Source organism: Erinaceus europaeus, chromosome 19 (genome assembly GCF_950295315.1).
Source record: "Erinaceus europaeus chromosome 19, mEriEur2.1, whole genome shotgun sequence".
In the NCBI taxonomy this organism is placed as follows: domain Eukaryota; kingdom Metazoa; phylum Chordata; class Mammalia; order Eulipotyphla; family Erinaceidae; genus Erinaceus; species Erinaceus europaeus.
In genome coordinates this window covers 22,859,359-23,146,308 of record NC_080180.1, presented here as the reverse complement: position 1 = coordinate 23,146,308, position 286,950 = coordinate 22,859,359, and the positions used below count along the sequence as shown (strand labels likewise).

At 46.7% G+C, this 286,950-nt stretch overlaps 3 protein-coding genes and 1 non-coding gene across 26 annotated transcripts; all 4 read left to right on the top strand.

Moving 5' to 3' along the window:
* The first annotated feature begins 13,669 nt into the window (after window positions 1-13,669).
* Window positions 13,670-13,796, top strand: LOC132534802 (small nucleolar RNA SNORA3/SNORA45 family). The gene has a single exon (XR_009546500.1). It is a non-coding gene; the product is annotated as a small nucleolar RNA SNORA3/SNORA45 family (small nucleolar RNA).
* A 19,434-nt stretch (window positions 13,797-33,230) lies between these two features.
* PPP1R15B (protein phosphatase 1 regulatory subunit 15B) lies at window positions 33,231-39,301 on the top strand. The gene is made up of 2 exons (XM_007523165.3): window positions 33,231-35,592; window positions 38,943-39,301. Exons 1-2 carry the CDS (start codon window positions 33,715-33,717, stop codon window positions 39,159-39,161), a joined length of 2,097 nt encoding a protein of 698 aa, XP_007523227.1. The 5' UTR covers window positions 33,231-33,714; the 3' UTR covers window positions 39,162-39,301.
* A 41,550-nt stretch (window positions 39,302-80,851) lies between these two features.
* PLEKHA6 (pleckstrin homology domain containing A6) lies at window positions 80,852-247,182 on the top strand. Of its 22 annotated transcripts, none has more exons than XM_060178637.1 (29): window positions 80,853-81,216; window positions 87,229-87,305; window positions 94,379-94,439; window positions 200,879-200,959; window positions 201,562-201,676; window positions 208,231-208,335; window positions 208,790-208,862; window positions 211,318-211,418; window positions 214,520-214,722; window positions 216,250-216,735; window positions 219,142-219,661; window positions 220,102-220,188; window positions 221,221-221,274; window positions 225,870-226,013; window positions 226,774-226,842; window positions 228,042-228,122; window positions 228,338-228,487; window positions 229,670-229,765; window positions 231,983-232,094; window positions 232,683-232,822; window positions 233,738-233,887; window positions 235,094-235,205; window positions 235,391-235,497; window positions 236,406-236,579; window positions 238,834-239,001; window positions 239,078-239,211; window positions 239,715-239,860; window positions 245,048-245,171; window positions 245,795-247,182. In XM_060178637.1, exons 1-28 carry the CDS (start codon window positions 81,134-81,136, stop codon window positions 245,161-245,163), a joined length of 3,945 nt encoding a protein of 1,314 aa, XP_060034620.1. In that variant the 5' UTR covers window positions 80,853-81,133; the 3' UTR covers window positions 245,164-245,171; window positions 245,795-247,182. The 22 variants fall into 22 exon arrangements, with proteins under 22 accessions (XP_060034626.1, XP_060034620.1, XP_060034622.1 ...); XM_060178639.1 differs by having other exon boundaries at window positions 80,854-81,216; window positions 94,382-94,439; window positions 236,403-236,579; XM_060178641.1 differs by having other exon boundaries at window positions 80,854-81,216; window positions 214,580-214,722; window positions 236,403-236,579.
* Window positions 247,183-254,733: 7,551 nt separating this feature from the next.
* Window positions 254,734-266,456, top strand: GOLT1A (golgi transport 1A). Of its 2 annotated transcripts, none has more exons than XM_016188149.2 (5): window positions 254,734-254,909; window positions 262,670-262,761; window positions 264,062-264,174; window positions 265,115-265,178; window positions 266,144-266,456. In XM_016188149.2, exons 1-5 carry the CDS (start codon window positions 254,885-254,887, stop codon window positions 266,180-266,182), a joined length of 333 nt encoding a protein of 110 aa, XP_016043635.1. In that variant the 5' UTR covers window positions 254,734-254,884; the 3' UTR covers window positions 266,183-266,456. The 2 variants fall into 2 exon arrangements, with proteins under 2 accessions (XP_016043635.1, XP_007523213.1); XM_007523151.3 differs by having other exon boundaries at window positions 254,742-254,909; window positions 263,996-264,174.
* Window positions 266,457-286,950: the final 20,494 nt, after the last annotated feature.

Genomic DNA, 286,950 nt, shown 5'->3' with positions numbered 1-286,950 from the left:
CCAGTCTGCTCCACCAACAAGGGGACAGTTTAAGGGAAGAGAGGACTCCCCAGAGACTCACCAATTGCAACTCTGAGTCTCCATTGCTACTACCCTCAGAATCTGGAGCAGCGACAGGAAGGGACACCAGGAGACAGAGATCTAACCAGGAAACTCAGAAGACCTATACCTCGGTGGCATAGCTGAGGGGCTGTGAAAGTCTCTTTGCATAACCACTGGATTATCTCTGCCACACCCTGCTTTATCTCTTGGTCAGGAGTCAGTGATTAAGCTAAGAAGCCTATTGATAGTTTAAAAGCCCTCAGGCTCCCATAGCCTACAGGGAAGGAAAAAAAAAAAAAAAAGAAAGAGGCTTTTAAACCACTGAGCTCCAACTCAGGGATTGAAATAACTGTTAACTTCCACCACGGTAAACCCTTTAATTAACTTACTTAGACACAAGTCTATCCAGGCAATAGTGATCAATAATTTGAAAAGTACTGATAAAGGAAACTCATAACATAACATATAAAATGGTTAAAACAACAAGAAAAAATATTAAAGAATCGAACCAGGACAAGAGTCCAGCTAAAAGTCCTCCAGAGGGTGAAGCACAAAATGAGTTCAACATCCAAACATTAGCTAAGGAAATAATAACAGGAGTGAGTAAAGAATTTGAAAAAATTGTAATCAGAAATGCAGGAACAACAAATGAGAATATGGAAGACAATACTAATTATCTCATGGTTATTAGAGAGCTGAAAGCTGAAATCGTTGAGCTAAGAGTGCAACTAGCTCAACAAGCTAAAACAGTATCAGAGCAGGGCAACAAAATAGATGAACTCCAGAAAACAGTAGAGGGCAGAGAGAATAGAATCTATGAGGCTGAAGACAGAATTAGCAAGATTGAGGATGAATTAGAGACAACTAAAAAAGAAGTAAGAGATCTCAAAAAGAGATTAAGAGATGCTGAAAACAACAACAGAGTCCTATGGGATGACTTCAAAAGAAACAATATATGCATTATTGGCATACCAGAGGAAGAAAGAGAAGGAGAGGAAGAAAGCATTTTCCAGGCCATAGTAGCTGAAAACTTCTCTAGTCTAGACAACATCAAAGACATAAAAATTCAAGAATCCCAGAGGGTCCCAAACAGAATTAACCCAGACCTAAAGACACCAAGATATATCATACTTAGAATGGAAAGGAATAAAAATAAAGAAAGGATCCCGAAGGCTGCAAGAGAAAAACAAGGAGTCACCTACAAAGGAAAACCCATAAGATTAGCAGCAGACTTCTCCATACAAACACTACAGGCCAGAAGAGAATGGCAAGATATCTATCGAGTGCTCAATGAGAAAGGCTTTCAGCCAAGAATACTATATCCTGCTAGACTGTCATTCAGACTAGATGGAGGCATCAAAACCTTCTCAGACAAGCAACAGTTGAAGGACTCAACCATCACCAAGCCTGCCCTGAAAGAAGTTCTGAAAGGTCTCCTATAAACAACCAGATCACCACAAATAGGACATATATCAAAACACTCTAAAACTCTACAAGAATGGCAATAAAATATCTTCAGTCTTTGATATCAATAAATATCAATTGCCTGAATTCACCTATTAAAAGACAGAGTAGGAAGATGGATCAGAAAACACAACCCAACAATATGCTGTCTGCAGGAAACCCACCTAACTCAACAAGACAAACACAGACTTAAAGTGAAAGGATGGAAAACTAACATACAAGCCAATGGCCCACAAAAAAGGGCAGGAAAAGCTATTCTCATATCTGACATGATAGACTTGAAAATAGATAAGATTAAAAAAGATAGGAATGGACACTACTTAATGCTCAGAGGATCAGTTAATCAAGAGGACTTAACAATTATTAACATCTATGCACCCAATGAGAAGCCATCTAAATACATAAAAGTTCTACTGAAAGAGCTACAGCAATATATTAACAGTAACACAATCATAGTAGGGGACGTCAACACCCCACTCTCTCAACTTGACAGATCATCCAGGCAGAAAATCAATAAAGACATAAGGGAGCTAAATGAAGAGATAGATAAACTAGAACTATTGGACATTTTCAGAGTCATTCATCTCAAGAAACTGGAATACACATTTCACTCAAATACACATGGATCATTCTCAAGGATAGACCATATGTTAGGCCACAAAGACAGCATCAGCCAATTCAAGAGCACTGAAATCATCCCAAGCATCTTCTCAGACCACAGTGGAATTAAACTAACACTTAACAATCAACAAAAGATTAGTAACAGTGCCAAAATGTGGAAGCTCAACAGTACACTTCTTAACAACTTCTGGGTCAAAGAGGAAATCAAGGAAGAAATCAAAATGTTTCGAGAGTTTAATGAAAATGAAGACACAAGCTATCAAAGTATTTGGGACACAGCTAAAGCAGTCCTAAGAGGGAAGTTCATAGCTATACAAGCACACATTAGGAAACAAGAAAAAGCACACATAAACAGCCTGATTGCACATCTTAAAGACCTAGAAGAAGAACAACAAAGGAATCCTAAAGCAACCAGAAGGACAGAAATCACTAAAGTTAGGGCAGAAATCAATAACATTGAGAATAGGAAAACCATACAAAAGATCAAAGAAAGTAAATGTTGGTTCTTCGAAAGAGTAAACAAAATCGACAAGCCTTTAGCCAGACTCACAAAACAAAAAAGGGAGAAGACCCAAATAAATCGGATAGTAAATGAAAGAGGAGATATCACAACAGACACTGCAGAAATTCAACATATCATGCAAGGCTTCTATGAACAAGTATATGCCACCAAGATAGAGAACCTGGAAGAAATGGATGATTTCCTAGATACCTACCAACTTCCAAAACTAAGTAAAGAGGAAGTGGATAACATGAACAGGCCCATCACAGCTAATGAAATTGAAACAGTTATCAAAAATCTTCTCAAAAATAAAAGTCCTGGACCAGATGGTTTTACAAATGAATTCTACAAAACCTTCAAAAATACCTCTACTTTTTTTAAAGCTTCCTGTGACAGTGGGGGGTGGGAGTGGGTGGGAGGGATGGGTCACAGTCTTTTGGTGGTGGGAATGGTGTTTATGTACACTCCTAGTAAAATGTAGTCATATACATCACTAGTTAATTAATACGTGAGGGGGAAAATTAATTGTATGTCTCGAAGTTTTTCAAAACACAAACTGAATCTTTTCTCAATATATGCAGTATAATTGATATGCAGACTCTCTCAAAAGCCTAGACCAAGTAGATCAGAAGCAACCAATAGCACAGCTATATACAAGATACTGGGTACTGTACAGCAAACCCTAACAAAAGGACTTTTCAAAGTTAACCCAATTACCAAATAATGTGATGATAACATTAACTATCGATTGTCTTTTTGAACCCTAAGACAGCAGGAACCTCACATCTCCACTATAGAGCCTCTACTTCCCCCAGTCCTGGAACCATTGGATAGGGCCCACTTTCCCGTATGCCTCTCCCAATCCATATCAAATAATATTGCATCAGCCGATCACAACCTAAACAACGCAACGATTGCCACCTCAACATGCTTCACTTCAGACTGTGTCCAGAGACTTCACGTGTGGAATGACAACCCTTCAGCTTCATTACTCGGGTGAGACCTTTCCTTTCATAGTATACTCTAATTCCATCTCAGGTGGTTCACTTTCTAACAAAGTCCCAAAACCTAGATATACACCAGTTTCTGTGAGAGAGAGCATATGTTCACAGGTATCCATAAACTACAGCAAAATATATACCTGAAAGCAGAAGTACACTAGAGTTTGCAGTGAGTATCCCCCTAACACTTCCTCTCCACTATTCCAAGCTTTGGGTCCATGATTGCTCAACAACTTGTTTGGCTTCGTATGTTAACTCTCTTTTCAGTCACCAGGTTCCAGATGTCATCAGGATGCCGGCCAGGCTTCCCTGGACTGAAGACCCCACCAATGTGTCTTGGAGCTCCACTTCCCCAGAGACCCACCCTACTAGGGAAAGAGAGAGGCAGACTGGGAGTATGGATCGACCAGTCAACGCCCATGTTCAGCGGGGAAGCAATTACAGAAGCCAGACCTTCTACCTTCTGCAACCCACAATGACCCTGGGTCCATGCTCCCAGAGGGATAGAGAATGGGAAAAGCTATCAGGGAAGGGGGTGGGATATGGAGAATGGGTGGTGGGAATTGTGTGGAATTGTACCCCTCCTACCCTATGGTTTTGTTAATTAATACTTTCTCAAATAAAAATAAAAATAAAAAATAAAAAATAAAGTCTTCCAGAAGATTGAAGACACTGGAATACTCCCTGCCAGCTTCTATGAAGCCAACATCACTCTGATACCAAAAGCAGACAGGGACACAACCAAAAAAGAAAACTACAGACCAATATCTCTGATGAACATAGATGCAAAAATATTGAACAAAATTCTAGCCAACCGGATACAGCAGTATATTAAGAAGATTGTTCCTCATGACCAAGTGGGGTTTATCCCAGGCATGCAAGGTTGGTTTAATATACGTAAATCAATCAATGTGATCCACCACATCAACAAAAGCAAGACCAAAAACCACATGGTCATATCAATAGATGCAGAGAAAGCCTTTGACAAAATACAACATCCCTTTATGATCAAAACACTACAAAAAATGGGAATAGATGGAAAATTCCTGAAGATAGTGGAGTCTATATATAGCAAACCTACAACCAACATCATACTCAATGGTGAAAAACTGGAAGCATTTCCCCTCAGATCAGGTACTAGACAGGGCTGCCCACTATCACCATTACTATTCAACATAGTGTTGGAAGTTCTTGCCATAGCAATCAGGCAGGAGCAAGGAATTAAAGGCATACAGATTGGAAGAGAAGAAGTCAAACTCTCATTTGCAGATGACATGATAGTATACATGGAAAAACCTAAGGAATCCAGCAAGAAGCTTTTGGAAATCATCAGGCAATACAGTAAGGTGTCAGGCTACAAAATTAACATTCAAAAGTCAGTGGCATTCCTCTATGCAAACACTAAGTTAGAAGAAATTGAAATCCAGAAATCAATTTTTGCTATAGCAACAAAAACAATAAAATATCTAGGAGTAAACCTAACCAAAGAAGTGAAAGACTTGTATACTGAAAACTATGAGTCACTACTCAAAGAAATTGAAAAAGACACAAAGAAGTGGAAAGATATTCCATGTTCATGGGTTGGAAGAATTAACATCATCAAAATGAATATATTACCCAGAGCCATCTACAAATTTAATGCTATCCCCATCAAGATCCCAAGCACATTTTTTAGGAGAATAGAACAAATGCTACAAATGTTTATCTGGAACCAGAAAAGACCTAGAATTGCCAAAACAATCTTGAGAAAAAAGAACAGAACTGGAGGCATCACACTCCCAGATCTCAAACTGTATTATAGGGCCATTGTCATCAAAACTGCTTGGTACTGGAAAATGAACAGACACACGGACCAGTGGAATAGAATTGAGTGCCCAGAAATGAGGCCCCACACCTATGGACATCTAATCTTTGACAAAGGGTCCCAGACTATTACATGGGGAAAGCAGAGTCTCTTCAACAAATGGTGTTGGAAACAGTGGGTTGAAACATGCAGAAGAATGAAACGGAATCACTGTATTTCACCAAATACAAAAGTAAATTCCAAGTAGATCAAGGACTTGGATATTAGACCACCAACTATCAAATACTTAGAGGAAAATATTGGCAGAACACTTTTTTGCATAAATTTTAAAGACAATTTCAATGAAACGAATCCAATTACAAAGACTAAGGCAAGTATAAACCTATGGGACTACATCAAATTAAAAAGCTTCTTCGCAGCAAAGGAAACCACTACCCAAACCAAGTGACCCCTCACAGAATGGGAGAAGATCTTTACATGCCATACATCAGATAAGAGTTTAATAACCAACATATATAAAGAGCTTTCCAAACTCAACAACAAGACAACAGATAACCCCATCCAAAAATGGGGGGAGGACTTGGACAGAATATTCACCACAGAAGAGATCTAAAAGGCCAAGAAACACATGAAAAAATGCTCCAAGTCTCTGATTGTCAGAGAAATGCAAATAAAGACAACAATGAGATATCACTTCACTCCTGTGAGAATGTCATACGTCAGAAAAGGTAACAGCAGCAAATGCTGGAGAGGGTGTGGGGTCCAAGGAACCCTCCTGCACTGCTGGTGGGAATGTCAATTGGTCCAGCCTCTGTGGAGAACAGTCTGGAGAACTCTCAGAAGGCTAGAAATGGACCTACCCTATGACCCTGCAATTCCTCTCCTGGGGATATATCCTAAGGAACTCAACACATCCATCCAAAAAGATCTGTGTACACATATGTTCTTGGCAGCACAATTTGTAATGGCCAAAACCTGGAAGCAACCCAGGTGTCCAACAACAGATGAGTGGCTGAGCAAGTTGTGGTATATATACACAATGGAATACTACTCAGCTGTATAAATGGTGACTTCACCGTTTTCAGCCGATCTTGGATGGACCTTGAAAAAATCATGTTAAGTGAAATAAGTCAGAAACAGAAGGATGAATATGGGATGATCTCACTCTCAGGCCGAAGTTGAAAAACAAGATCAGAAAAGAAAACAGAAGTAGAACCTGAAGTGGAATTGGCGTATTGCACCCAAGTAAAAGACTCTGGGGTGGGTGGATGGGGAGAATACAGATCCATGAAGGATGATAAGTGACATAGTGGGGGTTGTATTGTTAAATGGGAAACTGGGGAATGTTATGCATGTACAAACTATTGTATTTACTGTTGAATGTAAAACATTAATTCCTCAATAAAGAAATAATTTAAAAAAGTGTGTTTTCAAGTTGCATGATTATGACTGGAATTGAAGATGTAAGTGCTCAGCCAAGGATATAAAATGATAATGTAAGGAAAAGAAAGCAGAATTCCTAATGCCCACTCTTTTTCAGTCTTTAGTAATCTTTTTTCAGAGTTCTTTCCTATATCATACTCTCACAGTTAAACTTGGAGGTGTAAAATGCTTATGGTATTTTTGGCTACATGAACATTGAATTGACTTTAAATGAATATAGCTGATAAAACCCTTTATAGATTCCACTACTTGTATGTATGTGAAAGAAATTATAGAGGAGGGTAGATAGCATAATGGTTATGCAAAGAGACTCTGAAGCCTGAGGCTCAAAGTCCCAGTTTCAATCCCCCACCCCACCATAAACCAGAGCTGAGCAGTGCCCTGGTAAAAAGAAAGAAAGAAAGAAAGAAAGAAAGAAAGAAAGAAAGAAAGAAAGAAAGAAAGAAAGAAAGAAAGGCAGAAAGAAAGAAAGGCAGAAAGAAAGAAAGGCAGAAAGAAAGGCAGAAAGAAAGAAAGAAAGAAAGAAAGACATTATATAGATACACGTTTGATTATTTATTTCACTGAAATTACAATTAAATTTATCAACTCAAGGTATTTCTATGAACACATTCATTAAATATTTCCCACTTTTCAGTTTAATGCAGCCTGCTAATTTGCTCATATATATTTTCAGATGAGAATGATCCAGATCAATACTTTTAAAGCAATTTTGTGAATGTGTTTGCCTGCCTTTCAAACTATATTTTATTTGTTCTTTGAATTAATAACAGGATATTAATTGGATATATCCACTGGTTCACTGTGTAATGTTTACAGAACATCCTTGTTTTGTTGTTTGTATCTATTTTTTATGTATTAAATTCATCATTTTACTTTCAATGCCTACGTAACAAAGATGTTTGCCATATCAAGAGAACTTGATGTTAACAGACATTTCCTTCTAGTAACATTTGGTAAAAGTCGTTATAAATTTTTGGCTTTAATAGTAGGCAACTAGTGAGAGATAGCAAAGCAGTTGACACAAAAGACTTTTCATGCCTGAAGTTCAGAGGTCTCAGGTTTAGTTCCCACCATCACTGTAAGTCATAGATGAGCAGTGCTATGGTAAATTAATAAAATAAGATAAAACCATAATGGAGTGATATTAACATCATTCCTACAATGCTTCTTCCCTTAACATAAGAAACTGTTAAGTAGCTATGGGATTCTTGCTGTTTAAACAGTTTTCTTTATTTAATGATGCTTTTACTTATACTGAATTCTTAAAAATCATTTCCATTCCTCTTTCTTTTTTGTTGTATTTAGTTGTCTACTTTTTCATATCTTTATTTTTATTAGTTATTTACAAAATTACAAAGTAGCAGGGCTACAATTCCCGACCATTCCCACCACCAGAGTTCTCTGCCAAATGTCCTTCCTTTTTTTCCTCTTCTCTCTCTGGGTCCTGATTGAACTGGGTTTCAGAGCCCATCTTCCCCTAACATTATCCCCCACTGAGAGTATGGATCAAAATTATTTTTGGAGGGGCAGAAGGTAGGAGTTCTGGCTTCTATAGTTGGTTTTCTACTGGACATTGGGCATTGGCAGGTTGATCCATACCACCAACCTATTTCTACTTTCCCTACTGGGAAAGACCTCTGGAGGGGTGAGGTTCCTGGACACATTTAAGACCAGTAACATCTGCAACTTGGTGTCTGAAAGGCAGTAAGTTACAAGCAGGACAAAATGTTTAATAAATAGATACCAGGACATAGGAATAGAGCAGGTGAGAATAGGGATTTTAGGGTCTATTCTTTTGTGCAAATCTATGTAAAAATGACCCAAATGAGATCTAATTCTCATCCTGAGTTTAAGGAAGAGTTCTGAAGAGACTTTCACTGTCAGGAGGTTGTGGCTTCCAGCAAAGACTCCCTCCAAGGCTCTAGTGCAGATTTCTGAACTATACACAGAAGATTCTTATCAATGCCAGTGCTTAAACGGGCATTTTTCTTGATCTCCAAACTCAACCTTTAAATGATGTCTACCTCTCTTCACTTCCATGGTGAGGTCAATGCTTTTGCTATGGACGCCTTTGAGGGTGCCCTCCCAGTTTCTGTACACCCTGTGACCCTTCCCAACCATCACTTAGTTACCTTTGCAAAGTGGAAAATTGAAGGTCAAGGGAATGGCTCAAGCTGGAAGAGTGCAGCACTTGCAAAATGTGAACCTGAATAGGACTCATTCTTCTTTTGTTTTGCATTGCGTTTAGGAAGCACTAATTTACCTCAAGCTCTGGGTCTGCTAACCTTGCTAATTGATCTGATACCATAGTGGACTGCAGCTTCTCTCAGGTCGGAGATATATTTGTTTCTTTTTCCTTGCACATAACCTAATGTTTGTTTTGGCCTTGAACTTTGTGCCAGCATTTCTTTCTCTGTCTATAATGATTCTTCTTCTTTCCTCTTTAGTTACCACTTACCTTTCAGAGATAAACAAAAGCCCCTGAGACCTGCCTGCATTCAAAGGTTCTTTTGTTATTTAGCCTCCCATCTGCTCTGGCTTTTCTAGCATTTTAAAATTATGCAGACAATTTGTCGTTTATATCATTAATGTTCACCTTTCCAAGTAGACAATACATTCCAAGAGAAAGTGTGCAGACTGTGTTAGTCTGACACAGCACACTACTCCACCCAGTGAGGGAGCTAAAATAATAACACAGAGCAAAAAGGGGGGGGCGGGCACTTTATGGTCTTACTGTTTTATATTACTGAATCTGCCAGTTGTTTAAAGGGATACATTAAAATTGTATTTGACCTTTTTAAATTTAACCTTCTATATCTTTTAGACTTTCATTTTAATGTTGATATTATTTTTGTAAGTCCTTCATATATATTTACTTACCATAAAATAGAAAAAAGTGACATTCAGGTGGCTGTCATAATAAAATCACCTATGTTCTGATAAACATATTTTTATTTAAATTACATTTTACCCCCCCCCAGGTCCTTTTCCACCATTATATTCCAGGAACTGAACACCCCCCACCCCAGAGTCCTTTACTTTAGCGTAATACACCAAGTCCAGTCCAAGTAATGTTTTGAAAACTGTTGGTTTTCATTCTGTTTTGCAGACTTAAAAAACTGGTCCAAGGGTTCTGCAGGTTCTGGGTTTGGTTCTTGCCTTTTGAGGCACTTTGTTTAATTCTTTGTATTTATTTTGCTAGCAGCTGAACATGTTCAGTGGGCTTACTAGAGGTTTAGAAGTTTATGATCTGATTTACTTTTTTAAAAAATTAATTAATTAATTTTCCCTTTTGTTGCCCTTGTTTTTTGGTAGTTATTATTGTTATTGATGTCGTTGTTAGGAGAGAGAGAAATGGAGAGAGGAGGGGAAGACAGAGAGGGGGAGAGGAAGATAGACACCTGCAGACCTGCTTCACCGCCTGTGAAGTGACTCCCTTGCAGGTGGGGAGTCAGGGGATAGAACCCTGATCCTTGCGCCCTTCCTTACGTTTCATGCCACATGCGCTTAACCCGCTGTGCTACCACCCAACTCCCTGATTTACTTATTCTTTACCTGACAACAGTCTGCCACTTCCTGTATCAAAAGTTTATGTTGACAGTTTCAATAGATATACACTGTTCTTTGTTTTTACACCTTTATCTGAACCACTAGATGCATTGTTTGCAATTATTCTTTAAGTGCTCAAGTTTTTAACATTAGATTATATGCTGCAACCTGTTTATCATTTACAAATGTCAAAAGCTCAAAAATCTATTGATCCCACAAGATGGATATAAAAAATGTAGTTCAGCGTATTGCACCAAGTAAAAGACTCTGGGGTGGAGGGGGGGAGAATACAGGTCCAAGAAGGATGACAGAGGACTTAGTGGGGGTTGTATTGTTATATGGAAAACTGGGAAATGTTATGCATGTACAAACTGCTGTATTTACTGTCGAATGTAAAACATTAATTCCCCAATAAAGAAATTAAAAAAAAAAAGTAGTGCAACAATCTTTGCTTTCTCTTCCTTACACAAGCACAGCCATACTGGTAGACGTTTTCCTGGAATTTTTATCTGGTATTACTTGTTTAAGGTGATATTATTTCAGGTACTAGTGTATTTAATTAACCTGAGCAAGTTCATTACTTAGTAATTGTATATCAGTTTCATTAATTCAATGTAATCCTACATTCAGGTCGAACCAGTGCTTTTATCAGTCATTTTCTTTCTTCTTATCTCCCATCTTGTGAATTCTATATTTTAATTAGCCTCTAATTAGCTTGTCTCTTCAAATTGTTGCCAAAAGAGTAAATCAAAAGAATTGAAGTCTTTGAAAATATGTCTTTGTCTCCAATTCAGTTTCAATTTAATATAAAATTCTTGTGTCAAGTTCTTTTTTTTTTTTTTCCTCCTCCAGGGTTATTGCTGGGCTCGGTGCCTGCACCATGAATCCACCGCTCCTGGAGGCCATTTTTTTCCCCCTTTTGTTGTCCTTGTTGTAGCTTCGTTGTGGTTATTATTATTGCCCTTGTTGACACAATTCGTTGTTGGATAGGACAGAGAGAAATGGAGAGAGGAGGGGAAGACAGAGAAGGGGAGAGAAAGATAGACACCTGCAGACCTGCTTCACCGCCTGTGAAGCGACTCCCCTGCAGGTGGGGAGCCGGGGGCTTGAACCGGGATCCTTACGCCGGTCCCTGCGCTTTGCACCCCATGCGCTTAACCCACTGCGCCACCGCCCGACTCCCTGTCAAGTTCTTTTTTTTAAAAAAAGATTTTATTTATTTATTAATTAATGAGAAAGATAGGAGAAGAGAGGTAAAGAACCAGACATCATTCTAGTACATGTGCTGCCAGGGATTGAACTCAGGACCTCATGCTTGACAGTCCAATGCTTTATCCACTGTGCCACCTCCCGGACCACTTGAGTCAAGGTCTGTTACATGAGAAATTACAGGTGTTGTTTTGCTTATTCTTTGTCTAAAGCAGAACATAGAAGACCAAGTCTCTTCACACACCAAGTCTCTTCTAAATTATTTACTAAATCCTGTGTAGTGTTTGGATTATTGTTGGTATGCTTCTAAGACCTCTTCTGTTTCATTAGTTTAATCCCCCGTGCTTAACACTGTATTCTATTTACATAAACCACTGCTAACTAAGCACTACCCTGTTTGCAGGGCATTGGTTTAATCCCCACTGGTTCATGATGTCTTTTGCTACGCCCCCTCTCCTAGTACACCCTGATTTCAACCAGTCTTTTTTCACTCCACCCTCTCTATGTCACATCCTGTTTCCACCCTTCTTGGCGAGTGTATATAAGGACAGGATTGTAATTAAAGATAGCTTAGGTTAGATTGTGCTGCGTTCCACGTGAATAAAGAGATACTGCTTCCCAGATCAGCCATGAGTACCTGGTCGTCTGTCTCCTGCCCGCTAAGCTAGCCCAGCAGATTATTATTATTATTATTATTTTGTCACTGAAGTTTAGAGTGACAATGAAGACAAGTGCTGACATGTGCCTTTTGACCTTTTCCTGGTCCAAATCATCATTCATGATCCTCTTGTAATATGACTGGACATCATGACTGGTTTATGTCAAGTAGAACAGATTACACACCACTCTGGGAAACAAAATTCTTGTGATTCTCTAGTCTCATCTTCCATTTAGAAATGATTTTGCAGCCCTGTGGACCTTATAGGGACATCAAAGACATAGTGAGTCTGAGTTTCTCAGTTCCTATGTGGAAACTGCTGGAGAATCTAGTAAACCTGTAGCATGCAATGTTTTTTTTAAACATTATAGTTATTATTATTATAATATTTATTTATTCCCTTATTGCTTTATTATTGTAGTTATTATTGTTGTTATTGATGTCATTGTTGTTGGATAGGACAGAGAGAAATGAAGAGAGGAGGGGAAGACAGAGAGAGGGAGAGAAAGATAAGACACCTGCAGACCTGGTTCACCATCTGTGAAGCGACTCCCCTGCAGGTGAGGAGCCGAGGGCTCAACCGGGGACCTTAAGCCGGTCCTTGTGCTTTGCACCACGTGCACTTAGCCCGTGTGCTACCGCCCGACTCCCTATAGCATGCAATGTTTTGAAAGGCACTTAGCAATTCTAGAGAATTGGTAAGTCTGCAATTCTAGAGATAGTGTGATGGATTGAGAAAAGGATAAGAATAGCATAAATCCTTGATCCAATGGATGTACCCTATGATCTGGCAATTCTACTCCTGGGGATGTATCATGAAGAAACTATCACACTTACCCTAGAGGTCTGTGCATACTACTCTCATAACAGCTCAATCTGTAATAACTTAAACTGGGGAGCAATCTAGATATCCTACAACAGATGAGTGGCTAAGAAAGATATGGTATGGGAGTCAGGCGGTAGCACAGCGGGTTAAGCGCACGTGGCGCAAAGCACAAGGACCGGTGTAAAGATCCCGGTTCGAGCCCCTGGCTTCCCACCTGTAGAGGAGTCGCTTCACAGGCGGTGAAGCAGGTCTATAAGTGTCTGTCTTTCTCTTCCCCTTCTCTCTCCATTTCCCTCTCTCTTATCTAATAATGACAACATCAATAACAACAACAATAATAACTACAACAATAAAAAAAAACAAGGGCAACAAAAGGGAAAATAGATAAATATAAAATTTAAAAAATTAAAACAAACAAACAAACAAGAAAGATATGGTACATAATGGAATACTACTTGGGTATTAAGAAGTCACTTCCTTCACCTTCATCTTGGGTGGAGCTTGAAGAAATCATATTAAGTGAGATATGCCAAAAAGACTAGGATGCGGCGAGGCTAGAGTCTTGCCAGGGCATGGCGTTGCCCCGGCGTGCTGGAGTCTTCGGAGAGCAGCCGCTGGCCTTATTCGCTGGCTGTGGCCCCATGGCCGATCCAGTCACCAGGCCAGGGACAGGCAGACAGGGAAAAAAAAAGACTAGGATGAATATGAAATTATCTTGCTCATGGGCAGCACTTAGGAAACAAGAACATAAAGAGGAAACACAAACTAAAAAAGACAGACACCTGCAGACCTGCTTCACCGCCTGTGAAGGGACTCCCGTGCAGGTGGGGAGCTGGGGGCTCGAACCAGGATCCTTTTGCCGGTCCTTACACTTTGCGCCACCTGTGCTTAACCCGCTGCGCTACCGCCCGACTCCTGTAGTTCTTTTTCCTTATTTCTTGTTTAGAAATTCTCACCAATTGAAAGATATCCATTCAATTTTCCATCCAAATTCTATAATTCATAGACACAACAATCATTTTTAACCAGTTCTGCTAAGCTCTTGCATTACATGGCCCATGTTTACTGTACTTACTATTATATTTGGAAGTGTGAGTATTTGCTACATATTGCCTAGGAGAAAATTAATAAGGTATTATTGGAAAACAAAAGTAGCATTTGCTGTCTGTACAATTCAAAGTTAAACATACACACAGACACACTGGAAACACTTTCAATTCACAAGCTGCAGGGTGTCTGAAGCTCAAATCATAACTGAATTTCGTGGCTTTTAACTTTATCTTGGATAATGAATATTCAGAACTCAGATATAATAATTATAAAGTATATTAAATAATTACCTAAACTAAGCACAAATTGATTTAACTCCCCTGTGGCCTAAACGAATGCTTCAGTGTACATATAATCCTTCATAAAAATAACTGTTGTATGAAAAGGAAAGATTTAAAAATGAAATGTTAAGTAAATTATCAAAATCACTTTAAGAATGGATAAACATGAAGGATGATAAATGATATAGTGGGGGCTGTATTGTTAAATGGGAAACTGGGGAATGTTATGCATGTACAAACTATTGTATTTACTGTTGAATGTAAAACATTAATTCCCCAATAAAGAAATTAAAAAAAAAAGAATGGATAAACATGATGTTTGCAATGCTTAGCTTGCAGTTTTTGTTAACTAGAGTTTCAGAGAGAAATCATGCAAAGTGATCAAAGAAGATCACTTGAGACCACAACAAGATGAGACTAGGACTACTTTGGGAAACCCACCAAGTCACATTAGTGCAAACACATGTGGCTTGTGGACAGAGAGGAGCCTAAGGAGAGATTCCTAGGGCTAAAACACGTATCTACTCCTAAGTGGCTGGAAACGGTCCAGCAGTTTTCCAGTTGAGACACCACTTCCAGTCTGTTTTAACAACAAAAAGACTGCTGAAGGAAGGAGAGGACTCCCCTAAGGCTCACCAAATGTAATTGTGAGTCACCATTGCTACTGCCCCTCAGAGGCTGGAGCAGTAGCAGGGAGTCCCTATATTGACATCAGGGGCCAGAAAACTGACTGGAAAATTCAGGAGGAGATCAACACCTTGGTGGTCTAGAGGTGGGGCTGTATAGTAATATACACATTATAGGTTTACCAGAGGAAGAAAGAGAGGGAAAGGAAGAAAGCATTCTCCAGGACATAATAGATGAGAATTCCCCTAGTCTAGATAACATAAAAGATATAAAGGTTCAAGAAGCTGAGAGGGTCCCAAACAGAATTAACCCAGACTTAAAGACAACAAATGTCATATTTAGAATGAAAAGGAATAAGGTTAAAGAAAGGATCTTGAACACTGCAAGAGAAAAACAAAGTCACCTACAGAAGAAAACCCATAAGACTAACAGCAGATTTCTCCCCAAAAACACTTCAGGCCAGAAGAGAATGGCAAGATATCTATCGAGTACTCAATGAGAAGGTTTTCAACCAAGACTACTGTATTCTGCTAGACTGTTATTCAGACTAGATGGAGGCATAAAACAGTCTCAGACAAACAACTGTTGAAGGAATCAACTATCACCAAGACTGCCCTGAAGGAAGTTCTGAAAGGTCTCCTATAAACAGACCACCATAAACATGCCATATATCAGAACACTCTAAAAACTACAATAATGGCATTAAAATATCTTCAATATATGATATCAGTAAATGTCAGTGGCCTGAATTCACCTATTAAAAGGCACAGAGTAGGAAGATGGATCAGAAAACACACCCAACAATATGCTATCTACAGGAAACCCACCTAACTCAGTAAGATAAACACAGACTCAAAGTGAAAGGATAAGAAAGTATCATACAAGACAATAGACTACAAAAAGGGGCAGGAACAGCTATGCTCATATATGACATGATAGACCTTAAAATAAATAAAATAAGAAAAGATAGGTATGGACAATACATAGTGCTCAGAGGATCAGTAAATCAAGAGAACTTAATGATTGTCAGCATCTATGCACCCAAAGAGAAGCCATCTAAATACACCAAACATCTACTGAAAGAGCTACAACAATATATTAACAGCAACACAGTAATAATGGGAGACTTCAACACCCACTCTCTCAACTTGACAGATCATTCAGGCAGAAAATCAATAAAGAAACAGAGCTAAATGAAGAGATAGATAAACTAGAAATATTGGACATTTTCAGAGCCATTCACCCCCAAGAAATTGGAATACACATTCTATTAACGTCCACATGGATCATTCTCAATGATAGACCATATGTTAGGCCACAATGAAAGCATCAGCAATCCCACACCTATGGTCATCTAATCTTTGACAAAGGGGCCCAGACTATTAAATGGGGAAAGCAGAGTCTCTTCAACAAATGGTGTTGGAAACAATGGGTTGAAACATGCAGAAGAATGAAACTGAACCACTGTATTTCACCAAATACAAAAGCAAATTCCAAGTGGATCAAGGACTTGGATGTTAGACCACAAACTATCAGATATTTAGAGGAAAATATTGGCAGAACTCTTTTCTGCATAAATTTTAAAGACATCTTCAATGAAATGAATCCAATTACAAAGATGACTAAGACAAGCATAAATCTATAGGACTACATCAAATTAAAAATCTTCTGCATAGCTAAAGAAACTTCTACCCAAACCAAGAGATCTCTCACAGAATAGGAGATCTTTACATGCCATACATCAGACAAGAGGCTAATAACCAGAATATATAAAGAACTTGCAAGTCTCAACAACAAGACAACAAATAACCCCATCCAAAAATGGGGGGAGGACATGGACAGAGTACTCACCAGAGAAGAGATCCAAAAGGCCGAGAAACACATGAAAAAATGTTCCAAGTCTCTGATTATCAGAGAAATGCAAATAAAGACAACAATGAGATACCACTTCACTCCTGCCTGTGAGAATGTCACACATCAGAAAAGGTAACAGCAGCAAATGCTGGAGAGGTTGTGGGGTCAAAGGAACCCTCCTGCACTGCTGCTGGGAAAGTAAATTGGTCCAACCTCTGTAGAGAACAGTCTGGAGAACTCTCAGAAGGCTAGAAATGGACCTACCCTATGACCCTGCAATTCCTCTCCTGGGGATATAGCCTAAGGAACCCAACACACCCATCCAAAAAGATCTGTGTACACGTATGTACTTGGCAGCACAATTTGTAATAGCCAAAATCTGGAAGCAACCCAGGTGTCCAACAACAGATGAGTGGCTGATCAAGTTGTGGCATATATATACTATGGAATACTACTCAGCTGTAAAAAATGGTGACTTCACCGTTTTCAGCCGATCTTGGATGGACCTTGAAAAATTCATGTTAAGTGAAATAAGTCAGAAACAGAAGGATGAATATGGGATGATCTCACTCTCAGGCAGAAGTTGAAAAGAAGATGAGAAGAGAAAACACAAGTAGAACCTGAACTGGAATTGGTATATTGCACCAAAGTAAAAGGCTCTGGGGTGGGGAGAATACAGATCCAGGAAGGATGACAGAGGACCTAGTGGGGGTTGTATTGTTATATGGAAAACTGGGAAATATTATGCATGTTCAAACTGTTGTATTTACTGTTGAATGTAAAACATTAATTCCCTAATAAAGAAATTTTTTTTAAAAAAAGAAAGCATCAGCAAATTCAAGAGCATTGAAATCATTTGAAGCATCTTCTCAAACCACAGTGGAATTAAACTAACGTTTAACAATAAATTAAAAAAATAGTAAAAGTGCCAAAATATGGAAACTCAACAGTACACTATGTAACAACTACTGGGTCAAACAGTAAATTAAGGAAGAAATCAAAATGTTTCAAGAGTTCGATAAAAAGCAGACAGGGGTGGTCCCGGAAGTGGCACAGCAGATAAGGCATTGGACTTTAAGCATAAGGTCCTGAGTTCATTCCCCAGCAGCACAACCAGAATGATGTCTGGTTCTTTCTCTCTCTTATATAATTTCTCATGAATAAATAAATAAAATCTTTTTTAAAAAAAGCATACAGGGAAACAATATCTTTGATGAACATAGATGCTAAAATATAGAACAAAATTCTAGCCAACCGAATAGCAGTATATTAAGTAGATTGTTCATCATGACCAAGTGGGGTTTATCCCAGGGATGCAAGGTTGGTTTAATATACATAAATCAATCAACGTGATCCACCACATCAATAAATGCAAGACCAAAAACCACATGGTCATCTCAATAGATGCAGATAAAGCCTTTGATAAAATCCAACACCCCTTTATGATCAAAACGCTACAAAAATTGGGATAGAAAATTCCTGAAGATAGTGAAGTCTATATATAGCAAACCTACAGCCAACATCATACTCAATGGTGAAAAACTGGAAGCATTTCCACTCAGATCAGGTACTAAACAGGGCTGCCCACTATCACCATTACTATTCAACATAGTATTGGAAGTTCTTGCCATAGCAATCAGGCAGGAGCAAGGAATTAAAGGGATACAGATTGAAAGAGAAGAAATTAAACTCAATGACATGATAATATATATAGAAAAACCTAAGGAATCCAGCAAGAAGCTTTTGGAAATCGTCAGGCAATACAGTAAGGTGTCAGGCTACAAAATTAACATACAAAAATCAGTGGCATTATTTTATATAAACACTAAATTGGAAGAAGAAGAAATCCAGAAATCAATTCCCTTTACAATAGCAACAAAACAATAAAATATCTAGGAACAAACTTAACCAAAGAAGTGAAAGACTTGTATACTGAAAATTATGAGTCACTACTCAAGGAAATAGAAAAAGACACAAAGAAGTGGAAAGATATTCCATGTTCATGGTGTGGAAGAATTAACATCATCAAAATGAATATACTACCCAGAGCCATATACAAATTTAATGCAATCCCATGAAGATCCCAGCCACATTTTTTAGGAGAATAGATGTTTATCTGGAACCAGAAAAAACCTAGAGTTGACAAAACAATCTTGAGAAGAAAGAACAGAGCTGGAGGCATCACACTCCCAGATCTCAAATTGTGTTATCGGGCCATTGTAATCAAAACTTCTTGGTACTGGAACATGAATAGACACACTGACCAGTGGAATAGAATTGAGAGCCCAGAAGTAAGCCCCCACACCTATGGACATCTACTCTTTGACAAAGATGCCCAGGCTATTAAATGTGGAAAGAAGAGTCTCTTCAACAAATGGTGTTGGAAAAAAATTGGGTTGAAACATGCAGAACAATGAAACTGAATCACTATATTTCACCAAACACAAAAGTAAATTCCAAGCGGATCAAGGACTTGGATGTTAGACCACAAACTATCAGATATTTAGAGGAAAATATTGGCAGAACTCTTTTCCACATAAATTTTAAAGACATCTTCAATGAAACAAATTCATTCACAAAGGAGACTAAGGCAAGAATAAACCAATGGGACTACATCAAATTAAAAAGCTCCTGTACAGCAAAAGAAACCAATGCCCAAACAAAGAGACCCCTCACAGAATGGGAGAAGATCCTTACATGCCATACATCAGACAAGAGGTTAATAACCAAAATATATAAAGAGCTTGCCAAACTCAACAACAAGAAAACAAATAACCTCATCCAAAAATGAGAGAGGACATGGACAGAATATTCACCACAGAAGAGATCCCAAAGGCTGAGAAACATGAAAAAAATTCTACAAGTCATTGATTTTTAGAGAAATGCAAATAAAGACAACAATGAAATACTTCACTCCTGTGAGAATGTCATACATCAGAAAAGGTAGCAACAAATGCTGGACAGGTTGTGGGGACAACAGAATCTTCCTGCACTGCTGGTGTGAATGTAAATTGGTCCAACATCTGTGGAGAGCAGTCTGGAGAACTCTCAGAAGGCTAGAAATGGACCTACCCTATGATCCTGCAATTCCTCTCCTGGGGATATATCCTAAGGAACCCAACACACCTATCCAAAAAGATTTGTGTATACCTATGTTCTTGGCAGCACAATTTGTAATAACCAAAACCTGGAAGCATGTCGGCTTTCTGGCAGGGTGATCCCCAAGAGAAAGGTAACAGGTCCTTTCTCGCTCACGCAAGGAACGACTCGAAGTAGAAGGCACTGGGGAGGATTCTGGTACGAACACACTTGTTTATTGGGGGGAGGGTTTAGGTTAATATAGAAGGCTAGACAAAGAACAGTTTTCACATACGTCAGAATTCACAGTTTTCTTAAAGGTCAGCATGCCCCTACGGCAGGGGTTGGTATGACAAGAGTTGACATATAAAGATCAATACAATTAGTCTCCTGATGCAGGCATTTAATTATCCAAAGGCATTTGAGAGAAGAATAGGGGTTGAATCAGTAAGGTGAGATAGAGAGGGTAGAACAAGGCTTCAAAGACATCAAAAGGGCTACAGGAAATAAGGTCTTGGGGGCTTTTCACTTGTATGGTGTTAGGAGTGTGTGACAGGATGTGCTATTCCTTTGTGATCAAAAGGTGAGGTGAATGTGTGAACTTTGAGTGAATGAATCTTAAAGTAGGCGACCATGTGGCCTGCAGTTTGAGGTTTCTGTGGGCTTGAGAGTCAAGAAGGGAAGAACTTAGTCTGAGAGATTGTTTTTCCCCTTTGCTCACCTCGGTTGAGAGAGACTGACAAGAGGGTATTTTCTCAGACCTCCATCCAAGGATGGGGGGAGTTCTCCCTAAGCTCTACCAAGCTTACACAGAGCCACACAGAAGCAACCCAGGTGTACAACAACAGATGAGTGGCTGAGCAAGTTGTGGTATATATACACAATGGATTACTACTCAGCTATTAAAAATGGTGACTTCACTGTTTTCAGCCAATCTTGGATGGACCTTGAACAATTCATGATAGGTGAAATAAGTCAGAAACAGAGGGTGAATATGGGATGATCTCATTCTCAGGCAGAAGTTAAAAACAAGATCAGAAGAGAAAACACTAAGCAGAACTTGGACTGGAGCTGGTGTATTGTACAAAAGTAAAAGACTCTGGGGTCAGGGGGAGGGTTCAGGTACTGTAACAGGATGGCAGAGGACCTAATGGGGTTTGTATTGTTGTGTGGAAAGCTGAGATATGTTATGCATGTACCAACTATTTTATTTACTGTTAACTGTTAAACATTAATCCCCCAATAAAGAAATTAAAAAATGAAAAAAGAAATCATGCAAAGTACTTGAACAGATTGACTTGTTCATTCTTAGGAAAAAAAAAAAACTTAAGATAGGTGATAGGCTTGGATGCTAAAAGTTTTAAAAGAGAAGGCAGGCAAAATAACTGAATCAGACACTTTTTGTATTGTTTTGCCATTTCCATTTCCCAGGTTCAAGCTCGGCCCCCACAACACTGAAAAAAGCTTTGGTGCTGTGGTGTCTCTCTCCCTCTCTTCTCCCTCCCTTCCCCCTTCCCTTCTTCCCCTCCCTCTCTCTCCCTTTCTGCTCCATATAAAAATAAATTAAAAAACAGGCAAAATGTTTACCTTGAAGCTACATTATGTAATGGACAATTTCTTGTTATCACATTCTGAACTTCATTTCTGCCATGAAATAACACCTGAACACATTCACACTAATTTATTAACATCCTTAAAAAAAGAAAAACTAAGCCTGTAACTGTTTCTCCAACACAATTGTGCGTTCCATTCCTTAATGCTAACACTAGTAGTTCAATCAGTACAGTGGTTTGTGATGGCTCTGATTTCCAGCATCTTTTTCCTCCATGTCTATTAGTACTGATTCAAATATGTTAAATGGTTGTCATCTGGAAAAGACTATTCTTTTAGGGAAATTTTTTGAATGTTATCTCAAACAAATTTGTAGGTAGTAAAGAGACTTTTTCATAAATGAAAAGAAAAAAAAAGATGTATTTGGAATTCTCTGGCAGTCTGGATTTAAATAATTTCCAGGAAAAGCTAACTTAGGACATTTGCACCCCCAAATTGTGAAAGTGATTCTTTGAAATTTTAATTTGCTCTATTTAAATTTGAATCACCCTAATATTTTAGATTCTTGCCCTTGAACTTTTGACATTTTACATTCAGATCCTTTTGGAAATAGTGGTCAGTGATATTGGTAGGTGCTTTCTGAAAATAAACATCAATTACTGGTGTAAATTTGGAAAATTCTGGGTTAAGCGAGTTTTTACTGTAAAATCTCTTTTCTTTTGACATGCCAGTATGCTCTGTGAATTTTCAGTCGGGTCCCTTGCATATAACACCGCTAACATTATTTAACCACAGTCTTATTTATGTGATGTTGTAGTCTGTGGTGTCTGCCTGAGAAACAACTCTCCTAGACATAAAAAATTTACAAGGGACGTAAAAGCCTTTGAGGGTTCAGTGAGTCTTTTGTTGTTTGTTTAAAAAGGAAATTGCCGGAGTTGGGCGGTAGCACAGTGGGTTAAGCCCAGGTGGAGCAAGCGCAATGACTGGCAGAAGGATCCCGGTTTGAGCCCCCGGCTCCCCACCTGCAGGGGAGTCACTTCACAAGTTGTGAAGTAGGTCGCCAGGTGTCTATCTTTCTCTCCCTTTCTCTGTCTTCCCTTCCTCTCTCCATTTCTCTCTGTTCTATCCAACAACAACATCAATAATAACAATAACAACTACAACAACAATAAAAAACAACAAGGCCAATGAAAGGGAAAAATAAAAAAAAGGAAATTGCATATTGATAATAGTGAAATTCTTAAATGAATATGACTATCACTGTAGTTTTGGTTATCCCAATTTTAAAGAACATCGATTTGGTTATTTTTTCATTTGCTGTTACATTATAATGCCTATGAATAATATGTCTAATAATTTAATATACCTAAACATATCAGTATGATATAAGAGAATCTTTTCTGTAAAGAGAATTCACTTTAAAATATAGCCTACAAAATTTTGATTTCTATAGAATCGTATGAGTTGTTGCTTGAGTTCTCTAGGATTTTTTTCTAGCCAAGCTTTTACAGAACTGGATGGATCCCTTATTTAAGTGTTTAACTGTAGGGGGCAGGTGGTGATGCACCTGGTTGAGTGTACACACTACAGTGTACAAGGACCTGGGTTCAAGCCTCTGGTCCCCACCTTCAGGGGGAAAGCTTCATAAGTGATGAAGTAGAGCTGTAGGTGTCTCTCTATCTCTCTCCCTCTCCTCTCAATGTCTCTATCCAATAGTAAATAAATAAGATAAAAATAAATTTAAAAAATGTTTAACTGTGAGTCTTCCATCCTTGATTAGAGGAACATTAGACCTTTGCTATTCAACTATGAGGCAAAAATATCTTTTATGTTGTGTTCTTTTATAAAAAATAAAGAAAAAGGAATGAAGTCTAACTTCCACCATCTTCACACGTCCCTTCTCTTTCTATGCAGTTACTTTGTTTGGCAGGAAATAGGCTCACATTTCCCTCTGCTGCAGAAAGCCACCTGTAAGTCATATACAGCGAGAGAAGCATTATTCAAAAGATAAATCATATGATATTGTTATGCCGAGTGAATAAGAAGGCATAAATTGAGAATAGATTGGATGATTGCATTTTAAAGACATAAAAGTAAACTGATAGGGTACACTATGAATGGACTGGAATTCAAAGACATTGCATTCATACCCCTGGCTAGGAGTCTCTAATGAACAATGCTGATTTTTCTATTATGAGACTCTGAAGGCTGAGAATTAATGTGAGTCCTGTTTTTGAAAATGTTATACTTATTATTCTTATTATATATGGATGAGGGTAGCATAGTGGATAAAGTCTTATACTCACAAGTATGAGTTCTTGAGTTCTGTCCCCTGCATAGCCTGCACCAGTGATGATGCTCTAATATTTTCTCTCCTCTCTCTCTCTCTCTCTCTCTTTCTCATAAATGTTGACCAAAAAGGAGAAATATTGAGGGCCAGGGAGATAACAGGTAACAGCAGTTAAGCAAACGACGTTCATATCTGAGGCTCTAAGATCCTGCGTATAACCCCCAACACCACTGTTAGCCAGAGCTGAGCAATGCTCTGGTATAAAAATATTGAAATTAATGTGTGAGCCCATTGCCAACATTAGACCCAAGAGAGATCATTGACATCGCATGTCAGTGGGTCAGAGGTGGTTCAGAGGTAGAGTGGCACCCCCACATGCACTCTGGGTGGGGAGCCTGAAGAACTGAGGTCACCAATGGAAAGGGAGAGAGTCCCTAAGGTAGAGTGATATTGGTATTTTGGTGATGGTGGGGCATGACAACATATTTTGAATAGGTGTGAAATTGTACTTGTAAAACATATAATTGGGGTGGGGGGGCAAGTGGTGGTGCACCTGGTTGAGTTCACATTACCATGCACAAGGACCCAGGTTAAAAGCCGCTGGTACCCACCTGCAAGGGGGGAAGTTTCACAAGTGGTGAAGCAGTGCTACAGGTATCTCTTTCTCTCTCTCTTTCTCTTTCTCTCTCCCTCTTTCCCTCCCTATCTCCCCCTTCCATCTCAGTTTTTCTCTGTCTCTGTCTAATAAATGAATAAATAAATAATTTAAAAAGCCAAATACATACTATTAAAAATAAAATCTAGCATAGCAGTTTGCCAATTAAGGTTACCTCAAACACAACTAACATAAACCAGTTACAACAAACAATCAAAATAGAATCCCCAAAGCTTATACTCTTTACTTTGGGTTCAGCAAGACTATTACTGATCTTTTTTGTTTCTTGTTTTAGATTTATGTGTTGAGAGAGAGAGAGAGAGAACCAGAGCCTCACTCTGGCACATGTGATACTAGGGGTTGGACTCCAGAACTCAAACACTTTAAACAGTGGGCTACCTCCTGGGCCACTCTAGTAAAGCCTTTGACAAGAAACACAGGTGCAGCATAGATAATCTCCTGCCAAAGTACCAGTCCATTGGCTAGTTCCTAGACATCCTGTCTTCAGCAGCCAGAAAATGTGTCCCCTTATCTCTGTCTTCAGGGCTGCCTTCCCTCTGCCAGCAGCTGATAACAGGTTGGAGGGAGCCGCGCCATGCTTTGTTTTCCTGTGAAGTCCAACAAGGCCAAGCCACATATTCTTATAACTTTCCAATTTAGTTGCATTTCTTTCCCCCACTGGAACCACTTCCAAAGTAAGAAAAAAAAACGTAAGCAGTGACTAGATGGGAAGAAGCAATCCACACAAGAAAGTTAAAAAAAGGAAAAAAAAAAAAAGAATTTTTTTTTCTTTCCATAATAGGCAATGTTAGTAACAAGGCTGAGAGGGAAATGCAAAAGGCTTGATTCTAAGGAAGATGATATTATTATTATTATTACTATTTTTTCTTTATTGGGGGATTAATGCTTTACAGTCAACAGTAAAATGTAGCAGTTTTTACATGTGTAACAATTCTCAGTTTTCCATATAACTATTCAACCCTCACTAGGTGTTCCTCTGGCAACATGTTCCAGGACCTGAACCCAAAAGTCTTTTACTTTGGTGCAATAAGGATGCTATTATTTTTAAGTATAGTTGGATCAGAGAAATAGCTCACTGGCTAGGACTCTTGCCATGTACATGACCCAGGTTCGAACCCCAGGCACACCACACGGGAGGTGCTAGCACACTAGAGGAAGCTCTGGTGCTGTCTTTCCCTCTCTCTTCAGGAGTGGTGGAACAGTGTTGCATTGTCTCTCCCTATCTCCCTCCTCTCTTCCTCCTTCTTTCTCTGTATCTGGAGGAAAGAAAAAACAAAAAAGGTCATTAGGAGTGGTGGAGTTATATAGGCACAGAGCCCAGATATAATCTTGATAGCAAAAAAGGTAATGCATAAGTAATAAGTGTTATTATTCTTCTATTCACTCACGTCACTTGTTGGTCACTTGCCATGTGCCAGTCAGCATACTGCAACAGTGGTGCCTAAATTTGTTGATCTCAGGGGCCCCTTAACTTTCTTTAAAAAAATTGAGTACCCTAAGGATCTTCTGTTTATGCAGATTATACCTATTGGTTACTATTATTATTTTTAAAAATCTTTTTGTTTTTAATTATTAGATACAGAGAAATTGAGATGGAGGGGAAAATAGAGAGGGAGACAGAGAGGTGCCTGCAGCCCTGCTTTACCATTCATGAAGCACCCCCCCCCCCACAGGTGGGAACTGGGGACTTGAACTTGGGGCCTTGCACAGTGTAACATGTATGCTCAACCAGATGCACCACCACCTGGCCCCAAAGAGAAATTGTTAATATTGTTTTAGCAAGGAAGAAACTGAGGCTAAGAGCACTTAGTTTGCTTACCTGTGTCAGCTTAAATAAAAACTCATATGTCTGAGGTTGGAGGTCTCAGGTTCAATCAAGAGGTCACCATAAACCAGAGTTTAGCAGTGCTCTCATTAAAAAGAAAAAAATAATAACAAAAATTAAAAATACCATAATAGTGTGGGAAAAATAAAAGAACTTTAGCTTCAGAATTAGTGTTACTTGGCTGGGAGGAATGCAGGATGTCTTGGTAGCTTTCTTCAGCCTGGTTTGGGGCAGAGGTCTGTTTACTATTTACTGTTTTCTTATTATTATTTTAGTTTTCTTTATTTTTTCGTTTCTTCTCTTCCTCCCCCTCTCCCTCCCCTTCCTTCTCCCCCCTCCTCCTTTTCCAAACAGAAACTGAGAGATAAGGGGGAATTGGAGGGAGATAGAGACACATGCAGCACTGCTTCACCACATCAGAAGCTCCACCCCCTCTCAGGTGGAGATCAGGGGCTTAAACCCAGGTGCTTGTGCAGTCCCTTATTCATTTATACAGGGGAAATCTGTAGGATGGTAGTTTACATGAAGTTGGCAATTTAAAGTAACAAGATAATTGTCTGTGAGAGCATATACAGCATCTATTTGAGATGATATAAGAATATCTCCTAATGGCATATGTTATACATTATGTAGGAGGAATTTCAAATAAAAGACAAAATTCAGCTCTGCACAGAATTTTTTTTCTCTGCAGAGAAATTGCATCATTTTAGTTTCTTAGAAAGAAGTGACTGCTCTTGTTTCAAGGAAGCATGAAGAACAGCAGTCTTCCTACTAGATCTTGCTGTCCCTCCCTTTGAGGTAGATAGATACTTGATTTCTAAGGTACTGAATAGCAACACTTAGTTGAAATAAAGAAAAGAACTAAGAGAGGGGGTAGGTAGTATAATGGTTGTGCAAAGAGAATTTTTTTCTCCTTTATTCTTTTTATTTCTTTATTGGGGGAATCAATTAGTTGTCAGTGGTACAATGGCGTGTACATGCATAACATTTTCCACACAACAATACAACCCCAATTAGGTCCTCTGCCATACTGTTCTAGGACCTGAACTGCACCACCAGCCCACCCCGCGAAATCCACCCACCCTGGAGTCTTTTACTTTGGTGTAGTACACCAACTCCAATCCAAGTTCTTTTTTTTTAATTTCTCTATTGTGGACTTAATGTTTTACATTCAACAGTAAATACAATAGTTTGTACATGCATAACATTTCCCCGTTTCCCATACAACATTACAACCCCCACTACATCTTCTGTCATCCTTCTTGGACCTGTATTCTCCCCACCCACCCACCCCAGAGTCTTTTACTTTGCTGCAATATACTAATTCCAGTTCAGGTTCTACTTGTGTTTTCTCTTCTGATCTTGTTTTTCAACTTCTGCCTGAGAGTAAGATCATCCCATATTTATCCTTCTGTTTCTAATTTCACTTAACATGAATCTTTCAAGGTCCAAGTTCTGCTTAGTGTTTTCTCTTCTGATCTTGTTTTTCAACTTCTGCCTGTGAATGAAATTATCCCACATTCATCCTTCTGTTTCTGACTTATTTCACTTAACATGATTTCCTCAAGCTCCACCCAAGATGGGCTGTCACTATTTTTACTCTGAAAATGTCCACTAGTTATAGTTTATCTATCTTTTCATTTAGCTTCTTCATTTCTTTGTTGATTTTCTGCCTGGATGATCTGTCAAGTTGAGAGAGTGGTGTGTTGAAGTCCCCTACTATGACTGTGTTGCTGTTAATATATTGCTGTAGCTCTTTCAGTAGATGTTTGTTGTATTTAGATGGCCTCTCCTTGGGTGCATAGATGTTGATAATTGTTAAATCCTCTTGATTGATCGATTCTCTGAGCACTAAGTAATGTCCATCCCTATCTTTTCTTATTTTATTTATTTTAAGGTCCATCATGTCATATATGATCATAGCTGTTCCTGCCCTTTTTTGTGGGCCATTGGCTTGTATGGTAATTTTCCAACCTTTCACTTTGAGTCTATGTTTGTCTTGTTGAGTTAGGTGGGTGTCCTGTAGACAGCATATAGTTACTTTGTGTTTTCTGATCCATCTTCCTACTCTGTGCCTTTTAATAGGTAAATTCAGGCCACTGACATTTACTGATATCATATATTGAAGATATTTTAATGCTATTATTGTAGATTTTTATTTTTCTATTTTTTAATTTTTATATATCATTTAAAAATTTTGTTGATTCATGAGAAATGATAGAAGAGAGAGAGAGAGAAAGAAAGAATCAGACATCACTCTGGTACTTGTGCTGCCGGGGATTGAACTTAGAACCTCATGCTTGAGAGTCTGGTGCCTTATCCACTGCACCACCTCCCAGACCACTATTGTAGATTTTTAGAGTGTTCTGATATATGGCATGTTTATAGTGGTCTGGCTTTTTATAGGAGACCTTTCAGAACTTCTTTCAGGGAAGGCCTGGTGATAGTTAATTCCTTCAACTGTTGTTTGTCTGAGACTGTTTTATGCCTCTATCTAGTCTGAATGACAGTCTAGCAGGATACAATAGTCTTGGTTGAAAGCCTTTCTCATTGAGCACTCCATAGATATCTTGCCTTTCTCTTCTGGCCTGTAGTGTTTTTGTGGAGAAATCTGCTGCTAATCTTATGGGTTTTCCTTTGTAGGTGACTCTGTTTTTCTCTTGGTGTTCAAGATCCTTTCTTTATCTTTATTCCTTTTCATTCTAAATATGATGTGTCTTGGTGTCTTTAAGTCTGGGTTAATTCTGTTTGGGACCCTCTGGGCTTCTTGAACCTTTATGTCTTTAATGTTGTCTAGACCAGAGAAGTTCTCATCTATTATGTCCTGTAGAATGCTTTCTTCCCTTGTCTCTCTTTCTTCCTCTGGTAGAACTATAATGTGTATATTACTTCTTTTGAAGTCATTCTATATGTCTCTGCTGTTGTTTTCAGTATCTCTTAATCTTTTTGATATCTCTTACTTTTTAGTTTTCTCTAATTCATCCTCAAACTTGCTAATTTGTTTTCTGCCTCACTTATTCTATTCTCTCTCCCGTTGTTTTCTGTAGCTCAGCTATTCTGTTACCCTGTTCTGATACTGTATTAGCTTGTTCAGCTAGTTGTGCTCTTAGCTCAGATATTTCAACTTTTAGCTCTCTAAACACCTCAAGATAGTACTTTCTTTCAGAGTCTAATTTGTTGTTTCTGCATTTCTGATGACAATTCTTTCAAACTCATTCCTCACTCCTGTGACTAATTCCTTAACTAGCATTTGGATATTGATCTCATTCTTCCGTGTTTCTACCTTTGGGAGGCTTTTTGCTGGGCTTTTGCCTTGGTTCATTTAGCCAATGTTTCTCTTTGGTTTAACCATTATTATAGTGTGTTATGAGGTCCATCTCTCAGTACTTTTCAGTTCACTGATCACTCTTACCTGGATTGACTTGTGTCTAAGTAAAGCACTTAAAAAGAGTTCACAGTTGTGGAAATTACCTGTTATTTAAATGTTATCTCAATCCCTGAGTTGAAGCAGAGATTTGGGGCAGGGATTACCTGTTATTTAAATGTTATCTCAATCCCTGAGTTGTTCTTTTTCTTCCCTGTAGGCTATGGTAGCCTGAGGGCTTTTTACCTATAAGTATGTGTTTTTTTTAGCTTAATCACTCACTCCTGATCAAGAGACAAAGCAGGGTGGGGGAGAGATAGCACAGTGGTTATGCAAAGAGACTCCCACACTCCAAGGATCCAAAGCTCCAGGTTCAATTTAGCTTCTCTGCCAAGCTGGGCGGCACTGCTGGGCCCTGTGAGTTTCTAAATAAGTCCAGTTTATAGTCTGTAGGTTATGAGGCAATTATTCACCATGTTCTCATCAGGAGAACAATGTTCAAAGATTCCCATAGTGGGAACTATATAGTACAGTCCCACTGTTAGACCACTGGGGTGTAGATCTTCTCCTGGTCAGTTCTCTGCCCCAGATGTCAGCACAGGGCCTACCCCCTGCTGCTCCAGCCTCTGAGGGCAGCAGCAAATGGAGACTCACAGTTGCATTAGGTGAGTCTTAGGGGAGTCCTCTCCTCCTTTCAGCACTTTTTTTGCTGGTAAAGCAGACTGGAGGTGGCTCCTCAACTGGCAAACTGCCAGACTATTACCAGCCACTTGGGAGTAGATATGGGCTTTAGCCCCAGGAATCTCTCCTTAGGCTCTCCTCTGTCTATAAGCCACATGTGTTTGCACTCACTGGTTACTTGTTGGGTTCCCAAAGTAGTCCCAGTCTCATCTTGTTGCAGTCTTGGGTGATCTTTGATATTCCTTGTTCTTCTCCAAGTTTCTCAACTGGGTAAAGCTGGAGGTCTGGGCAGAGTTGTGGTCTCTGGATGCTCTGGTCATTTGGTGGGTTCCCAATGTAGTACTAGTTCTGACTTGTTGCAGTCCCAGGTGGTCTCCTTTGATATTCCTAGTTGACCTGCAAAGAGAATTTCATGCCTGAGGCTCCAAAGTCCCAGGTTCAATCCCCTACACCACCATAAACCAGAGCTGAGCAGTGCTCTGGTAAAAAAAAAAAAAAAAAAAAAAAGGAAAGAACTAAGATATAACTGGCTAATTGTGGTTATTTGGATTCTTCCTGTGAATTTCCACACTGAAAAACACAAATAATGGGTTTACTAGAAAGTTAGAAAAGGAGGAAACATACAGCAAGCAGTAGGGAATAGCCCAAGTGTCAGGTGGATTGAAATAGGATTTTGAAATTGTTGAATTTCTTTGAATCTTCTTCTCCAGTACAATTATCACATTAACATATGCATGGCACATAGTATGTAAAGTCTACTTGAGGCTGGGGATAGTCAATTCTTCTAGTTAAACAAGCATTTTTTTTTTTTTTTGTAAAATGCTATTGTCCTGTATTTGGAGAAAACCAGGATGTTTACAAGATAAATATTCATAGTTTCTCTGCATGAATTTTTTCAAAAGATGTTTTACCAGCCAGTGCAAAGCACAAGGATCAGTGTAAGGATCCTGGTTCAAGCCCTGGCTCCCCACCTACAGGGAAGTCAATTCACAAGTGGTGAAGCAGGTCTGCAGGTGTCTATCTTTCTCTCCCTTTCTCTGTCTTCCCCCTCCTCTCTCCATTTCTCTTTGTCCTATCCAACAACAATGACAAAAATAATAACTACAATAATAAAAAACAGCAAGGGCAACAAAAGGGAATAAATAAATAAAATAATTTTTTTAAAAAAGATGTTTTACCTATCTATGTATTTTTGGACAGAAACAGAGAGAAACCAGACTGCATGGTCCCCAAGACACAACTTTCCAAGGTATTATCTGTGCTTCCTTTTTCTAGTGTTGTATCCTGTGGTTCTGGTGGCTCAGGATACAAATCTGGCATGAATGTCTTGGCCTGCTGGGAAGCATAACCCAAGAAACACATGGTCACCTATTTGTGAGTTATATATGTGGGCTCGTCTCTGAAAGACCTCAAGAGGAACAGTGATTTTAGAAACCCTAAAACAGAGGGGCCAAGAATGTCTAAGAAATTTTTCCCTGTGGTCCGGGAGGTGGCGCAGTGATAAAGCTTTGGACTCTCAAGCATGAGGTTCTGAGTTTGATCCCCAGCAGCACATGTGCCAGAGTGATGTCTTGTTCTTTCTCTCTCTGCCTATTTTTCTCATTAATAAATAAACAAAAAACCTTTAAAAAGAATGGTTTACATTTAAAAAAAAAAGAAAAAAATTTTCCTTAAGATTTTAATTTTTCTTTCTTCCTCCTTTTTTTTTGCATACTGAGGGACCATGTTATGTGCGATTTAACCAGGGCCACGCTCTCATTCAGAAAGACAGACAAGAGGCAGACAGACTACAGTACTTGTAAGTCACAGCACCTATATAGTGTCAAGTGAGCCTAGCTGTTGTCCTTGTTTAAGAAAAAAAAAAATTTTTTTTAAACCACAGCTGGGGGTGGGGGTGGTGGTGGTGTTTGAACCTGAGATCTTGGAGTGCCTCAGGGCACAGTTTTTCACATAATCATTATGCTATCTCCCCCATCCTGTTTAAAATATTTTCTGCTTGTTTTTACTAGATATATGTTGTAAATGATGTCCAATTAAAATTACTTGTCAAGGCAAAAAATGAGTTGAAGCAAGGCATTTTTTCTTTTGCAAAAGTTTTTGCTGCCAACAGTGGCAGTCAGGCAGCAGCTGTCCCCCTCACCCTTCTCCCATCTTTTATACCTGATGGCGGAACTGTCTCCTCCACCCCTGGGCTGGGCTTCAGAGCTCACAGTCTCCTGGTTGTCTAAATATGGAAAGGAGGAAGAGAGTCTGAGGCTCTGCTGGAGAATTAGCAAGCACTGCACTGAACTAAAGAATACAAAACTACTGCCCATAGATTAGCAACTTATATAAAAAAAGATTTTTTGTACTAAACAGTTGTTAACAATTTGCAAAAAATAAAAAGAATTTTTGTACTAAACAGTTGTTTCCTCGTGTTCCTTTGAAGAGACGACTAAGCATCTCTCACGTATACTTACACAGTACCCAGCAAATTTATACTAAGGTCTAAAGTTTGTAATGGTCTTGCCTCTCGATAAATACCAGAACCTTGATTAACGCAAGCCTAACAGAAGTGTAGCCACTTCGGTGTGTATTAGGCCATTACTCGGTTATCTGAATAGGGTCTCAGCATCCCGAGCCGCTCCCTCTTTCTCAGAAGGGGGGATGAGGGGGCGGTCTCCTAGGACCCCTCAGAGACGCCAATGCGCACGCGCCCAGCCGGCGCCCGGCTGATGCAACATGCCGCGCGCGAGCCCGGCTGCGAGAGTAAGGAAGCCGACGGGGACCAGGGCAGCCAATCAGCGGCCGGGCGGAAGTGTTGAGCGAGAACCGCCTCCCAGGGCTGCGAGTGACGTCCGGCGGCGGAGTCTGTGGCGTATCCGACGGTCTGTTTCTCGTACGGTAGCTGGCGGTGTCCTGCCTGCGCGCCTGCTCTGTGGCCATTTTAGGCTTGGCTTTCAGCGGCGCGCGCCTGTCAGCTCGGCCCTTCCGGCTGCGCGTTGCGAAAGGGCTTTATCCTTCCGTCTCTGCCGCCTCGCGAGGGCTCGTATCTATGGTGGAGAGGCCTGGCGCGGACTAGGACGCCGCCTCTACGGCAGGATGGATGCTGCCTCTGCCGCCGCCGCCGCCGCCGCCCCCGCCTGTCGTTCGGGACTGTGGCCCGTCGCCGGCTGCCGAAGCCGTTTCCCTGTGAGGCGCGTCTGCCGGCCCGGGGGTCGGCCCGGGGCCGCGACTCCGCAGCTGGGCAAGGCTGCGACCGCCTAGGCCCCCCAGGCCCGCCGCCGTCCGCCGAGCCCCGCGCGCTTCCCTGAGAGACTGCCCGGAAGAGGGGAGATGGAGCCGGGAGCAGACGCCTCGCGGAAGGGACCTGCCGCCTGGGCGGCCTCCGGGTCCTGGCTGCTCTTTTTCCGTCGGCGGTCGCCTCTGGCCCCCTCCAAGGTCCGCACAGCCCCGGCCCCCGAGCCCGCCGCCCCCGAGCCCGAGGCTCGGCCCGGCTTCTGGGTGAGGCTGCTCTGCCAGCTCTTCGCGCCGCTCCCCACCCTGCTGCAGAAGCTGCTGCTTTGGAGCCAGCTTTTCGGGGGGCTGGTCCCCACCCGGTGGCTCGGCCTTGCTGGAGGCTACAGCGCCTTGAGGTCGCGGAAGGAGCCGGCTGTCCCTGCGGCGCAGAAGTCGTTGAGTTCGCCGCGACTCGACCCCTTGGACGACAGGGCGGCCAGTCCCCTGCGGTGGCTCGAGGAGGGGCTCCACTGGCAGTGCGCCTCCGCGGAGCTGGACCTGAAAGTTCGCGCCAAGGCAGGGGCTCCGGACCCCGCCGCGCACGCTTTTCTCTTGGAGCAGCCGCTGTGGGGAGTGGAGCTGTTGCCCGGTGGCCTTCAGGCCCGTCTGTTCTCTGACCGGGAACTTGGCGCTCGGCCCGCGGGGCCTCTGAACATTGAGCACTTCAGCAACTTGAGCGTCGTCTCCTATTTGCTGAGCCCTTCCTATCTGGACTGCCTGCCCCTGTTCGAGCTCAGTTATCAGAACGGCGTTGCAAGTGGGTTGGCTGATCTCCAGACAGCCCCAGCGAGCAGCTGCCTGGCCGAGGACCTTTCTCAGCCGCAGCCCCTGAGAGCAGAGGTCGCCCGACCCTCATGGCAGGGGTGCCCGCCGCTCTCTAGCGAAGGCCTGCCCGAGATCCACCACCTGCGCATGAAAAGGCTGGAGTTCCTGCAGCAGGCGAGCCAGGGGCACTCGTTACCCACTCCCGACCAAGACCATGGCTACCACAGCCTGGAGGAGGAACACGGCCTTCTCCTCCGGGACTTGAAACACGGCGGGGAGAGTGCGACCCAGCTGCTTCCCTCTTCGGAAGCCCATCCCGCGACCACCCAGGAACCCGCCAGAGAAGAACCGGAACCCTTGACTGAAGAGCTCCCGCTTGCTTTGGGAAGGCAGACTGCCCTGCAGTGCCGGCCCTCGTGTGAGCTGACTATGACAGATGAGTCTGCGGAGGACCAAGCGAGTGGAGCCGACTCCTCAGACCTCGAAGACGACCTCCCCGTGTCCACCAGGCCGGCCTGCAGAAACAGACTGATAGATTACATTTTGGGAGGCGCATCCAGTGACCTGGAGACCAGCTCTTCAGGAGGCGAAGACTGGGATGAGGATGAGGACGATGGCTTCGATAACGCCAGCTCACTGTCAGAGTCAGACCTTGAACAGGACTCCCAGGACCTTCACCTTTGGAACTCTTTCTACAGCGTAGATCCTTACAACCCCCAGAACTTCACAGCAACAATTCAGACCGCTGCCAGGGTCGTTGCTGGGCAGCTCTCGGACTCAGAGAGGGATTTGTCTGACAGGTCTGATCTAGAACATTCTTTCCAGGCTGGAAGCCTTCCCCAGCCCCCTGGCCAGAGCTCTGGGGAGGAAGATGACTGGGAGTTTAGTGCGGATGAGGCAGAGAGTCTCCGCCTGTGGAACTCGTTCTGTAATTCCGATGACCCCTACAACCCTTTAAATTTTAAGGCCCCCTTTCAGACAGCAGGGAGAAGTTGGAAAGGCGGTGGTGCCTCCGACAGGCCACCCGGGCCCACTGTGACCATTTCTGAGTGTCATACCTTGCTTTCCTGTAAGGCACAGCTCTTGGGGAGCCGCGAAGGTGAATGTTCAGACTTGGTGCAAGGTGGGGTTCTCGCCACAGAAAGGCATGTGCACACCAAGAGAAAAAAGGTTCGTTTCTTTTAACCTTCTAATTTTAATTTGTACTGTTTTGAAATTGGTACTGGCTGTTTGGTTAAATCTGGCACCGTGACTTGGAGGCAATACTAGTACTGATTTTTTTTCTTCTGTTTTCTTTTTTTCAAGAAAGGCCTATTGGGGTTGTGAAAATGGCCCCTCTCCCGCTCCCCTCCTCCCCTAGAGAGTTGTTCCTAGCTGAACTAAAGCTGCCAGCATAAATCTACGTGTTCACAGCAAGGTGCTGTCTTTATTGGGTTGGGAGCTCTAGGTGCATCTCTGCCAGCTTTAACTTTTTAATAAGGAACAGGAAACTAAACGTGTGTAGATAGGATTTAGTTTTACTAGAAATTGGCAAGGTTCTCTTGTAGCCCTGAACTAGTGTGGCATGTTTGTAAACTCTTGGTATTTTCCTTATATGATAATAGTGCCTTTATTCCTGTCCTTTAGAACCTAGTATCATGTCAGATGTACATAGTTTTTACCATGAGAGAAAATACTTTTAGTATTAAGAACTTTGGCTTATAAATGATTTTGATTGACATTCAAAAACTGCTGGGAATACTGATCCTTGACCAGCTACAAGGTAGTAATTATGTGTAAGCAATGGTGATGCCTTTGGTTTCTCTTGAGTAGTTACTTTGATTTTTTTTTAAATATTAGATGCATAGTGAATTCCAGCACATTTGTTTATAACTAGCAGGTGTCTGCTACATACTCTCTCTCCTCCCAGCCCCCCCCCCCCTTGAGTGGTTATTTCTCATACTCGGGTTTAAAACCTCATAGAACCAAGCGTTGTCGAGTTAGCCCGACTTTGGGAGTTTGGAATTGCTGTATTTCTTTGTTGTTTATTCAGCTAATTGAGAAGGAAATTCCCCCCAAACACATAGGGATTGCACAGCGAAAAATTCTTTAATTACCCATGCTTCAGTTTCTTTAATTTGGGAGAGTTTCAAGTGGGAAATGCCGTATCTGTTGGTTCCAGATGGCCAGTTGAGTACTTTGGAACTGTTCTGGGGCCAGAAAGTGCCTTTTCAACAGAAGCAGTCTTCCTGGAAAGGCAGAGTGAGTCATGTTAAAAAATTAAATTTCAGTTCACACTTAAGTAAATGCTGTGAAAAAAGAACTTTTTAAGAAATCCCTGGCAGAATGACCTCTTTGGAGTGAAATAGGTTGAAGCAGTTCAGGCTGTGGATTGAGCGAGCACTTGGCATCTGGTTCTCTTCCCTGAGTGCTTAGGGTCTGGAGATTACTGAGGAAGATAGCCAGACCTGGGAAGTAAGTGGATCTCCCAAGGCCTGCCTTTACTCATTCATCTCCTGGGAGGAGTAGTAATACCTGTTGTCTGAGTTCTCCTACACAGTTTAACGGATGATTCATTCGTTGTCTTGACTTAGCACTTAATGTTAAGAGACCTTACACCAGTCTCAGGTCTCATTTTATTTTGCCTGTTGAATAACAGTGAAGCCAGTCCAGTAAATGTGAGACAGCTGGCTCGACTTTTATAAAAGATTATGTTTAAAATAGGATCGAGTTACTTGGCATCCTTTAGTCAAGGACTTGCCATACTTTAGGAAAATGGGAGTGTCTGATTTTTTTTTTTCCTCTCCCAAAATCACTTCACTGGGAATACTGTTTACTTTTTTAGAATGAAGCTTTTAGGTCTGGAAATTTAATATGCCTTTTTAGTCTAATGAGAGAGAACAAAGTGAAAGGCCAGAGGTACTACTCAGTTCTGGTGTATGGTGGTGCTAGGGATTGAACCTGGGACTTCTGAGCCTCAGATAAGATAGCCTTTTTCATAACCATTATGCTGTTTTTTTCCTGACTCTAAAATGCCTTGTTTCATGACAAGAGGTGGTGCAGATAGTGGAGCCCCAGACTGTTTGAATCTGGTTGCACAGCCTAGAAGCTGTGTTAACAGAAGTAACAAGTTAACCTGTTAACTTCTGCTTCCTTATCTGTACACTGGGTGTGTTTATAGAGGACTCACTCAGAGTTGATAGGAAGTTTAAATGAGATAAAAATTATAAAGTGCTTAGAAAAGTACCTGGCATAGGGTAAACACTATATAGATGTTATTATTCTTTACTAACACTAGAATGCAACATCTAGTAAGGTGTTACATACCTTATTAATTGTCCCTGGGGGCATTCCTTGGCCTGATGTAAAGTGAAGGAAAGTAGGAGGCCACAGTGGAATTAGCTGATGTAACTGGTGAACATATTTGAAGTATTTACTTTTAGAACTTGATATCTTAGAAAGTTCCGTTTTTTGTTTGTTAGTTTTGTTTTTTGTTTTTAAGTCAGAGCACTGCTAAAAAAACAGTGTGTGGGGGGATTGAACCTGGGACCTTAGAGCCTCAGGCACAAGATTCTGCTTGTATAACCATTATGCTATCTCCCCCATCCTCTGTATTTTAAATTATGGATTAAAAGGGCCTCATTACATGTGACTACATTCATAGTTTCCTGGTATCTGTAGTGATAACAAATGTGAAGTACAAAGAGGGCTAAAGAAAAATGTATGCTAGTAGAACTGTCAAGATATGTTAATTTTGCTGCACCTTGCTTGCTCAGATTCTGTAGTCTAATTACAAAAGTAATATAAGTACAGTAACTCTCCTTGTGGCTCAATGACTGGGAAATACTGAAAGGTGAATTAAAGAGGAACGTGCTGACTAAATAGCTTCAAGTCTCCTTAGAGTTCAGATGCTTTTCAAAAGTGTGCAGGGCTGTATGAAATATTTTGTAAGGAAACATTGTCATTTCGGGGAAGAATGTGACAGAACTGTGTTTCCCCTTAGGGTTTTATTTATTTATTTATATTGTTTTTTTTTTTTTTTTGATAGGACAGAGAAATTGAGAAGAGAGAGAAAGATAGATACCTGCAGACCTGTTTCACTTCTCAAGAAGCTTCCCCTCTGCAGGTGGGGAATGGGGGCTTGAACTCGGGTCCTCACATATGGTAATGTGTGTGCTTATTCAGATGTGCCACCTCTCCCCCATCACCCCCCCCCCAGGATTTTTAAAAGTAAGGGCTGAGAGCAATGGCAGTCCCCCCCTCTGGATTCATTTCATTAACACTAAAGCTAAAGGTTGTGGGAACAGCAGGGTGGCAGATGGAGAGAGACTCTGTGTGAAGTTAAGGTGGCATTTGCCCCAATGTTTTATCTAGATGCTATCTAATAAGCCAAGACTCTTTAAAATTGCTACTAAGGCAGGAATGAAATACTCATTTAAAATATTTGATATTCTAAAAGGATTATCGTCAAAATAGTTAATGGTTTCAGTTATGATTATCAAATCCTAGAGGATGGTTAAAACTTGTCCCTGTCTTTATAGGTAACCTTCCTTGAAGAAATTACCGAGTATTATATAAGTGATGATGAGGATCGCAAAGGACCTTGGGAAGAATTTGCCCGGGATGCGTGTAGATTCCAGAAACGAATACAGGAAACGGAAGATGCTATTGGCTATTGCTTGACTTTTGAACACAGAGAAAGAATGTTTAATAGACTCCAGGAGACATGCTACCAAGGATATGTTTTTGAGCAACTTTAAGAGGATTGGAAACCTGGCCCTAGCATATACCACCTCTTACTTGAGAGGTTTCTTTTAAAAACAAAATTTGGCAGCTGTCCTTTGACTTTTTTTTTTTTTTTTAAGGATATGCACCTAGTTAATTTTTTTCATAGGACACCCTACTAACCAATGTTCAGGCTTGATGTCAGGCCCTGATAATGAAGGATAAGATGGTGTGATTTCTAGGCCTCTTTTATTTAGTTGAACGTGTTAACTTGCTGAGGTGTAAAGAGAAAAAGGACCATTTAAGGTGTACTTTTGCACTTTTGAAACTTTTCTTGGGGGTCAAAGTCTATTGCCAGTTTTAGTTTTTAGTTTTAAGTTATGAGTCCCCATGTAAAGACTTTGAGTTCCTTATATACCTTCCCCCAAGAAACATTTTGAATTTAATGGAATTTAATATTTTCACTGTATTTTCCTTCTTACTGATGTGGTACTTCTATCTTAAGGCTAAGGAAATAATCTTGTGTTTGCTACTTGCTTAAAGTACATTATTGCCCTGTTGCATTTTTTTTTATTGACATTCCTGAAATTATCTTTGGTAGAAAATATAGTGGGTTTTTATTTCTAAATTAAGTTCTACTAAGATGTTTCTAAGGATTGCCACAAAACTTACGTGTGCTGCTTTGGGAATGCTATATCTTTTGCCAGATTCTAGCATTTAATATATTTAATTTCTGTGCATACTTTTCTTTGGAGGGGGTTTTGTAATTGCTATTGTAGTTTGCCATTGAATGGGTCTGTAGATCTTTCAGTGGGTAGAAAAAGAAAATAGTGATTATCACCATGAAATCCTAGACTTTGCTTAGGAAAATGAAGACAGAGCAATTTGGTTTTATTGTATATGCTCTCAAAAAAAACCCCAGTGTTAATTAATTCACACCTCAGCACTGTCACTTTTAAAACCTGTCAGGTGATACTGTAAACTTGGAAATGTGCAGTTAGGAATTTTCCAGTTTGAAATGTAAGATAGAGACTTCAGTCAATATCCCAGTTTAGTGTGCTTTGCAGTTTTAATAAAGAGAGAACTAATGGCAAGGTCTCTACTTCGAGGGAAAGGAGGTAGACTTGTAGATTTTATCACTAGAAATTTGTAATAACTTTTACCTAAAGTTTACTTTCAAATTGGAATTTTTTTTCTTTTTTACAGTGACTGGTCAAACTGGCTTATTAGCCTTGTAAAGTGTGCATCTATTAGGCTGGGGGATTGTTAGCCAACTCCTTCCTGTATTTTTATTCCTTATATTTCCTGTCACAGGTAATAGAAAACATGAATAGGTAGATAACCTCTGAAATTGTGGACTTGTTTCAGTGTGGGAATGAAATTTTCATCAGAAGTACTTGCAGAGTTACTACCTCAGTTTACAGTCTACCTGGTCATTATTTTATTCTTAGCTGGTTTGCTCTAAAAGCTGCCTCCAGTGTTAATACATATATTCACACATGAGCACAGTGAGCGCAGCATCAGAACAGTTGGTCATATGTCTGCGGAGCCCTTATTCAGTATGTTTTGTTCACCTCCCACTTTGGTTAACCTTAGGGGAATGCATTTTGAGTCATGGTGTAAAACCATGAAAACAGGAAAGTTTCAAGTACCACCCATGTCAGATGGAAAGAAGGTCTTGAAAAAATATTTTTATTTTTAAGGAGGAATTGCATTTCAGAGATTTAGATTGTCTTTTTGGTTTCTGAAACCTAGCACTTCTGTATATTTGAAAATATCTTCTTTTTTTTCCCCTGCCTTCAGAGTTATCACTGGGGCTTGGTGCTGGTGCTATGAATCCACTGCTCCTGCAGGCCAATTTCTCCATTGAATAGGACAGAGAGAAATTGAGAGAGGAGGGGAAGGTAGGGAGAGAGAAAGACACTTGCAGACCTGCTTCACTGCTTGTGAAGCAGACCCCCCTCCCCCCACCAGGTCCTTGTGTGCTTAACCCGGTGCGCCACAGCCTCCTGAAAGTTACATCTGTTGGATTTTAGAAAGTTTGTTCCTTTGGAATTCTAGTCTCATTTCCAAATGAGCATATCTTGGACAAGAACACTCTCATTTACCACTGTCCTTTGAGAGTAGTGATCAGACAGTGCTTGACCAGGGCAAGAGGGGACCATATTTAAATTGGATTGAAGGAGGAAAAAAAAATCTGATTAGTTTCATTCCAATTCTTGTTGTTTAAACTCCTACAGTCTTAAAATCCTTGGAAGTTTTCATTGAATATTTACATATTTAAAGTCTTACAATGGTGCTCTCTGTATCAATGTAGCATTTGAAAGGCTTTGTACAGACATGTAAAGTTTCCTTTTCTGAGTGTTGAAATGTGATAACTTTTCATCTTTAACTTGAAATCAAAACTGTCAGATTTTATTTTTTTATAATTTAAGGCAGGTCAAGTAGAAACTATCAAGACTCTAAAATTGACTTCTAGATTTCCAGTGATTTAAATGTAACCAGTTTGGGAATTTATAGCTAAAATTATATTTGTATATATAACTGCTAACCTGTAAATTATGATAAATATATTTACAGTTATTAAATATCACATATTTTGACTCAACTCTATATTGTGTTTCATAGTTTTTCACATTGGCTTTGGAATTATTTGGACAAGCTTTTCAGGATTAAATTAAATACTTGTTTTTTAAAAAAAGATTTTATTAATTAGAAAGATAGGAGAGAGAGAAAGAACCAGACATCGCTGTGGTACATGTGCTGCTGGGAATTGAACTCCGGAACTCATGCTTGACAGTCCAACGCACCACCTCCCAGACCACTAAATTTTTTTTTGCCTCTAGTCAGTGGGGCTTAGTGCCAGCACTACGAATCCACTGCTTCTGGTAGCTTTCTCTCTCTCTCTCTCTCTCTCTCTCTCTCAATTTTATTAGGACAGAGAGAAATTGAGAGGGTGGGGGAGATATAGAGGGAGAGAAAGACACCTGCAGACCTGTTTCACCGCTGGTGGAGTGGACCTCCTGTAGGTGGGGAGTTGGGGCTCAAACCCAGTTCTTGGCCTTGGTCATATGTGCGTTTAACTGGGTGCTCTACCTCCCGGCTGAAAAATTAGATGCTTTAAAAATATTATCACTATAAACTGGTGCTGAACAAAATTCTGGAATGTAAGAAGTTTATGAATTGTAACTTCTACCTCAGCTAACTTAGGGGAAGAATGGTAAGGAGATAAGTATAATTGCAAACCAAATTTTAATAGAACTTGATTCTAATTTTTTTTAGCTTTTGTTTTTGAGGTGGCCTTGGTTTATAAGCCCATGCATGTTTTAAAAGTACAATATATTTTCCTTTCCATTTATTTTTAATTATTATTTTTTAAAGATTTGCTTTTGAGAGGTTCTAAAGGAGGGAGAGAACCAGATCATCACTGTGGTACATGCCATGCCAGGAATCAACCTTAGGACCTCATGCCTGCAAACTCACTTCTCAATCCACTATACCACTTCATAGACTGATAGAAGTACAGATTCTTTAAGAGTATGAAAATCCTTTGGACAGGGAGACTGATAGAAGTACAGATTCTTTAAGAGTATGAAAATCCTTTGGACCGGGTGGTAGCACAGTGGGTTAAGCGCACATGGCACAAAGCACAAGGGCTGGGTAAGGATCCTGGTTCGAGCCCCCAGTTCCCCACCTGCAGGGGGTTCGCTTCACAGGTGGTGAAACAGGTCTGCAGGTGTCTTATCTTTCTCTCCCCCTCTGTCTTTCCTTCCTCTCTCCTATCCAACAATGACAACAATAATAAACGATAAATAACAAGGGCAACAAAAGTGAAAAAATAGCCTCCAGGAGCAGTGGATGCCTAGTACAAGCATTTTGCTTGGTAGCCCCAGCAAAAACCCCGAAGACAAAAATCAGAAAATCCTGGGTCCAGGAGGTGACGCAGAGAGTAGGGCAATAAATTGGGATTTTGAGGTCCCAAGTTCAGTCCTGCATCTCATGTGCCAGGGTGATGCTCTAATGTTTTTTTTCCTCTCCCTAATTAATAACACCTAAAAAAATAGTACAAAAATTCCTTCTAAGAGTCTAGGAATTTGATTCTAGAATTGGTCCCAGTCCTCCACATCTGTAAGGGGAGGGGAGTAGATAGTATAATGGTTATGCAAAGAGGCTGTAGGTTCAATCTCCTGAATTACCATAATCCAGAGTTGATCAGTGCTCTGAAAAAAAATGAACAAAAAGTGAAACAGTCACAGAAAACACAAAATTCATAAGCTGGTTTTAGCAGTGTTTTTAAGTAGCAAGAAAAATTTTCTCTTTTTAATATTGTTCATGATAATTGGTATTATAAACTATGTTTTCCCCATTTATATTAAATAAATGTGGTGGTAACATCAGAAAAGGGCCTGTTGAAGCAAACCTACTAACGGGCTAGAAACATGGTAGTTTTCATAATTCTGGTATTTGTATCCTTCTAGCTAGTAGAAAATTAACAAGGTATAGTTCTGAAACAGAATTAGATACATTTTTAAAATTATTGTCAGATAGTGACAGAAAGGGAGATATACCTGCAGCCCAGCTTTACCACTTGTGAAGCTTTCTCCCTGGAGGTGAGGGCTAGGGGCTTGAACCTGGGTCCATTGTGTGCACTCAACCAGGTGTGTCACCACCCGGCCCTGAATGAGACTTTTGTAGCATTGTGATAAACATTTAGCATTTGGCTTTTTCACCAGGGAGTTATATGAAAACTGTATGTACATCAAGTCAGATTTATTTACCGCTATGCTTAGCTTGATACTGTAAAGAAATTGCATGATACTTTTTTTCCCCATTTTATTAGATAAGACAAATTAAGAGGAAAGGATAGGTAGAGAGGGTAAGAGATAGCTACAGATCTGCTTCACTGCTTGTGAAGCATCCCCTCCCCCTGCAGGTGGGGGTTGGGTGGGGGTGGCTCGAACTTGGATCCTTGTGTGGGCCCTTGTGTTTCCTACTATGTTTGCTTAACTGGTGCACCACTGATGGGCCCCCATGATATTTTTTCTTAGTATAAAGAAAATTGCTGATTAGAAAATCAGATAATTACAGATATAGGAATTTAGGTGGTCTCTTGGATACTATGCCTTTGAAAAAATAAAAGTGAAAATAAACCATTTTTCTCACAAAAATACACATGGTTTATTTAAAAATTCCAGTGTACACATAGACGTCTCTATATATTCTTGATATAATCTGAAAAACATGCTGCCCCAAGTTGCCTTTCTGAGTTGAGAGACTTTAATTTTTTTAATTTTTAAATTATATTTTTATTTATTTATTAGAGACAGACACCTATAGCCCTATTTATTGCTTATGATGCTTTCTCCCTGCAGGTGGGGACCAGGGTTTTGAACCTGGTTCCTCGTATATTAGCTAGTGGAAAAGTAGCAGGTATAAATCTGAACTGGAATTAGATATTTTTAAAAAATATTTTATCTGAAGACCGGCATAAGGATCCCGGTTCGAACCCCGGCTCCCCACCTGCAAGGGAGTCGCTTCACAAGCGGTGAAGCAGGTCTGCAGGTGTTTCTCTCCCCGTCTCTGTCTTCCCCTCCTCTCTCCATTTCTCTCTGTCCTATCCAACAACGACAACAACAATAATAACTACAACAATAAAACAACAAGGGCAACAAAAGGGAATAAATAAATATTAAAAAAAAGACTTTTTTTAAAAAAAAATTTTATCTGTTCTCAGAGTCAGAAAAATTGATAGGGGAGGGGAAGATAAGAGAGAGATACCTGCAGTCCTTCTTAGGAAGCTTTCCTTCTGCAGGTGGGGGCCAAGGGCTTGAACCTGTGTCCTTGCACACCATAATGTGTACACTCAACCAGGTGCATCACTGCCTGGCCCCAGACTTAATTTTTAAAAATATGTTTTATTAGTTTATTTAAAAATATTTGATAGAAATCTAGAGGGGAGGAGATAGAGAGTAGGAATGACACTTGCAGCACTGCTTCATTGCTTGCAAAGTAATTCTGGGAGATCAGCGCTTCAGGCATGAAAGTCCGTTTCTATAACCATTATGCTATCTCCCCTTTTTATGTATATTAAAATGTGGGGTTTTCTTTTGGGGGGGACGTTGGAGGAGAGGTGTATAGCATAGTGCTTATGCAAAAGACTCATGCCTGAAGTTCTGTAGTTCAAGGTTCAGCCCCCTGAATTACCTTATATAAGAGCTGTGCAGTGCTTTGGTCTGTTTGTATCTTTCTCATTAAAACAAAACAAATATTTTTAAAAATTTAAAAGAAGGTTTTGGTAGTCATTTAATTATTGATTATAATACAAATGCTTGCAGTTTGCAATCTTACCCCTAGCCCCCAGGATTATTGCTGGGGTTCAGCACTAGTACTGTAAATCCACTGCTCCTGGAGACCATTTTTTCCATTTTATTGGATAGGACAGAAGTTGAGAGGGAAGGGTGAGATAGAGCAGGAGAAAGATAGTTTGCCTCTCATGAAGTTTCCCTCCTGCAGGTGGGGAGCCAGGGGCTTGAACCTGTGTGTCCTTGCACTTCATACTAGTGTGTGCTTAACCAGATGCATCACCTCCTGAACCCCTGAAATCTTTTTGTACTGATAGTAAGGATTCTTTCCTTGCAAATTTAATTAAGTATTTTGTCCTTAAAGCAGCAATCTTTCTGGATTTGATCTTAGAGACTATTGATCAGTTATGACTAAGCAACATGATATGGGGTTCTCTTAAGAATCTGTGTGGTATTGTCCAGGAGGTGGCACAGTGGATAAAGCATTGGACTCTCAAACATGAGGTCCTGAATTTGATCCCTGGTATGACATGTACTAGAGTAATGCTCTATCTTCCTTTTTAAAAATTTTCTTTATTGGGGCAATAATGGTTTACGGTAGTCAGTAAAATAGAATAGTTTGTACATGTATACTATTTCCAGATAACAAAAGAACCTTTACTCCTCTTTGATCATGTTCCAGGACCTGAACCCTCCCTCTGCCCAGTATTTTACTTTGGTTCAATACACCAACTCCAGTCTAAGTTCTGCTTTGTGTTTTCCCTACTGATTTTTTTTTTTTTTGACTTCTGCCTATGAGTGAGATCATCCCTTCTTCATTATGTTGTTTCTGACTTATTTCACTTAACATGATTTCTTCAAGCTCTGTCCAAGATAGGTTAAAGAAGGTGAATTCACCATTTTTAATAGCTTAGTAGTAATGGAGATCATCTGGGACTGCAACAAGACAGAACTAGAACTACTTTGGGAACCCACCAAATCACTGGTGAGAGCAAACACTTGTGGCTCATAGACAGAGAGCAGCCTAAGGAGAGATTCCTGGGACTAAAATCCGTTTCTACTCCTGAACGGCTGGCAGTTTATGCAAATGTGAGCCTCCATTGCTATCTCCCTCAGAGGCTGGAGGAGCAGGGGGAGGCCCTGTGCTGACATAGGGGGTGGGGCAGAGAACTGACCAAGAAACTCAGGAGAAGATCTACACCCCGGTGGCCTAGCGGTGGGGCTGTATAGTGGGAGCCTTTCCACACTGTTCTCACGAGAACATGGTGAATAATTGCCTCAGAACCTACAGAGTATAAATGGGACTTGTTTAGAAACTTACAGGGCCCAGCAGTGGTGCCTGGGATGGCAGAGAAGCTGAATTGAGCCTGGAGCTTTGGGTCCTTGGTGTGCGGGAATCTCTTTGCATAATTACTGTATTCTCTCCCACACCCAGATTTATCTCTTGGTCAGGAGTGAGTGATTAAGATAAGAAGTCTACTTATAGCTTAAAAGCCCTCAGGCTCCCAAATCCTACAGGGAAGTAAAAGAACAAAAGAAGTTTTAACAGCCACTGTGTTTCAACTCAGGGATTGAAATAATATTGAAACAACTGTTAATTACTACAACTGTGACCTCTTTAAGTACCTTACATAGACACAAGTCAATCCAGGCAAGAGAGATCAGTGGACTGAAAATTACTGAGAGAGGGACCTCATAACATACTATATAGAATGTTTAAACCAAGAAGAAATATTTGAGACATAAACTAGGACAAAAGTCCAGCTAAAAGCCCCCCAAAGGTTGAAGCTCAGAATAATGAAGTCAACATCCAACTACTAGTTAAGGAAATAGTCACAGGAATGAGTAAAGAGTTTGAAAGAATTGTCATCAGAATTGCTGAAACAACAAATGAGAATCTGGGAGAAAACACTAATTATTTCAAGGTTATTAGCTGAAAGCTGAAATAGCTGAGCTAAGAACACAACTAGCTAAACAAGCTAAAACAGTATCAGAACAGGGTAACAAAATAGATGAACTCCAGAGGGGAGAGAGAATAGAGTAAATGAGGCTGAAGACAGAATTAGAAAGAATGAGGACAAATTAGAGAAAACTAAAAAAGAAGAGATCTCAAAAAGAGAAGAGATACTGAAAACAACAACAGAGACATATAGAATGACTGTAAAAGGAGTAATACATACACATACACACACACACACACACACAGTAGTAATACACACATTATTGCCTTACCAAAGGAAGAGAGGGAAGGGAAGAAAGCATTCTATAGGACATAATAGTTGGGAATTTCTATAGTATAGACAATATAAAAGACATAAAGGTTTAGGAAGCTTAGAAGGTCCCAAACAGAATTAACCCAGACTTAAAGACACCAAGACACATCATATTTAGAAAGAAAAGGAGTAAGGATAAACAAAGGATCTTGAACACTGCAAGAGAAAAACAGTCACCTACAGAGAAAAACTTATAAGGTTAGCAGCAGATCTATCCACACAAATACTACAGGCCAGAGAGAATGTCAAGATATCTATCGAGTGCTCAGTGAGAAAGGTGTTCAATCAAGACTACTGTATCCTGCTAGATTGTCATTCAGACTAGATGAAGGCATAAAAACCTCAGACAAGCAACAGTAGAAAGAATCAACTATCATCAGCCTGCCCTGAAAGAAGTTCTGAAAGGTCTATAGACTACCATAAATATGCCATATATCAGAACACTCTAAAAATCTACAAGAATGGCATTAAAATATCTTCAATCTTGATATCAATAAATGTCAATGGCCTGAATCCACCTATTAAAAGGCACAGTGTAGGAAGATGGATCAGAAAACAACCCAACAATATGCTGTCTATAGGAAACCTACCTAACTCAACAAGACAGACTCTAAGGATGAAAAACTATCATACAAGCCAATAGCCCACAAAAAAGGGCAGGAACAGCTATTCTCATACCTGACATGATAGACTAAAATCAGTAAAGGATAGGGATGGACATTAATTAATGCTCAGAGGATCAGTCAATCTGGAGGACTTTACAATTATTAGCATCTATGCACCCAATGAGAAGCCATCTAAATACATCAAACATCTACTAAAAGAGCTACAGCAATATATTAACAGCAACATAGTCATAGTAGGGGATTTTGACACCCCACTCTCTCAACTTGACAGATCATCCAGGCAGAAAATAAAGAAGTGAGGGAGCTAAATGAAATAAACTAAAACTATTGGACATTTTAAGAATCATTCACTGCAAGAAACAGGAATACACATTCTACTCAAGTCCACATGGGTCATTCTCAAGGATAGACCATATGTTAGGCCACAAAGACAGCCTCAGCAAATTCAAGAGCATTGAAATCATCCCAAGCATCTTCTCAGACCACAGTGGAATGAAACTAACACTTAACAATCAACAAAAGATTAGTAATAGTCCCAAAATGTGGAAGCTCAACAGTACACTCCTTAACAACTACTGAGTCAAAGAGGAAATAAAGGAAGAAATCAAAATGTTTCAGGAGTTCAATGAAAATGAAGACACGGGAGTCCGGCGGTGGTGCAGCAAGTTAAGCGCACGTGGTGCAAAGCGCAAGGACTGGCTTAAGGATCCGATTGGAGCCCCGGGCTCCCCACCTGCAGGGGAGTCGCTTCACAGGCAGTGAAGCAGGTCTGCAGGTGTCTATCTTTCTCTCCTCCTCTCTGTCTTCCCCTCCTCTCTCCATTTCTCTCTGTCTTATCCAACAATGACATCAGTAACAACAACAATAAGAACAACAATTAAACAACAAGGGCAACAAAAGGGAAAATAAATAAATATTAAAAAAAAAATTAAAAAAAGAAAATGAAGACACAAGGTATCAAAATATTCGGGACACAGTGAGAGGGAAGTTCATAGCCATAGAAGCACACATTAGGAAACAAGAAAATGCACACATAAACAACCTGATTGCACATCTTAAAGACCTAGAAGAAGAAGAACAAAGGAACCCTAAAGCAACCAGAAGGAAAGAAATCATTAAAGTTATGGCAGAAATAAATATCATTGAAAATAAGAAAACCATACAAAAGATCTACAAAAGTAATTGCTGGTTCTTCGAAAGAGTGAACAAGATTAAGAAACCTTTAGCCAGACTCACAAAACAAAAAAAAGGGAGAAGACCCAAATAAATCAGATCCTAAATGAAAGAGGAGATATCACAACAGACACCACAGAAATTCAACATATCATGCAAGAGTTCTATGAACAACTATATGCCACCAAGGTAGAGACCCTGGAAGAAATGGACGATTTCCTAGATACCTACCAACTTCCAAAATTAAATAAAGAGGAACTAGATAATATCAACACGCCAGTCACAGCCAACAAAATTGAAACAGTTATCAAAAACCTTCCCAAGAATAAAAGTCCTGCACCAGATGGTTTTACAAATGAATTCTATAAAACCTTCAAGGAAGAGTTAATACCACTACTTTTAAAAGTCTTGCAGAAGATTGAAGACACTGGAATACTCCCTTCCAACTTCTATGAAGCCAACATCACTCTAATACCAAAAGCAGGGACACAACCAAAAAAGAAAACTACAGTCCAATATCTCTGATGAACATAGATGCTAAAACATTGAACAAAATTCTAGCCAACTGGATACAGCAGTATATTAAAAAGATTGTTCATTATGACCAAGTGGGGTTTATCCCAGGGATGCAAGGTTGGTTTAATATACATAAATAAACCAACCACATCAATAAATGCAAGACCAAAAACCACATGGTTATATTATTAGATGCAGAGAAAGCCTTTGACAAATCCAACATCCCTTTATGATCAAAATGCTACAAAAAAAAAAAATGGGAATAGATGGGAAATTCCTCAAAAGAGTGGAGTCTATATATAGCAAACCTACAGCAAACATCATACTCAATGGTAAAAAACTGGAAGCACTAAACAGGGCTCCCCACTATCACCATCACTATTCAGCATAATGTTGGAAGTTCTTGCCATAGCAATCAGGCAGGAGCAAGGAATTAAAGGGATACAGATTGGAAGAGAAGAAATCAAACTCTCCCTATTTGCAGATGTCATGATAGTATACATAGAAAGACCTAAGGAATCCAGCAAGAAGCTTTTGGAAATCATCAGGCAATATAGTAAGGTGTCAGGCTACAAGATTAACATACAAAAGTCTGTGGCATTCCTTTATGCAAACACTAAGTTTTAAGAAGAAATCCAGAAATCAATCCCTGTTACAATAGCAACAAAAACAATAAAATGCCTAGGAATAAACCTAACCAAACAAGTAAAAGACTTGTATACTGAAAATTGTAAGGCACTACTCAAGGAAATAGAAAAAGACACAAAAAAGTGGAAAGATATTCCATGTTCATGGGTTGGAAGAATTAACATCATCAAAATGAATATACTACTCAGAGCCATATACAAATTTAATGCTAAGATCCCAAACACAGTTTTTAGGAGACTAGAACAAATGCTACAAATGTTTATCTGGAACCAGAAAAGACCTGCGATTGCCAAAACAATGTTGAGAAGAACAGAACTGGAGGCATCATACTCCTAGATCTCAAGTTGTATTATAGGTCCATTGTAATAAAAACTGCTTGGTACTGGAACATGAATAGACACACTGGCCAATGGGATAGAATTGAGAGCCCAGAAGTAAGCCCCTATACCTATGGATATCTAATCTTTGACAAAGATATCCAGGGTATTAAATGGAGAAAGATGAGTCTCTTCAATAAATGTTGTTGGAAAAATTGAGTTGAAACATGCAGAAGGATGAACTTGAACCACTATATTTCACCAAATACAAAAGTAAATTCCAAGTGGATCAAGGACTTGGATGTTAGACCTGAAACTATCAGATACTTAGAGGAAAATATTGGAAGTACTCCTTTCTGCATAAATTTTAAAGACATCTTCAATGAAACATCCAGTTACAAAGAAGACTAAGGCAAGCATAAACCAATGGGACTATATCAAATTAAAAAGCTTCTGCACAGCAAAAGAAACCACTACCCAAACCAAGAGACCCTTCACAGAATGGAAGAAGATCTTTACATGCCATACAGCAGATAAGAGTTTAATAACCAAAATATATAAAGAGCTTGTCAAACTCAACAACAAGCAAACAAATAGCCTCATCCAAAAATGGGGGGAGGACATGGACAGAATATTCACCAGAGAAGAGATCCAAAAGGTTGAAAAACACATGAAAAAATGCTCCAAGTCCCTGACTTAGAGAAATGCAAATAAAGACAACAATGAGATACCACTTCACTACTGTGAGAATGTCATACATCAGAAAAGGTAGCAACAAATGCTGGAGAGGTTGTGGGGTCAAAGGAACCCTCCTGCACTGCTGGTGGGAATGTAAATTGGTCCAACCCCTGTGGAGAGCAGTCTGGAGAACTCTCAGAACCTAGAAATAGACCTACTGTATCATCTTGCAGTTCCTCTCCTGGGGATATATCCTAAGGAACCCAACACACCCATCCAAAAAGATTTGTGTTCTTAGCAGCACAATTTGTAATAGCCAAAACCTGGAAGCAACCCAGGTGTCCAACAACAGATGAGTGGCTGAGCAAGTTGTGGTCTGTATACACAATGGAATACTACTCAGCTAATAAAAATGGTGGCTTCATTTTATCCCATATTAGATGGATCTTGAAAAAAATCATGTTAAGTGAAATAAGTCAGAAACAGGATGAATATGGGATGATCTCACTTTCAGGCAGAAGTTGAAAAAGATCAGAAGAGAAAACACAAGTAGAACCTGAACTGGAGTTGGCATATTGCACAAAAGTAAAAGAATCTGGGGTGGGTGGGTGGGGGGAGTTCAAGTATTGGAAAAGGATGGCAGAGGAGCTAGTGGGGGTTGTATTGTTATATGGAAACCTGGGTGTTATGCATGTACAAACTATTGTATTCACTGTCAAATGTAAAACATTAAGCCCCCAGTGAAGGAAAGAAATATAGCTGAGTAGTATATATATATATATATATATATATATATATATATATATATATCATAACTTACTCTGCCACTCATATGTTGTTGGACACTTGGGTTGCTTTCAGGTTTAGGATATTACAAACTGTGCTGCTATATCTTAACTTTTTTCAGCCACCAAGTTCCAGATGATACCATGATGCCAATCCGACTTCCCTGGGCAGAAAACCTCACTATGTGTCCTGGAGCCCCACCTCCCCAGGCCCCTGCCCCACTAGGGAAAGAGAGAGACAGAGTGGGATTTTGAATTGACCTGCCAATGCCCATGTTCAACAGAGAAGGAATTACAGAAGCCAGACCTTCCACTTTCTGCACCCCATAATGACCCTGTGTCCATACTCCCAGAGGGATAAGGAACAGGGAAGCTATCAAGGGAGGGGAGTGGATATGGAGTTCTGGGGGTGGGAATTGTATGAAACTGTGCCCCTCTTATCCTATAGTCTTGTCAATATTTCATATATATATATATACAAATCAAATTGTGCTGCTATGAACATAGGTATAAACAAATCTTTTTGCATAGGTGTGTTTGATTCCTTATTATATATCCTCAGGAGAGGAGTTGCAGGATCATAGGGCAGGTCCACTTATAGCCTTGTAAGAGTTATCCAGACTGCTTTCCATCTCTGTTTCTCTTTCTTCCTCTCTCCTTTTGTATTTTTTAAAAATTTTATTTCACGCAGGAGTAGATAGCACAATGGTTATGCAAAGAGACTCTCATACTTGAGGCTCCAAAGTCCCAGGTTCAATCCTCCACACCACCGTAAACCAGAGCTGAGCTGTGCTCTGGTAAATTTATTTATTATTGGATAGAGACAGAGAGAAATTGATAGGGGATGGAGAGATAGAGAGGAAAAGAGATGGGCCAGGCAGTGGCACAATTGGTTAAGCACACATTACAAGCTCAAGCCTCTGGTGAAGCAGTGCTGCGGGTGTCTCTCTGTCTCTCTCTTCCCTTCCCCTCTCAATTAATTTCTCTCTGTCTCTATCCAATTATTCCCTCCTACAGGTGGGGAACGGGGTTTGGACCTAGGTCCTTGCACACATAATGTGTATGTTTATCCAGGTGTGCCACCGGCTAGCCTCCCTCTCTCCTGTCTCTCATTAATCAATGTATTTTTTAAAAAAGAATAGGTGTGGTAGCAAAATCTTTTCTAACCCTGCTCATTTTGAGGAAGAATCAGGTTTGGTGTGTAAAGAGACATTCTGCACATGATGGAGATGGAGATGAAGGTGGGGTGTGTATTACAAAGTAACAACTTGTCTCACATCAGTGCTTCACCATTGGCGGACTCTTTAATCTCAGTTGTGAAAGATAGGCAGAACTAACTTTGTGGAGTTGTGGGTGGTTTGAACCAGGGGGAGGATACCCAAGGAGGCCTAATGAGAACATAATGTCTGGAAAACCAACTCCATTTTTTTTTTTTACCCTCTTTGTGGCACTGTTGCCACCCACATGCTCAATCTCACAGTCCAGGCTTTTTTTTTAATTTAATTTTATTTTTCAGCCAGTGATAGAGGGAGAGACACACACATGGAAACTTCTGGGCTGTGACATTTCCGTACTGTCTTCCACGAGCTGGGACCTGACCGAGTGCCCTGCAAGGCCAGTGTTGTACCAGGTGAGCTATGTTGTGGGCTCCTGAAAGTGGAACTCTTTTAAGGGAGGAAGCTTTGAAATGATTTTTTCCCCAGGTTTTGTGTCTCTCACTTTTCTATTAGTCTCACTATCTTTTCCTTCCAGCTTCCTCCCACCCCCCCCCCTTTTTTTTTTTTTCTGAACCTTTTGCTTTTTTAGATCTCTACCAAAATAAAGGAAAGCACAGCTCAGCTAGAAGAGGTGTGTACTCACTAGAGTTACTGCCTCTCAGATCCAAGGTCCTCAGAGTTCTTCACCCTCTTCAGAGCTTACACTCTTCCCACCTGGCTGTGAGCTTCGGCACTCAGTTAGCTTTCAGAACTCTCACTGAGCTGTTGTTCAAGGTCAAAGAAAGAGGTTGTAGTTAAGCTGGGTGATATTGCTTTAAGTTAAACCTGTTTGTTTGTTTGCTTGTTTTTTTGATCACCCAACTGAGGAAATGTTGATTTACAGATTGTTGTCATTCTTGGCTTAGTATATGTGCATTTAACTAGGTGCACCACTGCCCAGCCCCCATGCTTTCTTTTCTTAATTGATTCTGAGAGAGAAGAGAGAGAGAGAGAGAGAGAGAGAGAGAGAGAGAGAGAGAAAGGATCTCAAGGGCTTGAAAAGTAATATATACTTATAATGGATGGTTTTTTAAAAAATGTTAATTAAAATTTTTTTCTTGAGTGTTACAATTGCCACACTTATCTCCTCACCCCGTGTAAATCTGTAAAGCTGTGGTGAGTGTGCACTTGCCTTGTGGGTGGCCCTGGGTTCAAGCACTGGCATCACATAGGAACACAGTGGTCCAGTTGGCAGAGTGTTGCTGTGTTGTCTATCTGAAATGAAAAAAAGAAGGGAGTGGAGAGATAGCATAGTGGTTAATACAAAAACACTTTTCATGCTTGAGGCTCTGAAGTTCCCTGTTATGTCCCTGGCACCACCATAAGCAGAACTAGGCATTGCTCTAAAAAAAAAGTCTCCCCAGAAGTGGTGGAATTACATATATGTGAAGCTCTGATGTCACAAAACTAAACAAATTTAAAGGAAAAAAAGAACAAAACTTTCTCTCAAAAATTCAACCAAATATGGTTATTTATTTATTACCAGAGCTGTGACCAGTTCTGGCTTATGGTGGTGCAGAGGATTAAACCTGGGGCTTTTGGAGCCTCAGGCATGAGAGTCTATATGCATAACCATTATGTTATCTACTCCTACTTTCAACCAAATTTAAACATGTGGAGAAAATACTTTTAATTAGAAAAATAAAACTTGCTGCTTAGTTTAAAGAAAGAAGAAGTCTTTTTTTTTTTTTTTTTTCCTCTTCCTCCAGGGTTATAGCTGGGGTTCAAGGCTGGCACAAATCCATTGCTCCTGGAGGCCATTTTTTGCTTTCATTTTTCATTTTTATTTTTAAAAATATTTATTTATTCCCTTTTGTTGCCCTTGTTGTTTTATTGTTGTAGTTATTATTGTTGTTGTTAGTGATGTCGTCGTTGTTGGATAGGACAAATAGAGATGGAGAGGGGAGGGGAAGAGAGAGAAGGGGAGAGAAAGATAGACACCTGCAGACCTGCTTCACCGCTTGTGAAGCGACTCCCTTGCAGGTGGGGAGCCGGGGGCTCCAACCAGGATTCTTATGCCGGTCCTCTCGCTTTGCGCCACCCGCGCTTAACCTACTGCGCTGCCGCCCGACTCCCTATCTTTATTTTATTATTTTTTTAATTTTTAAATATTTATTTATTTATTTTCCCTTTTGTTGCCCTTGTTGGTTAACATTGTTGTGGTTATTGATGTCGTCGTTGTTAGATAGGAGAGAGAGAAATGGAGAGAGCAGGGGAAGACAGAGACGGGGAGAGAAGGACACCTGCAGACCTGCTTCACTGCCTGTGAAGCGACTTCTCTGCAGATGGGGAGCCAGGGGCTCCACTGGGATTCTTACGCCGGTCCTAGCGCTTTGCGCCACCTGTGCTTAATCCTCTGCACCACCGCCCAACTCCCTCTCTTTTTATTTTTTATAGGATAGGGCAGAGGAGAAATTGAGAGGAGGGGATGATAGAGATGGGGAAAGAAAGGTAGACACCTGCACACCTTGTTTCACTGCTTGTGAAGTGACCCCCCCCCAGGGGGGGAGCCGGGGACTTGAACCCGAACTGAGATCCTTGCTTGGGTTCTTGAGCTTAGTAGTATGTGCTCTTAACTAGGTGCTCCACCCTCTGGCCCTGATTTAAAAAAAATGTCTTAATACATTGATTTTAAAATGGAATTTTATTTTTTCATTTAGGAACCGTGGATAACATCTATATAAAAATACATCTTTGAAAGGTTCCTCCATTTTGCAAATTCTTTTGGGCTGCAGACAATGAACAGTGTTCTGTGGTGCTTACATTTTCTATAAGTGATGCTATCTGGCTGAGTCTTTCATTATTTACCTTTTGACATCTTATGAAGAACCAGTAGGGCCAGGCAGTGGCGCACCTGGTTAAGAGCACACATTACAGGTGCAAGGACCTAGGTTCAAGCCCGTGGTCCCCACCTGCAGGGGGAAAGCTTCATGAGTGATGAAGCAGGGCTGCAGGTGTCGGTCTCTTTTCCTCTCTACCTCCTCCCTCAATTTTTCTGTCTCTATCCAGTAATCTCTCTCTCCCTCTCTCTCCATAGAAGACCAGTGAGATAACTCACTTAGCAGGGTGCCTGCTTTGCTGTGTGTGTGACCTAGGTTTGAGCTTGGCCTTTATTGCATTAGTGGAAGCTTTGGTCCTGTATACTTTGCCTGTTTCTCTCTCTCTCTCTCTCTCTCTGAAAGTCATCCCAGAGTGGTGAAACTCTGACAGTGATAATAAATAAATAAATAAATAAATAAATAAATAATAAAGGCCAGGGAGATAGCTCAGCTTGTTAGAGCACTAACTTGCATGTCTGAGGTCCCAGAGGCTACAGATTCAATTCCCAGTACAATGTTATGCACACCAGAGCTGAGCAGTGCTCTGGTCCTCTCTGTTCATTTTCTCTCAGAATTAAAAAAGGCAGGGGGCCAGGCAGTGGCCAACTCAATTGATCGTACATGTGCCAGGACTCAGGTTTAAGCCCTGAATCTTCAGCTGTAGGGGAAAAGCTTCACAAGTGGTGAAGCAGTGCTGCAGATTTCTCTCTCCCTCTCTATCTTCCTCTCAGTTTCTCTGTCATCATCATCATCATTAAAAAAGAAAGAAAAATGGAAAAAAGGGCCACTAGTAGTAGGTTCATAATGCACTGAGCCCCAGTGACACCCTGGTAGGGAATATATATATATGGATTCTTGCCTGAGTTGATTCCACAGTGCATCCATTTGATGGCATTTCATCAGAAAATGAAGTGTACTTTATCTAAATTAAACATTAGCTCTAATTCATCCCTTGGTTCAAGTAAAGAGTCCACAAAGGTATGGATGAATTCATAAATGACCATTTCATTCTCAGGCCACGAGCCTTAGACTGCATATTGCCAATAAATCAGCTTAGAATCCTATATTCTGTGTGCATTGGATGGAGAGATGCAGTTGTTTCTAACTCTTATTTCAAAAGTGTATCTGGGGTGGCGGAGGTAACATAATGGATAATGGTTATGGAAAAAGACTTTTAGGCCTGAGACTCCAAAGCCCCAGGTTCAGTCCCTACAATAAAACACCATAAGCCAGAGCTGAACAGTGACTTTTCCTGTAGCCTTTACAGAGATTTTTTTTCTTTCCTTTTATTCCTCAGTGCCTCCACCCATAGATCTCAGTAACTTTTTATTTATGTAGAGAGTGGGGGTGGGGGTAGCTGGGTGGTGACATACCTGATTGAGTACACATGTTACAATGAGCCCCTGGTTCCCACTTTTAGGGGTAAAGCTTTGGTGAAACAGTGCTGCAGGTGTCTATCTCTCCTCCTCTCTATCTCCCCCTTCCCTCTCAATTTCCAGTTGTCTTTATCTAATAAGTAAATAAAGATAATAAAAAAAGAGGGAGCCAGGTGGTGGCACACCAGGTTGAGCACACATGTTACTATGCAGAAGGACCAGAGTTCGAGGCTCAGTTCCCCACCTGCAGGGAGAAAGCTTTGTGAGTAGTGAAGCAGTGTTGTGGGCATCTGTGTTTTTCTCCCTCTCTTGGATAATGCACTTTTTTGTTTGTCTGTTTGTTTTTACCAGAGCACTGTTAAGCTATGGCTTATGGTGGTGCTGGGGATTGAACCTGGGACCTTGGAGCCTCAGGCATGAGGATTTCTTTACATATCCATTATGCTATCTCCTCCCCACCCCCCTCTCTATCTCCCCCTACTCTCTCGATTTCTGGCTGTCTCTGTCCAATTCTTCTTCTTCTAGCGTTTGCCCTTCTTCCGTAGCCAGTCAACAGCGTCAGGTTGAGCTTGATGTAAAGTTTCGAGACCTCCTTTGAATCTGAATCTCTATCCAATAAATAAAAACAGTAATAATAAAAAAGTGAATAATAAAAAATAATAATAATAAAGTAATAATAAAAAAGTGAAGGGGTGAGAGGGAAAGAGAGAGAAAGAGAGAGAGGGAGAGAGAGGGAGAGAAAGAGAAGGGGAGACACATGCAATATTGTTCCACTGCTGGTGCAGCTCTTCCTTTGCAGATGGGCTAGGGAGCTTGAACCCCCATCTTTGTGCGTGGTTAAGGTGTGCATCCAATTGGGTGTGGTACTGTCCTGCCATTTTACTGAAATATTATCAGCACAGCCATGTGTGTAAAGCAGATATGTCTCAGTCATGCTGATACAGAATCACAGAACTGAAAGCTCCTCAGAGAGAAGCTGCAGTAATCTCTATGCTTGTGGAATGTAATTACAAATTTCGATCTGGCTAGGGATAACCCATCAATTAATGAGCGCCATTAATCAGGTTCATGTTAATTTAGGAACTTAACATGTGAACAAACCAGCTGAGACCTTTCTTTCTCAGAATTAAGATTCTACATTGGAGTGCTAAGGTATTCTTTTTTTCTTAATTTTTTTAATTTATAAAAAGGAAACATTGACAAAACCATAGGATAAGAGGGGTACAACTCCACACAGTTCCCACCACCAGAACTCTGTATACCATCCCCTCCCCTGATAGCTTTCTTATTCTTTAATCCTCTGGGAATATGGACCCAAGGTCATTGTGGGATGCAGAAAGTGGAAGGTCTGGCTTCTGTAATTGCTTCCCTGCTGAACATGGGTGTTGACAGGTCGATCCATACTCCCAGCCTGCCTCTCTCTTTCCCTAGTTAGGTGGGGCTCTGGGGAAGTAGAGCTCCAGGACACATTGGTGGGGTTGTCTGCCCAGGGAAGTCTGTTTGACATCATGCTAGCATCTGGAACCTGGTGGCTGAAAAGAGAGTTAACATACAAAGTCAAACAAATTGTTGACCAATCATGAATCTAAAAGCTGGAATAATGCAGATTAGGAGTTGGGAGGGGGGTGCTCCATTTTGTAGACAGCTAGTAGGCATGTTTTAGTTATATTTCAAAGGGCCTGTGGCTATACTAGTTCCCCCCCCCCCCGAGCCTGAAATCTGATATGCAGGTGGATCCAAGTTATTATCTGGGGAGATGATGTCATGGCTGGAAAAAGAGGACCAGAAAGCTGGATCAGGGAATAGAGCAGCTCCCTCATATGGGAAAGGGGTATAAATATTGTTGACTGTAAACCCCATTGATTTGATTTGGTCTGGGGCCCATATTCAGCTTAGGAGCCTATGCGACCTCTACATCCCTGTAGATCTGAGCTCACATTCTGTGTTCATGAGTAGGAACATTCCAAGCTGCCCCAACATCAGGACCCATTTTCCTCCCAAGGTATTTTTGACAACACAGCAGTTTCCATTCTATTCCTTTTGGGCTGTGGGTTCTCAGCAATGCCTTGTTGCTTCCACTAGATGGCACTACTTGCCACTTGAGCGTGCTTGAGGGAGGTTTGCTATTACCAACCTGATTGGCTGGTTGGAGGTCATGCCCTTGGTGTGCAAATAAGCTGGAAAGCTGTCCACCCCTCCCTCCAACGCCTGCCTGGCCCGTTGTGATCCCATCTACCTGTGGTCACTACCCAGAAGCTGGGGCTGCTTCTAGTGGAGGGATCACAATTTGTATTTGAACACAAATAATGATTTAATTCTTCCTGTATGAAACCAACATGGTCATTGAAGGGACTGAGATGAGCTCCAAGAGGCTGATGCAAGGGGGGTTTGCTGGGTTTTCTGTCTTATAGCTTTATTTCACATCGCATTTGCTCAACACTGGAGAATCACGAAGTCTGATGCCAGAGTTGCACTTGACTGGCCTGGATGGAGGAGTTGAACCTCAGGGACTGTTGGGCTGGCGTTTCCCGCTGGTGTTGACTCTCAGTCAGCACCGGGGTCGGGGGGTTGAGCGAATAGCCACAACTGCTCTTTGGCAGGTAAGTAGTTACTCAGAGAGTTTGGAAATCAACCAACCTGGTGAGGGGCTGCCCTGAGACACTTCATACAGGCAGGCCATCGTGTATGTGCGCACAGTTTTCTTGTGACTCAGGCAACTTCCAGCTGTGTTACTGTGGCGCTTATTCTTTCATTTGTGTATGCTGGTTTGCTGGAATGAGAGTAGAATTTTTTTGTTCTGATTTTTTTTCACTTGTATCTTCAAGAATACATATAAGAATTCGTCGATATTTTCTTTTTCTTATTTTTTAGTATTTATTTTACTTATTACATATGAGGAAGAGTTCCACATGAGGCAGAGAGAAAAAAAGTGAGACAAACCAGAGCACCACTCTGGAACATGCAGTGCCAGGGACTGACCTGGGAATCCCAGGTGTGACAGTTGATGCTCTACCAATTGAATCGTTTCCCCAGTCATGGATGCCTTAACTTCGGATTGTTATATTTTCTGCATATGCACCTCTGAAGAGACTCCTTTCCCCCAGGGCAACCTGCTGAAAGTCTCAGCTTGACGGCCTGGGGGTTGCAACTCAGTACTACCTATGAGATGGCAATTTTTATTTTTTAGAGAAATACTGAATTACAGAAGTTCTGTTGGGAAGTCAAAGGGCTGAAGCAGGTGCATGTTCTTGTAATTAATTTCCCAGGTTGTTTCCAGTGGGGTGGCAAGTTATGTTAAGCCCATGTCCCTTTGTATCTTCTTCTTTGAGTGAGACCCCTTAAGAGTCCTTGGGGAGGCTTCACCCTCCTTGATCAGGTTTCATCCTCCCTCTCAAGGCTTCCCTGACGAAGACTCCATCTCTATCTTCTCAGAGTTCATTATCTTGTTTTGAGTGTCAACAGTACCCTGTCCACATTTATTTATTGCTCTTGGTTTTGTCACTAGGGTTATTTATCCCTAGGGCTTGATGCCTGCATGACTCTACCTTTCCCAACAGTTCTTTGTTTTCGACAGAGGATGAGAGACAGAAAGAGATCGAAGGGAGAGGTGGAAAGACAGAAATACAGACACCAGTAGCACTGCTCCACTGCTCATGAAACTTCTGCCACTGCAGGTGAGGAAAGGGGGCTTTAACAAAGCCCCTCACTCTCGGTAATGTATATACCATACGGGCTGCCACCATGCTGCACATCAAATTGAAATTGTGCTTTGACATTCTTTTTTTCATGGAGATTGTCTCTTCTTTGTTGAAGACCAGCATATCTTAGGTGCTTTTCTTCTTTTTTAAAATATTTATTTATTTTCCCTTTTGTTGCCCTTGTTTTTTATTGTTGTAGTTATTATTGTTGTTGTTATTGATGTCGTCACTGTTAGATAAGACAGAGAGAAATGGAGAGAGGAGGAGAAGACAAAGAGGGGGAGAGAAAGATAGACACCTGCAGACCTGCTTTACCGCTTGTAAAGTGACTCCCCAGTAGGTGGGGAGCCGGAGGCTTGAACCAGGATCCTTGCGCCGGTCCTTGTACTTTGCGCCACTTTGTGGACTTAACCTGCTGCGCTACCACTTGACTCCCCACCATATACTTTTCTTTAACGCACATTTCAATTGCATTGCGGGTATAAACCATGTGTTGTTTGATTTTAATTCTAAACTGATGGAAACTGACTCTATGGCCTAGGACTTGGCTGCACAGTAGAATATTCCATGTAGTTTGGATCAAAAATAATATCTATTATGTAGACAATTATGAGGAAATGAGAGGTTGTACCTGTGTGTCAACTATATTGTAAATCATTAAGCTCCCTCCCCCAACAAAGTGAAAAAGAAAAGAAAAAATATTACCTATTGCTGTTGCCAGGTGACATGTTTGCTATGTGTCAGTTCAGTCAAGTGATGGATGCTGTCATAATTCTCTATATGCCTACCGATTCTGTGTCTAGTGGATATATCAGTTATTGAGAGAGGACTGTCAGCTCTGCCAAGTATAATCGCTGATGTCGTTTGTTTACTGTCAGGTTTTGCCTTCTGTTTCTGCAGTCTCTTTGCTAGGTCACATTTGCAATTGTGTCTTCCTGATCTTGCCCCCCTAAGGGACATTGAAAATGTCTGGGGACATTTTGGCTGTTGTAACTAGTGGGGGTGGGGGCTGCTGGTGGCATCTGGTGGGTACGAGCCAGGGATATTGCTGAGTAGCCTGAAGTGTCTGGGACAGTCCTCAAGACAAGATGTCACAAAGGTCACGTGCTGAAGGTGAGAAATCCAGTCTCTAATCTCATACCCCAAGCCTAACAGTTTTTTCAAGAGTAAACAGTTCTGACCCTCTATCTCACGGTTAATTTTCAGAGCCATGAAATGTTCCTTTTGGGGACTTTGTCCAGTTTTGTGTTTGCTTTTGGTGGCGAGAAATTGTTTATCTCTTCACACCATGAGAGCCTAACTGTTCCTTTACTCTTAATCTCTCTGTCATTACATTTTGAGTGGGTTTCTACCTTTCATTCATTCATTCTTTCTTTCTTTCAAGATTTTATTTATTTATTCATGAATAAGGCAGAGAGGAGAGAGAGAGAGAGAGACAGAGAAAGAGAGAGAGAAGGAACCAGACATCACTCTAATATATTGATATATGTGCTACTGGGCATTGAAATCAGTACCTCATGCTTGAGAGTCCAATGCTTTGTCCACTAAGCCACCTCCCAGACCACTTAAGTAGGTCTCATAAAGAGTAGAGAGTTGGGTTAAAAAAAAAAAGAGTAGAGAGTTGGGTTAAAAAAAAAAAGTCCATTGTAAGGTCCCAAATTCAATACCTGGCACCACCATAAGGTAGAACTAAGCAATGCTCTGCTAAAAAATAATAATAAATGCATTGTGAAATGCCTGCTATTCCATTAGAGCATTTACACTTCTTCTTCTTCTAGCATTTGCCCTTCTTCTGTAGCCAGTTAACAGCATCAGGTTGAGCCTGATGTAAAGTTTGGAGACCTCCTTTGAATCTGGAGAGGTAGCAGTCGTTGACTATGTGGGTCATAGTCTGTCTGTAGCCGCAGGGGCAGTTCAGGTCGTCTCTGGCTCCCCAGTGATGGAACATAGCGGCGCACCGGCCATGGCCTGTTCGATAGCGATTGAGGAGGGCCCAATCATAACGTGCTAGGTCAAAGCCGGGTTGACGCTTGCAGGGGTCTGTGATGAGGTGTTTGTTCTTTACCTCAGCTGACTGCCAACTCTGTTTCCAAGAGTCTGGAACAGAGAAGTTCAGTGTAGGCGTAGGGGACCAGATTGGGTGATGAGACGTCAAGCGTTGGACAGGGTGGGCGAAGATATCCACGTATATTGGCAGGTCTGGTCGAGTGTAGACGTGGGAAATGAACTTAGATGATGCCGCATCCCGACGAATATCTGGCGGAGCGATGTTGCTAAGAACTGGCAGCCATGGAACCGGGGTGGAACGGATGGTTCCAGAAATGATCCTCATGGAGGAATATAATTTGGAATCGACCAAGTGGACATGGGGGCTACGGAACCATACTGGGGCACAGTATTCTGCAGTGGAATAGCATAATGCCAGAGATGATGATCGTAGTGTGGAAGCGCTCGCGCCCCATGAGGAGCTGGCCAGTCTTGCAATGATGTTATTCCTCATGCCCACCTTTGCTGCAGTTTTTATGAGATGTTCATGAAATGACAGGGTGCAATCGAGAGTAACGCCAAGATAGACTGGCTGGGCTTCATGCCGGATTCTCGTATCGTCAAGCTGCACATTAAGCTTGCGGGAGGCCGAGGCATGGTGTAGATGGAAAACAGATGATTTCCACTCATTGTAGTTATCAACAGACCTGGTTTTAAATCTGCTATCTTGTTTTTTTGTTTGTTTGTTTGATGTATGCTCTTTTTTCCCACTCCTTTCCTGGACTTCTTTTGGAGTGATGTTTTAAAAATATTTTATTTATTTATTTATAAAAATATTTATTTATTTATTTATTTATTTATTCCATTTTGTTGCCCTTGTTTTATTGTTATAGTTATTGTTGTTGTTGTTGGATAAGACAGAGAGAAATGGAGAGAGGAGGGGAGACAGAGAGGAGGAAAGAAAGACAGACACCTGCAGACCTGCTTTACCGCTTGTGAAGCGACTCCCCTACAGGTGGGGAGCTGGGGGCTCAAACCAGGATCCTTACATGGGTCCTTGCGCTTTGTGCCACCTGCGCTTAACCCACTGTGCTACCTCCTGACTCCCATTTTATTTATTTTTTAATGAGAGATAGGAGAGAAGGAGAAAGAGAAACAGAGCATAATTCTGATACATATTGATACAGGGGAATGAACTCAGGACCTCACACTTACTTTATCCAATGTTTTATCCACTGTGCCACCTCCTGGACCACTGGATTGATGGTGTTTGTGTTACCTTCACATTTGGTATATCATATATATATATATATATATATATATATATATATATATATATATATCAGGGCACTACTCAGCTCTGGTTTATGGTGGTGCAGGGGGTTGAACCTAGGACTTTGAAGCCTCAGGCAGGAGAGTCTCTTTGCACAGCCATTATACTATCTACCCACTGCCCTATCAGCTATATGTCTTTATTTTAATTTAGTGACTGTTATAATGCTTAACTGTATAGTTTTAATTCATTCTAGTATTGCTTTAGCTAATATTTATATATGACATATTAGTATAAGTAAATGTGGTCACGTCTAACATAAATATTTATTTAACATACAAGTATACATTATTTTATGAATGATAAATTGCACAAATGTTACATGTATTCCATACATATATTTGTGCACATAATGTATATTATATATAATGCACACACAATTACATATTTGTATATGTACTAACTATATCTTACAAGGTATGCTTCTGTTTGCATGCTGAGAATATTGTTCTGTTTCATTCTCTAGTACATAAAATGACAAGTCACCAAAGGAGCTGCATGGTTAGACATAGTTCCTGGGTCATTGTTGGATGAATTGAATGGAGAACAAACTAGAATAGGGAGAACAAGTACACAGTTCTTGGTGTGCAAATTTTCAGTATAAAAGGGTGACCTCAACCAGAAGGATGGTTAGATTGGATAGAGATGGTTAGATTGGATCATGGAGACGTAGTAGTTGGTTAGACCCTGTGGCTGTGTAGGAGAAGAGGAAATTACAAACAAATTAGCTTTATTATTCTAGGTGACAAGGAGGAAGGTGGTGCCATTTATTGAGATAGGAAGCCTCAGAGGAAGAGCAGGTTGGTGGAAGGGTTTGCGAAAGTACTACTTTTCTTTTTATGTATATATGATTTTTAAAAATTATCTTTAGTTATTGGATAGAGATAGCCAGAAATTGAGAGGAAGGGAGAGATAGAAAAGGAGAGAAAGAGAGATACCTGCAGCACTGCTTCACCACTTGCAAAGCTTTCCCCCTGCAGGTGGGGTCCAGGGCCTTACACATTGTAACATGTGCACTCAGCCAGATGCACCACCACCCGCCCTGAAAGTACTACTTTTCATGGGTAGCTGACCTTTTTTAGTATCTTTTCCATTTGTAGGAAACAGTAACATTGGTCACCCAAAAGGAGACTTTATAACATAATTCCCAATGAGGAGAGAAAACATGGATGGGCTTGGTGAAAAGAGTCAGGATTCATATGCCAAAAAATAGTTCGGGGACAATTTCACTGAGCTGAAAATGACATGGAAGTTTAGAGAGTTCCTATGAATAGCTTGGACCAACACTTTGATCCCAGAAACCCCTCCTTCCATCTTATTACTTTTTAAAAAGATTTTTAAATTCTCCTTATTTCTTTATTTATTGGATAGAGACCACCAGAAATTGAGAGGGAAGGGGTGATAGAGAAGGAGAGAGGCAGAGAGACACCTGCAGCCCTACTTCACCACTCGCAAAGATTTCCCCCTGCAGGTGGGGACCGGGGGCTCGAATCTGGGTCCTTGTGCACTGTAATGTGTGCGCTCAGCCATGTGCGCCACCACCCAGCCCTTATCATCTTTTCACTTTTGTCTTCCTCCTCCTCCCCTCCCACCCCTTCTGCCCTACTTTTGTTCCTCCTCCTTTAGATAGAGGTGTGGGGGGGGAGAGGGAGAGGAGGGAGAAAGGGAGAGGGAGAGAGATAGGAAGAAGGAGAGAAGGAGACAGGGAGGGGGAGAAGGAGAGGGAGAAAGAGAGAGGGAGATGGAGAGAGAGGGAGATGGAGAGAGAGGGAGAGAGAATCACCAAACACAAGTAGAACCTGAAATGTAATTGGTGTATTGCACCAAAGTAAAAGACTCTGGAGTGGGTGGGTGGAGAGAATACAGGTCCAAGAGGGATGACAGAGGACCTGGTGGGGTTGCATTGTTATATGGGAAAGTGGGGAATGTTATGCATGTACAAACTATTGTATTTACTGTTGAATGTAAAACATTGATTCCCCAATAAAGAAATTAAAAAAAAATTTCCTTCAATGTGGTAGGGGCTGTGCTCAAAGTTGGGGCCATGCACATACTTCTAACCTTTCCTTTCTATGTGTTTTTTTCAAAGCACTCACTATTCAGCTCTGGCTTATGGTGGTGTGGGGGTTACTGAGCCTGGGACCTCAGAACCTCAGGCATGAGAATCTATTGCATGCTTATGCTGTCTCCTCAGCCCTTTTTGTTTTCCTCCTCCTCCTGCTCCTTCTCCACCTCCTCCTTCTTCCTCTTCTCCTTTTTTGCTTTTAAATTTTTGTTTTTGTTCCTGATATGACAGAGAGAAATTGAGAGGGAAGGAGGATGGAGAGAGAGAGAGAGAAAGAGAGAGAGTGAGAGAGAGAGAGAGAGAGAGAGAGAGCCTGAGCCCCCATGTAGCACTGCTTCACCTCTTGTGAAACTTCCTCTCACAAGTGGGAAATGGGGACTTGAACCCAGGTCTTTGAGCACAGTAACATGGCTTCTCTCTCCTCATGTGATTCTCTCTGTCTACATATGAAATGAATAAAATAAATTTTTAAAAATAGGTAAAATTTATGCATCTATTTTTCTGTGAACTATAAACTCCTAAAAAGTTATATTTTCAGTAGTAAAGTGGGCCCAGTTCCTAATATAGGACTTGGCTGGGGGACTGGATAGTGGTGTACCTGGGAGAGTGCTCACATAATCATGTGTGAGGACCTGGGTTCAAGACTCCAGTCCCCACATGCAGAAGGTAAGTTTTGCAAGTGGTGGAGCTGTGCTGCAGTTGTGTCTCCTTCTTGCTATTTCTTTTTCACTATCTCTCAAAGAAAAAGAAATAAAGCAGACCACTGGGAGAGGTAGAATTGTTCTGTAGGCACTAGGCCTCAGTAATAATCCTGGAGGGAAAAAAAAGAAAGAACTTAATTTACAATTAGATACTGAAGCGCCAGGGATATATGTGTATATATATATATATGAGTTTAATAGTGAGTTAATAATTATTAACAAGACTGCAAGATAGCAGGGGTATAATTCCATACAGTTCCCACCACCAGAGTTCCATACCCTATGCCCTCCATTGGAAACTTCTCTTTTCTTTACCCCTCTGGGTATATGGACCAAAATTCTTATGGGGTGCAAAAGGTGGAAGATCTGGCTTCTGTAATTGCTTCTCCACTGGACATGGATTTTGGCAGGTTGATCTATAGTCCCAGTCTATTTCTGTCTTTCCCTAGTGGTGCAGGCCTCTGCACTAGGGCGATAATAAGTTCAGGTAGAAATCTGGGAGTTGGACTGGGGAGACAGCATAATGGTTATGCAAAAAAGCATTCATGCCTGAGAGTCTGAGGTCCCAGGTTCAGTTTCCAGCACTACCATAACCAGAGCTGTGCGGTGTTCTGGTCTGTCTACCTCTCTTTCATTAAAAATAAATAAACCCCTGGGAGTATGGACCCAAGATCATTGTGGGATGCAGAAGGTGGAAGGTCTGGCTTCTGTAATTGCTTCCTTGCTGAACAAGTGCATTGACAGGTCAATTCATACTTCCAGCCTGTCTCTGTCTTTCCCTAGTGAGGAAAGGCTCTGGGGAAGCGGAACTCCAAGTCACATTGGTGGGGTTGTCTGTCCAGAGAAGTCTGGTTGCATCCTGCTAGCATCTGGAACCTGGTGGCTGAAAAGAGAGTTAACATACAAAGCCAAACCAATTGTTGACCAGTTATGGACCTAAAGGCTGGAATAATGCAGATTAAGAGTTGGGGGGGTGTCTCCATTTTGTAAATAGCTAGTAGGCATATTTTAGTTATATTTCAAAGGGCCTGTAGCTATACTAGAGGGTTAAAGAATAGGAAAGCTATCAGGGGAGGGGATGGGATACAGAGTTCTGGTGGTGGGAATTGTGCGAAGTTGTACCCCTCTTATCCTATGGTTTTGTCAATGTTTCCTTTTTTATAAATAAATAAATAAATAGAACGTTTAGTTGCAGAATTTACATGGTATTTAAGACAAATGGAGAAGCTGCCTAAGGAGAATATATAAGTAGAATATATAATTGGACCAGGGATGGAATTGGGATACTCTTAACATTTTTTTATATTTATATATTTATCCCCTTTTGTTGCCCTTGTTGTTTTATTGTTGTAGTTGTTTGATAGGACAGAGAGAAATGAAGACAGAAGGGAAAGACAGAGAGGGGGAGAGAAAGATAGACACCTGCAGACCTGCTTCACTACCTGTGAAGTGACTCCCCTGCAGGTGGGGAGCCAGAGGCTCAAATTGGAATCCTTACATCTGTCCTTGCGCTTCGCTCCATGTGCGCTTAACCCACTACACTGCTGCCTGACTCCCTACTCTTAATATTGTTGTTAAAATTCGTAGGCTCTAGCTGGCCGGACTAGCTTCACGGGCGGGTAACAGAGACGCGGAGACAACGGCTGGGCAGGGAAGCTGTATTTCTTTATTCAGGAACAACGACTCATTAACTAAACCAAACTAATCACCAAACAGAACTCTGCTGTCTCTTTGCGGCGGTGCAAGCACTCTCTCTTACTCTGGAACTCAGGAACTCTGCAACTCTTCAACTCTCGAACTCTGAAACTCTGAAACTCTGGAACTCAGGAACCCTCTCTCGGGGTTCCTTGGGGCGGGGCCAAGCCAGCCCGCGAAAACTAACTGCACTGATCCAATTCTCTTGGCGGGGGAGAACTAGAACCCAATGTAAAGCATACAACATAATATTTTGAGGATAAGTAGAGGAGTAGTTGCCCAAGAGGCTGAGAAGGCATAGCCAGTGAAGTGAAAGATGAAGCAGTAGAATGTGGTGTCATGAAGTCCCAGAGAAAGACTTTATTACTGAAGAAGAGACCAACATGCCAAATACTTCTCAGTAAAACACAAAGGTAAGAATAAACAGAGACAGGTGGGTAGAAATATAGTGAAGATTCAGATGATATAGAGACTGAAATGAAGGTACTCAGGGTTAAGGCTTTGCTCAAATTTAAATATTTTCTTTTTAGAAAAGTCTTTTTAGCATCTCCCCTACCTAGCACTGTTGATAAATATTTCTTTTCTTCCCCCACCTGAAATGTTAGTCTTTTATTGTCTCTTGCTGCAGAGATAAATATTTCTTAATCCCCAGCCCAGTCAATTACTTTCTATGCTGGGTGGAGCTTTCTTCCCAGTATCTGCAACCAAGAGCTGTTACTATGGATATGAAATTCCAATATGGCGTCTATCAACCCTGATGTCAGCAAGGTTGCAGATGTGATCAAAGTTGCAGATGTTTTCAAGGTTGCAGATGTCTTCAGGAAGATGCCTGCTGTGATTCCTGATCAGTTTATAGTTTCTTGCTTCTTGTTACAGTGTTGTAAGTATGGGATTATAATAGGATATTAGGGTGCTAGGAGTTTGTTACAGTCTGCCCCACTCATCCCTATATTAAGTCATTGCCTTAGAGATATCTTCCTAGTTGCAGAATGTCACATGATGGAGTTTCTTTTGGGGAGAGGACCTCTCTCTCTTCACTGTTTTAATACTGATCTCTTGATTCTTGTAATAGAAGCTTGTTCATATGGGGTTCAGATGCATTTCTGTGTAGATTGTTCCACATTTTGGTATAGACTTGCCATTATTGCAGGAGGAGATAAAGAGGCCCTCCTTCTTTGTCTGGATTTTTTTTTTAAAGGAGTTAGATTTCTTTTTAATTAAAAATTTATTATTGATATTTATTTATTGGATAGAAACAGCCAGAAATTGAGGGGAGGAATAGAGAGAGAGAAACAGAGAGACATATGCAGCATTGCTTTACTACTCACAAAGCTTTTCCCCTGCAAGTGGGGACTGTGTGCTTGAACTTGGGTCCTTGCACATTATAACGTGTGCATTCAACCAGATGTGCCACCACCTGGCACTTTCTGTCTTGATCTTTACATGCTTTTTATATAGTCCTAGAGATTAAATTCAAATTTGTTGTGTTTTAACACTGGTCCACAGCCTTGGCTTGAATTTTAATTCAACTTTGTTATTTTATGAAAGTGAGATAGAGAGAACAGTACAACTCCACTTTCCATGGAGTTCTACTCACTTTGCCTTTGTTTCTTTCATATATTATCGAGGACTGAACCCAGGCCTTCTTGTATGCAAAGCAGGCACTGTATCCCTGAGATACTTTCCCAGCCCCCCAGTGAAATTTTTCAAAGTTTGTGTTTTCCATATTGGAGTAAATATGAGCGGTGTAAGTAATTTCTTGGAATAGAGTTATTGTGAGGTCAGTATATTGGATCTCATTCACATTAGCACTGAAACCCCCCTTCTCCAAAATAAGAGGAGGATAACGAGCAGGTGGAAAAAAAAAGAAGCTGAACCAGGGTCATACATAGTCTTTGGTAAGTGTAGAGTACTAGCAGATTGCTGCGTAGCAGAGGTGGGAGGAGAGGACACTGGTTGGCTGAAGCTACATTAAAAAGATTATTTATTTATTGGATAGAGACAGAGAGAAATCTATATGGAAGGGGGGAGATAGGGAGAGAGAAAAAGAGACACTTGCAGCACTGTTTTACTGCTTGTGAAGACTAGGGGCTCAAACTCAGGTCCATGTGCATTGTAGCATGTGCACTTAACCCGCACACACACACACACACACACACACACACATTTATTTAACTGCCACTAGGATTATCGTTGGGGCTCGGGGCTGGCACTGTGAATCCACTACTTCTAACAACCATTTTTTCCTTCTAATATATATAATGGGACAAAAAGAAATTGAGAGAGGCTGAGGAGATAGAGAGAGGGAAAGAAAGATAGGCACTTGGAGACCTGCACTACCACCTGTGAGGCAGACCCCCTGCAGGTGGGGAGGAGGGGCTTGAACCCTGCTCTTGGTAATATATGTGCTTAACCAAGTATGCCACCACCCAGCCCCCTATTTTTTAAATTTTAATAGTGATAGAGGTATAATGCTGCCTTCTAAATTTATTAAAATAATCTGGACCAAAGTGCTGTATTGGATCCAGGAAATGCCACAGTCAGCACCAGCTGCCATTTTCTAGAATCCCCTGCCTCCCCCAGTCCGGACAGTACAGTCAGCTCAGAAAAAGCTCTGCTTAAGCTGTAGATTCAAGAGACCTGGAGAAGAAACATCAGCAGGTTGACTACAAGGCCATTCTGCCTGGCTCCACCCAGCCCACATCTCCTGCCCCAGCTGATGACTGACAATTTCATCCCTCCCCTCCCCCTCTGGGGAGCTGCCAGTTCTCTGCCCTATGACACTGTCCTGGCAGGAGAAGCCAGCCAGCCATCTTGGGCTGGCAGCATTCCCAGGAGAAGCCAGCCAGACTTTGAGAGATGGAGCTGAAGGAAGCACATTGTAGGCACACTTCTTAACAGCCAGCAAGGGCTCATTAGCCCAAACCATCATCTTCCCAGGCCCCTTCTCAGACCCACTTAAAAATAACCTGAGCTGGCTCTCCCCCCTCTCACACAGGAGTGCAAGTCGCTTCCTGCTCAGACAGCACCCACCCTAACCTCAGCCCTTCTAGAAACACAAGCACCGTTTGCACATTCCTTCTCCTTGTGAGGGATGTGAATGTGCTCAAGGCTTGCTTCCAGGACACTACTGCCTCTTGTCTCCTATTCACTACTCACTTGTTATTCAGGCTCCTGTGCAGGTTCCTGCTTACTAGCTTGACCTCTAAAATTCGGGATGCCCCATTTCTCTGCTATTGATCTCTGCCACCTACATGCATTTCCTTGGGGATCTCAGCCAGCTCGTGGCTTTAATGCCACCCGATGGTTAAAACACACCAAATGTTTGTCTCTATTCCTGGGATAGAATCTAGTCTTTCTATCCAGACACCTACATCCTTAGCGTCTTTACTTGGGGATTTAATCAGCATCTCTAACTTCACATGCTCAGAATTGACTTTCAGTCCCACCTCAACCCTCTGCCTGTTATTCCCACAGCCTTCTGCTGTCTCAGTCAATGGCAACTCTTTCCTTCAGACTCTTAGGACTCATACCTTGAATTCAACTTGACTTTTTTCTTCCTCTCACAACCCAATTATAATCTACTAGCAAACCCTGCTAGTTCTATTTTCAAAAGGGACCGAGAATCTGACTGTTTCTCAGTACCTCTCCACCTCCCTCTGCCAGCACCATCAATCAAGCCATCCCTGTGTCTTGCTTGAATTACTTTTGCAGAAGCCTCCTGATTGGAAGCTGCTTCTTCTCTATTCCAAATAGCAGTCAAAATGATCTGCTCAGAATGTGAAGGCATGAAAATCCAACTCAGATAATTCAGTTTGCATTTGCTCCAGTATTTTACCCATCTACTGAGAATTTCTTTTTTTTATATTTTTTAAAGATTTTATTTATTTATTAATGAGAAAGATAGGAGGAGAGAAAGAGTCAGACAGCACTCTGGTACATGTGCTGCTGGAAATTGAATTCACAACCTCATGCTTGAGGGTCCAATGCCTTATCCACTACGCCACCTACCAGAACACTAAAAGCAATTTTTTTTGTATTTATTTATTCCCTTTTTTGTTGTTTTGTTGTTGTGATTGATGTTATTGTTGGATAGGACAGAGAGAAATGGAGAGAGGAGGGGGAGGAGGAGAGAAAGATAGACACCTGCAGACCTGCTTCACCGCCTATGAAGCGACTCCCCTGCAGGTGGGGAGCCGGGGTTCGAACCGGGATCCTTATGCCGGTCCTTGTGCTTTGCGCCACCTGCGCTTATCCCACTGTGCTACCGCCTGACTCCCCCAAGCAATTTCTTTACAATATACTCACTTCTAACTATCCTTGCCCTTGTTCACTGTGCTTCAGTTTCAGTGGCCTCCTGGTCATTTCTCAAATACTTCAAAGATGTTCCAGCCTAAGGAACTTTGCAGCTGCTGTTTTCTCACCCTGAAACATGTTTTTCTAGAGCCCACATAACTCACTATCTCACTTCCTTCAAGTCTTTGTTCAAGCATCATCCTTCTCAACAATCCCTTCCCAGCCAGCCTACACAGAACAGGTGACAGCAACGTCACGGTACTCTGTCTTCTTTACTCTCCCCATAACCCTCTCTTAAGACTGTTTATTAATGAGGACTCTGTAGAGCAGGGACTTTTTGTTTTATTCACCTCTCTATCTCCTTTACCAAGATCAGTTCCTGGCCTGCAGGAAGCACTTGGTTAAGATCTGTGGGGCAAATAGAATTCATTTCAACTGGCTATAGGGAAATAAATAGAAGTTTACAATCCTCTGAGTACTAGCACAAACTAACATAACACTGTTTTAAAAACATATTTATTTTCCCTTTTGTTGCCCTTGTTTTATTGTTGTAGTCATTATTGTTGTTCTTCATGTCATCGTTGGATAGGACAGAGCGAAATGGAGAGAGGAGGGGAAGACAGAGAGAAGGAGAGAAAGATAGACACCTGCAGACCTGCTTCACTGCCTGTGAAGCGACTCCCCTGCAGGCGGGGAGCCGGGGGCTCGAACTGGGATTCTTCCTCCAGTCCCTGCACTTTGCGCCACATGCACTTAACCCGCTGTGCTACCGCTCGACTCCCAATATAACACTTTTTATAGCAAAAATCTCCTGACTCAAGCCCTCAGAGAAGCATGACTTAATCAGCAAGTCATCATGTTGGGCTTTTCCATTTCTACACAATCAGACAGCCAGTCCCAGCAGACAAGGCACTTATTTTCTCTTCCTTTGCTTCCTAGTTCCTGGAAGAAAATCAACATTGGCAGGTGACCTAGCCTGCAGGTGAACATAACTATTAAATACCAGAGCTCAATAAAAGTTACTGTGGTGGTGATTCTGTTATAGAGCAGAGGAATCTATATCTATCTATCTATCTATCTATCTATCTATCTATCTATCTATCTATATTCCCTTTTGTTGCCCTTGTTTAACATTGTTGTGGTTATTGATGTTGTTGTTGTTGGATAGGACAGAGAGAGAAATGGAGAGAGGAGGGGAAGACAGAGAGGGGGAGAGAAAGACAGACACCTGCAGACCTGCTTCACCACTTGTGAAGTGACTCCCCTGCAGGTGGGAAGCCGGGGGCTTGAACCGGGATCCTCATTCTGGTCCTTGCGCTTGGTGTCATGTGCGCTTAACCCGCTGCGACACTGCCCAACTCCCAGAGGAATCTTTTATAATCTTCTTGTAACTATGTCAGTCTCTCAGCCAAATTTGTTTTAGTGATAATGTGACTGTTTTAATGATAATGAGAGCTTTCAGCTAATCAGACCTGCAGGAGGTCTGAGTTGTGGTCCCAAATCTACTTTGAATTTGCCATCACTCTGGGTGTTTTTCCCCAGTCCTCTGGTATCCTCTGGTGGGGGGGTGGTGGGAGTGGTAGATGCAGACTTTGGCTTAGTGATCACTAAGATCCTCCCTCCTTTCCTTTCTCTCTTTCTTTTTAATATTTTTATTTTATGTTATGTTAATGAGAGAGATACAGACAGAAAGACCAGAACACTGTTCAGTTCTGGCTTATGGTGGTGCTGGGGATTGAACCTGGGACCTCAGAGCCTCAGGCATGAAAGTCTTTGACATAACCATTATACTGTCTTCCCTCCTCCTTCTTTCCTTTTTCCTATCTATCCTCCCTCCTTCCCTTCCTCTCTCTTTCTTCTTCTTTTTTTTTTTTAAATTTATTTCTTTATTGGGGAATTAATGTTTTACATTCAACAGTAAATACAATAGTTTGTACATGCAAAACATTCCCCAGTTTCCCATTTAACAATACAACCCCCACTATGTCATTTATCATCCTGGACCTGTATTCTCCCCACCCACCCACCCCAGAGTCTTTTACTTTGGTGCAATACGCCAATTCCATTTCAGGTTCTACTTGTGTTTTCTTTTCTGATCTTGTTTTTCAACTTTTGCCTGAGAGTGAGATCATCCCATATTCATCCTTCTGTTTCTGACTTATTTCACTCAACATGATTTTTTCAAGGTCCATCCAAGATCAGCTGAAAACGGTGAAGTCACCATTTTTTTTACAGCTGAGTAGTATTCCATTGTGTATATATACCACAACTTTCTTCTTTTTTTAATCAAAAACTGGATTTCTTGAGAAGGAAGAATTACCATTACCAAGTTTCTAGAAATGCAGTGTTAATTTCATTAGATTTTCTAAAGAAATGCTGGTTAAGTCAAAGAAATGGCTAGGAACAGAAGTCATTGTGACCTTTGTATGGACCAGGACTTTTTCAGTTGTTAAGGGACAGGAACCCAATCCAAACTAACTGGTTGAAGCAAATAAGGGAGTTGAGATTCCCAGAGTAGACCCTGTTCTGTCTGGTGAGCAGAGTTCTAGGACTCATGGACTGTAAGGAATGCCTGGCCTCTTTGCAACTTCTGATTGATGTTATCTTATACCGGCTTCCCTTTCGGCAGGCTCCCCCACAAATGAAGACCATAGTAGCACCGAAACGACTCCTGCCATCTTCAAATCCAAGGGGAAAAGAGCTTCTCTCCAAGTATTCTGAAATCTTCTTAACCTTGAAGATCATTGGTCCCATTTAAGTCACATGTTCTTACCTGAACCAATCACACTGGCCAGTGGAATAGAGTCAGGTTAGTCACAGCTGATTACAACTCCCACTATCCAGGTGAGGTGGAGGTGGGGCCACCCCAGGTCCTATGTGGACAGCAGTGGCAGAAGGGCAGTTGTCAAAAGGAAACTCAGGTGATATATATATGTAATTTTTATTATTAGTGGTTAACAGTGTTTATAAGACTATTTTAAAGGCATTTTGTTATTGAGAAAGAAGGAGAGAGAACCAGAGCATCATTCTGGCACATGCAATGCTGGGGACTGAATCCATGGAATTATGTTCAAGGGCCCAGGGCTTTATCCTCTGCACCACCTCCTGAGCCACCAAGATTATAAGATTTGAGGGGTATAATTTCACACACATGTGTATGTGCAAGCCTCTATCACCACCAAAATTCTATATCCTTCTCCTCCCCATAACTACCATAGTTCTCAGTTCTCAAAGTCTAGGAGATGGTTTGGGTGCTATTTATTTTGCAACTTTGTTTACTTTAGCTGTCTGTATTCCACATATGAGCAAAACCATCTGGTGGTTGTCTCACTTCTTTACTTATTTCACTTAGCATAACCACCTTCCTTCAGTTCCATCCATTTTATTCAGCTAGCTTTTTTTTTTTTTTAATACAGGGACACAGAAGGCAGAGAGGTGTGGGGGGGGGGAGAGGAAGAGAGACAGAGAAGAAGTGACAGAGACTACAAATATAGGCAGTACGTATGACAAAACAGCACACTACCCAAGTGAGCTGTCTTGCTGACCCTTTAGACAAGCTATTTAAATTTTTTTTATTATTGTTGTTGTCATCGCTGTTGGATAGGACAGAGAGAAATGGAGAGAGGAGGGGAAGACAGAGAGGAGGAGAGAAAGATAGACACCTGCAGACCTGCTTCACCGCCTGTGAAGGGACTCCCCTGCAGGTGAGGAGCCGGGGTTCGAACCAGGACCTTATGCCGGTCCTTGTGCTTTGCACCACCTGCGCTTAACCCGCTGTGCTACAGCCCGACTCCCTAAAATTTTTTTTTATATTTATTTATTCCCTTTTGTTTCCCTTGTTTTATTGTTGTAGTTATTATTGTTGTTATTGGATAGGACAGAGAGAAATGGAGAGAGGAGGGGAAGACAGAGGGGGGAGAGAAAGATAGACACCTGCAGACCTGCTTCACTGCCTGTAAAGTGAGCTCCCCTGCAGGTGGGGAGCCGGGGCTCAAACCGGGATCCTTATTCGGGCCCTTGCGCTTTGCACCACCTGCGCTTAACCAGCTGTGCTAACGCCTGACTCCCTTAGATGAGCTATTAACAGAAGGGAGCATGAATATTAGATTAATGAAAAAACTATAGAGTTTTGTTTCTGTCCTCATAAGCATGACTTTCTGCTGTGCTAATAATAATTTCTTAGAGTTGCTGCAACCTATTAGCATGAACTGTGTGACTTAAAACAATAGCGTTTTTTTTTTTTTTTTTAAATCTCATGGCTCTGGAGGCAGAAGCCTGAAATCAGGTGTTGGGGGCCCACCCTCCTGCTAGAGGTCCCCAGGGAGAAGCTCTTCTTCCCTCCTCTAGCTGCATTGTGCAGTGTCCCCTCTGTGACAACATGGTCTCTCTCCTCTTCCAGCTGCTTCATTCTCTCCCAGCCTTGCACTTAGAGGACACCTGTCACTAAATCGTGGGTCCCACTGAATAATCTAGGATAATTTCCTCATCTCAGTATCTTTAATTATATTTGCAAAAGCCTTCTTCCAAATAAGGTCACAGTCATAGGTTCCTGAGCCTTTTTTTTTTTTTTAAGCTTACCATGGTTATGAATCCAGAAGCGTAACATTTAGGTGGTGAGGCCACTCAAGGTCTCAAAATGTATTCAAGAATCAGAATGGTTTCTCAAGATCATTTCCTCTATATTTTTTTCAAATGCTTTATTACCATTTAAGGAAGTCAGCATTTTGTTTGTAGGGAAAAAATCAAACAGGTAAATTTCTGACTTCTAAGTCTTTCATTTGAACACATCAGACCCCCGTCTCTACTGTGTAATTGTTGACTCAATAACTGCTTTTTAAAATATTTTATTTTATTTTAACAGGAGAGGGATACAAAGAGAAAGAGAGAGAGAGAGAGAGAGAGAGAGAGAGACCAGAGCACTTGTTCAGCTGTGGTTTATTGTGATGCTGGGGATTAAACCTGGGACCTCAGAGACTCAGGCAAGAAAGATGTTTAGCATAACGATTATGCTTTCTCCTCAGCCCAATTTTTATTTTTTAATTTCAAATTTTAACTCTTTCTTTATTACCTTTAGCTCCTTGGCTAAAATATCTTCGTAACTGATCAAAACTGATAAATAAGAACTGGAATGTAAAGAAGCTACTAACAAGAATACACCACAACATTTTCAAATCTGATTTCTTGTCAAATGAAACATCATTTCAAATGAACAGGAAAAAAATAAAATCTCAACATGGTCCCTTCCTTGGCTAGACAACTATTGTAAGAAACTCTAAGCTAGATTCAAATGAAACAAGAGACAACGTTTGTGAAGAAGCCAGCAGGAAGCCTCCAGTCCTCAGAGAAGAACGCAGTGTAGCACATGTTTTCAGACCTATGTCACTCTGTCCCGTTTCCACCCACAGTCAGTCCCAGCCCTTACTGGTTGCTCAGGTTGGACCAGAAGCACCCTGGTAGCTGGTATTTTCCCTGAAGGCATCTTGGTAACATTTCTGATGGTTCAGATCCTTGGCTATCACAGGGCTGGGCAGGTGGCTCTGTGCTTTATCAGCCAGGGGAGTCTTACAGGTGTTTCACCAGGCGCGAGGGACTGGGCAACCAAAACCTGGGAAGAGGGCCACTTCCCTGTCCCTCCCACCCTGCCTGACTCTGCTTCTCAGGCATGGCTGGCTAATGCAGCTCTCTCTGCCAGAGGTCCAGAGGTGCTGATAAGAGTGGAGTTGGGTATTCTGCTTTCTGCTTCTCTTCTGTACCTGGAGAGTGGGCTCAGTGGATTACTGTGCATGCTGGCAGTGACCAACCAGTGGTGTAGGCAGAGTGGGGTCACAAACAGGGCTGTGGTGGGCAGGTCCTTCCCTGACACCCACCATGCTTGGTAACCTTACTGAGCACCTCCCCTAAGAGCTCCTCAGTTTCCCATGTTTAAAAGAAAATAACTGGTGGCCCAGAGGGCGGCACAATGGCTAGAATATTGGACTGTCAAGCATGAGGCCCTGGGTTTGATTCCTAATGTTGCACGTGCCACAGTGATGATCTGGTTCTCTCTTTCTCTCATTAATAAATACATCATTACAAAAAATAAAAGTCTGAGACCTTAGATCATTTAGGATGAGTGTTTGGGATACTTGTTAGGCTCGTGAGCTATTTCTGTTTTTAGAAAGGACCCCCACCCCACCCCTACCCCACCCCAGACTGGTATTGCTAACAGTTACAGCCAACAGGTCCCTAAGTCAGGTCCAAAAGTAGAAGCTTGTGGCTAGATTTGAGTCATACTCGGTTATGACCATGTGACAGGTAGGTGTTGGGGCTATAAAGATGAATAAGACAGAAACCCAGCCCCAAGGAGCACAGACCTTGGATGCCCCCTGGAAAAAGAGAATGAGCTATTTCCTTGGGCCTGAAGTACCTGTTGGAACCCCAGAGGCAGGGCCCGAGTAAGTTAGTGAAACTGACTGATCCCCAACTTTGGTTGTGCAGAATGTGGGTCCTAGCACTTTGTCTTATAATGTTATTTTTAATTTGATGTCATTTTATTAGTGATATAATAATATTTTACAAGATTATATGACTGGGGGCAGTGATTTTGTGGTACAAAATTAATGTACAAATTACCTATATACACAGAACACAGTCCCTTCCAGATTTTTTAAATTTTATTTCTTTATTGGGGGATTAATATTTTACAGTTCCTAAAGTGGTCCTAGTCTTGTCTTGTTGCATTCTCAGGTAATCTTCCCCCTTTTAGTTCTTTTTCTTCCTTTTATCCCCTTTTCCCTTTCCCTTACTGGTGCAAGCTGGGGGTGGGAAGGGGAGGGACTGAGTTGATTTCCAAGTGTTTCCTTTGATCCTGCTTGGCTGGTCATGGCAGGCTTCTGGGAGGAAGTGGCTCAGAAAAGAAAGCTCAGTGGATTGATGAGACTGGTCACTCACACTTATGCCATCCTTCCCTGCAGTGACCTTTGCTCACCCCCCCCCCCAGGCGCAATGGGCCTGGTCACTTCCCCTTTTCCAGCGGCCAGACATGCCCCTCAAGTTTATGATTCAGTCAGACTGGTTCCCCGCCTGGACTGGGGGGTGGAGGGGCAGTGAGTTACCTGGGAGGTGCCGTGGCCCCGCCCTCGCCCGCCCGTGGCTCAGGTGAGGTTGGGGCGGGAGGGGCGGGCACCCCCAGTCTGCAACCTGCTGGCTGCACTGCAGGCTGGCGCGGGGCTGGCTCCTCTCGGGCCCGTTAGCCACGGCGCTGGTTGTTAGGTCGGGCTGGTAGGTCGGGGATTCTCGGAAGAGGGGCGCCTGGAGGAGCGCGGCCCGGCCGGGGTTAAGTCCCGCTGCTCCTGCCCGCGCCGGCCACCGCCTCCACTGCCGCCAGTCACCGCCGGCGGGCGACGCGGCACAAAGTGGGCGCTGCCTGCTGGGAAGGAGCCCCCGCCTCCCGCCACCGCGTGGGGTGCGCTTGCGGACCCCGCCATGGCCGAGGACATCGACTGGCTGGACCTGCCGGGCCGGTGGACCTACGGGGTGGACCGCGGTGGGAGAGTCTTCTTCGTCAAGTACGTGGGTCTCTTTCTCTCTCTCCCCCCAACAACCCCGTACACACACACACACACACACACACACACACACACACACACACACACACACACACACACACACACACACACACCTCTTGTATTTTTTCCCCCTGTAAAGTTGTCCAACTTGAAAGGTAGCAGGGCTGGTGGCCGGCTGGGGGAGGGTGGGGAACCAGGACAGCGGTGTGACTAATGGGGTTATCGCCATGCCTGTTCGAATGGGGCTCCCGCCTTTTCCTCGGTGGGTCAAAGTCCACCAAGGGCCCAGCGTTCTGCGGGCTGGAGAAGCGGGCAGGGCTGGGCAGGTGCGGCCTCCAAGCCTCCCCGCCCCACAACCCCAGTCACAGACGCGGGTCATGGAGGGGCGCCGACTGCATGACTAAATCTCCGGTCCAGCCTGGAGCTCATTCTTTCCAGCTCTGACCACTAAAGGGGCCAGGGAAACCCCACCCCCAACACACACACACACACACACATACACACACACACACACACTGCCCGGCATCCTCACACTGCAATCCCCCACGCACACCTTGGGCCCCAGACTTCCCTGCCGGAACCCTTGCTTAAGTGACAAAGTGCCAGAAGACACTTCCTTTGCCACCCTGCATGAGCCTGCCCCCCCCCCCACATACACACACACCACCACTCAGGGGTCCCAGGACCGCAGCCTTCCTGCTTCCTTACCCTTTTAGAGAGGGGCAGGTCTTGGCTGCTCCCAGTAATGTATTAGCCCTGTTATATTGATTTCACAAACCAGAATGCCTGGGGCAGAATCTCATTATAGCAGAGTGGCCCTGCTGGCGCGAGTTTTGGCCTGCTGCTCCTCTCGCTGCCTCCTGCCAGCATAGAAAGCTCCGGATAGTACAGTGAGTCCAAAACCCAGCGGTTTAAACCGCTCTCTGCACACAACTGAGTTTCCCTGTCTGGGAAGGAGCCCCTGGCAGATCGTGAGAGCTGAGGGACACCTCGGATGCAACTTCCGTTGTGTATAGTGAGTCTGGAGACAAGACTGGAGAGAAGGCCACTCATTAACCAGAGCTCAGACTGCTCCCAGATCCCCCCTCCATCACCAGCCAAAGGGTCTTTCCAGGAGTTAGGTACTTGCTGTGGGTCTTCATTCTGTAATTATCATCACTGTGATCATGATTGATGTTGTAATTATTTTATCACAGAAATAATTCCACTGAGCTTCTTGACCCTAGTTCAGATTATCAAATAAGAGAACTTACCCAATATTAAAACTTAGAGTCCATAGGGTGACCACAGAAACTCACCAGAAAGACCCACTCCTGGGCTTTCCCTCCAGAGTCTTATTTTGATGTCCTGGGGCTAGGCCTGGGAACCTCATTCCAACTCATACACCCTCAGGTGTCCCGATGAAGTAGTGACTTGGTGCTTCTCTTTCTTCCCAGCTTCTCTCCTGACCTTCCAGTTCAGTTTGTTATCCATCTCGCAAGTATGTGTTTTGATATTTGAATAGTCATTGTTTGATCCCTGCAGCTCTAGACATTGGAGAAAGTAAAAACAGGAAGATGGGAGTTTTTCTTTGAGAAGAGTAGGGAGGAAACGCAAGTACAAATGAAGCCATGTGACGCGTTCCAGAAGTCTTTGCATGATGCCATAGGAGCAGCAGGAAGAGCTGCTGCTTCCTGGGGAGTTCAGGGAGGGGTCTCCCCAGGAGGAAACATTAAGCTGATTGTGGGGGAGGGGGACTAGAATGAAGAAGTCTCTGGCCCAGAGCACTGAGGGGTGTCATCTAGGAAATTCTAGGGGGGCCTCAGGCAGAGATGGGTGGATGCTGCCAGGGTGTGCAGAAGAGGAAGCCGAATGAGCAGGAAGGTGGTGGCCTTGAAGCAAAGTCTTGTGTGAGAGGGGGCCGGGCGGTGGTGCACCAGGTTATGTGTACATGCGTGCAAAGTCTTGTGTGTTAGACTAAGGGACTTGAACTTGACTGTGTGGGTGACAGGAAGTCAGAGGAGATTTTGAACAAACAGTGGCATAGTTTGATATGAGTTTTTTAATTAGTTAATTTATTTTTATGAGCGATAGGCACACAGAGATAAAGAGAAGCCAGAGTACCACTCAGCTCAGGCTTGTGGTGGTGCCAGAGATTGAACCTGGGACTTCTGAGTCCTCAGGTATACAAAGACTGTGTTTTACCACAGTATCCGAGTTTTCAAACCCTTTGCACAGTTGCATGAACTGTAGGAGACACAGGTAGAATTAGGTGCAGAAAGGATGGATCTGAGAGGAGAGTAAAGTCAGTGATACCAGCCTGCAGTGCTCAACAGAATACGGCTCTAGAAAAGAGGGAGGATTACTGGAGGGCTTAATCCTCAATGGGAGCGGCTTCCCTGTTCTCCAGTGTAATGTGAGTAGGAGCATGGGTAAATTCTGGGCATGAGCTACCTAATAGTTTCTGGTGTGTTTGTGTGTGTGTGTGTGTGTGTGTGTGTGTGTGTGTGTGTGCGTGCGTGCGCGCGCGCGCGCGCTCTGGCTTGTGTGTGTGTGTGTGTGCTCTGGCTTGTGTGTGTGTGTGTGTGCGCGCGCTCTGGCTTATGGTGGTGCAGGGGGATTAAATCCTCAGGCACGAGAGTCTCTTGGCATAACCACCATGCTGTCTCCCCTGCTTTTCTGTTACTCTTGAATTAAGAGATAAGAATGTCCATTTGAGGATAGGGTGGGACTAGAGGTTGGTGGGAAGCCTTAGAACACCTTGCAAAGGGCTGCTGACTAGGATTCTTGAAGACTCTTTTTTTGGGTGGGGTGTTTGATCCAGCTAAGTTCACGGACTGTAGCTGTGTAGTAACATCAGTCCCCACAGTTTTGCAGAGTCCCCATCAGCTCACATCTGTGACAGTGTTGCTCTGGACTGGGGACTGACAGGTTGGGCAGTGGAAGGATGGGAAGGGAAAGAAGAGAGGGATTTGAAGGGATGTGGAGTGTGTGTGCACCCAGCCTGTGGTCCTGGGATTGACTCTGACCTCCTAGTGGGTGGCGGCAGATGGAAGTTCCCAGAAGCCAACCATGAGAGGAGGTGTCAGGGGCAGCAAAGTAGGAGTGAATCTTCCCTAACACTCCAGCCAGGCCTGCCTGAGATTCCCCTTCCTTTCCTCCTCTCCTGTTGCCTCCCAGCACTGGAGCCTAGACCTGAGGTCACCACAGCACCAGGGCCTGGGGGCGCCACAAGTTGATTTTGTCTCTTCTCTCATCAGAGGGTGGGCAGCCTCTGCCTGCAACAGTTGCCAACCGATACTTTGAGAGAAACTAGTGGCCTCAGAAGCAAATGAAATACATGCCACACAAAGGCACACACACAAATGTTCGCAGTGACTTTATTTGTAATGACCCCAAACTGAAAACGCCCCAGATATGCACCTGCAGGATGACACACTTGACATACTGTACCTAACAATGGAGAGCTAATCAGTCGTGAGATGAATTTAACTACAAACCCATATGAGCCTATAGAAAGAAGGACGTGGGATGGGAGTGGGGAGGGGGAAAGGAAGCCTGCTTGCCTGAATCCATTTGAATAGAACTCTAGAAAATGAATCTCTAGGGGGCCAGGCAGTGGCACACTAGGTTAAGTGCACATAATACTAAGCATAAGGACCCATGCAAGGACCTGGATTTGAGCCCCCAGTTCCTCACCTGTGGGGGGGGGGGTGTATTCTTCACAAGCAGTGAAACAGGTCTGCAGATGTCTATCTTTCTTCCTCTCTATCTCACCCTCTCCTCTCAGTTTCTGTCTGTCCTAGCCAATAAAATGGGGGGAAGAATGGCTGCCAGGAGCAGTGAATTCATAGTACTAGCACTGAGCACTGGTAATAACCCTGGAGGAAAAGAATGAAAAAAAAAAAAGAATCTCTAGTAAAAGAAAGCAGAAGAGTTGGGAAGAAGAGTGAGAATAGCAAGGATTGGCAGGGAAGAAAGGATTAATCAGTTGATTGATTGATGCATTTGAGCCTGGATCTCAATATACATACCGTTTCACTGCTCCTGGATGGACTCATCTGTTCAGCAAAGATACAGACACATGGAGAGAGGAAGAGACATCACAGCATCAGAACTGCCCCTGATAGGGTGGCTCCTTTCTTGTGGTACAGGGTTTGAACCTCAACTATGGGCAATGCGAGGTACCTGCCTCGCCCAGTTTGAGAGAGAGGACTTAAATAAAGAATGCAGAAAGTATGGGGGCTTCATGTCTTGCTGATGGTTTCTCAGGAATATACATATGTCAAAACTTTCTAAATTATAGATCCTTCATATGTGTTATTATCTATCTTTAGAAAAAAATAGTGGAGCTCAGCTTACCTAGTGGGGTTCATTATTATGATAAGTGAGGTATAATTATACACCTAAAAAGCACTGAGTGCTATCCTGGCTGGGACCCCCAAGGCCCACCACAAAGCCTGGATAACACAGGATCTGAGAGGCTTCTTACACACCTGGACAGAGCAAGAAGGTCAAATGCTTCATGCTAACCCATTTGTGGATCTGGAAGAACCAGGGTCAGCTAGTCAGTGAGGGCTGAATGAAATGACAGTTTGTTCACTTATTGATGACACAACTTCAAGGAAGTTATGTAATTTCTCAGCTTCATTATCTATACAATCCCCAGTGTCAGAGACTGGGGCGAATAAAAATAGCATTTTGAGATACCCAAGAACTCTTGGTTCGCCCACTTCTTCCTTTCTGATCCACTAGAGAAACTGTCAGTTGAGAAGCTTCTCTCTCCTCATGTAATTTCACCATCACTTCCAAAGGGTTTAGTAAGCCCTCAAGCTGTTCCCCATCCAAGTTGGTACCCTCATGATGGGGTAGCACCCTCTATGCAGTTATAGTGGGGGTTGTGGTCCTTAATTGCATTATATTACAATTAAGAGTTTTAAAACCGTTTATTATTATTATTATTACTTTATTGCCTCCAGGGTTATTGCTGGGACTTGGTGCCTGCAGAACAAATCCACCACTCTTGGCAGTTTGCTCTCCTCTCCCTTCCTCTCCCCTCCCCTCCCTTCCCTTCCACCCTCCTCTTATCCCCCTCCCCTCCCTTCCTGTCTTCCCCCTTCTCTTTCTCTCCTCCTCCCCTCCCCACTCTCAGTTCACATCCCTCTTCTTTTCCTTTCTTTTCTCTTTTTCTCTTTCTTTTATTTGCTAGAATAGAGATAAAATGAGAGGGAAGGAGTCAAGAGAGAGGGAAAAAGAAGGAGAGACACCTGCAGCCCTGCTTCACTGATTCACCCTGCAGTTGGGGCCACGGTCTTGAACCAAGGTCCTTGCACATGGTAACCTGTGTGCTCTATGGCTCTGTGTTGCAACTGTCTTTTCTTGGGTCTGCTTCCCCACTGGGGCCTGTGTTCCCTGAGGTCATGGATGACCTGGGCATCTGCTCAGTAAGAGCTTTGTGCACATGAATGGAAGCCAGTAGTGCACTGTCGATGTTCACACCCTCAGGTGTCTGTGGTGGCCCCTCAGGGTTGGTGTGGACTTGGAGACAGGTGTCCCGGCAAGAAAGCCTCTCTTCTTCTTCTTTTTTTAAAATTTATTTTCCCTTTTGTTGCCCTTTTTTATTGTTGTATTATTGTTGTTGTTATTGATGTCGTCATTGTTAGATAGAACAGAGAGAAGTGGAGAGGGGTGGGGAAGACAGAGAGAGGGGGAGAGAAAGATAGACACCTGCAGACCTGTTTCACCATCTGTGAAGCAACTCCCCCGCAGGTGGGGAGCTGGGGGCTCGAACCGGGATCCTTACGCCAGTCCTTGCGCTTCATGCCACGTGCGCTTAACCTGCTGCGCGACTCCTGAAAGTCTCTCTTCTATCTGCCTTATTCCTTTTCAACCAGAGCACTGCTCAGCTCTGGCATATGGTGGTGCTAGTGGTTAAACCTAGTACCTGGGGAGCTTCAGGCATGAAAGCCTTTTTGCATCACCTCTATGCTGTCTTCTCAGCCCTTCTGATGTATTCTTACTGGTCTCTTGCAGTGATGAGGAAAAGTCAACCAGCTGGTTGCATCCTGGCACAAACTCACCTATCCTGAGTGGACACACCTGCAGTATAGGTAAGGAGTTAGTTTATCTGTCTGTCTGTCTATCCCTGGACCTGCATTCAAGAAGGCAGCAATGACCTGGTGTTCGAGTAGGAATCCCTCCCATGATATTTCTCCTGACTTATCCTTTTCTCCATGATGGACTCACCTTAGCATTTGCACTGTCATTAGGAAAGTGTGTGTGTGCGCATGTGCATGTGCGTGTGCGTGTACGTGTGCGTGCGCACGCGCACACACTGCTGGTGGTGGTGCTGGTGGTGCTGGTCCTCTTTGGTCTTTCAGAACTCCCAGCTCTATGATTAGAATCTGGGACAGACCTTTGAGGATGAAATTTGCACTCCTTTCTCACCCTCTGCTCTGTCATGAGAGCTCCTGAACAGTGTCCCTCACCCCCAATGCTGCTCCCCAGAACCCTGTGTCTAATGGAAGTACCTCTCTGCTGTACCATTCAGTGACTGTACCACTCAGGCAACTGCTGTGTAATTAGCATGACCAGGGAACTGACCTGTTTCCTGGAATTAGTGGAAGGAGCTCTCCCTGACTGAAAGGCAGTACTAGTTATAATGGTGGAGAAGACACCATAGCTGGTCCTCAGGGTCCATCTGGGTAGTGGGAAAGTTGGGATACATATGTAAGGGAACTTTTCTGTCCAAACCAGAGGTGGGGGACCTTTTTTTCTGAAAAGGGCCATTTGGATATTTATAACATCAGTCATAGGTCATACTTAAAACTGAACATTGTAGGGGCTGGGTGGTAGCACAATGGGTTAAGTGCACATGGTGTGAAGTGCAAGGACCGGAATGAGGATCCTGGTTTGAGCCCCTGGCTCCCCACCTGCAAGGGGGTCACCAACAAGAAGGGCAACAAAATGGGAAAAACGGCCACCAGGAGCAGTAGATTCATAGTGCAGACACTGAGCCCCAGCGATAATCCTTGGAGGCAAAACACACACGCACACACACACACACACACACACACACACACACACACACACACAAGCTGAGCACTTCACATTGCTTTGACAAAAGCTCCTAGCTCCTAGATTTAATGAATGAATTTCAGGTCCCTCCTGTGGTTGCCCTGACAGGGCAGGGCCAGGCCAGATGATTTTTGGGCCCTTAAATCAGATGTTCCCCATGCCTGGTATATGAATGCAGTGAAGGCACTAAAAAGAGCCAGAAGGTCAGATATTTCAGTGAGCAAACAATGACATCCTCTTCAGGATTTTGCATAGGCCAGTTAGAGAAGTGTGAGTGTGGGAGATGTGCTCTTACACACCTGTACACACACACACACATACACATACACACGCACACACCTGTATACACACACACTGGCTTTCTCCCCTGCAGGGGTGTGGTTCTGGGAGGGTGGGAAGGGCACCACCAGCTCTGTGGACACAGGGTGGAGGTGGTAACTTGACCAGGGCTGACTCTCTTTAAGGTTCTGGGATGAGATTGTTTTTAGAGCTGAAAGGGACTTTAGGGAACATGAGGCCCAACTCCATTATTCTAATCACAGAAAACTGTGTTGGAGTGGGGGATAGCTCAACTGGTGAAGCCTAGGACTTCCATGCCTGAGACTGCTCCCAGTTCCATCCCCAGGGACTCATGAGCCAGAGAGGTGTGGTGCTCTGACTTCTCTGTGTTATTTTCTGTCTGTCTGTCTGTCTTTCATTAAAGAATTCTAAATATAGAGGGGGGCAGGGGGAAGACCATTCAGAAGTAGTAGGTGTGACTTAGAAAGGAAGAGAAGGAGGCCCGGCGGTGGCACAGCAGGTTAAGGACACATGGCGCCATCTCAAGGACCGGCATAAGGATCCCAGTTTGAGCCCCCAGCTCCCCACCTGAAGGGGGGGTGGCCTCACAGGCAGTGAAGCAGGTCTGCAGGTGTCTGTCTTTCTCTCCCCCTCTCTGTCTTCCCCTCCCCTCTCCATTTCTCTCTGTCCTATCCAGCAATGAGAACAGCAATGGCAGCAATAAAAAAGAAAGAGAAGGTAGGATCATAGAAAAAAATGGGCAAATATAGACAGGTAGTTATAGAATTAATAGTCAACCTATATATGTGACTTTGGAAGAACTAATGCAATTTTCAATGGAGGGAATGAGGACACAGAACTCTGCTGGTGGAATTATACCTCTGGTGCCTTATAGTTTTGTAAATCAATACTAGATATCTAATTTAAAAAAAGAAAAATTCAAAAGCTATTATTTATTTATTGGATAGAGACAGAAGGAAATCAAGAGAAAGGTGGGAGAGATAGAGACACCTGCAGCACTGCTTCACCACTTGTGAATCTTTCCCACTGCAGGTGGGGACTGGGGGCTCCTGGAAGCCATCTCTCTCTCTCTCTCTACACATATATATGTATATGTGTGTGTGTGTGTGTGTGCTTAAAAATAGATGTTTATTACAGAATTTTTAAAAAAATGGTGGGGGAAGATAGCATAATTGTTATGAAAAAAAGTATGATGCCTAAGGCTCCAAAGTCCCAGGTTCAGTATTCCATACCACCATAAGCCAGAGCCGAGCAGAGCCCTGGTTTCTCTCTGTATCTCCTTCATTAAAATAAAATAAATAAAATACTTAAAAAGAAGAATTTAAAAAAGGAAACCTTCCCTTATCTTAAATATTGCAAAGCAAAGAGGTGTTAATATATATGGACTATAAATTCACATTTACATGGAAAATTAATAGATATGGAGAAAAAATGGGATATTTTCACCCCTCAAAGATAACCTGTCAAGTCGCACACACACAAAACTAAGATCACATGAATACATAATGAAAAACAGGGACAATATGATAGACACCCAGTTTGTCCAAAGTGGACCAGGGCAGGGGAGTTGTTTGCTGGGCTCACTCTGGAAGCTCCAGGACTGATTTCTGCAAAACCAGCACCCAGGGCTATTTTCTGGGCTTTTTCTGGTAAACTGAAATCTCTGGTTTTCTTCTGGTTTGCAAAAACTGATAGACTACTATAACTCTTTCATAAGAATGAAGTGAACTTCTGAGAAGTGGGGGTGGGGGGGACCCATACTGTGTTTCTAGCTAGAAGAGGTGTATCCTGATGCCAAGACAGGCAGTTGCCTTCTTCCAGGCAGGTGATGCTATTATCCCTGTGTCTTAGCTTTTCTACTTTGTGTCCATCGTCTTGTTATAACCAGGAGGTGGGTCAGAGCCAGTTCACTGATTCTTTTGCTTTTGGATGTAGCCAACTGGTTGTCCCAAAGCCGGGAAGGAGTTAAGATGCCCCTGGAGCTTACTGGAAGGGCAGCTGCCTCTGCGGGCACGCCGCCTGGACAGGAATATAATCCCTCTTGGTGTTGCCCGGGGAAGAGAGGGCAGAGTGGAGGGAAGTTGCTGGAAAAGGCAGGGGACATCATCCACGCTGGCCTCCGGCCCAGGCTCACCACAGTGGTAGGCTTATTTATGATTCTGACCCAGGGGGGATCCCTCTACTTGGGAAGGCTGCCAACCCACGCCCTTCTGAATGGGGACGTCCTCCCTGAGAGACAGAGGGGAACAAGTGGCATCTATAGAACCGCATAGAGGAAAGAATGCAAGCTTTGGAGGCAGCGGACCAGACTCCCATCCTGACCCAGACACTTCCCGGGTGACCTGAAGTGAGTCAATTAACTTCTCTGGTCCTCAGTTTCCTCGTAAAAATTTGGGCGTGGGGTGGGGGATACTGGGGACTGGGAGATAGTTTACCCAGTAGAGTGCATACTGTGTCCTACATGAAGTCTCAGGTTCCAGCCCCTAGCACCAGATGGGGGCACCTACACTGGGGACTGCTTTACAAGTGGGGGAGCAGTGTTGAAGTGTCTCTCTTTTTCTCTCTGTCCCTATCTACCTCTCTGCTTTTCAACCTCTATAAAAATATCCATTAGGAGAACAGTGGAACCATGCAGGCACAAACCCCCAGCAATAACCCCAGTGAAGCAAAAAGGGAGAGCTCATGCTTCTCTATAATGTTGCTGTGCAGGTATGAAATGGCAGTCAGGGAAACTTAGAGGGAAGAAATGCATGCCAAGTGGTGCAGGTGCTGGCTTTTTGTCCCTTCCCTTCCCTTCCCTTCCCTTCCCTTCCCTTCCCTTCCCTTCCCTTCCCTTCCCTTCCCTTCCTTTCCTTTTCCTCTCCTCTCTTCTCCTCTCTTCTCCTCTCTTCTCCTCTCTTCTCCTCTCTTCTCCTCTCCTCTCCTCTCCTCTCCTCTCCTCTCCTCTCCTCTCCTCTCCTTTTCTTCTTTTTGCCACCAAGGTTATTGCTGGGGCTCAGTGCCTGCATGACTTCATGGTTTGTGTTGGCCATTTTTTCCCCTTTCCTTTAGACTAAGAGACAGAGATAAGAGAGGGAGAGAGTGAGACACAGAGAGAAGGAGAAATGCCTCAGCACCTCTCTACTGCTCATGAAGTATCCCTCCCCTACAGGCTGGTGGCCCGGGGCTGAAACTCAGGTCTTTGTGTGTGGCTATGTGTGCACTTGACCATGATAACTTCCATCCACAAAAACCCAAGAGGCAGGCAGGCCTTCTGGTCACCTTCTAGTGTTAAAGCAGCAGCAGCAGTAGCAGCCATGGATATACAGACCATTGATAAATACCAGGAATAAAAGGAGTGACTAAAACTGAATGCACTCCTCTCTATAGAACCCAGACTCTGCTTTTCTTTTTTTCTTTTTTTCAAAGTTTTTATTTATGAAATGGAAACACTGACAATATCATAGGATAAGAGGGGTACAATTCCACACAATTCCCTCCATCAGAACTCCACATCTCATCTCCTCCCCTGATAGCTTTCCTATTCTTTAACTCTCTGTGAGTATGGACCCAGGGTCATTATGGGGTGTAGAAGGTGGAAGGGCTGGCTTCTGTAATTGCTTCCCTGCAGAACATGGGCACTGACAGTTTGATCCATACTCCCAGCCTGTCTCTTTCTCTCCCTAGTGGGGCAAGGATCTGGGGAGGCGGGGCTCCAGGACACATGGTGGGGTTGTCTGCCCTGGGAAATTCGGTTGGCATCATGGTAACATCTGGTACCTGGTGACTGAAAAAGAGTTAAGATCTAAAGCAGAACAAATTGTTGACTAATTATGAACCCAAAGGCAAGAAAATTGTGGATGGAGATTTGGGGTCTCCATTTTGGAAAAAGCTAGTAGGTCTATTTTAGGTATATTCCAAGGGGCCCATGACCCAACTAGTTTTTGCCTGTGCCTGACATCTAATGTGCAGGTGACCTAAGCTATTGTCTGGGGAGATGGTGTCATAGTTGGAAAAAAGACCAGAAAGCTGGATCAGGGAAGAGAGTAGCTCCCAAATATGGGAAAAGTATGTAAATATTGTTAACTGTAAACCCTAATGATCTGATCTGGGGCCCATGTTCAGCACAGGGGCCTATGTAACCTCTGCATCCCTGTAGGTCTGAGCTCACATTCCATGGTCACAGCAAGGAACATTCCAGGCTGTGCCAATTTCAGGACCCATCATTCTTAGGTGATAGGCACAGTATGCTATCCAACCTCCTTTCAGAGAATGGAACATCCCTACCGTTGTTGATTCACATTGAAGGCCAGGTCTGACGGGCCCACAGAGGTGTGCATTATGTTGTTCCTGATGGAGATGACCAGTGACAGTGGTGAGAGGGATCTGTTAGAGGTCTTGGGCCATCACCAGACTCTGCTTTTCAGTGGTACATGCCCTAAGGCAGAGTGAAGGGTGGCACACCTGGTTGAGCACTCATGCTACCATGCACAGGGGTTCAAGCCCCTTGTCCCCACTTACAAAAGAGAAGCTTCTCTAGTAACAAAGCAGTGCTGCAGGTGTCTCTCTGCCTTTCTCCCTCTCTATAGACTTATGCCTCTATCCAATAAATGCATTAAGGAATAAATATTTGAATAATTAATAAATAAATGTTTTATAAAAGCACAGTTTATGCACATGCAGACTTTTGGAGCGGTCAGAAGGCTAGTTAAATAACTTGACAGTCTCAGAGCCCTTACCTCCCCCCGAAAGAATCATCTCTACACCCCCTGCATGCCCCCTCCCCCACAGTGGGTTCTTGGCCGCTGGGTGCAGGAACACTGTCAGGCGGGCAGGGCTCCTTGGAGCTGGCTGCTGTTTGGGGAGGGCACAGTGGGGAGCTGTCCAGCAGGGCCTGTGCTAACTTGGAGCTGCCCAGGCTCTCCTCACTGGCTCAGTTCCCTCAGCGGTTCATTCCTGCTCGTGTGTGAATCCAAGATTCTCCACTCAAAAATAACTTTATTATCTTTTCCCCAGATGTGCTATTAATTTTTGTCTAAGTCCCTCCATTTCACAGGGGCTGATGTTCCTGGTCCTCCTGGCCTGGGATTCAGACTGAATTCCTAGTTTCACCCTTCCTTCCTTCCTTCCTTCCTCCTTCCTTCCTTCCTTCCTTCCTTCCTTCCTTCCTTCCTTCCTTTCTTTCTCCCTTTTGTTCTTTCTCTCTTTCTTTCTCTCTTTTGTTCTTTCTCTCTTTCTTTCTTTCCTTCTTTAACTGGATAGAAACAGAGAAATTAAGGAGAAAAAGGGAAGACAGAGAGGGAGAAAGATAGAGGGACACCTGCAGTTCTGCTTCACCACTCATGAAGCTTCCCTCCCGCATGTGCGGAGGGGAACTTGAACCCAGGTCCTTACAAGCAGTAGCATGTGCACTGAGCCAGATGCACCGCTACCCCGGCCTACTCCTGGCCTGCTCTTAGTGCTTATTATCTGCAAGGCCCTGGACTGGCGGCCCCTCTTGGCTTCAGCTTCTGTTGTGTGATAGAAGGTGACAGAGTAGAGGACCCCCTGTGCTTTCCCTGCAGTCCCCACAGCAGGCACAGAGCAGGTACTCAATAAAAGCCTGTTGAATGAATGAATTATTGAATTATGGGATGTAGTGGCTCAATAATCACTTCACTATGATCTGATAGGGAATTAGCACCACCACTGTCTCATAACTTGCCAGAAGTGTGGGAGGAAGGGTGGGTGAGGGCAGTGTGGGCTTCGCAGTGGCGTCTTCCAGCTCCGCCAGGGGTGTGGGGAAGAGGGCACTTCCAGGGTTTCTCATTGTGGCTTTGCTTCCCTGCAGGTCTCCCTAAAGGCTGGGAGGTGGATTTCACCCCGGAAGGAGCTGTGTATTTCATCAAGTGAGTGAGTCTCAGTCTTTACTCTCTGCTCTTGCTGTTGGCCCTGTCACTGTGGCCCCTCAGCATGGGGGTGGGTGTAGGGGAGCGGCTGAAGGGTCAGTTTTCCTCTGACGGCCTTGCTGAGCTCTGTGAGAGGTGTTTCTGCAGATAAAGCTGTGTGTGTGTGTGTGTGTGTGTGTGTGTGTGTGTGTGTGCGCGCGCGTGCGCGCGCTTCTGCATGTCTATTTGTATTGGTGAGAGGGCCCTGTCAATCATGGAAAGGCTTCTGGTGTGGTGTGGCATGGTGTGGCGTGGTGTGGTGTGGCGTGGCGTGGGGTCGGGTGGGGTCGGGTGGGGAGTGGAAGTGAGCGTTGAGCTGGGCTGCACAGGGCAGAGGGAGGTGGCTCCCAGGAGTAGAGGAAAGATCTATGTGACTGGGAAATGGGGTCCGTTGGAGGAAGGTGTGAGCAGAGTGCACCAACGGACAGAAGGGTGGGGTGCCTGCAATCTTGGGTGCTGGGTATGTGTGGGTGTCCAGGGCTCTGTCTTTCTCTAGTTGGCTGGGTGGGGAGGCTGGGCTCCTTGGCAGTTGCTTGGAAATGAGGGGGAAGTAAGCTCTCCGGGCTGGGACGGCTCCCACCCAGCTAGGCCACCCCCACTCCACCTTGGCTGGGTCTCTCAGTCTCCTAGCCTGGCTGGGTCTTGGCTTCCTTCCCGTGGGTGGGGCACTGAGCGTGCTCAGGCCTGTGGGTCTCCCTGCCTGGTCTGGCATCAGATTCTGGCATCAGAATGACTGTTGGCAGGTGGAGTCTCCCCCTAATTCCCATCTCCCCTCTCTCTTTATAAAATATTTTATTCATTATTGAATAGACAGAGAGAAGCCAAGAGGGAAGTGGAAGATAGGGAGGGAGAGAGAGACACACACACACATATACACGTCTGCAGCCCTGATTCACCACCTGTGAACTCCCCTTCCCTGCAGGTGGGGGCTGGGGGCTTGAACCTCAGTCCTTACACATCGTGACCTGTGTGCACCACTGGAGGAGCCACTGCCTGACCCTCCCTCGCTCCTCTCCCCAAAACACCTCTCTCCCAGGAGGGGCCACCTTCCTGTCTCCCCGCTTTAAGACTGGTGGCATTCACATCTGGTGATGGTATTCTTGAGGTGAGGTCTCTCTAGGTTGCTAAGTGATCAGTTAAAACAGCTTTTGCGGGTGGGGGGGTGGAGTGGGCAGTTGTGCACCCAGTAGAAAGCACGCATTACCATGGGCAAGGATCAGGGCTCAAGACCCCCATTCCCACTTGTGGGGGGAGGTGGAAGGGGGAGAAGTTCACGAGCCATGAAGCAGGGCTGTGGATAAACACTGTCTTGTTCCCCCCCCTCAGTTTCTCTGTGTTTCCATCAAAACAAGAAAGGGGAAAATGACCACTGGCAACAGTGGATTTGTGCAAGCACCAAGCCACAGTGATAACCTTGGTGATAAAAAAGAAAAGTTTATTATTTTATTTTATTTTTATTTTTTTTACCAGAGCACTGCTAAGCTCTGGCTTATGGTGGTGTGGGGAACTGAACCTGGGACTTGAGAGCCTCAGGCATAAAAGTCTCTTTGCATAATCATTATGCTGTACCCCCACCCGAAAAGTTTATTTTTGTTGAGCTGAGGGTTTCACCATTTCAGGCTAATTCTTTCAGATATATCATCTCTAGCCATATATATATATATATATATACATATATATATATATGTATATATATATATATGTATTCCCATTTGTTTCCCTTGTTGTTTTATTGTTGTAGTTATTATTGTTGTTGATGATGTCGTTGTTGTTAAGATAGGACAGAGACAAATGGAGAGAGCAGGGGAAGACAGAGAAAGATAGACACCTGCAGACCTGCTTCACCTGCAGGTGGGGAGCTGGGGGCTTGAACCGGGATTCTTACACCGGTCCTTGTGCTTTGCGCCACCTGCGCTTAACCCACTGCGCTACCACCCGACTCCCATTTTTTCCCATTTTGTTGGATGGGACCAAGAGAAGTTGAGAGAGAAGGGGAAGACAGAGAGGGAGAGAGAAAGATATACGCCTGCAGACCTGCTTTGCTCCTTGTGAAGTGACCCCCTTGCAGGTGCAGAGCTGGGAGCTCGAACCGAGATCCTTGTGCACTTAGCCCGGTGCTTCACCACCCAACTTCCCCTCTACCTCTTTTTTTTTTCTTCTGTCTCTGTCTGCACCAGAAAACTTCCCCCAGTACTCTTGCACTTCCTTGTGGTAGACCAGGGCCTTGAACATGGGTAGCACACTTGGCAAAGCAGGCACCCTCCCAAGTGAGCTAGCTCTCTGGCCTCTGTCCACTATACCCTTAGAAACTCAGCTAAAGTACAGGAGCAGACTGCTGCTTTGGAAACTGTCCTGCTAGCATGTTGCCTCACAGCCTCTGCTCGCCCTGAACGGAGCCCCGGTCCTAAAGGTTTCCTCCTCCTGCTCCTCTTCCTCCTCCTCCTCCCCCTTCTTCTTCTTTATTTTTTAAGTCTTTTTTTTTTTTTTTTTGCCTCCAGGGTTATTGCTGGGGCTTGGTGCCTGCACTACGAATCCACTGCTCCTGGAGTCCTTTTTCCCCCATTTTGGTGCCCTTGTTGTTGTCGTTATTGTTGCCATTGATGTTGCTGTCGGATAGGACAGAGAGAAATTGAGAGAGGAGGGGAGACAGAAGGGGAGAGAAAGGCAGACACCTGCAGTGTTGTTTCACAGCTTGTGAAGCAATCCCCCTGCAGGTGGGGAGCCAGGGGCTCAACTGGGATCCTTAAGTGTAAGCCAGTCCTTGTGCTTCATGCCATGTGAACTTAACCATCTGCGCTACCACCTGAACCCTGGTTTCCCTCTTCTTTTCTCCTCCAAGTCCCTGACTCCAAGTCCCCTTTGTCATCAGGTTGGCTTGCCCACTGGTCCTCCTGCCCCGAGGCCATACTGCCTTGAGCACTGCTGGTCTGGCCAGGACATTCCCCACCAGAAACCTCTGGAGCATCCTATCAATTCTAGGCTGGACACCAAATTCCTTACTCAGACACCAGAGAGGCTTCATTTTATTTTTTTAAAAGGATTTATTATTTTTAATTTTATTATTATTTCATTTATTTAATCAGAACACTGCTCAGCTTGTCTTATGGTGGTGTAGGGGATTGAACCTGAGACTTTGGAACCTCAGGCATGAGAGTCTCTTTACATAACCATTATGCTATCTACCCTTGCCCAAAATGATTGATTTATTAACTAGTGATTGAGAGGAAAAGGAGCAAGAGAGAAACAGAGCATCAGTCTAGCACACAGTGATGCCAGGAATCAAACTCATGTCCTCATGCTTGAGAGACTAACGCTTTATCCACTGAGCCTCATCTAGGGACTCTGGAAAGAACTTTTTCTTTTTTTTAACATTTTATTTATTTATTCCCTTTTGTTGCCCTTGTTTTATTGTTGTAGTTATTGTTGTTGTTGTTGGATAGGATAGAGAAAAATGGAGAGAGGAGGGGAAGACAGAGAGGAGGAGAGAAAGACAGACACCTGCAGACCTGCTTCACCACTTGTGAAGCGACTCCCCTGCAGGTGGGGAGCCTGGGGCTCTAACTGGGATCCTTATACTGGTCCTTGCACTTGGTGCCAGCTATGCTTAACCCTCTGCGCTACCACCCGACTCCCTGGAAAGAACTTTAAAGCTGGTTTCTGCCTTCCCTCTCCTGCCCCACCTCCTACATGCCCCACTTTGCAAGGTCGAGTCATCTGTCCCCACACCTGGCTTGCCCCACCCTGGCCTCTCTGGTGCCAGTTCCTCCTCTGAAGTCCGGCTCTTCCGAAGTGCACACTCGCTCTGCCCACAGGGCTCAGTCCATTGATTAGTCCCACCAGGAGGCCCACTGGATTTGTAATAGTTGGTCAACACCAGAGCCATTTCCTTTAGCTCAGTGGCTCACACATGGGGTGAGCATCAAACTCACCTGGAGGTCTTGTGAACCTAGCTTGCCTGGCCCCTTCCCTGGACTTTTCTGATTCTGGGGTTTAAGAATGTGGACGTCTAACAGAATCTGGGGCTTTGCTGCTGCTGCTGCTTCTGGAGTCACACACGGAGAACCGCTGGTCTAGGGCGAACACTCAAGGGCACGGGTGACACAGGGTGGCTCCAAGGTCTGTAAACATAGACAGACACTGTTGTTTACACACACACACACACACACACACACACACACACACACACACACACACACACACACACACTGTGTTTCTGCCTGTGCTCAGGGTTGGCGGCCACCCCACCCTGAGTTCACTCAGTCCTCAGAGCAGCCCCGCCTTCAGCAGGGAGAATACAGGCTGTTGTGTCATCACTGCAGTTCAGTGTCTTCATGCTTAGACAAAGTAAAGTCCAGCCTCATGCCCACCTCAGCATGGCTACCCAGTACCCTCCACCTCCTAATAAGCACCCTCTGCCCTTGCCATGACTTACCTGGACAAGGAGACACTGAACAGACTCTGAGTGAATGTGTTTTTCTCAAGAATCCATTCCCTATAAGAAGTTTATGACATTTGGGTGGTGGGCAAGTTAGAAACTCAGAGAACAGCTACTGGAGAAATGGCCCACTTGATAGGGTGTTAGGCTCACATGCCTGAGGTTCCTGGTTCAGTTTCCAGCACTGCATCACCAGAGTTGCTCTAAGTTCCTTTCTTCCTCTCCTTCTTTTTTCTTTACCAGAGCACTGCTCAGCTCTGGCTTATGGTTTTGGGGTTGAACCTGGAACCCGGGAGCTTCAGGCTTGAGAGCCTGTCTGCATAATCATTATGCTGTCTCCCCTGCCCCACTTCCCCCCTCTCTCTTCTGTCTGTCTCATATAAAATTCTCAATCTCATGTTATAATAAAATAAAAACTTTAAAACAAGAGACATTGAGGGCCCAGCTACAGATCTCAAGAGGTAGTAATGAAAACCAGGTATGCAGACTGCTCTGGAAACTTTTCTTCTTTTACTGTGGATGAGTCAAAATTAAATATTCAAATATTGACATTTGCCCAGGATCAGACAAATACAATTGTGTGTCAATAAACCTTTTCCTGCATGGTGCTTGAAAGGCGGATTCTTATGATATCCACAAATTATGTCCGTGAGCAATGACAATGTGATTCTGAAGGTGCCACTTACCAGGAAGGGTTTGTAGGGAGAAAAGAAAATGCTAAAGGACTAAAATCTAAAATATGGGTACCATCCACTGCAAACCTGTATGTATATATCATAGATCTCCACAAGAGGGCGCCAAAGCACACATGATCTGCTGCAGTATAAAGCCTTTGAGGGGTTTGCTCCCTCACATCCTCTGGCTGATAAGATGCCTCTTCCCCATCCACCCCCTCACTCCCGAAGCTGAGAGTTGCCTGCCTTGCAACCATGGGGAGATAGGTTTCTTTCAATTACTCCCCACCCTTCCCCCAGTACTACCATCGCCTACCAGTTTTGATTCTCCAAAGTTGGTGAGAAAGCCAGGGTGGGGGTGCTTTCTGCAGTAACCCCCGATGACCCCTGTTCTCAGTCTGGCTCCTGCTCCTTCCCCATGGCTCCTGCATGCCAGCCTCACCTCCTTGTGAATATCACCTGCCCACTGCTGTCACTTCCTTGTGGTTCTGGTCTGGACACTTACTTCCTTCTAGAAAGTGCATGGGTAGGCAGTCACTGCAGCAGACCTACTCCCCCCTGAGTGGCTCAGCCCTTCATCTGGGCTGCAGGGGTGCAGAGCCTGTGGGCCGGGTTGCTGCTTAACAAACCCCATAACAGGGACATCCACCACCTATGGATCCAGGAAAATGCAAGGACCCACCAAAGCTGTCCTGTGGTCTCCAGAGGGACAGAGGACAGAAGTCAGAGGCAGCAAATCTGATTCCTAGTCCCCCCCCCCCATTAGCTTTGTTCACAGGAAGGCAAGCACTAGTCCAGGTCAGTGAAGAATGAGACAGGGACCGGCAAAATAGCTCACTTGGATAGTGTACTGCTTTGCTGTGGTATGACTTGAGTATGAACCCGGCTTCCATTGCAGTGAAGGAAGCCATTGTGCTGTGGTTTCCTTCATGTTCTCTCTCTGTGTCACTCTATCTCTCTGTCTCTATCTAAAAGTAAAAGGGCTGGGGTGATAGCAAAGAAGACTTTCATGCCTGAGGCACCAAAGGTCCCAGGTTCAGTCCCCAGCACCACTGTAAGCTAGAGTTCAGCAGTGCTCAGGCAAACCAAACAAGGAAAACCAAACCAAACCATGAGACAGACAAACAGAGTAAGACAGGAGGACAGGCAGTGGAACTGGAGGAACACACCCATTTATAGATGAGCAAAACCAAGGCTCAGGTAGCAAATCACTTGGTCACAGTCACTTAGTTGCTATGAGCAGAGCTGGGGTCCAAAACAAAGGTGGGGTCCCCTTCTCCTCTGCCCCCATTAGTGTATTCCAGGAGGGAGAGACCCAGGTGGACACATACTGATAGAGGTGGGCAGGTCACAGTGTGTAGTGACTGCTGTGGGGTTGGTTGGGGTGGGCAGTGCTGATCCTCAGAGAGGTCAAGGGACCCGCTGTCTGTGTGACCGAGCATCATGGACTCAGTGCTGTGAGATCTGGGGACCCTGGAGCAGACCAGACAGACTCACAGCCACAGCGCTGTTTTCCCCCTTCTGGGTTAAACACAGACATCCCTGACAGAGGGAACCTGTATTTCTTGCTTTGATGGGCTGTCCTTCTTAGAACACTAGGTCTTTCTGATCACCCTAGCTCACCTTACTCCTTAGCACCCCTCCTTCATCCTCTTGTGCCCCTAAAGTGCCCAGAAAGCTTTAGAAGCCCTCACCACCTGGCTCAGGTCTGGCAGAGGTGCTGTGGGTTTGTCTGTGGCCTTTTGCCGTCTGCCTGCCAGTGAGGAAACCCTCCCAGCAGGCCTCCTGCCTTTTCCAGCTGCCTGAGGGTTGTCTGAGATGGGGGCTAGGGTGACTGTCCCCTTCCCTATCCCCTACCCTACTTTCTTTCATGGATGCTAGAGTTTCTGGCCCCGGCCCTGCTTTATCCACTGGTTCCTCAGTCAGAAGCCCCTTGTCTTGATCTGGCTGGAAGCTGCTTCCCTTCTGCTGTAGCAGACGGCTGTGCCAAGGCCTGGAGAGCCAGGGCAGGTGGGTTGGGCACTGTCAGCCCTGCGTGGCACTTGGTGAAGTGGCTTTCCCATGGCCAGTGTGCTCAGCATATCAGTCAGGCTGGGGACAGGGTCCCCTCTCCACCAAGGAGGGCGGGTGTCTACAGGGGGTAGCTGCTCTGATCTCCTTGGGTTAGTAGTCTCGTACTAACAGGACTTCTCCTGAACCCCAGGAAGGAGGTCTATGCTCCTGTAGAAGATTATTTAAATATATAATTAAAGAATATATGTTTTTTTATAAATATTTTATTTATTTTATTTTTGAGAGAAATGCAGAGAGAGAGAGAGGGAGAGAGACACAGAGAAACACCAGAGCATTGCTCTGGCTTATGATGGCGTGGGGGATTGAACTTGGGATTTAGGAGCCTCAGGCATGAGAGTCTGTATAACCATTATGCTGTCTCCCCTGCCCAAAGAATATATATTTTTTAGATAGAAGCTTCTCACTTGGATAGTCTGCTGCTTTGCCTAGTATACAACTCAGGTTTGAGCCTGGCCTCCACTGCATTGAAGGAAGCTTTGGTGCTGTGTTTATTCTTTCTCTTTCAGTTTTTACTAAAAAGATCAAAAATAAAAATAGAAGCTTTTGTAGGTAAAAAGAAAAAATGATGCTTATACTCAGATCCACAGAGAAGTGAAAGGAGTTGAATTTCAATGAAGAGACATAATTTACAAATCAAGTTGTTCCAATTGTAAACATTTTAAAAAGCTGTCCTCAGCATGCAGGGGCTCCTTATAGAGGCCTTTTACTCAGTTCCTGATTCTGGAACTATTTCCATATTCAGGAGTGACCCTAGGGGCCACTCTGACCATATTCAGCAGTTGGGTCTCTGGGGGGGCAAGTGAGACCAGAATCCCTTCTTCTCTTTCTTTCTCTTTCTCCACATCTTTTAAAAATCTTCTTTCTCTTTCTCTGTCTCTTCCTCCTCCCCTCCTCTCCCTTCTCCTTATCTTGGCATCCATAGAGCTGTGAAGATAAGGAAACAGAGGCAGTGGGAGAGATGAGTTGAGAGATCTATTTATTAGATTTTTAAGTTTATTACACAGGCGAAATGGAGATTCACACGAGGGGGCAGGGGAGTGAGTGAGAGCCATTGTGGTACCTGCAGTGCTGGGGACTGAACCAGGGACCTCAGACACTCAAGCCCAATGCTTTACCAATTGAGCCATCTCCCCAGCAGCGTTGGGAGATCACTGGATGGCTGCAGTCCTATTGCCTAAACAATGCATTACAGAGGTACCTGGTTTGGCTACATTGCCCTTGTCCAGAGTCAGTGGAGACCCCTTGGTGGAGGCCCTGACATATTCTAGTGAGTTCCCATTGACACTTCTGTAGATTCATGATTCTGGGTGTGTGGGGGGGGGGAAGGGAAGGGGGTTGAAGGCCCCAGCCCCACCCCACCCCCCAAGCCCTCCTGACACCCAGGGACATGCCCATTCTCTTGGGGTGTGAATAACCACTAAGCCCAAAGTCCAAATGGTCCAGACACCAGACCAGGTGTTTCTGGTTTCTGCAGATGGGGGACTGTATTCTGCGCCGCTCCCCAGACGTGGTGACCCAGCTCCCCTTTGGGGGCCGCAGACCCAGCCCATCCCCTCCGAGCAGGAGCCGGCGGGCGCACCTCGCTAGTCAGCGTGGACGGAGTTAAGCCTTTCCGGGACTATTTACTCCCGACCGAGGTGACAGCTGGGGGAGGCGCGTCACGTGGCCGCCGGGGAGCGGCGGAGCATGCCCAGCCGGGAAGATGCTGCCGCCCGCAGTCGCCGCCGCAGCGCCCGCCCCGCTCCAGGCACCGGCGGGAGGGATGGCTGAGTAGAGCCGCTCGGCCCAGCCCCGCGCCAAGCCAGGGCCCCGGGGCGGGACGAGGACCAGCCGGCCCGAGGGGAGGGGCGCCCAGGGCCTGGCCTGCCTCGCGGGGCTCACACCTCTGAGCCGGTGAGTGTTTTGATGCAGCATCTTGGCAGGCACCGCCCTCCCCCGCGGGGAGACCGGAGGGTCGGGAAGCGCCGCGGACTGTACCCCCCTTCCCCGCCAGTCCTCACCCCACCCCGCCCCCAGAGCCCCGGGACGACCCACGGGCTGGGAATTGATCGTCTTTGAATTGCACCTACTGTGTGAGGCCCCTTGGGGGCCCCAGCCTGACGCGAACAGACTCCCCCCATCCCGCCGGGAGGTGCGGGCTGCGGAGAGGGAGGGAGGGGGTCAGGTTCAGGTCAACCCCAGGGACCCACCTCCCTGTGGGGAGGGGCGAGGGTGTGTCTCTTCTGGGCTAGTGGTGGGGGTGTTGCCAAGGCTCTTGGACTCCAATGGAGCATCTGATTCTGGGGATTCGGGTAGGAGGTACCCGGAGTAGTCAGAGCCCAGTGCGTGGCCTTGGGGGCAGGAGGGGGATGGGTTTACAGTGTGTGTTTGGGGGGCGGGGGCAGGCTGCAGCTAGCTGAAAGCCTCTGGCTTATTGTGTGGGGTTCTGGGCAAAGGAAAAAGGTTGGGGAGAGAGGGGGCAAGTGGTGGCAGGGGAGGGTGGGGAGGGCTTCCGTGCAAAGGCGCAGGGAGATGCTCTGTGCAGGCGAACAGGGGGTACCCTAGTGCAAGACACCAGGCGATAGAGGGGTCCCCAGCTCCCAGGGCCAGGGCACTGAGCTGCAGGGAGACGCCGGGGAGAGGATGATTTCAGCACCAGTGTGTGTGGGGTGCTTGAGCTGGACAGTCCTGTTCCCCAAATCTTTCTAAATCCCTGGGTCTCAATCTGGCTGTTGGGGTGCGCTCCCCAGGGGTCCCCTGCTCCTTAGGGTGGGTATCCTGCCTGGTCTGTCTCCACCTGAGCCTGCAAGCGCCTGTGCCCTCACCCCCCCCCCCATCTGGCCTTTGGGAAGAATTTGGAGCTTGTGAAGTCTTCTGTGGATGCCACCTCTGAGCTGCATGGTCGCCTGGGCAGGAGATGTGCGGATCTGCAGGAGGTGGTGGTGCCACTGAGGCAAAGGCCCAAGTGGGGGCGGAGGGCGGCTGGCATTGCCACCCCCTCCATGCTCTCCCCGTGGGAAACCAGTGCTTCTGTCTCCTCACAAGGGCGCAGTGCTGGGCTGCAGATATGAATTATTAAGAAGCTTGGGTTTTCCAATCAGCAGCGAGGTGATAAATGTGTTAGTGCGGGTGTGTAATTAATCCTGGCAGGCGGGCGCCGGGCTCAGACAATGGGGGCCGCTCTCCTTTATTTTCTGCCTGTTCGGTTTCTCCTCCTTCACTGGAAGGTGACGGGCACAGGACGCATTCCACAGATAATTACTTTTAATGTGCCTGCCCGGATTATTGAGTTGGATTCTTCCGGCTCAGTGTAAATGAAGTAATTACCAGGGAAGTCGGCCAGCGAGCAGCCAGCCCTAGCTCCCGGGCTGACATCACTGCTTGAGGCCCCGGGGGGCCAGCCCTGCAGCCTGGGCTCTGAGAGGGAGCTGGGGCCCTGTGTGGAGCTGAAGGAGCCTGGTCTGTCCGGGCCAGCTGTGGCCTCTTCCACTCTGCTCTCCTCACTGGCCTGTTGTGCATCATGTGGGACCCCAAAGAAAGGCCAGGAGGCATCAGGGAGTTAAACTGGGGTGGGGTACGAGATGGTGCTGGTTTGGGGGAGGCTTTGCTCTGGACTCAGAGGGTATCCATGACATTAATAAGTCAGTCAACAAACCATTAAAAAATTTAGAGAGAAAATTTAAGATTGGTTTAATCTTTTAAAAAAAGATTTTATTTATTTATTAATGAGAAAGATAGGAAAGAACCAAACATCACTCTGGTACAGGTGCTGCTAGGTAGGGACTGAACTCGGGACCTCATGCTTGAGAGTCCAATGCTTTATCAACTGTGCCACCTCCCGGAACACGGTTTAATCTATTCAATTTATTATTATTATTTTTTTAAATTTAAGATAGAGATGGAGAAGGTGTAGAGGCAGGGAGAGAGTGAAGGAGACCACAGAACCAAAGCTTCCTTCAGTGTGATGGGCGTTGGGCTCTAACCTTGGGTGTGGTGTGCATGACAAACAGCACAGGATCCAAGGAAGCCTTTTCCCTGGCCCTAGAACATACACTGGGGAGCCAATCAGACTAGACAGCGAGCTGAGAGGAGTAGTGGTGGGAGGCTGGGCTGACATTGCTTTCCTAGGCAATCCTTCAGCACCCACTCTTCCAGATCCTCCCCCCACACACACCTAGTCTCACTCCAGCTCCTGGGATGGCACTAACCTCACCTGGTTATTTCCAGTGGCAGGGAGTTCACTCCTTCGGCAGGCGGCCTGCTCCATGAGTACAACATTCTTTCTAAGTTGAGTCAGGATTTGCCAGCTTCTAAGCTTTGCCCTTTGGTCCTCATTTTCTGGGCACCACAGTCCTTGGTTTCCCCCTTATACAGATAGTGCCTGGGGGACGGGTGGTGGTGTGTCTGATTGAACTGGTCCCCTAGCTGTGGGAAGAAAGTTTCGTAAGTGCTGAAGCAGCGCTACAGGTGACTCTCTTGCTATCTCCTCCTTCCCTTCTAGATTTCTCTCTGTCTCTATCCAATAAAGATGTATTTATGTGACCACTGTTACACCAGACATCTAGGTTGTTAACCTCATCTTTCCTTTACAAATAACAGCAACATTCCCCATAAGATATTTTTTCCCCATGTTTTGGATTATTTTCTCCTAACATTGAATTTATGTGCTGATGTGAATAGTAATTTCCAAAATTACTTTTCTATGAGTATAAAAATAATACATACTTATTAAAAAGTATAGAAAAACATATAAAGAAAAGTTTAAAACGACCCACAATTTCCTCTCTTTTAGAGGTTTTGTATATAATTTTAACACTTTGGTTTATGTCTTTTTATGATTTTTATGAATTCATGCATAGATATTTGACTATATTTGTTATAATACACCCATGCTTTATTAAAATTTTGATCCAAGTGTATATTTTTGTCACTTCAACTGAAATACTTTCTCCATGGCATTAAATACTGTTTTTCTATTGATATATGTATATATTTTTTCTAATTATTTTATGGGGAGGTAATGGTTTACAGTACAGTTCACATTAAGTATTCTTTTTCAACTTCATTAAACTTTTTACTATTTATTAGGTAGAGACAGTGAAACTGAGGGGAGAAGGAGAGATAGAGAGGGAGAGAGGGAGAGAGGGAGAGACATCTGTAGCCCTGCTTCACCTCTCCTGAGGCTTCTCCCTCAGAGGTGGGGGTGGGAGACTTGGATCTGCCCTACTGTGGGTGACATATGTACTTAACTGAGTGTGCCACCTCCCAGCTCCTTTACCAGTTTCTAGGAAGCTGCCGAATGTGTCATTGTCATTGTTTTGTTTGTTTAGTCCTTATATTATAGCTATTTCCAGTTTTTATTTTCATAAATAATGCAGCAGTGAACATACTGAATCATTGCACATGTCATGATTTTTTCTTAGACTGCATTTCTAGCAGTAGATTTGCTACATTAAAAAATATTATGTGAGGGAGTTGGGAGGTAGCGCAGCGGGTTAAACGCATGTGGCACACAGTTCAAAGACCGGCATAAGAATCCCGGTAAAAGTAGTTTGGCTTTTTCATTATTATTATTATTATTTTTTATTTTAAAAATTCATTTGATTACTAATGAGACTTAAACATTTTTTTTAAAGTGACTAGTCCCTCTGGTGTCATTACCCAAGCTTTATTTATTTTTATTTGTTTTTCTCTTTCTTTTTCAGGGTAATTATTCCTAGTAGATTTTAATTTTATTTTTTTATTTATTTAGGACAGAGAGAAATTGAGAGGGAAAGGGACAGAGAGGGAGAGAGAAACAAAGAGACGTCCATAGCACTGCTTCATCACTCCTGGAGCTTCCCCCCTGCAGGGGGGATTGGAGGCTTGAACCCAGGTTCTTGTAATGTGTGCATGGTCCTGTGTGCACTACCTCCCAGCCCCAGCCCAAGTCTTTTAAAGGGCAGTTTTGGATATCCCAGCCTTTTAATAGTCTCAAGTTTGAACCAAGTTGAACTTGGGGTATGCCACTTACTCAAGGAGATGTGACTTTGACAGTGATTAAATTTCTCTGTGCCTCAGTTTCCATATCTGTTAAGTGAAGATGATAATATTCTCTATCTCATAGAATTCTTGTGAAGATACATGAAATTATAAATGTCAGCACATTGACCATGCTGAGCAGTCAATGGTAAACATATTATTAGTATAATAGTATTTATTTGCGTGAGAAATATATATATGTGAAGACAGTATCATGAGCCCTCTCCCTCCAAACCCCCCCAGGTCGCCTTGTTCTCTCTTTCTGGAATTTTCCTCACCATCACAGCGTGAGCTGAACACAGAGTGTGGCAGCCTTTCCCAGGTGGTTCTAGGTGATGACACCCTTTTGGCAGATACCCAGATGAAGGGAGTTCGGCTCTTCTAGTGCCTTCTGGCTAATAGGACACCCCACTGCCACCCCTACCCTTAATCACCCAGTCCTCTTTGTCAAATCTACCATTGTCCCTCACTCCGGTGGGTCCTTTTTGTACCTTTCCAAAGCAGCACAAGCAGATCTGATGAATGAATGGCATTAGCAGGTGCTAATAAGAGACAGTCAGTGCCCCCCTTCCAGGATTGTAGAAACCATGCCCACCTAGAATTGGAAGACATGGATTCAAATCTCACTGCAGATTAGCAGCCGTGTGATTTGCAACAAGGTGCTTACTAGTTCTGAGGATTTGGGGGGTGGAGTGGGGAGGTTACTATCACTACCCACTTATCTAGTTGCTAGCTAGAGGAAAAATCTAAATGGAAGTGTTCTATAAACAGCCATGCAGATGACACTATTATTATTTTATTTATTTTTTATTGTTGTTGTTATTGATATCATCGTTGTTAGATAGGACAGAGAGAAATGGAGAGAGAAGGGGAAGACAGAGAGGGGAAGAGAAAGATAGACACCTGCAGACCTGCTTCACCGCCTGTGAAGGGTTGCCCCTGCAGGTGGGGAGCCAGGGGCTCAAACTGGGATCCTTATGCTGGTCCTTGAGCTCTGCATCATGTGCACTTAACCCGTTGCACTACCGCCTGACTCCCACTATTATTATTTTTTAAAACTATATCTTCTTAAAAATTTTGTATTATCTTTATTTACTTATTGGATAGAGACAACCAGAAATCAAGAGGGAAGGGGGTGATAGAGAGGGAGAGAGAGAGAGAGAGAGACACGTGCAACACTGCTTCACTACTCATGAAGCTTTCCCCCTGCAGGTGAGGGTGAGGGGTGCAAACCAGGGTGCCTGTGCATGGCAAGGTGTATTTAGTCAGGTACAGTACCATCTGGCTCCCAGATGACAGCTATTATTAGCTGTGGAATATGAGCAGTGTCTCACTGAAAACAATGCTTGTACTCAAAGGGCAGACATATATGCTGAGGTGGGTTAGGAAAAGGTGTGTTCAGTGTGGTCCGGGAGGTGGCGCAGTGGATAAAGTGCTGGATTCTCAACCATGAAGTCCCAAGTTCAATCCTTGGCAGCACGTGTACCAGAGTGATGTCTGGTTCTTTCTCTCTCTGCCTAACTTTCTCATGAATAAATAAATAAATTCTTAAAAAAAAAAAAAGGTGTGTTCAGGGTGACTGCTAGGTCCTGTGAGAGCTTCCTTAGTTTCTCTAGAGAGTTGGTATTTATGGTGTGGATTCAGGAAATGGGGACAGAAGCATCAATGTTGGTCTGACGCCAATGCTTTATGCCTCTGAGATTTGACCCATCTTGGAAAGTGAGGTTCCTCCTTAGCTCTGATGGCACCACGTCCACCCAGTCTGGCTTATCACTGCTAGAATCTATAATTGAAGGTGCTAATTTGCTTCTAATTAGCCCAGTGCTTGCAATTTGCCTATAAAATCAGTCTGGCCTCCGGTGGTGAGGTCACTTCTCTGATAATTCTGTTTGGGTCCCGTGTCCTCATTAGCATCAGTGGGCCCTCAGACATTGCAGACTCTTCCAGCTGGGGAACTGAAGAAAGTTCTAGCAGGAAAAGAAAGGATGCTATAGTCAGATGGGCTGACGGGCCTGTATGTGCTGACAGAGGCCCCCTCCGGGGCCACCACTGAATAGTCTTTTAATAAGTGTTAATAACTGCTAAGAGGCTTATCGGAATCACAGGTCAAGTCTGGAATCCTGGTTCCCTCCTCTGTTCCAGTGTTCTTCCCTTCTGAACCCCAGTTCCCAAGTCTTTAAAGTGGGAGCACAAAGATCCAGATTCAAGCCGCCAGTCCTCACCTGCAGAAGCTACCCACGTGAGCTCACCCACGTGAGCAGTGGGTCAGAGCTGCAGATCCCTCTCTCTCTCCTTCCCCTCTCGATTTTTCTGTCTCTTTCCAATGGAAAAATAAATAAGTAAAATATTTGATATGAGGGTGGTCATTTCTGCCCTGCCTATATATCACTGAGGTTCAGAGGAGTCAGTGGAGCGACAGGTGTGAATGCCAGGCAGTGAGAATGTTTTCTCATCTCCAGTGTGAAAGGTCTGTAGGTGATATGAATGGTCCCATTGTCCCTGGCCACTCATTCCTGACCCCAGTGTTTCACCAGTCACTCCTCATGCCGTCTGGTCATTCCTGACTCCACTGTCTTCTCATTCTGCCCACTTTCTCCCTCAACCTATGGGATTTAAGGGCAGTGCATAGTAGGTGCTTAAGCCACACTGTGTCTGGGGCTGGACTTGAACCTGGGTCACCTGCATGACAAAGCAGAGGCACCTTCCCAGGTGAGCTATCTGGCCAGCCTGGCAAATGTTTACTGTATATTCATCACATACTAGGCAGGCCCTAGGGTGCAAACAGGAATCTTTAAATTCACAGCTTAGGAAGGGAACAGACGTGTGAGCAAACGATTGTTCCGTGTCTGACAGAAACATATGCTTCATGTGTTGGAGGCCAAGAAAGAAAGTGAGAGACTTTCTCAGGAGAGTCAGCAAAGGGTTTCTGAGGAATACCAGGTCTCTACAGTTTGGGAAAAGGCGCTTATCCTTTGGGTCTTGGCTCCCTGAGCCTCATGAGTGGAGGAAGTGAGATAAAATAAGAACACACAGCCTGGCACTGAGTAACCTTTTTTTTTTTTTTAAGATTTATTTTTTTCTTGGCTAATGAGAGAAAGAGAAAGAGAGAGAGAGAGAGAGAGAACCAGAGTATCACTCTGGCACATGTGATACCAGAAACTGAAGTCAGTGTCCCATGCTTGAGAGTCCAATCCACTATGCACCTCCCAGACCATCACTCCATGATTTTATTTCTAATGAACGAATATTCATGTCACTCTTTATTTTATTTTATTCTTTTACATAGAGACAAACATAATTTAAGAGGGAAAGGGGACATAGAGAGGAAGAGAGAAAGAGACACCTGCAGCCCTGCTTTACCACCTGTGAAGTTTCTTCTCACAGGTGGGGACCAGGGCCTTGAACTGGGGTCCTTGTGCTTGGTTAACATATGCATTTGCCGGATGTGTCCCGTGGGTGATCTTTTTTTCTTTTAATTTCTTTATTGGGGGATTAATGTTTTACATTTGGCAGTAAATACAATAGTTTGTACATGCATAACATTCCCCAGTTTCCCATATAACAATACAACCCCCACTAGGTCCTCTATCATCCTTCATGGACCTGTACTCTCCCCACCCACCCACCCCAGAGTTTTTTACTTTGGTGCAATACACCAAATTCCAGTTCAGCTTCTACTTGTGTTTTCTCTTCTGATCTTGTTTTTCTACTTCTGCCTGAGAGTGAGATCATCCCATTGTGGATGATCTTTTAATAAGTGTTAAGAATGTTTCCCTGAAGCCAGGTAAGGTGATTGATTGGTGGCAGTGAGGCAGGAGCCTGGAGCGGCTGAACCATCCAAGTCGGTCCGTCTTCTGCTAGCTGATGCCTGTGTGACCTCAAGCACAGATCCTAATGTCTTGGCCTCAGTTGCTCTATCTGCAAAGTGGGGGGTTGGGAGTCTGTTGTCTGGTGGGATGGAGACACTTGCTCTGAGTACCAGGGGGCATGCTACCACCTGGTCTGAACCAGAAAAAGGGAGCCTTCCTCAGTGATTGCTACCAGCAGACTTCCTGAGAGACCACACCCACACATAGACATTCCAGGCATGTTGCCTCCCAGAGATGCTCAGGAAATGTGGAGGAGGGGATAGGGTACCCAGGGTTAGGCTGAGGTAACACCTGTCTGCGGTGGCCAGCACCCTGCTGAAAAGGTTGGAGTAGGCACTGGAATTGGGAAAGTCAGCTTGTAGCTGCTGTCCCCAGTTGAGGGAGTCTGTCTCTTGGGAAACTAAGAGGTGGCCCCCTGACAGCAGGAATACAATCTCCTCAGGCACGCAGCCCCATTGATGGGGGACAACCCAATAGCTCTGTTGCCTGGCTGGTCCCCTGACCTTCCCCAGCAAGGCAGCCTGGCGGCCATGCTGGGTTGCCATGGTAACTGGCAGCCTCCCAGCTGGGTTGCCTGGGTAACCAGTTAGCTGCTATGGGGGAGGGGAGTGCTGAGTTGGGGGAACTAGTCTCCAAAGAGGCAGAGAAGGACAAGGGCAGGGCCGGGAGGAAGACACACCCTAGATGTCCCAACACACCCTTCTCTTCCTCCTGGGGTTGGGGCAGCCAGAGAAAGACAGGCAGGTAAGGATGTGCTGTGGCTTCCTTTCGTGTGTGCACGTGTGTGTGTGTGTGTGTGTGTGTGTGTGTGTGTGTGTGTGTGTGTGTTTTGCAGCGTGAGCCCTCTTGGCCAGTGCAGGATATGGGAGATTTGCTAGGGCCAGGAGGCTTTCCTGCACAATGGGTAGGCAGACGGGTTCAGAGGGAGCGCCAATGGACAGTGCCAAACCTGCTCTATGTCCTGGATGCTCTCACCCCTTCGACCTCGAGTTTCCTCATCTGTAAAATGGGGGTGCTAGCCTGACTTCTGGGGCCATTGTTTAGGGTAGTGCCTAGATCTCCTTCCAGGCTCAGCTTTCATTCTGTGGATGCTTTCCGACCTACGAACAGGCTGCTTTGGAGCCCCCACCCCAGCTGCACCCCTGTGGCATGGATGGAGAGGAGTAGTGAGTGGGTGGGAGGTTTGGAATTCTCAAAAGCCAGAGACATGGCTTACGCCTTTGAATTTACCATCTCATTTTGCTGAGGGCAGGAAGAGAGTTCCCACAGGTGGGAATACAAGAACATTTCTGGTTAAGACCTCATTGAAATGCTTGCCTGTACTCCATAGAAATGCAAAAAAAAAAAAAAATTAAATGTATTTTTCCTCTCAACCCAGCAAGCGCGAGTCTGATACCCTTCCTGTGTGGATATCAACACGTGCTTCCTTTTACACTCCTAGTCCACTCTGGTCTATTAAAGTGTATTTATCTGATGGCCTAGGAGGTGGTGCAGTGGATAAAGTTGGGCTTCCAAGCATGAGGTCCTGAGTTTGGTCCCCTACATCACATGGCCAGAGTGATTCTCTGGTTCTCTTTCTTCCCTTCTCTCTCCTTCATTTATAAATAAATGAATATTTACATATTTATTTATTTATATTTATGGGGAGGGGGGAAACTAAGATCATAACACTACTCTGGAGGTGGGGGAGGGCGGAGGTCCAACCTGGGGCCTCATCCATGCAAGGTTCTACCTGCTGAACTGCCTTCCTTCCCATCTGCTGACCTATTTTGCCTTAGTACTTTAGCTTGACTTCACACCCACTGGTGGGCCCCTGTCTTCAGCTTGAGAAACAGAGAGAGACTACAAACCTAAGCACCTGAGGCATGTGTGGGCCTCCAGCTTCTCTCACCCTCTGCCTGCCACATTATTAGTCCTCACAACTCCCAACCTATAAGGTAACTTAGGCCCAGAGGTTACATGGACTTGCCAAGGGTCAGAAGTCAGAGGTCACACAACTTGCTCAAAATCACAGGGATCTATGTTGCTCAGAGTTTTGGTGTGTTGGCTGGTTTTGTTTTGTTTTTTTCCTGCTGTGAGAGGAGCTCAGGTATCTTTATCTACGGAGAGAAGCATGGGTCTGCCCTGGCCACCTCAAATTGTGAGCTACAGCGGAGCCTAGAACTTGTGCCTCTTGTCTGGGTACTGGGTGTTCAGGAGAGGCTGCATGCCAAGGAGGCTGAGTCTGAGCAGATGGGTGTTGAGGGAAGTGTTCAGGGAAGGTAAAGCTTGCTCTGGAACTAACCTGAATTCCAAGGAGCTTTTCTAGCTTCTGGGCTGGGTGTAACTGTAAGGAAGGTTCCTATTAGTGTCCTGGAGGTATGCTTTTAGGCCTCAGGCTGCTGGGATATTTTCTGACAATAAAGCCATAATTCAGTCTCCAGAGAAGCTGATTTTTAATTAACCTATTCAGATGGGACAATGGATATGACAGTCCAGCAGGAACACGTGAATTTGACCACACATTAGGGAGCCAAGGACCTGAGAAGTTAGGAGTGACTGGAAGGTGGGAGTGACTCTGAAGTGCCTTCCAGAGTGCTGACTCATACATATTTATTGCCAGAAATTAAAGATAAGGGCTGGAATTAGAACTAGGAGAAGTGGAAGAATACACTTGGCTGGCTCCATTTGCCATAGTTCTGTGAGAAGCTGGCCTGTTCCTCAGTCTCTCAGGACCGGGCTCTCCCAGCTATGTGGGCTCAGTAGGCGTGTGTTCCCTTTGTCTCATGCTAGATTTTACTTTTTACAAACAGGACGATGAGCACAGCAGTTATAGCTCAGAGGAATTTTGTCCCTTTCAGTGTGGATGTGTTTTTAGCACCTCACACAAAGCTGCTGGCCTGTCACATGCTGAAGTGTATCTTGGGATGGATATGGGGGTGGTGGAGGTGTTAGCACAGGGCCTGGGCTCTGGGAGGTGGGACAGGGCTTTGAACCAGCTGTGTCCTGTGCTCTCTGGGCCTCATTTCAGCTTACCTAGTGCCCACCCATTTGAAGGTCAACAGATCCAACCATGAAAATGAGAACAGTGTCCATTTCTTTCAGAGGCTAGATGGACAGAGTTTAGGAACCTGGGGCGTTCCATGAATTTTGGGTCATGCAAAATGGTTGTTTGTGGTATGTGAAGAAGACTCCACTTTTCAGTGTGAAGTTGGACACTCAAGAATCTTTTCTTCCTCCCAAGATTTATTTATGATTGATGGCTTATTTGCCACCAGGGTTATCACTGGGGTTTAGTGTCTGCGTGACTCCACCACTCCTGGCCCCAGTTTTTTTTTTTTTTATTTTAGGTAGAGGGTGAGAGACAGGGAGAGAGGCAGACGGAGAGGGAGAGAGGTAGAGAGAGAGAGAGAGAGGGAGAGAGAGGGGAGACACTGCAACACCAATCTGTAGGAGCTTCACTGTGGTGGCCTGGAGCTTGAATCCAGGTCCCAGTGCATGGTAACAGTGTAGGCGCTACTGGATAAGCTACTCTCTGACCTGAGATTTTTTTTTTTAATTATTATATACACACAGTAGAACACCACTGGTACATGCAATGAACCAAGAACCTCAGACATGAAAATCTGATATTCTACCAGTTTAGCCATATCCTCAACCATTCAAGTATCTTTCTTTTTTCTTTTTTTTAAATTTTTTATATTTATTTATTTATTTTCCTTTTTGTTGCCCTTGTTTTTTATTGTTGTTGTAGTTATTATTATTGTTATTGATGTCATCATTGTTGGATAGGACAGAGAGAAATGGAGAGAGCAGGGGAAGACAGAGAGGGGGAGAGAAAGAGAGACACCTGCAGGTGAAGTGACTCCCCCACAGGTGGGGAGCCGGGGGCTGGAACCGGGATCCTTATGCCGATCCTTGCGCTTATTATTGTTATTGATGTCATCATTGTTGGATAGGACAGAGAGAAATGGAGAGAGCAGGGGAAGACAGAGAGGGGGAGAGAAAGAGAGACACCGCCTGTGAAGTGACTCCCCCACAGGTGGGGAGCCGGGGGCTGGAACCGGGATCCTTATGCCGATCCTTGCGCTTCACGCCACGTGTGCTTAACCTGCTGCGCTACTGCCTGACTCCCTCAAGTATCTTTCTTATTTGATGCCTTTAGTCCAATATCTGCATCTTAGACTTAGTCCTAGCTATTCTGTGTGTGCCTTCTGTGTCATACTCCTCAAGCTTGTTCAGGCTGGCTTTTGTTTATCTCTTTCACTTGTGAAGAAATAAGGATCCTGCTTTCTCCCTGTGACTAAGCTTGAGTGGTTGTGGTGGGGATGATGACATGGGTGGGCTGTGCTGAGAGAGGCAGAGGAAGGAGGATGTGGCCATTTATTTGAGTTTCTTCTGTCATGACCCATCCAGCCACCCTGGATGATTTGTGACTGCTCAGGTCTGCCCCACTGGCCCTCTCTGCTCAGATGCCCTGAACCCTCTGTCCCAGGAGAGCTGGGCAGTGGGGGTGGCCGCCCCAACAGGAGAGAAAGTGTGTGTGACACTTGAACCTGCCTTCACGTGTTGGGAGGGGCCATCGACTGCTCTTGGTCTAACCTGGGGGTGGGTGGGGGCCTTCACTCCGCGCAGAAAGCTCCAAAGACCTCATGTACAAAGACAGAACTGGGGACCAGGAGGTGGCGCACCTGGTTAAGCGCTCACATTACAGTGTGCCAGGACCCAGGTTTAAGCCCCTGGTCCCCACCTGAAGAAGGGAAAGCCTCACAAGTGGTGAAGCAAGGCTGCAAGTGTCTTTCTGTTTCCCTCCCTCTCTCTCAGCACCCCCTCAAATTCTCTCTGTGTCTAGCCAATAATAAATAAATACAACTATTAAAAAAAAGATTTTTTTTTTTTTAAAGACAGAACTGGGCTGGAGGGAGAATCAGAGCCCATCTCTGTCGTGGTGGGGTCCTGCCCCTTCCTCCTGCCATATGGACGCAGGAGCAATTATCCAGGGGGCAGCAGCTCCTCTGGGAGCCTAACCTCCTTTTCTGTGCAGGTTTCTAGATCCAGAAACTGCTGTCCTCATTTAAACCCGAGTTAACCCTCCAGTCAGCAGGACACAGCACCCAGGATGCTCCTTCTCCCTGTCCTCCAACTTCACTTCTGTCTGCTCTTATCTGGTGTGTGTGTGTGTGTGTGTGTGTACATCTGTGGAAGCTGATTTGCCCCATTGGCTCTGGTCTCTCTTAAAGTCGAGTGACTCAGCAGAGAAGGAGGTGGGATTTGCTCCAGTGACATTAGTGGGTGGGTAGGACCTGCCACAGTGGGAGGAGCAGCACAGGGAGTATGAGGAGAGGCCACAGGAGAGGTCACTGTTGGTCCTGCTGGCCTGTGCAGGGTGATACTAGAATGTTCTTTTGTGTTTGGTGAAGCCACCAGTTCCATGCAGGTTTGGGGTGGGTAGGGCAGGGGGGCAGGCAGGGCAAGACAAAGGTCCTGCTGACTTGCCTCAGACCCCAGGAAGAGAAAGAGGGAAAAACTGAAGCCCTGGGAGAGCAGCATTTCCTCCAAGGAAGGTGTGGTTCTTAGTGAAAGGAGCTCAGGATGGAGTGGGGTTGAGAGTCTGAGAAGCAGAGCCGGCTGACAGGGATAGCATGAAGCTCTGGCGTTTTGAGAAGCTGTATCTGCCCAGATGTTCAGGCACTTGGGGTTTTCAGACTCCAGAAAGGACTTTGAATCTGCATGGAAAGCATCCCAATTGGGCCTGCCATCTCCCCAGTCTGGCATCCTCAGAGCCCAGACTCAGCCATCAACCCTTCCATTACTCAGTTGTGTTTTAAAGTTTCAGTTCGGTGGCTGAAGCGCCAGTTGGAAATATAATCTCTTCTGAAATATTTGCATTTGCATGTGACAAATGTGTGTCTCCACACAGTGCCTTGAAATCCTCACTGCCAGGTCACACACCCACCCTGAGTGTGACTTGCAGACCAGCAGTGGCTCTTGGCCTAAATCCTTTTGTGGGCGGAGACTTCAGATGGTGTCTCCACCTCCAGTCTCAGCTATGGCCACTGTCTCCCAGACTGGCTGAGGGACCTGCAAAGTGGACTTTGATTTCTTCTTGGTCACTACTCCTTGCCTCTCTCCTCCAAGATGTGGCTTGGTCACTCATTCCTGTGGTATGCAGATATGTCACATTGAATATACACTATCTTGGATAATGTATACTGGCCCATGGTGTCTTTTTTTTTTTTTTTTTTTTTTTTTTTGCCCTCTGCAGGGCTTACTGTTTGGGTGACTTTTTCAGGTAGAAAGACTGAGAAATAGAGACACAGAGAGAGGCAAAGGGAAATACTGCAGCACCAAAGCTTAGTACCATGGAGGATGGACTCAAACTCAGGTTGGGGGAGGTGGAGAATGGGGGCAGACTGGCAGGGGGGGAGTGCAAAAGTTAAAAGCAGGTGTGCTCCCTGATGAACTGTCTCATCCCACTCCCACCACACACACGCACACACACACACACACACACACACACACACACACACACACACAGTGATGTGAATTAGGAAATGCAGGCACTTTCATACTTGTTTGTGACGATTTTGCTTTTTCATACTTCTCCAGGAAGGAGAGGGCTATTTCCAACTAGCTTGGTGAGTAGGTCACTCCCAAGAGAACCTCATGAGTTAACAGGTCAGGGGAAGGCATCGGCTTGGTTGCATATTTTCCACACACCTTCCTCGGGCAGGTCACTGCCTGGGCATTGCTGTCACTTCCCTCAGCACACATAGAATCGGTGGCGAGTCAGGACTGAATAAAGCTTGTTTTAGACATTGTATTTGGGTGTCAGAGTCAGTTTTTCTGGATGGAGGGACATGACAGGAGCAGGACCTGGAGTCTCATGGGCTTTCCCCACTCTCCAAATTGTCTCCATTTTTCCAGTATGCCTAGCAGCCAACACACACACACAGACATACACACACACACATATACACACATACACACACACACACATACACACACACATACATACACACACACTCACACCCATGCACACGCACACCCCACACCCACACACCCACACCCACATATACACACACACACACACACATCCACACATACCCCCACACCCCCACACACACCCACACACACACATTCACACACACACACACCCACGCACACACACATACATACACACATACACACACGCACACACGCACACACTCACACCCACATGCGCACATACACACCCACACACACACACACACACACACACACTGTAAAGCAGCTTTTCTCATTTGCTGCATCTCTCCTTGACATTGACAGTAAACCTGCTTTCTCCTGTCATCCACCCTTTAGTTTTTTCTAGTCTGACATCTTAGCCATCCTTTCCTGGGATTACTTGCTTCTCATCCTTTCTTTTTTCTCAGTTAAAAAAATGTTTATTTATTTATTTATTAAGAATTTATTTATTTATTCATGAGAGAGATAGGAGGAGAGAAAGAACCAGACATTGCTCTGGTACATGTGCTGCTGGGGATCAAACTCAGGACCTCATGGTTGAGAATCCAATGCTTTATCCACTGTGCCATCTCCCAGACCACAAAAAAATGTTTATTTTTATGATGGGGAGAGGTACAGAGAACAGAGAACTGCTCAACTCTGGCTTATTGTGGTGGCAGTGGCAGGGATTGAACCTGAGGCCCCAGGCCTGCACATCCTCTGCTTGAATATGTTCTACTCTCTCCCTCACCCTGTCATCCTTTCAAGAGTCGGCATCCAAGGACATCCGACAGTGTGGGAACTGTATAGACTCTGAGGTCTGCCTGCCTGGATGCTGCCTGCTGTGTCACCCTGCCTTTTTTTTTTTTTTTTTCTTCCTCCAAGGTTCTTGCTGGGGCTCGGTGCCTGCACTACAAATCCACCGGTCCTGGAGGCTATTTTTCCCATTTTGTTGCCCTTGTTGTTGTTATTGTTTCCACTGATGTTGTTGTAGTTGGATAGGGCAGAGAGAAATGGAGAGAGGAAGGGAGACAGAGAGGGGGAGAGAAAGACGCCTGCAGACCTGCTTCACTGCTTGTGAAGCGACCCCCCTGCAGGGGAGCTGGGGGCTTGAACTGGGATCCTTATGCCGTCACCCTGGTTTTAACCCTTCGTGTCTTTCAGCCTTACACTGCCCATTTGTAAAGTATTGGTAAAGCATTGTAAAGCATTGGCATTTACATCACTGGATTAGTGAAAGGGTTAAAGGAATCAGCATGTGCTGGGGACTCTAAGCCACTCTGCAAGGTAGATTTCCAGCCATCCTTGAAATCACAAATCTAGAATTAAACACAGTGCTCCAGATGTGGTCTCTGCCCTCCACCTGACCATCTATTTTACTATGTCAGACTAAGCTTGCAAATCACTGGTGTTGAATCTGAGCTCCTTGTACTGAAACCTGTCAGTTATTTTCCCATCGACAGCGGTGAGGTTTAGATCTTCACCCACAGAGAAGAGATGACCTGGCTTAGAGGGAAGGTCAGTGTCAAGGGAAGCCCAGGGCATCTCTTCACATTGGTTCCAAACACATGTGATCCCTTGATGAAATCGGCCCTTTTAATAATATCCTTCTGCACCTGGTGCTCGATTTGTAAAATCCCTTAACTACTGATGGTCTGAAATAGAATTCCCCTCCCATTGGGTTCTTTCTCTTCCAGTGGGTCTCTCCCCTCTGCTCATGGGAAGTGCTTGCTTATTGAGCGAGCTGAGCAAGCACTGTTGAACCTTCTTTGCACTCCGTTTCATGTCTCCACTTCATGCAGCACCCCAGCTGTAGGGGAGGAGCTCCCCATGCATGCTGAGTGCACAGTATCATGGGCCAACCTTGGAGGTGCTTCTAATCCTTGCTTTTCATGAATAAGCAGAAGCATCTATCTTAATGAGGAGCTTATTTGAAATGCAGGTTCTCGGGCCTAGACCTCACTCCGCTGCATCAGAATCTGTGCTCTAAAAGACCTTTCCATGGACAGATAATTTTCAAATCTGAGAAATACTGCTTGCCAGGGTTCACCCTGGGGCAGGGGCTGAGTAAGATAGGAGATCTTCTAAAGCAGCAAAGGAAAGAACTAAAGGAAGGAAGGAAGGGAGGGAGGAAGGAAGGAAGAAAGGAAGCAAGCCAGCATCCAAGAAGTCAAGAGGATCCTTTCATCCAAAGGAGAGGGGCAGGAGAGCAAGACAGGAGATCTTCCAAGATCTTGAAGCCAGTCCTACTGACCAGACTTCCAGCGATGGACCTAAAACCATTTCTTTTTTTCTTCTCTTTTCTCTTTTTTTCTTTTTATTATTGAATACAGAGAAATTGAGAGGGGAGAGTGAGACAGAGAGGGTGAGAAGCAGAGAGACACCTGTAGCCCTGTTTCACCACCCATGAAGCTTTCCCCCTGCAGGTGGGGACCAGGGGCTTGAACACAGGTCCTTACACACTGTAATGTGAGCGCTTAACCAGGTGTGCCACCTGGCCCCGACCTAAAACCATTTCCACAGTATCTGATAATTAGCTGTTGAGACTCCCCATTTATTCTTTGCAGTGCAAATAGATTTTTATAAAAACACTCATGCATATATGTAGTATTTTTTTTCTCAAGTCAGTAGCAAACTCTTGAGCACATTTTAAACCTTTGGGTTATGTGCATATTTGGCATTGCTTGGCTGTAAAATGTAGGGCTTTGTGTTCACGATCTAGCTCCTTTTTATTCAAGTGTGGCTGTTATTTCAGTGTGTGCTAGCCACCCCCTTCTCCTCCCCCCTGCTTTGTCGGGCAAATCTGGTAGCCTTGCCTTCTAAGCCTTTGTGCACATTGTGGCTGAAACCCCTGGACTTAGCAGGACTGAGAACAGACCTGCTGGAGGCCCATTCATTTACTCATCAGCTCCAGCTCTGCTTCCTGATACCTTTGGCATCTTGGGTACCACCCCAGACTCCTACTTCTTCCTCTGTAATTGAGGAAATTGGGGCGTCATCAGCATCCCCTGATATGCATCACAGAAATGCACAGACCCCGCCTTGCAGAGATCCTGACTCACTGGGGCATTAGTATTGTTTAAAAGCTTTCTGGGTGGTTCAAGTGTGGAGCCAGGGCTGAGGCTCTCTGCAGATCCTTCCCATACGTGCTCCATGCTCTGATCTCAGATAATCCTGCAGTCTGTCCGGCCTCTACTGGGGCCTCCCATCCTGTAACCTGAGTTCTGGTGGCTATGGCCTGTGGCTGGAGAGAGGTCTGACAGGCTGGTGCAGCATGATGGCCAGGCACCAAGCCTGCCCTGCAAGACCCTTAGGGCACCCATGTCTCCTCCCCTGCACTCCTATGCCCTGCAGCCATTTCTGGGAGAGGACTGGCAATGACTCCTTTCAGCTATTTGCTCTCCTGCCCCTCTCCTCCGGATGAAAGAAGCCTTTTGACTTCTTTTGACTCCTTCCTTCCTTCCTTCCTTCCTTCCTTCCTTCCTTCCTTCCTTCCTTCCTTTCTTCCTTCTGTTCTTTCCTTTGCTGCTTTAGAAAACTAGCATAAGGACAGAGCAAGCCAATCAAGATGGCTCCGTCTGGTCCCCCCCCCCCCCAGCATTTATTTATGTATCTTTTTAAAAAAAAAATCTTTATTTATTTATTGGACAGAGACAGCCAGAAATTAAGAGGGAAGGGGGTGGTAGAGATGGGAGAGAGACAGAGAGACACCTGCAACACTGCTTCACTACTTGCAAAGCTTTCCCCCTGCAGGTGGGGACTGGGGCCCGGAACCCGGGTCCTTGCGCAATGCGACATGTGCGCTCAACCAGGTTTGCCACCACCCAGCCCCTATGTATCTTTTGAGACAAAAAGAGGAGAAGGACTAGAACACTGCTCAGCTCTGGTATAAGGTGGTGCCAGGGACTGAACTTGTGGTCTCTGGGGCCTTATACATGCATGTTCTATGTGCTCACAGGCTGAGCTTTCTCCTTGCTCCTTCCTGCCTTTTTTTTCGTGTCTGAAGTGGCAGCACTTCTGAGGCCTTCTTTTGCATCTTTTTTCCTTCCTATTCTCCCACAGGCTGAAGGTTACCTCAAATCCAGAACCACAGCAATGGAGAGGCTAGGGCTTCTACTCTGAGCCTGCTTTCCCCCTGGAGATCTGCTCTCTTGCCCTGTCCCTGTCCTCAGTTCTCCGCACAGTGGCCACGACCATCTCAGCAGTGGGCTTGTTAATTGGCGCTTCAGCTGCTGATTGACTCTAATGTGGGAGCACATTTATTTACCCGGCAGCCGCCTCTCAGACAGCCGTTAATTGTAGGCACGAGAGACAATAATTATGGGATAATGGGTGGCTTTTGTGCGAGTCCTTCTCCTCACACTGTGTCAGCAAACACCCAGGGTTTGTTTCCCAACACTCAGCTACCCTGCTGAGGAGCTGTGTCAACCCAACCCCCCTATTGCCACCCCCACCCCCAGTTTTAACCACATTCCTGGGGTGACAGCATTCTCCCATCTTCCAAAACATCTCCTAATTCAAGCAGTCATGACTCCGCTTTTTTTTTTTTTTTTTTTTTTCAGGATTTATGAGGTTGACATGGTGGGTTTTAGAAAGAAGTATTTAATCAATTTTGCCTTAAAAAAAAAAAAGGCAAGTAAAGACTAATTTGTGTACTTTACCCATGAACCTTCCTGGTCTCTGTTACTATTTTCACATAGTCATTGAGTCCTGTGCTGTGCATTTCTTCTGTTTAATGTTAATTTGCACGAACATTTCCAGGCATGATAATGGTCTATACATTTGACATTTTAAATAGCTATAAATAATCCTGTCATGTTACTCTGTTGCTGCATTGCTCTTCTCTTGTTGCTGGGAATTTGGGTTGTTTCCAATTTGTTGCTGTTATGAATAGCTCTGCTATAAACATCTTGATATGTACTGATTTTCCCCTCAGGTATTTCCCTGGGGGTGAGTTGAATTATGATTTATACTGATCCAGTGTCATGTGGGGAAGAGTTGAGGGGCATAGGGAGTTGAAAGCTACTGGGAGAGTCCAACTGATTCCTCCCTGTCCCTCTCCCAGTGCACAGCTTCCTCTCTTGGCCCTTCTTGTCCCAACAACTTCCAGTATGAATGATCCTTGGTCCAGCTTCCCCAGTAACAACCCAAGATGTGTTCTGTTGCTGTACAGCCACCAACAGCATAGTGGCTTAGAACAGCTAAGTGTTTCCTCTCAGGGCTTTCTGGGCTGTGCTGGGTGGTGCTTGCTTGGGTCAACACCTGCTATTGTTGTCATTTGAAGGTTGGATTGGGTCAGAGCCAAGATGGCACCTGACACAACCATCTCCTGGGAGCTCAACCGAACTGTCAGCCTGACACTCCCCACCTTCGGTGGTGTCTCCATGTGGCCTGACTTCCTTCAGCATGGAAATTAGCTGTCCGAAGAAGAGGTCAGTCTCTCTAGAGAGATCATTCTGAGATACCCATATACAAACTTTTTGCCATTAGAGTTATTTCTAGGGCTTGGTGCACAACCACTTGACCCTGTTACATGGGAACTTTAAGGCTTCTGCTCCAGCTTCAGAAGTCATACAGCATCGGATAGATTCCAGTGGTCAAACTGAGTCACAGCCCCACCTGGATGCAGAGGGCAGGGAGTAGGTTTTTGCCTTTTAGTAGGAAGAATAACAAAGACTTTGCAGTTTTCTTTTCTTTGTAGAGTCAGAGCCTTGCACACATATGGTTTTACTGTTCCTTGACCCCTGTTTTCATTCAGAGAGACAATGAGAGAGAGGCAGAGAGGGACCATAGCATCAGAGTGACCATGCTGCCTGGTGCCACTGTGGAACTTCCGTGTGTCCCTTGGTTTTTGGACCTGGTTTGTGGTGCGGTATGTGCCCTCCCTGATGGGCTCTGTCTTCAGCCTCTTCGGAGCCATCTTTGAAGGGAAGCTATGTGCTCCATCAATGGGATTAGAAGAGATCATCAGACAGATAGACTCTACTTCCATCCCACCCCATTCCATATCCCATTCCTCTTGTCCATTCTCACTGCTCAGAAGTCACATGAGCCCTTCTCGTCCCTCCCCTGGTGACCACATAGGAGTCACATCTCTCTTCCTGTCTCCCTCCCTTTTCTGTGTAAATCCAAGGTTCAGTATCCTGGATCTACCCTTGTCTTATGCAGCTCTTATCACCAAGAACAAATTCAGTTATTCCCCACTTAACCGGGGGGAAGCTTCACAAGTGGTGAAGCAGGGCTGCAGGTGTCTCTCTGTTTCTCTCCCCCTCTACCTCCTCCCTCTCCTCTCAGTTTCTGTCTCTATCCACAAATATTAAGATAATAATATAAATAAATAATAAACAAAACAATAATAAATAATACAAATAAATAATAATAAAACAAATAATAAATAAACAAAACAAGTAATAAATAAAACAAATATTAAGAATAAAACAAATATAAATCAATATAAATAAAACAAATATTAAGAAAAATAAATAAAACAAATATTAAGAAAAAGACAGTTTACTTGTTTCTGTTAAAAACAAATCAGTTATTTAGGGGCTCGGCTGCTAGTCTGTGAACTCTTGCTGGAAGACAGGGACCATCTTGTTTTGCTTGCTCCCATCCACACCCTATTCTGAAAACCTAGTCAAGGGGTGGGCCTGTAAGAGGATTCGCATGCATTCCATTTGCCACAGTCTTCACACACTGTGCTTCACTATCTGATGAAGGAATGAATAAATTACCTCAGTGAAGATGATGGCTATCTACTTCCAAGCACTGGCTAGGAGCTTTATATAGATTAACTTAATTATGGGGCCAGGGAAGTGGTTCAGCTGTAAAGCATGCTTGGGGCTCCGGGTTTGATTTCTGACACTACTGGAGAGCAACAGAGACAAATAAGTAGATCACCGTGGATGATGGAGCAGTGAGTTTGAGCAGTCCTCCCCCATAGATAATGATTATCAGGGAGGTGGCTAAGAGGTAGAGCATATACATGGGACCCTGAATTCAACCTCTGGCACCACTATGATAGTAACAACAACAATAACAGTAACAACAACAACAAATACCAATACTCTTTTTAAATTAATTAATTAATTAATTTTTAAATTTAATTAATTAATTTAAAAAGGAGACATTAACAAAACCATAGGATAGGAGGGGTACAACTCCACACAGTTCCCACCACCAGATCTCTATATCCCATCCCCTCCCCTGATAGCTTTCCCATTCTTTATCCCTCTGGGAGTATGGACCCAGGGTTGTTGTGGGTTGCAGAAGGTAGAAGGTCTGGCTTCTGTAATTGCTTCCCCGCTGAACATGGGCTTTGACAGGTTGATCCATACTCCCAGCCTGTCTCTCTCTTTCCCTAGTAGGGTGGGTCTCTGGGGAAGTGGAGCTCCAGGACACATTGGTGGGGTTGTCTGTCCAAGGAAGTCTGGTTGGCATCATGCTGACATCTGGAACCTGGTGGCTGAAAAGAGAATTAACATACAAAGCCAAACAAATTGTTGAACAGTTATGGACCTGAAGGCTGGAATAGTGCAGATGAAGTGTTGGGGGTACTCACTGCAGACTATTGTGTACTTTTGCTTTCAGGTATATATTTTGTCCTGGTTTATGGATATGTGTGAACATATGCTCTATCTCAGGGGACCTAAGACCAATACTCTTATTTAATGTTTTTAATTTGGGAAATAGGTTGCTGTTCCTGCTTTATAGATGATGAAGTTGAGGCTCAGTGAAATTAAATTTTACGTCTGAGGGGACAGCATTGGCTCACCTGGTTAGCAGGTGGTGTAGCCCTGATTTAAACTGAGGCCTTTGAGGAGTTAGGGCAAATGTACACTTCATCTCTTGGAATAAACTCTGTTTTCTCTCCAGCAAAATGGGAGAGATACTACTTGACAACATTTAGGGATAAAAGACACGCAAAATATTCAGTGCTCAGCGCAGAACAGGCACACAGGCCGTGCTGCCTGTCAGGTCACACTCATTCTTGTTCTCAGCTGTGGCAAGCTCTCTGTGTGCATCTGGGCTGCCCAAGGGCTAGTGATGTGGTTTGTAGACTGGCCCTGTGAGCATCTTTGGGTTGTTGGGTGTGTGTAGTGTTGACACGGGTAATTGCTCTGGTGCATATCTCCCAATGGTCCCTCCCCCTGAGCACATGGGGAGGCTGTTCCCTTGGATTCTCCTCCTCAGATGAGGCCTCCCACCTCTTTGTAATTACAGCCTGGTCTCCAGTCACTGGCCTGCCCCTCGAGCAGCTGAGCCTGGGGAGTGTATCAGTGCTTTTGTTTGATCTTTGGAAATTAATTCTAACAACAGCTCATTAATTCTCATCCTTTTTCCTCATCCTCATGCCCCCAAGCTCTCTTCACCTCTCACTGGTTCTGTGCTTTGCTCTCTTTCTGTCTTGTCACGTGTAGGGTGTCCTATTCTGGATGTTGCTGCCATGTGGGTGGTTTAAGATAGAAGATAGCAGTCCAGTGAAGGGGTTCCCTGGCAGAACTGGGGTGGCGGTAACTGATGTCTTTCTTCCCAGAGTCCTTCTCCTGAGTGCTTGGCTCCAGCCTCATCCTTCTCTGGCTTGAGATGCTGCCTGGGAGGGGAGAGCTGGGTGGTGGAGGCACCCTCTAGTCTGGTGTTCTCTCCTTTCATTCCAGCCTCACCCTGAGCCCCCTGCCTGACCACTGATAGATGGCCTCGAGCTGCCAGATCATAGAAGGCAGAGGAGGGTGGCTTATTTAGGAGGGTGGCTCGTTTTCCTTAACTTTTCCAGCCAGAGGTCCAAACTAAAAAGTCTTGGAGTCCAGGAAACCTTCAATTTCTTTCTTCTTTCCTTCTTGCCCCTAGCCCATCCCCCCTCTTGGTGCCAGGCATTGGTAAGGCAGCCAGGCTTGGGGGAGTGCCCTGGCAGGAGCCTGCAGAGTGAAGAGAGTCTGGTCCCGTTATCTCTCTGCTCCAGCACTAGCCGAAGACTCAGCGCAGACAGGAGCTGGCTTTGTGGTTCTGCTCCAGGCTGGTTCTGGTCCTGGAGGCCATACTTTGACAAGTATACAAAAGCATCTCCTGTATCACATGAATTTGCAAGACTGTGTCTTTTGTGCTTACCGATTAATGGTGAGAGAGAGCAGGAGGGCATAGCCTTGTACTATCCTGTGCATGACTCCAGATTCTTCCCACCACATGTACACATATGCACAGACATGTACACATGTGCACACACACCTTTTTCTGTGAAGCTTGACATGATAACCTCAGTCAAAAGCAAACTCTCCTTCCACTGAATCCACTGGCACCAACGACTTATTATACTCACAGGAAACCTATGTTTTTAGCTGTAATTAGATAACAGGTCACTGGACAGAGACATGGAAGGCATATTATAAAAGATCTTATACTTTGAGCTAAGATGTTCAGCCCCTTTCCATTCTCTTTCTCACTGTGCAGCTGCACTTGAAGGCCTGTGAGCTGGAGAGTGGGCACTTGAAGGAGGCAGAGAACCAGATGCAGAGGCCTGGTTGTGTCCCGGGCAGTAGGACGGGGGACTCACATGGTCTAGGCAGGTACTTGGGTGATGTTTAGTCTAAGTTCTCCATCATGAATTTACTTGCATAAATTCTTCCCTCCCTCCCTCTCTTCCTTTCTTCCTCCCTTTCTTTCTTCCTTCCTGGGAAGATAAAGAGGCAGACATTGAAAGAGACCACAGCACCAGAACGTTAATGTGGTGGGGGCGTGGCTTGCCTAGGTCGTACTCATGGCAAAGCAGCACACTATCCTCGGGAGCTATTTTGCTGGCTCTGTAATGGGTACTTTTTGTCACAGATTCAGAGCTATTTCAGGGGCTCAATTGTGGGCTTGGGGGGATTCAGGTCTTAATATCTAGTTGAATTGGTGACTAGAGGCAGGAAGATTGGTGCATAGAGGACCAGCTGGGGGACTGGGCACAGGTTCTGTTTGAAGGTCACTGTAGATGTGGAGTTTACAGTGGGCACCTCAGTATGTAGGGGTTCCAGCCTGAATAAATTGGTCTACCTCTTTTAAAATATAATTTTGTGATTTAATGATGGTTTGCAAGATCACAGAGATACAGTTCCACACCTGGCAAACGCTAGAAGAAGAAGAAGTTCCACACCTTACCCTCCACCAGAGTTCTGTGTTCCCACCATAGTTGTCACAAAGGCTTAGAGACAGTTTTGATGTCTTAGAGACTCTTTTGTTTTTCTTGCAAATTCATGTGTCTTAATCATATGTTGAGTGAAAGTTTGTTTATTCATTCATTGAGGCCCCAGGTTATTTTATTTTATTTCTATACCAGAGCACTGCTCAGCTCTTTCTTTCTTTCTTTCCTTCTTTCTTTCTTTCTTTCTTTCTTTCTTTCTTTCTTTCTTTCTTTCTTTCATATTTATGTATTTATTCCCTTTTGTTGCCCTTGTTGTTTTATTATTGTAGTTATTATTGCTGTTGTTATTGATGTCACTGTTGTTGGATAGGACAGAGAGAAATGGTGAGAGGAGGGGAAGACAGAGAGGGGGAGACAAAGATAGACACCTGCAAATCTGCTTCACCACTTGTGAAGTGACTCCCCTGCAGTGGAGAGCTGGGGGCTCGAACTGGGATCCTTATGCCAGTCCTTGCGCTTTGCACCATGTGTGCTTAACCCACTGTGCTACCGTCTGACTCCCCAGCTCTCTGTTTATTTCTATTTTAATGCCATTTTATTTATTTATGTAAATATTTTACTTATTATTTTTGGGGTAGAGACAGAAAGAGTTGAGAGGGAAGGATAGACAAGGGTGGGGGTGGGTGAGAGACACTGAGACTTGCAGTACTGTTTATTGCTTGTGAAGCTTGCCTGCCTCAGGGGCAGGGAACCAAGGGCTTGAACCCAGCTCCTTGTACACTGTAATGTGTGCACTCAACTAAGTGAGCCACCACCCAGCCTCAGTACTGGAAGTTTAGCTTGGCAACATCTAATAGTTGTCCCTAACCTTATGTCTGTCACTCAGCGTAATCACCACTAGTCTGGATTATCTCTTAAAGTCACTCCACAAAATTGTTTGCTGCCATCCGAGTTCACTGATGCAAGGTGATCTGGGATGATGGCAAACTGGTGGCTGTGATGGGGGACAGCTCTGCAGTGTCACACGTGCTGCAGCGCCCCCCTGTATGACTTGGAATGGCTGGCCCTTCCATTCCCCTGGGAGCTCCAACAGTGGAGGAGTGGGAGAGATGACATGATTCCTTGTCTGTCAGCTTTCCCTCAAGGTCACTTTTGTCTTGGCTTGTTAAGTCTGGGCCTCTCTTCCTGGCACTGCCATCCCTGGAACTCGGGGTGGTGTAGGGCCTCCCAGATGCCTTCGTTCTCTAGTCCTGTTGTTTTGACTCAGGGCAGAGTGGGTGGCCACTGCCTCTGTAGCTTCACAGATGCCTCTGAGAGATGGAGTCTTCCTTCAGCTGATTCCTTCTCCTGAACCAGGCCTCCTTCTCCAAACAGGGCCCTTCTCCAGAGTCTTCCTCTTGTGGGGGAGAGGGAATATGGCCAGTGTGTGTGGGAGGGTCTAGCCTGGGTAGCTGTACATTGGGTGCAGTTGTCAGCGGTGCTGGCCTGAGACCAAGCTAAACACCACTCCTGGCTGCCCCCGTATCCTGCCTTCCTGGCCTATCTAGGAGTGGGGGGAGGGTGGGCCTGGGGGTTCCTCTGTAGTTTAACCCTTGGGAGGCCAAGGGACAGGGAAGGGCCCAGTGGTAAGTGTCCCTGTCCATTTCCAAAATAGGTGCTATCATCAAAACCAAGTCTTGAACGGCAAGCTCAGACGCCAATTTTGCTGGCGATCTCATCAGGCTGGGGGCTGTGTTTCATGGGTAATTAGAAAACTATTTGAGGTTCAGGTGATAGCTCACCTGGTAGAGCCCACATTTTGCCATGTGTGAGGGCCAGTGTTTGATCCCCAGCACTGTATGGGCATACCTTGAACAGCTCCAGTGGAGCTTCATGGAAGGTGGTACTGTGCTGCGGTAGCCCTTCTCTCGTTGTCTCTTCTTCCTTCATCTATCTCCTCTCTGCCTCTCAATAAGAAATGAAAGTATCAGGGCCAGGCAGGGGTGTACCTGGTAAAGTTACCACGCACAAGGACCCAGTTTCAAGTCCCCAGTCCCCAACTGAGTGGTGAAGCAGTGCTATAGGTGTCTTCCTATGTCTCTCCCTCTCTGTCTTCTCCTCTATCAATTTCTCCCTGTCTCTAACAAAAATAAAAAGAATAAGTTAAAGAAGTGAAAATATCTGGGGCTGGTTGGTGGCACACTTGGTTAAGCACACATATTACCAAACACAAAGACCCAGGTATGAATTCCTGTTCCCCACCTGCAGGTGGGATGCTTTAAAAGTAGTGAAGCAGGTCTGCAGGTCTCTTTCTCTCCCTCTCTCTATTTCCCCCTCCTCTCTCAGTTACTCTCTGTCCTATCTAATAAAACTTAGAAAGAAAGAGGAAAGAAAAAAAAAGAGGAAAAAATAGCCATCAGAAGTGATGGATTCATAGTGCCGGCACCGAATCCCAGCAATATCCCTGGTGAGAAGAGAGAGAGAGAGAGAGAGAGAGAGAGAGAGAGAGAGAGAGAGAGAGAGAGAGAGGTGAAAACACCGGGACCAGGAGGCTGCATGAACTTGGCCCTGAGTTTATTCCTTGGCACCAAATGAGATTAGTCATTTGGATGAACAGAATCTCTGACTTGCTGACTCTCTTAGTGCAAAGGTGTAAGATTTTACTGAGCTGATGCAAAGGTCCCCTCGTTGCCTCCCACGTTCTGCTCTCCTCTCTGTCATGGAGGCTGCAAGAGCTCTCCTGTTTGCCTAGTGCCCCCGCCTGCCCAGAAGCAAGGCTGTGTCTTGAGAACCTTTTCAGGGTCACTGGACTGCTGTACATCTTGTCCATGCAGCCTGCTGCGCCCCCTCAAGGCCTGCTCCCAGGGAGGGTTCTGAAACTTTCTGCTCCTACACTCCAGGCATATCAGCGTCACATTGCTTTGGGCCTCATGTTTTAAACCTGCAAAGAAATAGTCCAGGGCTGGACCTTCTCAGAATTCATAACCCTAGCAGGACTTTACGGTTTTTTGTATGTGTGTATTTATGTGGCATCGGGGAATGAACCAAGGTCCTTGTACATGTGTGATGCCATTGAGTGACCTCCACGATCCATCTTTTTAATTTGTATATACTCAGAGGGAGAGTGAGGGAGAGAAGCACTGCTCCACCATCCAGAGAATTCCCTTTGATGCTGTCCATGGTGCTTCCATGTGATGTTGGGGACTGAACCCAGGGCCTTATGCACACACAGTACACTATGTATGTGCTACCTGCTGAGCTATTCCTGGACCTTTGGACCTTACAATTTAGATTAATATGTCTCATCTATCAGGAGCAAGATGAGGGAGCATTTCATAAGTTTTTAAAGGGGCTATATTGCTACAGAAAGCCAGCCTCCTGGGGTCCTGAACTTGCCTAGCATAGAGGTAGGCCTCTACCTCTCAGCCCCAGCACGTGTGAGTGTGGAGAGAAAGGTTTGGAATCAGGATAAGCAGGGGTGAGGTCCCTGTCCTGTGTGTGGAATTTCCTAAGATGTGTAACTTCATCTCATTCCATACTTACTTTGGCCCCCAGCTGTTCAATCTTTAAGGGTTTGGTAGGATAGTACAAGGCATCTCTCTGTAGACTGTGTGAAGCTGCAGAGAGAAATAGTCCACAAGTATAAAAAGCTATGCCTTTGTCAGAGGGCATTGCTGATATTAGTGTTCTTGGGAGAGGCAGAGAATGTTAGAATTCCTGGGTTTGAACCCCAACCCCACAGGGAAGTTCCTGAAGCCCACAGCTTCCTCCTGGGGGAGAAAGAGGGTAGGAGTAGGTGCCTTTGGGGTGTGAGTTGCCTGGGCCCCCACTTTGGGCCAAGCCCAAAGGTTGGAGAAACCCAAGTCAGTGTCAGGCTCTGTGGCCTCTCATTCTTTGGCTAAGCTTGTTCTCCTCCTTCTCCTTATTTGGGAGGCCTTGCCAAGCCTGACAGAAACCTGCCCCTTTGTCCTGAGGTGTGGCGGGAACTCTCATTTATGATAACGATACCTCAATTTTATAGAGCGTGGTTTCTACCAGCCCAGAGCAGTCTTCCTTCCAAGCATGCTCCCTGACTCTGGGGGTGCAGGCTGGGGAACGGGGTCACAGAGATTTTACAAGGAGGCCCAGCGACTTACCCTCAGTCCTGTGGCTGGGAAAGAGTCAGAGTTTGAGTTTCAGAGCTGGGATGACTATGGTCCCTTGCCACAAGCTCACTTTTTCCTCAGAACCCATGGGGCTGGGCTGGAGGCAGGCCTGCCTGGCTTTGGTGTGGGCTGATTCTGAAATAACCTCAAGTCCTGTGGTCCCTGAAGGTCAGCAGTGTGAGAGGTGGCAGGCCGCCATCTTGTGGCCTCCCAGCATGGGCATGAATATGGAACGGGCACCTTGGATGCACACTGACCCTCAGTTCCCTTCTGTGGTGTTCCCACAAGGGCAGGCTCTAGGTGAGCCACTTCGCATGGCCCTGGATTGGCTGCTGGCTCTAAGGTGGGGCCTCCTCCTGTCACCCCGCCCGCCCGCCTGCAGGAGGCAGGTGGCTCCATCCTAGTCTCCTCAGGAGTAGGCTGCTGGGAGGAAGGGAAGGAACTGTCTGTGCCTGAGGTGTGTCTGTAGCTGGCTCTACACTCTCTTGCCCGGCTGGTAAGGCAGACCTGCTGGGAGCAGGGGGGTCTAGAGCAGGGCGGCCTAGAGCTAGGGCCCCCAGCTGGATGGACAGGCTTTTGACCAGGGACTCAATGTGTTCCTAGGGCCTCTTGGATCCTCCAGTTCCATCTCTCTTCCTTTACTCCTGGCTATTGTTTCCTTCCCCCTTGTGTTCTCCTTTTCCCTTTCGTTCCATTAATGATTTCCTCAGCAAATCTGAGTTCTGGAATGTGCCAGGTCTGGTATGTGCTCCCTGTTTCCTCCCTTCCAAAGCATTCTTCCAGACTCCCCCCACCCCCTGTCTCTTTCTCCCTCAGTCCTCTCTCTTATTCCCTGAGCTCTGGGATGAGCAGCACCAGGAAGTGCTAAAGGAAGAGCCAGCCAGGGAGACTCTGGCTGTTTACCTAAGATGGGGTCAGCTTCCACCGGGACCTGGGTTGGGCTGGAGTGTGGGGCTTAGGTGTTGCGCCCTTCTGTGGCCTGTCCTCCCCATACCTCTCCCTCCTCTCTTCTCCGAATCTGGGTCCTGAAGGAGGCAGAGAGGCAAGGAGGCACTTGCTGCAGCCACAGAGGAGGCAGCTTTGCAGAGATGCTGCTGCTTCTCTAGACCCTGGACCCCACTCAGGACAGGACTCAGGCCCTCAGTTCCCAGATCTGAGCAGGGTTGATCTAGGAGGCTGGATGGGTGGGGCTTGGGATGGAAGGGTGTCTCCACAAAGGGAGGTTTGCAGTGCTGGCCCTGCCTCTGTCAAAGGCCCCAAGGGCATCTGGATGTGGAAATGAGGTGGCATTTGCTAGAGTGCTACTGCCAGAAAGGGAAAGCACAGGATGGAGGTGAGAGGGGTGGAAGCCTCTCCCATAGTTTTCTCCAGGGCAGGAACTTGGGCCAGAGCCAATTGGGAGGAGTTTATTGCACTGTGTTAAATTCAACACAACACTAAATCACACAGAGTCTGCTCATTCTTCTTTTTTAAAGCACGTTTCATCACAGAAAACTGTAAGCATATATAAAAGTAGAGAGAATGGCAATAACCCCCAGGAGCCTGAGCTGTAAAAGCCTTAAGTCATCTCGTGGCAACCATTTTATCTTATTTTATTTTATTTTATTTTATTCATACTATTTATTATTTTATTTTTCTTTTCCTTCATTGGAGCATTAATGTTTTATAGTCGACAGTAAATACAATAGTTTGTACATATATAAAATTTCTCAGTTTTCCAAATAACAATACAACCCCCACTAGGTCCTCTGCCATCCTTTTCCAGGACCTCCCTCCCACCCACCCACCACAGTCTTTTACTTTGGTGCAATACACCAACTCCAGTTCAGGTTCTACTTGTGTTTTCCCTTTTGATCTTGTTTTTCAACTTCTGCCTGAGAGTAAGATCATCCCATATTCATCCTTCTGTTTCTGACTTATTTCACTTAACATGATTTCTTCAAGCTCCATCCAAGATGGGATGAAAACAGTGAAATCACCATTTTTAGTAGCTGAGTAGTATTCCATTGTGTATATATACCACAACTTGCTCAGCCACCTATCTGTTGTCGGACACCTGGGTTGCTTCCAGGTTTTGGCTATTACAGCTTGTGCTGCTGTGAACATACGTGTACACAATCTTTTTGGATGGTTGTGTTGGGTTCCTTAGGATACATCCCCAGGAGAGGAACTGCAGGATCATAGGGTAGGTCCATTTTTAGACTTCTGAGAGTTCTCCAGACTGCTCTCCACAGGGGTTGACCAATTTACATCCCCACCAGCAGTGCAGGAGGGTTCCTTTGTCCCCACAACCTCTCCAACATTTGTTGGTTCTATCCTTTCTGATGTATGTCATTCTCACAGGAGTGAAGTGGTATCTCACTGTTGTCTTTATTTGCATTTCTCTGGCAATCAATGAATTGGAGCATTTTTTCATATGTTTCTCAACCTTTCGGGTCTCTTCTGTAGTGAGTATTCTGTACATGTCCTTCCCCATTTTTGGATGGGGTCATTTGTTTTCTTGTTGTTTCAATCTTCTGGAAGACTTTTAAAAGTAGTAGTATTAACTCTTCCTTGAAGGTTTTGTAGAATTCATTTGTAAAACTATCTGGTCCAGGACTTTTATTCTTGGGAAGGTTTTTGATAACTGTATCAATTTCATTAGCTGTGATGGGCCTGCTCATAGTATCTAGTTCCTCTTTATTTAATTTTGCAAGTTCATAGGTATCTAGGAACTCATCCATTTCTTCCAGGTTCTCTAGCTTGGTGGCATATAGTTGTTCATAGAAGCCTCGCATGATATGTTGAATTTCTGCGGTGTCTGTTGTGATATCTCCTCTTTCATTTACCATCTGATTTATTTGGGTCTTCTCCCTTTTGTGTTTTGTGAGTCTGGCTAAAGGTTTGTCGATTTTGTTCACTCCAAAAACCAACATTTACTTTCATTGATCTTTTCTATGGCTTTCTTATTTTCAATGTTATTTATTTCTGCCCCAACTTTAGTTATTTCAGTCCTTCCAGATACTTTAGGGTTCCTTTGTTTTTCTTAGTTCTTTAAGATGTGCAATCAGGTTGTTTATTTATGCTTTTTCTTATTTTCTAATGTGTGCTTGTATGGCTATGAACTTCCCTCTCAGAACTGCCTTAGCTGTGTCCCAAAGATTTTGATAGCTTGTGTCTTCATTTTCATTGAATTCTCAAAACATTTTGATTTCTTCCTTTATTTCCTCTTTGACCCAGTAGTTGTTAAGGAGTGTACTTTTGAGCTTCCACATTTTGGGGACTATTACTAATCTTTTGTTTATTGTTGATTGTTAAGTGTTAGTTTAATTCCACTGTGGTCTGAGAAGATGCTTGGGATGGTTTCAATGCTCTTGAATTCACTGATGCTGTCTTTGTGGCCTAACATATAAACTATCCTTGAGAATGACTCATGTGGACTTGAGTAGAATGTGTATTCCAGTTTCTTGGGGTGAGTTTCCCAGCAGTTCTCTGCCCCCTGATGTCAGCGCAGGGTCTCCTGTCTGCTGTTCCAGCCTCTGAGGGGCAGTGGCAGTGGAGTCTCACAGTTGCATTTGGTGATCCTTAGGCAAGTCCTCTCCTTCTTTCAGCAGTCTTTTTGTTGGTAAAACTACCTGTGTGGGCAGTCAGATTCCAGGCAAAATCAAATTCAGGTTCATCTGACTTATTTACAGGTGGGGGCAGGGATCACTTGGTTGTGCTCTTCTGACCCACCAGGAGACACACAGTGTCTGGCTGTCCCTCCTCTTGTGATATTATCGGCCTAGCTGATCATTGCCCGGACCCATTAATTCATTACAGGCTAATTTCCTATTAATGATTCTCTCTAATTAGACAGGGTTCTTGCATTCCTCAGTAAGCGACTACTCACTTTTGGAGGTGACTCCTTCTCTGGGAGTTGTGTCTGTGGAAGTTGAGCTCCCATGGCAGTGTGGGGGTGGGTGGGAAGAGAGTGTGTGGGGGCTGGGTGCTCCCACTTTTTGGTCTCTGCGGATTGGTCTTCCAGATGTTCTGGAAGTGCCAGCTTAGGAGTCCTGGAAAGAGCTCTTTGCATCTCTTTTTAGTCAAATTCCAATTAATTGAGCTGATGGAGGGAATCAGAGTCTGAGACACTCCAAATACATTTTCTGATTTTCTCTGAGATACAGCTCAGTGATATTTGACCAGATGTGAACTCAGACACAACTCTTGCTGGACTGTCCTCTATACCCACTCCTGCTCCACAGTCTGACAGTGACTCTTACACCTGTGTACTAGTTGATACTTTGCACAAGGCTCAGAGGGAGGCCATGAAATCCGTGAGTAAGTCAAGCTAATGCTTCTCTTCCTCTCTGATGCATCAGTGTCTCTATTTACTTCACCAGACTGTTCTAACTATCAACTGAGAAAATGTAAACAAAGAGCTTAGCCTTGGACCTCGTTTGTAGGTGCTCATGGGAAAGATAGAAATAGGCTGGGGTATGGATTGACCTGCTAACACCCATGTCCAGTGAAGAAGCAAGTAAAGTAGCCAGACCATCTTCTGTATGCCATAAGAATTTATGTTCATACCCTCAGAGAGGTAAATGTGAGGGAGGATGATGACCAGGGTGAGTCAGGCGGTAGCGCAGCGGGTTAAGCACAGGTGGCTTGAAGCGCAAGGACTGTCGTAAAGATCCCGGTTTGAGCCCCCGGCTCTCCACCTGCAGGGGAGTCTCTTCACAGGTGGTGAAGCAGGTCTGCAGGTGTCTATCTTTCTCTCCCCCTCTCTGTCTTCCCCTCCTCTCTCCATTTCTTTCTGTCCTATCCAACAAGGATGACATCAATAACAACAACAATAATAACTACAACCATAAAACAAGTGCAACAAAAGGGAATAAATAAATAAAATAAAAAATTTTAAAAAATAGGATGACCAGAGGGCTCTGCTAATTCCATCAGGACCTGGAGAGAGATAAGGGGAAAAAAAAATGGAAGGACACTCAGAAGTAGTAGGTGTGACTTAGAAAGGAAGAAAAGGCAGCACCATGGGGGGAGGGAAGGGCAGAGAGATATAGATAGATAGTTATATAAATAATAGTCATTAAAATCAACCCATATCTGTGATCTTGGGAGAACTACTGCAGTTTCCAGTGGAGGGAATGAGACACAGACTCTGGTGGTGGGAAAGGTGTGGAACTAAACTCCTGTTACTTTTATAATTTTGTTAATCAATATTAAATCACTAATAAAAATTTAAAAGTATTAGCTATGACTATTTTGAGTCATGTGCATATTTTGAATTAATTAAAAATCATTTTATTATATTAAAATAAAATAAAATGTTATTACATTTTATTTATTTGTTTTAGTGAGAGAGATATAGGGGACACAGACACACACACACACCCCAGAGCAATGTTCAGCTCTGCCTGATGGTGGTGCTGGGGATGGAATATGAGACCTCAGAGCCTCAGGCATGAGAGTCTTTTGCATAATCATTAGGCTGTCTCCCCAGCTCTCACCCCAGAATCTTTTTTATTAATTTGTTTATAAAATAAAAAATATTGACAAGATCACAGAATAAGAGGGGTACAATTTAATACAATCCCCACCACCAGAATTCCACATCCCATCCCCTCCCTTGAAATCTTTCCTATTCTTTATCCCTCTGGGAGCATGGACCCAGGGTCATTATGGGGTGCAGAAGGTGGAAGGTCTGGCTTCTGTAATTGCTTCTCTGTTGAATGTGGACATTGGCAGGTCGATCCGTACTCCCAGCCTGTCCCTGTCTTTCCCTAGTTCATCCCAGAATCTTAACCAGGAGAACCTGCAGGTATTACCCAGGCACAGAGTGGCAGGAAGAAACTGAAGGTTGGCTTTCTGTCACTGTTGGCAGAGGTAGGCTTGTCTGCTACTCACCAGGCTCTATGACTAATCTCTCTGTCCTTCTTACCCTGGGCAGAGGCATCAGAAAGTAGCCAGGACTCCGGCTCAAATTTTCAGGTAAGAGGTTGTATTTGAAAGCACTGGGGAGCTGGCTTTCAGAAACCCAGTGGGTCAGATGTACCTCAAATGGGAGAGGAAATCCAACCACCCCAGCTCTCTGATCCCTCCTCTGTTCTTTCCTAGGACATGGGAGTAATTGGAGGGAGTGGGAGGACCTGGGCTTTGGCTTTGCCTGGCACTTGTACTTTTCCCTTTTGGAGGCTGGGGCTGTCTCTTGCCCTTGAGGAGGTCCCCTGAGGCCTGGGGACTCGAGAGCCAGGTGGATGCACCTCCTGCCCAGGAGCTGCATTTCCTGGGGTCTGGCACAGCTTCTGGCTCATCTGCCCATGCAGAGCCAAGATGGAAATTTGAAGTTAGACAATTAGACTCAATAACCTGCCTGGGCAGAGGGAGAAGCTGACCCAAGAGGTGCCAATCAAACTGAGGCTTCCTAGGGCTGTCCTTGGCCTCAGCCGGCTAGCCACAGCAGGCCTGGAGGACTCTGAGAGGAGCTCATGGAGGCTGGGGACACAGAGAGACAGAGACAGACTGGTGGGCACCAAGCTTCTTTGCTCTGTCTTGTCTCCTCACTGGCTGGTTTCTCTAACTCCATGTGCTGGGCAGTAGAGATACCAGATGCCACCTGTGGGCCTTGGAGGGGGAGCGGAAGACTGGAACTGAGTTCATGTAGAGTGAGGCCTCAGTTCCAGGCTGGAAGGGTGGACTGAGCAGGGTGTTAGCCTGGCATTGCTTTCTTAGGAATTGGCAGAGGAAGAATGGCATAGAATGAACAAAGTGAAATGTCACATTTCTGTTTTCCTGGCTGTCAGATCCTTGACTTACTTCTTGTGCTGGGAGCTCAGGCTTGTGACTCGAGCATGTGAGAAGAGAGTGGCAGGGTATTCAGCCCAACCAGAGCGGGTGGGTAGCAATAGGGAGAGGCAGAAGCCTAGTGGCTGCATTGTCCACTGTGTCATACTGCGTGTGGAGTGGGCTATGCGAGGAGTAGGTCTGAGCACAGCTCTCGACTTTAGGCAGTGAGCAGAATCCAAGGGACACAGCTCAGACCCATTTGTAACCAGGAGGAGGATGGTGGGGGTGGTGGGTGCTTAGCCCTCAGTCCCAGTGCCTAGCTCTGTGCTGGCAGCCAGAAGGCACCCAGGAAATGTCAAGTGAATAAATAAGTGAACCAGTCTCAAGGCAAAGGAATGTTTTCCTTTCTTTTTTATTCTCTTTCCCTCCCTCTTTTCCTCCTTCCTTCCCTTCCTCCTTCCCTTCTCTTTCTTCCTTCCTTTCTTCTTTAACTCCAACCTTCTTTCTTTCCTTTCTGTCTTTCTTTTCTTGCATTCTTTTATTCTTTCTTACTTTCCAGGGCCTCTCAAATGTGTGATTTTTGCCACATGTACAATTTCACAGCTCTGGTCCCCCTTTTCATTCAGATAGAAACACACACACACACACGGAGGGATACTACACTTTCTCCAAAGCTCCTTCACCATAGAATCTCTGTGTAGGGGGTCGGATAGTAGTACAGCGGGCTAATCACACATGGCACAAAGCACAAGGACTGACATAAGGATCCCAGTTTGAGCCCCGGCTCCCCACCTGCAGGGGTTGCTTCACAAGTGGTGAAGCAGGTCTGCTGGTGTCTATCTTTCTCTCCCCCTTTCTGTCTTCCCCTCCTCTCTCCATTTCTCTCTATCCTATCCAACAACGACGACATCAACAATAACAATAACCACAACAATGATTAAAAAACAACTAGTCCAACAAAAGAGGAAAAAATAATCCCCAGGAGCAGTGGACTTGTGGTGTAGGCACTGAGCCCAGCAATAACCCTGGAGGAAAAAAAAAAAATCTCTGTGTGGTGCCTGGATCTGAACCTGGGGTCATGAGCATGGCAGTGCAGGAGCTCTGCCTGGTGAGCTATCTCTCCACCCCTGGGAAAAGAACTGACAACATTTCTCCTGAGACCTTTCTCATTCTCCAACTTGATCCTAAGAGGTGACCTTAAATCTCAGGTAGCAAATGTTGTTTGTTAGGAACATGCTGTTAGTTGAAAGGAAGCTTGGTTGTCAATCTGGCAAAGCATAGCTTGGTATGAATGAAACAGAACTTGGGCTTCTCCCCTTTCCTTCTGTCTCCACGTCTCTGAGGTGTTCATTGGGCTGAGGGGCAGCTATACACAGAAGTCATAGAGTGAGGGCTTTCTGTGCCCCTGCCCTTCCTGGGCCTTGCTGCCTCTTCCTTTCCCAGTGCTTTGTGCCTGGTGGGCATTGATAAAAACCACTGCAGGATTGAGCATCAACTCTAAGCTGGTAGAGGCAGGAGGGACTACCCTGACTTCTTGGGCTCTGATCCTTCTCCCCGGCCCCAGGGTGGGGCAGGCTGTCTTTAAGGGACAGAGGAGCTAAGTGGCTCCTCCTGTCCTCTGATCCTATGAACTCAGGGACCCAGTCTGAGCCTGTGCTCTGTTTCAGTTGGAAGAAGGGACATGAAACTGGAGCCTTCCCCGGTCCGGAGAGAAAGTCGGCTACGCAGGATTGGGCACATTGGGTGATGAACAGCCTGCCCCACAAAGCAGCTTAGGATAAAACTGAGTGGCTCTGAGCCAGGGGCAGCTCAGTCCACTGCACTGGACTTGTTAGGGAGGGGGGCTTAGTTATCCATAGCAGAGCTGCAGAGTCCTGTCCTTCCTGTTCCTTCCATCCTTCCAGCCAGCCAGTCAGCTAGCCATCCAGCCAGCCCCTAAGGAGGTTGTGCATGGAGGCCCCTCTCTTTACCCCATTTGTGAGCCTTTCCAGCATGCCTTTGTCCCACTGGCAGTACTCTTCCTTCACTCCCTACTCAGCTCCAGCTTTGGCTGAGATTCTAGAAACCTCTCTCTTGGCCCTTCAAAACCCATAGCCCTGCCATGTCCCTTTGGCCATGAGATCAGAGAGATGGGGTCCCTTTAAGGGGTCAGCAGCAGGACCCTGAAGTGACCAGTGGGCAGGACTTGTGCAGCCGAAACAGCTTCAGCTGGGAGGTGGGGTGAGGGTGGCTTAGTTTTAGTCCTTCTTACAGCCAGGGTGACTCATGCACAGAACTGTGACTTCAGGCCTCACTTAGCACCCCTAGCACCCCTCAGAGCACCCATGCAATGCACTCATAATGAGTGACATCACGGTGGTGCAAAGATATGACCTGGACTTGGCCAACGTAGGGGGAGCACAGCTCCAGAACTCAGCTTTATCCCAGCCCTGCCATTTGGGGCACTGAATCATGACCAGTCTCATCTCTAAAAGAGACACCTCTGCAGGTTGTGAAAACTTAGTAAGTCACTCTGAGAATGATGTCTGGTGCCAAGTATGCACTCAGATAATGACTAGTATAGCCAGCTCCTAGCCCTGCTTTTCGCCTCTCTAGTAAGCCGTACATTCGACAAGTATGCATTGAGTGCCTATTAAGTGCCAGGAATACAAGGGTAAACTTGTTTGAAGTTTCCAGTTACATAAGCCTTTTTTTTTCTTTCTTTCTTTTCCTCCAGGGTTATTGCTGGGGCTCGGTGCCTGCACTACAAATCCACTGCTCCTGCAGGCCATTTCTCCCATTTTTTTGTTGTTGTCGTTATTGTTATTGTTATTGTTGCCATTGATGTTGTTGGATAGGGCAGAGAGAAATGGAGAGAGGAGGGGAATACAGAGAGGGGGAGAGACAGATAGACACCTGAAGACTCGCCCCTGCAGGTGAGGAGCTGGGCACTTGAACTGAGATCCTTATGTCAGTCCTTGCTCTTTGCGTCATATGCGCTTAACCCTCTGTGCTACAGCCGGACCCCCACATAAGCCTTTTGTAATGTCCTCTATTTCTGCTTCTGTCTTTTTCTTTCCTTCCACTGGCTGTGCAAGCACTTGAGAAATGGATTGTCATTTGGGTTACTTCTAGTTCTTGATGATCCTGGTCTGCCTGGTGTAGGACTCAGTGGGAGTCAGGTGACCTGCTTCTACTGATGACCTGGTGAGTGGTCAGCTTGGGGCCCTTGGAGAGAGGTCACTTCTGGGCTTCAGCCTCTACAGATTTCAAGTGGAATAATAATCCTGTTCATCCCACTTTGTGTCTTGCTGGATAGATAAATAAAAACTGATGCAAAAGTCCCTTGTTAAGTGAAAATCTTCTGCAAATGTCAGGTCCTAGGATGGAGCACAGAAGGAACAGTCCCTGAGAGTTCCTTAGACAAAGGGGAGAAGGTAATTAACATGGGTGCCAACTCCCTGAGGGGCACAGGGTGTCCAGTGCCTCCTATAGTTCCTGGCATACAATTAGACTACCTGGCACATAGCTATAGACTTTCTGTCAATGTCAGGTAAATGATGCATGTAACAATAAGTTAGTCCAACTGATGCAAATGCAGGGACATGATTTCCGAGGCTGGGCAAAGCAAGCGAGGTCCGAGTTAGAGACGGGCCATCAGGGAGGCGTTCCTGGAGGAATGGAGCAGGTTGAGCCTGGTGTGAAGCTGTGCTGATAAAGTGACACTCTAGAAGACAACAGGAAGGGCACTGGCCAAACAGATCATTAGTTGGCTGGGTTGGAGGGATGAGGTGGGAGGAGACCACAGAGAGGAGTGAAGGCAGCAAGTGACGCTGAGAAGAGCCCTTGAAGCCGAGGCAGAGGAGAGAGACTCCATGGGCGGCCACCACAACTGGGTCTTGAGAGAGAAAAATGCTGGGTAGGGGAGTGTGGGAGAGCATGTCTGAGAAGTGTGGTTGTGGTTAGTGGGTGGACAGACCACAGGAAGCCCTTTCTTTGCTGTCTCCCCAGCCGGGACGAATCTAGCGGTTGAGAACTCAGGGTAGTGGGGGCAGTGGTTGGGGCTTCAGGGCCGGGGGCACCTGTCATCCAGCCAAGCTCTGTCATCCTAATTGCACTTTGTAGGCTCTGATGTGTGGTCCCACTGGTTTCCCAGGCAGGGCAGGGGCTGGCTGGGCTCATTAGAGCTCTGGAAACTGCAGCTATAGTGGGGAAGGAAGGGGACAGAGTGTTTCCAGAAGGCAGCCTGGGCAGGGAGCACTAAAACTTCACAATTCAGAGCAAGGTGGTCAGTAGGTCATCCTTATGGTTCTGCAAAAGACTCTCATGCCTGACGACCCCACCCTGTGTCCTGGAGCCCCGCCTCCCAAGATCCTTGCCCCACTAAGGAAAGAGAGAGACAGGCTGGGAGTATGGATCGACCTGCCAACACCGTGTTCAATGGGGAAGCAATTACAGAAGCCAGACCTTCCACCTTCTGCACCCCCTAAAGATCCTGGGTCCATCCTCCCAGAGGGATAAAGAATAGGGAAACTTTCAAGGGAGGGTATTGGGATACGGAGTTCTGGGGGAATTGTGTGGAAATGTACCACTCTTATCCTACAGTGTTGTCAACATTTCCATTTTACAAATGAAAATTTAAAAAAGACTCTCATGACTGAGGCTCTGAGGTCCGAGGTTCAATTCCCCAGCACCTCTACAAGCCAGAGCTGAGCAGCATTCTGGACCGAATCAGTCTCTCTATTTCCCTATCCCCCTCCCTCTCCTTCTCTGTCTCTTATAAAAATAAAATAAAAAGTAGTTCACATATGCACCAGCACTAATTGACTAGTGGTTTTTTTATTATTTTTATTAGTGATTTAATATTTATTTACAAAATTATAAGATAATATGGGCATAAATCCGCACCTTTCCCTCCTTCAGAGTTCTGTGGCCTCATTCTGTCCACTGGAAACTGCAGTAGTTCTCCCAAGTGCACAGATATGAGTTGACTTATGTCTGTAGCTACCTACCTATCTAGCTATCTATCTTTATTTTTGCCTATTTTTTTTCTATGGTCCTGTCTTCTCTTCCTCTCTAAGTCACATCTACACCTGTTACTACTTCCGAGTGTCTTTCCATTTCTTCCTCTTCTTTCTCAGGGTCCTGATGGAATTGGGGTTCAGAGCCTTCTGGTCATCTTCCCCTAACTTTTCTCCCCCTCTGGGAGTCTGGACCAAAATTCTTTTTTGGGATGCAGAAGACGGGAGTTCTGGCCTCTGTACTTGCTTCTCTGTCAGATGTGACGCTGGAAGTTGACTTGCAGTGTATTTGATGAACTGGCAGCATGCGACTAAGAGGAGAGGTAACCACACAGACCTGTGGTCCTGTCCAGCCTCTGCCACCTGCTGTGTGACCTTGAGCAAGTTCATAAATCCTTCTGAACGCCACTCTTCTCATCTACAAAGGCCTTTGACAGTAAATTTGAGGACTAAGGAGAACTGTGTCTAATGTACTGGCAATAGTGCCTTCGTATAGGTGGCAAAGTGCTCAGGGGGTGGTCTTGGCTGATTCTTTTAGTAGCTTCTTTCCATATCCTGGTAGCTCCAGTAGGAGAAGAGGCTGAGCTTGCACTGCAGAGCTGTGGGGGCAGACCTGGCACCTGCTATTTCTGGGTCCCTCTGTGCCTGCAGGGCCCTAACCTCTAGGCCCTAGGGACATCAGACCTGGAGATAAGCTTTCCCTCCTCACTAACCTGGCACCGAACAGTGCCTGGCATGGAGCAGGCACTTAGTAGATGTTTGTTGAATGAGAGATGAATTAGCCATGGTCCTCTGAATGTCGTGGTCCCAGAGTGCTTTGCAAACACAGAGGGAAGGGTGCTGCTGAGTGCATATCAGGTGTGGTGGAGGAGGGGACAGGTCTGGGTTGAAGCTTCAAGCATGGGGTGCAGTGGGGAGGAGAAGGGGTGCAATTCCACAAAGAAGCTCCAGGAAATTCATCAGCAAGCTCAGAGACCAGCACACAGAGTACTGAGGGAGGATGCGGGTGAAGAACCTTGACCCCTTTCGGGATTTAAGCAGGCCCGGGCTGCCGTTAGTGTCATCTTCTCAGCTTGCCCCGTCCTTGTGGCCTGTGCTGGTGAGTCACTATGGATCAGAGAGAGGCTGTGGCCTGCCTGAGGGCATCTCAGCTCAGAGTACTAGAGCTCAGTGCCTGGACTTTGCTCTACAATACTCTCTTGAGCTGTGTTGTCAGTGAGCCTGGGGTCCTCAGCTCCATGAGCTCTGGGGAGCACTCCACTTCCTGCCTGGCAACACCAGCCCAGCAGCCCACACAGCTCAGTGTGACTGAGCCAGCCCTCACTTGCCTGGCTTCCTGGCACCAAAGAGAAGCCCCAAGGTCCCCTGGCCCAGCTTCCTGTGGCTTGACTGCCTGATCTGTGCCAGACTGGGCTTGAGGACTTGACTCTCAGAGGTGGTGAGGCAAAATATGAGGGGGTGGGATTTGGAGAAAGCTGACACTCTCTCTGTTCATACCCTCTTCCCAACCCCACTGGCTCTAGAGATCTCTTTGCCCCTGGGGTCGGTGTGCCTTGTACATAGTAGGTCTCCACCAAGGAGCAAGTGACACAGGTGAGAGAAATGGATCAAAGGGAGAGCTAGGGTTCCTGGTACTTTCCAGAAAAGGAGGCACCTTCCAGGGGTTCAGCTTGAACAGGGCTGATCACAAGGTCTACCTGCCTCTTCACCCCAGGGGAATTCCAGAAAGAAGCCAACTTATTAAATTACAGCTTCTATTTATTTCCCTGAGTCCTTCTGCCCCCCCCCTCAGAGACCCCCCCCCACTTCTGTTTGCTGCACCAGAGGGACCCTTCCTCAAGCTCCCACTGTCATCAGTGCCTCACCTTAGAAGCTCCCCCCAAGCTTCCTTCACCTCTGCCTCTGGGGTTCGAGTCCAGTGGTAGAGGGTCTCCTCAGCTTGTCACAGGCCACCATTCCCACCATCAAGGAGAGAGGTGAACCTTCATTTACCAGGCAGGGACACTAGGCTTGAGGAGCCGTGGAGCGCAGTAAATCCTCAAGGAAGAGGTAGTGGGCTCGAGCCACTTTTTGAGGTGAAGGGAACAGAGAAGGGAATTCGAGCCTGCAGCCAGGAGACTACCTGGCCTCCTTGCCAGTGAAGGCCAACCCTCCTGAGTGCCCTCTGCGTATGTCCTGGCCACCTCCCAGGGGCTGCTGGTTTCTACAGGTCTAGTTAGGCCAGGTAGGCCAGCAGAGGGCCACACATCTGTCCTATCCCACGGACTCTAGCAACATGTCTCCTGGCACCTGCTCCCCTCCCTTCATCTTCTCTTTCATTTCTCCCTTCCTGCTCTCCTCCCTCTTTGTCTCCCCCATCCTCCCTCCTTCCCTTTCTGCCCTTTCTCCCCCAAACATCTATTGAGAAATCACTGGAAGGCTGCTATCAGCATGTGAGTAAGGCATGGTTCTTGCCCTGCAGGCACTGGGACACTCTGGAGAGAAAGGTATGTGGACAGACAGGTACACGGTGGGGTGATGGCATCGCTCAGGATGTTCCTTACAGAGGAAGGACAGAAGGCAGGGGCAGAATGGGGAGGACTATAGGGGAGTGGGTGTTCCTGCCAGTTCCCCAAAGAATCTGGCCTTAGGGGACCTGTTCTCACTGACTTCACAAAGTGGGGCCATGAGTTGATCCTTTTTACTTCTCTCCTAAAAGAAGTGTGGCCAGAGAGATACCTTACTGGGTAGGGTGCCTCAGGTTTGAGCCCCATCACCAAGCAGGTACCATGGCACCACATCTGGTGCTGTGATGTCCTGTGTCTCCCCCTCGTCTCTGTCTGAATGAAAAGTGACCTGGAACAAGGCATCATTTCGACCAAGTAATTTTTTTACTTTTTAAAAAAAAATTTATTTTATTTATTTATTTTCCTTTTTTGTTGCCCTTTTGTTTTTATCATTGTTGTGGCTATTATTATTGTTGTTATTGATGTTGTTGCCAAATAGGACAGAGAGAAATGGAGAAAGGAGGGAAAGACAGAGGGGGAGAGAAAGACACCTGCAGACCTGCTTCACCATTTGTGAAGTGACGCCCCCTGCAGGTGGGGAGCCGGGGGCTCAAACCGGGATACCTAAGCAGTCAACCAAGCAATTTTTTAAAAACAAAAGTAGGCTCCCAGGATAGCTCACTTGGATAGAGTGTTGGCTTTGCTGTGGGCGTGACCCAGGTTTGAACCCAACTACCCACTGCACTGAAGAAGGCATTGCTGCTGTGGTGTCTGTCTCTCTGTCTCTGTCTTTCTATCTGAAAAAGTCAACTTGGAGCAGTGAAGCCCAGAGATGAACAAACAAACAGAATAATAACACAACTCGTGGCTTTGTTTGTTTGCTTGTTTTGCTTAGAATGGGGTGCCAGCCACTTCTCATTTGAAGGGAAAGTAAGCCAGGACACAGGAGCATGCAGGAGATGATGCAGAGATCTGGGCTACAAACGCTGCCCTCTTGCTCCGTGTTCTGGACTTTTCTGCGGCCAGGTGGAGGGGACTGCGGGCCGCTCTGGGAAGATGAGGCCACAGTCCACAACTACAGCCCACATTGTCTTCTTCCTTCTCTCCTCTGTCTTCCCAGCAGAAGAAATCTCAGCTAAGTTTGATAAAGCCCCAGGTTCTAGAGCTAAGCTGAGTGCCTGGTGTTGAGGGTGGTGGTGGTGGTGATGGTGGTAAGGAGCAGGTGGGCAGAGCCAGGTGTCACTAGGAAGGGTCAAATGGTGACAATGTGAATTCTCTTTCCTCATCCTCTGGAAGCCTTCCTACTCTTCCTGCATGCTCTCTCAGAACTGGGCAACAATCTCTTTCTTCGTGGCACCTATAGACTGTGGAGGAAAGAAAGGGAGTGGTGATCAGATAGAAACCTGGCCTTCTTTGGCCAAGAGCCGGAGGACTGTAGTCAAATGTAGACCATTCAGACCAGCCGAGCACTTAACTCATCATGTCTGTGAGCCCTCCTAACCAGACGCATAACCTCCAATTGTAGTCAAACTTTCTGTGCTTTATGATGGGACTCTCTGGCTTTCAAGTCATTCGAACATTAGCTTGTTTATTTTTGAGATGGGTACATATACGGACACTCATCTCATGAAGATGGTCAACCCCTCAGTGACAGAACCATATTTTTTTTCCTGACCAGAGCACCACTCAGTTTTGGTTAGTGGTGGCATGGATGGGGATTGAACCTGGGACCTCACATACACAAGTCGTGGGGGCTGTTACTGTGCTTTTTCTCAGGTCCAGCAGAACCTTCTGAGGTCTGGCTTCCTCTTCCCCTGGGAGGAACTGACAATAGTGAGTAACAATTAGGAACCAGACCTGGGAAGCAGAGGTCAAATTCTAACTCTTCTTACTTACTAGCTGTGAGGCAGCTGCCACTCTCTGTGCTATAGGCCCTGTGCTGTAAAGCTCCGGCAGTAATAAAGTCCTTCCTATAGGCTGCATGTGGGTGGAGAGAGTTCCTCTGGAAAGTAGTTAGCAGGGTCCTCTCAGCCTCTCAAGCCCACTCTGCCCTCAGGCCACCTTTGCCACTTGCCTTGAAGCTGGACATACAGACAAATATAGAAAACCTCTGTCGATCTAGTCCTTATCCATCTTGTCCTTAGACCCTTCTTAGCTTCTCTCAGAGTGGTGACATTCTAAATTTTTCTCTACATAAAGATATTTATCTTCTGAGACAGATGTGTGTGCACATGCGCACACCTCCACACACGTTCACATTTGTATATACACACAGGCAACCACATTTGCATATGATACATGTGCCAAGTACTTCTCCCAGTGCTTCATGTATATCAGATAATATAATCCTACAGCAGCCTTCTGAGGTGGACTCTGCTACTGTGCCATCTAGAAGAGGAGGAAGCAGAAGCAGATAAAGATTAAGTGACTGAGACAGGATTACAATTGTGTGTATAAGAGAGGCATTTTCAATTCTTCACAAGGTAATGATTATTATTTTTTAATTTTATTTATTTGTCCCCTTTTGATGCCCTTGTTTTCTTATTGTTGTAGTTATTATTGTTGTTGTCGTCGTTGTTGGATAGGACAGAGAGAAATGGAGAGAGGAGGGGAGGATAGAGAGGGGTAGAGAAAGATAGACACATGCAGGCCTGCTTCACTGCTTGTGAAGCGACTTCCCTGCAGGTGGGGAGCGGGGGACTTGAACCAGTTTCCTTACACCGGTCCTTGTACTTTGCGCCATGTGTGCTTAACCTGCTGTACTACCACCCAACTCCCAAAGTAATGATTATTTTTACCAAGTACAGTGCACAGGGAGTTTTTATTTTCTTCCTAAAATATATACATTTTTATTTTTAAAAATTTTTTTATATTTATATATTTTCCCTTTTGTTGCCCTTGTTGTTTAACATTGTTGTGGTTATTATTGTTATTGATGTTGTTGTTGGATAGGATAGAGAGAAATGGAGAGAGGAGGGGAAGACAGAGAGGAGGAGGAGAGAAAGACAGACACCTGCAGGCCTGCTTCACCGTCTGTGAAGCGACTCCCCTGCAGGTGGAGAGCCGGGGGCTCGAACTGGGATCCTCAAGCCGGTCCTCGCGCTTTGTGCCACATGCGCTTAACTTGCTGTGTCACCACCTGACTCCCATACATTTTTCTTAATGATTTAATAGTGATTTACAAGATTATAACAGATATATATAACAGATATAACAGTTCTTCTTCTTCTAGCATTTGCCCTTCTTCCGTAGCCAGACAACAGCGTCAGGTTGAGCCTGATGTAAAGTTTCGAATTCCACACCATTCCCATCCCCAAAGTTCTCTGTCCCCCCCCCCCCCACACACCTCCAGTGTTAACCACCAGAGTTCTCCCAAGGTCACACAGTTTTTCTTTTTAGTTTTTCTCTAAAAACACTTTTTTCCCTCCAAGCTTATTGCTGGGGCTCAGTGCCTGCACTACAAACCCATTGCTCCTGGTAGCCATTCCCCCCCCCCCCCATTTTATTGGTTAGGACAGAGAGAAATTGAGAGGGAAGAAAGAGAGAGGGAGAGAAAGATAGACACTTGTAGACCTGCTTCATTGCTGAGGACTGAACCTAGGACCTTGGAGTCCCAAGCATGAAGGTCTTTTTGCATAACCATTATGTTGTCTCCCCTGCCCCTCCCCCCAGGATATTGTCTGTGACTCCAACATGCTTATAAAGAGAGAGGGCTCAGTACTCCTGGCCCTCAGCCCTGCATCCTGGCTGCAGGCAGCAGTTATATGTGTGAAATCTCTCACTCTTTGATTCTGAGTCTTGCCTGGGGACAGTGGCAGTAGCCTCCTGCCTGAGCAGCTCACCAGGAGGAAGACAGGGATGCATTATCTCTATAGCCCTCCAACCTTCTTCTGTGTATTCTCGCTTCAGAGCCTCACCCCTGGGAGCCACAAAGCACCCTCCACCTCCACAAAGGTCACACCCAAGTCTCCATGGCTTTTTCCTTCTTGCCCTCAGACTTTTTCCTCACTGGCCACCTGGATTTCTGAGGACTTGGCACTAGTGGACTGGGAAGCCAATGTATAGCAATCAAAGTAGACCTTTTTTTTTTTTTTTTTTTTTTTCCAATTTAATGAAACAGAATAGAAGCTCACAGTGTGTGCTTAGGGAAATAGCGCCTCTGACAGAGCACTGCACTTGTATGCCTGAGGCTCCTGGCTCCAGCCCCTGTGTCACATGACCCAGTATGGAGCTCTGGCTTCTTTCTTGTGTGTGATCTAATATGATGGAAATATTTAAAAAAGTGTTTTAGGGAGTTGGACTGTGACATAGTGGGTTAAGCAAAGTACAAGGACTAGTATAATGATCCCAGTTCGAGCCCCCAGCTCCCTATCTACAGGGGAGTTGCTTCACAAGCGGTGAAGCAGGTCTGCAGGTGTCTGTCTTTCTCTCCTTCTCTGTCTTCCCCTCCTCTCTCTATTTCTCTCTGTCCTATCCAACAACAACGATAGCAATAGCAGCAACAATAGTAACAACAACAATGACGATAAACAACAAGGGCAACAAAAGGGAAAAAATTTTAAAAATAAAAATAAAAAAGTGTTTTTAAAGGGGCCAGGCAGGTGGTGATGCACCTAGTTGACTGCTCTGGTCTCTCTCTCTTTCTCTCACTCTGTATCTCTCTCATTAAAATAAATAAGTACAATATTAAAATAATAATAATAATAATGATAACCTGGGACCAGGGAAATGGCTCAGTGGGTAAAATGAAGAATTTTCATGCATAGCATTTGGTCTTTCTCACATAAAATAAGTAAACCTTAAAACCAAAATGAAACCCAATGCCTTATGCTTTGCTTTTAGGCATAAAAATGTATAAGATTGTTGTGTGCACTCACCAGAGCTAAAGCAGTTAAGTGGAGGCACCATTCTGTTCCACAGGTGGAGGAAGAGAGAGACTCATGACTTGGTGGTTGTTTGGAACACACTAGCCTGGCTTCTGGCTTCTGGTTATTTCAGCTGCAGGTTCTCACTGATTCTATGACTCTTCTCTAGTCATGGAGACATTTGAGGAAGTGGATACAAAGAGGCCACTTTACCTATCTAAGGTTCATGATTTGCCCCTTTCTTCTTCAGCCCTGTCTCCCCTTGTCCACTGGTGAGAGAGCGTAGAATGACCCCCCCCCAGGAGCTCACACAGTAGTTCACATACGTAGTCCACAGGCACACGTCTGAGCCTGGCTCCCACCTGCCTCGTGGCATCGTTCTTTTTTTTTACTTTTTAAATATTTATTCCTTTTTGTTATCCTTGTTGTTTTATTGTTGTAGTTATTGATGTCGTTGTTGTTGGATAGGACAGAGAGAAATGGAGAGAGGAGGGGAAGACAGAGAGGGGGAGAGAAAGACAGACACCTGCAGAGCTGCTTCACCACTTGTAAAGTGACTCCCCTGCAGGTGGGGAGCCAGGGGCTTGAACCTGGATCCTTACACTGGTCCTTGTGCTCTGCGCCACGTGCACTTAATCTACGATGCTACCGCCCGACTCCTCAGCATCGTTCTTATACAGGTGAAGCTGCATCTGTATTGATTGACTTTCTCGGTAGGGAAGGGGCTTAAGTCAGTAAGTATGACATCCACATTAACTTCCCCTGTGGGAAGGATTTAAGTCACTGAGCGTGTTCTTCCTGTTGACTTGCCCAAGGGGGAAGGGCTTAAATTTCAGCCAGGTTAAGGCCAAAGACTGGAAGGGTGGGCTAGACAGAATCTTATTCTAATAAAAGATGTGCCCTCCTTTCCTCACAGTGGGTCAACTAAGACTCCGAGCCTTCTGGGACAGGAAGAAGGACAAAATCAGTGCAGGAGGCTCCTGCCAGCTTGGGTTGTGCTGAGGAACCTGTCTTCACAGGCCCCGTGGTGGCATTTGGGACTGCTGGGGTATCAGGCACCACCAAATCAGTTTCTTCTGTTCTTCTGTGTGGCTGACAGCTGACTCTCAGAGCAGCTGTGTACCCAGCCTCATGGAGACAGGGAGGACTCTGACGAGGAGGTCTCTGACACCCACTCTCTCATCTTCAGTCAGGAAAGCTAGCCCGGCACCCCCAGCCCTGCCAGACCAGGGATAGCTTTCAGCCATTTAGAAAGACGGCATGTTTTAGAGCTGAGCTGTTAGTGCAGTATCCTGGCACCCTCCTGCTGGGAGCGAGTCTTCAAAGATCATTTGTAGCTGTTGATCAGTGAGAAATATTTATTGTGTCTGGCAGGGCTCCACAACCTGCCCCTTCTGCCTCCCCCCTCCCCATCCCTCAGTGCCCTTCTAGCCTCAGTTAGTCGCAAGGGACAAAGGAGATGAGAAACACAGCAGCTCTGGCAGAGCCGTTGAAAACACTGATCCTGGGTCTCTGTCATCATTCTTACTGGCCAGCATGACCTGGCCATGAGCTCTGTCTTCTCTCAGCTCTTTGGCATGGTTCCCTCAATGAAAGGCTCACCCTCCTCCTCTCAGGTGCTGCTCTCTCACTGTCATCTCCTGTCTCAGCGCTGCTCGAAGGGGGCTGCTTTTGAGGTCATGACATTTGTGGATTTGGCTTTGTCTGTACCCAGTCAAAAGACTGAGGGTTCCTCTAGTTGAGGGACTCCATCTTGTCTCAGTCCCCAGCACTGTAGAAGCTCAGGTCTGTCCTGCCCAGCCCCTCATGGGTGGGGGCTTGCTGAAGGCTAGGCAGCGATGGGCACAGGCTCTCCAGGAGAGGCAGTGTTTGAGCTTGGCCTTAACACAGGGTCTCTCCTGGTGGGGAAATCTGGATTCAGCAGGTGTCTGGGATGGGATCTAGGAATTGGCCTTTCCTCAGGTTATCAGATAGTCCACAGGCAATCAGCTACTTTGAAGGCTGGTCTGCTTTGGTGGCGAGAGGAGGGAGATATCGAGGGGAGGGGCGTACAGCGTGGCAAATGCACGGATACCCAAGTCTTTGAGAAGCTCAGTCTAGCTGGATTAGGAAATCTATATTTGGAACAGTGGAGTGGGGCGTTTAAAGGTGAAATGTGTCATGCGCATGGAAGCCAAGACACAGAGTTGGGTGTTTAGCAGGCAGGGTAAGGGACAGGCCATCGAGAAATTCTGAGCGAGAGAGTAGCATGGCGAAGACAGGCATGACTCGAGCCTCCTGCAGAGGGGAAGTTGCAGTTCTCAAGAGTCGTTCTGTAAGTGCTTCTTCGTGTCTAACCTCAGTCATGTTTATTGCAGTCATGTTGGAAGACAACTCAGTGGGGCCCAGCTACTGCAAAGGGAAGTCATTCTCTCATCTGAGAGAACCCAGCTATCTGTGTAGAGCGTGAGTGTGGGCTGAAGTTCTGGGCCAAGCTGGCAGGGCTCTGAGGCCGGGGCTGTGCCAGGGCTGCAGGTCTGAAGGGTAATCGGAGCCCTTATGGAATTAGAAGCCCGGGCTTGTCTCTGAGGCACGGCCTCCAACACAGGCGCACACACTGTCCCTTTGCAGAGCTTGTGGGCATGAGTGCAAGTGTGTCTGCTTCCTGTGATGAGGCTGATAAAGGCTCTGGGCATGGAGATAAGGCCCCAGGAGAAGAGAGATTAGATGTGACTCAGGAAGGGGCACAGGAGGAGAAATTAAGGGGGCTCAGAGTGTCTCACTGCAGCTTCGTGAGGTGCGCTGAGACAGGGGTCTGCCTGAAGCTCTGAGGACAGTGGAGCAGGTCCTTTCCAGCTCCAGCTCGGACCTACCCCGGATTGGGGGGAGCAAGTGTGTATCTGAGTCTCTTTGGTCCTCCCCTGGTGCTCCTCCACTCTTGCCTCCAGTCCATTTTCTACACCTGTTGTTTGCAGGATGCGCTGATGGAACCCCTCAAGACTCCAACCTCTAAAGAGGGGACATTTTTTTGAACAGGGAGCTTCCTCCCCCCTGGGCTCCCAGACAGGTGGAACATTCCACTGAGAGGTTGAAACAGGAACAGGTGTGTGGATGGTACAGCAGAGGAGTGAGTCACAGTGGGGAGGAGGGTGGCTGCCCACCACCCCTGCCCTCTTCCTGCCATCCTGCCCTGGGAATGCTGACCCCAAAATGTTAGCACGGCCAGGTGGGTCACCTGGACACCTGGAGAGGCCAGGTAAGAAGACATTCTAGAAGGAGACCCTGCCTCTCCTGTCTGGGGATTGCACTTCCACAACCCCTGGGGACAGCTGTGCGGCCCCATTCTGGGGACACCGTTCACTCTGCACTATGTGAGTGTTCCCCTACCCCCCAGGTTGTGCTAAGGCTGTGAAGTCAGTGCTAGCAGATAAGTAGGAGGGCAGAACCAGATACTTTTCTATGTTTTGAGCAAACAATGGGGACCTTTCCAGGAAGCTGGAGGGAGGGAGGGAGTTGCTTGTAAGAGGATCCTGCTGGATGCTCTGTGGGGTGGCTCCAACAGGTTTTTGCATTTGTTGCTGATAGCTTAATGAGACACCAACCCAGCTCTCTCAACTAATGACCACACCTGGGCGGGGGAGGGGGATGGGGGGATGCCAGATAGCTTGTGTGGGCCAGGGGAGGGCCATTAGGGGAGTAAAGACCAAGAAGGCAGAGCATCTGGGATTTTTGTGGTTAATACACACTAGCCCAGAGTGGATGTTTGCTGTTCAAAGACTCTGAAGAGCAACTATGGGTTTGGGGTCTGTTTCTGAGGCCCAAATGAGCATCCTGCATTCCTTCAGAATTCAGGCTGTGCTTGGCCCTTGTGAGCAACTAGGAAGACAAAGGGGGTTATTTCTGTGTCCAAGAAGCCAGTGAGGTCTGAGGAACTGAGGAGCATTGTGTTTCTGGAGCTGCTTCTGCAGACACCTGCTAGGGAGAGGACCAAGTGGGGTGCTCAGGTGTGGAGTAGTGCATTGATGCATGATCTGAACTTCAAAGCCCTCCTTTCCCACCATCAAGAACTTTTGTAGGTCTGGAAGCTGAGTTTTGATTATGGGATAGGAGCCTGGCTGCAGGTATGTCTGAGCCCTTCAGAGGGTGTGCTGGAGGTAAACTGAGACAGCTGAATCTCTACTGATGGCTCAGGCACTGGCTGGATTCCAGCATTAGTGACCCTATGGTGTATCTCCCCAGCTGTCTCCAGCACTCCTTTCCAGAACTGGTCTTGTCACAATGTGGGGCACAGAACCCCCCCCCAACCCCCACCAGTCCTTATCGCACAAGCCTGCCAAATATTTACCAAAGCAGGGTTACAGGGGGAAGGTGCCAGGACCCAGGTAAATGTTGTGTTTGTGCTGCCCAAACAATGCCATGCTTCATGGGCTCCAAGTGCCCTAGTCCTGTGGGCAGGCCTAGAGCCAGGCCCCTGTGAAGGCTGGCTGCAGGCAGGCTTGTGTGAGCCGGGGAGGTGCCACTCTGCCTGTTGGCATCCTGGCCTCGAGTCATCTTTGGGGAGTGAAATCTGATACAGAACTTCTGTGTGCTTCTGGTGGGAATCGTCAGCTCTGCCCACTTTAGAGGAAGGGTGAGGTTGGCAAAGCTAATCTACATCATGGAAACTTGGGAAAAAGACTGAGCTGTGAAGCAGGGCAGACTGAACTGTGAAGTTTGGCTTAGCAGCTGTGCGATTTTGGACAAGTTAAGTAACTCCTCTGATCATGAGTTCCCAGTGTTAAAAATGGAATTTGAAGAGCCCACATTGCCACGGGTGATTGTGCAGTTTCCTGTTATAAAGAAATAGAACAATTCCCTTTACAGCAGAACCTCAGTATTTCATGTCGAGAAACTGGAAATGGAACTATATTCAGTTTCATTCAGTAAACATTTTTGAGCAAAGGTATTTCCAGTCCCAAAGCATCAATGATTTTTGTGTCTTTAAAAACCCTTTGAACATCATGGAAGGCAGAAATATTTGGAAACTCTATTATTGTTGGCAGTTACTGTTCTTTTTTTGTTACTCACTCAGGAAGTCTTTATCTGTCTAGTTCCAGAACTGGGAACAATGGTAGGTGCAGAAACACACCCTACAGCATTGTTCTATAGGGGACCAGGCCACCCCTCAAAGTGCATTTGGCCCTGCAGGAGTGGTGTCTCCTCCTGCAGAGTTGCCAGGGGAGGGCTCTGCCTGTCCGAGGTGGGAGGGCAGATTGCTCAGTGCTGCGGTCATCCCTCCTAAATATGGGGGCCTGGATTCTGGGATCACTGAAATTCCCTGTCTGAGAATTGGGGGTGTCCCTGTCCTACTGGGCTAAGGTGTCTGAAATTGGACTAGGGGGAAATTCCTCTGGAGCTTTCTGTCTCCCTTCTCCCAAGCATTGTCCCTTTTATTTTGACCCAGTCTCCACTCAGACATCTGTTCCCTCCCTAAATGGTCTTCACTACAATCAAAGGCTTTGAACTTGTGTACACACACACACACACACACACACACACACACACACACACACACAACTTGCTTGTTGCTGGTCTCAGGGCCAGCTTCTATCTGAGGCAGGTCTTTTCCCTGTATTCCAAAGTAGGGCTGGCAGTTTTGCTTAATCAATCAAATAAGCCATGATTCATGGCTTACCCAGTAGTGAGAGGCATTGGTGCAGGCAGGCACTGAGGGTGCAAGGCTGTGTGTAAGTAACAACTGAATGGTAAAGACCATAGTGGGAGTTGATGGGCAGCTGAGACAGCTCCTGGTGATGCAAGCACTTTGGGGAGACTGAGTCAGTGAATCTTGAACACTGGTTACTGTTGGAGTGAGGTATTAGGCTGGGGGAGTCGGGTGGTAGCACACGGGCTAAGTGCATGTGGTGCAAAGCACAAGGACCAGTGAAAGGATCCTGGTTCGAGCCCCCGGCTCCCCACCTGCAGGGGAGTTGCTTCACAAGCAGTGAAGCAGGTCTGCAGGTGTCTATCTTTCTCTCCCCTTCTCTGTCTTCTCCTCCTTCTCTCCATTTCTCTCTGTCCTACCCAATAACGACATCAATAGCTACTACAACAATAACTACAACAACAATAAAAACATGTTTTGTTGTGGCGGTCTGGTGTTGGGCTGCACCGCGGAGAAGAGAGTGGACGTCCAGAGCAAAGGGGTACACAAATCTTTATTATAGGATGGGGGGGGGGTTGGTTCAGACCACGTGGGGCCAGCCGGCAATGGCCGTCCCCACTACCTGACCACGGGGGGAGAGAAGGGGGCGAGATCTGAGAGAGGGGGAGCTGAGAGCCCAGAGGGGGGGGTGAGGGGGCTTTTTATTGGGCGACAACCAGGGGTGACGTGTGGGGCCAGGATTGATTGAAGGGGGCACTGCTAGGATTTCGCGGGGCGTAGTAAAACCTGGGGGTGGAGACTGCATCAGAATAACTCCTCAGCAACAAACATGGACAACAAAAGGGAAAATAAATATAAAAATTTTTTTTAAAAAAAAGAGATATTAGGATGGTAGGGAAAGAATCTAAGTTGACTGGAAGCTGGAAGTCAGTCTGACTGGGGCAGTTCATGTTGATATTGACATTAAGAACGTAGTTGGGAAGCTCAGTTTTTCATAGTCAGTCATGCCTTCTGAAGGTTACAGCATCCAAGTGGTACAGACACACGCACTGAAAAGTTTCATCTGTCCAGCTCCCTCCCACAGTCCACTGTATGTTCTTTCTGAGATGCTCTGAGCTGTGACCTAGGGACGAATTTGGCCCATAGCCTGGTTCTATGTGACCCACAAGCCAAACCCAGGTGTTTCTGTTTTTGAATGGTGGAAAGGAAACCAAAAGGGCTGGGGAGACAGGATAATGGTTATGCAAAAGACCGAGGCTGTGGGTTTCCATGTTCAATCCCCAGCACCATTGTAAGCCAGAGCTGAGCAGTCATCTGGTCTCTCCCCCTCCTCTTCTCCCTCTCTCTCTCTTTCTTTCTCTATATCTCTCATGAAAATAAATAAGAATATTAAAGAAAAGAGACCAAAAGAAGACTATTTTGTGACACATTAAATTTATGTGAAATTCAGACTTTGGTGTTCAAAGGAAGACTTGTTCTGAAACATGACAGCACTCATTTATGCTCAGCTACTTACCTCAGATCTGTGGCTACTTTCATAGCGATTGATACCAAGGCAGAGTTGGGTAGTTGGAATAGAGATGATATGACCCTGAAAATATTAGCTGTCTTACCCTTTATAGAAAAAGTGGTCAAACCCCCTTTAGGTAAATATAAGCATATAGGCAGTTTCAAACTCTTTCTTAACTCAAAGGATAGCATTCTAAGTTAATTGCTTTGCCTCATCCCTGTCTTCATTACTGAGTCTTGGAAACTTCCATATCAAAACTATAACAGGGTTAATGGGAAGAGGATCTTAATTTGATTTTTTTTTTTATATTGCTACCAGGGCTATTACTAGAACTCGGTTCCTGCACAACAAATCCACCACTCCTAGTGGTCATTTTTTCCTTTCTTTTTTTTTTTAAATATTTATTTAATCCCTTTTGTTGCTCTTGTTTTATTGTAGTTCTTGTTGTCGTCGTTGTTGGATAGGACAGAGAGAAATGGAGAGAGGAGGGGAAGAAGGAGGGGGAGATAAAGATAGACACCTGCAGACCTGCTTCACTGCTTGTGAAGCAACTCCCCTGCAGGTGGAGAGCCAGGGGCTTGAACCAGGATCCTTACGCCGGTCCTTGGCTTGGTGCCACGTGTGCTTAACCCGCTGCACTACCGCCCGACTCCCCCTTTCTTTCTTTTTTTATTTAAATTTATTTTTTATTTAAGAAAGGATAAAGTAACAAAACCATAGGGTAGGAGGAGTACAACTCCACACAATTCCCACCACCCAATCTCCATTTCCCACCCCCTCCCCTGATAGCTTTCCCATTCTCTATCCCTCTGGGAGCATGAACCCAGGGTCATTGTGGGTCTTTTTTTTTTTTTTTTTAATTTGATAAGACAGAGAGAAGTTAAGAGGAGAGGAAGAGACAGAGGGAGAGAGAGACAGAGAGATACCTGCAATGCTTGTTTCATTGCTCATGAAGCTTCCCTTTTGAGGGTGTGTAGCAGGGACTCAAACTGGGGTCCTTGTGCGTGGTAAGGCGCACACTCAGTTGAGTGCACCACCACCGCCTGTTAATTTGATCTTAGACATGCTTAGTTTCACGTAAGACTTCAGACCCTGAGAGGAATAATTAGTAGGTGGTCAGACTCTGGGCCTGAAGCTTGGAGCCCAGAGATGAAGAGGTGAGAAGCCTCTGTAGGGAGGTCCTGAGTGTGAAGCTGTGGCTTTGGTCTGTAGATCACAGATTTCCTTCTATGGAAACGAAGCACAAGGCAGAGCATTTTGAGCACTGTGCCAGTATGCTCTGGGTGCTAATATGAGTGCTTCATTCCGCTTGAGAAAAGATAATGAAGGAGAAACATGGACCCAGCACTTACAGGAGCAGTACCTCTACCACATAAAGCGATACAGCTGCCTTCTTGACTCAGATCATAGGGAGTGTGCAGCAACGGCCAGAAGGGAGGGTGGTGGGTGTTATGTGCCTACTGCATACCTGCTACTTGTTAATCGGAGTTAGTATCATTTCAAGGAAGACGACATCAAGGCCCAGAAAGGTGGACGGAGCTTTCTCACTGTTAGTGGTACTAATGAAAATCTAGTCTGGTGTCTACCCCTTTTTCTGTTCCATGGTCCAAGACAGTGAGGCAGGCTGGCGATCACTCCCTGGCTTTGGTGAGTCATTTCACCTTCTTGGCCTCAGCTCCCTCACCTGTAAAAGGAGGCATTTGTCACCATGATTGCTGTCGTCTCTTCCTGCTCTTAGCTGGCTCAATTGTAAGATAGTCATCTGACTTCTCCTTAGAAGAATATTGTTCCCTGAGGTGGAGAAAGAGTCCAGAAATCTCCACTCCTAAACTGGACAATCACTCTTACTGCCGCCATCCAAAGTACTGACTCTGGTGCCTGGACCTGGCTTGGCACTGGGAGAGAGGTGGACGGCGCCGTGGCTCTGGTTCCCTGAGCTCAGCCTGGCTGCACTCAGCTCCGGTTTTCTGGAGGAGCTGCAGCTAGAGGGCTGTCTGATATTTCCAAGGAGCAGGCGGGTGGGGAAGGCGAGGGCGGGTGGGTTAGCCATCACATGGAGCAAGGAGCCGGGTGTGTGAGTGTGTTTATATAGGACCTGCAGTTTCAGATTTCAGACCCTGCTTTATCAGAAGACTTCCCCCTGGTTTTCAGTCAGTGCTGGAGCAGGAAGAGAGCTGACACTGGACCCTTTCTGGAAGGCTGGGGAAATTCTGGGCTGTGGGGCTGCCTTCCTGTCTGCTTCCTTCTCTCAGGCGCTGCCTTGGAGGGAACCCTGTGCAGATCTGGAGGGCCGTTTCATTTCTTCTTAGCCAGCCAGTGGTCTGCATCTTCAGAGTGGGTCCCAACTTCCAGCATGGAAGGTAAAATGTGGGGTTTTGGGTGCTTGCGTTGGGAAAAACAGGTTACCCTAACACTCAGCAATGATGATGATGAGGAGGAGGAGGAAGAGGAGGAAACATGTGCTGGGCAAAGGGGGTAATTCCCAGCAAGAGGAATGTGATCCAAGACTGTGTGTATGTGTGTGTGTGTGTGTGTGTGTGTGTGTGTGTGTGTGTGTGTTGGGGGACTTCTATTATATTTGGAAAGTAACTTTTTTTCATCCCCCTCATTCATTTGTCCCCTCTTCCTAACAAATAAGAAGGTCCCATAGATTCCTTGAAAGCCCCCCTATCAAAAGGCTGGGGACATTTTCTCACTTCTGGGATGTAACTGCTTCCTCACTGCAGGTAAGGGCCATAGAAGGAACTTATAGAGCAGGGTCTGCCATGGAGCTGTGAGTTGCGGGGGCTGAGTCAGCCATACACACCCCTGATGACAATCCTTGTGATGAGTCCTGTATCGGCCAGTGGAGGGAAGATGTGACTGGCGTGGACTTCAGCCTGGGCTCTGTGTGAACAGACTGTGAACCAGGCTAAAGGGATAGAAGCTGTCAGATGCAGGAACTCTGCTCAGGGCCACCTCAGTGGACAGTAGGGAGACCAGTGCCCAGGGGCTTGTTCTCCTGCCCCTCTCACTAGAAAGCAGAAGTGGGGTGGAGAGGTGACTGGAGGGTGGGTGGCGCGGGCTGCTTGTGGTGGCCTTTTTTTGGATTTGTGTAGCACCACAGTGCACAGGAGCAGAGATCAGAGAACTGCCTCATGCAGGGGCTAGTGGGCGGGCAGCCTGGCCCGGCTGCCAGGACTGGCTTGTGCAGCCCTGCCCAGTGGGCAGCACATGCTGTGAGGCAGGGGCTGGCAGGAGTGGTGGGTGGACCAGGGTGAATGGGACTCTGCAAGGGACTGGATGTGGTTTTTGAGAAGCAGATGTGGGGCGGGGTAAGAAACACATTAGCTGAGGCATGCAGTGAGCTGGGTGAAGTGAGCTGGGGCAGGGCATGGAGGCACACAGTGGCCAGGAGGGGGGACCAGAGAGTCCAAGCTGCAGCTGGCACAGAGCCTCCGCACTCAACAGTGATATGACCTGGGGTAGGTGAAGGGACCGAGTCTACAGATGACTAGATGAATGGGAGAGGCAGTGTGGGCTAGCCCCAGTGCCATGGAAACACATTTCCGGCACAAGGATTTGCAGAATGCCGATGAATCTGGGAAGCACTGTAATTAATGGGTTGTACAGTCTGAGTACTTTTGAAACTGTGAGTGTTTAAAAATATTTTTAATTTACATCATCAGTTAATTCCCAACCGGGTAAATATCAAGTGTGATTCTATATTTAATAGGTGGTACAGTGTCTACTTTTGGGCAGCAGATAATAACCCCGTCTTTTATTCTGTCATGGAGTACTTTCTGCTCAGTGGCTCTGCTTACATGGACACTCCCCTTCTGGCTCATTCCATCTCATATTTACCCTTCCAGCTGCTGCATTAGATACACAGTATGTTGATCTGAGTAAGACTTGGCCCTGCCCTCAAGAATCTCACAGTCTAGCTGCTCTCCTTTAAAGAACATAGGAAGGACAGGGGAGGCTGGTTATGCAAAAAGAATTTCATGCCTCAGGCTCGGAGATCCCAGGTTCAATCCTAAGCACCACCCTACTAAGCCAGAGCTGAGCAGTTCTCTGGTCTCTTTGTATCTCTCTCTCATTAAATAATAAATAAATAAATAAATAAATAAATAAAATACTTTCCAAAAAGAAGACAGGGAGAATATTATTCCTACCATCTAGACAAAGAAATTGAAACCAAAAGGTTCTGGGCCAGTGAAATAGCTCTCACTTGGATAGGATGCTGCTTTGCCATGTGAGCCACTCAGGTTTGAGCCCAGCCACCACTGCATTGACAGAAGCTTTGGTGCTGTGGTCTCTTTCACTCTCTGCCTTTCTATTTCTAAAAAACAAAAGAAACAAAAGGTGGTAATAGACATGTGTTTAGTCAACAGACTGCGCATTATTTTTGTACATTTTTCCTGCTACACAAGAGGACTTTGTATACTTCCCTGTCTCTTTATCCCCCCTCCCTTTCCTTCCTTCCTTCCTTCCTTCCTTCCTTCCTTCCTTCCTTCCTCCCTTCCTCCCTCCCTCCCTTCCTTCCTTCCTTCCTTCCTTCCTTCCTTCCTCCCTCCCTCCCTCCCTTCCTTCCTTCCTTCCTTCCTTCCTTCCTTCCTTCCTTCCTTCCTTCTTTCTTTCCTTCCTTTCACCTTACCACCAGGGTTACTGCTGGGGCTTAGTGCCTGCACAGCAAATCCAACACTCCTGGCAGCCATTTTGCCCCCTTCATTTGATAGGATAGAGAGAAGCTGGCAGGGGTGGAAGACAGAGGCAGAGAGACAGAGAGACACTTGCTTCAATGCTTGTGATGCTTCCCCCCTGCAGGTGGGGAGCAGGGGTTTGAACCTGGGCCCTTGCACATAGCAACATGTGCTCTTAACTAGGTACACTACCACCAGGCCCCACTTTCTCTATCAAAGTAAAAGCAGTCATCCATGGAAGGCAGGGTGGAAAGCTATTTCCTGGAATAGGGTCAAGCTCTGGCTCCCATCTTCCAGCTAGAATGGCCTTGGTATGGCTGTCTGTGTCACATTGTTGCTTTGATTCTCTCTACCACTCACCCAGGCTGCCTCGATCACTCAGATAACTCTTGGTGCAAATTACCATCCTTCCTGGATTATCTGGTCAGGCCAGGGGGCCGGGGTGGGGGGAAGAGATGAGTGGGGGGGAGCTATAAAATTCAGGAAATGGAAGAGGTACACTGAGTAGATGCTCACTGAATGCTCTGTTTATAAAATAGCCATCAGTGTTTGCTCGGTTCTTTGTAACTGACACAGTGAGCTAAAGAATAATGTACTTATTGATCCCTCATTCATGTTTGCCTAGCTCTACCATCCCGAATTTTCAAAGCTTAGACTTTCTCTCAGTTTTTAGGTTTAAGCTAAAGGGGACATGGTGTGTGTGTGTGTGTGTGTGTGTGTGTGTGTGTGTGTGTGTGTGTGTGTGTAGGGAGTGGTCATTTGCCTCATGAATTCTCAGATTTTGGTGTGAGACTTTTCACCAGCCTGAAGTGAAATGAGAAGAATAGGGAAAACAGATTAAAAAAAAAAAAAGAAAACATTTGGTTAAAAAGGATTTCTGTTGGGGGGAGGAGAGCACTAAAATATTTATTTAGAGGTTATGGCTTTCCTGTTCTTTTCGTGAGCTGATGTTGAGACAAGGTGGTAGTTGGGCTTTTAAAATATCCTTATTTGGCAAAATAAAAAGTTGGCAGCCTGATATAGGTTCCTTAAATTTCTTTCTTTTTTTGAAGTTGAATTGGTTCATGAAACCCAAAAGTCTTACCCCCAGGGAGGACCTTCTCCAAACAGATGAGAATCTCTCTGATAAAAGGCTCTTGTGAGCAGATTCCTGAAATGGTGAATTCTGATCTTGTCACTGTTCTTTCCCTCTGGGCTCACAGACTTGTGCTAAGTCCTCAGTCTTGATTTCCCCAAGGGATGTCCCTGTCTCCAGATTAAGTCCACTAGCAGAGGAACGCACTCTCTCTTACCCTTCTCCTCTGCCTTGTAGCCTCTCAGAGTCTCTGGCCCTGCCAAGTGCCATCCTCAGTCATCTCTCTTATCCTTGAAAAAGACAGAGTGTTCATGGATTGGACTGTGGGAGTGACATTAGGTGTTTACATTTTGGTAGCCATGTTGATAATTTGGAAAGACCTTTTGAAAACTAGTTGAGCAAGAACCAAGGGCATTAAAAAATAAAACAAACAAACAAGGAAACAAAAACCTTCTTATCAGTTTTTGAAATGGTGGTGGTTCTTCTTGAGTATTTGAGAATATCAGCAGAAGCTTTTCTATATCCGGAGGCTCCTGGGGGCATCAGGGCCTCTGGATCTTCTAGCTTCCAAAGACAGAATCAGGTCTGGAATAGCAGCAATATGTGGAAATCCCCAGCAGCCCTAGTTGCCAGGCTGGGACACGTGGCTGGGTGTGCACATGTATGCAGACTTGTAGGGGGAAAAGTGCTAAGGGAGAAATCAGTTTGAAATTACCCTGGAAATGAAACTAGTTGCTCTTTTTGAGATTCATTCTGGGACCCTTTTCCTGAAAGTAGATGCCCAGAATTTTTCTTGTAGCTGATAATTTACTGACATTTCCCACTTCACTATCTTGTTCTGAATAAAGAACCCTTCCTCCTAGCCTAGAGTAGCAGTTGACGTCTGACTTAGACTGTCAAATTTGAGGGATTAGGGAGGGGACCTTGAGGCTTTCCTGCCCACAGAGAGAAGAGTGACTTTTACAGCAAACAGGGGGACTTTAGGCTCTTATCTGCAGACCTGAGGAGAGGTTTTCTGTTCCAGAAGGTTTCTGGATAGTAAGGGCTCAGTGTAACAACACAATCCTTGGGGAAAATACCCCAGCTGGTAGAGCCCAAGACTTGCATATCTGAGATTCCCAATTCTATCCCCAGCATACATATACCAGAAAGGTACTATGACACCTCTCTCTCTCTCTCTCCCTCCCTCCCTCTCTCTCTCTCTCTCTCTCCCTCCCTCCCTTCCTCCCTCCCCCCCTCCTTCTTCCCCTCCCTCTCTCTCTCGTTTAAAACTTATTTTGGATAGAGGTAAATTGATAGGGGTGGGGGAGAAAGAGAGGCGCCTACAGCACTGGTTCACCACTTGTGAAGCTTCTTCACAGGGGCTTGATCCCAGGTCATTGCACGCTGTAATGTGTGCCTCCTTCTGTCAGGTGTGCCACTGCCCAGTCCCCCTCTCTCATAATTAAAAAAAAAAAAATCCTGCTATGAAAAAGCCTAAACCTGTGACTAATGGACTTACTCAGATTGGCGAAGGGAAAGACAAAGCAAAAGGGCTTCACGAATGCAAGTCAGAGTTCTCTGCTACCTGCGGAACTTCTAGACAGTAGGATGTTCCACACCAGTGCTCTACCTGACTTGGGGCCAGGTGACTGATGGTGGTGACAAGGCAGTGGTTCTCTTAGCACACCTTTGGTCACCAGCCATGGTGGCTAACTCCAGGGAGGCTTATCTGAGCATCTGGGAGAGGGAATTCTTGGGGCTCAGGGTCTCTTTGGAGATTTTATAGTCAAAAGAGCAGGGAGTGTTCCTCGTTTTACATGACTGTTTATGACCATAACAAAGGCAGAGAGGTGCCATTCTTAACATGGAGAGGCTGTGGAGAATGAGACCTGCCTCCCAGGGCCACCTTTGACTTCAGCTGACTTTGTGGTCCCAGTTGGTTCAACCCCTTCCTGGGCCTCACACTCTGCATCAGCGGAGTGAGGGTTTGAGTCTCCTCACTGTGGGTTCTATAGGTTCTATGGGTTTAACCTGAAATGCCAAGGTTTTCCATTCACAACAGGAGATTTTCCCCAAAACTTCATTTAGATCTCTCTGTTCCCAAGATCCTCTCTATTACCTGTCTTTCAGAGTTACAGGCCATGATCTAACAGCTGCCCTCTGTTTACAAGAGTGGCTCAAAGCAGCAGATCAAAACAGCAAACCCAGGGGCAGAACTAGGAAGCCCCCCACCCCCTGGATGGCTGTGCATTCAGAAGGACTTGAGTCCCTCATAGTCACCATGAAGTTGGACAGCTGGAGCCATGCGATCCAAGACTCAAAGTTGCCCAATAGGCTCAGTTATTGGTCACGGCTGGCTTCCCAGTTTAAAAGTCTCCTGGGGCCATGAAACAGCTCTAGGAGAAACATGCCAGACCTGTTCCACTGTCATGGTTGTGCTGGTTTCTCACTCCAGAGCATCCCACCTTCATACTCCTCCTCCTCATATTCAGCATCTTTACATCTCTTCATCCTAGTGCCCCCTCCAAGTGGGGGCCCTCTGTCCCTCAGCTCTACCCAGGCTGCACCACTTCTCCCCCGGGGGTGCCCGCAGTGGGCAGGCAGCTCACATGGAGCTGTGAGGTGGTGTGGTTGGGTGGAGAAGGCTGGAAGACCAATGAGCTGGGGGAGTTGGGAGGCATGTTTGGAATCTTCAGACATGTCTATACCTGAAGCCCAACCAAATAACAACAACACGCGGCCTCTGCCAACGTTGTTCAACTGGAAGCGCAGTAGAATCTTTTTGGCTGATAGATGGGACTTTGGATCCTCCCCTGTAGGAACCCAGGGAGCCAGGCAGATCCAGGACACCCAGGTGAGATGAGGCAATGGCAATGCTTTGAATGGCTGTCAGCATCTCTTGCTTGCATAATTCTGGGGGCTCTCTGGGAACCCTTGCTTCAGGAGCGGCATATCTAGCTCCCCAGCTCATTGTCTGAAACCTTTGGGGCCCGTGGCTTTGAGTGCAGTCAAATGGTGCACACACTGTGCATTACATAAAAGTTCCAGCAGGGACTGGAGCAGCTCCAGGATTGAGCCTGTTAATATTCCTGCAGCAAAACTCACCTATAAAGGCACACAAGTGGGCTAAATAAAGGCTGAAAAGAGTCCTTCTCACCCCAGTTCACGTCATGCTTTGCCACCACCGAGGTTCGATGCTGGTTGTTTTAGCTGATCAGTTGAGGTAGGTAGAAAAATGAAACCACTTGGAATTTTGAAATGCCTGTGGGTTTGGGAATGCTTGGAAGGCCTTTTGGTTCTGAATTGTCTGCCAGGGTCCTATCAGGTAGGAATCAGTATTCTGACTTTACGGGTGAGTGACTAGGGCTCAGAGAGGACTGTGGCTTTCCTGATGCTGCTCAGCCCGTAGGTGACTGAATTGGGATTCCGGTCCAGGTTTCCTGCCTCCAGAGCCTTCTTTAGAGGGGTGATGCAGGTGGGGTAGGAGGCAGCCACCTGGCTCTTGCATCTCCCCAACTAAGAAAAGTGCTCTCCGCACATCCTTTCTGAATCAGTTGGTTACCAGTTACCAGCAGGCTCTTATTTAGACACTGACTTCTGGGGTCTCAGTAGGCTAAAGGCTCAGAAAAGAGGAAGCTGAAGTTCAGTCAACTTTGTGGCTTCCCTGAAGAATCCAGCTGGCTCTGTGGAGGCTGCAAGAGCCAGGAACAAATGGGGTCATGCTGGGTTTAGTGAGCGAGGCCCCACCCACACTAGAAACAGCCCCCATGCAGAACCCCCAGGAATGCACAGTACTTCCGGCTTCCTTGCCCAGGCTGGGCTGTGCTCAGCTCCCCCAGGAGAGAGGGAAGGCCTGGTTGTGAGAGAACTCTCTGGAAGGTCCAGGGACCCCCAGAGCTAGAAGAGAGTGATGTGCAACTGGAAATAAGGAGAATTCAATCAGGGTGTCTCTCTGGTCTTCATTATTGATGGGAGAAACAGGTCAAAGGAAGTGCTAATTCCATCTGCAGAAGAAACAGAGCTCTTAACACTTCAACTGGTCTGTTACCTGGGTGATGGCACAGATGACCTCCCCATCCCCTGCCTCCAAAGTTCTGTGAGCAGGACTGTCATTTCTGGGTCACCTCTAGGACAGGCAAGATCAGAGCTCTTCTTGTGCAGTCTGGGTCTTAGCACTGCCAGGAGGCAGCCATCAGTAATCCAGGGGAGCTAAGGACCAGGGGGAGGGAGTAGCCTGTCCAGACATACCCTTCAGGAAGGGTGGTTGGCTAGTTGCTATGGAAACAAGGGGCATCTGCTTTAGCCAACTAGCAAGCAGATGGGGAGAGAAGACTTTTTTTTTTCTTTTTAGATTTAATTAATCAATTTATTTTTGAAGAGAGCACTGCTCTACTCCGGCATATACATTATTGGGGATCAAACCTGGGGCCTCACATGTGCAAGTCCTGTGATTTACCAGCTGAGCCACCTTCCCAGTTCACAAGAAAGAATACTGGTGTGATGATGACGATGATGGACTTTTTTTTTTTTTGGCATCACTGAGGCCTCATTTCATCTCTCCATGCTCTTTTTTCAGAGTGATGGTGGGACAGAGAGAGAGAGAATGACACCACAGCCTTCCCCAAGTACTATAGTGCTCCTCTGGGGTGGTGGGGGAGGGGGCCTCAAATCTCACTGGAGGACATAACAGAACAGGTGCCTACCAAGTGAACTATCTCACTAACCCCCAGGAAAGAATATTCTTTTTCTTTTAAAAAAATTGCAGGGAGTAGGGCATAGCGCAGTGGGTTAAACACGTGTGGTACGAAGCACAAGGACCAGCATAAGGGTCCCGGTTCGAGCCCCTGGCTCCCCACCTGCAGGGGAGTCACTTCATAGGCGGTGAAGCAGGTCTGCAGGTGTCTGTCTTTCTCCCTCTCTTCTTCCCCTCCTCTCTCCATTTCTCCCTGTCCTATCTAACAACAACGACATCAATAACAACAACAATAACTACAACAACAATAGAAAAAACAACAAGGGCAACAAAAGGGAAAATATATACCTAGATAAATATAAAAAACATTTAAAAATTGCTTCACTATGTTTATTTACTGGATAGAGATAGTCAGAAATTGAGAGAGTAAGGGAGAATAGAAAGACAGAGAGACACCGCTTCACCACTTGCAAAGCTTTCTTTCCCCTGCAGGTGGGAACCGGGGGTTCCAACCCAGTTCCTTGTGTGCTCAGCCAAGTGTTCCACTGCACCAGCCCCCCCTTTTTCTTTCTTTCTTTTTATTGTCGCCACCAGGGTTATCACTGTGGCTCACTCCCGGTGACCATTTTTTTCTTTCTTTTTTCCCCTCCCTCTCCCTCTTCTTTTTCTTCTTTATTTGACAAGACAGAAAAATTGAGAAGGAAGGAAATAGGAGGAAGAGATAAAAACACCAACAGCACTGCTCCCTCTGCAAGTGGGGACCAGGGGCTTCAACCGGGACCCTTGAGCACGGTACTGTGTGCATTCAGCTGGGTGTGCTACCACCCAACCCCCTTAAGAGATAGTCTCTAATATATATATATATATTCTTTTTTTTACTGTAGATACAGAAGTTGAGAGGCAAGGGAGAGATACAGAGGGATAGAAACACTTGCAATATTGTTTCACCATTTGTGAAGCTTCTCCCCCCATAGGTGGTTGAGCCCACACATTAGTGTGTAAGGACCTAAATTCATGCCCCCAGTCCCCACTGCCTGGCCTCCTTAAGGGATATTCTTTTTTTGTTTGTTTGTTTTATTTTTTTTATCCTAATCTTGTTTTTTAATTGGAGGATTAATGTTTTATAGTCAACAGTAAATAAAATAGTTGGTACATGCATAACATTTCTCAGTTTTCCACACAACAATACAACCCCCACTAGGTCCTTGTCATCCTTTTTGGATCCATACTCTCCCCCCCCCCCCTAGAGTCTTTTACTTTAGTGCAATACATCAACTCCAGTCCAAGTTCTGCTTAGTGTTTTTCTCTTCTGATCTTGTTTTTCTTTTATTTTTATATTTATTTCTTTATTCTCTTTTGTTGCCCTTGTTGTTTTATTGTTGTAGTTATTATTGTTGTTGATGTCAGACAGGACAGAGAGAAATGGAAAGAGGAGGGGAAGACAGAGGGGGAGAGAAAGACACACCTGCAGACCTGCTTCACCGCCTGTGAAGCCACTTCCCTGCAGGTGGGGAGCCGGGGGATCAAACTGGGATCCTTACGCCGGTCCTTGTGCTTTGCACGACATGCTTTTAACCCGCTGTGCTACCGCCTGACTCCCCGATCTTGTTTTTCAACCCCTGCCTATGAGTGAGAGTATTCCATATTCATCCTTCTCTTTCTGACTTATTTCACTTAACATGATTTTTTTAAGCTTCATCCAAGATGGGCTGAAAACAGTGAAATCACCATTTAAAATTGCTGAGTAGTATTCCATTGTGTGTATAAACTACAACTTGCTCAGCTATGCATCTGTTGTTGGACATAAATTGTGCTGCAATGAACATAGGTATACACAAATCTTTTTGGATGGGTGTGTTGGGTTCCTTAGGATATGTCCCCAGGAGAGGAATTGTAGGGTCATAGGGTAGGTCCAGTTCTAGCTTTCTAAGAGTTCTCCAGACTGCTATCAATAGAGGTTGGGCAATTTACCTTTCCACCAGCAGTGCAGGAGGGTTCCATTGTCCCCACAACCTCTCCAGCACCTTTTCTGATGTATGTCATTCTCACAGGAGTGAAGTGTCTTTATTATTTATTGTTGTCTTTATTTGCATTTCTCTGACAATAACTTGGAGCACTTTTTCATATGTTTCTTGACCTTTTGGATCTTTCCTGTGGTGAATATTTTATTCTCCCCATTTTTGGATGGAGTCATTTGTTTTCTTGTTGAGTTTGGCAAGCTTTTTATATATTTTGGTTAGTAACCTCTTGTTTGATGTATGGCATGTAAAGATCTTCTCCCATTCTGTGAGGGATCTCATGGTTTGGGTAGTGATTTCTTTCGCTGTACAGAAGCTTTTTAATTTGATGTAGTCCCATTGGTTTATTCTTGCCTTAGTCTTCTTCGTAATTGGATTTGTTTCATTGAAGATGTCTTTAAAATTTATATGGAAAAGAGTTCTTCCAATATTTTCCTCTAAGTATCTGATAGTTTCTGGTCTAACATCCAAGTCCTTGATCCACTTAGAACTTACTTTTGTGTTTGGTGAAATATAGTGGTTCAGTTTCATTCTTCTGCATGTTTCAACCCATTTTTTCCAACACCATTTGTTGAAGAGACTCTGCTTTCCCCACTTAATAGTCTGGGCACCTTTGTCAAAGATTAGATGTCCATAGGTGTGGGGGCCTTAAAGGGATCATTAGTTCTTGGAACTGGTGCCAGGGAAGTGGATTTCTCTAGAGAACAACTGAGGGGGAGGACCAGACCCCTGGGCCTGAAAGAACAGTGAGTCTCTAGGGTAGCACAGGACCCATATTTGCTTTACAAAGTGCAGTAGAAGGAATTTGAGACTTTCTTATCCCTTGAAAAATGGCCACCTTCTGAGACTATGTCTCCAGGCTATGTTGGCCCTGTGGCTACTGACTCAGAGCTCTCTGCACTCAATGCCCATGGTGCTCAGGGGTAACTTAGCTTACCTGCACAGCCCCTGCTTCTGTTGTTGGCTCCTTGCTAAGCATCCTGAGAAATCCTCTCATCCAGGTAGTGGTGAAGGCTTCAGCCTTGTCCTCTCTCCTGGCCAGCAGAGGTCTCCCACCATTCTGTTCTGCCACCCTTGGCAAACCTCCCAGGCCTTTTCCTCACTTTATTTATTTGTTGATTTATGACTGCTGTCCCTTCCTCATACCAGCCATGTATGCAGACTCGGAGGCGATCTTGGCTCTTCTGAAAGTCATCTTGTCCCCCTTCCTGGTATAAGTTAGAACTTCTAAGTTATTGCCATGACTGAAAGCAGCTTACACCCCAAAGGGGATTTTACAATAAGGGCCAGAGAAATGGCTAACCACAGGAAGAAAGTAGAACCAAGAAGTGGGATGCCACAAAAGTGATCTTGTTGCTGTGCTTCTGCCTGCTTGCTGGCTAGTCTTTTCCCTTACTGCTGAGACCCATCTTCAATTCCTGACTGGTCTGCCTGGAGAAGAGATGGCCTCCAGCAGCTCCTAGCGTGCTGGTGGTCTGGAGCAAGACTGAACCTTCTCTTTCAACCCCAGGGAGGGAATTTGGCTGTGCCATAACAGGGGGCTCCTCCTGTAACCAGGAAACACAGCTCTTAACCACAGGACCTGTGTGGGCACTGGGGTTTGGGACAGAGTCTGGAAAGGGGTTGGTATTTCCTAGCACAGTTATCCCTTCTGGGATGTGTAAGACTTGAGGATTTTAGCTTGGAGAGTTTGTACCTCCAGACTTCTTCCATGGCATGAAGCCAGAACCTGGCAGGTCACCCACAGGCAATGCACTAAGACCATCCAGGCCCCACCCTGTCCCACAGGTAATATGCTGCCCTTTTAGTAAAGTCCATCATTAAAGATTGTACTGCTCCAGCAGACATGAGGGAATCAGCATGGACCTTTCATCCCCGTTTCTCCACTCAGCCTTTCATAATGCCAGTGACTCTATCATCCCTCATTCCATCTTGGGCTCAGGAGGAAGACAGAGGTCCACCATCTCCTTTAGGCTAGGATCCAGTCAGTGACTATGATGTCCTCCTCTTGCACGTGAAGACAGGGTTCAGATCTGGCTCTATGGGAATTGGAATCACATCTGGCTGAATCCCAGAGAGGAGAAGAAGCACACAAGGGTCAAGTTGTATAAGCTTTTTATGGTGCTATATCCCTTTGTGTTAGGCCTCCATGTGGCTGGTTTTGCCAAACCCCTCACTTCTACCCACTGTCCTGGTAAGCTTAGGGGACCCCTCTAGGTTCTGCTGCTCCAGGAATAGGGGTATGGGAGGGGAGTGGAGCACTCCCCTCTGATCTTGCCTGATTCCCCAGAGCCTGGGGTGTCTCTGAGGGGCAGAGAGGGAGGACCTGCAGGCACCCAGGAGCTGGTCTATTTCTGTAACACCAACACATCTGCAGCCAGCCACAAAGAAGGTCAAATTCTGGGCACAGGGCTGGAATGCAGGGGGCCTGGTGTGGTGGGGTGACTTCAGTTTCATCCCTTTTGGCACCTCTTGAGGGCTCCTGCAGTGCCTTTTGGGGAAGGTGGGGCAGAGAAGTGCGTGCAGTGGGGGTGGGGAGCCGGACTCCAAACAGCCACTGCACTGAGGTGGAGAAGGATTTAATTCTGGGGTGTGAGGGCCCTAGCTCTGCCATTTGAAATAATCAGGTCAGACAAAGCAGTGTGTTAAGACAAAGCGGCATGTTAGAGAAGGAGAAGGAGGAGTGCTGAGGCGGGGCAAGCAGCTCAGATACCATGAGTGCAGAGATAAGCACGGGCTGAGGGTCCTCTTGGGTCACAGTGCTTAGCCTCAGGGCCCCTTCCCCACACTGGCCCTTTCCAAGCCCCACTCAATTTGCATTTGTAATCTGTTTTCAAAAAACCAGGTCCTGGGGCACCAGGAATAGACAGCACTCTGTGGAGTTAGTCACATTATTATGCAAAAGGACTCAGGCTTAAGCCCCTAGTCCCCATAGCAGGGGGCCACTTCACAAGGGCTGAAGGTCTCTCATGGGCTGTAGGTGTGTCTCTCCTTCTCTGTGTCTCTCCCCCCCCCCCCCCTCTCTGTGTGTCTTTCACCTTATATGAGAAAAGAAAAATTAGCCTTCAGCAAGCAAACAGTGGTGTTATGTAGACACCATGCCTCACTGATAACTCTGGTGGGGAAAAAAAACTAAAAAGAGGACCCCCCCCCCATTGCCTATGATTTAGACCTCCTCAAAGTCTGCCCCTGCACCCACTTGTTCTAGAACACTCCTCCCATCTCTGCTATGTCCCTTTCCTCTGCATGCTCTGCCAGTGTCTGCTGTTTCCCCCTCAGCCTCCTCTATGTGTGGTTTGGGGTTTCCTGAGTTTCTGTTGAAAGTTGAGAATTTGGCCTGTTTCAGTGCTGCCTGCGGCTCACAAGGACTCTTACATGACCTTTGGCCGCCTTGCCCTGGCCCACCTCTTGGCAGCCCCTGAGACACACAGTCTGCTGGTCTGGTCTTTGTGTGCTGCAGAGCCACCCTGGTTCAACATATAGCCAGCTGGACAGCTAGTGTGGACACTCAGACCTGGGGCTTCTTGGTCAACTCTGCCCAGTGATGTGGCCTCTGGAGTCAACCTGCTCTTTAACTGATAGGGGGGGAAACAGTCTACAGCTCAGGAGGTGGTGTAGTGGTTAGAGCTTTAGACTGCTAAGTATGAAGTCCCAGTTCGATTCCCTGGTGCTGCAAATAGAGAGCTGCTCTGGTTTCAGTCCCTCTGTCTCTCTGTCTCTGTCTCTTTTTCTCCCCCCTTCCTGTCTCTATTTCATGAAATTAATGGAATAAATAAAACAATCTGCAGTGTGCTAGGAGTTGACCTATGATCCCCCCTGAGCAAGATTTTCTGGTATTGATCGTTCTGACTTGTATGGATGGGTGGATGGGGGCTGCTGCCTTTGATCACTTAATCTGAGGGGGGCAATGCCTTATAACCACTCTAAACTGGGCCTTGAATCTCTGCCTGCCATCTTGATGGATAAATTCTTTAGGAGCAATTACTCAACATCCATCTCTGTGTGTCATAGTGCTTGAGGCTGTTGCTAGTCACAATTAGGCCATTGCTTCCGGTGAATGGGCAGGCGGAGGCAGACAGGTGACCATGGTGACAGCATTTCTTGCCCATTTCCTAGGTGCCAGGACCCTCTTAAACCCTTAGCTTGAAGAACCACATCTAGTCCTGTGCCAAACCCATGAGGTAGGTGCTTCCATGTGATCCCCTTTTCACAGACAGAAGAGTGAAAGCACAGTGAGGTGAAGTCACTCACCAAAGCCCTGAGGCAGTTACTGGTGGAGCCAGGATTGGAACTAGGGCAGGCTGAATTCAGAGCCAACAACCTCAAGGGCCAGTGCAGATCTGCCTCAGTAAAAATAAAGGATTAGCTTGTAGGATGATGCATGAGAAGGGAATTTCAAGTTGCACAATGAACATGAAGTGGGAAGAGAGACTACAATTCTGGACTCTGTCCTGGGCCCTGGGCCCAGCTCTCCCGCCTCCTAGCTGTGTAGCCTTGGGCTACATACCTGACCTATCTCGGATTCCTCTGACTTAAGCTCAGGACAGTGGTGCCTCTTTAGAGTAGTACAGTCAAGAATTGGCTGGTTCCCTGACTTGGCCAGGTGTTCACTCCCTTTTCTTTCTCTTTTTTTAAAGAAATCTTAAAAAAAAATTTTTTTGATATTACTTTTATTTATTTATTAGGTAGAGACACCCATAAATCAAGAGGGAAGGGAGTGATAGAGAGGGAGAGACAGAGACACCTGCAGCAGTACTTCACCCTCATGAAGCTTCCCCCTGCAGGTAAGGATTAGGGGTTCGAACCGGGGCTCTTGTGCACTATAACATGTGTGCTCAACCAGGTGTGCCAATACCCAGCCCCACTCCTTTTGCTTTTCTGTACCAGTTGTCAGACCCTCGTGGGGAGGGAAAGTGTGATTTGGAGATTCAATTTGAGCTCCTGTTTCAGAGGAAAATCGCTCTTCTGGGCAAGACATCTGCCATCACCAGTGCTTACTGTCCCCTCTGGGGACTGCTGCCTGCTACTGAAGGAGAGACAGACTGCAGGCAGGGCTGGTGCTTGGCTTTCTGTAGCTCTCACACAGCTGTTACCACTCTTACTCTCTTTCTTCAGCCTCTTTTTCCGTGGGAAAACAAGGATATTTTCTTACAGGAACACAGCACAGCAACTAAATTTAGAAACCATTGCCATGGTACTGTTGTCTCCAGTTCATGTTCTGATGTCACTGGTTGCCCTAATAATGGCATTAGCACCCCAGCCAGGACCTCTTCTCTTCACTCACCTTTAATTTGGGAGGAATTGAAAGAGTTAGTTCTCTCCCAACCCTTTTTAGACCTTGTTTGATCTTCGCACCTTCTCTGTGCCCCCATCCTTCCCCACCTCAGCCTCAGACCTAAGCAGAGAAGATAGAAATCTAGAAATCAGTTGATTGAAGCAATCAAGTTAGGTGTTAAACTTGTTCTTGCAGCTGGGGCTTCACTGCTCTGAGCAGACCTTCATAGATAGATAGATAGATAGATAGATAGATAGATAGATAGATAGATCCCACAGCACTCAGGTGTCCTCCAGTGCAGAAGGTACTGGGGTTAAACCTGGGTCACACACATGGCAAAACAGACTCCCTCCTAGGTGAGCTGCCTTGCCAGCCCAAGTGCAAAATTATAAGAGGATCCCTCCAAAAAAAAAAAAAAAAAACCCTCAATAACTAGTGTGTGTGTGTGTGTGTGTGTGTGTGTGTGTGTATGCGTGTGCATGCGCACGCACGTGCTGAGGATCAAAACCCAGAGTCTTACACAGTCTATCACAGAGCTCCATTCCCCAGTGAAGAGAAATAATGCTGTATTTATAAAAATTAGAATCAGTGCAAACATTTCATCGGTAACAAAAGGAAAAAAATCAACATTTGAATCAAGACAGGCTCAATAGTAGATCCACTCCAGGCTATATGGGAACCTCAGGCAAAGCATAAATGTGGTTCCTTTAATCTAGTCTTATTTCATTGATGATGGATTTTTGGAATTAAAAAAATTTTTTTTTGAAGACATTGTAGGGCTGAGCAGTAGCACACACGGTAGAATGTACCAGTTACCATGCTCAAGGATATGGGTTCAAGCCCCTGCTTCTCACCTGCAAGGGGAATGCATCATGAGTGGTAAAGCAGGTCTTCAGGCATCTCTCTCTCTCTCTCCCCTCCCCTTCTCCCTTCCCCTCCCCTTTCAATTTCTCTCTGTCCTATCAAATAAAAGAATGGAAAAAAGGGGGGGGGGAGATGACCCATGGGAGCAATGGTGGGCTTGTCTTGTAGGTTCTGAGCCCTAGTGATAACTCTGGTGGCAATAATTAAAAAAAAAAAAAAAGGAAGGAAAGAAAAGACATTGCATGAAAATATTATGAATCTTGGCTTTTGCATTTTTGAATCTGCTTTGCATTTTGGGTCCTGCAGGGTGGGATTTCTTCCTCCCATCATCTTGTCTTCAGAGCAAGGAGGAGAGAAAGATGGGACTCCCAGCCAGAGTGGAGGAGGGCTGCAGAGGGGGAAGGGGGTTCGTCAGAAAGAAAAGGAGTGAACGAGTGCACAGAGGTCTGGAGCCTTCTAACCATTTCCAGCTGCTTCCACGCCCATCAGGCTTCCTGCCTTGGGAGTGGCAGTTTGTCTGTTTTTACCCCATCTTCTCATCAAATGTGCGATCTAATTAGATCCTTGGGTGCCTTCACCTCTACCAGTCTTCTCATGCCATCCTTCCCACAGTTGATCCTGCCCCTTGCTCAGCCCTGTCCTTCTCCATCCTGGGCAGGCGCCCCTTCTGCTTCTGTCACTGGCATCCGCCCAGCACCACCGCGTGCTGGTCCACATCCCACTTGCTCTGGGAGCCTAGCCAGGCTGAGGGGCGCAGGAGGGTGTCAGCCAGGTCAGGAGGTAACGGGAAGGGAAGCTCAGGGGATCAGTCTCCAAGTCTCCAGGCATAGCTTTGCCTCCTGTGGAGGAGGTGGGTTCTCTTAGGCCAAAGCCTCTCACCTCTTTGAGCTTCCGGATTTGGGGTAAAATGTTGTTTATCTCTTTGGCAAAGTGCTATTTACAGTTTTTGCCACTCCCCCCCCATTTTATTTTATAGTGCTGCTTATTGTCTTAATATTCACTTGTGATATTAATAGCTTTTTGCCTGCCTCCAGGACTGTTAAAGAGTCAAGTGATGTATTATGGGTGTGTATGTGTGCGTGTGTGTGTATATAATGTAAAAGGTTTTATTTTATATTTTCCCTTCTGTCGTTACAACAGTCCTCTATTTTTATAAAGACCATACTCGGGTCTGTCATGTTATGTCTCCCAAATCCATGTGTGGAGTGCAAGCTGGCTTAGGACCTGTGTCGCCTGTCTTTGACCAGCATTTGTCAGACCAAAGCAGCCACCCCCACCCACACACTCACATTCCTCAGCATGTGAAACACACAGGGCTGGGCCGAGGAGGCTTTGTGGATTTTCTTTTCTTAGTATCTCAACTGAATGCGTTTTTTAAAAATGTATTTATTTATAAAATTGAAACACTGATAAGACCAGAGGATAAGAGGGGTAGAATTCCCACCACCAGAGCTCTGTATCCCCACCCCTCCCCTCCCCCCAATAGCTTTCTTATTCTTTAACCCCATGGGAGTATGGACCCAGGGTCATTATGGGGTGTAGAAGGTAGAAGGTCTGGTTTCTGTAATTGCTTATCCACTGAACATGGGCGTTGACAGGTTGATCCATACTCCCAGCCTGTCTTTCTCTTTTCCTAGTGGGGCGGGGATCTGGGGAAGCTGAGCTCCAGGACACATTGGTGGGATCCAGGGAAGTACAGTTGGCATCATGGTAGCACCTGGTGAAAAAAAGAGTGAACATATAAAGCCATACAAATTGTTGACCACTCATGAACCTAAAGGCTGGAATATTGCAGATGAAGATTTGGGGTCTCTGTTTTGGAAATAGCTAGTAGGTCTATTTTAGGTATATTCCAAAGGGCCCATGACTTTTATTAGTTTTTGCCTGAGCTTGACATTTGATATGCAGGTGGACCCAAGTTATTGTCTGTGAAGATGATGTCATGGCTGAAAAAAGGGCTTGAAAGCTGCATCAGGGAAGAGAGTAGCTCCCAAACATGAGAAAAGTGTATAAATATTGTTGACTGTAAACCCTGTCGATTTGATCTGGGGCCCTCATTCAGCATAGGAGCCTGTGTAACCTCTACATTCCTGTAGGTGTGAACTTGAGGTCTGTGGTCATCAGTAGGAACATTCTGAGTTGCACCAATTTCAGGACCCATCTTCTTCAGGTGGTAGATAGAGTATGTTATCCAACTGCCCCTTTGGAGGATGGAACATTCTCTACTATTGTTAATCCACACTGAGGGCAAGGTCCTATGGGGGCCCCACAGGGGTCCATTATGTTGTTCCTGATGGAGATAACCAGTGATAATTGAGAGAGGGATCTATTTGAGGTCTAGGCTTACCATGTTTGTGTGGGAATCCCAGGACTCCCCGACTAGGACCCCAGCTGATGGGGTGGCCTGGTAGTGACTAAAGAGTCATCATTAAAGTGTGCCAGTCTCTTGTCCTTATTCAGCTTTTGTAGTCCTTATTTTGATAATGTTAGCTTTGGAGTGAATGAGGGAAGTGTAGTAGGAAGTAGGTGAGGAGAGTATCTAGGTCTAAGTAGAAACTATTTCATTAGGTCCTTTATGGTGTCTTTTTAGGTCTTTCTACTTGCTTGCTTCATTTATTGACTCACTGCAGACTATTGTGCACTCTTGCTTTCAGGTACATATTTTGCCCTAATTTATGGATACATGCGTACATCTGCCCTAGCTCATGGGATCTGATCTATCTCTAGGTTTTGAGGTTTTGTTAGGAAGTCGACCACCCGAAATGGAATTACGGAGTCCTATGAGAAAGGAAAGGTCTCACTTGAGTAATGATGCTGAAGGGTTGACATTGAATGCTTTTCTTTTGCTTTCTTTTTTACTTTATTGAGACATCATCAACTTTTTTATCATTATTATGTAGATATTATTATTAGATAGAGGCAGACAGAATTTGAGAGCGAAGGGATGATAGAAAGGGAGAGAGACAGAGAGACATCTACAACATTGCTTCACCACTTAAAAAGCATCCCGTCCCCCCCCCCCCCACCCCGCACAGTTGGGAACTGGTGGCTCAAACCCAGGTCCTTGTGCATTGTAACGTGTGCTCAACCAGGCGTGCCACCACCTGGCCCCGACATCATTGATTTGTGATAGACTGCATATATCTTAAGGTTTATATATTTATTTATTTATTATTATTTTGGATGGAGTGGAGAGGTAGAAGTTGAGAGGGAAATGGTAGGCTGTGGAGGAGGAAGACAGACACCCAAAGCACTGCTTCAGCATTTGTGAAGCTTCCACCTGCAGGTCGGGGTCAGGACTTGTGCACTGTAATGCGTGGGCTCAGCCAGTAATGCGTGGGCTCAGCCAGTAATGCCAGCACCTATCCCTTTCTCCCAAGGTTTATTTATTAGGAAAGATAATGAGGCTCCAAGGTCCCAGCTTCAACCCCTCATACCACCAGAAGCCAGAGCTGAGCAGTGCTCTGGTATGTATGTATGTATGCATGTATGTATGTATCTGTCTGTCTGTCTATCTATGTATCAGTATCTTTGTTTCTCATTAAAATAAAACAAATAAAATATATTATAAAAAAAGAAAGAAAAGAGTGGGAGAGAGAGAGAAGACTAGAGCACTGCTCAGTTCTGGCATAAGGTGGTGTCAGGGCTTGAAACGGGAACCTGTGGGGAACTCAGGCATGGATGATGGTGCTCTAAACAGGCTGAGCTCCCTCCCTGCTCTGAGATTACAAGTATTTAAAGGGTATATGATGGTGTTTTTTTTTAATGAAACTATAATCATAATTAAAATAATACACATGTATTTATTTATCTCCCCCCAATATTTCACTGGCTCATTACTTTCCCGTGTCTCTCCCTCTCTCGTAAAATAAATAAATCCACAACAACAACAAGCCTGGGAGGTGACACAGAAGACTTGTGTGTGTGAGGCCCTGGGTTTGATCCTCAGCACTGAATATGCTGGAGTGGTAAGGTGTGTGTGTGTGTGTGTGTGTGTGTGTGTGTGTGTGTGTGTGTGTTTCATCCCCAACACAAATCCCAAACAAGTCTTTGAAAGCCCTCTAACTACTCCCACCCCCTTCAACTTCTGATCTGCTTTTTTAAAAAAATGTTTTATTTTTTTATACTGAGATATTGAGAAGGGAGGTAGCAGAGAGAGAGAGAGAGAGAGATGCAGCAATTCTCTACTACTTGTGGAGAATCCTCCATCCCCAAACAGATGTGGACCAGGGCTTGAACCCAGGTCCTTGTCATGGTAATGTGTGTACTCTACTGGGAACTCCACTGCCTGGCTCCTGGTCTGCTTTCTGTTGCTACAGATGAGCTTGCATTCTAAAGGACCAGCAACATTGCTCACTTGGATAGTGCACCTACTTTGCCGTGCACAAGACTCAGGTTCAAACCTGGCCCCTGCATTGGTAGAAGCTTCAGTGTTGTTATCTTCCTTTCTCTCCTGCTCTGTGATGACAACAAAAGAATTTTATGTAATGGAATCACTTAGTATACATTTTCATGTAGGGGTGGGTGGGTCTCACTTCTTTCATTCAGAATACTTGTTTTTGAGATTCAGAGATTCATCCATGTTGAGCAGATCATGAATTCATTTTATTGCCGAGTCATATATCATCTGTTTGTGGGTGTGTAGGCTGCCTGCTATTTCAGGCTATAAAAAGAAGCTGCTGTGGACATTTGTGTACAAGGCTCTGTGTGGACACAGGCTTTTGTTTATTTTGGGTAAATACCTAGGAATCAATGGTTTGTATGGTAGCTGCATGTTTAACTTTTTAAGAATCTGCCCAAATGTCCAAACCGGATGTAGCATTTACATTCTCATCAGCACTGTGTTGCTTCCAGTTCATCTGCATCCTTGTCAGGTCCTGGCTGGATTAGGCTTTTAATTTTCGCTACTGTAGTAGATATAGGAAATGCATCTCATTGCGGATTCAGTTTGCATTTCCCTGGTGATTAACTGTACTGTGCATTTTAAAAATATTCTTTACTGAATGCCATATATCTCTCTGATGATGTGCTATTGAAATTTTCATCCCTTTTTACAGTGTTGCTTGCTGTCTTTTTAAAAAAACTTTTAAAATTATCTTATTTATTTATGAAAGGAATAGGAGGAGAGAGAGAGAGAACCAGATATCACTCTGGTATGTGTGCTGCCAGGGATAGAACTCAAGGCCTCATGCTTAACAGTCCAATACTTTATCCACACTGCACCACCTCCCAGACCACAGTGATGTTTGCTGTCTTAATACTGAGTTATAAATGTTCTTTTATATTTCAGAGGGAACTCTTATGTCACTTATATGTTTTGCAGATAGTTTCTGTTTCTGGCTTATGTATTTACTTATTCATTTCTTATTAATTTATTTATTATTTTGCTAGAGCACTGCTCAACTCTAGCTTATGCTGGTGCAGGGACTTGAACCTTGGATCTCTGGTGCCTCAGGCATGAAGGTCTTTTTGCATAACCATTATGCCCCTTGATTCACTTATTTTAAGAGAGGGAGAGAGGATGGCACAGAACATTGATCTGGCTTATGCATATATGGTGTTGGTGCCAGCAGCTCAAACTCAGGGCCTCATGGAAGCAAGTTCTGTGCTTTACGATTAAACCACCTGCCCAGTCACTCACCTTTTTTCTAAGAGCATCTTCTAAAAGACAAAGTTTTAGTCTGATCAAGTTCAATTCACTGATATTTTTTATAGTTTATATATTTATGGCATAGTTAAGAAATCTTTGCTATGACCCTGGAGGTGGTACAGCAGCTAGAATGTTGAACTTGAAAGCATGAGGTCCCAAGTCCAATCCCTGGCATCGAACGTACCAGAGTGATGCTCGGGTTTCCTCCCTGGGACATACCAAACCCCCCCACCCCCCCGTTGGTCTTGTAAAAAAAAAATGAATGAATGAATGAAAGAAAGGAAGAAAGAAAAGAAATCTCTGTCAAATCCAAAAATCACTTAGATTTTTTCTGTGTTTTCTTAAATCTGTGTTTTCTTAAATAGATTTTATGGCTGGGGAGACAGCATAATAATTATGCAAATGGACTTTCATGCCTGAATCTGAAGCCCTAGATTCAATTCCCAACACTACCATAAACCGAAGTGGAATATAAATAAAACTCTGTAGTTTTTAGGTACTACATTTAGACCTTGGTCCCTTAGAAATTATCTTCCAATGATAGGATCAATGTTGCTTTTGTTTGCTTCGTTGTTTTATGTATATGGATTGCCAATTTTCCCTGCACCTTTCAGATTTCCATTGAGGTGCCGTTTGTTATACCTTTGTGGAAAGCCACTGACCATGATGCAGGGTTAATTGCAGGGCTCTAGCTGTTCCACTGATGTAGAAATGCGTCTTTATGCTAACCTCCACATTGTCTCAATGACTGGAGCTCTATAATAAGCCTTGAAGCCAGGTAGTCTAAGTCTCTCAATTTAACTCTTCATTTTCAAAGGCTTGCAGTTATTTTGGTCCTTCCTTTGAACTTTAAGATGTATATGTGTTTTAGAATCAGTTTGTCCATTTTATCCCCCAAAGAAACTACTGAGGTTGTGCAGAATCTATAGAAAAGTTGAGGGACTGGGCGGTGGTACAGCCAGTTAAATACATAATAATAATGGGCAGGGGCCAGGGTTTATTTATTTATAAATTAATAAAGTACTAAAAAAGAGAAGTTGGTGGAGGATTATTATCTTAATAGTATTGACTCTTCTGACCCATGCAAACTATATATCTCTCATTTAATTTAGATGTCTTATCTTATTGATTTATATTTAGATAGAGACAGAGAGAAATTGAGAGGGAAGGGGGAGGTAGAAAGGGAGAGAGAAAGCTGCTGCATTGCCTCACTATTTGAACTTTCTCCTGCAGGTGGGAGCTGGGGAATTGAACCTGGGTCCTTTCATGTGCTAACATGTGTGCTCTATAGGGTGAGCTACCACCAGCCCCTTGTCCGTGAGTTTAGTTAATTTCTCTCAGCAATGCTTTACAGTTCTCAGGACTGCGTGCCTTTTGCCAAGTCTATTGCCAAGTAGATCATTTAGTTAAGCTACTCGTTGTTCATGGTGTCTTAAAAAACTTTTTAAAAAGAATTTTTATTAATGAGAAAGATAGGAGGAGAGAGAAAGAACCAGACATCACTCTGGTACATGTGCGGCTGGGAATTGAACTTGGTACCTCATGCTTGAGAGTCCAATGCTTTATCCACTGCACCACCTCCCCAGACCACATCTTGAAATTTTCAACTTTTATTGTTTGCAACTAGGCTTTAGAGATGTCACAGATGTCTCAACACTGATGGTGTAGCTTCAGCCTCCCCTGCCCCTCTTTTTTTTTTTAACTCAGTTAAACAGAACAGAAGCCTGGAATGCAGAGGTGCAGGGCATTTGCACCATACTTCAAGCACTGGAAATGGCATGTGAAAGCATCTGCATCCTTCTCTGTTTAAGCCAATAATTCCTCCCGTGGTAAATCTGACCCTCCCCTAATCCCCCCCCCCCCTTAGATTTCCCTGTCTTCCTGAGGGTGAGGAGCAAGAGGGAATATAGTGCAGCCCCTTTAAGAGACCAGAGCCAATCAGTCTCCAGGCCACTGAGAAGGCAGCCCAAGAATTAAGATAAGCAACCCCCCTCCTGGCTGGTTTAAATCAGGGTCTTGAACCTTGGTGCCTGGGCTACTGAGCAACAAACAGGAACCCTGGTGATAAGGAGGTGCTAGCTACCAGACTTGGGGGAGAGGAGGAACAGCCAGATCACCCACAGGGACCTGAAAGGCAAAGGGGAGGGCGGTGTCACTAACTGTGGGTGGACTGAGAGAGGCCACTGGTACACAGTCTACTGATAATCATGGCCTAAAAGGTTACCCATATATAAAGGCTTTAGACAGTTAACGTCTCATCAGTATCTTTATTGTACTCTTTATGCCACTTTTAAAAAAATTTCTTTATTGGGGAATTAATGTTTCACATTCAACAGTAAATATACAATAGTTTGTACATGCATAACATTCCCCAGTTTCCCATATAACAATACAACCCCTACTAGGTCCTCTGAATCCTTCTTGGACCTGTATTCTCCCCACCCACCCACCCCAGAGTCTTTTACTTTGGTGCAATACACCAATTACATTTCAGGTTCTACTTGTTTTTTTTTTTCCCCTTCTGATCTTGTTTTTCAACTTCTGCCTGAGAGTGAGATCATCCCATATTCATCCTTCTGTTTCTGACTTATTTCACTCAACATGATTTTTTCAAGCTCCATCCAAGATCGGCTGAAAACGGTAAAGTCACTATTTTTTACAGCTGAGTAGTATTCCATTGTGTGTGTGTGTGTATATATATATATATCACAACTTGCTCAGCCACTCATCTGTTGTTGGACACCTGGGTTGCTTCCAGGTTTTGGCTATTACAAATTGTGCTGCTAAGAGCATATGTGTACACAGATCTTTTTGGATGGGTGTGTTGGGTTCCTTAGAATATATCCCCAGGAGAGGAATTGCAGGGTCGTAGGGTAGGTCCATTTCTAGCCTTCTGAGAGTTCTCCAGACTGTTCTCCACAGAGGTTGGACCAATTGACATTCCCACCAGCAGTGTAGGAGGGTTCCTTTGACCCCACACCCTCTCCAGCATTTGCTGCTGTTACCTTTTCTGATGTATGACATTCTCACAGGAGTGAAGTGGTATCTCACTGTTGTCTTTATTTGCATTTCTCTGACAGTAAGAGACTTGGAGCATTTTTTCATGTGTTTCTCAGCCTTTTGGATCTCTTCTGTGGTGAATATTCTGTCCAAGTCCTCCACCCATTTTTGGATGGGGTTATTTGTTGTCTTGTTGTTGAGTTTGGCAAGCTCTCTATATCTGTTGGTTATTAAACTCTTGTCTGATGTATGGCATGTAAAGATCTTCTCCCATTCTGTGAGGGGTCTCTTGGTTTGGGTAGTGGTTTCTTTTGCTGTGAAGAAGCTTTTTAATTTGATGTAGTCCCATAGGTTTATACTTGCCTTAGTCTTCTTTGTAATTGGATTAGTTTCATTGAAGATGCCTTTAAAATTTATGCGGAAAAGAGTTCTGCCAATATTTTCTTCTAAGTATTTGATAGTTTGTGGTCTAACATCCAAGTCCTTGATCCACTTGGAATTTACTTTTGTATTTGGTGAAATACAGTGGTTCAGTTTCATTCTTCTTCATGTTTCAGCCCTTTGTTTCCAACACCATTTGTTCAAGAGACTCTGCTTTCCCCATTTAATAGTCTGGGCACCTTTGTCAAAGATTAGATGTCCATAGGTGTGGGGGCTTTATGCCACTTTTTAAAACTTTGTCTTTTTTATCTTATTATTTTATTATTTAATACTTTTTATTTTAATGAGAGACACAGAGAGGAAGATCAGAGCACTGCTCAGCTCTGGATTATGGTGGTGCTGGGTATTCAACTTGGGACCTTGAAACCCCAAACATGACAGTCTTTTGTATAACCATTATGCTGTCTCCCCAGCCCTATTTTAATTAATTAATTAATTAATTTTTATTGCCACCAGGGTTGTTTCTGGGGCTTTCTATTTTATTTGATAGGACAGAGAGAAATTGAGAGGGGAGAGGGAGATAGAGAGGGAGAGAGATACCTGCAGACCTGCTTCACTGCTTATAAGCTTGGAACATTACAGTATATAGTTCGATACCACACCTGCCACTGAAGTCCTGTATCCATTACCTATTTTTAAAGGGATAAAGAGAGGGCTTGTCTGTACTCCCTCCTGCCTGCCTTGCATCGGCATCCTCCAAAGATGGGAATGTGATTTCTTGGACATAAAAGTGATGCCCCCTGTGACAGTATGGTTGACACAAATGCAGGCAATATTTTGCAATAAGTTCTTGTGTTCACTTTTACTACAATGCCTGGATTTACTCTCCAAACTCCTGAGTGATGCAAGCAGTTTCAAAGACAGCCAGAAGCAACTCTACCCAGAAACCCTTGTGGTTGAGTGCACTGTCCCTGGACAGAGAGCCACCTGCATGCCTACCTGCCCTCTGACTCCTTACTCAGGGCCAGAGATGCTCTGACTACCTTGTCTGCTCTCCCTCCTTCAGGAATAAATAAAAATAGCACCCCCTCCTCCCCCAGAGCCTGGCTTCTCTATTGGGCCGCCAGGCAAATATTTCATAATATGGGCTCATCTAATTGGGCATGGTGCCAGCACCTGGCAGGCCTCAGTTTGCCAGCATGCTCCAATCAGGCGGGGTGGCCTGGGTGGGACTGGAAAGGGCTCTCAATCCGAATGGGAGGCAGAGGCAGTGCTCAGGTGGATGGCTTCACTGGGGGAGGTGCTGCTGTCTGGGGCTGGGAATAGGGCTGTCCCTAGGCCAGCTGGCTCCAGCCAGCCCAGTGCTGAAAGGGTTAAGGCCAGCCGCCATGTGTGGCTGTTAATGATTGCTACCCACTGGGGACTGCTGAGCATTAAAGGAAAACCTTTTCCCTGCTCCTGAGTGTGAAGGCCGTGGTGCCAGCGGAGGGGACCTCAGAGGAGAGCCGGTGAGTGTCTGTCCTGCCGATGGACATCTGTCTGGGAGCCCTCCACCTGTCTCTTCCAGCCCAGAAGCAGGTTTTTGTTTAGACTAGACAGATTTTCAGCTCAGGGCCAGATTTCTGTATGTTGTTATTTATTGGAAGGCAATTTTGCCAAGACTGTTTGAGTCCAAGGGGATGAACTACCAGCAGAGAAGCCAGAGTTACAAGCCATTGTCTATCCTGATGCAGAGACAATGGTTTTGTGTGACCACTGCCCACAGAGCTGGTGTCGCTGTCCTCCCTCTCTCTGAGCCATTGTCTCCAGAGCACAGCTGGGGCCCTGGAGCCTCTCTACTGGACGGGTTTCCTGGTGGAGAAGGAGACAGCAAGAGGGAAGGGGACAGCGGTGCTTTGCATGCCTTCTTCCCTGGAGTCCGGTGACCACTGGAGGGACTCAGGGCATACGTAGCAGAGTGGGGGTGTATATGCAGAGAATCGTTGCTGTGCTGGACTCTTAACTCAGTAAGAAGACAAAGTCATCATTTGGGAGCAAAACAAAGTCATCATTTGGGAGAAGAATTACTGGTGCTGTTTGACTCAGTCACTTTTTCATGGCAATGGCTAGAACAGGGAATGTGGACAAGAGTACCTTAGCTGTGCTGGAGAAGGTGGGCTGGCCTGACTTTTCTCTGCTTCTGATGGTATGTGTGTGTGTGTGTGTGTGTATGTGTGTGTGTGTGTGTGTGTGTGTGTGTACTTGAGCCATCTGATGGGGGGGGCTGCCTGATTTGTACTCAGAGGAGAGATGTTGACTTTACCCCTTACCTGAAGCTCTTTTCTCCTGGTGACATAATGCTAGCCCAGAGGGGATTTGGGGAAGGTACAGAGCCTCCCTGTGTCCCTCTGGAAAGCAGATTTGGCAAACCCAACCCCCAGTGGTTTTCAGTGTGGAGCTTCCTCAGCCCAGGCTGCCCACAGGCAAACAGAAACTGAGCACAGTAAGGGGGAGGTGCCAGCCACCAGACTAGCAGGGCAAGAGCAAAAGACGCCAAGTTTCTGCGCATGTGAGTCAAGAGAGAGGGGGAGCAGAGACTGGGAGACGAGCAGGGCCACACAAGTGCCTCAGCCAGGGTCACACATTGGGAGACACACTCCGAGGACTCTCACGTGATGTTGTCCTGGCAGCCGCTACTCATAGAAGTCAGCAGGCTATTCATAGACTCATAGACTCCAACAGGTGTGGGGAGGCTCACCTGTTACACAGGTGTCACTTAAAAAGTGGGCGTCTCATCTGGCTGGGCCCAGCACAGCATCCTTTACCCTGTCCTCCTCTCTCCTCCCCTCCTGGAATATTCTGTGTCCCTCTACCACTACAGTCATCATTCAGGGCTATCACATGGTGGGGGACGAGGGAGGAGAGGAGAGCAGTGGGGTCCTTTACCTGCTCCCCTCCCCCTTCCTTTCCCAGATTCCAGGAGCACCTCTTCACCCCACTGGAACCTCCTCCCCTCTGCAAGCCAAGGCTTATCAGGGGACACTGTGGCACCTGCTCCTTGTGCTGTTTGTTTAGGAACAGGCTGTTTCCCTGTGATTACAGTAGGCTCCAGGTCCCTGTGGGGGGTGGGGGAGGGACTGAAGTCTGCTCTCCTTGGAGATTGTTCTTCTGGCCCAGGACCAGGGACCCTAAAGACCACATCCCCTATACCTCCTTAACCTCCAGTCCCCAAGGGAAAAGGAAGGTAGGAGGAAGGAACAGTGTCTCTGCTTTTCAGCCCACAAATACTTACTAGGAACAGAATCTTCAAGTCCTAGAGACTGGAGCATCTTAATGTGTATGTGGACTGTCTAAATTCATTCTTTTTTAATTAAACATTTTATTTATTATTGGATAGAGATAGAAATTGAGGGGTCAGGGGGGATAGAGAGGGAGAGGGAATGAGAGACACCTGCAGCTGTACTTAACCACTTGTGAAGCTTTCCCCTGCAAGTGTGCTCTTAACCAGGTGTGCCACTGCCTGCCCCTTCCAGAGTCGTTCTGAGGAGATGTCGGGCTGCATCCATGGAGCACAGGTCTTTATGGCTGAGCTGAGGTCTCTAAGGGAACTTGCATCCCCTCAGATCTCTGAGCCCACATCAACTGGTGGAGAAACAAAGTGGCTTGGAATTATGTGCTTCATAGAATCCAAAAAGTTAGAACCGGAGAGTGGCTTAGCTAGCACATAGTTCTGTACTGTGGCATAGAATATTCTATAATGGTGGGATGAGCCATGACTTTCTGTCCAGTATGGTAGCTTCTAGCCACAGTGCCCATTGAGTCACTGAAAAATGCTTAGCATAACTAAGGAATAAAACTTTCCATTTACTTGAGGGAGCTAGGCAGTAGTGCAGTGGGTTAAACACACACATTTATTTGATCATATTTATGTGGTACTGGGGAAAGAACCGTGAGTCTTGTGCATATGTGGTATCCACGGGAAACCTCTCTGGCCCACATTTTTATTCTACATACTTAGAAAAAGAGAGAAGGAAAAGAGAGAAAGATGGTCTTTCTTTCTCTCTATTTTGTCCCTGACACACACACACACACACACACACACACACACACACACACACACACACACACACACCAAAGCACTGCTCCAACATTTACAGAGCTCTGGTTGGTGCTGTCCATGGTGCTTTTGTGTGAATTCTGGGAATTGAACCCAGGTCCTTGCATACACTTTACCATTGAACTGAACTTTTAATTTTATTTCATTTCAACTAAATGAAATGTAAAGAAACCACGGGTGGCTAATGGCTAAACTGTATGGAATTGTGCCACTTGCTGCATTTTACTCCTTTGTTCTGCAGTGATGAGAGTATCAGTCACTTACTGAGCAGGGATTCCCTTTATGCTTCATATATGTGATTTTGTCTTCAGGGTCACTGCATGTTACAGATGGGGAAACTGAGGACACAAAAATAAAGACATCACAGCTTCAGGGTCATCCACATCCACACTGTCCACTCTCTCATTCTTTGTTGTCAGAAGCTCTCTGAGTCCTTTCCCTTGTAAGCCTCACTTTGCTCTCTGGGACATCAGGAGATCTCCAGATGGTTGTCCATGGGGTGGGGTGTGTGTGTGTGTGTGTGTGTGTGTGTGTGTGTGTGGAATGGGACAGGACAGACTTTGCCCAGGCATAGCTGTTTTCTGGCTCTTTCTGCTGGTAGTGCTTATTCTGAGCAGACAACCTGGGGGTGATTCCTCTGTTCTCAGAGTCCTTGGCAAGCTCCCCTAATACATGGGAAGTTCCAGAGAAAGAAGCAGCAGACCCTGGAGAGTTGAGGGGGGTGTCTCCCAAGAAGTTGAGGAGCAAGACTGACATTTATATACCATTACCTTTGCCTCTGACACCCCAGCCCCATGCCCTCCGAGGAGGGAGCACCTTCCTCCAGAAGCCCTAGCCCTGGCTTCTCATGCCGGATTACTGCCTTCCCTCCAGACAAAGCCTCTGCTTTGTAGCTGCTTCTCATGGCCATTGGGGAAGGGGAGGGGCAGGGAGGGGAGGAGCTTTCAGCAGATGGCATCTATCCTTGTATTCCTGCTAACAGGGATTTGGAGCTGATCACCCCTGCTTCATTCACCCATAATTCAGCACCCCCAAGGCTGAAAGGCATTTGTGCCCTCCTCCTGATGCCCCTCCAGTCCAGCCCTGGAACAGGAGTTGGGCCCACAGCACATACCAGTGAGAGAGTTGGGGCAAACAGATCTCCCCTGGATTATGAAGTGCTCTCCCTCTTCTGTCCTGAACTGGGGACACAGGCTCACGTTGGATAACTGTAGGGACCAGGGTCAACCAAGGGAGTTCAGTCTCCTCTCTGTTGTCACCTTGGCTAGGGCAATGACCTCAGCTCCCTGACTTGGAAATGGCCCTTGCTTCTTCTCAGAGAAGAAGCAGGAGTTCAGGAGGCTGCCTGGCCCCTGGGCCCACCCCCACGGCTTCTGAGGCCTCTGTCTTCTGCTGTCTAGTTGGGTGGAAACCACTGAATGGGCATGACCGTCCCCATTATGAAAACGAGGAGCCCAAGACACAGAACATCCCTGCCTTCTGGCCTTGATGAGTTGGGGGTCAAGGAGGCATTTGTAGTGTTTGAGGGCCTAGAGGGAAGATACAGCAGCCTGGCTGTGTTTCTCTCTAAACATTTAACCTTGTAAATTTCCTGCCCACAGGCTGGGGTGGGATCGCTGGGGTGGGATCACTGCTGTTAGAGACTCCAGCACCCAGTCTGCTGAGCTGGGGAGGAGTGACCTCCTGCTGCCAGGAGTGGACAGCTGGGCTGCTTCAGCCAGGAGGTGGGGGCTTGGGACCAGCTGAGCTGGAAGAGGGTAATTAATGATTGCTTCCTCCCCCGCCATGCACTCTGGGGACTCCTATATTGCTGACTATCAGGAGAGGCAACCAGGCAGCCAGACTGAGGGAAGGGATGAGGCTTCTTCTTCTTCTTCTTTTTTTTTAAATGATTTTCTTTTTTTTTTCCCCCTTTATTGCCCTTGTTGTTTTATCATTGTTGTTGTTATTATTGTTGTTGTTGCTGGATAGGACAGAAAGAAATGGAGAGAGGAAGGGAAGACAGAGAGGGGGAGAGAAAGATAGACACCTGCAGACCTGCTTCACCACCTGTGAAGCGACTTCCCTGCAGGTGGGGAGCTGGGGGCTTCTAATGCCAGTCCTTGTGCTGTGCACCATATGCGCTTAACCCACTGCGCAACCGCCCAACTCCCTGGGATAAGGCTTCTTATCCCTTAGCCAGGAGCCAAGCAAAACCAGAGAACAGGAGGGTCTGGCAGGCAGCTCCCCTGGTGGAACACACACATCATCATGTGCAAGGACCTGGGTTTGAGTCCCTGGTCCCCACCTGCAGGGAGGATCCAGACCTCCAGGCCATTTCTTTTATTCAGATAAACAGAGGAGGAGAGATGGCACTTCCTCCACCGCCATGGTGTGTAGTGTCTGGGGTTCCAAGCTGGGTCAGCACATGCTGAGGTCTCTCTCGGGCCCTGGTCATTGTCATTTTTTTTCTTTGAAGATAAATGGAATTCCATAGAGTAAAATAATGCAGCTTAAACAAACATGCAACACACAGAATGAAAAGTCACCCCAGCTAGGGGGTATAGATGCCCTTCCCCCACCCCACCCCCACTATGGAACAGAAGGCTGGTCTAGGGACCAGGCCTATAAGACAGTAAGAAACCAGAGGAGGACATGATCGCGGGGTGGGGAGGACTTCTGGATCTGACCTCAGATTTATGATTTCCACCCCTTCCCCACTGAGCCAGTTCTAGTGCTTTCCTGGGGTGAGGGCCATGCTTAGGGCAAAGTTCCCTGCCTTTCCAAGACTGAGCCTTGGGGCCGAGGGTAGGGAGTGTGAGGCTAGGCTGACACAGGCCAGAAGATGGACAGCAAGGGTCTTATCTGTTAGACACTTAGCCTGGAATTTCCAGGTGCCCCAAGTTTTCTGGGAAGAGGGGGCCACCCTTTTCTTGTCATTTGGGAGCTTAGTGTGACATAGGAGGAGGGGTGGAGAGGAGACAGGCCAAGGACAAGACTGATGGCTGACGCCCCTAGACTGGCATTGGGATGTGAAGAGGGCCCTTCCTCACCTGAAGAATGGCAAGAGATGCCACCAGTCCCCTCCACCTCTGTGTGTGACCAGGGAACACAGGGGCTTTGGGGAGTGTGCTGCTCCCCAGCGATTGGGGGAGTTACAGTAACAGACCTGTCAGGGTGCCGGGCAGTGTACACTGCTCTTTGAGTTGAGGCAGAGTGCTAGAGCCTTCTCCTCTCCCTGAGAACAGTTATGACACCCAGAGGGGGAGGTGGAAGAGCCAATCCTCTCCTACCTCCCCCTGCTCCACAGGGAAGCAGAACTCTCCCTGGAGTGTGGACTGTCCTGGCTTGGAATTTGCTGGCTGGTGAGGAAGCAAGAGGGAGGATGGGCCCCAGACAACCCTCCTCCCCACTCACCTCCAGCTAATGAGCTGTTTTGCCAGCAGCCAAGGCTTTCTGGGGGTGGGGTGGCCTGGCCAGAGTGGATTCACCATCAGCGCACTCTAGGGTGCTATGGAAATGAAACAGCTTGGTGTGGGGGCAGCTAACCTGGAGGAGCCCTGGGAGTAGGAGGAGTACTTGAGTGTATTTCTCCTCACTGTTCCCTGTTTATGGTGGTGAGATCTCTGGGCTGTGTGTGTGTGTGTGTTAACCAGGCTGAAACATTGCTGCTTTGGACTGTGTACTGCTAGGCACCACTCCTGAGAGATGCCAATTCCTGGGAAGGAGGCTTGGAGACAGTCAGTACACAGTTAAATCTGTTGTGAGCCTGTCACTCAGATTTAGAGGCTGAGAACTGAAAAGTGTCTCTTGAACTGAAGAAAAGCCCTAACAAGATGGAAATATCAATACAGATACCCCCGCAGTAGAGACTCTGCCTCCTTTCTTTGTGCTGTGGTGGTCTGGCTGTATCTGGAATGCCAGCCTCTCATCAGCTCTGCCCCACATGCAGCCATATTCTTAAGCCTGAGACCATTTCTTTCTGTAGCTCAGGCACCTGGTATATTTGTTGATTTGTCTTTTTCAAAAAATAATCTTAGCTATTAGCTCCTGTGCACTAAAGCATTCCATATTTTGAAAGCTTGTGGTTATTATTTAAAAATTTAAAAAAATATTTATTTATTTTCCCTTTTGTTGCCCTTTTTTTTTGTTGTTGTTGTAGTAGTTATTACTGCTATTGTTGATGTCGTCATTGTTGGATAGGACAGAGAGAAATGGAGAGAGGAGGGGGGAGAGAAAGATAGACACCTGCAGACCTGCTTCACCACTTGTGAAGTGACTTCCCTGCAGGTGGGGAGCTGGAGGCTCGAACCGGGATCCTTATGCAGGTCCTAGTGCTTTGCTCCGTGTACACTTAACCCACTGCGCCACTGTCCGACTCCCACCTTGTGGTTATTATTACAGATTTACAAGGCACCTTGAGAAAATGAAGGGGTAAAGAAGTGAGGTCAGAGGCTGGGTGGTGGTGCACCTGGCTAAGCACACATGTTACCATGCACAAGGACCCAGGTTCAAGTCCCTGATCCCTACCTGCAGAGGGACAAGCTTCACAAGCAGTGAAGCAGTGCTGTTGATGTCTTTCTCCCTCTTTATCTCCCCCTCCCCTCCCAATTTCTTTCTGTCCTATAAAAAAAAAGCCAATACTAATTCCTGTGAGGTCTTACGTTGTTGGGTCCTGCCTCTCCCCCGGCGGCACTGACATTACCCTCCCGACAACATTACCCGCCTTAGTGAAGTGAAGAAGGCGACAACCTAGAAGAAGAGTCTGGGGCATCTAGCCTCTGTCACATAATCCTATTTACAACTTGAGAGTCTCCCTTTCCCTGGCTGAAATTTGAAAGGGCCATCTAGAGATTCATTCACTATTATTATTGTTGTTGTTATCATTGTCATTGTTGTTACTTTATCAGAGCACTGCTCAGCTCTGGCTTATGGTGATGCTGGGGATTGAACTTGAGATCTAGGAGTCTTAGGCCTGAAAGTCTTTTTGCATGACTGCCAGGCTGCCTCCCCAGCCTTGGAGATTTGCTCTTGAGAAATGAACAGAAATGTCCTTCTCTCCCTTCTTGATGGCTGTTACCTGGTCAGCCCATCCTCCTGTCTAGGTGAACATGAAAGCCAGCCATGCATGTGGAGGAGGACTCTAGCTAGGCTGTCTGTGTGCTGACTTAATTCTGAACATTTCTGAGTTCTCAGCTAGTGTGTGTGTGTTGTGGAGGAAAGGGGGGGGTGGGGAGACACTGAAGCCTTCACTCCCACTCTTGGTGCTGTCTTTCTGGGCAGGGGAGAAGTAATTTAACTTGTGCCCTGAATGATGGCACTGGGAGGCCCCTGAGCTCACAGTGATATTTTTGCTTCTGGAGGAAGAAAACTCCTTTTCCCAGAGCTCCTCCGCCCCCTCCTCCTGTGTAGATGAGCTTAATTTTCTTCCCCTCCTAATGAAGATGGAGCAGAGCCAAGCTCTCTATTCAAAGGGGAGCCAGATTGGGGACCTGACTGAGGGGGCGAGGGGGGCAGAAATAGAGCTTTTCTCGTAAAGAGGAAGTAATTAATTTTAACAGAGAGTGAAGATAGGGAAGCCCTTGGTAATCAACTGTCAAATTCCAATCTCAGGTGGTTAAAATACAGAGCATGGGAAGTTTCCTTTTGTTCGTTCCTTCTCTCCCTCACTCATCACACAAGTTATTTATTGAGCACCTACTATGTACAGACAGGGATCTCAGCAGGCCATTAAGAGAGGGTCAGACCCTCCTTCAGGGTGAATGGTAGCAGGGCTCACCTGACTAGATTAGAGATGGAGAGAGGGCACCATTTCGAAACTGAAGCCTTTTGGCACCAGGATAAAGCATTTCTAAAAGTACCAATAGGGAGTCGGGCTGTAGTGCAGCGGGCTAAGCGCAGGTGGCGCAAAGCACAAGGACCGGCATAAGGATCCCGGTTCGAACCCCGGCTCCCCACCTGCAGGGGAGTCGCTTCACAGGTGGTGAAGCAGGTCTGCAGATGTCTATCTTTCTCTCCTCCTCTCTGTCTTCCCCTCCTCTCTCCATTTCTCTCTGTCCTATCCAACAACGACGACAACAATAATAACTACAACAATAAAACAACAAGGGCAACAAAAGGGAATAAATATATAAAATAAATATAAAAAAAGAAAAAAAAGATTCATTTGCTAAAAAAAAAAAAAAGTACCAATAAATCGCTGAAATATGTTAAATGTTTGGATGTGGGGTTAGTTGCTTAAATACTACCAGCTATTGATTCCATCTGACCAGAGTGACTCAACTCATCACAGGTTAAATGATGATAATGTCCATTTGCTTTGCATTCGCCGATTGCACTGTTCCCCTGACTGAGTTCTGTTGTTGATTAAAGAAATTCGATTAGCTCCTCCTGTTCTGGTCTACCGTGACTTCACAGAGCTGCCCTGACAGCAGACTGTGATGTCCAAGCGATGCCCACACTGGTCAGAAAGGGCTGTGTGCCTCCACAGACAAAAACGGAAGGAACCTGAAGGTCAGAGCAAGTGGCGTTTCTCTTCAAAAGACCGTCACAGTGGCTAAGGTGCCAACAGGCCTGCCAGAGTCACTCAGGCACTCCCTGGGACAGAGGCCTGGAGGCAGGGGACAGAAGGGGTGACTTTCAGAAGACCCTTTCTGTCCCAGCACCCTAAGATGTGGAGGACATCAGAAGGGGAGACCTGACCACAGCTGGCGCTGAAGAGCTCATGGCCCATGCAAACCTCCTCCTGAGCAGATCTGACTCCTGACAGCTGGGACTGATCCCTTCACATCTGGGAGGATTTTCAGAAATAAACACGAGGTGACCCCCCCCCTTTCTGGCCCCCAGCTGCAGCCCTCTTGCTCACAAACTTTGGAAGGAGGCTTTGGTCCACTTACACCCGAGCAAAGAAACTGGGTTCACCCTCTCTAGCACCTGGACGCCCAGTCCCGTGCACCCCACCTGCTCCTTGCCCACCAGCCTGGCCCAGGTGGAGGAAGTATGGATGGACTTGGCAGCGGCACTCTGGGCATTATGCTGTGATCTGGAGCAGGGGGCTGGGCAGGCTGAGCAGGCAGAAGAGGCTTCATCCATCTCTACAGCAGCAGCGGCACAGGGATCTGGAGCTGCGTTGCACCCCATGCCCACGGGATCGGAGAGGGCTCTGGGTGGCAGGCAGAGTTGCACTCAGCTCTGGGGAAGAAGGACTGTCTGCCCTGCAAGTGGAGCTGGCACAGGTCTCTGCCGTGCAGATGGGCATGCAGCCCCAGACGCCACCCGCCCCCCTTCTGTGTCCTTAGCTCAGTGAGGTCAGGCTACCTGAAGTTCCACACCTGCTCTGTGTCTGCCTGCCTTGCTCCGATTCAAGCCTTTCTCCTTGGGCACCCGAATGGGGAGGATATTTTCTCTGGCTTGTTTATTGTGCCTCCAGTGTTGTGGTGGACATACTAGGAAGCCCAGGGCCCTCTAGGGCACCTGGGCACTCCTACCCCAGCTCCCCTTCCTCCTCCCTGCTGCCCCAGCCAGAAGAGGGAGGCCGGCAGTTTCAGCCACACGCCCTCATCCTGGATCCTGGCCCCACACTCCTGGCCTGTGGAGGACTTACTTCTCAGAGGGATGTTCGGAGCAGGGTGGCTGGCGGGTCCTCTGAGGCTGCTGAACAGGGCACAGAGCTGCCAAAAACATGCTGAAGTTTCGGGCTGATCGGCGGGTCAGGTAGGGGTTACTTCAAGGGTCTGGGAAGCCCAGTGCTGGCAGCTTCGGGGCTTCGGGGCCTCAGATGAAGAGCCTGCCTGACGTGACCTGGAGAAGGCAGGGGAGCTAGGTCAATGGCTGCTGCATTGCGGTGCCTGCGAAGAGGAAGCTGTTTTGAAATTGGTAGCGCCGGGGTGGAGAGCAGACGTCATGTGTAGGGGTTGCTGGGTAGGAGAGGCTGGGACAGAGAATCCAGTACACCCTGAGATGCTGCCGGCTGACAGTATGTGTGTGTGTGTGTGTGTGTGTGTGTGTGTGTGTGTGTCTGCATGCCTGCCTTTCTGTCTGTCTCTCTGTCTGTCTGAATTGGTCCCTGCAAGGGAGGTGTCAGCAGACTTAGCTCAGGAGCATGGGAAGCAGAAGAGAAGTTGGGGGAAGGGTGGCAGGTGCTCTGTGCCAGTGGCACCTCAAGGACCTTAGATGTCACAGGCTGTCTGTTCCCAGCCCCCCAAGGTGGGCCACACCCAGGCCTGAAGGTCACTACAAAGGTCCCCTGCAGTGAAGTTGAAGAGACCTGGCAGAGAAGGTGCACAGCGCTCGGCATGTAGGGAAGTGGACTGTGTGCAGGGTTAGAACCCAGGTCTGTAGATTGGGGGTCCTGACCTGCAGCTGGGATTTCCACATGGGCTACAGCCACTGCCAACTGTGCTTTGACTGTGTGTCTTTGGATTTGATCTGAACACGACGGGTTTAGAAGCTGGGGAAGCACCTTTGATATTATCTTTAGCTTCAGCAGACAGTCCAAGGACAAATGTGTGTCCCCGGCTGTTGAGAAGGGGCCTCCAAAAGGTCACTCAACTCGTCTCGTGTGCGTGAAAGGCCCCGTCATTTTCCTCTGAAGCTGCTGGCCTGACGCTACATGCAGAGTGCTGACCCTTTGCTGAGGGTGGTTGGGGGGCCAGGGAGGTGCTTATAAGCTCTGACTTGGCAGACAACTTGTCCAGTTGCCTGCTTCTCAGGGTAGAGTGAGGCTGCTCTGGGCTCCTATAGTATCTTTCAAGAAGGATGGGTGAGGGGGGTGGGTGCTGGCACACCCAGCAGAGCACAAATGTTACACTGTGCAAAGACCCAGGTTCAAGCCCCTGGTTTCCACCTATAGAATGGGAAGCTTCACCAGTGCTGAAGCAGTACAGCAGGTATCTCTCTCTCTCTCTACCTCCCCATTCCCTCTCAATTTCTCTCTATCTCTATCAATAAATAAATACATAAAAAATATTTTTTTAAAAAAAGAAAGATAAGTGAGGGCCTGGGATATAGCATAGCAACTGTCCACCAGACTTGCATGCTTGAGGTCCCAGGTTCGGTCCCTGACACCTCTAGAAGTCAGAGCTAAGTAGTGCTCTGCTTTTCCTCTCTCATAAAAATAAATAATTTAAAAGCACTTAAACAAAAAAGAAGAAGGGTGGGTAGCCTGGGAGGTAGCACAGTCTTGAACTCTCAAGCATGAGGTCCTCTGGTATTGTATATGCCAGAGTGACACTTGTGTGTTTCTCTTTCTCTCTCTCTCTTTCTCTCTCATAAATCATTTTAAAAAATTTAAAAAGACATCTGGGTGAGAGGACCTACAGTTCACCTAGCCGCCTGCCTTCTGTGGATGTTTGAGTCTTTACCACAACATTCTTGGCCAGCAGCCCCTGCGTGCAGAATCCACTTCAGATGGTTGCCATTTGTGCCATAGGAACCAACCTCCCCCCCCCCTTCTCTGCTGCCCTTCCCTGCTCCCTCAGCTTCCCGAGAAAACCTGGCTTGCCATTAGCCAGAAGATCCAGAGCTGGGATTCCCAAAAGAGCCCCCGAGAGTGCTCCCCTTCAGCCTGTGCATGGACCCAGCCCCAGTCGATGTCCCCCTGCACCCCAGCCCCAGCCCCGCCATCCCTGTGTGGAACCCAGTGCTGTGCCCACACCAGTCTCAGTGTTGGCACCTTGGGAAGTCTCCCATGCAGCCAGCAGCCCTGAGCTGGGGAACCTGGGTGGGCAGGTGCTGCAGTTTCTGGACTTTCTGTTTCCTTTGAAGAAAGAGACAGTAGCAGAGGAAGAAGTCCAGGGTCATAGTGAGTCTTCCAGCGCACAGTGAATGAACTGTTTTTCCACAGGGCGTGGCTGTCACTGACAGAGAAGCCTGCCAGGCATGGACTCCTGGCTTCCATTATCCCCTCCCCTCGTGCCCACATACATACCCCAGGTGACCAAAGGCTGGGGCTTGTGTCCAGCCTCAGGGGTTTCCAGTAGGTAGTTGGCACTGACTCATGAAGGGGACTTTCCCCATGGCCCAGAACTCGAAGGACAGAGGGGCCAGCTTCTCAGAGACTACCTGTCCCAGTAACTCCCCAGGACCTGTCCAGCCTGTGGTGTGCCCCTCTGCCTTCTTTATCTGTATCACAGCATCTTTCTTTCTTTCTTTCTTTCTTTCTTTCTTTCTTTCTTTCTTTCTTTCTTTTTTTTTGTCTTTGCAGCCACAATGAAAGAAAGAACACCTTTCTGCACCCAGTGACTGGACAGGTCCCAGAGGAGAACAAGAAGTTTGACTTGAAAACGTATGTTTATTCCCTCCTTGCTGTTTGCCTCCACCCTGCCCGGCCATCAGCCTAGGGTCACTTGGCACCTGGAAGAGGGGATGGGGTCTGGGAGGGAAGAGGGGGACCCCCTGAGTTCTGGGGACTCCATGCCTCTGAAACCTGAGGTGACGTATTTCTCTTCTTCTGAATCTAACTGATCTTGGGTTGGACCATCCCGTAGACAGAGCTGGAAGAACCAGACAGCGCTGGCATTGGTGTGGCCTGGGAGGAGAGAGAGAATCTGAGGGATGCCCAAGAGCCAAATGCTAATGCTCATCACTGTGGGTCTTGGCTCAGGGTGTGAAAGAAAAGAAAGATGATTCAGTGGCTCTCAGGGTCCATTGGCCTGCTGTGTCTTTAACCTAGAGGGAGAGGGGTTCTGGGGAGGAGAGTGTCAGGATTGCTGGCATAGAATCTCAGGATGGGGGGTGGTGTGGGGGAGCTGAGGAAACAGCATTGTGGGGGGGTGCTTTGTGCTGATGCTGGAGCAGAGGGTGATGGGTAGCGTAAAGGATGGTGGTGCCCACTGCTCCTTGACTTTGACTGGTCCCTTTCTTCTTTCCTGGTCAACCTGAAATCAGGTCCGCCTTAGACATGTCCAATAAAACAGGTGGGAAACGCTCGAATACCTCCAGCAGCGACATAGCCAATCACAACATGGTTTCCGAGGTCCCTCCAGAGCGGCCCAATGTCCGGGTGAGTCCACTCAAGGGGTGAGATCCCAGGAAATGAATCTACTCACCCTGCTGTTTCTAGAGGCACCAACGGGCAGGCAAGATGGCCCAGGGGACAGTGAAGAGTGGGAAGGACTCCAACCAAAGTGGGGTAGAAGACCAGCCTCTAGTCCCGGTATTCCCAACCCTGGCGCTGTTTGTGTTTGGGGCTAGAGAACTCTGTGTGTGGGACTAACCTGTTCATTGTAGAACGTCGACCAGCACCCTTGGTTTCTCATTTGACACTAGTAGTACAAGCCACACTATCTCTCATTATTTCTAAAAGTCCTCTAGGGGGTGGGAACAAAACCATCTCGTTGTTATTGAGAACCACTGATGGTGGTGAGACTGGAGTGTGGGAAGCAATAGTAGAATAACTCCTGGAGGATTTGGCAGTGGAGAGCTCAGAAAGGGGGAGGGAAGAAGAAGCAGTCCAGAGAGGAGTGTTGGGAAGAAATAGAGGAAGACAGAGGTCACCTGTGTCCCTGCTTGACAGAACACCCAGACAGGTCAGTTCTGGCAGCGTGAGGAGGACAGAAGACAAGTCCAGGGAGTTGACAGCCAGGGGAGGTGCAGAGACACTGAGAATTGGCAACGATTTTTCTAAGGAACGAAGACAGCAGATTAAATGAGATGGTGTTATACCACAAAGTATTGTCCAAAAATCAACATGAATTGGAGCTATTTCAAGGTTTGTGAAGGTACTTCCTGAAAATGTAATGCTGAGTGAGAAGCCATTGGCAGACTGAGAAAAACAGACCATTTACATAACTGGAGGTTTATAAGCATGGAAAGCAATTTCACGTTTGCAGATGAATTTGCAATGCAGGCACATGAGCATGGGTGGCTGACTCACTTGGGGTCAGTGGTTGTCTCTGAGGAGAAAGTAAAGGTGGTGTGGTTGGGATGGGGGACCCCAAAGAGTGTCAGCTGTCTGTCGTGCTTTATTAAGGGAGCATGTGCAATGGGTGACTTGTTCTTTGTTGTCTGTCGTGCTTTATTAAGGGAGCATGTGCAGTGGGTGACTTATTCTTTGCTTTTTGGAAATTTTTAAAAGCCCATATTTTTAAAGGAAACTTGACTGTGGGTGGAAATGGGATAGAGGCTGGAAGGTAGATACAATATGCAAGGAGGGTAGAGAGACAATTGCGGGGGTGGGGGGGTGGGGGTAAGGATGTGTCCAAGAACTGGAGAAAAGAAACTGGTAGTCAGCTTGGGAAATATGGGAAATACTTCCCAGTGACTTCAAAGGGTCTGCGAGGTCATATCTGGCCCTGCATGGTTCCAGTCCACAGAAGTGTGGCTTTCCTGCAGCAGTTCTAGGGGTGGGGCTCTTCTGTAGCTGAGGGTGCTGGGGAGTTGTGGCAGGAGAGCAAGGATGCTAGGATATTGGGGGGGGGGGTGATGGAAGAGTTGCAAGTGGTTTAACAGCAGGGAGCAATTTCTAGGCTGTGGGGAGGGAGCTCAAACTGATAGATGCTGGGCTCAGAGGCAAAAGGAAAGACTTAGGGATTTGCTTCTTTGTGGGGGGTGGGGCAGCTGATTTGTTCAGATGGCAGATCTCAGCTATTAGATGTGGGTTTTATTACAGAAAAGCATTTGTTCCCCAGTTTAGGGTGTACTTCATGATGAGCCCCAATTTCTTCCTTCTTCAAGTATTGATTCTGATTTACTCTTTTTTTTGCCTCCAGGGTTATTGCTGGGGCTCAGTGCCTACACCATGAATCCACCACTCCTGGAGGCCATTTTTTCCCCCCTTTTGTTGTTCTTGTTATAGCCTTGTGGTCATTATTGTCATTGTTGATGTCATTCATTGTTGGATAGGACAGAGAGAAATGGAGAGAGGAAGGGAAGACAGAGAGGGGGAGAGAAAGACAGACACCTACAGACCTGCTTCACCACCTGTGAAGCAACTAACCCTGCAGGTGGGGAGCTGGGGGCTTGAACCGGGATCCTTATGCCGGTCCTTGTGCTTTGCGCCATCTGCGCTACCGCCTGACCCCCTCTGATTTACTCTTAAGTGTCTACCTGATCAAAAGATGATCAAAACAAAGCAAAGCAAAACTTGTCCCTTGCAAAGAGAGAGAGAGAGAGAGATGGAGGGAGAAAGGCTGAGAGGGAGACATGCTTTACAATGGAAAGACTCATGTATGTTTACCAGGGAGCAGTAGCCAGTGGAGGAGAAAACACTGAAGATAGATTTAAGAGGTTTCAGTGAAGAAGTTAACCTTGGAGAGGAGGCCAGCTTCTCTCCTTGTGCATTTGGAGGGGAGGCCACAAGGACAGCAAGGCCACAAGGACAGTGAGGGAAGTAATTACTTAGGTAAAAGGGTGTGAAGTTGAGGGAATGTGTGTCTGATTACCTAAGTTCTCTATGGAGGAGCCAGATGCACTGTGCAGAGGGCTGGGGTGGGGAGGGGTTGGGGAGTGAGGCCAGAGATTACTCTGGCCTTGGGGGAAAGGTGAGAGTTTTGGCACCTGGGAATGAACCCGGCTGAGGCTGGGAACTATGATCTGGAGTTGGGTACTCTAGTGTGGAGTTGGGGGCCATGGCCACAGGACTATAATACTCTCATCTGTACTGCTGTGTGGGATTTTTTTTTTTTTTTTTAGGGAAACCGTAGCTGGACTGTGAATTCAGGGAGGGTAGGTCATTTGTTTCATCTGGGGTGGTGAGCTTTAGGGAAGATAGAGCAGAGAAACAGTGACTTTTTTTTTTTTTTTTTACTTTTTTGTTTTTAAAACTGCCATCAGGAACTCATGCCTGCAGAATTCCACTATACCTGGTGGACTTTTTCTCTCCTTTCCTTCTTTACTTTTTCTCTTTCTCTCTTTCTTTTTATCTTTCTTTCTCTCTTCCTTCCTTCCTTCTTTTATTTTTAAATACTTTAAAAAATTTTTTATTTATAAAAAGGAAACATTGACAAAACCATAGGATAAGAGGGATACAGCTTCGCACAATTCCCACCACCAGACCTCCGTATCCCATCCCCTCCCCTGACAGCTTTCCTACTCTTTATCCCTCTGAGAGTATGGACCCAAGATCATTGTGGGATGCAGAAGGTTGAAGGTCTGGCTTCTGTAATTGCTTCCCCACTGAACGTTGACAGGTCATTCCATACTCCCAGCCTGTCTCTCTCTTTCTCTAGTGGGGAAGGGCACTGGGGAAGCAGAGCTCCAAGGCACATTGGTGGGGTTGTCGATCCAGGGAAGTCTGGTCGCATCCTGCTAGCATCTGGAACCTGGTAGCTGAAAAGAGAGTTAATATACAAAGCCAAACAAATTGTTGAACAATCATGGACCTAAAGGCTGGAATAGTGCAGATGAAGTGTTGGGGGGTCCTCCATTTTGTAGATAGCTGGTGGGTATATTTTAGTTATATTTCAAAGGGCCTGTGTTTTTTGTTTTGTTTTTTGCCTGAGCCTGAAATCTGATATGCAGGTGGATCCTAATTATTGTCTGGGGAGGTGATGTCATGGCTGGGAAAAGGACCAGAAAGCTAAATCAGGGAAGAGAGTAGCTCCCTGATATGGGAAAGGGGTATAAATATTACTGTAAACCCCATCGATTTGATGTGATTTGGGGCCTATAATTAGCTTAGGAGCCTGTGTGGCCTCTGCATCCCTCTAGATCTGAGCTCACATTCTGTGGTCATGAGTAGGAACATCCATGCTGCCCCAGTATTGACCCATCTTCCTCAGGTGTAGCATAGAGTATGTTGTCCATCCTCCCTTCAGAGGATGGAACATTCTCTACCATTGTTGATCCAGGTTGAAGGCAAGGTCCTATGGGGCCCACAAAGGGGTCTATTTTGTTGTTCCTGTTCAAAATGACTGTTAACGGGAGTCGTGCGGTAGCACAGCAGGTTAAGCGCATGTGGGGCAAAGTGCAAGGACCAGCAAAAGGATCCCGGTTCGAGCCCCCAGCTCCCCACCTGCAGGGAGTTGCGCTTCACAAGCGGTGAAGCAGGTCTGCAGGTGTCTGTCTTTCTCTCCCCTTCTCTGTCTTCCCCTCCTCTCTCCACTTCTCTCTGTCCTATCCAGCAACGATGACATCAATAACAGCAACAATAATAGCTACAACAATAAAAAAACAAAACCAACAAGGGCAACAAAAGGGATAAATAAATAAATAAATATTTAAAAAAAAAATAAATGACCAGTAACAATGGAGAGAGGGATTTATTTGAGTTCTAGACTCATCGGGTCTATTTGGGAATCTCAGGACTTCCTGATTTAGGCCCCAGCTGGTTATTTTTAAATATTTTTTATCTTTATTAATTTGATAGAGACATCCAGAAATTGGGAGGGAAAGGGGTGATAGAAAGAAAGAGATAGGAAGAGAGAGGTCGGGAGTAGATAGCAAAATGGCTACGCAAAGAGACTCTAATGCCTGAGGCTCTGTAGTCCCAGGTTCAATCACCCATATCACCATAAACCAGAGCTATTCAGTGCTCTGGTAGAGAGAGAGAGAGAGAGAGAGAAAGAAAGAGAGAGAGAGAGAGAGAGAGAGAGGATGCTACCGCACTGCTTTACCACTCATGAAACTTTCCCTCTGCAGGTAGGGAGCGGGGGCTCGAACCCGGGTCCTTATGCATTGTAGCACATGCATTCAACCAGGTGCACTACTACTTGGTCCCCCCTTCCTTTTTTTCCTTCCTTCCTTTCTTCCATCCTTTCTTTCTCAAAGACAAAAATGTGGGGGGGAAAGTGAGAGCAAGATGGAGAGACGAGGAGAGATGTCATAGTACTGTTCCAGCTTCCCTAGTGCTGTGCATGGGACTCCCATGTGGTGCTGGGCTCAAACCTGGGTCCTCACATTTGGGGAAGTGTGCTCTCTACCAGGTGAGCCATCTCCCAGCACCCAGATGAGGTTTTGGAATGCAATTGACCTCCTATATTTCCCAACTCAGCTTTCTTGGGAAATAACTAAATCTAGGAGGCAGCTAATGAGTCCAGAAACAAAAGGAAGAACTGAGAAGCTGGGAGCCCAGTGGAGCAGGAAAACTATCATCGAACAATAGAGACAAAAAGCCCCAAGGATGGGGTGTGGTGAGGAGAAAGGAGGCCCACTGGATGGGAGAGGTTGGAGCTGAAGGTGCTGACCGGGTCTGAGCTGTAGCCATGGATATGAGCTGCTGGGTGGAGGGGCCGCTGGGCATGGAGGATGTCAGGTAGCAGAAAATGAGGGACAGAATGGGGTCACTCTCACAGACAATTCCACAGCAATGACAAGACTTGGAGGGAAAGGAGTTGCTGATTCTGAAAGAATGTTCTAGAAGTTGGGAGTGATGATACAGCAGGCGTAAGGGGAGGGTGAGTGGTATGTCAAGAGGGCTTGTTGTTAGCCTGTGGGAGAATGACCGTGTCCACTGGATGGGGAGCTGGATGAGTGTGGCGCCTCCTCCCTGAGCCATTGGGTGCTGGGCCTTCACAGGCAAACCTGAGTCTGAAGATAGTGAGATAGAGGTTTTCTCGCAGCTGAGTGGACTCCAGAAAGCACCGCAAACAGGCTATGGGGGAAGGACAGCAGCAAGAAGACAAGAAAAGAACAAAACAATTTTTTTCCTTAAAGAAAAAAAAAAATCCACACATCACTTGGAGACAAGTAGACTTGTTTGGAACTTAAAAAAATTTTTTTTTGCTTTTTTAAAAAAATATTTATTTATTTATTCCCTTTTGTTGCTCTTGTTGTTTTATTGTTGTTATTTATGTTGTCATTGTTGGACAGGACAGAGCAAAATGGAGAGAGGAGGGGAGGAAAGAGAGGGGGAGAGAAAGATAGACACCTGCAGACCTACTTCACCGCTTGTGAAGCAACTCCCCTGCAGGTGGGGAGCCGGGGGCTTGAACCGGGATCCTTATACTGGTCCTTGTGCTTTGCGCCATGTGCGCTTAACCCGCTGTGCTACCGCCCAACTCCCTGGAACTTCATTTTAAAGATAAGCAGAAGAAGCCCCTCCTTGCAAGGGCATGGGCTATAGCAGAGTTAGTGATGAATCCCAGATTCACCTCCTGAACCTTCTGTTGGGCAGTCGGAAAAGTCATGACACATTTTAACACAGAAAAACATAGGAAAATACACAACTTTTCTAACAACCCAACAGCATAAGGATAACCCCAAAGAGAAAACAGCTCCCACCAAGGGAGCTCCACCTGCAGGTGGAATGGAAAGCATATCTGAAAAGCTAGGCTGGCTTGAAGGAATCATGTTAAGTGAGATAAATCAGAAACAGAAGGATGAATATGGGGTGATCTCACTCATAGACAGAAGTTGAAAACACTGAGCAGAACTTGGACTGGAGTTGGTATATTGCACCAAAGTAAAAGACTCTGGGTGGGGGTTGGGGAGGGTTCAAGTACCAGAACAGGATGGCAGAGGACCTAGTGGGGGTTGTACTGTTATATGGGAAACTGGGAAATGTTATGCATGTATAAACTATTGTATTTACTATTGAATGTAAAACATTAGTCCCCCAATAAAGAAAAAAAGAAAGAAAAAGAAAAGCTTGACTGGCCTCTCTCTGTTCCCACCCAGGCAACCAGGACATCCCGCAAGGCCATCACCTTTGGGAAACGCTCACACTCCATGAAGCGAAACCCCAATGCCCCCGTCACCAAGGCAGGCTGGCTTTTCAAGCAGGTGAGGCCTCCTCTGTCCTTCTGCTCCCCCTCCCAACTCTCCTGTAGCCACTGCTGCCTCCTCTTAGCTGGATGGCGAAGCACAATGGCTCTGGAATGTTCTAGATGCCCAGCCCTAGGGGAGCAGCCCTTGCTGTGCAAATAACACACACACACACACACACACACACACACAGGCATGCGCTCTCCCCAGAGTAACCATGCCACCACTGCTTACTCCTTCTAACTCATCTCTTGCTGTTTACATCTCTCCTGCCTGGAGGGTACAGTGAGACCCAGAGAGTGACAGCGCTGGAAGCCACAGGCAATAATAATGCCACTTCCTGCCTCTGTAGCCTCAAGGGGCTGCTGGCTTGTTAGCGACAGTGCTATGGCCAGAGCAAGGATGTACCTGACAATCAGTGCTGCAGCTGCCCAGCTCCTTCCAGCTCACTGTCCCCATCTGTCTCCTGCAGGCCAGCTCCGGGGTGAAGCAGTGGAATAAGCGCTGGTTCGTCCTTGTAGATCGCTGCCTCTTCTACTACAAAGGTGAGACAGCCCGAGGGCCTACCGGTGTCTGTCTCTCTCTCTCTTTCTGTCACCACCAGCTCCCCGAGCTCTGCTTTGGATGGGCATCGGGCCAAGAGAGAGCCAACTGTCCACTCTGTAGTCTGGCACCAGCAGGGTGAGGCAGCAAATCGAGGCAAAGTTCACCGATTCACATGTCCACGCTCACTCACTGAACTGCCTCCTAAGTTTCCACTGCATCATGGGGTCCCATGGGTGCATGGCCAGCAGTCTGATGATGGGGCGGGGGAGGGGCAGGGGGTGAGATCCAGGGCAGTGGAAAAGGAGGATGGAGAAGAAGGTCCCTGCTCACCACTGACAGGCCACCTCCTGTTGGAGCTTCATGCCAGCCTTCCTCCTGTCCCTCTGCAGGACAATCCAGTCTGTGAAGGCAGGAGGGGGCCTCGTCATTAGAGCCCCTGGTGTAGCCTCTGCCTGACATGTAGAGCTCAGTCAGTGTTAGATACTGTAATACCCCTGGCTTCTAGTCTCTCAAGAAATTTTTTTTAAAAAATGTGGAAAGGGCTAGGTAGACAGCATAATGATTGTGCAAAAGGCTTTAGTGCCTGAGACTCTAACATCCTAGGTTCAGTCCTCTGCACTACCATAAGCCAGAGCTAAGCAGTGCTCTTGCAAAATAAATAAATATAAAAAATGGGAGAAGATAAGGATCTGATAACTTTGGTCCAGTAACCACTGGGAGGTTGTCGCTAAAATAGGTGCAGCCCTACTTCTAGAGAAGTCAAAAGGGGAGTAGGAGGTGGGTGGATGACGGGAATGGCCCTGTCACACTGCTTGCCAATTCAGTGCCAGGCAACAGGCCCAGTGCTGAAAAGGGGCACAATGTGACTGATTCTGCAGCAGGAAAGGAAGCTCCCTTTCCTGGTGGCCATGGAATGACACAACCCTGGTGTCTCCAGGCCTTCTGGGAGTGAGTCAGGGAATCATTAACTTTGACAAACAAAGCTTGTACCCAAGTGACTCCCCAAAATGGTGCTGGGCCAGTTCTCTGTGTCTCTGCTTCCTGAACTCTGAAGAACAATCAGGAAGGGGGCATGTTTACAGGGGCCAGGCTCAGGGAAGACCCCCAGATTGGGGAGAAGAATGTGCCCAGGTGGGACCCCTGGAGGGGAGGGAGCTGGAAGAATCCAGCTTTATTGCAGATTGGAGACTCTAGGACTGCTGCAAAGGTGGGGAGAGTGTGTGTTGGGGTGGCAGGTCTCAGGCTCACCCCTCAAGACTCTAGCAGGCAGGAAGCCCTTACTCCCCCAGAGAATGTCGTCTTCTACCTCCCAGAAGCCAGCTGGGTCTCTCCTGCCCTTGGCTTGCTTCTGGGTACCAAGCTGAGCTCTGCTGAAAGCTGGACATGGGTCCAAGACACTGATGGAGGGGATGAGTGAGGGGAGAAGGGGGAACTGAGGGAGTTCACAGCCCATCAGAGATCTTTCCCAGGTCCTAACAGCGTTTTACAGAGTCCTCAGCCTGGGAATCAAAAGCCACCCCAGGAGGATGGGGGGCAGGCATGGCCTTAGAGCCCCCCCCCACACACACACAGCCTCCTGCTGACAGCTGGGCCCTTTCCCCACCCAGCTGTTAACCCAGCGGCTCCTTTGGAGATCCTAGTTGAACTCTCTAGCAGCCCTGATTGTTAGGGTGCAGGAGCTGCAGCTTGTCTTTCTGGGAGGGCTGGCTGGCTACCTGGAGAAGCAGTCTTACTGTGGGGTGGAGTTGTCTGATTTGGAGAGGCGGCATAGATGGGAGTCTAAATTCCTGAACTCAAAGACCAGTCCCACTGCTTATTAGGTCACTTTGGAGCAGTGACTTCACCATCCTATGCCCCATCCTCCACTTCTCTAATATGGGGGTAGTGGCAGTACCTGGTCATAGGATTATCAGAGAGACTAAACCCATCCTGACATTTAAGTTAGAGCAGTCCTGGCATGTGTTCATAGCTGCATTATTCACAATAGCCGAAGACGGGAAACATCCTAAATGCCCATCGACAGACATCATAGGATAGATACTCCATGAAATGCTACTTGCAATCAAAAAAGATAGTGTTCCCTTTGGAACAAAATGGATGGAACTGGAAGTGATTATGCTTAGTGAAATAAGAGATGAATAGAGGACAGTGAATAAAGCGATGAAAGACAGCTACGGGGTGGCTTCACTCGTGGAATCTAGAGGTCAGATACACATAAACCTGAAATCACATACACACACAAGCAAATTGTTTCTAAGACTTTGTGAGCAGTCTGGTAGTTATCTTTGGGAGGCGGGAGGGTTTGGACATAGAACTCTGATCGTGGGTGTGGTATGGAGCTAGACCCTCTAGTCTTAAAATATTGGAAACAATTATAAGTCACAAATCAGACATGGGAGACCCCAGTCCTGGTGCCAGGTGAGCTCACCATGACCTGTGCTGTGTCCCCGGCAGACGAGAAGGAGGAGAGCATCTTAGGCAGCGTCCCCCTCCTGAGCTTCCGGGTGGCTGCAGTGCAGCCCTCAGACAACATCAGCCGCAAGCACACTTTTAAGGTCAGTTGGCCCTGCTCTGCTGGGGCTCTGGGGGAGGCCGGCTCCTCTGGGAGCATTGGGTGGGAATGGGGAGGCATCAAGAGCCTAGGAGTTTGAAGACATTCTGGGAGCTTGGGTCAGCAGGAATGGCCCTTGACTCAGGGAAGAGCTGCAGATTGCAATAAGGCTATGCTGGGACTCCACCTCTTTTCTTGGGGTCCACGGGGGCAGTTCTCCCCAGGGAGGGTCACTGGAGGTGAGTTTCAGGGACCCCACAGTTTCTCCCAGGGGAGCAATGCTTCTGTCCTGAGCCCTTGGGCCCCTCTGCTCAGCAGCCTTATCTGGGGGAACCTACCTCTATCAGAGCTGTGAGCTGGTGGTTCTGAGATTCCCTTCTGGAAAACTACCCCCCGACACCGCCCCCAGTCAAACAAACTCACATTTCAACCCACACAGTAGTGAGGGTTGAGTTGAACCTCATTCAGGAGACGCAGAGTCCCATGAACAGCAAGGAAAGGGACCTGCCTGCCTGCCTGACTGACTGACAGGATACCCTGGAGGTGAAGTGAACACTGCAGCTGGCTTGTCCTGGGCCTGTGTTTTTCCACATTTAAAAATTCATGATTCATTAAAAAGGATGATAATGCCACACCCTCCCAGTATCTCTTGATGCAAAGAGTGTGGATCCCTTTTCCCTCCCTGAGTATTAGTCACCCCTCAGTCACCCCTACATTCTGTGACACACAGCCCTCCATCTCCTCGGCACCTGCAGGTCACGCCTGGGCAGGGACCAGCTCCTACAACCTCAGAGATGTCCCTTTCTGCCCTTCAGATGCTGGTCACCTGGCTGCACACAGGTGTTGCTAGAGTGGGAGGGAAAGAGGGACTTCTTTGCACTTAATTAACTCCAGGCCTCCCAGAGTCCTGCCTGCTGGAGTTGTGAACAATTAATAAAACCCTAGCTCCAGGGAGTGGGCTTCAAGCTGGGAGACTGGGAATAGGATGTTGAACCAACAGCATGCAGCCCAGCTGCACACACACATACACACACACACACACACCAGCTGCCTGCCAGACCTGAGTGTGGGCGCATACCCACTGCAACTCAGAGAGAGTCCGATGCCCTTGTGCCCACCAACACCTCTCCCCTGGAGCATGCTGCCTCTTTAAAGCCAGTTCCTCCCAGGCTGTGCTCAGTGGCCCACAAAGGCTTCTGATTGTGGCTATTCAGTGACTGGTCCCTGGGGAAGGGAGGGGGACTGAGACAGATGGGAGGCTTGTCCCCACTGTGGCCACCCAGCCGGCCTCTTGGATGGCTGATAATGAAGCAAGCTCAGCTCCTGCCCAGCCTTCTACTGAATGCTCAGCCTCTTCCTAGGCCTTCTCCCTCCCAATCCCCTCCCTCAATTCTCTGACCCCTTTCAATGCTCCAGGCTGGGGTCCCCTCCCAGGGCCCTGCTCCCCCAAGCCCTGGGCCTCCCTCGTCATGGGCAGTTGTTATTGCTCTGCCTTTGCTCTCTCCTTGTTTCCTGAAGGCATGTTTTGTCCTCCAACTTGACCGTGAGCTCTTTCAAGTACAAAGAGCCTGTCTTTGCTTTCTGGGTGCCTGGAGTCCAGTGCAGAGGGCTGTATACACAGCACACTGGTGCTATGATTAGCAATCATTCGGTCTCACCCCCTTGTACCAACCCCAGGACATACCCAGAGTCCCACATGGGTCTAGGATAATCCGGGCTCCCCAAACCTAAGGACTTGCCTGGAGCCCTGGTCCCCAGGTCCCTGAACAGTGGCAGCCCCCAGAAATCTCATTCCATCTGGCACGTCCCTGCCTCTGCCCACAGCCTGGGCCCCTGCTGGAGGGTGGGGGCTCAGATCATGAGGGAAAAGGCCCATCCCTGTCCCAGAGGCACAGAACATACCCTTCTCAGAAAGAGACCTTGTGCTCAGGCTCTGCAGAGAGGCAGCCAGGAAGGGAGGGGGAACACTCGGGGTGTGGCTTGCCCTGGAAACTGGAAACAGCCCTAGGGACAGTCCAAGGAGCCCTGTCTTCTCCTTCCAGACCCTGTTTGCATCCAGAACCTAGAATTTAGTGTCCAGGGCCTCTGGAGCCAAAGTCACTTATATCTGAGGCTTGTGGTGTCTGTGTTGAGTGGGGTAAACAAGGATCCGTGTTTTCTCGGGGAGACTCAGGATCTTGCTAAGGTCCCAGAAAGAGCCCAGTTCTGGAGCCCCTTTGCCTTCTGGCCCAAGGACTGTGAGCTTCCCCAGGCAGGCCCACCCTACCGAACAAGTGTATGGTGCCAAACACTCTGGGTGAAAGCTAGTGGCTGCAGTTACAGACCTGCTGGGGACAGAGCCTGGGTCAGCATTGCAGGCCCTGCCTCCTTGCCACACCAGCAGCCCTGCTTCCCTGGTGCCCACACTCTGCTTCCCCCCCTTTGGTGTGCCAAACTGGTGGAGGCTGCTGAACTGGGTGGGGTTCCCTCCTGTTACACCAAGTCACAGGGGACAGTCCAATAGCTCCCCTCCTCCCTCTGCCCCTCACATTCCTGCCACGTCGTCTTCTGTCTCTCCCTCTGGCGTTTGGGTGACCTGCTCTCTGCTTCTCCTCCTGGCCGTGTGAGGACCCCTCCTCTGGACAGGAACTCTCTTCGGGGTTCGCGTCCATCGCGCCTGCTCTCAGCCACCAACTAGGTAGCGTGCTCTGCCATCTGCCCTTGCACACCCCCTGCATGCCTGCCCCCCCAGTCTGGTTGTCTCCCCACAGATCACACAGTGCCAGCCTTTCAGTTGCCAGACTGGGGCCAAAATTGGCATGTGCTGGGGTGTAGGGGGTGGGGTAGGGGCATCTCTCCCAGACATCGGGTAATTGCCCTTCAAGTCAGACGTGTCTGCTGGGAGAGCGAGCATGGCCATCTGTCCCTCCTGCTTTGAATCCCTGCTGGTGGGTAGGCTGACCTGGATGCTGGGCAGCCTCATGGTAGCACCCGGCTGCTACTTGGGGCAGCTGTGGACTGCGCCCCTCACCGTGCTCCAGAGCCCAGTGTGGGGAGAAACCTGTGGGTCAAGGGCAGGGCCCACCTGACCGCCCTCCCATGGGGCCGGCTGTCCTCTCCCTGCAGGTGACTGTGTACTGGGTGGAGGAGGCCGGGGCCAGTCCCACGCGCTGCCTCTCCCCGCAGGCTGAGCATGCCGGGGTGCGCACCTACTTCTTCAGTGCCGAGAGCCCTGAGGAGCAGGAGGCCTGGATCCAGGCCATGGGGGAAGCCGCTCGTGTGCAGATCCCCCCAACCCAGAAGTCAGTGCCCCAGGCCGTGCGTCACAAGTGAGTGCTGGAGTGGGGGTGGGGGGTTGTGTGTGGAGGGGGTGGTGACCCAGAGCTGCCTGCATGAGCCTGGAGAGTGTGCACCCCAACGGCTGTCTGGCTACTGACTCAGCCTGAGGTCTTATTCCATGACTAGCTCTCTCTCTTCTATGTGCTGCCAGAGACCCAGAGAGAAACAGCATTCTCAGGTGGTGGTTATACAAAATGAATTTCATGCCTGAGGCTTCAGAGTCCTAGGTTCAATCCCCAGCACCATCATAAAGCAGAGCTGAGTAGTTCTCTGGTAAAACAAACAAACAAACAAACAAACAAAGCCTGACCAGAAGCCAAAGATAAAGGTCATCCTGGTGTTTTTCTTAGCTGTGCCAATTAAGCATACAGCCTTTGGGGAAAGCTGGACCCAGGTTCAAATCCCAGCTTGCCCACAATATGAGGGGAGTGTAAGTCACTTACCCTCTCTGACCTTGAGTTCTGTCACCTCAAAGACAGCAATTATGACCTGACCTCGTAAGACTGCTGGGAAGACTAGGCTGTTTGTGTGAAGTGCTTGCCTTGTGGAAACACTGTTCACAGCTGCCCTGGAGCTAAGTCTTACATAAGACTGTTTAACTAGTGAATTAATTTGTTTAACCCAGAGCACTGCTTAGCCCTGGCTTGTGCTTGTGCTGGGGACTGAACCAGGAACCTCTGAGTCTCAGGCATAAGAAAGAGTCTGTTGTGTAAGCCACTGTGCATCTCCCTGGTCCTTGAGTAAGGCTTTAACAGTGATCCCGAAGGAGGTTTACAGTATAGAGCCCACCTCTATTCACATATGTTAGCAGTCACCTAGCACTGCGCCAACAAGGATGCGTGATGAAGTCGTAGTGGGGAAGCTAGAGGAAGAGTTTAGTCACCAGATTTCATCTTTTTTTTTTTTTCAGCCAAAGGATGAACTTCCAGAAGTTCACTCCTTCATTTTGCATACATTTACTTTCAATATTGATGTGTGAGGTGCTGTGCCAGGTGCCAGGAAAACCCAGGCGGGATAGTCACTTCTGGAGAAAGGGAGGGGAGCTAGTCTGTGGCCTCCCTGAGTTCTAGCTCACTAATTGACCACAGTCCTTGTTAAATGTCTCCTGTGATGTGGCCTGTGACAGCTCAGTAACTATCTAAAGGAGAGAACAGACCCACAACAAGCATTTGTGACTAGGCCTTCAGGGCTGTTTGCATCCCTAAATCTGAGGGCTTAGTTTAGCAGCAGGCTGCAGAAGAGACCAGGACTGGCTAGGCGGGTCATCAGGAGACAGTGATCTGTGGAGATTTGGGATGGGAGGGGGTCACAGATCCAGTGGGGGCTCACATAGGCAGGATGGGTTGACATCCTGTAAGAGTCTTCCAGGCTGAAGCAAGAAGATAAAACCACAGGATCTGGGGAATGGAATTGTTCACTCAATCTTGCTTCTGTTGCTCCTTCTCTGCCCATCCCCTCCTGGCCCTCACCCTGTGCTGGGAAGAGCCATTTCCAATGTCTCCTTTGATGTCCCACAGCCATGAGAAACCAGACTCGGAGAACATCCCACCCAGCAAACACCACCACCAGCCACCCCACAACAGCCTCACCAAGCCAGAGCCAGAGGCCAAGACTCGAGGGGAGGGGGACGGCAGAGGCTGTGAGAAGGCAGAGAGGAGGCCCGAGAGGCCCGAAGTGAAGAGCGAGTCCCTGGTGAAGGCCAATGGCATCCCAGCCGGACCTGAGCCAGCCTCAGAGCCGGGCAGCCCTTATCCCGAGGGGCCCAGGGGCCCGGGTGGTGGGGAGCGGCCTGCCCAGCCCAATGGCTGGCAATACAGCTCCCCCAGCCGGCCGGCCAGCACAGCTTTCCCACCTCAGGATGGGGACAGTGTGGGGGGACACCGGCAAAGCTTCCCACCACGTGCCAACCCTGACAAAATTGCCCAGAGAAAGAGCTCCATGAACCAGCTGCAGCAGTGGGTGAACCTGCGCCGTGGGGTTCCCCCTCCTGATGACCTTCGCAGGTGAGGACTGATGGGGGGCTGGAGTGGAGCCTTATGGCTGGAGGATGGGGCTGAGTGGTGGCATGTGAGGTGACTCCTGATGGAAACTTCTAGAAGCCAGGTTGAGTTGGGAGAGGAAGAAAGCCCCAGGAATGCTAGCTTGTCCGAGTCCTTTCCTCTGTCATGGTTCTATCTGTAGAGTTTGGTTCCTGCTCATTCTACTTCCTTCAAAAGAAAGAACAGTTCTCCCAGGGCTGGTTCAGACTAGTGGGGGTCCCAGGGAGCAGGCCTAGTGAGAAGGCCTTAGAGTTGATGCAGTCATCTGTCTGAGCCTCCACCTCTTGCAGCTTCCTCTCTACCAGTGCTTTCTCTCTACTCGCTCAAGCCACTTCTGAGCAACTCGTTTTTACTTCTTACTGTTGAGTTGTTGGAAAAGTCATGACACATTTTTGCAAAGAAACCAAAAAAATCTATCATGGCTTTTCCGTTCATTCTTCTTCTTCTTTTCCTCTAGGGTTACGCCCCATGAATCCACTGCTCCTGACCATCATATATTTCCTTTCTTCTTCTTCTTCTTCTACTTATGGGATAGGACAGAGAGAAATTGAGAGAGAAGGGGGAGATGGAGAGGGAGAGAGAAAGATAGACACCTGAAAACCTGCTTCAACACTTATGAAGCGATCCCTCTGCAGGTGGGGAGCCACCGTCTTGAAACCAGGATCCTTGTGCATGTCCTTGAGCTTTGCACTATGTGCGCTCAACCGGGAGCGCCATTGCCCGACCCCCTCGTGGCTTTTCCGACAGCCCAGTATTTTTTGTTTACTTTTGTTTTTCTATGTGGTACCTGGGATTGAACCCAGGACCCTCTTGCATGCAAGTCCTCTAAGCCACTTAAAAACCAAAGTATTTATTTATTTATGGGGTGGGGGAGGAGAGAAAGAACCAGAGAACATTACTCTGGTACATGTGATGCTGGAGATTGAACTCATCACCTATCTATACTTGAGGGTTCTGCATTTTATTCACTGTACATGTATGTGTGTAAGAGAGAGACTAATCAGACTAATGACTACTCCAGCATATGTAGACTGAACCCAGGGTCTCTCACATGCCGGGCATGAGCTCTACTGCTGAGCCGCCTCTTCAGCTTTCTCAGAAAATAGCTCAGGGAGTAAAACACATGCTTTATGGTTTGTGGGGCCCTGGGTTCGGTCCCTAGCACCACATAGGAGCACCATAGATGGCGTCGGGGGAACTATGGATGGTAGAGCCGTACCTTGGTGTCTCTCCTTCTGCCCCCGCCTTGATGCGGAAGTCTCTCTATTTTAGATTTGAGAACAAGTTTCACAAGAGACAGACAGAAGGAGACAAGCTCAGGCACATGCCATGCTGGCAATCAAACTAAGAACCTCAGGCCTACAAGTCGGGTGCTTTTACCACTTGAGCTGTTTCCCAGGCCTGGACAGAGAATCCCAGAAACTTGGGTGCCAAAGGCTGCTCAGTGCTTGGTATCATATACACGAGGCCTTCCCAGCCCAGCACTGCACTATAAACTAGCAAGTGGGGATGCTGTTCCCTCCTTGAGTGTCTGGACGATTTGGAGAGGGGTTGGGAGGGCTGCCCAGTGCTGGTGGGCTGGCACCTGGGTCCACTGTAGTTAGATTCCCCACATACTTGAGACAACATAAAACCAGGGGTTTCCATTAGCCCCTCACTGCCCTCTGGGGGCCTGGTATACACACCTCTGTATTTTATTTATTTGCTTGCATCCAGGGTTATTGCTGGGACTTGGTACCGTACTCCAAATCCACTGCTCCTGGCAGTCATTTTATTTTTTTTTCCACTTAATGGATAGGACAGGAAGAAATTGAGAGGGGAGAGTGAGATAGGAGGAGAGAAAAACACCTGCAGTACTTGTTTCACTGCTCTTTAAGTGTTCCTCTTGCTGGTGGGGAGTGGGGCCTCAAACCCAGATCCTTTTGTGGGTCCTTGTGCTTAGTACTATGTACACTTAACTGGGTGCATTACTGCCCCCCCCCCGCCCTCTCTTTTGTTCAGCTCTCTACCAAGCATCTCAGATCTTGGTACATGCTGATATAGAGATGTCTAATGAGGCTTAAAGTGCCTCCTGGGGGTGGGGGGAGGGGTTCGTTGTAAAGTGACAGTTTGAATAAGCTCTGAGTATTGACGTCTCTGGCCTCAGGTTTGCTGCTTGAGGAAAGGAGCTTAGAGACCAGGAATCTTCTACTGACTTTTGGAAACAGGATACAATGCCCGTGAGGCAGTTGCCTCTGTGTGCTCATGAGGCCATCCTGGGGCACTGTTCACCTAGCCAAACTCTGTTCTAGGCTGGAGAAGGTGGTGGCACAGCCATGACTGGGGGCAAGCCCTCTTTGTCTGGTTTTCTCACTCTGTTTTTGCTCTCAGTCCCTCCAGGTTCTACCCAGTGTCCCGCAGGGTCCCTGAGTATTATGACCCCTACTCCCCCCAGTACTCCGAGGACTACCAGTACTACCCCCCAGGGGTGCGGCCAGACAGCATCTGCTCCATGCCAGCCTACGACCGGATCAGCCCACCCTGGCCCCTGGAGGACAAGCGCCAGGCCTTCCGCAATGGGGGTGGCCCTGCTTACCAGCTGCGCGAGTGGAAGGAGCCTGGGGGTGGCTTTGGGCGCCAGGATGCCTCTGTGTGGATCCCCAGCCCCTCCCGGCAGCCAGTCTATTATGACGAGCTGGACACGGCCGCGGGCTCCCTGCGCCGCCTGTCCCTGCAACCCCGCTCCCACTCGGTGCCCCGCTCGCCCTCCCAGGGCTCCTATGCCCGGCCCCGCATCTACTCCCCGGTGCGCTCCCCCAGTGCCCGGTTTGAGCGACTGCCACCTCGCAGTGAGGACATCTATGCCGACCAGGCCGCCTATGTGATGAGAAGGTCCATCAGCTCTCCCAAGGTGAGCCCCCAGCCTGCCCTTCCTCCCCTGAGTGTCCCACTGACCATCTGCTCAGCAGTGACGGAGACTGGTGGCATCTGAATGCAGGGCACTGGGCTGAGTGCCACTGGGCAAAACCATGGTGTCATTGCCCCACCCCCTGTATTCCATCCACAGTCAGGATTTGTTTCACCCCCAGAATAAGCACCCCCAGAATGGGCTCTCCAGGCCTATCCCCAGGCGATGCTGGGAATCCCAACTCTTCCCAATCCATCTTCAGAGAACATGGCCCAATGGCCACAAGTTGATTACAGTGGTTGAGCAGGGCCTATAGTGGCCTGTTTCTGTTTTAGTTTGGATCTGCTCTGGGCCAGGACTCAGACACCCATTGAGCTCCAGTTGTAGGGAAGTCTGCCTCCCAGTCGGACCCCCTCACCTCTCTGACCCCCTTTCTCTTCCAGTATGATTACCTGGGAGACAGGCGGCCTGTCCCAGCAGGACTGCTCCCCTACAACTACCCTCCATCCCCCACGGTCCACGATAAGATGGTACGTCCAGCCCCTCCACTCTACCCCCCCCCCAAGTCCCCTCTCCTGCCTCATCCCAGGACCCACCAGCCTCTGGATACCTCCTCCAGGTCTCTCACCTCAGTACCAAGTGTGGTACCCCAGTTCCTCCTTGCTCATACGTCTGGGGCAGAGGGGTGATTAGGGGCATGTGATATCCTGAAACTCTGGTCTTGGTCCAGGAGGTAGTGCAGTGGATAAAGCATTTGATTCTGAAACTCTGGCCTCTCATCTCCTGCCTATGGTGGGCCTGGACAGGCACTCAGGCTATGAGTTGGGAGAGAAAATCAGGCCAGAGTGTCTAATAGACTTGGCCTCTGAGCCCCTCTCCCTCCAAAGTGTGCTTGGTGTGATCACCTCCTAGCCTAGAAGGCCACACTTGGATGAACAGCGTGATTAAGAGAGGATTTCCTCCTTTTCGGTCCCTTTTCTACCAAGTCTGCTTCTAGGATTTGCTCTTTGCCTCCACCTGGAGAACCAGTCACAGGGGCTTCGATGTGGGAAGAACCTCGGCAAGCAACAGGCAGAGTCCTTGTCCCCGAGGCTGCTTCTGGTCCCTAGTCCACACGGGGCTGCAGTCCTTCCCCTCTTTTTCTTGGTCTGTAGCCTGGACACACAGCAAAGGCCTCCATCCAGAGGCAACTGCTGCGTCAACAAGACTTGAAGGAGCACTAGCCAAGTTGCTTCAGCCGTGCCTGTCCCTCCTCAGAGAAAGGCTTCCAGGCCTGGGAGTGTGCACCCAGTCCCCTGTGTGCCCCTGCCCCCCACCCCAGATCGTCCACTGAGCCACCCAGTCCCCTGTGTGTCCCTGCCCACCCATCCTGGGTTGTCCACTGAGCAGCAGCTTCCGTGGTCCTCCCTCCCACCTTCCTCCCCCAGAACTCTTGGAGGGCAGAGAGAGGAGGCTCTCTTTGTTCTTGCCCAGCTAACTCAACTGCTTTGCTTCCTTTTTATTGTTTTCCTGTGTGTGTTCCTGTTTGTTTGTGTTGCTGTTGGGCCTCGGGTTCCGGGTAGGATGAACTTTTAGACCTTCAGTTGCAAAGAAACCTAGAGTATTTGGATCAGCAGGTAGGCAGAGCTGGTGCCCCCCACCCCTTGTCATCCTCCACCTCCTCCACCCCTCCACCCCGGCTCCTCCCTCCTCCTCATCTTCCATCCATTTGACAACCTTTGTTGGTACAAAGGACACAACAAAGTGGCTTATCTTTTGGTTTGCGCCTTCACACCCCTTCTCTTCAAAGCCCTTTAGGGCAGCTGGGAGTATCCTGGGGGAGGGGGATAATAAATAGCCACATGAATAATTAATACCACCTCCTATTTGCTCATCCCAGATGGAACTGGCCCCAGAGGGCGGGCAGGAATTTCCATTGTGTTGGAGAGAGTAGGAGAGACAGTGCTGGCTCTGAAAGACTAGAGATTGTGTTCAGCCTGATTTGGGGGAAATTTTGTTCTAATTCTGCATGTTGTGACTAAGTTCCATAATTGGTAAACTGAGCACTATAGATCTGATGAGCATGATTTGGAAAATGATGGTCGCTTGGTATATGGATTAGTTTCTCTGCCATGTTGTTTCATTGTTATTATTATTATTTATTTTCACTCATGGCTCAGGTTTTCCTGAGAATTCAGTGTGGAGCTCAGAGGTAGAGCTGTCGATCCTGCCCAACAGCTGGGCTTCCCAGGAAATGAATGGAAGTGGTGGGCTGCCTGGGCTCCCTGCCCCAGAGCTCTAACCATCTGACTATCTTGCCTTTTGAGGTTACCACATAGAAGTTATACACTGTAGTTATCTGGGGACAGCCTGGGACAGTGGAAATAATAATGATGACAGCAGCTGCCACAGACACTTTATAGATGCTAACTCATTTAACTTCTACAACACCCCTGCAAGGCAGGGACTGTTATTATCCCCAGTTTGTACCTGAAACTAAAGCACAGAGAGGTTGAATAATGTGTCCAGGACATACAGCAGAGCTTTGGGTGTGACTCAGCCTTTGGTCCAGTTTATAGCTGAGGAAGATTCTAATACATGAAGAAGCTGGAGGTGAGTCTTACCAGCATGATTCTGAGCTCTCAACACTGAAGAAAGAATCATAAAGTTCAAAGCAGAGGATGCAACTGTAGTTGTTGGCTATTCTAGTCTCAAGTCACCTGAGCATGACCATCATATCCCAGGGACTTAAAGTCTCCAGGAAGTGTTGTTATCACACAGATCATCAGGGACATTGCATTCTAGTTCCAGAAACAGCGTGGGGTGTCCCCACCATGAGCAGTCTAGGCTCTGTGGGGACTGGTGCCAGGATGCCAGCCCACAGCAGGGCAAGGAAGCACCGGAAGCAGGCATCACCTCGGTAGCAGCACCGGAAGTTGAGAGGATTAGAGCTTGGTGCCTTCACTTCTGGGCAGGCTTTCCTCCCTGGAGCCTGTCCACTGATCTAGCTGTCCCAGCATTCATGCAGACAGACAGCAGGACCCTTTCAAGGGGACCTCTACTTTCACAGAAGGTCTGGGCTTTCAGGCTGGCACCTTTAGAAATGACTTTATCCTATGTGAATCACCTCACTGAAGTTCTGTGCAGCCACCCCACCCCACCCCACCCCATAACCACCACAGTTCTTATCAAGTTCAAGAGGTAGTTTGGTTAACATTTTCCCCCAAATTCTCTTATTTTAGTCATCTAGATTCCACATATAAGTGAAACCATCCAGCAGCTAATCTTCAGAAAACGATAGTTGTGTAAAGAGTCCAGGACATTTAACATGACTTGTGTGCTAACCTTTACAAAGATTTAACTCCAGTTCTACCAGACAAGGACTTGCTTTTATTTTTTAATATTTATTCCCTTTTGTCGCCCTTGTTGTTTTATTGTTATAGTTATTGTTGTTGTTATAGATGTCATTGTTGTTGGATAGGACAGAGAGAAATGGAGAGAGGAGGGGAAGACAGAGAGGGGGAGAGAAAGACAGACACCTGCAGACCTGCTTCACCACTTGTGAAGCGACCCCCTACAGGCGGGGAGCCGGGGCCTCAAACCGGGATCCTTATGCCAGTCCTTGCGCTTTGTGCCACGTGCACTTAACCCGCTGCGCTACCGCCCGACTCCCCAAGGACTTGTTTTTGAGCTTGGAAACATCACTCGGTCTCTCTGGGTCTTCTCAACCCAAAAAATGAGGTATTGTGGAAGCTGCTTTTCCTCACAGAGCTGTTAGGAGAATCAAATGAGCATGTATGAGAGGCCTCTGGGAAGCTTTTGAAAGGGGTGGCAATGGCAGCTATGGCTATTTTAGTGTCTGTTCTCTCCATAATGATCCATCACAGTAACTGAGCCCCTTCAGCTTAAATAAGGCACTGGTATGGGTACTTTCTCACAAAATCTCTTCCTTTTTGGCAAGAAAGAAGGTGATAACACAGGAATCCTAGAGACAAGGTCCTTGAGGGCTGAAAGACCCTCCTTCCTTCTTCCCCTCTTCCCCTCCTCCACCTCCCCTCCTCCCCTCCTCCCCTTCTCCCCATCCCACCTAGGCCTCCACATCCCTGGGGACAGGGCAGGAGAGAGCATTCCTACTTCTTCCCCTAAGAGCTACTGTTTGAGGACAAGTGAAGTCAATGGGAGTTAGGAAGAGCCTGAGCCTCCATGGCCCTCTGAAAACCTGCTGTGCTGTTAGGCCTGGCTTGCCCCCCTACCCCCCAGAAAATATGCTGGACAAGACACAGAGGTACATAGTCACACCCCACCATACACAACAACCCCCAAGACACATATACACATACGCCACAGGCTCCAAGGAGTTAGGGACTGCCTTGAGTTCAGATTCTTATAGAAAATGTGGTTGGATCCTGTTGACTTTTCACTGTTTTACAAAAAATTCCAATATAAATGCTCTTTTGAAAGTCTTTTATTTTATTTTACTTTATTTTTATTTTTTGCCACCAGGCTTATCATTGGGGCTTGGTGCCTGCATGCTAACTCCACCACTCTCACTATTTCTTTTCTTTTCTTCCTTTCTTTCTTTCTTTCTTTCTTTCTTTCTTTCTTTCTTTCTCTCTCTCTTTCTTTCTTTCTCTTTCCTTCTTCCCCCTTGCAAGTATGGACCAAGGACTTGAAGCTGGGTCCTCATGCATGGCAACATGTGTGCTCTTCAGGGTGTGCTACTGTCTGGTCCTTCTTTGGTGCCTGAATGATAAGTCCACTGTTCCTGGTGTTTTTGATTTTTTTAAGAGAAACTGAGAGGGAAGGGAGAGAAAGAGAGAGAGACAGACAGACAGACAGACAGACAGAGAGAGAAAGAGAGAGAGCGAGACCTATAGCACTGCTTTACTGCTCAAAGCTTCCCCCCTGCAGATGGGAAGCTGAGGCTTGAACCTGAACCCTCACATATGGTAGCACATATGCTTAACTGAGTGCACCACCCCTTGACCTCCTGAAAGTTTTAAGTCATAGGAAAGCTTTACCTACTAGGGGAAAATAAGTAGAAAAACCAGTCTCTCAGAAGCTCCACTGGATGCTGTAGGCCCTGACAGTGAGTGGGGGTGCCCCCCCCACCAGCAGCTCAGCTTTAAGGTGAGAGGAGGAAAAAACAGTTGGGGCCCAGCAAAGACTGGGAGGCAGTAGGGGAAATGGGGCCCCCTGAGCTGTGTGACCCCAAAATGCCTGCCCCAAGGTGGCTCTGACCTTCCCTCCTTCCCTTTTCCTCTCCAAAGCTGCTTCTGTGCATCTGCCTCCTGCTTCCCTCTCCCGCAGACCCGCTGAGTTAAAGGGACAGAGCCAAGGACACCCCTAATATGCTCACCTCCGGGTGCTGTCACACTGCAGCAGTGGGGGGAGATGAGAGCATTTCTGGTTGATTTGCTCTGCTCCCCATCCCTCCCTTCCTCCCTCCTCAGTTTCTCTCCCTCCCTCCCTCCCCCCCTCCCTCTCTCTCTCTCTCTCCTCACCCCTTTTCTCTCTCCCTCCCTCCCTCCCTCTCTCTTTCTCTCTCCTCACCCCTTTTCTCTTTTGTTTGGAAAAGGCAAATTGGCCTTTTCCTTCCTCCACATTCCTTCAGACAACAATGTCCCTGTGTTGGGAGAGTAGTTCCAGTGTCCCATGTCCCTTTAACATGGCTTTCTTGTCCTGGCCTCCTTGTTTGCTCCCCAGTGCCATCCCAGACCGGCATGGATGCTCCCAGCCCAGCTCTGGACACCCTGTTTAGCAATCCTTTCTACTCTAGAGCCAAGAGGTGGGCAGGGAGGGGCCAGGAGACAGACCTGTGTCTATTGATTCCTGAAGGCCCATCTGAAGCAGTTGGTTTTCCTTTCTCAGTTGTTTCATTTTGTTCAAATTTGAGGATACCAGCTTGTCTCACTGCCTGGTCTTTGACCACACTGGGTGAACAGTAAGAGTCAGGTGTGTGGCTCCCACAAGCTCAGGTTCCCTGGGGCAGGGACAGTGGACAGGGGGCCCCCTGAAAGCCAGGGCAGAGTGACCTCCTCACTCTGTGGCCTTTCCTTGTGGGCATTGTCAGAGCTGGCCCTGAGGTGGTATCCGCAGGGAGTGCTGGAGGCTGGCCCCATGGGGAGCTACCTGTTCCTGCTTCTGGAAAATCAGCACAGGAGGGTTGGGAGAGCTTACCTGTACATGGGTCTGAGTGTGAACCATCCGTCCGTTCCTTCCTCTGCTGCAGATGAGTGAGAGCGAAACTCTCATCACCATGGTGAACCGCATGGTGGAGAACTCCTCCCCCAGGGCCCAACTCTTCATGCAAGTAAGACCTCTGCCTGGCAGCATGGTCCCCGCCAGCCTCACTCAGCTGCTTGTGCATGGTCAAGTCAGTACATCTGGGGAAGGGCTTCTTGGCACCCCACCCTTTCATTTACCAGGCCTCATCTCCCCCAGCCTGGCGTGCCTCCATTCTTCACGTCCATGGGTGACTCCAAGGTCCATTTCCCAGACCCATCAAATTAGCGGGTGTCAGTCACCATCTCATGTCATGCCAGGGTTTGCAGATCTGCTTTTCAGTGTCTGGGACTTGGGTTTCATATCTGCTATCCCCATGTGGCACTGGGGTTAAGGGGATAAGGGGGAGGCACAGAACCATGAAGTGACAGCACTGTGTTGAACATGCCACGGTTGCCGCCAAGGCAGGGCAGCATTCGGCCGACCCAGCAGTACTTCTGGTTTGGCCACCAGCCCTATGACAGGTGTTTCAGTCCACCCATGCGATGGTTCTCAGATATTCCTGGTGCTCACTGCTACCAATCCCCTCTTGCTGGCCCTCAAAATATAGCCAAGTGTCTCTGGTTGTGACCAGTGAGCCACCTGAGAAAATGAACACCCACAGGAGCCCCCAGTGCTGGAGACAGCTGAGCACTGTCTGTCCCATACCCAATCTGGGACACTCGGGACGGAGCCTTGACTGGCCACCCCAGCTTTCCCAGCCTGGGGGCAGGGGGCGGGCAGGGAATCAGCCTGACTCAGGTCTCTGCAGTGAAAGCTTCCAGAAACAATGGACCATGCCACCTCTGGCAGGAACAGAGCAAGGGTTGTCAGCATCCCTGGCCCCAGTAACCGGCCTCGTGTTCCTGCAGGTCCCTCCATATCCAGAAGTGTTCCGGGACAGCCTGCACACCTACAAGTTAAACGAGCAAGACACGGATGTAAGAGCAGCACTCCTGCTGCCCCGGCCCCTCCAGCTCACCCCACCATCAGTCTCACTCACGCTGTTTCCTCCGTGGGGCCTCCCCTCCATACTGTCTCTGCTTCTGCCATCTCTTCACTTGTGTCCTTTCTTGCCACAGGAACAACATTCTGTCATCCTCTCTTCCCACATCCCTTCTTCTTGTCTCTGTTCTTCCCACTGAGCGTCAGGCCCTCTTGTCTGCTACTGAAGAAACAGATTTGTTGGGGGTTGGGTTGCTTTTTTTTTTTTTTTTCACCAGAGCACTACTCAGCTCTGGCTTATGGTATTATAGGAAATTGAACCTGGGACTTCAGAGCCTCAGGCACGAGAGTCTTTGCATAACCATTATGCTATGTACCCCTGCCCTGCCAGCCTGAGCTGTGTCCAGCACAGACTAGCCCCCAGTGATGGGAAGAAGGGGCCCCTGGCCCTGCTCTCAGGTCACATGGGCTTGTGGGGGTGGCAGAGGGGGGCTGGCTGCATATGATACCTCAACTGAACCCACAGTAATGAGCTACAGGAGACAGGTCCTAGAACAGTGTGGCCTAATCACTTGTAAGCTAGATCTTGATGAAAAGATTTGGCTGGAAAAGGAGCCAAAGGGGTACTTGATGCTGGCATGAATAGGGATGTGGATGCAGAAAAGCACCTGTCTTCCCACAAGAGAAGCTTGGCCTCCCCTGCTCCTCCCTGCTGCCCATGCCTGGTGGTGAATCTGCTCAGCAGGCCTGGGGGAGGCCAGGGCCAGACTTTGAAAGCCCCTGTGTCTACCATCCTGAGACCCCGCAAGGAGGAGGGGAGAATGGGTGGGATTGAGGAGGGGGTTACCTCCTTGATGGATTTTTTTAAGATTGTCTAGGCCGCCTGCCTTCCCTCCACACCCATACTCACCCAGGAAATGGGGCTCATCAACTCCTCACCCTCTGTATCCTGAGGGCCCCCAGGAGCAGGGCAGTGGGTACTCTCAGCCCTCTCCCTCTCCAGCCAGTGAATATACAGCTCCTCTCCCCCTCCCAGCCAGCCCTGCGGAGCCTCCAAGGTCAAAGTGGAGGCCCAGGGTTCCTCTGCAGGAGCAAGGAGGTGGTATCCAGAGGCCAGACCCTGGCAAGCCAGTTCCCAGTTCCCCTTCAAACCACGTCCTTCACCCACTTTTCTCTCCCTACCCTGGGCCCTCAGAAGCTGCTGGGCAAGTTGTGTGAGCAGAACAAGGTGGTGAGGGAACAGGACCGGCTGGTGCAGCAGCTCCGGGCCGAGAAGGTGAGAACCACAATGGGCAGGGCTGGCGTGGAGATGGTGTGGGCCCCTGTCCCCAGCCTCCACCTCCTGTGCTGCCTCCGTCAGGCCTTCCAGGGCGCTCCTGGGCCTTGCTCACTGTGGAGCCAGCCTCTCCAAGCTACCTGATACGCCCCTCCCCGACCCCGGCCCTGGCTGTGCTCTTGGGCTGCTCACTGCCCACCACCCCCCTGCCCCAGGAGAGCCTGGAGAGTGCCTTGATGGGGACCCACCAGGAGCTGGAGATGTTTGGGAGCCAGCCCGCCTACCCTGAGAAGCTGCTGCACAAGAAGGAATCACTGCAGAACCAGCTCATCAATATCCGTGTGGAACTCTCGCAGGCTACCACGGTAACCCGGCAGCAGGGGCCCCCAGTCGTCCCCCCCCCCCCCCCCCCCCGGCCCAGATTCTCCTGGGGCAAGAGCAGGGCATCCCTGCTGAGAGGGACCCAGACAGAGACCCAAACACAGCCTGGAAACTGCCTGCTGGGTCCACTGAGCCCACCCAGAAAACCCATCTCTGCCCTGCAGCCCCTCTGGCAGTCAGATTCAGTCAGGGTGGCACAGAGTCCAGGGCTGCTGGCTTCCTTGCCCACTGTGCCAGCTCTTCTGCCCACCTCCATCCTCACCCCCTGAAGAACCAAGGCACCAGCAAAAGTACTGCCACCCCTACTGCTTCCCAGCAGGCCCGGGGAAGATCCCTCTCTTGCAACCTGTGTGATAGCCCCCCACAAAAGGGGTCCAGCATCCACATCCCTGCTGCCAATCTGGGGAGAGCCAGAGGCTGTGGGTGATCATATATGCCTTTTGACCCATCCACACATCAGAAGAGCACTTCCTTCCTTCCTTCCTTCCTTCCTTCCTTCCTTCCTTCCTTCCTTCCTCTCTTTCTTCCTTCCTCTCTTTCCTCTCTGCATTAGATTGGGGGTGTTGCACCTCTTTTTCTTTTCTTTTCTTTTTAATATTTAGTTATTCCCATTTGTTGTCCTTATTGTTTTTATTGTAGTTATTATTGATGTTGTTGTTGTTGTTGTTGGACAGGACAGAGAGAAATGGAGAGAGGAGGGGAAGACAGGAGGAGAGAAAGAGAGACACCTGCAGACCTGCTTCTCCACTTGTGAAGCAACTCCCCTGCAGGTGGGGAGCCAAGGGCTCGAACCGGGATCCTTACACCGGTCCTTGCGCTTTGCGCCACATGCGCTTAACCCGCTGTGCTACTGCCCAACTTCCCGCTCTTTTTTCTTTTTAATTAACCAGAGCACTGCTTAGCTTTTGTTTATGGTGGTACCAGGGACCTCAGAGCCTCAGCCATCTAAGTATTTTGCATAACCATTATGCTGTCTCCCCAGTTTCTGTTGTACCTTTTTGTGGGGTTGGGGGTGAGGGGTGATTTCTGGGCTATTGTCTGACTTCCTCAGCCCTGTGCCCTGCCCCCCTCAGAGTTGCCAGTCCTAAGGTACCCGGGATCCCAGCCACAGCAGGGCCAGGATGAACTCTCTGGGTGGCTGCTGTCTCACTAAAGTGCCCCTGCAGGCCCTGGGAAACAGCACCCTGGAGTATGAGAACCTGGAAGCAGAGGTGTCAGCGCTGCACGAGGACCTCTGGGAGCAACTCAACTTGGACAATCAGGTGAGGAGGCCACCATGGATGTGTGTGTGTGTGTGTAGGGGGGGCGACTGTGTGCCTCCCCTGCCCTCTAGGCCCAAAGAAACCATAGTGGTTTTTTTCTTGCTCTAGAAGGTTCAGAGACAGGAGGAGGTGTAGGTCCTGGGACAAAAGAGAAGACTGAGGCACTGTAGCTAGATTCTAAGTCTTAGGGTGAAGTCTTATGGGGTTTTCCTTTGTTTTGTTTTTAATATTTTGAAAAATATTGTATTTTATTATCTTTATTTACTGAATAGAAACAGCCAGAAATCAAGAGGGAAATGGGGTGATAGAAGGGGAGAGAGACAGAGAGACATCTGCAACACTGCTTCACCACTTGAAGAGCTTTCCCTCCACGTGGGGACTGGGGGCTCAAACCTGAGTCCTTGAGCACTGTGACATGCACTCCACCAGGTGCGCCACCACCAGCCCCTGGCATTTTTCTTTAAATATTTATTTATTGATTTAGTTTGACAGGACCAAGATAAATTGGTACAAGAGGAGCTGCTAGACCACTACCCCAAAGACCCACCCTACGAGGGAAAGAGAGAGGCAGGCTAGGAGTGTGGATCGACCAGTCAGTGCCCATGTTCAGCAGGGAAGCAATTACAGAAGCCAGACCTTCCACCTTCTGCATCCCATTAATGACTTTGGGTCAATATTCCCAGAGGGATAAAGAATAGGAAAGCTATCATGGGAGGGGATGGGATACGGAGATCTGGTGGTGGGAATTGTGTGGAATTGTACCCCTGTTGTCCTATGGTTTTGTTAATGTCACCTTTTTCAAATAAATAATTTTTTTAAAAAAGAGGGGCTAGAGAGAGAGAGAGAGAGACACTCCTGCAGCACTTCTTCACCTTTTGTGAAGTGTCCCCCATTGGGACTGAAGGATTGAACCTGGGTACTTGTGCATACCAATGTGTGCACTTAGCCAGGTGTTCCACCACCCAGCCCCTTGGGCTTTCCTTTAGTTCCATATAATAATGGTTGAAACATGAGAGCTTTGGGTCAGACCTGGGGGGAGGGGTTGTGACTGGAAGGATTTAATAGATAAATACACATAGAAATATGTGATATATTTAAGCACAATGTGTATGTGTAGAAACAAATGCTGCGACTGTCAGTCTGCCCTATGGCATCACCAGGGGAGGCCATGTGGGTAACTCTGGTGGGGGGTTGGAGTGGCATTGGCTCTCTTCCCCAGTTTGGGTTAGAAACACTGTTCAGACAGAGCAAGGAGACTGGACATGTTGGCCTGAGGGTTCTCTTTCATTTCCTCCTCTGTGGTAGCTCTGCCCTGGCTCTGCCTCTTCCTCCCCTCCCCCCCACCCAATTTCTTCCCATTTTCTTCCTGGTAACAAAATTCACAGCCCCAGCCTTGCAGCTGGTGAAGTAGGTGAGGTGAGGGCCTTTGTGGTCCAGAGGTCCCCAGTACCCCTCACCCCATCTGGGGGCACTGCAGTCCAAGTTGCAGCCTTTGAAAAGAGATGCGTATACTGAGGGTAGTAGTATCCTTACCAGCAGGTGGTCTTGAACGTGGGTCGCTTTGTCTCTGGAGTTGGGATAACTGTGCCTTTACCCTTGAGCTGTGTAGTTGGCACACACAAAGCATCCGGTGTAGCACTGGCCCCTGGGAGCACGTGTGCACAGTCACCATGACTTTCAGAGAATGGACACTTTCTGAACATCCGCATGAGTGTCTGGGCTTGTGTCAGGTGTGGGTTTTCTAAAAAGGCCATCGGGATGGTAAGAAAATCTCCCATCCAAGTACTAACCAGGCCCGACCCTGCTTAGCTTCCGAGATCAGACGAGATCGGGCGTGTTCAGGGTGGTATGGATGTAGATGAAGGTAAGAAAATCTGATGGGTATTTATAGCAAGTTCACTCTGATCTCCTGGAGAGGTTCAGAGGGGCAGCTCCATGCTCTCCGGGTCCTGGGGTTTCTTGTTTACCTGCAAACCTCAACTGTAACAACAGGTCCCTTCTCTGTTTTATTGGCTCCAGAGAAACAGAAGCTGCTCAAGAGAAAGATGGCTGCAATGGAGGGCTGGAGGGTGTGTGTGTGTGTGTGTATGTGTGTGTGTGTGTGTACTTGAATACATACGCTTCCTGCCAACTGCTGATCCGAAGAGATTTGGGGAGAAGGCTGGCTGGGGTGCTTCTTGTCTGCCTCTTCCTCTGACCTGCTCTTGATCTTTCCAGAATGAGGCCCTCAGCCGGCAAATCCAGAAGGAGATCTGGAGAATCCAGGACGTGATGGAGGGGCTAAGGAAGAATAACCCATCCCGAGGCACAGACACAGCCAAGCACAGGGGTTGGTCTCCCCCCCCATCCCAGGCCCCTGGCTGCTGGTGTCTCTACCAGCTTACACCTCTCTGGAACCCTATGCTGTGCTCAGAGTCAGCCAGGGCTTTTCAGAGCTCCAGAATCTTCTCCTCTTAAAGGGAGACGGGACTCTCCCCCACCACACACACACATACACACACACACACACACACACACACACACACACACACACACTTCCCCTAATAGTCCAGACACACGGCTCAAAGATGCTGATACTCCCCAGAAAGATGAAAAGACACCTGGCCCTCTCTAGCCCTCATGCTCCCACGTAACCACAGACCACAGGGGTGTCCTCCTCACCCCTGGGGCCTCACGCTGGCTCCCTTTGAAGCCTCAGAGGCAACAGTGCCACTTCATCCATCATCTTGTCACTCCCATCATGCCTTTTGACAGCCAGCTTGGGACAAGTCCCCTGAGAAGACCCAGGTGGCCTCAAAACACTCAATCCTGCCATGTCCCTATGTCCTCCCCAATCTCTGTCACTGGGGAGCCCATCCATATACCCAGCCACTCCCCTACCCCACCCTCATCTCTTGCCCCTTCTGCTTCCCCCAAGGAGGACTTGGCCCCTCAGCCAGCTACAGCTCTAACAGCCCAGCTAGCCCGCTCAGCTCCGCCAGCCTCACCAGCCCCCTGAGCCCCTTTTCACTGGTGTCAGGCTCTCAGGGGTCCCCCACGAAGCCTGGGTCCAGTGAGGTAAGCTGAGAGTGCACTGTGGAAGGGGGCTGTGGGAGGGAGGGCTCAATCACCACCGGGGCCCAACTCTCCCCAGAGGCCTCCAGGCCTAGAGCAGGGGCTGCCTGAGGTGTTCCTGTCACATGCAGGGGAGGGAGTGGTGGCCTTCCCTCCAGATTTCTCCTTGGTCTCTTCTTATCTCTATTTGTCACTGCTGACCCCCTCTCAGGGAAGTCTCTTTCTGAACACCAGGATGGTTTGCAAAGACAGAAACATACATTGGGAATTTAGATTCCAGGCATGATGTTGATGATGGGCATGGGAAACAGATTCTCAAGTCAGTCATCCAGTCAGTCCGCATGTGTCGCTATGTGGACAAGGAATGATAAGAAGCTTCTAGAAGGACACCTGGGCACAAGATCCTTCCCTCAGCCCAGCATCCAGTGGAAATCAAGGCAGGGTCCTAGGAAATAACAGGCTTTGGGAATGCAATGGGGTCTTAGCATGCAGCCCCTGGGTTCAGGCTTTACTGCTTTGAGGTTTTCAGAGAGAGGCTGGAACTTAAACTGGGCCCCCAAGCACTGGGAGGGGTGGAGGAATGGGCACTGGAGTCAGGGTGGGAGAAATGGTAAAACAAAAGTAAGGGGTGGGTGTGTGCTGTGAGGGCAGAGCTGGGGCAAGAATCAGGTTGCATGGGGAGTGGTGCATAGTTGGGGGACAGCAGAGGCAGGCCTGGGAGGTGGAGCAGAGAGCTAGCTCTGGGTTGGAGCGCCACCCAGAGCAAGGGGGGAGTTTGGGTGCACCTCCCACCCCCCCACCCCCCACCCCCCGCCCCCCGCCATGTTGTCATCTCCCTCCCTCTAACACTATTCTCTCCTGCTCTCACAGCAGCTGCTCTCACTCCTCCTAATGCTCTGGCTTCTCTCTTTACCTCAGGAGCCCGGCCCACCAAGGCCTCCCCTCCCCAAAGCCTACGTCCCCCTGGAGTCTCCTCCTACTGTGCCTCCACTCCCTAGCGAGAGCCGCTTCTGGCCCTACCCCAACTCCCCTTCCTGGCACCGCAGTGGCGAGACAGCGAGGGGTCAGGTACCCAGCACCCTGGGGTCCTGGAGGGCAGGGGTGGAGGGGCTGGAACCCAGAGCTAGGAGAGCTATTTCCTGTCCCCTTATCAATGTCCCCACAGTTCTGTTTCTCCTGAGCCCTCTGCCCAGGCAGACTCTAGAATAAGGACAGGCATGGTTGAGACATTGAGAACCGAAGGCTTTTTCCCCCTTCTGTTCTCTCCGGATGATGAGAAACTGAGTGCCTGCCAGCCCTGAGGCCCTGGCTCCTGGCTGGTGATGTCCCACCACCTAGCAGTCTGCCCAGACAACAGAGATGAGTGATACCCGTTCCGCACCAACAACAGTGCCATCCCAGGCCCTCGGTGCCCTGGTCCAACTCACACCCAGCTCTCCCTGCTGCCTGTCTCCCTAGCCTGTGTCTTCTCTGGGGTGTTGCTTTGGGCCTTTTTCTTCCCTCCTCTGGCCTCTTAGCCACAATCCAGGAGAAATGTGCACTTAGGTCTGAAGAGGTTACATGGTGAGTAGGCGTGAGAGGTGTGAACAAGTGAAAGACACAGTCCCGCAGCCACAAAGGTCTGTGTGTCCCTCCATCTTGCTCAGAGAGGTGGGCAGGGTGGTCACAGCACCTCTGGCTCACTTAGCTATGGTGGAACTTTGCCACGCTTTCTGGCTGGTCTGGACCCCAAGCTCTGGCCCAAGTCTAGTCTTCTTTTTGCGCTGCCTTCACTGAGCTGGAAATTGTTGAGCTGCGCAGAGGGAGGAATGGTCAGCTGAGGCCTGAGCTCACTTCTGGTCTCATGATCCTGCCACCCCAGGAGCTGAGGCCTGGTGCCTACTGCCTCTGGGCTCCAGGCCCAGGGTTCACATGGCTCTTTGGCTGAGGTCCTATGTGGGATCCTCAGAAGACCCAGCCATGTAGCCTCTGGCCCCTCCTCCATCTGACTCACAGCAGGACTGTGTTCCTTGGCGCTGGCTGAGAGGGTGGGCTGTGTTGAGGGGAGGCCTTGGGTCCTCATTTCCCATGATGAACCCCCCTTTGACCTGCCTGAAGGTAGCATGCTGGGGCCTCCAGTGCTGTCCTGCCCTGACCTCTTCCCAGATAGCACAGTCTCTCTTGCTAGGTTTTTTTTTTTTTTTTTCAACTAGTGCAAAATAAAGAGACATCAATAGGGGCTAAATTCCCAATAACTATGCAGCTATCAGAGCCAGCTTCTCCTCATCTCCCCAGCAGAGCAAGAAAGACCCTCACCAGAGCTCACCCCTAGACACTTCCAGAGACATCAACCTTGTGTCCACCCGGCAGGAGATGGAGGCTGAGAAGCAGACAGCTCTCAACAAAGGTACTTCCTGCCCCGCCTTCTGTAAAGTAGGATTTGGGCCCAGAGAGGCACTCATGCATCCCCAGAAAGAGTGTGCCCCCACCGCAGGCTTTCATCTCATCAGCAGGGGACTTCTGAGAAGCAGGTCCCTTCCCCCTCCTTCCTGCTCCCTCAGGGAGCCCACTGGCTACTCTGTCTCCCTGCAGTTGGCATTGTGCCCCCTCGCACAAAGTCGCCCACAGATGAAGAAGGGACCCCATCCAGGGTGGTGAGGAGGACCACCAGTGGCCTCACCAATGGCCTTTCATCCCAGGTGAGTGCTCCTGCAGACTGTGGGTTGCTGCTTGGGCGAGATGGGGTGCCTGGACCTATAGGTCTCTGTCTGTCTGTCACAGTGGTCTATCACAGCAGCCAGGATACCAGGGGCTGGAGGAGGAAGGTGGGACAGTAAGACAGACAGAGGGCAACAGCCCCTGGAATAACAGTTCTCCCTCAGGGAGATGGACCAGGGGCCAAGGAGAAATGCACAATTAAGACACAAGATGCTTTAATGCAGCCATCGTCATGCACCAAAGGTGAAAGTCAAGTGCATCAGTCTTCAAATGGGCTGCTCCCAGGGCTGCCAGAAAGGCAACACATCACAGACCGGCTGACTTGAAGCTGGGCGTGGCTTACCCTAGGAATTGTAGAGGCCAGGACTTGGGAATCAAGGTGTCTGCAGGCATGGCCGAGGGTTCACTCCATGCCCCTCTCCCGGGTCACGCTGGTTGTCTCCATTATTTTCTGGCTTGTAGACACCACTCCAACCTCAGCCCCCACCTTCACATTAGCCTCTCTTATGCCTCTTCTTTTCTGTCACTTCTAGGGATGCCCATTACTGGTCTCTTACTAATGACACCCCAGTTCTGTAGGATTAGGTGCCCATGTGCTGGACCACTGGCACAGTGGACAATGCATCTGGTTCTGGGTCGGGAGATTCTAGGAGAGAGGTGCCCACAAGGGACACTGCCTGGAGATCATTAAATTTGTTACACCTGCAGAGACTATGTGTTTCAGTAAGGCTTTGTTCATGAGCAGTGAGGGTTAGTAGGACTTGGCCATTTCTTTGGGGGACCCCTCTATTCAACCCACTGGAGGCAGGCTTCCCAGGGAAGGGGTTAGGGACAGGTAGTCAGGTGGGGTGTAAGGCACCGGTCCAGCTCCCTTCTCCCTCTGCAGCAGGAGCGCCCCAAGAGCGCTGTGTTCCCTGGTGAGGGCAAGGTCAAGATGAGTGTGGAGGAGCAGATTGACCGCATGCGGCGGCACCAGAGCGGCTCCATGAAGGAGAAGCGGAGGAGCCTGCAGCTCCCGGCCAGCCCGGCCCCGGAACCCAGCCCCCGGCCCACCTACAAAGTGGTACAGTCCTCCCAGACACCCAGGGACATGGCCTGGCATCTGCCAACAATGCCTTCTCCAGAGGGGGGAGGTATTTAAGAGGGAGAGACTGGGAAGGACCCAGACTGAGCACCTGGGAGGGGGTACCTCCCACTGGTCAGAAGAGAGACTGCAACAAGTGTGCTCAAAGGAAAACTGTTGGTGGAAAGGAATGCTTGGTTCTTTCTGTTGAAAGAAATCCTACAAGATCCAGTTAATCGAGGATAGCAGGAAGCTCACTGTCCAGAAGTAGTCATTGCTGTGCATACCTGTTCCTAGAGTGCTTTCTCTCTCTCTCTCTCTCTTTTTTTTTTTTTTTCAAAATTTAAGTATTAATGAGTGGGATAGAAGGTAGAAAGAACCAGATAGCCGTCTGGTACCTGTGCTGCTGGGGATTGAACTCGTGACCTCATACTTGAGAGTCCAATGCCTTATCCGCTGCTCCACCTCCTGGACCACCCCAGAGCGTTTTCTGTGTATTTGCTCTGAGGTCGAAAGTGGAGCTCACTGTACCAGCTCATTATTGCATGAAAAGAGTACACCTCACAAGTTCCATGTACACTATCTCAATGAACTCTTTTCATTTTTAATATTTATTTTAATGAGAGAGAAAGAGATACAGAAGGGAGAGGAGGGAGAGAGAAAGAGACCAGAGCACTGCTCAGCTCCGGCTTTGGCGGTGCTGGGATTGAACTTGGGACTTCAGAGCCTCAGGCATGAAAGTCCTTTGCATCACCATTATGCTGCTTCCACTGCCCTATTTAACTCTTTCAACAATGTAGGGTTAAGAGGTGTTAGTTTTTTTGTTGTTGTTGCTGCTGGGGCATCACTGCCCAAAACCAACTTAGAAACAGAGAGCCATGGAGGGAGAGAGAAAAAGAGAGAGAGAGAGAGAGAGTCAGTCTACAGCACCAAAACTTCTCCCAGGGCCATGCTACTTCCATGTGCTGTGCTGGGGGGCTAGAACCTGGGACGTGCACATGGCAAAGCAAGCTCCTCCTGGTGAGTCCCAAAGTAGAAGTTCTTAGGGATAGGGAAGTAAAGTCACAAGAAACTAAGGATTTCTTGGGCTGCACATCTGTTCCATGCAGAGCTGGATTTTGAGACATCTGCACAATTTCTCTTCCTACTGTGTTTAAAAAATAGAGGAAAATGGGGTCAGATGGTAGCCTACTTGGTAAGGCACACCCATTATCATGAACCAGGACCCAGGTTCAAGCCCCAGGTCACCACCTGCAGGGGTAGGGGAGCTTCACAAGCCACTGGTGAAGCAGGACTGCTGGTGCCTCTCTTCCTCTCTCCTTCTCTATCTCCTGCTTTCCTCTCAGTTTCTCTCTATCAAAAAAATAAATAAATAAAATTGAAAAATAATTTTGAAAGACACCAGAAAAAAAAAAGAATAATTCAGACTCGTGCATCCTGTCCATCCAGCAGTTGCTATCCCAGTTGGTGGGCTGAATACTTACAATGTGGAACAATAAGAGGTTGATTTAAGGGGCTCTGGCAGTGGTGCACTGAGTTAAGCGCACATAGTGCGAAGCTCAAGGACCCACTCAAAGATCCCAGTTCGAGCCCCCGGCTTCCCACCTGTAGAGCGGTGGCTTCATAATTGATGAAGCAGGTCTGCAGATGTCTGTCTTTTCCCCTCTCTATCTTCCCCTCCTCTCTCAATTTCTCTCTGTCCTATCCGATAAAGTGAGAAGAAGAAGAAGAAGAAGAAGAAGAAGAAGAAGAGGAGGAGGAGGAGGAGGAGGAGGAGGAGGAGGGCGAGGAGGAGGAGGAAGAGGAGGAGGAAGAGGAGGAAGGGGAAGGGCAAGGGGAAGGAGAAGGAGAAGGAGAAGGAGAAGGAGAAGGAGAAGAAGAAAAAGGCCACCAGGAGCAGTGGAATCATAGTGCAGGAGGCACTAAGCCCCAGCAATAGCATTGGAGGCAAAAAAAAAAGGGGGAGGTAGTGAGATTAATTTAACTGCCCCTGGTGCAGGGCATAGAATTGGAGATTGGGGCACAACAGGAAGTGGGGGGTGGCAGACAGTGATGTGATTTTTTTGGCCTCTGGGCCCCCCAGCTTTGCAGGTAGACAGGAGCAGTGAGAAGCAGGGCAGGAGGATCTGCTGTGCAAAGTGTGTGTATGGGGGGAGGGTTTCTGGGCAGTGGGGTGTCCGCAGGGACAGCCTGGAGATGCTGCTGGCAGCAGGGCAGAGCCCCCCCCAATATCACCATGGTGCCATCCCCCCAGGTGCGCCGCCACCGCAGCATCCATGAGGTGGACATCTGCAACCTGGAGGCAGCGCTGCGGGCAGAGGATCCTGGCGGGCAGACTTATGAGACGCCACGGGAGGAGATCGCACGACTACGCAAGATGGAGCTGGAGCCGCAGCACTACGATGTGGACATCCACAGGGAGGTGAGCAGAGGGCTGGGGGAGGGGTTCGGGGGAGCCCAAGAGGGCAGCAGAGGAGTGACCTGGTCTCCCCCGACAGCTCTCCACACCAGACAAAGTCCTCATCCCTGAGCGGTACATCGACTTGGAGCCGGACACACCCCTGAGCCCAGAGGAGTTGAAGGAGAAGCAGAAGAAGGTGGAACGCATCAAGACACTCATTGCCAAGTCCAGGTAACCAGGGGGACCTTCCGGGGCCTCTGTCCACCTGGCACCTGGGACACCTGGGACACCTGGGACACCTGGGACCCTGTGTCACTGGGGGCCCTGAGCCTCCCCAGCAAACACAAGTGGAGGCAGTGGCTTGAGGCCACGGAGCTGGCCCAGGCATGTGACAGGGACAGAGATGCTGCCAGTGGGTCCCAAAAGACCCCTCGTTCACACACGTGCCAGCCTGAAGACAGGACTACCGGGCATCCCTCTGGTGACTTCTTTTTCCCTTCAAGGTTTCCCAAGGCATTCACTTGGAACTTCTTATTCAGAGACATCGTGGGTCAGGGTCCCAAGGTGTCTTTTGCCAGGGTCTTGCTCACCCCAGGGGCCAGCCTTGCCAGGAACCAGAGCCCGCACAGTCACAGGTCCCTGGCCTCCCTGCCAGCCTCCATTCACAGGCCCCCATAAGCCAATCAGACCGTCCTGTACCCCCACCCCATGTCTGTGTGTCTGTGCCTCTTCAGCATGCAGAACGTGGTGCCCATCGGCGAGGGGGACCTTGTGGACGTGCCCCAGGACTCAGAGAGCCAGCTGCAGGAGCAGGAGAAGCGGATTGAAATCTCCTGTGCCCTGGCGACCGAGGCCTCCCGCCGGGGCCGCATGCTGTCCGGTGAGAGGGGCTGGGCCTCGCTCTGCCAGGGAGGCCGGCTGGCTAGTGCAGGGGAGGAGGCTGCCAGGGTACCAGGGACAGAGCTCAGGGGTCAGGCCCGGAGGTCAGGATGAGTACCGAGGACCAGGGACAGTGTGTCACACAGGGAACAGGGGGTTAGAGGTGCTGACACCCAGGAACCTTGAGTCTTCACGTCTTGACAAGGAGCCAGGCCAGGGGGAAGCTGAGAAGAAAGGTGATAACTTGATTGGGGAAGGTCTGAAAGATAGCTCACCTGAACAGTGTGCTGCTTTGCCATGCTTGGCAGTCAAGTTCAAGCCCAGCCCCACCGCACTGGAGGAAGCTACAGTGCTGTGGTGTCTTTCCTTCTCTCCCTCTGTCTCCGTCACTCTCTTTATACCTGAAAAGTCAGCTCAGAGCAGTGAAGGTCAAACAATAACAAAATAAATACGTAAGTAAGTCCTTCTCTGGTTGTATACAGGACCAGGCCTTCCAGGGGAGCCTTTCACACATACCCCCCCCACCACCACCACTCCACACTTGCTGCGGGCAAGTTGGAAGAATCAAAGAGCAAGAATCACCTCCCTTTGCCACTGACCCAAACCCATTCTTCCAATAAGAAGGGTACAAGAAGCAGGTGCCCCACCCACTGAGGCTAGCGGGGTCCCAAATACACAAGGAGGCTGAGGTCAGCAGAGTGAACCTCTCCTCCACCTGACCTATCACCCTGGAGTAGAGAGGGATGTGATGGGAGGGATGAGATGAATGGGAAAGGAAGGGTAGAAGGGATTTTTGTATGAGTGAAAGGGCAAAGGGGGGGGGTGGGAGAACACGAGTCCCGGGAAATGGGATGTTCTCTCTTCCTCAAGACTGAGGGGGTCAGGGTGGGGAGGGGATGTGAGAGGACAGTCTTCAAGGCCAGTCAGCAGGGATTGCCTCAGCAAGTGGCGGACTGGTGACAGCTTCGGGAGAGGGGCATTTTTTTGAAGTCTGGGAAGTCAAGTGACGGAAAGGAGCTCAGGGAGGGACTGTGGCTTATGTCAGGGATTCAGGATGCTCCTTGCTGAGGCTCCGAGGAACTCCAATGAGATGGGACAGTCCTGGCAACACTGCAGGGATGGGACTGTGGGCAGCACTGTACCCAGCACAGCACCGAGCACTCAGAGTGCTCAGTGATGAGGCACTGTATTCCTGTGGCAGTGCCAGGCATGACAGTAATAGCACTAGCTAGGAAATAGAAGCCTCTGTGGCTTTTCTCCTTTAGATATACTGGGTTGTTAGAAAAGTCATGATGCATTTTTGCATAGGAAAGCACATCGTGACTTTTTCTGACAGCCCAGCAGACATTTTAGAAACCGGAGAGTTTTCAGAGATGGCAGGTGGGGAGGGGTGTTCTGCAGGCAGGGAGGGTGAGGCAGACATTGGGATGGGCGCCCAGGGAGGTATTTCAGAGAGAGAGAGAGAGAGAGAGAGAGAGAGAGAGAGTGTGTGTTGTCAGTTGAGTCACTGATGAGGGTGAGAGAAGGGAGGGTCTTCAGAGGGTCCTATCCTGCAGCCTAGCAGTGGCAGAACCAGCTTGACCATAAGGAAGCTTCTGTCAAGTGTCCTGTCCCCACAGTGTCTCTTGCTCCCCACCTGCAGGGGGGACTCTTAAGGAGAGGTGAAGCAAGTCTGTAGGTGTCTTTTTCCCCTATCTCCTTTCTCTTTGTTCTGCAGCATGAACTTGAACCTTTCTGAGCTCAGATTCCACATGATCTGGGCAAAAGGCAACTTTCTGTCTTTAAAAAAAAATTTTTTTTTGATATTTATTTATTTGCTTTTGTTGCCCTTGTTTTTGTTGTTGTTGTTGTTGATGTCGTTGTTGGATAGGACAGGAAGAAATGGAGAGAGGAATGGAAGACAGAGAGAAGGAGAGAAAGATAGACACCTGCAGACCTGCTTCACTGCCTGTGAAGCGACTCCCCTGCAGGTGGGGAGCCAGTGGTTCAAACTGGGATCCTTATACTAGTCCTTGCACTTTGCACTATGTGCGCTTAACCCACTATGCTACCGCCCGACTCCCCTGCCTTTTTATTTTTAACAGACTCTTTATTTCATCTCATATTATCATTACTATCACTATTGTTAGTATTTTCACCAGAGCAGTGCTAAGCTCTGGTTTATGAAGGTACTGGAAATTGAACCCGGACCTTTGGTGCTTCTGCCATGAAAGACTTTTTGGCCACCATTATGCTGTCTCCTAGCCCAGCTTCCTAGCTGAGGGCAAGAGCATACGGCACTGCTCTAAAAACTTCCCTCTGTCCTTGCCCCAGCTCCTGGCTGTCTCCACTCAGTTCTCCATGGAAACAGTCCACTCCAGCCTCTCAGCTTTCTCTCCCCCTTGATCTACATAGCTAATGTTTCAAGCAAGGCCTGGTTGTCCAAAGCTAATGGTCACCTTGCTTTTGCCAAACCCCTAACTGTTTAAAAAATGACTGTGGAAAAGCCAGACCTCAGACTTAGCCCCTGTATGAGGCTCTGTGGGCACAGCAGGACTAACTGTCCTGAGACTGTGCTGGGCACAGGTCAAGAGGACAGGGCCGCAGGCACAGGAGGCAGAGTTAGTGCCTGAGTATGGTTACATGGCGTGGCTGGTTTGGCTGGTGGTGGGTCTGTGGTGTATGTCAGTGCCCTGGTGTGTGCAGACTCACAGCTATGGACAGATGTGTGCTGTCAGCGCAGGGCCTGCATGGAGTGATGTTTGTGAGCTCACAGGTTGTGTGTGAGTCTCCAGTATGTGACAAGAGGGAGACACTACTGGAGTCGGTGTGTATATGCAGGTGTGTGTGCAGCGAACCTGCAGTGATGTGTGGAGACCCTCTGTTGATGTGCCCTTGGGTGGCGGTGGGCGGTTAAGCTGCCGGAGTGGAGAAGCATGTGGGTGCAGGGGTGCAGCATGTGGGCGGAGGCGGCAGTTACAGTAAACAACATTTCCATGTGGTCGGCTCTGCTGTGTGTGGCATAGTGTGTGGGGCGTGGTGCACTGCAGTCTCTGTGAACATTGTTCGCGTGCGGCACAGGCAGAGCACGGCCTCATGACTGTGAGTCTGCGTGACTGATCACTTCCACATGCAGACGTGGTAGTGCTGTGAACACACAACAGTGAGGTCCTGTCTGTCTGATACCAAAAAGCTGCTGCACATGTAAATTGTAAATGTTTCGATGGAGCTATTCCTGATACGCCTTAAGGATGCCTCTCCTTTCTTGAAGAGCTTATATTTCTTGCCCTTGTTCACTTAGCATCACTCTCCACATTCCTTGCTCACTGCCTTCTTAGGTATAAGACCCACCTGGAAATTCTCCCATCCTGTTACACTGTGGAGCTGTGTGTCTGCTTTTTACAAAAGAGGTTTCTGTCTCCAGTTGTGTGTGGTGTCAGCCTATCTCTCCCTCCTCTGATTTTCCTGCTTCTAATTCCCCAGCAAGCCACATCTGTTAGACTCCAAGGATAAAGCATGTACCTGTGCATGGTAACATCCATTTGGCTCTCTTAGGATATTTTCTTGTTTGGAGTTTTGTTTGGTTGTTTGTTTGTTTGTCTTGGTTTCCTGACTGTTTTAGAGGATGAACTTTTCCAGATAACTAACTCCCATTGGTCTGTGATCCAGAAACGTGTGTTTCGTGAGCACTTGAGAGAATGCACTGCGTGTGAGGCCTCAGTGTGTTGGCTCAGGCAGAAGGGCACGGATCTGAGTGGTGTGCGCTGAGCGCCAGCTGCCCGGGAGAGAGAGCTCTACGCTGTGCGTGGGCAGACAACCCTTCCTGTTTATGGAGAGAGTTGGGCCTAGGTGCATATGTGGGTGTCTGTATTTTGTACAGAGCACAGGAAGGTGATGAGGTCCAGGGCTAGGGTAGGGAGTGAGAGGCTGGAGGTTCAATGCCAGGACCCCTCTCTTGGTAGAAACCCAGGACGACCTTGACTGAGGTCTGCTTCTCTGCACCCTCCAGGGTTCCCAAAGGTCTGGGGATGGCAGACTCATTTCTTTCTTTCTTTCTTTCTTTCTTTCTTTCTTTCTTTCTTTCTTTCTTTCTTTCTTTTTTTTTTCTTTCAATTTTTTGTTTATAAAAAGGAAGCATTGACTAAACCATAGGATAAGAGGGGTACAACTTCGCACAATTCCCACCACCAGAACTCTGTATCCCATCCCCTCCCCTGATAGCTTTCCTATTCTTTATCCCTCTGGGAGTATGGACCCAAGGTCATTGTGGGGTACAGAAGGTGGAAGGTCTGACTTCTGTAATTGCTTCCCCGCTGAACATGGGCGTTGACAGGTCGATCCATACTTCCAGCCTGCCTCTCTCTTTCCTTAGTGAGGAAGGGCTCTGGGGAAGCAGAGCTCCAGGATTGGTGGGGTTGTCTGTCCAGGGAAGTCTGGTTGGTGTCATGCTGGCATCTGGAACCTGGTAGTTGAAAAGAGAGTTAACATACAAAGCCAAACAAACTGTTGACCAGGCAGACTCATTTCTGATCATACGACTCCCCATTCTCCTTGGCCTTCTGTGCTGTTCCCGACATGCATAATGATAATAGAGTAAAATCTCATCAATCCGGATGCCACCGCTCTACTCCTTGGAATGATTTGTTTGGGCTGGATTGAAATTTATGTCTACTGGCTTTGATGGAAAGGGGGCCCCAACTGATACTGGGGTATCTTGTGTGTTTATGAAGCCCTCAAATGTGTGTGAGTCAGCAGAGCTCACTCCGAGGCTGCCAGAAGCCTCCTATTCACAGAATGAACACAGCGGCGGTGATCTCATCACTTTGATGGGTCATGAATTGGGGACTGATGGTTCGGATTAGTGTGATTTTATTGCGGATGAGTCATTGTCACTAGCCATGTTGCTGGAGAGAAGGTCTCTCCACAGCAGTATGGAGGGGAGTGGGTCTCCGCAGCCTGCTGTAGGGAAGGCGGCCTGTGGCCCCTGAGAACTGGCCTTCACCCAGTCACCCTGCCCCTCAGCAGGGCCTGGCTCAACCCGGTCGCTTCTGGGCATCCTTTGCTCTCTGCCTTGGCACCCTGGGAACCAGGCCAGCTTTACCTCAGCTTGAGCGTGGTGCCAAGCTCTCCTCTGCTTGCCTCCCTGCCCCGCTCTGGGTGCCTGACCTCCTCGCCCCCCATTCACTCCCCTGTTCATTTCTGTTTCCAGTGCAATGTGCCACCCCAAGCCCTCCCACCTCCCCTGCTTCCCCGACTCCACCAGCCAACCCCCTCTCGTCTGAGCCCCCGCGGGGCACCGACAGCAGCCATGCCGTGGGGGTCTGAGCACTGACGTAAGCATCTTTCTATGGTATTTCATCTACCCAGGAAGCAGAGACCCCCTGCCTTCCCCTGTCTGTTGAGCCACTGGTGCCCCCTCCCATCCAGCATCGCTTCTCCTCAGTCCAAGCTTGTGCCCCCTCCCCCATCCATCGCTTGAGTGACCAGCCTTCCTGTGTCCCCCACATGGTGGGGCTGTGTCACCTGGCAGGCTGCTTCTTGGGCCTCAGTGCCAATGGCTTTGCTGTCCCAGAAGCAATGCAGGAACAGAGCTGCGACCTCCCCTGTTTCTGGCAGGGAGGAACGGCCTGACTCCCCAGCCTGTACCTCCTGCCCACCCACAAGCCTCCCTCTGTTGAGTTCCATGACGGGAAGCCCCAGAAGCCATTTCTCTCCCACACACACCCTCAGATCCAACTGTCAAGTGTAATAATGACCTTGGGCAACCAAAGCCAAGGCCACATTCTTCCTGCCTGCCCAGTACATGCCCCCCACTGTCAGGGCACTTCTGCTGCAGGCCCCCATTTCTCAGGGCTGAGGGCTGGGTGGGTTTCCACAAGGTTTTTCCACCCCAGGTTGCTTGGTGGGAGTCTTGGCTCTGGGCAGCCCATCTCTCACTTGTGTCTCTTTTCTGCAGTGCAAGCACTGGCTGAGGCCAAAGCTGGGAATCTCCAGAGAGCCACGTTCTGAAGCCCTGCTCTGCCCACCTGAGGCCTCGGCACCCCACCCTGGCCCCCTCTGCCCACCCGGCACCTCTACAGGAAGGCCACAGGGAGCCAGGCTGGGGGCAGGAGGAATGCAGGCGCCTCAGTGACCACATCCAGGACTCGGAGGCCCTCACTGCACAGACGGCTGTCCCAGCCCCTGGGGTGGCAGATGGGAGTGCCATCCTGCGTTAACACCCACACCATGAGGGTGAGGTCTGGGACCAGAATATCCCCAGATGGAGAAGCTGCACTGATGGGGAGCTCACCTGGGCCCTCTGGGGCTAGGACCAGAGGCACCTTTTGGGGCCCCTTTTGACATGGAAGACAGAGCCTGCCACCATCCTGGCCCCTGCACCCCCACTGCTGCCCCAGCTGTGCAGGGCCTGGGCACATCTCCGCCTGTGAGGCCCAGGGCAGACTGGCCACCCTGCTTGAGCCAAAGACAAGACGATTGCGGGGGTGGGGGTGGGGGGTGGGGTAGGGAGGAGGACAGAGAGCAGCCCTGGCTGTGATGGGGGGCAGCAGGTTCGTGTGGTGTCTGAGGCAGGTCGAGGAGGGCAGTGGAAAGGAGGGGAGAGAATGGAAGGGGCAGGAGGTAGGAGGGCAGGTCAGCAAGTGAGAGGAGGAGGAGGAAGAGGAGGAGGAGGAGGGGGAGGGGATGGAGGAGGAGGAGGAGATGGGAACAGTGGAAAGGGCTGGTTTCCAGGAGGAGCATCTAGTCAGTGGAACTCCAGGACAGACCATCAGCTCTGTACCCCCACACCTCCGCCCTGCAGGAGAGCATGCCGGGAAGGGCATGGAGGAGTGGGGAGAGGGGCTGATGGGACTGTCTGAGAGAGGACTCCTTAAGGGCTGCCTCAGGGGCTCAGGGGCAGAGAAGGACCAACTTATGTAGGATATGGTCGGCCCTCAGGCCTCTCAGATTGCCTACACAACAAGTACCTGTCCCCCTGAATGTGCTGTGGGCCAGCTGGGAAAGAGCGCGTGTGGCCTTGGTCTGGGGTCCAGAGTCAAGAGCCCCACCCTGCATCCTGGGCACCCCAGATGGGAAGCAGCTGAGCCACCCTGCCAGTGGGGGTCAGTGGGAGGGAGACAGAAGCCAAGCCAACTCTTCCCCCGTCCACCCAGCCTGAGATGAATGTAGCCAGAGAGGAGGAAGGAGAGACCAAGGCTCAAACACGTGGCCCTCACCTTCTCTGCTGCTGCCCCAGCTTGCTGTGACCCCAGGAAGAGCTACTTTACCTTCCACCAAGTCTCCACTCCTTCCCGGCTGGGAAAGCGACCGGTTCATATGCGAGTAAAGATGACAATTCCTTTACAGAGTATTTCTTGAGCACCTTTTATGTGCCGAGCACTGTTCTAGGTGCTTAGCATATTCTCTTGCTTCCAAGGGGCCCAGACTTGGGGGGAAGGGGTGCTCACCTCACTTCCAGCAGGTTTTTATTATTATTTCTTTTCTAGCGGGTTTTTTTTTTAAAATGTGGTCCTTGGTTACATTCCCCATCTTTAGCACAGCTCAACCCCCACCCCCAATCTGTCCTTTTTCCCCCCATGGACTGGCAGTGAGATTCACTCCCTGGGGACCCCCTCTCCTGGTCTCCCCAACCTTTTCCCCAGAAACAGATTCTCCAGGGCCTTCCCTTCCCGTCCTTCCTTTCCTTTTTGTCGATAACATTTATAGAAACACACATCCGACACCAAGCAGTGCTGTTGGCCCCATGCTTCCCCACCTGTTTCATAAAGCTGGCTCTTTATGTTGCATTACATGCCTTAATATATATTTTATGGTTATTACGCAAATTGCAGATGTCTGCATCATATATGTATTTCTTTGGGTGTCTGATCCTTGCCTAGCACTCCTGCTTAGGCCCCTTTCCTCTCCTCCCCTCCTTTTTCTGCTAACCTTTGCATGCTGTGGCCATACCTCCCCCACCGATGCCTTTTGATCCAAAGAAGGAGTGAGGGAAGACTTATTTTAAGACAAAGCTATTTTACGTCTTTGTTATACAAGCGCATCTATTTTCGCAGAGTGCAATGTCTGAGTGAAATTGGCAAGTGATAGGAGGAGAGTGGGCTGGGCGACTGCCTCTAGAACCCAGCCCTACCCCCTGCATCCTCCCCACCCCAAAGCTGCCTGCCTTCCTCCCACACCCCAGCCTAGAGCTCACTCCGAGAGCACCCTGCCTGCACACACCTTTTTCTTGAAAGTTTTGGTCTGGGGTTTAATTACACTGTCAGCTGGGATGACCACCCCCCCCCCCAGGATCACTGGCTCTGAATCCTCTTGCAGGAAATGCTTACAGTTGTATGCCCCAAGGGACACCCCTGCAGGCACCCCATCCCCACCCAGCTGTGCCCCTGGGGACGGACCACTTCTGGTCGCCACTGGCCTGGCAGGGCAGACAGTCTCCACTATCCGTGTGCTCCTTGCTGGCCCCTGGATTTGGTGCAAAGGCCAAAACAAGAAGTTTGGGGGATCGCACACCCTTCAGCACAGACGCAGTGGAGTTCTTGGCCTTCCCACTCCTTGACTCTTGATCCCTCTGCTCTGGGTCCCCTCAGTGGCACCTGTCTTCCTCCACAGCTTTCTGGGGGGCAGGGTGGGGGAAGCTGTTGCTAAGGCACCACAGTCTGGCATCCACACTAAGAAGTCAGCTTCTGGGCTGAGAAGGGTCCCTGGGACAGTGTGACACCCCAGCCTTCTCCAAGAGCTCCCAGGACTCTCCATCCAGCAGGCTGCCACCCCGCCCCCCAACTAGCCAGCTCAGCCTCATCTCCCAACAGCTTCTTCACCCAGAGTGGGCACAGGTTTGGGTAGAATGGAAATCTTTTGTCCAGACCTGGAATCTAGGACATGGGAGTCCAGGGCAGCAATCCTGGCCAGTACTAGATGCCAGGCCTCCCAGCTCTGGCTTTCACCTGTACTGGTGCATCTTGCTGTGAATGAATGGGGCCTGGGTGGAGGTGACCCAGGGTGGACTAACCCCAGCCTCCCCCCTCCTCCCCCCTCCTGTGGGGGATGGCTTCAGTTGCTAATGGAGACTATCCCAATAGCACATCACTTCTCCATCAGTAACCACCAGGTTGAAGGAAAACGCTGCTGCTGTCACTTTAAAGATTGCCTGTGGTTGTCAGCCGTGCACACCTGCCTGGGTGAAGGCATATTTTAGGAGGCAGGGCTGACCACAGCAAGATGCAATCAGTTCCTTTCCCAGTTAGCCTCCTCCCTCCCCCAACCTGGCAGCTCTTAAAACTAAGAAAAAATACTAAATATATAAATATATATCTATTTATGCACATACTGGGGCCAAGTTGATTTAGTATTAGACAATAAACCTTACAAGCAAGTCTATGATCTCAGCATCTTTAGTATAAAGTGACCTTAGGAGAAGAGGTAAAGTATGACCAGCAGAGGGCGTCCGTGTCCGTCTCCCGCCCTAGCCGGGTCTAGCCTGAGCACCTTTGTAGCCAATGAGCCCCGCCCGAGGAGGAGCATCCTGACCGATAGGCGGCGCTCGATTCCCGCTCTCTCGGCAGCGTTCTTTTTAGCTGTAGTTACTGAAGATCCCCAGTGAGCTCTGCATTTGTATCTTGGAAGTTTGTATAAACCCGATGCAGGAAATAAAAATAAACGATTTGTACAAGTGGCGTCTGTCTCGCATTCTGTGTGCAAGTCAGCCTGTGGCTGTTTGAGGGCTTAACGGGCAAGGGCCTGGGGTCCGGCCTTTTTTCGGCTGGGAGTAAAGCTGCACCCCCCCCCCATCCAATCTCCCTCCACACCTGCCAGAGAGCGATGCCCTCCAGCAGCCCCAGACCTAGGCTTGTTCTGAGGTCCCCTGGGGTCGGTGTATCAGATGCTTCCGGCCTTGGAAACTTCCTCTTGGTTTGTCTCTGAGACCTCTGTTAGGACTGGAGTAAAAGAAAATTATGTTCTGGGGAAGATAGCATAATGGTTACGCAAAAAGTGTCTGTGGCACCAAGGGTCCCAGGTTCGACTCCCAGAACCAGAATTCTATTCTCTTTTTTTTCTCTCTCTCTCTCTTCCTTCCTTCCTTCCTTCCTTCCTTCCTTCCTTCCTTCCTTTCTCCCTTTCTTTTTCTTTCCTCTGATAGAGACAGAGAAAATTATGTCCCAGTCTTTCTTGATTGTTATACAATGTTCTGTCTTTCTGCTTTAGAGTGTATATGGAGGGGGGAGGGATGCATATCGAAAGGTCACCCATATCCTTTATATATATATATTACCAGAGCACTGCTCAACTCTGGCTTATGGTGGTGTAGAGGATCGAACCTGGGACTTCAGAACCTCAGGCATGGAAGTCTTTTTGCAGAATCATTATGCCATCTCCCCAGCCCTATTATTCACCTCTTGCCCCAGTTCCCTTGCTTTATTTCAGCAGACAGTGGTTGTCAGACTTTTAAAAAATATTTTATTTCATTTATTTTAATGAGAGAGAGACCAGAGCACTGCTCGGCTCTGGCTTATGGTGGTTCTGGGGATTAAACCTGGGACCTCAGAGCCTCAAATATGGAAATATTTTTGCAGAACCATAATACTGTCTCCTGACTTTACCTCTCTCCATGTGTGAGTGACTGGTTTTTACTTCACACATCAGTCCTCCTTCCTCAAGGACTGATAGAGTGTGTGCTCCTACTTTTCAAACAGATAAGAGTTCTATACTTTGGGGTGTTATAACACCCTGGCAGAGATATAAACCCCCGATGTCCTCTGTGAACTTGGGGAGAGCTAGGGTCAGATGCAGGTTTCTTTATGACAGTGGAAGCAACCTTGGGGAACTTGTCAATTTCCAGGGCAAATGTAAAGGTGAGCTGTGCCAGCAATCAAAGCTGGTATTCACCCCCAAGGATAAAGATCAGTCTGAAACCAAGCCTGACAATGGCGTATAAAGGTACAGGGTGTAAGGGGTGGGGGGGGTGGGGTGGGGAGTCAGCAACGGAGGTGAAGTCTCTTAAGTTTGTGGTCAGGCATTCACTTTTGAAGAGTCCATGCATGGCAGGCTCAGTAAGGCAGGCAGGCTTCAGACCCTGCCCAGACCAGGGGTCAGGGCCATGCCAGGCACCCCTCAGTCCCAGACCCCCATGCAGAAGTGGCCCTCGGCATTGCTGGGGCTGCAGGAGAGAAGGTGGTCTGGACCAGTCATTCCAGCTCTGGAGTCTGTGTTTTCCTCATCTGTCAAGTGGGAGTCAGAACAACCATCTATGAATGGAGTGTTCTGGAAAGCAAATGAGAGTGAATGAAAAGCTGTCTGGACACTAAGCTCAACCACAGCAGTGAGGAGGTGAAAGGGTAAAGGCAAAGTAACCCCCTCAGCTGCCTCCGGGGAATAGATGAGGGCTGCCTCCTACCCCCCATGTAGGGCTCCAGGACAAGTTCCTCCCAGTCACCTACAGAGTCTCAGACCAGGAGAGGCCAGTTCCTCATCACAGGGCTTCCTGGCTGGGTCAGCAGGGTGTGTGGTAGGGTCCACCTAGCTGCTTTGTTCGCCCCTGTGGGAGCTGTCGAGAAGCACAGTTTAAAACGAGAGCAGAAGTCTTTCATACAGCACCACCTAATAGGACATTAGGAACAGTCATAGTAAAAATGGTACCACCACGGGGGCCTGGGGGTGCCATTCCTTGTTGAGAGCACACATTGCAGTGTGCAAGGACCCAGGTTCAAGCCCCCAGCCCCCACCTGCAGGGGGGAAGCTTCATGAGCAGTGAAGCAGTGTTGCTGGTATGTGTCTCTCCCTCCTCTATCTCCCCCTTCCCTCTCAATTTCTCTTTGTTCTATGAAATAAAATTAAAATTAGTGCCACCTGGGAGGTGGAGGGATGGCTAAAGCATTGGACTCTTCTCAAACAGGAGGTTCTGAATTTGATTCCCAGCATCACATGTCCCAGAGTGATGCTGTGGTTCTCTCACTCTCTCCTTTCTCAAAATAATAATAATAATAATAATAATAATAACAAAATAGTAATAGTTATATTAAAATAGTAATGACAGTGGTTCACTAAGTGTTTGCTCTTCTCATTAATTTACTCCCTGGTCCTCCTCACACCTCTGTGGAATAAGCACTGTCACTATCCAAGAAACGGAAGCTCAGGAAGAGGAAACGTCCCATTTCTCTTGGAACTATGATGAAGCTCAAGTTTTCAACTTAGCATTGGGTTCAATGTGGCTGAGAGCTCCCTCTAGCGACAAGTTTTGGATATTTTTTGGGGGGAAGCTTGATTTGTCTCCTTGATAACGGAGTGATTTATTATTATTATTATTATTATTTAGTGCTGGGAATTAAATCCAGGACAACACATGTATAAATCACACTACCACTGATCCCCATCCCTGCCGGGGGGGGCGGAATTCATGTGAGCATTAGTGACTGTGATGCACAAGACTGATTTCCAAAATTAATAGCCGTCCTCCATCTTGGATGTCTTTTAAATGTGCATCTAGGGCCGGCAAGATAGCTCACCTGGGAAGGCGCCTGCTTTGCCATAGGTGCAGCCCATGTTTGAGCCTGCCCGCCCCCACGACACTGGAGGAAACTTTGTGCTGTGGCGTCTTTCCTACTCTTTCTTTCTCCCTGTTTCTGTTGCTCTCTGTCAGAAAAGGTCAGCCCAGTGCAGTTAAAAAAGAAAAAAAAAAAAAAGCTAGTCAATACAAATGAGTGAACTCACAGCACCTGTATGTCAGTCCTACTGTGATCCCTAATGGTGCCGAACAGATTTTATATGCTTTGAAGTGTGTTTTTGTTTTTTCACTAAGTTTCATGAGGAACTAAGTTAAGAGATTATTGTGATTATCTTGTTTTCTTACCTCAAAACCATTGGATACTCCATTGCCACATCTCCACAGTGTATTGGGACATTCCAGCTACTGTGTATTTGACTAGAAATGGTTCCAATACAGTGGGTGGAGATGTGGCAGCTGTTTTCAGCCTTTCTGACACATCTAGGAATCCACCTGCAAGCCATCCCACCATTTCCTTCGCCTGTCCATCCTACAATGCACGCTCCACTGCCAGTGACGGCTGTGTGACCTCCAGGGCCATGACAGTACCACAGTCTGGACCTGCACCTCACCACGAGGCACCTCAGGACAGAGCTCTCACTGTGTGTCCTTGGTATGCCACCGCTACCTCATCCCTGCTGTAACATCAGGAGTGGTTTGAACAAAACCCAAAACATCTGAAATTCACTTGAATTCACATCTGCCTTCTACTGTCTCTGTTTTGCTGGCTCTCACATGCCTTGCTGTGTCAGCCCTAAGCCCATTGACTGCCTTCTCTTTTTAGATGTGAGCACAGCTGGTGTGGTGCTTCTTGCCTAACACTAGTATTTACTCTGGGAAGGATCTACCCACTACTATCCTTTTATCTTTATAGGGGAGGGAAAAGTATTTTGGGTGTAAAGTAGCTCAAGTCTTCTATTTCCTTTTCTTCCCCCCCCCACCAAAGATTTATTTATTTACTGATTTACTTATTCATTATAGAGAAAGAGGGGGAGAGGAGAGAGCCAGATAATTACTCTGGTACGTGTGACGCCGGTGATTGACCTCCTGGCCTCATACTCATACATACATAGTCATACAGACGCATACATAGTCCAGAGTTCTAGCCGCATTGAGAGGCAATGCGTCTTGTTATAAATTATTCTTTTTTTTTGTTTGTTTACTCTGTTAGCATTTTTGAAAGGGTTGTTTATGTATTTTATGAGAGAAAGGCCAGAAACAAAGAGCAAACCCTGGGGCGCACTCCTGCAAGCCCTGTGCACTGCCACTGAGCCACCCCCCATCCACTGTGTGTTTTCCATGATGTATATACTAGGTCATACCTGGCACCCATGAGCTTCATGCCGTGAGAGAGAACAGTGCACAGGGGCTGCTGCTTCTGAAGCAGGGGAGAACCACTGCTCTACAAGGGGAGGGGGAGGGTATCAGGAGTCACCTTCCCAACTCTGTTCAGGTCCAAGGGCAAGGGAGGAAGCACCTGTCTCTACGCAGCTGGTGGGTGGACTCAAACCAGCCTCCTCGAATCAGCCAGTCCTGCCACAGCCCAAAGTCAGGTCTCTGGTCTCCCAAAGCCCAACCACAGCAGGACAGTACTGGGGAAAAGGAGATTATAGTTTTTTGTATCTGACTTCCTGGGACACTTTCACCCTTGACTTTCTTACTTGTTTTTTTATTTATACAAGTTAGAAGACAGAGAGAGAGGGAGAGAGAGAGATGCCTAAAGTCTCTCCCTGGGATCTGGAAGATTGAACTCAAGACCATAATGCTTCCAAGCTCAGTGCTGCCATACTTACTGCACCACTTCCCCATTTCCTTGATCCCTTTCCTTTCTCCTCTCCTCTCCCCTCCTCTCCCCTCCCCTCTTTTCCTCTCTTCTCCACTCCTCTCCTCTCCTCCCCTCTTTATTTTTCTTCTTTTTGGGAGACTAGAGTCTCCACTTCTCCTCTCTCCTCTCTCCTCTCCTCTTTTCTTTTTTCCTCTTACCTGATAATCCTTGATTGTCAGCCACAAGTTTTACTCAGTAGCCTGTCTCCCCCTAGCGTCTGTCATGGGTACTAGCACAAAGCAAACGTACTACTTAGACGGTGAATTCACCACTTCTCCAAAGAGAAGCAGATTCCAACTCTCCCTACACCTTCCCCCAAACCAAGTGAGCCTCAGTACCCCTAATCCAGATTCCTCCGTGTAAAGTCCTAATTTGCAAGAGGAGCAACCGCATCCAGCCAGGGGGCGTGGCTGTGCTCCGGTGGGTGTGGCCTATCTGGTGGGCGTGACCGATCTCTGGTGGGCGGGGACCTTGGGGAAGAAGTTGGAGGAGGGAGCCTTGACTTGAGCAGCGTGGGGTGGTGGGGGGGAGCAGTTAATGATTTACCTGAGGTTCGTTTCACAACCAGCCAAGGGTCAGCGCCCCTATAGCATGCAGGAGCCCGGCCCTCCCTGCTTCTCACCCACCCCCCACCGCCCCCCCCGCCAGCTTCCTCCCGGAAGGTCCCCCAGGCAGCCTGCGGCATGGTCTCCATCACCGAGTGGCAGAGTGAGTGAGGGGCCTCCCATGCTGTCGAGGGGGATGGGCTGGGCTGGGCTGGGCTTGGATGAGGTTTGCGCCTGGTGTTGTTGAAAAGCCTGCCCCTCCCGGGAACCATACAGGCGACCTCTGGAGCAGGGACTGCGAGCTGCCGCGTTGGCACCTTGGGTAGCTCCCCAGCACCCTAGGTGTGGCTCCACAGCCTGACAGTGGGGGGGGGGGGTCCTGGATCCCCAGAGCCAGAGACCAGGGCTTGGGGGGACTGGCAGTTTCATACTTCGATTTGGTCAGTCTTCCATTCAGGAGTCTGGAGTAAGGGTTCTGCTAAAGATGAACTCAGGGGGTCTCTGCCCATGTAGTCGGTACCCCCCCACACACACACACATGTCTCTTTGTCTCTTGCTTTCTATCTGGAAAAGAAAAGGGGGAAAAACTTCAGCCAGGAGCAGTGACGTCCCAGCAAAGATAAAAGACAAAAGAAGTCTCCAGACATTGCCATATGAAGCCTTGGAGCCTCAGTTGAGAACCACTGGCCTAGGCAATAAAAGACAGAAAAGGAAAGGAAAGGAAAGGAAAGGAAGGGAAGGGAAGGGAAGGGAAGGGAAGGGAAGGGAAGGGAAGGGAAGGGAAGGGAAGGGAAGGGAAGGGAAGGGAAGGGAAGGGAAGGGAAGGGAAGGGAAGGGAAGGGAAGGGAAGGGAAAGGAAGGGAAAGGAAGGGAAAGGAAGGGAAAAGAAGGGAAAGGAAGGGAAAGGAAGGGAAAGGAAGGGAAAGGAAGGGAAAGGGAAGGAAAGGGAAGGAAAAAGAAAATGACAGAAAAGAGGGATGAGGCCTGAGAGTGATACAGAGAGAGAGGCCAGGGCACTGTTCACTGTTGAGTTCTGGCTTTCAGTGGTGCCTGGAGTTGACCTTGGCGCCTCAGGCATAGCAGTCTTCTGTATAGCCATCACACTATTTCCTCACCCAATAAATCAACATTTTATTAAACTCAAAGGCACTGAGTCCTGTGAGAGAGGAACGAGGGCACCAGATTAAAGATCCTGAGTCACCTGACTCAGCCTACCATCTTTTTGGGAAATAGCCTCTGACAGCCCTGGCTGGCATCCAGCAGGGGGTGTGCCACCCCCATCTGTCTGGAGCCCAGGAATCTTGGACCATGGGCATTTCTGTGGTGACAAGCCACACCTCTGCCCCAGGAGAACTACAGAAACAGTCTCCCCTCTGGTAGTCCGTGGAAATCACTGAGCTACTTCCAGAACAGAGGCCGAGGGTGGCTCAGAAGCTTGTGTGTGAGAAAACATTTCTGGCTCTTCTCTGGAGAGGTTTTGTGTAGTTTCTCCACTGAATGCTACAAGCTCTGGGTGTGGCCCACAGAAGACTGCTTCCATAACATGAAAATTCTGGAATCTCACCAACCTTGCAAAAGAGTGTTGAACAAATTGGGAGAGCAGTAAGGATGCAAGCCAGCAAGTCCTGGCTGCAGATGAAAATATAATACAGGGGCCTGGGGAGATAGTATAATGTCATGCAAATAAATTATTAGTTTTATATAATAACATAAAAAGCCTGAGGCACCAAAGGTCCCAGGTTCAATCCCCAGCACCAGCATAAACCAGAGATGAATGAGGTTCTGTTAAATATACACTTTTTATATGTATATATAAAAAGTATATATATATATACTTTTTATATGTATATATATATGTATAAAGTGTATATGTATATATATAATGAATTTGAGAAGCTTGTGTTATGAATACAAAACAAATAGGAGCCTGGTTTTAAGTATCTACAGGTGGGACATGGGGGCTTCTCTTAACAAAACAAAATGAACATCCAGTAAAATGTTCATATTACATTTCAATGAGAAAACAGCTACTAAGAAAAAGAGAAGACTGTGTGTAATCAGAACAGGGGTTGTTGGCATGTTTTTATGGCTAATAATGGATAGCTGTTACGGGCACAAACACATAAGATGCCTTGGTCATTCAGGTTAGAGAAATATGGCCGTGTGAAAGTTCTCAGCCCAGGATAAAATGTGGTGACTGTGTGAGGTTGGATGGATGCTAGCTTGGCTTCTTGTGGTGGTCATCTTGCAAAGCACTTTAGTATCACATCATCATGTGTGTAGCTGCAATGAATAATATAGTAGATGTTGGTTATATCTCAATTTTAAAAAGCTCAGACAGGGGCTAATGAGATAGCTCAACTGCTAGGGTGCCAACCTTGCCTTACATACAGTTCGGGTTTAAGACATGGCGCTGGGGGAAGGGGAAGCTACTTCCCTCACACACACACACACACACACACACACACACACACACAGGACTGAAAGACCTGGCCAGCACTCCAATGTATACGTAGTGTAGTCTCCCTTCACAATATGCTGGTCTGTGGGAAAGGATTATGCCAGAGGAGATGCACTTCCTTGTCAGTGAGGACAGAAGAGTCAGGCAGTATGGGATGTCAAGGCACAAGCTCTGTCCCATTTCTCAAGAGAAATTTCCTCTCGCTGCACAATGCAGTGCTCTGGGCAGAGGGATTGCCCAGAGTGGGGTGTCAAGATGTCACCCGACTTGCAAGTGACGCAGCTCAAGTCGGTGTTACTAGGAAGTGGAAGTCAGAAACAAGCCCCAGTAGATTGTGGGGTCAGAAGCAGAAGGAATCTGGCCAGCAGAAGATGGACTCTATACAGCTGGTGGGGAATTGAGAGGATAAAGTCAGGGGCTTGGTAGTGGCACACCCAACAGGGTGCACTTGTTACCATGTATAAGGACCTAGGTAGGTTCAGGCCGATAGTCCCCATCTACAGGGAGAAGCTTCACAAGTGGTGAAGCAAGGCTGCAGGGATTTCTCTGTCTCTCCTTCTTGTGCAGCCACTGAGCCCTACTGTCAAATAAATAAATTTGAGGGGGAGGAGAAGAGGCTGACAATTTTTAAAATATTTTATTTAGTTAGCTCATTAGTTATTACTAGATAGAAACAGAGAGAAGTTGAGAGGGGAGGGGGAGATAGGGAGAGAGACAGAAAATACCTGCAGCCCTGCTTCACCACTCCCAAAGCTTCCCCCTGCAGGGGGGACCAGGGGCTTAAATCTGCATCCTTGCACACCATAATGTGTGAGCTTAACCAGGTGTTCCGCTGCCTGGCCCCTGAGGCTGACGATTTGTTTTTTTTTTTTTTTTTTTTTTACTATGAGCTGAGGGAAGTTTCAGGCTATAGTGTGAACAAAAACATCTCATTTATTTATTTCTAATGAGTCTTTTGAAGAAGGCCTTTTACCTTATTTCTGTGTTGGAACTGATCCTAATCCTTTTAGGCTCTGTGTGGGAACAGACTATGAATGATGACTGCCCCAGGAGGCAGCTGTGTTATTTCTTTTTTATTTTTTCCAGTTACAAATGTAACTTAGCCAGAAAATCTAGTTTCAACAATTTTGTTTTGTTTTTACAGCTAGGCCTCCAAACAACCAGAATAATCCCTCATTTGTAACAACTTTCTATACAAGCATGTTAACTGGGAAAATCTAAGTTTGCCAACTAAGTTTTAGTTGACAAATCCAGTGAAATTTTCCCTTAAAAAATTAGCCAGGAGGGGGAAAGCTTCATAAGTGGTGAAACAGGTCTGCAGGTGTCTCTCTGTCTCTCTCCCTCTCTATCTCCCCCTTCTCTCTTGATTTCTGTCTCTAGACAATAAAGACACCAAAAATAAATAATGAATTAAATATATTTACTTTAAAAATCACTTATGAGGTCCTGGAGGGTGACATAGTGGGTAGATTGCTCAACGTGGAAGCATGAGGTCCTGAGTTCAAACCCCAATTTTCCACATGCCAGAGTGATGCTCTATCTAATAATATAAGATGAAAAAACAAAAGCAAGGGAAACAGACAGCATAACAAAAAGATTCTCATGTCTGAGGCTCTGAGGTTCCAAGTTCAAACTCTAATACCACCATAAACCAAAGCTGAGCAGTGCTCTGGTTGAAAATACATACATACCTATAGGTTTTAAGAAAAGTAAGCCAAGTTCACTTTTTTTTATCCAGCCATTTAAAATAAAGCCATGCATGTGGTTTTATATTTTCATATTTTTTTATCTGATAGGACAGTGAAACAGTGAGAGGGAAGAAGAGAGAGATAGATAGACAGATAGGGACAGACACCTGCAGCACTGCTTCAACACTTGTGAAGCTTCCACCCTGAAAGTGAGGACCAGGGTTTTGATCCTGGGTCATTGAGCATGATAGCATATGCTCTCTACCTGGTGTTCCACTGTCCATCCCCCACACGTGTAGTTTCTTTAATTAGTGATTTACAAGAGTATAAGATAATAGAGGTATAATTCCACCCTACACCTACCACCAAAGTTCTGTGCCATGACCACCACCTCCTCCATACACACCCTGCCAGTGGTAGGTCGCCACTGTAGTTCTCCCAAGGCCATCCATAGTCACGGGTTGACTATGTATATACTTTGTTTCTTTTATAAAGTTCATGGGTTTCAAATTCCTATATTCCGCTTATGAGTGAAGTCATCCCAAAATTGCCCTGCTTTTTTCCTCTTTCCTCTCAGGCAAGAGGTAGCTCCTGACTTCCTCAGGTGTTCTTTAGAAGCTCTTTCCTCCCAGTGTTGGTGCAAAAACAAAAGTTCGGAGTCCTGGTAGAACTGGGGTTCAGAGCCATCTGGTCATCTTCTCCTAACATTCTCCCCTCTGGGAGGACAGACCAAAATTCTTTTGGGGTACAGAAGGGGGGAGTTCTGGTTTCTGTCATTGCTTCTCTGTTGAACATGGACATTGATCCATATGCCCAGCCCATCTCTGTCTTCCCTAGTAGGGTAGAGCTCTGGAGAGGTGAGGTTCTGGGATATGTTGGCGAGATCATCTGCTTAGGGAGGTCGGGATGGGATTGTAGAAGCATCTGGAACGTGGTGGGTGTAGCTTAGTGAGTTTCTGAAAAAAAATCCAGTTGTATTTTGTTGAGTTTTCAGATTTTTTTTTTTTTTTAGTGATTTTCAGGTGAGTTTTTGTTGCTTTAACTAGTTGATCAAAGGAGTGACATGAAATAGCTGCTGCTCCATGACCCTGTCTCTGAGTCCCCACGCATGAGCTTTAAAATGACACTTTTTCCTGTGTCTCTCTCTCCAACATACACATTGCAATAAAAATAAATCATTCTAGCCATAGTAAATAAATAAAGCAAAACTCAAAACAATACATTCTATATTTGAAGTTGGTGACGTTTCTAAAGGAAGGCTCAAAAACAAAAAAGAATGAAATACTTGGGAATAAACTTAACCAGGGAGGCAAAAAACTTGTACATTGAAAACTAAAAAAATGATATTGAGGGAATTTTGTTTTTAATATTTTATTGTAATCAGAGAGAGAGATACAGAGAGAGATGGACAGATACCAGAGCACTGGTTCAGGTGTGGTGCTGGGGATTGAACCTGGGACTTTAGAGCCTCAGGCATGAGAATCTTTTGTATCACCATTATGCTGTTTCCCCCAGCCTGTTTTGTTTTGTTTTAAATAAAGACAGAGAGGCAGCGATAGAGAGTGAGACGCCATAGCACTGGAGCCTCCTTCAGGGTCGCAGGGGCAGCACTTGAACTGCTTTGTGAACGGTTTTTCCTGCTCTCTCTCTTTTTTTAAGATTTATGTTTTACTATTTAAATCTTATGATCATGAAAGAGAGTATGTGAGAGAAAGAAGCCAGAGCACCACTCTGGCACATACAGGAGATCAAACCAGGGGCTTCAGGCATGCAAGTCTCATGCTCTGTTTCCCCAGCTACTGTCAGAAAACTTGAGACATAGATCAACAGAAAGACCCAATGTTTATGAACTGAAAGACTCGGTACTGTTAAACTGTCGGCCTACAGATTAGCATGCAATCTGCTGACAATCCCAATGGTGTTTTTGCAAAAATTTAAAATGTCCATTCTAAAATTCATGTGTAACCTTAAGGGGCATCAAATAGCCAAAACAAAAGACAAACAAACAAAAAAAAGCAGTTGAAGGTTCCATAACTACTGATTTTAAAGCTTAGTGAAAAGCTACAATTATCAAAACTGTAGTGGTATGGTACTAGAATAAGGAAAAATGTACAGATGAGGAATTGTACCCAGGTATCAACAACTGTACTGTAAACTTTGTAAACCATTAACCCTCCCCAATAAAATGATAAAGGAAGAAAGGAAGAGAAGGAGAGAGGGTGGGAGGGAATGGACAGAGGAGGAAATACAGAAATACAGAGAGAATTGCAGAGCAGAATAGATAGCACAGAAATAAACCTTGGGATATATGACCAAATAATTTTCTATATAGTATCAAGATCAATCAGTGGAGAAAAAAAATAATCTTTTCAACAATGCTATTAAGGTGGCTTCATTCACAACAGAATGAAGTTAGACTCTCTACTTCAGACCTTATGTAATAAATGAAATCAAAGTTCATTTTAGCTGAAAGGAAAACCTAAAACTCTTAGAAGAAAATAGCACAAAAACTTCATGACAGTGGCCTTGACGATTCCTTGAAGAAGGTGCAGAAGCACAGGCGACTGAAGAGAAGAATCACCACACTGGAGAGGAGGCTGAGGGCCACACAGCACTCAGGTGGCAGCTGCGGGAGGAAGCAGGGAGAGCAGAACAGGTGCCCCTTGGGTCCCGGCTCCCAGGTGGAAAGAGGAACTTTCCTGAGTGACAGATTCCATTTTCCCACCAAGTGTGTGAGGTCTTTGTCAGGTGTGTGACCCCAAGAACTGAGGCCAGGGGTAGATTAGAAGAGAAAGGAGATGGGGCTAGGCAGTGGCGCACCTGGTTGAGCGTACATGTTACAACGCTCAAGGACCCGGGTTTGAGTCCCACCTGCAGGGGAAAAGCTTTGTGAGTGGTGAAGCAGTGTTGCAGGTGTCTCTCGGTCTCTCTCCCTCTCAATTTCTGGCTGTCTCTACCCAGTAAATAAATAAAGATTTAAAAAAAATTTTTTTTAAAGACTAAGGAATCGGGTGGTAGCGCAGCGGGTTAAGCGCACATGGTGCGAAGCGCAAGGACCTGCCTGAGGATCCTGGTTCAAGCCCCCAACTCCCCACCTGCAGGGGAGTCACTTCACAAGCGGTGAAACAGGTTTGCAAGTGTCTGTCTTTCTCTCTGCCTCTCTGTCTTCCCTTCCTCTCTCCATTTCTCTCTGTCCAACAACGACGACATCAATAACAACAACAATAATAACCACAACAATAAAAATACAAGGGCAACAAAAAGGAATAAATAAATAAGTATTTTTTAAAGAAGACGGAGAAGGAGAAGAAGGAGAAGAGAAAGAAGACCACAAGAAGAGTTCCCAGGGGCACCAGCAGCAGGAAGTGGAGCAGGATGGCTGAGACCTTTGGGGCTGGGGCGTGTGGAGTGGTGCCCACTGCCCTCCTGCTGGGCATGGACCGAGCAGCAAGCCACTCCCAGGAGTCAGGAAGGGACTGAGCAGGTAGAGGTGTCCTGTCCGGCCTGGCCCTGACAGTGATCTCCATCATGTGGTCTTCACAGACAAGAGGTAGCTGGAAGCAGCAAGTGGTGAGGGGAGCACTAACCACTTCATGGGGATGCTGCAAGGACACACAGCCACGTCAGACCTGACCAGCTGTCCCCAAGTGCTCCACATGGATACCTGAAACCCTCCCACCCCCCACCATCCATTTCTCTCCTGAGAGCAATGAGCCTCCATCTCCCACCCCTAGACAGTGATGGGGGAAATCCTAATCTCCTTGCCCCTTGCAGAGATTGGAGTGGGCACCGCTGGCTTTGGCATCTTCTTCATCCTCCTTGGGATCCTCCTTTACTTTGACTCAGTGCTCCTGGCCTTCGGAAACGTGAGTCCCTACCAGCCTTCTTGAAAGTGTCTATTTGCCGGGATGGTTACCCCCAATTTCCTACATGGTGAGCCCTACCAGGGCCAGGCACCACCAGTGAGGCCTGGCAGGAGAGGGTGGCTGGGAATGGATGGACTCCTTGGCTACTGAGTCTGAGGTTCCAGGTTCTAATGCCAGGCTCTGGGTAAGACCCCAGGGCACTGAGAGGAACCGAATGGTGTTCCTGCCCTCAGAACCCTGCTGATGAGGGACCCAGAACTCAAATATACTCTCTGGGGAGGGAGGTGGGGGCAGTATGAGCGTCAGGATAAAATAAACACATTCAATATGGAACCAGGTGTTTGGAGGAAAATCCCACTCAACTGGAGAAGGATGAAAAGGAAAAAGATGTGGGGCTGAGGGTGGCAAAAGTCCTTTCAGGGGGATGGAACATGCTGGAAGAAAACCAGAGCGGGGCTAGATGGTGGTACACTGGGTAGAGTGCACACTTTACTAGGCACAAGAACCCAGGTTCAAGCCCCCAGACCCCACCTGCAGAGGGGAAGCTTTATCTATGTCATCTTTCTTGGTGTGATAAGAAGTAAGTCAAGGGCTGGCAAAATAGCTCATTTGGATAGTGCACTGTTTTTCCATGTGCTTGACCTAGGTTCAAGCCCAGCCTCTGTAGCACTAAAAGAAGCATTGGTGTTATGGTCTCTCTCTCTCTCTCTCTCTCTCATTCTCTTTCTCTCTTTCCTGCCCCCCACCCAATTCTCTCTGCCTTTATCTAAGAGAGAAAATGAGAGAGAGGAAGAAAAGAAAGAAAGAAGAAAGGAGAGGGAGAAAGAAGGAAGGAAAGAGAGAGCGAGAGAAAGAAATCATAGAAGTGCTTGGGATCTAAGAAATCAGGAGGAACCTTTAAAATTCTCCGTGTTGGGCCGGCATCCTAGCTCACCTGGGAAGGTGCCTGCTTTGCCACATGCATGATCTAGGTTCAAGCCCAGGCCCATTGTACCAGGGGAAAACTTCAGTGCTATGGTATCTCTTGACTCTCTCTTTTTCTCTCTAATTCTGTCTCTTCCTAGCTGAAAAAGCCACTTGAGACAAGAAAAAAAAATAAATCAGTTGACTAAATTAAATGAAATTCTCTTTGTCTGTTCCCCTGCCCCTGAGCAGTTTCTCTCCTAACCTGTTGAATTACTCTCTACAAGTTGTCTCCCCCCACCCCCGTGCCTGCCTCTCCTCCTTCCCACAGCTGCTGTTCCTGGTGGGTCTCTCCTTCATCATCGGCCTGAGGAAGACCTGTTCATTCTTCTTCCAGCGGCACAAGCTCAAGGGCACCAGCTTCTTCCTAGGGGGTGTAACCATCGTGCTCCTGCGCTGGCCTCTCCTGGGCATGTTTCTAGAAGCCTATGGATTCTTCAACCTCTTCAAGTGAGTTCAGACCTCTCCCCTGGGGCAGGGACCCGCAGGACACAGGAGAGATGTGTATATTGGGGGGGGGGGGCTGTCCTGGGGAGGAGCAAGAAAAGGGAGCCGTCGGCTTTCACAGAAATTCTCAGTTCCCAGTGCAGCCTGGAAAAACACTTCATGAACACCAGGCCCTGTGGCCTCAGGAAACTAGATTTCCTCACACACATTCTGCCATTGATCTGGGCACTGTTACTCTGTGTGTCAGTACTGGGCTGGGTGTGGGGACAGGGCACTGAATAAGGAGAAACTGCCCGAGGCAGCCATGATGTCCATCTGACAATAGTCACCACATAGTGAGGCCTGCACCTGGGTGTGGGGCCACTGCCCATGAACTTCAGGAAATTGAGGCCCAGGGGCTCCCTCAGAATTCCAGTGTCTCCGCCCCTCATCTGTTTGGCACATCAAACTCCATGCCTCCAAGCCTTTGAAGGGCCACATGAGTGCCCCCAGCTAGGCTTCACCAGGGCAAGTTTGGTAAGAGTTGGGGGGGGGGGTGGTGTTCCAGGCTGGGGAGATAGCTCATGAGGTAGGGCCCCTATCTTAATGTGCACAAAGCTCAGATAGGAACCCTGCCATCCGCACCGGAAGTGCTATGGCCTGGAGGAAACTCTGGTGTTATATTGTCTTTTTGTTTTTTACTCTGCCACAGAAGCTCAGTGCATGCACAGTAACTCTACCACAATTGGTGCCCAGTCAGGCTTTTTTTTTTCTCTCTCTTTTTTTTTTTTTTTTTGTTTGTTTGCTTTTTGGATAGAGACAGGAAGGCAGAGAGGGGAGACTTAGAAGGGCCACAGCACCAAAGCTGTCTTCATTGTGGTAAGAGTAAGGCGCAAACTTGGGTCGTGTACGTGGCAAAGCAGCGCACTATCCAAGGGAGCTATTTTCCCACCTTCTGTTCCAGGGGCTTCTTCCCTGTGGCCTTTGGCTTCCTGGGCAATGCCTTCGACATCCCCTACCTGAGTGCGGTGAGTGCCTTGTGCCTTGGGCAGGGTGGGATGCTTTGGGCAGGGTGGGGTGGGGGCACTGAGTTTGCTAAAGGTGCTGCCCCAGCTGATAAGGACCCCTCACTTCCCCTCAAGCCCCCTCCCCAGAATGATTAGCCTTTGTACCTCCTGTTGCCTCACCCTGAAATTCCATGTAATAAGAGCAGAGGCAGTGGAGCAGCCCCTGAGCAGTTGTCCCGGTGTCAGTAAAGTGGAAGGTGACTCCTAGCTCCTCACAGAAGCAAAGAAATAGAAACTCAGAGACTCCCTGTGACCCAGCCAGGAAGTGCTAGACTTTTCCAGGAAGCTGCTAAGTCTGAGTCCCAGACTTGGAGATGTGGCAGCCAATTGGAACAGAGTCTGTCCTCCCTTGGGACCCTTCTTCTCTGAAGCCCCCGACAGAATATGAACTTGGATAGTGCACTGTTTTGCCATATGTATGACCCAGGTTCAGACCTGACCCCCACCGTTTTGAAAGAAGCTTTGGTTTTGTGTTCTCTTTCCCTGTCTCTCTGCCCCTCTGTTTTGCTCTTTCACTCTGAAAAAATCAGCCTAGAATAGTGATGCCCCCTAGATGAAAGAAAGAGAGGGAGAGGGAGAGGGAGAGGGAGAGGGAGAGGGAGAGGGAGAGGGAGAGGGAGAGGGAGAGGGAGAGGGAGGGAAGGAGGGAGGGAGGGAAGGAGGAAGGAAGGAAGGAAGGAAGGAAGGAAGGAAGGAAGGAAGGAAGGAAGGAAGGAAAGAGTAAAGGGGGGAGAATGTGAGCTTGCTATGGAGTCCAGGAACTGAGCCATCAGCACCTGCCACGCCTGCCAGCTGGGCCCATCCCTGCAGCCCCTGCTCTGCATCTGCACTTGACTCTGCAGCTCCCAAGGCCAGCTCTGTAATAACCTGGCCACTGTGTCTGTTCCCCACTCTTTGTCTGGGCTAATGATTCCCAACTCCCACAGCTGTTCCGGAGGCTTCAAGGCAGCAGCTCGATGGTCTGAGTAGCAGAGATGAGCTCCTTGAACTTGAAGAGTCCATCCAGGGGGCTGGAAGGGACATGGGAGCCACCTCTGACTCCTACCTGCAGTGACTCACCTCCCCGTCTCACACACTTGGACCTTGCCCACTCCAGAAGGATAGACAGAGCTGAGGGGTCGACTCCGAGGCCATCGGGACTGTTGGGAGCCGGAACCCAGGGGCCCACAGAGGTCAGAGTGGGGCTGGCATCACATTTCCTGTGATGACAGAATAGAAATACAAGAAAAGCACAGATGAGCTCCCTATGCGGTCTGTGACTCATCAGTGTCTCACACCTGACTCAGGGCAAACTGGTGCAAAGTGACTCCACACAGCATGGGGCAGGCTGCTCCCACGGGCTCTCACCCTGGGCTTGATGGTCCTACCCGGTGCCATATGTGTTCACAACCCTCCCCCACCCCCCAGCGGCAGGCACTGGACTGCAGTGGTTTTAATCTGTGTACTGGCAGCTGGAACTTCTCAGTCATGGGAACGTGGGGCTCATGCCTATGGAGCCCACACTGGGAGAGCCGACATCCCTGCCTGCAAAGAGCCCCAGGTCCAATAAAGGAGACTCTCCTTGTCCTGGGCAGCCCAAGTCCTAGGGTGACCTTCTTGCAGGCTCAACAGAGAGACCAGGGTCCCTTACAATAGCATCAAAGGTGCTCAGTGTATGGACTGAGGGAGAAAGGAGGTCCGCACAGTCACAAAGCAGTGTGATCACAGGTGAGACAGGAACTGTCACCTAGAACTGCTGCTCTTGTGTCCCCATGGTGGTCCTCCTTATCACACCTGCTTCCTTCCACTCGGTGTTAGTGTGTCTTGCTGGAGAAGGAATATTTCACAGGGACAGCACCCACCCAACTCCTCCTCCAACGGTTCATTCGCACAGAGTTTGGGTGCAGAATGGGGCTCCAGTTAAGTGAGTCTGGAGGGAGGAGGTGAAGAGGGTGGGCTTCAGAAAGCCAGTTCAGGGAGGGGGACTTCCAGAGAGGGAGGAAGTGGCTAATCTCATCAGGAGAGCTTGTAGGCAGGAGCGTGATGCACAGTCCAGGCAGGTGGGTGCTGTGCTCTCAGGGGAGGGGAGGAACAGGGCTGCAGGGGTGGGGGTAGTGCCTGGAGACCTGAGCTTTATAAAGGGAGCTGATGGGGAGCTGGCAGTGCCAGTCCAGGATGCCCACTCCCCTCCCACTGGATGTCCACCCACCCCTACAATATCATCACCTTTGAGACCCCGTGGAATGACTACCCAGCCAGTACCCAAGGTAGGTGTGTGGGTTACCCACACCTAGGGAGGGGTCTGCAGGTGTGTCCCAAGTGTGTGTGTGTGGGGGGGGATGTATTGTTGATTTTTCCCAAGTAGGCCAGATCATTTTGGGGTGCTGGGGTGAATCCCTTGACTGGCATTTGATCTCTGAATCCAGGATCTTCCAAGGACTCTCCTTTCTGTGGCAGGAACAGAGACAGTGAATGTAGTCTGTGGCCTCAAGGGGGCCCCCTTCCTTATCTTCCCCAAACAAAAAGTGAGAAATAGCTAACAAAAACTGGGAGAACGTGAGTTGGTCTTGGGGAGAGAGAGAGATGCCCTGGGTAAGTGCTCTCCACAGTGCTTGGCCCACACATTCCCTCCTTACAGCCTCCTGCTTCGCTGCTAGGAAGCACCCACCAGCCCCACCGGCTTGTAGGTCTTGTGCCCTTAACCCCTCTGCCTCTCCTGCAGAGCCCTATTCCTGCTCAGAAGTTCAGCCACCCCAGCAGAAAGCCCACAACAGACCTGCAGCCCCCCAATCCGGGACTCCTACCATCCTGGTCGGACTCACACCCCCAGTGTTGTTTTGAAGTGATGTGCTTCCAATTCAGTTTCTTTCTTTTTGTAATACACATTTCTTTATTGTATGTATGTATGTACAAATTTGAATGTAATATTTATTTATTTATGAGAAAGAGAGACCCAGAACATCATTTTGGCATATATGTTCCCAAGGGTTGAACTCAGGACCTCATACTTGAAGGTCCAACACTTGCCTGACTCAATTATTTCCCCCTTCTTACCCCCTCCTCCTCCTCTTCTTCCTTCATTCTTCCTCCTCCCTCCCCGACTCCCACCATTTTTTCCCCCCAGAGCACTGCTTAATTCTGGCTTATGGCATTTGGGGCACTGAACTTTGGAGCCTCAGGCATGAGAGTCCTTTTGCATAACCATCTCCTCAGCCCCTGACTCAATTCGCCATGTGGAGGGCACTGTATCCTGCCCCACCACACACACACACACTCCACTCCCAGCCCCCAGCACATACACCACAGCAACTGGCTGTTCCTGAAATGGCTTCCCTCTTCCCCAATATGGCTAATTCTCAGTTTAAATGGCCCTTTGATAGAGAAAAAAATGTTCTTTTTTAAATGCAAGTTCGCACTTTGTGACATTTACACATGATTTCTGACTCACAGATTCATCTAATGAGCCCAGAAAGAATCTCAAGTTCTGTTTAAATTCCATGGCATGGATTCAATGGCATTTTGAATCACATCACTTTCCCCAAGCTGTTGCAAACTGTTTATCTGTATGTTATCAGAGTTGGGTGAAAATGGTGGCAATGCTAGGCTTCAGGGGGTAGAAATGGTGATTTCAATTAAAAGAAAAGCTCAGGTCAAAGCAGGATGTGACTGAGTTTGGAGCAGGGCACCAAAGTAAAACCCAGGGTTAAGGGTGAGGGTGGATGTCCAGCTTCATGGGGGGGGGGGATGGGACACAGTCTTTTGGTGGTAGGAAAGGTGTTTATGTACACTCTTATTAATTTGTAGTCATATAAATCACTATTTAATTAATATGAGGGGGGGGAAGAAAAGCTACTTTAGGCAATGAGCAAAACAAAAAGAAAAAAATAGTCTCTGAACCTGTCAGGGAGTAGCCAGTGCACCCACAGTCTGAAACCCCAAAAGAAAAATTCTAGACTAGACTGAGCCTTCTTCTAACCCACCCAGCCCCACCCCATACCCAGATTCTAAGGCAGAAAGTCATGGCTTCAAACCCAAACCAAAAGCTTTGAGGATAACTAACCAACCATCTGAGGGAAGACTGTTTCCAGTCTGATTCAAAGCTATTTTTTTCTTCCAGGTTCATCACTGGGGCTCGGTGTCTACACCATTTTTTATTTTTATTTTTTTTTTCCTTTTTTTTTCGATTTTCTCTCTCTTTTTTTGATTTTTTTCTTTTTGGATAGGACAGAAATTGAAAGGGAAGGAGAAGACAGAGAGGGAGAGAGAAAAATAGACACCTATAGATCTGCTTTACTGCTTGTGAAGTGACACCCCGCCCACCCCTCACTCCCACCCCACCCCTATATATAGGGAGCCAGGGCCTTGAACCAGGAACCTTGTGTGGGTCCTTACACTTTGCTTCATACTATGTGTGCCACCATCTGGCCCCCTGATCCAAAGCTCTTATTTTGCAGCTGGAGTAACAAGATGGGGGCCGGGAGTAGGGAGTATGTGGAAGGACAGGGCTTGTTCAAAATCCCTAATTGCATTTTCACCCTTGTCTGGGTCCAGGAGGGCTAGAGCATGAGGACAAGAACAGAGGGGAGATTGGGACAAAAAAGAGTGTGCCTCTTGTTTCCTGGCCACAGAGAAAGGCCCTGGTCCACCTGTATCTCAGCCCCAGGACACCTGCCTCCCACCTGTCCATCTCCAATTGTGTCTGGTGGATGGTCTGAAGCGCCTAGTGACTGTTACAGAGAGAAATCAGGCCGGTGGTCTGAAGAAGTATGGGGTGCAAGAGAGGAGAAAGAGGGTCACATAGGGGCTGGAGTACACAGCTGGCCTCTCAGTCATCACTTCCTAACCCCTCAAGTGCATGGGAGAGAATAGAACATGGAGCCAGTTGACCTGGGAAACTGGGGAAAGGCTTTCTCTCCCCTGAAATATAGGCAGTAAGGAAAGTTAATGATAGCCATCAATGCTGGGGAAAGCTATGAAAGAGAACAAAGATGATTGCTTCTTTCTAGCTTTTTCTCAAAAAAAGGAATAAAATTAGATTTTATTTCAACACGGGGCACTTAGGCCAAGTAGAAGCAGGCTCAGGCGGGGAGCTTGGGATACGTGGATCTCTGCAGAGCCCAGCACAGAGGGACAAGCCTGTGTCCAGGCCCCCCCAAAACTCTGCAGCCCATGTTCTCCACGAAGTGGAACTCCTCCCTGCTCACCCCAACACTGTATAGCACCCTCACTTCTCCAGCATGTCTCTTAAGTGACCCTGAGACTCAAAATCATCACTGTTCTCCAACATAAGCAGTCCTGCTCCCTGTGCCGATAAGAATCCCTCTTAACGGGAGTCCAGCAGGAGCACAGCAGGTTAAGTGCATGTGACTCAAAGCACAAGGACCGGCATGAGGATCCCATTTTGAGCCCCCGGCTCCCCACCTGCAGGGGAGTCACTTCACAGGTGGTAAAGCAGGTCTGCAGGTGTCTATCTCTTCCCCTCTCTGTCTTCCCCTCCCATTTCCCCTGTCCATTTCTCTCTGTCCTATCTATCAATGATGACATCAATAACAACAACAATAATAACTACAACAACAATAAAAAAACAATGGCAACAGAAGGGAAAATAAATAAATAAAACATTTTTAAAAATAAATTAAAAAATCCCTCGTAACTTCACTGACCTCACATCCTTCAGGAAACCCTCCCTGATAATCCTCACCTACTATGAACTCAGCTTTGACTACACTATGCAGATGGTCTCAGTTCCAGTTTCTGTTCATGCTTACCCTTCTGTTAGTGACCTCCAAGGGTGGGGATTCTCTCCTCCCCTCCAAGGCTCTCCCATTCCCATATCCTCCAGCTGACTCAGACCTTCCTCCTCTCCGTTTGGCCTCAGGGCACCTCCGGGACCTGCATCTTCTTACCAGGATGAAGTTACTGGGTGTCTGGCAGCTGATGCTTCTCCTTTGTGCCATCTCTTCTAGGGAGCTATCAGAGAGGTGGCACCCACAGAGGAGCCTCAGTCTCCCCGTAAAAGCACTGGCTGGGTGGAAGGTGCAAGGAGGGCCCTGCGAGCATGAGACTGGCCAGATTTTGCATGGAATGGGCTGCTGCAAGGGGTACACACAATTCCCCCAGGGCTCCATTGACCCTTTGAAACCATTTGATCTGACTCTTCCAAGGCACCTGCAAGCAGGACTCAAAGTTCAATAAATGCTGGAGCTTTTTTCATAGCAACATGAAGTGCTCAAGCATATGGCAACACAGTCCACTCTGAGTGAGCTATTTTGCAGTCCAGTGTTCATTTTTAAGTTGATAATGTGTATGGCCCACAAATGTCCAGATGATCCTCAGCAAGAAAAAAAAAAAAAAAAAGGCTCCCTATCAAGAGGTCTTACCACTGTTTGGGGTTTCAGAAGGCTCACCTAAGTCAAGTGTTTGTCATGGACCAAGCCCCCCCACCCATGGTTTTTCTCTGCTTCACACTAACTGCTATTGCTGCTGCCGCTGCCGCCACCACTACTCCTTCTCTTCCTCCTTCTTCTATAGAGACAGAGAGGCAGAGATAGTGGAAAAGATACTGCAAGAAAAACAAGGGCAAAAGGGAAAATAAATATTAAAAAGTTAAAAATAATAACTACAACAATAAAACAACAAGGGCAACAAAAGGAAATAAATAAATAAATATTTAAGAGACACTACAATGCTGGAGTTTCCTTCAACGTGCTGGGAGCCAGGCTCCAACCTGGGCTGTACACATGGAGTGAGCTATTTATGTCACTAGCCCGCAGCCTCCTCTCTGTGGAGGTCACCGGGAAGGAATTCACAAGGCAAGTTTCTTTCACCAATAACTTCATTCTCTGTCTGGGAAATTAAAGGGGAAAACCAAAGACAGAAAAAAGAAGAGAACAGATTTCTAATCTTTATACATTAATTGCGGAACTAGTGAACTGGAAAAAGAGAGACCTGTCAGGTCTCTCTGGCGGGGTGATCTCCAGGGGAAAGGAAATAGACTGGTTCTTTCTTGCTCACAACAGGGGTGACATGAAGAAAAAGACACCAGGGAGCTCGCCAGTGTGCTCAGAACTCGTTTATTAGCAAGGTGGACATGAGTTAAATAGAAAAACAAATGAAGGGAATTATTACTGAAATATGTCAGAAATTACAGGTTTCTTAACGGTCGGCATGCCCCTAAGGTAGGGGGTTGGTATGACAGGAATTGATGAGATACAAGACAGGTATTCTCCATGACACAAGCAACTTAATTATCCAAAGGAATTTGAGAGAAGCATAGGGGTTAAACCCATAGGGTGAGACAGAGAGAAGATGGATATCAAAAGGCCATATAGTTTGGAACTTCTTTTGTCTGGGGTCTGAGGTATGTGATGAAGTGTGTGATAAGGTGTGTTCTTCTGTGATCAGAAGGTGACTTTGAATAAGTGAATCTGTGGCCATGTGGCCTGCAGTTAATGGAGGGAAGTACTGGGGTTTCTGTGGGCCTGAGAGTCAAGAAGGAAAGAACCAAGTCTGAGTTTCCCCCCTTTTGCTCACCTCGGTTGAGAGAGACTTACCAAGAGGTTATCTTCTCAGTCCTCCATCCAAGGATGGGGGTGGTTCTCCCTAAGCTCTATCAAGCTTACACATAGTCCCAACATCTCCTCCTTATTTCTTTAGTTAATGAACAGTGGTTAAGGATCAATGTCAGTTAGAGCATTTCTTTCCTCTAAAGGAATACGAGTGTAAGGGTGAACAGAGACCCTCTGTACTGTAACATGAATTATGTCATGTATGTGTCTCTTGAGGAATTGAATGAGGCAAGGAGCAACCAGCAATAGAGCTACCATAGCTAGCAAAGGGCCTAGGAGAGGCAGAAGCCAAGCAGTTAAAGGAGAATAGAACCAGGAGTTAGTACCAAAAGAGGAAAAGGAATTCTTAACATCACGGCTGAGTTCGTGTAAGGTATCAACATTCTGTTCTACAAATCCAGTTTCATTTACAAAAAAACAACATTCTTCCTGCAATGCCAGGCAAAGGCCACCCTGTTCTGCATATATTAAGTCCAAACCACGATGGTTCTGGAGTACCACCTTGGCAAGGGAGTTCATCTGTCTCTGGAGAGGCTCCAAGTTGTCAGAGGTGAAGTCAAATGGACTGTTGAAGCTGATTTTCAATGCATCCAGCAGCATAGAGAGATTGTCCCAAAGTCCACCAGCAAGTCTAAGGGAAGCAGTCAGTCAATGTGATGTCCAGGGGAAGAAACACAGCACATCTGTTCCTCTGGTGATCATCAGCGCCAACTGATGAAACTCTTCTTCTTCATAGAGGGTCAGCTGTGAAACAAGTGAAACTAGGAGGCAAGGACCAGGTAGAGAAGAATTGACACAAAAATATAGGGTGGTGTTGCACCAAAACACAAACAGAGGAGGTGCATACACATTAGAAGTAAAGGTGAGGTTCCTTGAACATCGAGAGCATTGGGAGAAAACTGAGAGGTCAATAAACATGTAAAGATGAAGTCAGAGCCAATGGATTCTGTATAAATAGGAATTGAAGTCAGCAGTGGTAGGTCAGCAGAAAGAGAAGACTTGGATAGGCTGGTGGGGTTAGCTGGAGTATATACTGCCATGGTGTCCTTTATGGTAAGGACTTGCCAACAGGGACTCTGTGGATTTTTCAAGAGCAATAATGTCATCCACCATAATAAAAGGAAAACAAACATGGACATCCAGTGTTGAAAAAAGAAAAAATATGTCTCTATGACTGGAAAATTGGGTGGCTTTGTCAATGAGATATAATAAATGGACAATTCGAATTTTTGTAAATATTAAGAAGGTTTAATATAGTTACTTCATTGACACTTTAGCCAACTGAATACTGGGGGGTGCATTCCCCTTCTTTTTTTATTAATTGAGTTTAAGGGTTATAGTTTTGGGAATACTGTAACATGGATATATCTATTGAAGCAAAACAGGAGAGCATATGGCTCATAAGATTTTTTCTTGTTTGAGCTGTAGCCCACATAAATTTAGAAGAAGTACCAATTGAGAAAAAAAAAAGTTTTTCTTTAACAAACATGGGCAGGTGAGTTACACCAATCTGTCAGAGAGCACTGGCTTTTACCAATGGGGATTAATCTTAAAAGTCTGAATGGAAATATCTTAATTAAACAAAGCAGGAGCCAGTAAAGTGCTCTCACTATGGCAGGTCAAGCATTAAAATTTAAGAGGCTTGTAAAAAAATGAGAGAAAAAATTTAGGATTTGAGTGACTTTAGGAGTCATCAAACACCCATAAATAAAAAAAAGAAAAATGTTTAGTTTTAAATCTTACCATATGAGCAGTCGGTTCTTCATGTGCAGGTTGTACCTCTAATTATTTACTTAGGAAGAAAACTTGTACCAGGTTAGAAGTTTACTATAATTGATGATTTAATGGTTAAAATTGGCTTAAGTTCCTTCATATGATTTTAGAAGGCTCTTTATTAAAATATACCAGTATGTTATAGAAAGTCAATACCTACTGTGTTGACATGATAAAATGTTTACTATTTTTTTAATCACTTAAACAATTTTAAATAAAATGTTAAACTTAGTTTGTTAGGATCTTTGCTTATCAAAGCTTATCAGACCCTTAGGGCAGCTATGAACAAGGGTGGGTACACAACTTAATTGATCTTTCATTTTGATTTGGATAGGTAACTTAAAAGGCTAAGATAAACCTCATAGCTTAAATGTTCAAAAATAAATTTCTACTGTTATATTTCTTTTAGATGACAATTTTACACTAAATAATGTTCTTGAATCACATCTGCTGAATGAAATTTTTTTTATCAGGCCAGGAATATCATGTTTAACCCTTTTTTCCTGGCAAGGCCACTGCTCTACCCAGACTGGGTTATTAGAAAGCCAGTCAGTCCAAACGTGGAATTTGTTACAAACAGTGGCAGTTGATATTGGGGTGCTGGTAAGATTTAGAATTCTGACAAGAGTGAGAGAGACTGCAGAGGCATTTTACCATGCCTAGAGATCTCAGAAAATCTCTAACTAATGAATTGATGCTGATATTAGTTATCAGAAGAATGAAACTGTCTTATATTTTAGTCTGGTAAAGGTGTGCCAACTCTACGAGTCGGGATCTTTAAAATCACATTCAGATTAACTAAATTTTATTTAAAACTTAAAACAAACTCTAGTTATTTTAGAGGGTTAACATACATAAGTGAAAACAAGGTTAGCACACAGACTTAAAACAGACATTCTTGGTGAAAAGAAAATTTTTCCCTTTGAAAAGCGGTTTTTGGATTTCTGGCTCACAGCAGCTCTTCCCCACCCCGCCCCCAGGAGGAGTGGGTGTGGCTAGGGGAATGATTGACTGAAGTCTTTGCCAATCTGTGGAGCAGGAGCTCTATGAGGTGATTGGCTGTGCGGATGGAACAGGCGGGCTTAGTTTACCACCGCGCTCGGAGAAAAATCTTTGGAAGTTCTTTTCTGGACTAAGGTACACTTTAGATTTTTAAAGAAACAAATCATTAAATTTCTATCAAAAGTGTGTGCTGGTTCTCTGATTAATAGCTTTTAAGTTAGAGAGAATGTCTTGTTTGATTTCTTTCTTTCTTTCTTTAAAGAATAGCTTGCTAGCCAGATAAGATCTCACTCAGAAGTGATTTAACGCTTTCTGAGAGCTCTGGCTGCCACCTGAGAAGAGGAAAAAAGCTTTAGCTTTTGCGTTTTCCCTTTAGGCAGTAAATAGCAGCTTTAAGACCATGCCTAGGACCAATTTAATGTCTGTTTGACTCAGAAATTAGGTGAGGGTATAAAACAAATGCCACAAAAGTGGGAGAGGAAAAATTAGGTCAGCTCGTTAAGATTAAACAGGGGAAGGACACTCAGTTTCTCAGAGCCTGGCCAGGGTTCTGATCTGCTGAGGTTCCTTCTCTGTGTCTACTCCACGAGCTTCCCTGGAGCCTGAAGGATAGGGAGAAGGAGAGATAGATCACAGGGACTCAAACGAGAGCCTCGGGGTTACCTTCCGATGTACTTTGGTACTTCTTCTTGATTCCCTGGAGCCATGATCCCAATCCTCTCCGATTGAGGTGGCGTTTTTTCACCCAGGTGAAGCACACGGTGCCTGTTGGGCTGATTTTTCTCTTGTGGTCGGAAAGTTGTGCCCCACGTGCTGGATGCCAGATGTCAGTCTCTCTGACAGGGTGATCTCCAGGGTAAAGGTAATGGACTGGTTCTTTCTCATGCACGACAAGGGTGAAACAAAGTAAAAGACACCAGGGAGCTCTCCAGCGAGTTCAGAACTCAGAACTCAGAACTCTTTTATTATCAAGGTGGACATGAGTTAAATAGAAAAACAAATGAAGGAAATTATTACTGAAATATGTCAGAAATTGCAGGTTTCTTAACAGTCGGCATGCCCCTAAGGTAGGGGGCTGGTATGACAGGAATTGATAAGATACAAGACAGGTATTCTCCATGACACAAGCAACTTAATTATCCAAAGGTATTTGAGAGAAGCATAGGGGTTAAACCCGTAGGGTGAGACAGAGAGAAGATGGATATCAAACGCCCATATAGTTTGCAGTTTCTCTTGTCTGGGGTCTGAGGTATGTGATGAAGTGTGTGATAAGGTGTGTTCTTCTGTGATCAGAAGGTGACTTTGAATAAGTGAATCTGTGGCCATGTGGCCTGCAGTTAATGGAGGGAAGTACTGGGGTTTCTGTGGGCCTGAGAGTCAAGAAGGAAAGAACCAAGTCTGAGTTTCCCCCCTTTTGCTCACCTCGGTTGAGAGAGACTTACCAATGGTTATCTTCTCAGTCCTCCATCCAAGGACAGGGGTGGTTCTCCCTAAGCTCTATCAGGTTTACACATAGTCCCAACAGAGACCCAAAGAGATAATGTCATTCTAGGGCGGGGGAAATAGCTCACATGGATAGTGAGTTGCTTTGCCAGGTGCACAACCCAGGTTCAAACCCATCCCCCGCTGAAGGATGCTATGGTCTCTCTCTATCTCTCTCTCTGCCTTTCTGCCTCTGTTTTGATAAATACAAAAGAAAAGAAAAGGAAAGACACTCTGTCAATTGCTGCAAAAAAAAAAAATCAGAGCCTGGCTCAGCATGGGACAAGCTAGAAGAATGCTGGTCCCCAGGTCAGGAGCTGTGGGCTCTACACTGGTTGGTGGCACCTAGGGTGGTGGCTTATCCTCCCTGGACCCCTGCTCTTCTTACTCTGAGACTTGGAGAAGATTCTGTGTATGTGTGATAGCACTGTGGCCACAAGGTGACAGAAATCCACATAGAACACAGCCCCAGGTGTTCTTTGTCTAGACTCTGTCTCCTGGGGTTGGGTGTTTTTTGTTGTTGTTGTTTTGTATTTTGGGGGGTGAGGAAGCTTTCTCCTCACTGCCCCAGGAAGAGAGAGCTCTTTTTTTTATAATTTATTTCTTTATTGGTGAATTAATGTTTTACATTCAACAGTAAATACAATAGTTTGTACAAGCATAACATTCGCCAGTTTCCCATTTAACAATACAACCCCCACTATGTCATTTATCACCCTTCATGGACGTGTATGCTCCCCACCCACCCACCCCAGAGTCTTTTACTTTGATGCAACATGCCAATTCCATTTCAGGTTCTACTTGTGTTTTCTTTTCTGATCTTGTTTTCAACTTCTGCCTGAGAGTGAGATCATCCCATATTCATCCTTCTGTTACTGACTTATTTCACTTGACATGATTTTTTCAAGGTCCATCCAAGATAGGCTGAAAACAATGAAGTCACCATTTTTTACAGCTGAGTAATATTCCATTATGTATATATACCATAACTTTCTCAGCCACTCATCTGTTGTTGGACACCTGGGTTGCTTCCAGGTTTTGGCTATTACAAATTGTGCTGCCAAGAACATATGTGTACACAGATCTTTTTGGATGGGTGTGTTGGGTTCCTTAGGATATATCCCCAGGAGAGGAATTGCAGGGTCATAAGGTAGGTCCATTTCTAGCCTTCTGAGAGTTCTCCAGATTGTTCTCCACAGAGGTTGGACCAATTGACATCCCCACCAGCAGTGCAAGAGGGTTCCTTTGACCCCACACCCTCTCCAGCATTTGCTGCTGTTGCCTTTTCTGATGTATGACATTCTCACAGGAGTGAAGTGATATCTCATAGTTGTCTTTATTTGCATTTCTCTGACAGTCAGAGACTTGGATGTTGTTAAAATTTTTGTAGGCTCTTGCCGGCCTGGCTTGCTTCACAGCGGGTAACAGAGACGCGGAGACAACGGCTGGGCAGGGAAGCTGTATTTCTTTATTCAGGAACAACGATTCATTAACTAAACCAAACTAATCACCAAACAGAACTCTGCTGTCTCTTTGCGGTGGCACAAACACTCTCTCTTACTCTTGAACTCAGGAACTCTCCAACTCTGGAACTCTGGAACTCTCGTACTGGGGAACCCTCTGAAACTCTTCCACTGTGGAACTCTCTCTTACTCTGTAACTCTGAAAACTCTCGAACTCAGGAACTCTGGAACTCTGTCACTCTCAAACTCAGGAACTCTGTCACTCTCGAACTCAGGAACCCTCTCTCGGGGTTTCTTGGGGCAGGGCCAAGCAGGCCCACAAAATTAACAGGACTCATCCAATTCTCTTGGCGGGGGAGGGCTAGAACAAACCAATGTAAAGCATCCGACACTTGGAGCATTTTTTCATGTGTTTCTCAGCCTTCTGGATCTCTTCTGTGGTGAATATTCTGTCAAAGTCCTCCCCCCATATTTGGATGGGGTTATTTGTTGTCTTGTTGTTGAGTCTGGAAAGCTCTTTATATATGTTGGTTATTAAACTCTTATCTGATGTATGGCATGTAAAGATCTTCTCCCATTCTGTGAGGGGTCTCTTGGTTTGGGTAGTGGTTTCTTTTGCTGTGAAGAAGCTTTTTAATTTGATGTAGTCCCATAGGTTTATGCTTGCCTTAGTCTTCTTTGTAATTGGATTAGTTTCATTGAAGATGTCTTTAAAATTTATGCAGAAAAGAGTTCTGCCAATATTTTCCTCTAAGTATCTGATAGTTTGTGGTCTAACATCCAAGTCCTTGATCCACTTGGAATTTACTTTTGTATTTGGTGAAATACAGTGATTCAGTTTCATTCTTCTGCATGTTTCAACCCATTGTTTCCAATACCATTTGTTGAAGAGACTCTGCTTTCCCCATGTAATAGGTCTGAGCCCTTTTGTCAAAGATTAGATGTCCATAGGTGTGGGGGCTCACTTCTGGGCTCTCAATTCTATTCCACTGGTAAATGTGTCTATTCATGTTCCAGTACCAAGCACTTTTGATGACAATGGCCTTATAATACAGTTTGAGATCTGGGAGTGTGATGCCTCCAGTTCTGTTCTTTTTTCTCAAGATTGTTTTGGCAATTCTAGGTCTTTTCTGGTTCCAGATAAACATTTGTAGCATTTGTTCTATGCTCCTAAAAAATGTTCTTGGGATCTTGATGGGGATAGCATTAAATTTGTAGATGGCTCTGGGTAGTATATTCATTTTGATGATGTTAATTCTTCCAACCCATGAACATTGAATATCTTCCCACTTTTTTGTGTCTTTTCAATTTCTTTGAGTAGTGACTCATAATTTTCAGTATACAAGTCTTTCACTTCCTTGGTTAGATTTACTCCTAGATATTTTATTGTTTTTGTTGCTATATAAAAGGAATTGATTTCTGTATCTCAATTTCTTCTAACTTAGTGTTTGCATAGAGGAATGCCACTGACTTTTGAATGTTAATTTTATAGCCTGACACGTTACTGTATTGCCTGATGATTTCCAAAAGCTTCTTGCTGGATTCCTTAGGTTTTTCCATGTATACTATCATGTCATCTGCAAATAAGGAGAGTTTGACTTCTTCTCTTCCAATCTGTATCCCTTTAATTCCTTGCTTCTGCCTGATTGCTATGGCAAGAACTTCCAACACTATGTTGAATAGTAATGGTGATAGAGGGCAGCCCTATCTAGTACCTGATCTGAGTAGAAATGCTTCCAGTTTTTCACCATTGAGTATGATGTTTGCTGTAGGTTTGCTGTATATAGACTCCACTATCTTCAGGAATTTTCCATCTATTCCCATTTTTTGTAGTGTTTTGATCATAAAGGGATATTGTATTTTGTCAATGGCTTTCTCTGCATCTATTGATATGACCATGTGGGTTTTGGTCTTGCTTTTGTTGATGTGGTGGATCACATTGATTGATTTATGTATATTAAACCAACCTGGCATGCCTGGGATAAACCCCACTTGGTCATGATGAACAATCTTCTTAATATACTGCTGTATCCGGTTGGCTAGAATTTTGTTCAATATTTTCGCCTCTATGTTCATCAGAGATATTGGTCTGTAGTTTTCTTTTTTGGTTGTGTCCCTGTCTGCTTTTGGTATCAGGGCTTCATAGAAGCTGGCAGGGAGTATTCCAGTGTCTTCAGTCTTCTGGAAGACTTTTAAAAGTAGAGGTATTAGTTCCTATTTGAAAGTTTTATAGAATTCATTTGTAAAACCATCTGGTCCAGGACTTTTATTTTTGATAACTGTTTCAATTTCATTAGCTGTGATGGGCCTGTTCATGTTATCCACTTCCTCTTTACTTAGTTTTGGAAGTTGGTAGGTATCTAGGAAATCGTCCATTTCTTCCAGGTTCTCTAGCTTGGTGGCATATGGTTGTTCATAGAAGCCTCGCATGATATGTTGAATTTCTGCGGTGTCTGTTGTGATATCTCCTCTTTCATTTACTATCCGATTTATTTGGGTCTTCTCCCTTTTTTGTTTTGTGAGTCTGGCTAAAGGTTTGTCGATTTTGTTCACTCTTTCACAGAACCAACATTTACTTTCGTTGATCTTTTGTATGGCTTTTCTATTCTCAATGTTATTGATTTCTGCCCTAACTTTAGTGATTTCTGTCCTTCTGGTTGCTTTAGGATTCCTTTGTTGTTCTTCTTCTAGGTCTTTAAGATGTGCAATCAGGCTGTTTATTTGTGCTTTTTCTTGTTTTCTAATGTGTGCTTGTATAGCTATGAACTTCCCTCTCAGTACTGCCTTAGCTGTGTCCCAAATATTTTGATAGCTTGTGTCTTCATTTTCATTGAACTCTTGAAACATTTTGATTTCTTCCTTGATTTCCTCTTTGACCCAGAAGTTGTTAAGAAGTGTACTGTTGAGCTTCCACATTTTGGAACTATTACTAATCTTTTGTTGATTGTTAAGTGTTAGTTTCATTCCACTGTGGTCTGAGATGATGCCTGGGATGATTTCAATGCTCTTGAATTGGCTGATGCTGTCTTTGTGGCCTAACATATGGTCTATCTTTGAGAATGACCCATGCGGATTTGAGTAAAATGTGTATTCCAGTTTCTTGGGATGAATGACTCTGAAAATGTCCAATAGTTCTAGTGTATCTGTCTCTTCATTTAGCTCCCTTATATCTTTATTGATTTTCTGCCTGGATGATCTGTCAAGTTGAGAGAGTGGGGTGTTGAAGTCCCCTACTATGATTGTGTTACTGTTAATATATTGCTGTAGCTCTTTCAGTAGAAGTTTGATGTATTTAGATGGCTTCTCACTGGGTGCATAGATATTAATAATTGTTAAATCCTCTTGATTGACTGATCCTCTGAGCATTAAGTAGTGTCCATTCCTATCTTTTTTAATCTTATCTATTTTAAAGTCTATCATGTCAGATATGAGAATAGCTGTTCCTGCCCTTTTTTGTGGGCCATTGGCTTGTATGATAGTTTTCCATCCTTTCACTTTAAGTCTGTGTTTGTCTTGTTGAGTTAGGTGGGTTTCCTGTAGACAGCATATTGTTAGGTTGTGTTTTCTGATCCATCTTCCTACTGTTTGTCTCTTAATAGGTGAATTCAGGCCATTGACATTTATTGATATCAAAGATTGAAGATATTTTAACACCATTCTTGTAGAGTTTTAGAGTGTTTGCTATATGTCCTATTTGTTGTGGTCTGATTGTTTATAGGAGACCTTTCAGAACTTCTTTCAGGGCAGGCTTGGTGATGGCTGATTCCTTCAACTGTTGCTTGTCTGAGAAGGTTTTGATGCCTCCATCTAGTCTGAATGACAGTCTAACAGGATATAGTATTCTTGGCTGAAAGCCTTTCTCATTGAGCACTCAATAGATATCTTGCCATTCTCTTCTGGCTTGTAGTGTTTGTATGGAGAAGTCTGCTGCTAATCTTATGGGTTTTCCTCTGTAGGTGACTCTTTGTTTTTCTCTTGCAGCCTTCGGGATCCTTTCTTTATCCTTATTCCTTTCCATTCTAAGTATGATATGTCTTGGTGTCTTTAGGTCTGGGTTAATTCTGTTTGGGACCCTCTGGGCTTCTTGAATCTCTATGTCTTTGATGCTGTCTAGACTAGAGAAGTTTTCAGCTATTATGGCCTGGAAAATTCTTTCTTCCTCTCCTTCTCTTTCTTCCTCTGGTATGCCAATAATGCGTATATTGTTTCTTTTGAAGTCATCCCATAAGACTCTGTTGTTGTTTTCAGTATCTCTTAATCTCTTTTTGAGATCTCTTACTTCTTTTTTAGTTGTCTCTAATTCGTCCTCAATCTTGCTAATTCTGTCTTAAGCCTCATAGATTCTATTCTCTCTGTCCTCTACTGTTTTCTGGAGTTCATCTATTTTGTTGCCCTGTTCTGATACTGTTTTAGCTTGTTCAGCTAGTTATGTTCTTAGCTCAGCGATTTCAGCTTTCAGCTCTCTAATAACCATGAGATAATTAGTATTTTCTTCCATATTCTCATTTGTTGTTCCTGTATTTCTGATTACAATTTTTTCAAATTCTTTACTCACTCCTGTTATTATTTCCTTAGCTAATGTTTGGATGTTGAACTCGTTGTTTTGTGCTTCACCCTCTGGAGGACTTTTAGCTGGACTCTTTTCCTGGTTTGATTCTCCAATATTTTTTCTTGTTGTTTTAACCATTTTATATATTATGTTATGAGTTCCCTTTATCAGTACTTTTCAAATTACTGATCACTATTGCCTGGATTGACTTGTGTCTAAGTAAGTTAATTAAAGGATTCACAGTGGTGGAAGTTAACAGTTGTTTCAATCCCTGAGTTGGAGCTCAGTCGTTTAAAACTCCTCTTTTTTTTTTCTTCCCTATAGGCTATGGGAGCCTGAGGGCTTTTAAACTATCAATAAGCTTCTTAGCTTAATCACTGACTCCTGACCAAGAGATAAAGCAAGGTGTGGCAGAGATAATCCAGTGGTTATGCAAAGAGACTTTCACAGCCCCTCAGCTATGCCTCGGAGGTATAGGTCTTCTCCTGAGTTTTCTGGTTAGATCTCTGTCCCCTGGTGTCCCTCCCTGTCGCTGCTCCAGATTCTGAGGGTAGTAGCAATGGAGACTCAGAGTGGCACTTGGTGAGTGTCTGGGGAGTCTTCTCCTCCCTTCAGCTGTCCCCTTGTTGGTGGAGCAGACTGGAGGTGGTGTCTCAACTGATAAACTGCTGAACTGTTAGCAGTCATTTAATCTCTCCTTAGGCTCCTCTCTCCTCTCTGTCACCAGCCACACGTGTTTGTACTCACCGGTGATTTACTGGGTTCCTGTGGTCATTCTAGTCTTGTCTTGTTTCAGTCCCGGGTGGTCTCCTTTGGTATTCCTAGTTTATCTGGGAGAGGAGAGGAGAGGAGAGAAGAGGAGAGGAGAGGAGAGGAGAGGAGAGGAGAGGAGAGGAGAGGAGAGGAGAGGAGAGGGATGGAGAGAAAGCCATCTGTTGCTCGTAGCTCTGCCTCCTGAGAGAGCTCTTGGTTCTCTTTTGGCAAAAAGCTTTGGGTGAGGCCACAGAAGGCTGACCAGTCATCCTGCTAAAACAGTGGTGTAATGGAGACCTCTAGCACCCCACCCTCAACCTGGGGCAGGGGCCATGCTAAGAGATGGTCACTGGGCCATCAAAACAGCTCATTTAGTGCATTGTTGTGCCATGTGCATGACCCAAGTTCAAGCCCAAGCCCACCTTATTGAAGGAAACTTTGGTCCTGTGGTCTGTCTTCCTCTCTGCCTCTCTAAAAAGATGATGCTGATCATTAACACTTGACCTTGTCCACACGCCTCTTCTCGGAAGTATGCCAGGGCATGGAGGAGCAGGGCTCACAGCCAGCCACTCCCACACACCCACTCCCTACCAGGCCTCATTTCCACTAATCTCTCTGCTACAAATTGGCTGGATTTACTGTCTGCTCAGAGCTAGTCAGAGCAGTTAGTCTTACTGCCAAAAATCAGAGAACTTAATGAGCCCTGAATGTGAAAAGCTTCCCCAGTTAGCTTTGTTAGGCCTGGGTGTGAGGAAGTAGAGGAGGTGAGCAGGTTATAGTGACCCTGGTGATTCCTCACTTTTTACTGAGCCTTTCTGTCACTTAGCAGAGAAGTGACAATTACTAGGTGGGGGTGGGGGTTACAAGGGCACAACGCTTATAGCTCCACTTACTTGATTTCTTTAATCACATGCTTTTGTCTGTTTAACCAGCATTTGTTGAGGCCCTCCTATGTGCAAGGCACCATTTCATGGATCAGAGCTTACAGGCCATGGCGCCGCGGCCCCAATGAGAGCTCAGGCCAGGCCAGTTAGGCAGGGAACTAGGACAACAGGGAAGCTGAGTGCCCCCAGAATTTTTGCAGTGTTATCTCCAAGCTCTACACTGGTAGCGTTCTAGAAGGAAATAATTTAATATAAAAGCTATTCAAGATATTCCTGGAAAACATTCGAAATCGCAAGTATGTTGAAGGAAGGAAGGGTAAATGGCCCAAGGACCTAAACTCAGAACCAGCTGCTTGCAGTGCCTGGCACTGAACTCTGAACTTCCTGGGAGCCAGGGAACAAAAAGGGAAGCGGGTCTAGGGCCACAGCTTTCTCTGTTGCACCCCGTCTCACTGCAGCCTTTCCCTGTGGCTCTATCCTACGCTTGTAAGGGCCCCCAGACCCTCCTGGCCCCCTGGGAGCAGAACCCAGGCTGCGCGGAGAGGAAGCCTGAGCGGGCCTCGCTGTGCCCGCCTCCGAGAACTCGGCGGGGCCCCAGAGGCCAGGCCCGTGCGCTCCCCGCAGCCTCCAGATCGCGGCTCGCCGAGGCGCTACGCTAGTGCAGCGGGCAGAGGAGCTGCCGGCCTACAACTGGAACTCCTTCGGCTTGCGCTACCGCAAGCTGCACACCCGCCAGCCCGGAAGCCTCGGTTTAAGCGCGGAGCCGGGCTGAGCTGAGAGCGGGGCGGGGCCCAACAGAGAGAAGAGGACCTGGAGGCGGGGCTCGGCGCTGGTGGGCGGGGCGAGAAGCTGGCTTCGTGTGGGGCAGGGGTGGGGCTGAACGCAGGTAGGTGGGACTTGTGGCAGGAACCCGGCTGGGCGCGAAGGGACTGAGAGTTGAACTTGGAACCTTGGAGTTTGTGTCCTGACCAGTAAAGATTTCATGCTGAGACTCCGCACCTGTGGATGTGGCTAATTTGGCAAGCATTGCTGAATAGACAGTTTCCCTTCTTTCCTCAGCTGGATCTCGAGTTGATTATTGAGATAGCTTTAGAGTTATCAAGGTCAGTGATCAAAATAGATGTGAAAGGCCAGGGGTTTTGTTTTCTCCACATAGGTCTTTTTAATTGACCAGCACTTACAGAAAACAAAAGTTAATTTTTATTGAGAGAGAGACAGGCAGGCAGGCCAGACGCCAGGAATTGAAGTGTGCCTTCTGAAGCCTCAGGCATGAATGTCTGATGCACTAATTCTGGTTTAATCTTCCTGGTTCAACTGATTAGTACCTTTACAGACACACACTTTCTTTTATTTTTTTTGAATTTCTTTATTGGGGAATTAATGTTTTACATTCAGCAGTAAATACAATAGTTTGTACATGCATAACATTTCTCAGTTTTCCATATAACAATACAACCCCCACCAGGTCCTCTGTCATCCTTTTTGGACCTGTATTCTCCACCCCCCCTCACCCCAGAGTCTTTTACTTTGGTGCAACATGCCAATTCCAGTTCAGGTTCTACTTGTGTTTTCTCTTCTGATCTTGTTTTTCAACTTCTGCCTGAGACTGAGATCATCCCATATTCATCCTTCTGTTTCTGACTTATTTCACTTAACATTGATTTTTTTCAAGGTCCATCCAAGATAGGCTGAAAACGATTAAGTCACTGTTTTTTATAGCTGAGTAGTATTCCATTGTGTATATATACCACAACTTGCTCAGCCACTCATCTGCTGTTGGACACCTGGGTTGCCTCCAGGTTTTGGCTATTACAAATTGTGCTGCTAAGAACATATGTATACACAGATCCTTTTGGATGGGTGTGTTGGGTTCCTTAGGATATATCTCCAGGAGAGGAATTGCAGGATCATAGGGTAGGTCCATTTCTAGCCTTCTGAGAGTTCTCCAGACTGCTCTCCACAGAGGCTGGACCAATTTACATTCCCACTTGCAGTGCAGGAGGGTTTCTTTGGCCCCACAACCTCTCCAGCATTTGTTACTGCTACCTTTTCTGATGTATGACATTCTCACAGGACTAAAGTGGTATCTCATTGTCTTTTTTTGCATTTCTCTGACAATCAAAGACTTGGAGCATTGTTTCATGTGTTTCTTGGCCTTTTGGATCTCTTCTGTGGTGAATATTCTGTTCATGTCCTCTCCCCATTTTTTGGATGGGGTTATTTGTTTTCTTGTTGTTGAGTTTGGCAAGCTCTTTATATATTTTGGTTATTAGCCTCTTG

Excerpts from the sequence above, each read along its gene's own strand:
- PLEKHA6 (XM_060178635.1), top strand. The coding sequence starts at position 81,134 with ATGGCCGAGGACATCGACTGGCTGGACCTGCCGGGCCGGTGGACCTAC. Across the intron at positions 94,440-200,878 it reads GGAGCTGTGTATTTCATCAA|CCACAATGAAAGAAAGAACA; the intron begins GTGAGTGAGTCT and ends TTGTCTTTGCAG. Across the intron at positions 236,580-238,833 it reads CCCGGCCCACCTACAAAGTG|GTGCGCCGCCACCGCAGCAT; the intron begins GTACAGTCCTCC and ends CCATCCCCCCAG.
- PPP1R15B (XM_007523165.3), top strand. The coding sequence starts at position 33,715 with ATGGAGCCGGGAGCAGACGCCTCGCGGAAGGGACCTGCCGCCTGGGCG. Across the intron at positions 35,593-38,942 it reads TGCACACCAAGAGAAAAAAG|GTAACCTTCCTTGAAGAAAT; the intron begins GTTCGTTTCTTT and ends CTGTCTTTATAG.
- GOLT1A (XM_007523151.3), top strand. The coding sequence starts at position 254,885 with ATGGTCTCCATCACCGAGTGGCAGA. Across the intron at positions 254,910-262,669 it reads CTCCATCACCGAGTGGCAGA|AGATTGGAGTGGGCACCGCT; the intron begins GTGAGTGAGGGG and ends TGCCCCTTGCAG. Across the intron at positions 265,179-266,143 it reads ACATCCCCTACCTGAGTGCG|CTGTTCCGGAGGCTTCAAGG; the intron begins GTGAGTGCCTTG and ends CAACTCCCACAG.